Genomic DNA, 234,461 nt, shown 5'->3' with positions numbered 1-234,461 from the left:
GAGTTTAAGGCAAGCAAGCCCTCCTTAAAATATTTGTACATATATGGCTAGGAAAAGCCTATTGCGGAATAAAATGCATAATATTTTGTTATCCCTCAAATAGATAATCCTACAACTTTAATCCGGTTAATGGGTAACCCAAAGTCTGAAAAAAAACGCTATAGAATTCCGACTTGTGTCAGTTTTGTGGCTTTATTTTTTGTGGGCAGGAGTGGACGGGTAACCGGTTCAACAGGATGCAGGAGAGCACTGCAAATCGCTACCAAAACAAAACAAAAGTGGGAAAAAGGAGAAGAGTTCCCAGGTCTCTGCCGTCTCAGTCGCACCCAGCATTCGCCGTCTCGCTCTGGCTATCTTTTGCATTTTGCCAAAGAGCAAACCAACCTGACAACAATTTTCCTTCCTCTTCTCTCTCGGCCAAATGCAACTAAAATGGCAAACAGAACCGGTTGAGGCTCGTTCGCCCAAGGAATGCACAAAAACGAGAAGAAATAAAACTAAAGCAGCACCAGCAACAACAACAACAGAAGCAGAAACAGAAACAGCAGCAAAATGCAAGGCAAGAAAAAATAGCAAAAGGCGCAAGGCAGCGACCACAGAAATACAGATCGACCTCGATAAGTTGAACCAGTTGAAACTTAAAGTAATCGAAACTTATTTCCTTTTAAACTAAAGTAAATTTATAAGCTGCACTTAATACAAATAATATATGTACATATTAATACATTTAATTTACTACCTTAAAAATCCTTGAACACAATTCTTTAATTTCGAAAACACACTTCCCCATATTAGCATTGTAAAAATCATTTTTAGAACTTCGTTTTTAAACGGAAATATAAGTAACAATTAACATTTAAAAAGTGGCATTTAAAGGAAAATGGTATTTCAAAAAATTAATTGTACCAAGTCCGGTCAACTTAGCCAGAGCGCACTGTAAGCCAGCAGTTTCGGTCAGTTGAAGTCTCTGGCAAGCCCCCCTCACCCCGTTGCGCTGGCCGTGCGAAATGAAAACCAAAAGGAATGACATAAATCTGCGTGGCAAACAAAAGACTCAGGCAACGAACGTGCCACAAAAGCGTGTTGCAACAAAAGCTCAAAAGCCTGCAACTGGATTACTGTTACACGAAAAGGTGCGAAAAGGACGGCGATGGCGAGGCCTGGCAGCGAGCAGGCAGGAGCGAGGAAGACAGCAACACGGGGTCAAATGTTGCGGGTCCGCGAACTTTTGTAGGTGAATTGACTTCTGCTCGAGTCACCCCAAAAATGGTAAATGGGTGGGAAGCAATCAGCGGATGCGGCGAGAAGCGAGAAAAGGGCGGCAAACGGGGCAGCGACAGAGCGAGATGGCACAGTCATGAAAGACGTCTTCTAAAAATAAGGGACTTTTAAATACATGCTACGCACTTTAATCGTTACTAAAAAAAAGATGATTCTTCTTCTAAGTTTAAAGCCAAACTTTATCAGCAAGCCAAGAAATTACATCTACTTTTCCGCTTCTATTTAAATAAATAGAAGAGCTTAAGTTGAAATTCTTAAGTTGAATCATATCTAAAATAGCTTAAAAAAATCAAAAACCTAATATTATATTATTTGTTATTGTAAAATGTTGTCTGAAATGTAAAAAGTTCACTAAAGTCAGCCACAAAAAAACGCAACGAAGCGTAATATTTAACGTATAATTAAACGGTAGTAGCACAGTCGTACCTAATTATGCAGTTTAAATGTGGTGACTAATGGCACTTTGAATTGGGGTCCCTCACATATCATATTTCGTTATGCGGCATAATTCGGGCCAAAATAGAATCAAATTTAAGCTAAGCTTAGCAGAAAGTGTAGTTGAACAAAGTGCCCATGATACATATATTTGATTTAATTGAGTGGGCTTTTAACCCTTGACCAAAACTTTGTTTCTGCTGTTGTAATATTTCTTTAAATTTGATTAAAATATTCGTGAATATAATATAAATAAATAAATTATGATAAATTTGGGCTAAAATGATTAACAGCGACTTAAAGTTTCGTTTTAACCATTTCAATGCCGAACAATGAACAAAGTCCCAATTATTCCACCAATCGAATTGAGAAATTGCAATAATTTGAACTGCACAATTGGACAATTGGCAGATATATATGTTTCTATATATGCAACAGGCAACTTAGCCCAACCCACGCCCCCCACCCCCTCGTCACCCACCATTATTTTGGGTGACCATTAAAGCCCCATTTGGAGGCCGAACTCTGAACTTTACTGTTTCTGCTGGCTGGTATTTCATCGTATCACTCGAGTCTCATTTATTGTTCTGCGGTTTTGTTTTCCTATTGACTGCGCCCGCCGTTGTTTCGCTTTTCTTTTCTTTTTCATTGGTGGCCACTTAGAAGCCGCCACACAAAACACTATGGCACTCGGCGCAAATTTGCTGCGCACCACGAAAAAATATGACCCAAAATAAGAAGGAGACAAGCGGCCAGCAAAAATAAACAAAATGAAAAAACCGCAAAATAAATAAGACGAAAATTATGCAAAGCGCAGACAAATGCGCAAATTTGAAAAATGCCACAGCAACAACAATGCCAGCAGCTGCGCTCCAAAGCACTCCCCCCCCCTTCCCACTCCACAAATCGAAAAAAAAGTGCGGGCTCCACAAGCGACGCAGAGTTGTCATTGGCGATTTATCGATACCCTAATCACAAAAACCACCATCACCAACTAATGAAAAATAGGCATTTTTCAAAGATTTTTGAAAATATTTAAAGACATTCATTTCATATCGCAAGGTAAAGTAATTTGCTATTCGATAATGATTTTGGATACAATTCTTTTACCATTTATAGCTTATTTTTAATTATTTTAATTAATTTTAGTTTTATAAAATGCAATATGTATTAACAGTTCGAGTTTCTTTAGCAACTAAATCGATTTCTCTGCAACCAACCCAGAGATATGTACGTTTGAATATGTCCGCAATTAGTTTCCCCAAACTTCGGCGTTTTTTTTTTTTTCAACAAAACGAAAACTACACAAGAAAATTCAGGCTGCTTTAAAAGAAGATTAATAATCATTTTTAAAAATTAGCTGAAATATCTTGTTTATGTCTTCACTTAGATATGTTTTTGGTGTTTACATAGATTTGATTTATTTAATGTAATGCTTTTACAGGGTATTCGAAATACGCGACAGTTGAATTCGAAGCGGCGCTTGACTTTGCTAATGGGTCTCATTCGCGGCTCAACTTCATTGTACCTCTTGGTCCGGTTCGTTTTCGGTTTCTGTTTCGGTTTTTTGGTTTGGGTTTTGTTTTGCTTTCAGTTAACTTGGCCAAAATGGGCGGGGGCGGGCCGACAAAAAAGGGCGTTGCTGCTGCCGCTGCCGCTGCTGCTGCTGCGGCCTATGTTGAACAAATATTACTCATGGCTCTTGGCCTGGCCCGATCATGTTGAACAGCATAGCTAACACCCAGGAACAACGTGACGAACAACCAACAACGATCGTCGAACGATGGAACAACGAAAAACGAACAGCGAACAACGAATAGCGAACAGCGAACAACGAGCGACGAGCGGCAAAGTCGGCCCAAAGCTGACTTCAAGTTGTGCTGACTGATTGTCATGGCACGATAATGAAATAACATTTCCATACCCTCACCAAAGCCAGTTCCATATGACCTGTGATTATCCCAACAGCCTGTGATGACTAAATTGCAAAATAAGATCTTCGGTTTCTAACATGGATTACCAATATATGACCATTTAATGGGCTAGAATATTAACAAAATTCGTGATAATCTAGTAATTAATAGATTAAATTCCTTAATGGTTTGTATACTATGCTATACTTTTACCCGTTATCAGTTAGTTATATGTATTTTATTGCTGAATAACGTTGCTACATTGTACATCCAAGTTTGTAAGATTAAACCAAAAGTATATGAGGTGAACTATATGACCATTTCATAACTTATACCCCCTTTTAAAGGTGGAATATGGTTAAAAGCTGAAGTGACCCACTGATCAAGTGTATTTCAAATTTCGTCCCTACGAAACGTGCCTTATTTTCTCATTTTTTTATGTCGGCTTTTATGCCGTACGAGTATAGATGGTTTGTGCGGCATATAGTTGGAATATGTGACTTTATGTGGCATAGTTTCTTGGACAGAGACCGGCTAAAAAGAACGTGCAGCAACGCAAGGGGCGTTCTTAATACGATTTCTTGCTTTTTGTCAGTTTTTTTTTGTTTTGTTTGTCAAACGATTGCGCGACTTTGTTGGATCTTCGGGGTCTCCTCTTTAGAATGCAGGTTGCGCATGCGCAGGGGAAAATTCGAGGGGCTGGGGGGCTTACATGCAGTATGTGGTATCATAATCATATTATTTATGATTGTATTTGTTCTGCGCCCGGCCGAACGGATACGTCGCCTCAATGGCAATGTGGCAACGTAATTGCCGTTTTGTGGTTTCCACTCGCTGCTGCTACATGATGCTTGTGCAGTGTTGAATGTTGCGAAGTGGCACAGTGCCTACAATTTTTGTAGATGCTCTCGAATATTATCACGTAATTAGTCCGGAAAATTATGTATTCAAATGGCAAAGCTGGAGGAAATTATGAAACGCTAAGTAGTTATTTATTGCCTATTAAAGAAAATAAAAAAATATTATCCCATTTACTCACCTATTTCCAATCCTAAATTGTAAATATTTCAAAAACTGTTCCAAGAATCGATATAGAACTTTGTAGCAGCAGTTCTTAGACCTTATGCCTTCTAAAAATGATCATTTTTTTATTTCGAACGACCATAGATAGTTGCGCAATCGGAGTTCCTGCTTAATGAGCCCACTGTGCCATTGCCGTTTGCTCATTTTGCCAGGCATCTTTTGTGTGCCACTCACTTCACTTCACTTCACTCCAGCTCACTCCACATTCACATCCACATCAACTTCAACTTCAAATGGACTGGCGACTGGCCACAAAAGAGCATGGATCGATGGATGGCTGCAGCTCCATGGAGCATGTGTTTTTGCCATTTTCAAGGGCACTCGGTGTCTCGCTTCACGGGAAAGGGGGGCGGGATTGGTGGCGGGGGCGGGGGCGGGGTCAGTTAAGGAGGGGGAGTCCAGATGACTGAAGCTGTCCAACCCGTTGAAACGCTTATCGATCGGTGCCTCGATTTCGATTCCGATTCCGAGCCTATGAATCATTTGTCAATTGTTCCAAACGAAATGCAAATTGCTTTGGGCCCCTTTCGCCCTCTCCCTCGCACAGCCTGTTGCTTTCTCCTTCCCACATACGAGTGTGGAGTGTGAATCATATGGGCGCCTATATATCTCCATATGAGTCTATGTACATATGTATGTACACTTGCCCTAGGCCATTGTACCACGTAGATATACCCGCTAAATGCGATTACACGATTGGTAACTTGGCGAATTATTCACTCTTAAATGGCTATTTGAATATATTATGGCCCATGTGGAAATAGTGTGTTTCATATTTCTCGTTCAAGTATCCCAGCTTCATTGTCGAAATGCATTTTCTGTGTCGCATGTAGTTTATCTATAAATTTTACTTAAACTAATATTTCACTGCCCATCAATTTGTTGTTTTCTGCAGACCACAGATTATAGTATAATATACATACATAAACATATATATAGAGGCCAAACCTAAAACGATGTTAAAGAAACCTAAGATACGGTAAGTTATTGAGAAATTATGGGAAATATGCAGCAGAAGAATAAGATGCAGAGGAAAATGCAGCCATGCAAATATGCGTGGCGATAACGGAGCCTTGACTCGACACCAAGTTGAGAGGGCCCCACCTCGGGCTACACTGGAAGAAAAAGCGGGAATTTCTCTATTTCAATCAAAAGAAAGAAGGGCCGTTTCACAAAGTTGTTGGTAACGAAAGCAATGTAATATTGAATCTTTCTTTACCTCGACATTAAATCAAATCACTACTTCTCACTTCACTTTTTGTGCAGTTCACTCCAAGCACAAGCTCATGGGAGAACTTTTCTTTTCGGCCTCCGCCGGCTCTCTTGGCCACAATTCATTTAGTTTCATTTCCATGGGCCAGTCTGGCGATTGAAGGCCACTGAGCAATGCACGGAGATAACTCCGCCTGATTCCAGTCGCAGCCGCAGCTCAGGCCCGACTTTGGAGTCCAACTCCGAGTGGCGGTCAATGTTTCTGGCTGATGGCTGATGGCATCATGCTGTTCACAGCCGCGGCAGTAATCTACAAACATTTTTGGATGCAAAGCATTCCGAGCGGCGATCGGAGTTGGCTGGAAGGGGCCAAGATCTATGCATATTGGGCCACTCGGCTTGTGGCCTCAGCCGCGCACAGTGGGCCGCCACACAAATTAAAAACACATTCAGAAAAATAGAGGAAATAACGAAACACGAAAATAACACTAAAATCCAAATTGAAAATTTAATTATGTGGATAAGGCGCAGCTTGCGAGTGATGAAATGTATTTGACAAAATAAGCACATTTAATCCAGATTAAAGTTGCCTAATGTGGCCATAAACGATGATTACAAGTCGAGTTAATTGAAAAGATAAAATAGTTGAGAAAAACGATGTTTTTTAAGCAACCAAATGGCAAGAAAATTATTTACTTTAAAATCCATGACAATTTGCAAATAGTTGAGAGTGAACTTGTTGAAAAAGTTTGCAAAATGTGAGAGTAAACCAAGTTTGAATTATTTTAATTACAAGAATTATCTAGCAGACTAAACCGATGTATTCACATTTTCCAATCAGCGTTGGGGTCACCTTTTGTAAGATTTAAGACCCAAATCAAAATTGTCGGTAATCAAATTTGGTTTGGAATTCAAGCCAATGTCGAAGGTTTAAATGTCACTCAAAAATAATTGCGGAAAAGCATTCTCAACCACAATCGCTTGAACTTTATTCGCGGTACTGAGGAACTGAGGAGCCTTCGGTGGGTCATGTTCAGGTTCTAGGTTGCCCACTGAAATGGCAAAAACCACTGTGGTGCGAAGTGGGTTCGTGTAATGCGATTCAATCAATCCGTTCATCGCATTTTCCACTGCAGCAGTTGGTTTCAGTTGGCCTACGAGCTGAATTGGCCGCCGTTCTCCAATGCAGTTGGCTTATTCACTTGCGATCGCTATCGTGGCTGCTGTGATCTTGGCCTGGTTGTCAAGTTCTAAACCCGACTCCACAAACCAAATGCTGCCCTAACCCTTATAGCTAACCATATAGTGGGTGAAATCATCGTTCTATGAATCATTTCAGGCGTTTGCTAATTTATTCGAAACGTATATTTAATTAGATCTCGAGATAAAAAATTAATTTAACGCTCAGAATTAACTGCTGATTTATTCAGAGCAAATATTCACTTAGCCGAACTCTCACTCCTGGTTTTTCACCTGTGTGCCATTCACTCGCCACGCCCACCATTCCAACCTTATGATTATCAACTAAATTGTATAATTTACTCCATTCGGAGGCGGGGCTAGAGGGGCAAGTGGGGTTGAGCGGACTTTGAGCGGCTTTTATTCACTTCAAGTCGCTCGGCAAGTGCTCCGAAATTTGCTTTCCGAATCGGTTTAGTGAATGGAACTAAATGGAAGCAGAAACATAAATAAATTTACCAAAAATAGAGGCAGCGACTGACAAGTTGTTGGTGTTATTATTTGACTGTTTTTCTGCTGCTGCTCGAACACGAATCAGAAATCGTGAAATGGAAGCACAGAATGTGCATTAAAAAGTCGAATGATTAATCGAAGCGAATCAGTGAGTGTTTGAATAATCACATTAGCTGCGTTACCTGTGTTTTAAGTGTTTTAAGTGTTTCGAAAATTCTTTCGTACAACTACAGATGCGAACAGTGCAACACATTCTGTTTTGTTGTCAAAATATAGCTGCCTCTTTTTATATTCGAACAGTTTAAATTATTCCGAATGCAATGGCAGTATTTGTGGATTTTTCTAAATTTTTGGACCTACCCGTTTTGATTTCCCACTGCTGCATTTGCAGTGCGCTTGCAACTCGAGTATAAATCAAAGGCAAACAATTAAACATTCTTCGACTCGATTCCCAGACAATGTGTTGCACCACCCCCCTGTGCACCAGCACCTCTCCTCTCCCCCCCAAGCAAGCCCCAACCATCCCCCATCCACAACCCTTGATTATGTCTTGGCTTAATTGCTGTAAATGTGCGGCTGCAGTTGGAGTCGCAGTCGCAATTGCCTGCCCATAGTTGGGTGTTGCACTTGGACACACTCTCCTCACACACTCGGCACACACACCAGCACGCCCATGCACTGGGCAAAAAAATGTTAGCAATGTGAGTAGAGCACTCTTCGGATTTGCATAGCTACCAATATAAGCACTCTAATGTTTCTACATTTTATTTAAGCATAATGACGATACGTTTCATTCATGATACATAAAATCATAATCATCATGCTTCAACTTTTCAGAAAACCAAGCAAATTGAGTTAACAGGCAACTTGAGTTGAAATTGCCCGTTTCTTGCAGTGTAAGTTGTGGATTGTGTCGCAGTCTGAAGTTGTCTAAAATTTGACAGTTGTATGAGATTTATGACGCCGCGCACTCGATCATATTTGACTTAATTGACAGCGGCAGCCACGACAAACTGCCATCGGCATCTGTCAGTCGTCGCAGCAGCCGCAGAAAGAGAGGCAAGATGGCGGTGCGACAGAGACGGAGGCATGGCGTAGGAGGCGGGCTAGGGGGAGGAGGGTCCAAGCGGTGGGGCGAAGGCGTTGAAGACTTGTTTGTCCAACGCTGCTCTAATTTTAGTCTGTCTCACTTGATTGTAAGCTCCAAAAAAAAAGGTGTAAAGTACCGGCGACCCAAAAACTTCCCGCTCCACAAGCCTTATCATCTTCCTCTTCCCAAGCGCACCCAGCACTTATTACATACCCTGTACTCAGACGGGGCTGTTATGACTAACTTTGGAATATATGTAGATGTAGGATATCAAACTTTAAGTCAGCTGATTCATAATTCATAATCAACTACTAAGCTAAACTCTAATTTAAAGCTTATAGGTGCATTGTTGCTTTATTACTTACGAACAACATTTAAAATATTATTTAAGTTACATAACAAAATACATATGCAAACTTAAGCTACACGGTATGCTTTAGTCGCCATAACTTTCTTTAGATTTGAAATGCCTCGCGCGCATCAAAGAAATCAATTACAATGAAATCAGATTTTTTCGTGTTGCTCTTGCTTATCTTTTTGGGTTTCTACCAACCCCCACCCTACATATATCAGTGGTGGTTCAGGGGGCCTTCAGGAGGGGATCGACTGAAAGGGGGGCCGGGTTACTGCACTTTGACTAAGTGCGTCCGACGAGCAATAAAAATAATAAGAACGAGACGAAAGAGTGCGAGATTCGTGGCTCAGAAAAGAGGAGTGATGTCGAGGGGTAGGGGCAGTACATGGATGGATCGCCAGAATGTGACCAATTCCAACCGCTCCTCCCTACCCCTGCCACACCCACTTATTCCTAGATGCCATTCGCCCACCATAAATTGGACACATTGTTGATAAAGCGCAACTTTATACGCTTTATATGAAGCTTTCTGTGGATTTGTGTGCGTTTTATGTGCCTGTGGGCACGGAGAGAAAAACAACAACGTTACTCAACTTTTTCAATCAAAATTGTTTACCAACAAAATAATCTCAATTCTATCAATGCAAACCGCAGACCTAATGATACACATTTTAAAGTTTTTTAGTCTGAAAATGTTATTCTGAAGTTAAGTAGCAGGATACAAATTTATAATGTTGAGCATTCTGATAAAGAACTTGTACCCCCAAAAAGATATCACATAATATTAAAAAGCTTATCGTTCTTTGTAAACAACTCAGTTATTTTATTTTATGATTTATTTTATTTTTACAATTATAATAGGTATTAAGTGATACTAAGATGCTTTCTTTTGTTATATCGATTGATACACAAGACGAATCAAATCAATGAAGCAGCTGCACCCTTTTTCTGCCAGTGTGTTTTAACCAGACGCCAACATCATCATCATCATGACGATGAGCACCATCGACTGCTTAATCATCATCCGCTTTTGTCATCATCATTATCGTCGTCATCATCATCTCCGTCGTGGACGTCATTGCTGCAGGTCCCATCAATGGCTTTCATCATTCAACATTGTTATCAGTGTCGGCGGCTGTGGCAACAGCAAGAACAACAGTCGTGCCAACACTTGTCGTGCCACACATGCCCCAAACACCCTCTGATTTGCCACCCGTTAACTGGGCTATGGAATTACGCTGCAAAAATAGCGAAATAAAAACCAAAATTGCAGAAAGGAGGAAAAAAACGAAAACAATGCGAGTAAAGTAGCAGACAGGAGACTCGAATAAATGCTGATAGTGTTGAATGTGCCGCATAAATGGCGCTCAAATGACAGCCGCACATAACCAGAGATATAGCCAAAGCTATAGCCGCACTTAGATACAGATACTGCTGCTGGCCCCAAAAGACTTCAAGTCGACTCTTAATGAACTGCAGCGAAAAAAAGATGCTGACTTGGGGCAAAAGATGGGTTTTGGCGCAGAGGAATTTCACTCATTCCTGGAAACCAAAGTTGAATATTATCACGTATTAAATATAAGAATATAAAATAAATTGAAACACGAATATTATTTTAGGATAGTGATGTACATATTTGTGTTATATGGTATAACAACAAATCAATGCTGGCAAGTTATTTGGACAAAAGATAGATAGATAGATCTGCTGTCAAATTAGATTCTTGGAACTTTATATAATATGAAAAGGAAAAAAACGAAATAGTTAAGAGCCTGAAAACATCTCTTCCTTAAATACATTTTAATATTTTAAAGTAGTATATTATCAGGTTAAAATTTTACTATTTCCCCAAGTTTATTAAAAACCCATAATAGATATACAAATATTAGTGAGAAAAATCGTCATAAAGAAAATATATTCTTAATACCTATCTACCTGGATACACATCACAAAACAGTTAATAATATTACCTTATAAATTGCCAAAAGATAAATATTTTTGAAAATGCTAAAATCCATATTGCCATTTTGAGTAACCATATCGAATGAGCCATATTTTGTGTTCACAATTCGCTCACATTTTAATGGCCGCGCGCTTTGTTTCTCGATTTATTTCTGCTGCGTGATTTGGCTTAATAAATGTTTATTTGCATATTCCTCTGGCATTAAGCCCTTTATTTTTTGGCATTTATTTAATTGGTATATTTGTCACTCACACAGACGCAGACAGACGGACACCGAATACAAATTGTTATGGCCGAATTTTTTATTAATATTTACATAAATCCATTTCTGCTCAGTTTTCGTTTATTTGGCTGCCCGCAATTTTTTCGGGTCGCTTGTTTATTTCATCATTCGTGTGTTTTTTTTTTTTTGCTGGTATTTATTTGCTGTTTTGTTTTAATTTTTGTGTGCAGTTCGCTTCCTTCTGTTTCTGTCTGCAGGCGTTTTGTCGGTTGATAGATTGCAGCTGGTCGAGGGTATCTGGTTGCCCCAACTGCTTGCATACCCCTTACCAGCGTGCTGGAGAAGGGGCATGATCGATTTAATCAATTTGATGTGAATATTATGAGTATTTGTTATTAACACTCAAAGTAAAGACGTAGTTGCATTAATTTAAAATACCTACTTCCCACTATAAATTAAAACTTAGTTAATATTTTAATGAATTCATAAACTATGTACTTTAACGTAACTTGGATAGTTTCGTGGCAACAAAGTTATTCCGCTTAAAAAGTTCATGAACTTGGTAATGAGTTTCTTGCCTTGCATTCTGAACCAAAAAGACAGAAGACGACACAACGAGTGGCGGCCAACATGGCGGATGATGAGCTCTGTGCAACCCTAACACAGCATCAGACAATTCGATCAGTTTCCGCTTCCTGTCGCAGATTTTTTGCTTCTTGCCCGCGCTCTTTTTTATGCGTTTCTGCCAATTTTTCATACATGTGTGCGTCCGTCTGGCCGTGTGTGTGCTGCCGCTGTATTGGTGTGCTGAGAAAATTGCCCAGCTAATGGCTATTAAGGCAGACAGAAAACTGAAAACAGAAAACTGAAAGCAGAAAACTGCGAGCTGGAAACTGAACTGCAAACTACAAACTCGAAACTCGAATTGGGCCCGAAGTCCTCGTGAAATGCTGAAGCTGAAATGCGTTCCCAAATTGCATTTGTCGCTCGTTGAGTTCTTGTTCCATTTACAGTTCACATTTTGTTGGTCGTCCGGCTCGCTTTTTCTTAGCTAATTTATTATTGAGACCCGTTTTCCTCTCTTTCCCTTTTTGGCCCATCTGTCAAACGAGCTGTCAAATTATTAAGCGTTACGCGGACATGGGAAATTTTCCAGAAGCTCTGGTCAAAAGGATTCACCCATATTGACTTCAATGGGATATATGTGAATTATTAAATTGTTAACGTAAGCTATATAAAATAAAATAACCGAATGCATAGATAAACTCATAAGTTGGCTTAACTTCTATATTAATAAGATATTAAGATTATTATTCGTGCTTTTTATAAGCATTACCTAATCATTTTCGAATGGGAATAGCTATATCTGTTGTTTTATATACATATATAGATTAAATTAGAAATGCAGCCAACGTGTGTAGCTGTAGCGCTGTAAGGAATGGGTATGCATTAGTGCATATAAATATATTAAAGTCGTTATGTAAGAGTGCCACGCATAGACGCCAGTCAAAGCCACCAAGATTGATCACCATTAGAAGACCCCGTTCCTTCGCTTTTCATTTCGTTTTATTATATTTTTATGTTTCTTCGTGCTTGTTGCACTTTTCAAATGCTGAACTGCATTTTCAGGGGCAGCTTGGCAATTCGTCACAGGAGGGGAAAGGGGGGTGTGCTGTTGGTGGTGTGTGTGGAAATTAGGGATAAAGGAGGGCTTACACTTGACCATCTCTTGCCCCCTTCCCTTCCCCATCCACCTTTGTTCACACTCCGCATCGCAAGTAATTCATCAGCCACGCATTCCCATTGTTTCCCCACTTGACTTGCCGCCCCCACCACCCTCTCCCCATCCAGACGCCCCTTCTCCGCTGACGCATGACACCCCCACCTGTCCGACCCCCCACTCACGCCAGGAAGACGGATGTGAACGCGGAACACGCACTTGCCGTCGATTTGCTTAATTAGTGAGCGTAAGAAGGCCGCAGGGCTACACTGCACGAAATCAACAACAATTTGTAGTTACATTGGTATATAAAAAAGTTACTTTCCATTATGATTCAAAAGTGCATAATTTTTAAAGAGTTAGTTCTAGTTTTCGTTGCCAAGATTTGCAGGCTTACGCACAACATTGATTTCCAATTAAAGATTTTTTTTCGCTCAGTGTAAGCTGGCTATTAAAACGCTAGGCCAAAGAGGCAAACATAAAATTAGCAAGTAACCTCAAAAGTTTAGTATTTTCTTAGTTTCGAAAGGGATATACATACACGTCATTTTTCATGAAGCTCTCGAATTCGACGATACTTTTGCAGACCAAAGGTGCCTCTATTCCTCCGAAAACTTTCCCCTTTTTGGCATTCATTATCCACTTTAAGTATTTGTAGTTTCGCCCCAAGGGTCCACAGAGTTCTGTGTGATTCTGATTCTGGGTAAAGCCAGATATTCATCTCCCATTTTATGCCCTCCGTGGTTTTCAGTTTCTCCGGGGCTCTTGTGTTTATGGGTCTTGGGACCTCTTATCTCGTAGTGTCGTCGATCAAACTTCGTTGGGCTGCACTCAGAACATCTATCTTGCTATTTCGCCCATTTTGTGTGGCTTCTATGACTATTTCCCTATTCCTCCCTCGATTCTATATCGCTTTGTCGCACGCGTTTTTCATGGTCGAGAAAGGTGCGTGTGAAGTTTTTAATTTTCAACATTAATTCAGAGACAATTCGTTGTCTCCGCGTCTTTTCCGTCTCTTTTTTTTTGTCCAAAGGCGACGAAGCGTGTCCAATTTTTTTTGTGTTCTGTTAGTTTTGGTTAGACACCTACGACGAAAAAAAAGAGGAGAAATTAATGAGCAGTGCTAAATCCACAGAATGTCAGTGCAGAAATCAACAGAGTGTCAGACGAGAGAGAAAGGAGTTTGGAGTCCGCAGACCATAATGAGTCCTAATGGCCCCACTGCCACCGGCAGCTGTTCCAGATCCCTGATCCCTAACTCCCGCCGTCCAGATCACAGTTTCCCAAAGAAGTTAGGTGTCAGCAGGCTGATCGTCCCCCAGGTGGGAGAGGGCGTGGTCGCAATTTGCTCGGTCCGAGGACTCAGGTAGCAAGCTCCACCAGTTCCATGCCATGTGGCAGGCTTCTCCACGGTCTGCTGACCCCACTGCCTCCCTGATCGCCTGTTTCGCCGGACACCTTAGCCTTGGGGCACGTGGCTATCATTTGGGTTCGGGGTCAATGGCTGGCGATGGTTTTTGGATCCTGGTCTGCAGGTAATGAAGGTACAACGGACTTTCAAAGCTAACAGCTCCAAAGGTTAGCCTACAACTTCAAAGTCCATATGATGTTAATTTTAGAATCCATACACAAGCTCGTTTCAGTTTTATACAATAGTTTATGTGTTTTAGCCTAGTGTTTTTTAAAGCGTTTCGGCTTGGCGCTTAAGTTAATATTTCGGTGATCGGTTTTCTTTTTCACCCAAATCGTTTCTCATGTTTCGCTTTTTTGTTGCTCTTCTCTCTGTCAAAGCAGCACCCATTCCCCTTTTACCACTTCTTTCTCTCCACAATACACTCAGAAAAAAAGGTGTTCATGAGTAGCCGAAGCTTAAAGTTCCATATCGTTTGCAATCGTATCTTCGTCCTGAAGAACTTACACATTTAAATACCTTGTTTGATACCAATATCGGGGTCACCAAATCAACTTGTCGTATATGTTGAAATTGGAAAACTGTTTCTAAAACCAAGATCATTTTTTTCACCACCTAAATAAAGTGCAAAAGTCAAGTGCGAGAAGTTTCAAACGACTCACTTTTTCATTTAAATAAAAACATTTATTAATAAGTGCAACATTATTTAAGTATTTGAGCTGTTATACTTTTATAAAAATGGATTGGGGTCACCAAACTTAAATATTATAGTCCATGAGATCGATTTGAAAATACGTCGTAATTAAACCCTGACAGGCTTGAGTCACTACCAGATATTTCTCAAACCAAACTGACCTGCACTTTTTCTCAGTGCACATCTGGGGACCCCCCTCGAGCCCAGTCCCCCGCCGCACCCCTCGTTCTTGTCTGGCACTTTGCTATCTGGCTGTAGATTTATTGTGTGAATTGGCATTGACAAAGTGCATTTGATTGGTTCTCGTTGCGATGCGTTCGGCTTGCGTGTCCGTCCAGCTTCCCCCAGCCCCGCCCCCTTGCCGCCCCTTACCGCCCCAATGCCCCCCTCTGCCTGCTCTCGTACCCCCTCCAACCGACACTCACTCACTCATTCTGCTTGTCTGTCGTTTTTAATGTGTTTTGATAACAATTCCATTAAAAGTGAAGAAGTTTATAATAATAATTTCGAGTAGCCGAGAGGCTGGACGGCCTGTAGCTGGTTTTATTTCTTTTTCTCGGTCAGATGATGCTGCTGCAACGCCGTGTTCCTGTCAAATTGCATTGATTTTCCTGGTTCTGTTTCGCTTTTTGTCGATACACTGCGAGAAGAGGGGAGTTCATGTGATAATGGGAGGATAGTTGGAGCTTCATAATAATTACTTTAAAAAATCGAGGGTAAAAAATGAAATACAGATGGACTTAAGTTATTATATTATAAATATTATTCTAGCAAGCTCATGTTACTAGTATTATAGGGTATGCTTTAGTCGAGCCAGCGCTGGCACTTCGATTACTCTTCCCATTTTTAATTGATTGTTGTCTGTCCATCACATCACACCGAGCAGATAGATGACCATATAGGATATAGCATAGCATATATCTATGGCTAAGTGCGTGCTTCCGATGGGCGAACATATATGTATATATACACACGTATATATCGGAACGGTGGCATGTATAACGCATACGTACATGCTATATAAGTTAACCCACATGCCATGTGCTTTATTGCATTCAATTTTCTGTTGTTTGTCAATTAGTTGTTATTGCATTTGTTGTTATGTGCATGCTCGTGTTCATTTGTTGTTGGCCAGCGCATTGTTATTGCTGTTGGTGTTGAATTTGAAGCCAAACAGCCAAAGTTTTAATTGGCTGCATTATTTATTGTTTTTCACTCCGTCGAGCAGCCACAAATTTCCCATCCCTGCATCTGCATCTGCATCGCTTTCATCTGGCATTTTCCCTTTTGAATTTGCCCATTTTCGTTGAATGCCCAAAATGCATTTAATATTTGCTCAAGCTGCGAGAGTTTGTGCGCCGTAAGCCCATCCAAATTGCTGCGACTCCCAAAGCTCCTGAGCTCATTAATAATTCCGCAAAAATAAAATACAAAAATCGCTTTACAAAGCGCTGGAGTGTAAAAATGAATTGCAATTTTCTTAACTTTTATTATTTTGTGGGCACATTTAATTAAGCGCTTTCAATCGAACATTTCTTTACTGGATGTAAAGGAATCCTGGCAAATTAATCACTATGACCGGCTGTCCGCGTAGTGACGATGCGCACCTATTGTAAAATTTTATTTCCTTTTTTTTACCTAGATTCTGTGAGCTATCCGGTTAACCCTATCAAAATCATATCAATTCATAGATGTGCACTGTTTATTCAACTTATCTCGAAAGGAAACGAATAGTGTGTCTGTGCACTCTGAAATCAATAATAAACTTTTAAATTCCAGCTCAAATTGCAAGTGTCCGACGAGAACTGTCACCAGATCAAGGGAACGCAGGATCGTAGAGGATTGGATGCCTCCAAGGGAGTATGATCCGCGAAATGGATGACAAAGTGGCGACAGGTTGTTCCCGCGATGGTCGCCTTTGTAAAAGCGTTGCAGATCCGTTTAAGAAAGTGCAAAATTTATGGATTTTTGGATAGCAGCTAACATTTACACAATTCCCAAGTATTTACGTTGGACTTTGCTATCCTCGAAGACGATCATCCAGGATAAACCGTCCAGAAGCATGAGGGAGATGTGAAGTTAGATGTATAGCTATAGCTCTTCTCTCGCAGTCAGTTTCCTTACTTTTGAATTTACGATTTATATTTTTATAATATTAATAATTTTAATTAGTTCATTTTTTCATGGTTTTTGGAGGATACCGTAATATTTCCATATATCCCAACGAGGATATTTTAAAGGGTGTATTTATTTTCTTGAGTGTAAAGCCAAATTTCCATCGCCGTATTTTATATCAAAACTATTGAATATATTTAAGGTGCGATCGGCACTAGTTTTTTATACCTTTCAGCAGGCATTTTGTTTAATATGATTGAAAAGGCTTTAAAAAGACAATGCTTCATTGCGTAAATAAAAGTCTTCGATCTGATTACTGGGTAAAAGCAAAAATATAACTTTCACCGTTGCAGCGTTCCAATAAAAAAAGGAAAAGAAAGTATTTTAAAAATTGAAATATTAAACAGCCATAGTGGAATTCAATCCGAAGGATATCTGCGCTGGCACGGATATAAATAACATTACAACACACATGCAGGTTCCGTAAACAATTACAGGTGCTCAAACAAACCAGTAACAAGGTAATTCCCCCGTGCCAACGGAAACCTGGACTCAACATGGCAATCTATCTGCTCCTGATTCGCCAGGACACAGCTGCTGGGCCATCAACTATTTGTAGAGCTTAAAAGGACAATTCGAAGGGGAGCATAGTGGCAAATACACGAGGAGAAATGTAATGTGCATTATATTTATTTTAATTTTAATCCCCTGCATGTTTCTTATTTAAATATGAACTTTAGTTGGGGCCGCCATTTTCTCTGCTCAAATTTTTGAACAGTGTGCATCTTTATTGTCAAATTTAAGTAAATACTTATTATGTTCTGTGTACCGAAGGGTTGCCATCCACACCCCGTGTGAGTAGTGTGTGTACTTATAATTATTTAACTCTTTCGCATGTAAAATCCTCCCCCCGATCCCAGCCCCGCCCCATTCCCCACATGGTGAGGCAAACATAGCGCCAGATGAAGATTAATTATGCGAGAGGAAAATTCGTAACATTTTTCATGCTTAATCTTATAGCGTAATTCGAAGGACGAAGCAAGCTGGAGAGGTGGCACGTGGTATAGAACAAAACTAACTTATTAATAATAATAATTGTTTCATGTGCATAGAGTCCTCATCTATTTACCCACTCCTCGATTCCGTATCCCGAGCATGTGTCACCCTCTGGAGCGAAGGGACATGGACGAGGATGAGTGGATGGGGATGTGGCCATGGTTGTGCATGGTCTATAGTCTATATCGCGGGCTCGAGGGGCCAGCTGTTCCGTTCCATGAAGTGTGGGTCTTAAGTGTGGGCTTTGAAAAATGATTTCTAGCAGCTTAGGTCGAGGCCTGGGAAACCGAGAAACTAGTTTAGCGATGGACATTCCCGAGAAGCCAGTCGAAGGTACCAACAACGCCGCTGGACATCGTCTCTTTTGCCATTTGACCTGATCAAGCAAAGAACCAGTGTGTAAGCTCCTATACGAATAAGAAATGCACTACACCTACAATTTGTAGCTTTTGTATCTTATTAAAGTTGGTCATGGGGTATCTCTGAATACTCTTAAGTTCATTTGGACTTGTGACAAGTTTTTAATTTCCTGAGATAGCCCAACACCAAGTTCGTGATACATAATAGTGACTACCACACACAGTGCTTTGATTTACTATTTATAACACATTTTAATGTATTAGCACCCCGCATACCAATTTTCCTAGATATCGTATCAGCCGAAGTCGAGTTCCATCAGCCTAGTATGCATATAGGTCCAACCGACATTTGTGCACTCTAAACAGTCTGTTTTGGGATCTCATGGCTGGCAGAAGAGTTTGTACCCCGAATACGGTGTTCTGTTGTTGTTCCATTTGTTGTTCAACGACTTTTAACAACTGCTACCTGTTTAGGGCTTAGAGGAATTCCATTTCGGGACCACTTAAGTGGCACCCGCTGATCCCGACCTAGCCGTGAACCCCGTAAACCCCGTGAACCCCGTGAACCCGAGCGGAGACATTAATTTTATTGTTTTGACTGTGCGCACGATCGAAATCTTTGTGGTGGCCTCGTTGGATTCTGGATTCTTCTAGGTTCTGTGGTTCTCCTGTGTTTTGGGTCAGTTCGCCTCAGTTATTGATAGTTCCAAATTAGGGTCAACTATGCGGTTAGCAGCAGCCCCAGTTCCAGGTAGCCAATATCATCTGTTTTAATTACGCGCCGAGGTGAGCCTGGTGAGTCCAGAGCCTCGATAAGAAGATGCCTCTGCAGGTGTTTCCAGGCAGTTAGCAGGCGCAGCTAATGTCCGAGACCCCACAACACCATCAACTCGGATGGGACTGGGATTGGGATTGGGAAAGGGTGGGAACTGGGGAAATCGAATTCAATTTCCTTCACACTTCACCAAGGGCTCTATGTGATTTAAGAACTGGAGCAGTTTTCCGCTTTCGAAATCTACAAAAAACTATCATTAAGATTTGAGGCAAGATTCTTCAATGTATATTCCATTCCTTTAATCCATATATGTTTGTGTACTTAAAACTTCCCAATGACTTTGTTCTTGTTTTGGTTTTTTATTATTAATCACTCCTTAAGTTTACTTTTAGTTTTAGTTACTTGTTCTGCTCATTTGATTTGGTTTAGTTATTTGTTTCGTCTGCTCTTAAACATGGTACATGTTCTAGAAAATATGAATTTGGTTTTATTACATTGTCCACACTTGGTGTATATAGTATATATATATGTGGTATAGGTGTATATAACGCATGCTTGTATATCCGTTACACAGTTATATATCAGTATATATGCATCTGGTTACGTTTGTGTCCGCAAACATTGTTCATGATCTAGTTTCAGCTCTTCTTACACATGTAGGACTTGGGCTCGCTATAGGGTTGGGTATTGGTGTATATTGGTGTATGGGATGAAACAGAACGTTAACACAGATACGGATGAGAGCCTTAGAAAAAATTCGCATAGATGTGGGTCCGGAATACATGTATATAAATCTGTACGTCTAGGTATAGGCAAGGTATATAGGTTGATCGCCTCATATTGCTTCGATCGTGGCTCTACCAATCTAGGTCTCTAAGTGTTCGAGTGAGAGTGGAGATAACTTGATTCCCTTCTGGCTGGTTGTGTATATCTATATACTCGTATTAGTCCTACAATATGGGTATGCCGCGATTATACAGTTTTGGGGATGAACAGTTTATATATATCAGAAGACCAAGTTACCATTATAAGTCGTTAGCTTTGTAGGCTTCCATTTTTGTTTAGAACAACGATTATTCATTTTTCATTTTTCGATTTTCATTTCATAATTATAATCTTTTTTCTTTATCATTTTTCATTTGGTTAGTTGCCGGATCCCCTCCAAGATCCCTGCCATTGCCCCCCGTTTACTCTCTCCCTGGATCTTTGGTTGTCTCTCAGGCTCCCCGTCAAGTCCCACAAAACTATCCCTACTAGTAGGGATACAGGTTCTTGCGCTTGAGCTCCATGTCCAAGTCGGCCAGTTGCTGCAGGAATCCGTCATTCGGCCGGATATCGCGCCTCATCCGCACCGTGCGTATCGCGTCCACCGCCGACATCTTCCGGCAGATCATCAGGTAGGCCAGCACACAGGTGGCCGATCGCGACATGCCCACCAGGCAGTGGACCAGGATCTTGCCTGCGGTAGGAGAAGCGGGATTAGTGGGGAGTCTTATAGGTGATATCAATCTGGTGAAGGATACATAGTAAGCTTGCATTAACTGGATACAGTGGATATAGCTATGTTTGGCTTTCTTTCGATTTGATTTTTTCTGATTTATAGAACGAACAAGTATTTAGATACTACTAAGAGGGAAGATCTGGATCACCTTGCTGCATATTGAGGTCACCAAATGTAACTTAACCGAGTCACAACCTCCCCCTCCAGTTAGCATAGTTATAAGTTAAATCTTTAAAGGAGTAACATTGTTTAAAAACATTAATATCCTTTGTCCAACAATCGTTCTATGGATCTCAAACATTTCGAGATCGTAGTGACACTCAACTGGAGACGCTCTGGGTCACAACAAGTGCCATCGGCTCCATTAAGATTTAAGATTGAATATAATACTCCACTGATAACATCCATTTGCTCTGCTTACCCTGGACCCATTACCCCAGCACTTACCGCCGCTGCTGATGGCGCTGTCGATGAACTTGGAGGCCACGTAGAAGTAGCGCGAGATGTCTGTCGTTGGGGCATCGACCATGGGGAAGCCCATGTACCTAAAAACACAATCCTTATGGCTGCGTCTATTGCACAAACAAACAAACACACACGCAGCACACACAACAAACAGCAACAACAAAGTTGAGCCAAAATCGAGGTGATAATGGATAATGGTGATGGTGATGTTTTTGGTGCAATACAATGATTATGAAGTGTGGCACAAATATGGTTTTGACGAGGGTGGAGAAAAGATAAAAAAAGAGAAAGAAAAACAGGAATAGTTTTTGAAAGAAATTTTGAAATGTGCGGGTGTGCAGAATCGAATCGAAATCAAAACTGTGTGCGATTCAAAACAAAATATGAACAAATTTTGAGCGAAAGTTGGCGCAAATTGGCATTCCTTTCGATTGTTCATGTTGTTGCCTCTTGTCGGTTCAGCAGCAAGTGGGCGATCGAAGATCGCACTCCAGATCGTCGGACTAACCTGATGCTGGGCATATCCCGGTAGTAGCTGTGTCCAGTGTCCACCTGACCATACCGACATCCCTCGGCCGCGTTCAGCACGTGGGTGATGCCCATCAATCTCAGATACGTTTTGTTCTTGGCCGCCGCACTGTGGAATCAAGGGATAAGGTCGTTAGGGGATTGGCATCCAACTGGCTAGACCACTTACGCATCACCAATGTAGATGCCCGGGTAGACCTCATCACAGTCAACGTCGTGGATGGCGCACTCGGCGCGTCTTAGTCCTGGAAGAGTCCGGCTAGGAGCCATCGAGTAGTGCAGGACTCGCTGCAGCTGGCGGCCTGTGGTCTGTTCGGAGGTCTCCAGGCGGCTGGGCGACTGCAAGGCGATCGAGAATATATATGGTTAATACATATAATCAATGAACAAAATTCATATTGCACACACATCGAACGAAACACAAGTGGATCAAGTTTTAGTACATGATTAAGCTATTAGTTTCCGCATTTAGCTGAACTCCTCTAAGATCCATAGATTGCTATAAAATATTTAGATAATCACAATCCTAGTATCAGTTAATTTGATAGTAAGACAAGACCTCAAGGAAAAGCAGTAAAGCTTTGGCCTTCAGAATCCATTCAGCAATACTCAAAGGTCCTTCGGTAATTAGATTTCGTGGACATTTTTGGCAGGCTTCTAAGGATTCCCCCCTGCCATTCCACATGACATCATTGTCCTGGCGACAATTGGCAAAAAAAGTGTAAGAAACAAAAAAAAACCGGGAAATAAAATGCCTCGCCTTGCAGATTTATGGCAAAGGCGAAGGTCGCCATTTGGTTACAAAAGATGACAAATCAGACGGATTGAGGGAGGTGGAATCGGAGGATTCCTCAGATACAAATGTACATATACACCCATTTATATGCCGTTTGTCGTCTGACAATTTCAGGGACAGAAAGTGAAAACTTTGTCTTGCCTTTTGCGATGTTTTATATTTTGTTTTCCCTATTCGAGACCATTTTGTTGGCTATCGACTGTCTGAGTTGTCATAATACCATCATCTGGGAATCGGGGGAAGGGTTCAAGGGGCATTGGTGTTCACGTTTCGGAAACTTTTGCTTTTTGTCGCGGCATGCGACCCTGAAATTGAAAATAAGCGAAAAACATTGGCGGGATCGAGAGAGAAAATCATATGGTATGAGTATATATATATATGATATATAAATTTAAAGCATCTGTCGCCAGAGTTCTTTAACATTTTGCCGCTGATCTATTGTGACTGATCTCTATGGCATATAGCTCTCGGCGAATACATCTTTATATTTAAATTTATATTTATACTTATATATATAGTCAGCGATTGAGATTCTTGCCTGCGCAAGGTGTGTGTGGGTTAATTGTTCTAAATCTGTTGATGAAAAGCGCACAATATGTGGACATTATTTATAGCGTTATTCTCGCCGTGGCCCATATATCCGCCAGATACGAGTGTTATGTGCTGCGGCACCAGAAGTAAGCGAAAATTAGTCTTCAACTTGGGTTAGTTGCGGAAATCGAGAAAATCACAAAACAGCAGAGATTAGAGACGCGCAATTACCGAGCAAACTTCTGCATTTCAGACAGCACAATTTGGCTTTCACACTCAAAAAAAAAATTGCATGCAAAGATACTTTTCCGGAGGAGGGGACAAACCTGATAATAGTGGGGACTATATCTATCGCCGATACTGCTGCTGTATCTGTCTGTGAGAAGCTGAAATAGTAAGTTAAATAAATCATAGCGAGAATAAAATAATGACAAAAGTTAGAAAATAACTAAAAAATATAGAGAAATGGCGAAATTATGATGACATTCGATGAAGTCTTTCCAAAGCGTAACACAATACGGAAAGTATCTGCAAAACAACCTAAATATATCCCAAGCATTCTATGCATCAGGTGAAAACGGAAATAGAGGCAGAGCAATAGAGCTTTTCCTCAGGTGAGTGTGAGGCTGCGCCTTGACCTTGTCCCCCTTGCCAAGAAAATTGCGCTCCCACCCACGCGCCCAACGATTTGCATCTAAAAATACTTGATAGAAACAAAATTACTCACCGATGTACGATGAAAAACCCGAACCGAACGGCAGAGAAAATATCTAATGGAGCAAGTGGAACCCAGCAACGAATTTGTTGTCTGTGACTCATCCCACGCCCCCGGCCAAGTAGCCCCACTCCCCCCACTGTATACTATATATATATATATATATATATATCCATTTGTGAGGCCCGCATGACAAGACAATTAGCTGGACACGACAAATCCAAAAAGGGGGGAAAACGGCGAGAAGCGAAATGCCAGATACGAGGGCGCAACAAAATCGAAAAGCGAGTGAAAAACACTGGCATGATTGAATGCCGGAGCGGTGCCCCAACTAATCGCCAGCATACATGCACGGATATAGTCAGATATATAGCACTTCCATTCCCGCTTCGATATTGTACCCCACCCCCCTTGCCAGTCACCCCTCGCCCTGCTGAGCGATTCGTGCGAGTGAATCTCAACCTATTGGCAACTTTGAAAGCGTTCGTATCTTATTTTAGCCGCTTTGAAAAAAACCGTCGACAGCCAAGGGGCCAAAATACCTGAGAGGTGTGTTTGGCGGGTGTGGAAACTACGAGGGGCCACTTGTAACTTTTCCCACTTTCCACTGTTTCACATGGCAAGTGTTTATTGAAATTGGGCACTTCAATGCTCGTACCTCAAAATCGACTTTAAAAGGGATAAACTATTTCCCTTACCCATTAATTTTCTAGAGCACTGCATCATAATCTAAATACAATCTCTCTATGAACTAGTTCTCAATGGAGGAAGCTATGCCACAATCTCGTTTGGTATTGGGATTGGTATTGAGATTGATGTCCTTTGGCACCGCTGGTTGGGTCAAGTCAGCCAGCCAGCCAAAAGCCAGCGATTGACCCACATCCGCTCCACATGTTGCGGCTTGCAGGTGGCAGGTGGCAGGTGGCAACAGTTGGGCAACTGCTTGACCTCTGGGCCTGGCACAGTTCTCGCCTTTGGATCCGATTGCCTTCTGCGACGGCAGGAAGTGCAGCAAACTAAATGGAAAATGCAAGAACAATGCCACTGTGCCACAAAGTGGGGCACGAAGGCAGGATGGGTGTGGTGGAGGGATGAAGGGATGGCGGCTAGACAAAGCAATCAGCTAAATAAACTAAACTAACTAAGAGGAAGGACGTGAGGGGAAATTATGCGGTCAGCCTTTCACTTATTTTTAATAGGATTGCCTTAGGTTTGATTGCTACTTCCAAGGATTCATAATAGTCATTAACTATTTAATTTATATACAAATATTCAAATTCAATATAAATTTGTTGCTTTTCAATAAATTGTTTAACTGTATGCTAATTATTCTCCTACGCATCTGCGGACATTTTCCATGCATATTTATGAAAAGTTTTTTGTAATTTATTCGCGATTTACTTGCTCGGCCTTGAGCGGAGAAATTCCCAGAAATAGAAATACGCGATCGAGATGAAAAACAAATTCAATTTTCAAGTGTGAAAATGCTCGGCAGCGAATGTTGGAAATTAACGCAAACCAAAATCAAGAGCAACAATTAATTTTCGACCAAAACGAAAAACGAAGAAAAAAACAAGGAATTTACATAGCTTTTTTCGTCTGGCCAATGGCATTGATAAATCCGTGCATATATGTAGATATGACACATGTGTATATATATACAAATTTGTCTTGCGCATTCATCTATATACTTGTATCTGCATAATCTGCATAGTTTTTGGCCACTCGACAAATGCAAATCGCATTGACATGCAAGCCAGTGTTCTGCAGTAACTTTTTTTGTTATTGATTAAACAGTCAACGAACCAACATCTCCCCCCCCCCCCCCCCCATCCCCCCCACTCAGAAGGAAGGAAAATGTAAACAAAATACCCCAGATTATTATGAAAAAAAAAAAAAAAACTGAAAGAGACATTCCTCACTCGATTGCCCAACATTGGCAGTCGGGCGAATCAACGAAACGAAGCCAAAACGATTTGCCACATTGCAAAACTAAATTTCAATTAAATGCGCAATTCATTCGCTGCTTAATTGCCTTTTAAGGCGGCCACGTTTATGGCTTGCGAATGATTTACGTATAGTTATAGTATAGTATTAACACATTCCCCGAGTTGCCCATCAAAAAGCTGTCTGCCCATCCAGGAGGCAATCCACAAAATGTATGCATTTGCCATGCAAATGAGATGGGCTTCAGAGGGTTAAGGATCGCCACTAAACGATTAAGTTCATACAATTATTAATAAAAGAATTATACGAAAAGGACAGGATGCTTGAAATTAATTAGCAACAATACCTGTGACTATGAGGAATCAAATATGTATAATCTAATCAAAAAGGGGATTGTATTTAGTTTTGTACTAAACTATCTATATACCAATATATATCTAAACTATATATATAAATACCAAACATACCAAGGAAGTGAGTGAAATAAATATATGCCCATAAAATTGAGCATTTTAAAATTATTAATAAGGAAGTATATTGAATGTATATGATATCACCCTTTATTTGGTGTATCTCCCATTTTCCCCCATATCTATACGAATATCTCTCCCATTTCCGAAGGCCAACCACAGATCGTCGATCGACCTTGAGCTTGGAAAAACGCATTCCCCCGTTTTGGGTGGGTTTCTAGCTAGGTCCAAATGGGGAAACGCTTTCAAGTTGCCGCCATTGACTTCAGCTTCTGCCGCAGCTGGTACAGAGAGAGAAAAACTGGGCAGATATTGCTCGGAAATTAAGTGTAATAACTGTGTGGTACTACACCGATTAACTTTAGTATGAAAAAATATATTTAAATAGTATAAAAATATTGAAATTGCAGCCACAGATCATGGCTCGCATTTGAAGTGTTGTAAAACTGTTACTGATTCGATGACATCTTCGCAACTGATCTGCACCCGACTTTTTCTCAGTGCAGCTCGAAGCGCTTGCCTTTCGCTTTCTGCTCAATCAGGCGCAACAGCTGCGATGCGACACGCCCACAATCGGCACAAAGCGTCTATATATAGTATTTACCTACAATACACACAATATGTGGGCCTAAACACTGCTCTATCGATTGTTCAATTAGCGCTCTCGATGGGCTTGACACTGAGCCAGCAGCACTGGCAGCGGAAAACGGCGATGACATTGACATTTTAGCTAAGCTCTGTGGCTCAGAGTGGCTGCCATGGGTCTATATATACATATATATATATATATCTATATAGACTTTACAGCTCTTCACAATGGCCATTACACGGAAGCCGGGCAATTAATTTCGAGCCACCGTTTATTTGAAATGGAGGAAGAGCGGGCAGGAACTTAACGCGCTTCACTGCCTCTGAATTCATTAAGTTTTCGCATTCGATTTGGGTGCCTCAAGTTCACTGGGTTCTGCTTCTGCTTCTGCTGTTCCTGCCTTTTGGCCCACTTTGTTTTGCGTTTTATAATCAAGTTAATTGGTCCACGCGGCGTATGAGTAATCTGCTTTAGCCAGCCCACAAAGGCCCAAAGCCTATTACCAGCGATCCGCGTTTTTTTGGGTCAATCAAATCCAGTGCAGCGTCACTAATTCGGTTAGTCTAATGCTAATGCCCAGTGGGCAGCTCTTGTGGCTGGAGTTTTTTTTAATTAGAACGTGGGGTCTCCGCTTAATGAAACACTTTAGGTTCGTTCTTGTACCAGTCGGAAGTTGTGCAGTAAGAATCCCTTAAGAAGGAAATATGCATTCATATGTATACAAGTATACTCCAAATGTAGTGTTAAGAAACCATAGGTGTAGTTTTAGTCACAAATGGGCAGCCTTAATTCTGGGAAACCTTTACCCTGCGCACAGAAATTACAAGGACATGGTGACCCGGCGCACCGTGCAGTGGTGACCCAAAAAAGTAGGCGCCAAAAGCGAGTTAATGCCAGGATAATCGCCTGATAAAAGCCACAGACAAAGATGGTTATTTAACGACCCACATGTTGGGAATAGTTTGGTGGGGATTTTCGGGTGGTTGGGTGGTTAAGTGCTTGGTTGGTTGGGTGGTGCGCTGCCACGCCTTGGAAAGGCACTTGAACTTTGCATTTGCATTTGGAGGCCATCAAATGGGCGGTGGGTGGTGGGTGGTGGATGGTGCACACATGTGCCAAGGCCTTTGTCCCACAGAAAATAGAACAAATTCTATTTTCTTGCCCTGATTTTTTGTGTCGTTGTTCTTTGTGGGTTATAGGTGAAGTGGTGGGTGGTTGGGCGGTTAGTGGCTTGCCTGGGGTGGGCAAATTGGGTCAGCGGAGCGAGAGGAAGGAAAACATGGTCAAAGATTGAGGCAAGTCAAGGTCATCATCATCACTCGCCAACGCGACATCGCCATCAGCTGTTTTTGACAGATGCCCGAAGTCAGCGTCGAAAAGTCTGCCACGCGGTACTTGATAAAGCAGCCCGCGCCACGCCCCCATCCACTCATTACACTGAGCAAAAACACTTCATATTAAACTCTTTGTTTTACCGAAGATGTCAAATTTAAAAATATTTCCAAAATAGATAGAAATTTTACGAATTTCGATATCTATATTGTTGGGTCAGTCTAGTTGCCCACTTATCGCCGTGAACGGCAGTCTAGGTAGTGACGAAACGCACCTCAGGCGCTATTATTATTTCCGTATTCTGTCCTGGGATTTCGTGTCTTATTCAAATATTCATCAAATAAGGCATTTTTTTTCTTATGCCTAGATTTTCCCTCAGTGCTCTGTACACTTTATTACTAACCTTATCCGCCCACTTTTCCTGTATTTTTCTTCAACCCTACCTTCCCACCTTCCCCGCTTCCCCGTTGTCCTTTTGCTTACCGCATATCTCCATGACATCTTTGTGGAGTGTGTGTTTTGGGTTTGTTGTGTTGTTTCGGTTGTGTGCGAGTCCTGCCCCTGCTGCTTTCGTCACCGTTGGCTCCTGGATTCGCGGATATCTGGATTTTGTGGATGGGGATAGTTGGCTGGATGGATTGATGGATTGATGGACTGATGGAGGGGGTCGCACGTTTGCGGGGCAGCGCTTTCGTTATCCTCTCGGCGAATTCCTTGATTGATTCGGGTAAATAGTGACAAGTATTAGGATCAAAGTGCAAACAACAAATAAGAGCAAGAAGATTCTGCCAGCCAGCCAGCCACACACACACACACTCGGCCACAAACAAACACTCTCTCACTTAAAAAAAAATGCAATTGTTAACTACCTTGATGTTTTTGCCTTAAAAAATTCGATTTTTGTGGCAGCTCTCGCTTTTGGCTGCTTCTTGTCACTCTGTCACTATTTCTATCTCGAGACTATTTATTTATCTCAATTGTTTGCTGTTTTTTCAGCGTTCTGGCGACGGGCACTTTTTTGCGACTGATTCGCGGTGCCGCTTTGGGGTTGTTTTCTAGGCGCCGAAAGCTCGCCCGCCCCCTAAAAGCAGCCCTGTGACGTAGGCGCCGCCACAAAGCTCGCCGCTCGGCTCTCTTTCGAGCTGAAGCTTTGCACGCTCCGCACGTGGCAATGCGCTCACTACACTCGCCGAAAACAGTACACAATAGCGGAAGAACAAACAAATAATCACAACTCACATTAGAAATAGTTCATCAATACGCTTCCAGAAGATTACAAATAATAGACCAAATTAGTTACACATGTACATTGAATATATGTGATTGGATCTTGAAATACAATAGTTACTATACCCAGCTTATTAAGATTTTGTATATGCATAGATATATATCATCTATGCTAAAGCTTAAGATCGTACCCTATTGTAAGATCTATTTTCCGAAATATAGGCTTAGAGTCTAAGCAATAGATCATAAACTATCATTAAATGACACTCAATAAGTAATCCGTACAACTTATTGTTCCTTGATAGTTATCAATAGGTTTACACCACTAATTTCTGCAAGTGTAATTCGTGTGTGGGTTGCCGACACCCACTTACGCATATGTAAATATTTTCGTAGTTACATTAGCTATTTACGAGTAATTCATTTACATATCCAAGCGATTCAGCCGGAGAGGATTGGCGAGAGAAAGGGACAGAGAAACAGCCCTGACGGGGGCCAAAGCTTTGCGCCAAAAAGTTATCGGCCAAGTGCAGATGCCCTCGGAATACCTGAAAACTGGGGCTCCAATTCAACGGGACATCTTATCGATTTCAACATATCGGTATCAACATTTATCGATCTGATTGATCAAGAGCATTAATCATGGGTTACGTTGTTTATACTCCCATTTTCAACTCTGTACAAGTACTCATCGATCATTTTCGTTTTATTATTGTCAATTATTGAAACGATAAAACTCCTAATTAATCATCAGATCATCAATCATATGTGATTCACAGAAGCAATATACTCTGAGCAAAATGAGTGAAAAGCTTTTTCAATATTATTCGGAAGATGCTCTCTCCCTTTGAGCAAAATGACTGCGAGATTCGAAAATAGAATGGCAAATATATTTAAGTTGAGAGATTAAATAGCTTGGGGGTCTTAGTCTTTCAACAGTCGACCGATGACTGATCACGAATAATTCCAATGATCTTAGCTCAAGTAAGGAAACTCAACCGACTCGAAGGTGCTCTTGACTCGAAGGAGAGTAAAAGGAAAGCGATTGCCAGCGATAAAAGGAGAAAAGGCACTAAGAAAGCCATCAAGACATAAAGTAGACAATCAGTGGTGGGCATTTTTAATTAAAAACTTCATTTTACAAGTGACTTACTCTCGTCGACAACACTCCATGCCAAATGACAATTGATTTGTGCATCCGCTTTTGTCTCTGGATGCCAGCAATCAGCCAGCTCCCGGCATGAATGGAAATTTAAAAGCCATAAATCTTGGGGATTTTATATCATCTGTAACTATGGCAACAACAGCGTTGCAATCAAATTAACCATCAAGAGGCAGGAATCCGTTCCCATGCTGCAGTGCGGTAACATAGCGTTTTTGAGTTGAATTTGTTAAATTAAATGGCAAATCAACAGATGCCTTCGAGAGAGAAGGATAAGCAACTGTAGTCACCATTAACAAGCTAAAAATGCAGGATCGGGGTCACCAAACTAATAAATAATCAACATAATATTAAGTTAACATGTGACCACATTTTGAAGTACATCACTTGAAAATCACCTTTCTCCGATTGGAAAAAATTAGCAAATCGTGGTCACCATGTCAATTAAACTGGCATTTTATTTCCATTGCTAGGGATAGTTAGCATATCGGTATCTATCCCTATCTCTTTCACTGTCCGACTCCTCCTCTCTTTCGCACGCGGCCAATTCCAGCACGCGTCTATGACGAAATGTGCCTGGAAAATGCCTGTTTCTCGGCACTCGGATGCTTCGATTCCGATTCCGATTCCCCTTGCCACCTGTCAGCCGTCAGCGGCGGCTTAACAGCTTAAATTGTGAGCTGCTGGAGTTGGGGGAATGCTCCACATTGTCAGCGGCCTCGACACCTTGGAAATGCGACAAAGGAGGAGCCAGGGACTTTAGTCCAACATAATTTGCTCCAAGTATTTCGGAGTCTGCATGTGTGAGATGTATTTATTTTTAAGGGCACTGCACAGCCAAACGGGAACTTTGGTGAATCATATGGTTGTCAAATAATAATAATATATAATAATATCAAGTGTGATATTTTACAAAAGTTTAATAGTTGCATCAGCTGTTTAATTTAAAAATCAGAAGAGCTAAGACATGTCATACTTTTAAACATATTTTTGAAGTCTATACTCGTACGTTTTCGAGCCATAACCGATCATGGTACCTTAAGATAATAACTCTTGAAGATAAGGCTTTATATCAAATATCTTTTGCTTTGCTGACTAGTGTAATCATCGTGCTCGACTGGCTCGCTGTTGACAATGTCGTTTGTCGCTGATATCTGGACGGCAGGTGCAAACAGACGCATTGCTGGAATTGCCTTTTAATTGTCTCCTCGCCTCGCCACGCGGTTCCTGATGGCCTAAGCTTCTGGAGAATCGGCCGGAATGATGATTCTCTCCAGCGGCAGCAGAATGGGAAGCTGCGGATCAACAGGCTTTGGTTAATCTCCCGGAGCTCTTGGCGAAGGCTTTTCATCTGATTTGTGCCTGTCAGCTTGTGTCAAGGCGATTGAGTGTTGTCGCAGCCCAAGGAAATAAATACGAGCCTAAGTGACGAGTGGTAAGGGCGAAGATTTTCATACACTACTTCAAGAATATAATACAAAGAATATAAATAAAATAAGAAGAGTCTAAAAAAAAGCACGTAGAAATGTGTACAAAAGTATGCTATCATATTTTTAGAGTCCGAAGGACCTGCCAACTAATTCCAAAAAAGGTTCTCCATACATTTACCAAAATAGTAAAGTAAAATTGCACATACATGATAGGCGATGTACTCGTTGGAAGTGTATATTAAAAAACCGAAGAAAACGAGAGGAAAAGTGCAAGTTGTGTAAATGAGAGCGTGACAAGATTTCCCGCTTTTCTTGCTTTCATTTCCCCGTTTTCGCGACGGCCGCTGACAAGTTCGTAGGGCCTTGTTATTTTTAAAGAAAACAACATCGAAGTATTCCATACCGAACTCGAAATGACTCCCGTCTCCGATTCTTCTGCCCGGCGGAAGATTTGCGTTGGCCTATTTATAGATGCCCATCGAGACGTTTGGACCGTTTTCACAGTTGGCTTCATTCACTGCCCTCCAATGCTCCTGCTCCAGGCCAATTGGAAAACAAATCTCCTGGCCTGCACGGCAATAAATTTGTTTGCCTTAAATATTGTATTAAGTTTGGTGTTCAAATCACACCATGTGATTTTTTCGAGTGTGGGAAGTGGCTCATTTCATCCGATTCCATTCTTTATGTGATTTGTTTGGATGCGTCTGGTGCAGACACGAGCATTAACATCCACATTGCAACAGCATTTTCCCACTTAATTGCAACGAGCGGCGCAGAAATAGCACACAAAAACGGAATCGGGATCGGGATAGGGATTGGAATCTGGATCTATGTGGCGACGAAGAGGGAAATGGAGATGCTGGGGATTCATTGGAGTGCTGGGCGTGCTTGGTATCAGTTGGATTCATCTGTCCAACTGCAATCCATCTGCCCGACGATCTCTTTATTTTGTACCCAATGCTGGCATCTGTAAAGATTGTCTTCCAATTGATCAATTAATAGACGACTTGATCTTGAGCAGCATTCCATCAGGATATTCGATACCACCTCATCCACTTTCAAACAAAATTGATTCCAATCGTTTTTTATTATCGCACAACTACCCCTAATGTAAGGCCCATCATGTCCTGCGTTTAAGTGTTGTTAATAGGATGTGTCGGTGTATTGCCCAGCATTCCTATTATATATATATATATATATATATATATATCTATATATATATCTATGCATGTATATCCATATCTATGTATGCATATCTATATCTATATATAATAAGTCCCATGACGTTATGTCGACATTGTCCTACGCTTTTCCCGCGAAAAGGGCGTCGGTCTTGAGTTGTGGCTTCCCCTTCTTCTTCAGTCCCACAAGCAGCTGCTTCAGCTGGATGATGGCTCTAGCCGGATTGAGGTGCTTGGGGCACGTGTTGGTGCAGTTCATGATCGAGTGGCAGCGGTATAGCTTCCAGGGATCCTTGAGAAAGTCCAGTCGCTGCTCGGTGGCCTCGTCCCTGTAAGCGAATCTTAGCACACTGGGGAAACTGGCAGCATCATGGCCCCACTTACCTGGAATCAATGACCCAGCGATAGGCCTGCATGAGGACGGCGGGGCCCAGATACTTGTTGCTGTTCCACCAGTAGGATGGACAGGAGGTCTGACAGCAGGCGCACAGGATGCACTCGTACAGCCCGTCCAGCACCAGACGATCGTCCACGGACTGCAGGTACTGTGCCGACCCAGCTTCCCGCTTCAGATCCTTGCGCTGCAGCCACGGCTGGATGGAGCGGTACTGATCGTAGAACTGGCTCATGTCCGGCACCAGATCCCGCACCACATACAGGTGGGGCAGTGGATAGATGCGGCAGCACTTGCTCTCATTCTGGTCGATGGACGACACGCAGGCCAAGGTGTTCGTTCCATTGATGTTCATCGCGCAGGAGCCGCAGATGCCCTCGCGACAGGAGCGCCTAAAGGTCAGCGTGGGGTCCATCTCGTTCTTGATCTTGATCAGGGCGTCCAGCACCATGGCGCCGCACTGCTCCAGGTCCACCTCGTAGGTCTGAGTCTGCGGCTGATCCCCGGGCTTCCAGCGGTAGATCTCGAAGGTCTTCAATCGCGGCTTCTTGGCTTTTACTGGGGGTGCAGATTTAGCTGGCGGAGGAGGTGGAGGAGGGGGAGGCGCTGCTGGGGCTTTGCCCGAAGGTGGCTTTCCGGTGGACGCTCCTCCGGGCTTGGCGGATCCGGCTCCGGCGGGGGCTGCTCCTCCAGGCTTGGCGGCTCCGGCGGGGGCTGCTCCTCCAGGCTTGACGGCTCCGGCGGCGGCTGCTCCTCCAGGCTTGGCGGCTCCGGCGGAGGCTGCTCCTCCAGGCTTGGCGGCTCCGGCGGGGGCTGCTCCTCCGGAGTACTGTCTTTTTGTGGCGATTCCTCCGGCGGCTGATCCTCCGGTGGCTGATCCTCTGAGCCCTCTTCCTCCTTTCATGAATATAGAATTTTCAATAAGTGCAGGTGTCACTTATGAAATGTCACTATGACAAAGTCATTGACAACCCAAAAAGTTTTCAATAATATGCCCAAAAAATGGTGTGTGCAGAATACTCTTCACTTGGAACTCACCTGCTCCTTGTCCACCTCCTTGGAGGCTGGAGTGGGTGCACCGGGGTACCAGGGATACGGCGGATACTGCGGATACTGGGGCGGCGGCAGCCAGCGCTGGTCCGGGTATCGATAGGGTGGACATAGACGCCGCAGGACGGGAAACGGATTCGGACACATCCCTGTTGGCCACCACGTAATTTCTAAGCAGCCACGTGCTCCGCTTACTTAGCAGCCGAGGCTGCCGGCGGATCAAATTCATCGGTTTTCCAGCGAATGAATGAGGGTTTTACAAGCCGGTAAAATGTGTACTTATAAAAAAATATGATATGTATTTTTTTTTTTTTTTTTGTTGAGAGAGAATGTGTGCCGAGACGATAAGGTGTTGAGGTGTTGAAGTGTCGAAGTGTGTAGCAAAACTGAGGAGAAACCGGTGAAGTGCCCGTAATACGACTTGACCCTAGAAGCACCGCCAGCTAGATTTGAAAATCTTTTCGAAATGAAAATTTCAGCTTAACTGAGTAGTAAAACAGGCTGCTTTATACAATGTTTAGGATGCGAGGAATTTGAAGCCCCTTTTTTAATTAATTAACCGTTTAATGGACTCTAAATTAGTTTTGTATGCTTTTAAATAAACTAAAGAGCACATTATAAAACAAGAGAGAATGCTTAATTCGAGTTCCTCGACTATCAGATACCCGTCACTCAGCTAGTGGATGTGAGAACGCGAAATTTCATCATTTTTCTGGATAATTGATAGATATTGGAGAATAAAAAGGGAGTGGCAAAAAGTTTTTTTTATTAAATCGATATAAATTTCAAAACAAATAAAAATATGAAAATATAGCAAAACATTTTTCAAAAGTGTTGGTGTGGCAGTATATCACGGTAGGAGTGGGCGTGGCAACAAGGGTCAACAAACATGCGTTATGTCTATTGTCTTAGAATCTTTATGCTTAATCTTAATCTTCTAGCTTTTACAGTTCCTAAGATCTCGCCGTTCATACGGACATGGCCTGATCGACTCTGCTATTGATCCGGATCAAGAATATATATATGTCGGCGCATACTTTTGTAAGCTGGTGGATGTGCTAGAATATTTCACAAGAATAATAATTCCATCAGCTCGGGGAAATCATTGGTATGTCAGCATATTGTATTATGTGTTAGAATATTCCAGAAGTACAGTAATTTCATCATTTTGGGGAAATCATTGGTATTTCATCATATTGCATTATTGCATACTGCGTTGCTATTGGTCGGCTGTATTTTTGTAGCTTTGGCATCTCCCGTTACAGCGCGGCGGCAGCGTGTGGTCGCTGTCGCCGAGTGTGGTTCGAAGGTTAGCACGGAGAAGAAGTGAGTGACACGAATTAATTGTGTGTAGAACTTCGGTGCGTTCGAAACTCGCTGCGCGAAATGGAGAATAATAATTGTGCTCCGACATCAGAAGTGGGATCTGGCTCGCTGCCTAACACTATAGATGGGCCGTGGCGCGTTTTAATGGAAATACAAAATAAAAACTTGATCGAACTTGTTAAAGCAATACAAACAACGGCATCCGAAACAACAAACAAAAATATTGTGGTGTTACCTAAATTCAACGCGGACCTTGATGGCGCAGACGCAACGGCGTGGTGCTCTACGGCAAATATTATTTTGGCTGAATCAACTATAAAAGGCAGCGCGTTAGTTATGGCTTTAAGTGCAGCGATGGAAGGAAGCGCGACGCAGTGGTTTGCTCAAATATGCTATCCGGAAATAACTTGGGCCGAGTTTAAGGAACTTTTCGTGCAACGTTTTGCTAGTGTGGAAACTCCAGCGGCTATGTTTTTAGCAATGCTAGCAGGTTGTCCAACTGACGGCGAATGTCTCTCCAATTATGCTAGTCGCATGATGACGTCGCTTATTACGAAGTGGCGTGAGATGGATGTGGAGGAAATAGCTGTTTCTGTGACGCTTGCTAAGTTGGCTCATGTAGATAGCAGGCTGCAACGATTAACATTTACTTCAAATGTGCACACAAGAAGTGAATTACAAACTGAGCTTAAAGCATTTACGTTTAATAAACGAAAGAAAACTCAGCAAGAAGAAATGCCTCCAGCTGACATAAAGCGCCAGCGACTTTCAACAATGAGATGCCATTTTTGTGGAAAACTCGGTCACAAGATGATCGAATGTAGAGCTAAACAGCAGCAGCAATTTTCATCTAATGCCAAGGACAGCAACGACAGGAACCCTTTTGGTCACCGTCAAAAATCGGATGTGACTTGTTTTAATTGTGGCGAGAGCGGTCATATTTCAACACACTGCAGCAAGCCCAAAAAGGACAAAGGCACACATCAAGTGAAAAGGTTGGAACTATGCGAGGTTGTTGAACCCAAGGGAGAGATGGTTCATCAAGGCGAGATATTTCAAACAACAACAACAACAACTCAGAGCCCACTCGTTCGTCAGAAATGCCTGATTCGCTGGAATAGAGCAAGGTCCCGAAAAGAAGAGGCACAAAATGCAAACACCGATTAGATGCCATAGTTGTGGTAAACTCGGACACAAGGCAATGGAGTGCCGAAAGAGAAGAGCAGAAGAAAGGAACGAGAGAAACGAGACGAGACCAGGCGATAGCAGTGGCAGATCTAAAGTTACGTGTTTCAAATGTGGCAACGTTGGACATATTGCATCGGCGTGCAGGAACAGCAACAGCGAATATAACCATAGAGAGGAGAGTCGACACGTGTGCGGTAATTAAGCAGAACGGGACAGCAATATAGTTTGGTGAGCGGTTTCCATTTTTCTTTGATTCTTGTTCCGAATGCTCGTTAATAAAAGAGACAATTAGCGAGAAGAGACGCCATAACCTTGTAGTTTTGAGAGGCATAGGCGACAATGTTGTCAAGAGTAATTTGCAAATTCTGTCCACAAAATTTCTGAATTCAATCTTGAATTGTTATTTCACGTAGTTTATAAGAAATGCCTTAAATACGATATGATGATTGAAGCTGTTGAAAGAGACAGTAGCGAAATTGTTGAAGCTGTTGAAAGAGACAGTAGCGAAATTGTTGAAGCTGTTGAAAGAGACAGTAGCGAATTTGTTGAAGCTGTTGAAAGAGACAGTAGCGAAATTGTTGAAGCTGTTGAAAGAGACAGTAGCGAAATTATTGAAGCTGTTGAAAGAGACAGTATGGATGCCTGAAGGGCTAATAATGAAATTTTTAAGTATAATGTAAGCACAAGTGCAAGGCAAATGTCTTGATCATGGCGTGTTGCGCATTACATATGAATAAGAAGAAAATGAATTATGTTAAAGAAAAGAAATTTTTATCGGAAATTTAAATTTGGATATTTGATTTGTCAATTGGCTAATATTTATTTTAAAATGATGTAAAAATAGTTTTGCAATAAAATTGTAGAGAACGAATCATTTTGGTAATATTTCACGAGGACGTGTAAAGGTCAGGATGGCCGTGTCGGCGCATACTTTTGTAAGCTGGTGGATGTGCTAGAATATTTCACAAGAATAATAATTCCATCAGCTCGGGGAAATCATTGGTATGTCAGCATATTGTATTATGTGTTAGAATATTCCAGAAGTACAGTAATTTCATCATTTTGGGGAAATCATTGGTATTTCATCATATTGCATTATTGCATACTGCGTTGCTATTGGTCGGCTGTATTTTTGTAGCTTTGGCATCTCCCGTTACAGCGCGGCGGCAGCGTGTGGTCGCTGTCGCCGAGTGTGGTTCGAAGGTTAGCACGGAGAAGAAGTGAGTGACACGAATTAATTGTGTGTAGAACTTCGGTGCGTTCGAAACTCGCTGCGCGAAATGGAGAATAATAATTGTGCTCCGACATATACTTTATATAGTCGGAAACGCTTCCTTCTGACTGTTACATACTTTTCAGCGAATCTAGGATACCCTTTTACTTCACGAGTAACCGGTATAAAAATGGATAACAAGTCAGATTGAATAACCCAGTTCAAAAAACGGTTGATCAACCGGGTAGATAAGCTGAACCGGTAAATCGATAACGAAACTGTAATTCAAACCAAAACCAAACTAATTTTAAGCAGAAAATGTCACAAAAACAATGAAATAGAAATATCACAAAGATTTATTATATTTATATTAAGATATTAATATAAATATTTTATTAAATAATATTTGTATTAAGTAATATTAATAATTTTAATATTATTAATATTCATTTATTATTATATGTCACTTATAATTAAAAAATGAACATATTATATATGTAATTAAATTTTGATTATATAATAAAAATATAAATATCCCAAATATTTATTATAGTATTACTATGTTGTATAAATTTATTATATTAAATTTAGTCACAATTAAAAAATTTGTATATATTATATATATAATTATATTTTATTATAATATAATATAATAATAAACAATATTCTTAAACTTATATTTTTTCGATCGCAAATCTATATGTACCGTCGTGCTGACTGTACCCGATGGTCGCGACTATCGATAACAACAAACACGAAGAAGTAGAGGAAAATAGAAAAGAAGAAGAATAACAGAAAACGCCAACAAAATAGACAACAAGGCAAGCCCGCGCCTCCGAAAAAGGACATTATATCACAAGATACGCTGCAACTAGCTATAAGCCGCGTAGCCGTGCTGATTTTCGACCGGAGCACGAAGAGAAAGCAACCAAAACGGAGGCGCGCAGGCTAGCGGAGATCGCGGCGATGGAGAAGAAGGCCAAGGAGTCGCTGCGCCGCTACAAGAAGGCCGCCCGTCACAGTGCGACGCACTCGAGCAGCTCGGACTCCACCTCGGACTCCGACAGCGGGAGCAGCTCGTACAGCAGCACGGACAGCGAACAGGGCGTGGGCGGCGTCGGCGTGGGAGTGGGAGTACCTGGTGGTGCCGGTGGTCCCGGCGGCAGTGGTAGCGTCCACGGTCATCCCCATCCCCACGGCCATGGACATCATCCGCGCTCCGCGGAGCGGCATCACCGCAAAAAGAAGAGCTCACGGCGCGGCGGCAGCTCGTCCGGAGATGAACCATCGTCGTCGCGTCGCAAGCGAGACAAACGGGATCATGTGCAAAAGAAGCTGGTAGCCAAGCGGAATCATATCAAACGGAAGCTGAAGGAAGCGCGCCTTAAGAAACGGGCGGCCGCTGCCCTCAGTGGTCACGTCCATCGTTCCCTGTCGCCGACGACGCGAGCCAAGCTGAAGAAGCTGGCTGAGCGGAAAAGGCTACGGGCTGCCAGCAAGGAGCAACGGGAGCGGGACAAGCTGCGCGTCGTCCAACGGGACAGGGAGCGAGACCATCATCGATTGGGCAGCAGCAGGAGTCCACCGAGCAGCAGCACTACCACCACCACCAAGATTCGCATCCACCAGGACATCGTGGGTAAGCGGCAAAAGAGTCCAGGTAACTATCAGATACTACATCTAGTTATGTCTAAGCTCAACCCACTAATGTCTTAACCCATTAATGTTGCTTGACTTACAGGCTTAGGTTCTGGTCTTGGAGGCGGCAGCAGCAGCTCATCCGCGCGAATGCATCACCAGCTGATGTCGCGAGAGAAGATCATCATCCAGACCCGCGCACGTGGACGTACTCCGTCCCTAGAACGGGAGCGGGAAAGGGAGCGCGAGCGAGAACGAGAAAGAGAGCGCGAACGCCACGATCTCTCTTTGCGGGAGCGAGATCGTCGGGATCGGGAGCGCGAGCGTGCGGAACGGGAGGCAGCCAGGGACAAGGAGCGCGCTGAGGCCTTGGCTCGCTGCCAAGAACGTCAACGGGAGCGGGAACGCTTGGCTCGCGAGAAGTTGCGTCGTCAGGAGGAAGAGGAGGGTGGTAAACGCGGTGGTCCCGGTCGAGACTTGGATCTTCCTCCATATGGCAGCCGGGAGCGATCGCTGGACACCGTCGAAAGAGAACGAGAGCGCGAGCGAGGCGGGCGTCATGTGCGCGATAAGCGCGAGTTGGATCCCTACGAGCGTGAGCAAGAGTATCTGGAGGAACGACACGGACACGGACTGATCGACGAGATGCGAAGGTATCGGCGCCGGGACATCAGTCCCCTGCCCGAGCACTATGCACCGAGAATGCGGGATCCGCGGGAACTGTACTCCGAGGAGGAGCGGGAGAGGTAGGTTTAGGGCCTGCACTTAACTATTCCACGAATAGCTGAAACTGTACCATTTTGGTTGCTTTTTTCTGTTACCTAGAACTTGGTTAACTAGGTAGCAGATTGTAATACTTTTCTCATTAATGTTTATGGCCATGAAATCGGCATTACCTAATCCGCCGTTTGGGAATTCCTTATTTTAGGGCCTACAAGCGCGCCTATCTGGATGCCCGCTATTCCTCGCGGGAACGAGAAGCCTGGCTGGAGGCACGCGAGTTGCGGGAACGAGAGCTGCAAGGACGCGAGTACCGTGACCTCGAAACGGAAGACACCCTTTATCCGGACGAGCGGGAACGTCTAATCCGGGACAGGGAACGGGATCGGGAACGAGAACGTGACCGCGAAAGGGAGCGCAATATTGGAACCCGTGGCGACTTCCGACCGGAGTGGGAGCGCGAGTGGGAGGAGGAAGGAGCTGGTGGCGGCCCAGGCGGACCTAGTGGAACCCCTGGGCGACCGGGTGCCTTTGTTGGCGGCCCCAAGCGTGGCAAACCCCCAGCTCATGCGGGCGGAGGTCCTCCTTCGCAGCAGCAGCACCATTCTGCTTCGGAGCCTGACTGGGATGCGGACGAGCGGGAGCGAGAGCGGGAACGAGAGCGCGATCGGGAACGCGAGCGCGATCGCGAGGATCGACCGGACACAGGAGGCGGAGGCGCTGGCGGCGATAGGCCATCTATCAAAAACGAGCCCGCTTGGTTGGAGCACGATCAGCGGGAAAAGCCACGCGGCTGGCAGCAGCAGTCGTCCAATTCTGGAGGTGATTGGCGAGATAACGATGACGCGCCGCCACCACCATCCCATCCGCATCCAGCTTCCCCGCACCACCATGTGCATCCGAGAGGCGAACGAGGATCCGGCAGAGGGTTCCGGCGCGGTGGCCACGGTCATGGCGATCACGGCGAGCGGCCAGGCTACCGATCGCATCCGCCACCGCTGATGACGTTGCCGGTGCAACCGCCTGGTGGTTACTCACGCGGATTTCCCCATAAGAGATTGCCTTATGGATCTGCCCGAGATGGCGGCGCACTGGGCGCCCGGGACGGCGGTCTGCCCGGATCGTCCACTTTCCTCAAAAAGCACACTCACGCTCCGCTGGTCTCGCCGACGCAGACACCGCTCCTGAATCCACTCCTCAACGCGGCCAAACCAAATGCTGCCGCACAGGCGAGTGCTGTTGCGGCGGCCACCACAGCAGTGGCAGCGGCTAAGGCTGCGGCCCAAAGCGCCGCCAATGCCACCACCAATCCCGGAATACTGGCTCAGGTGCGATTGATTTTCGTTTACTACGCTGCAGAGACATCGGATGCGGCCTATCATATCATTTGGCGGCTATGATTTCGTCTTTGTTTATAATTATGTACACGTGTTTATGTTAACTCAGTGCAACGTTCATCCATTCGAAATCAATTGTTCACCAACCGTTGTGCAATAACGTATTCATTTTGTCCAGCGGAAATGGTAAAACCATAACTTTCCATTAGTAATAAATTTCTCTTATTGTAATCCTCAATCGATGTTTAAGGTAAGCAAATTGAACACAGTATGCATCAAGCAGGAAGATGCGTCCGAAGACTCGGCAGGCACACCCGAACTGGGCGCCCAAGATTCGCCAACCCAGAGTCTGAACTTGAATCAGTCTATGTCTTCTGAGGGCAATCCAGTTAAGCAGGAGCCCGTCCGCTCCAGCGCCGTCGAGGGTGAGCTGAGCGAGATTAGCGACAGCGATGACGATATTCTTAATAAGACGGACAAGGTGCGACCCAAGAACGAGCTGCCCACGGAGCCGGAGCAGGAAATGGACACCAATCCGGAGGAGGTCAAAAGCGAGACACTCCACGATGTGTCTGGGCATCCGATCAAGGGCGAGGAGGGAGACGAGGTGCTGGACTTTGAGGAAATATCCGATGGCGAACTCGAGGAGGATGCGCGCCACAAGGGTGAGTCATCTATGTATAAACATTTGTCCTATCCGATGACAACATGGTAGCCACAATGCTTGTCAATACGTCAAACTCGAATTTATGGTCACATTTATTTGATGTAAGGTCAAGTGGAAATTATGCACGATGTAAAAAAAAAAAAATGTTTTTTTCCATCCCATTCCGCAGGCATTGGCGATGCTTTGGGCGTGGACTGGCAGGGATTGATAGCAGAGACCCGTCAGCAGGCCAGCGATGCTCAGGCGGCCCAACAGGGCGTGGATCGCGGCACATCCGCCAAGCAGAGATGGCAGCCATACCGCGTGCTCCTTGACTTGGGCATATCGTTCGGAATGGCCGGCGAGGGCTACGCCCGTTGCGTCATGGAGGAGGCGCGCCAGCAGTTGCTCCAGGAGAAGGAGCAGGGCCAGCAGCGCGAACTAGATGGAGACGAGGAGCCTCCGGCTAAGATACCCTCGCCACTGCTCGACTATCGCGAATTCCTGGCCAGCCAGCAGCAACTGGAGCCACTGGCCTGCGTGCAGATGGGTCTTCGCAGCGCCGCCGTCGAGCGCCAGCGTTTGGTGGGCAATGTCTGCGGTCCGGGCAGCCGAGCTCTGAGTGCTCGCCAGGATTTGCGCTTGCGCCGCCAGCTGTGCGGCTTGCCAGCGCGCGAATGCGAGTTCCCGCGCAGTGTTCCCATCGTGGGCGAGGGACTGCGAAACCTGGCAATGCAGATGTTCCAGCGCAGGCTCCTAGATGTCAAATGAGATCCGATGCCTGGCGAGCCGCGGGAGCGGCGTTATCGAAAGCCCCGTCACTATCGACTGGATATACAGATCTTTATGGGCGGGGAGAAGGGCAAGGCGACGAAACGAGACCACTACTAGGTGGACTTTAGGAATAAGCATAAATTGTGAGATATAACTTGATTTCGATTATTGATTCAAACTTGGAAATTGCGGAAATTGCGAATTATGAATTGCATTATACAAATTGTAGATTATGAATTCATTGGACTTTAGTAATAAGCATAAATTGTGAGATATAACTTGATTTCGATTATTGATTCAAACTTGGAAATTGCGAATTAAGAATTGCATTATACAAATTGTAGATTATGAATTCATTATGAATTATACAAAATTGTGAATATCAACTGCATGTTTAAAATAAAAAGTGTCGTCCCAATAAACAGGGTGTAGATTCATTTCACTCCTGAGCTCGGAACTCAATAATGCCTTGCGGAAGTTCTGGAAAGGATGTGGTGCTTGTGGCAGCGACGAAAGGATGGGAAACACTTGGTATTTTCAATAGTAGATTTATTATATCGTCGTTGGAACAGTTTTATAAGAAACCTAGTGCCGAAAACAATGTTAAAATAAGCGTTACTTCAATAAATACATTCATAACGAACGGCTATCGTGTATGTTAGGCTATTCGTAATAAGCAACTCAGGCCAGGCATCGTGGAATAATCTGCGTACATTTTACAACTTAAGAGCTCCTAAGGATTAGCGCTACCCAATCTCCGGACCTACTACTAATGTATGTATGTGCTGGGCTATCACATGCGATGGAAAAGCTGTTCGCAAGGAGCGAAGCAAGGATTCCGGACTTCCAGATTCTCTTATCGCCGCCAAATGAGTGAGTCCACCACCGATGTACAGTTAAGGTAGAGTATGTATGTAGTCGGTACTACGCGGATAGATATTTGAAACACATGAATGCAATATCTATGTATGAGCACTTTTGGAGGAAAAGTGGGAAAATGTGCGGGTTCTGCTAGGAAATTAGGTAGTACAAATTGTTGCACGCAAAAAAAAAAAAGCACAACATTTGGGTGAGATTTTGGATTTTTCTTGTTTATTTTAAATAGAATTGTTATTTTTGTTAATTTATACTTAGTTCTTGTTTGACTTGAAGTAATCTTTGCCTTGCTCTCTCTCCCTCTCTCCTCCCTCACTTTCTCTTTCTATCCCTGTTCCCTGTCTCTTTCGCTCTGATGCTGGATTCGAATACGCCCTTTTCTGCGCCCTGTTTTCAATGCATCTGTGTTTATTTAATTGTATTAAATGGTTTATCACTACAAGAATTTTTGTTAAAAGGCCAAAAACAAATTTCGTTCATACTCTCGCTTTTGCTTTGTCTGTCTGATGTTTCAATTACGATTTGTTCTTTTCGATTTTTGGTTTATTCATTAAGGTATATTGTGTTGCCTGTATTTTTCATTTTTGCAATGCAAATTTAAACGTACAATTTTCGAATTTAGATTTGAGTTATTTATTTTTTCCTTTTAAGATGTGTATGTTCATTCCATTCCCGCACGACTCATTTTTTTCCATTTTAATGGAATTTTCTCGGGGTGTTTTTGAGTGGGTCAACGCTTGGCGTAAACCTTCTAATCCCCTGCGGATGCATCAAAATGGCTGCAGTTTCTTCTTCGAAACGAATCTGTTAGAGTTAAGCCGCTCTGCTTTTTGTTATTCCCTTTTTTTTTTAATTTTTGTTAATATTTCGGTTGGTACGTTGTTAGCGGTTTTTTTTTAAATATTTTCAAATAAATACAACTTAGTGTGAAATAGAAACGTGCAATCGCGTCTTCTTCTGTCTACAACAGTGTTTTCTCCATCACAGTATGTCCATGGTGTACCATGCGACTCTGGCCCACCTTCTGCAGCGATTTTCTCTGGACTCCTTGACGGCGTCAATTCAAGGAGGGCATATGGCCGTCGTGCCAGTTTATCTCGATGTTTGGCCACTTGGTCTGCAGGCAGGTGACCATCGGGTTCGAGGTGCAGACCGACTTCAGATCGCCTTCCAGCAAAATGGCCGTGCCGCAATAGTAGCGCACCTGCATGATATATATTTGTTAATAAGCGCTCCGTATAAAAAGTGACCATCACAGTGAACGAGAGAATCTCTCTCCGGCCCACTGCTCACCTTGTTGTTCTCATTGGAGCCCGGTATGCCGTTGTAGTGCATCAGCTCGAACGTATCAGGCGTGGAGCGGCTCTCCAGCGGGAAGAACTCGTCCATGAACGCATTTAGCAGTATAATGCCCAAGTTCTCCGGATCAAGACGCTTCTGCATGAGGGCGACACTGCAAAGGGCATCGATTACAAATCGTCTTTAATGATCGACATTAGGTTTAGCTTACTAGGCCGGCTCGCTGACCAGATTCAAGGCGACGAGGACTTCGCGCAGCATTGTGGTCGATATGAAATTGTTGCCCTCCGGGTCGTACGATTTGAAGATACGTCGACCAGTTTCCGAGGGCGTCTCTGGCGAGACAAGCCTCTTTTCGTTGCTGAACAGAACTGGGCAGAGATAAGAGGTGTGCAATTAGTAAGAGCCCACGGCGAAGGCGCACAAAGCGCTATCAAAAGGGGTAGATTATTGGATGACTCACCGGTTAAATGCGTATCGGAGCCCATCACCCATACGGGATAGCGTGGGTTCTTGAAGAAGGAGCCCACCGTGCAGTAACGCATTTCCTCCATCAGTGTTATAAAGCCGATGTCGCTCTGCTCACAGATGCCACGCAGCTTCAGTCCGCCAACGTCTTGCTCATTATCCCAGACATGGGCAACGGCTCGCCCAGTTAGCATCAGGTTAATCAGCGACTGACCGCCATAGCCGTATGTGCTGTGTATCAGGGGCTCCGACGTGTCCGATATATCGGCCGCAACCAGCTCCGAGCCCTTGGTGAGGAACACCGAGTACATGAACAGCAGCACGCCGTATGTGTGCGCCAGCTGGCCGTAGTTCTCCATATAGTAACGGGCCACGGATTCGATATCCTTAAAGTGGAGCGTGTGCAGGCGCTCGTGGAACTCATCCGGCGACACTTCCTCGTGCAAGTCCTGATCGAGCTGCAGGGTCTGGGACAACTTGCTCACCGAGGCGGGAGTGGCTTCAGCCGCCTCCTCCACCTCTTCGGAAGATCCTGTCGCTTGGCCAGCTGGAGCAGATCCTTCCTCGCCGGCCGGTGAGCTTTTTTTGGGTGATCCAGCCTCTGTAGCGTTTCCTCGTCGGCGCAAGAGATGGACGATGCGGTAACGCGGCGCCCGACAGTTCTTCAGGATGTCACACAATGCCTGGATCAGCAGGCTCTGCGATTTGTCGGGGGAAATCTGAATAAATGTGGAAATTAGCGCGGTACGGTACTCAAGTGGTAGAAGTTGACGAACCTCCGAGAGCTTGATGCCTGGCAAGTCCATGATAATAATCTTAAGCAAGTACGCCTGCACCGGCGCTATCACAGCACAAGGACCGCCCTGCTTCTGCACCAATGCAGACGGTTCCACTTTACTATACTCGAATCCTGGTGGAGAAATTAGTGTAAGTAAAATTAGAAGATGGGTACTGCAATGTGAAAAGTGGAGGAGCACAAGAGGACAGGTAGTGCGAAAACCTTTACCAGCCTTTATAAAGCTACCAAATCTTGTATTCATATTTACAATTGAGTGGGCTGAACAATATATTACAATATTCATGTCTAATGGGTTAATAATTGGGAATAGCAGCAAAAACAAAAGGTTTGATAAGAAGGAATGGTACTTGAAAGATAATACTCAATACTCTCATTTTAACGATAACTTTGAACCAAGAGTATTGAAATGGGACATATTTATCTCAAAATTTGATGACAGGTTAACTAACTAACTTTTTCTATAATCGTAGTTAGTCATTAAATACTATAACTACTCGTGGTACTAAAAAAAGTAATTAATTAATGCCCAATTATAAGAGTCGAGATATGAAAGAGGAAATAAAGACACGGAGTATTTACAATCTGCATGTTTGCTTCTTGACAGTAATGCTTTAGACATGACCTGGGATAAGTTTCTATTCTTAGCGAAAAGGAAACTGATTGTAGTTGGAAAAACAAGAGTAAATATGAATGAACATGACCTGGGCCAAGTTGAAGATAAAAGCGCCCATTCCAACTGGACGCAGCCTTGCCGAGCGCAAAAAGGGCGCGCTTTTTGCCCACAGTGGGTGGTGGTGCATACGATGTGCATGGGGATGGGAAGATGAGGATATGGGGAGACGGGGCTGTTGATTGGGTGGTTACCTTGAGACCAACGCTTGAATACATCTTCGCGCACATTGTCGCCCCACAGCAACTGCTTGATTTCGCGCAGTTCGCGCATATCGGTGGCATTCAGCATCGGCTGCTTTTCCTGGTAGCTGGACGCCGATGCAGGTGCAGATGCAGATTGAGAGGATGACGAGGAGGATGCACATGCTCCACTGGTGCGAGGGTTGCTGCTGGCGGTCGTGGTCGTCTTGTGCGATTCCAAGGCCGCCGAGGCCAACGTCATCGACGCTGACGACGCTGACGCCGCTGCCGTTGCACTTTTTGCCGTGACGGAGGATGGGGAATCTTCGCCGCCGCGCTGCTCCGGCACGATTTTCTCGTTCATCTCCGCTTAAAGATGAAATCAATGCTACACTGCTTTTACTGCTCTGCTCCGCTCCGTTCGTTCGCTCGCTCGCACGGTCGCTCCTCCACTGGTGGTCAGCTCCTACTCCTTCTGCTGCTCCTAGTCTGTGATTTCCGATTTACTATTTTAGCCCACCAACTTGGTTGGCATTTTTGGCTAGACCAGATGTTATTCGCTTCGCCTCACCCGATTTCCTATGTACAAATCTATTTAATAAATTTTATTTTTTCTTGGTTGATATCGATAGCAGGAGGCGTTATTTGGCACAGCCAATCGATTGACTAGTGCAACAGTGTGGGGCAGTGTGGCCAAAGTGTGCGCGTATACGTAAACAATCGATTGGCGGCTTGCAAATACGAACCCTAGCCATCAAAGCTTACTAATTTATAAATCTAGAGATTGTTTAATTTTAAGTTTTACCTTTTACACCTATCTTTTGATAAAAAAGTTAATACAAATATTGCAAGTAAAAGTCGTTGTAATATTTGAACAAGGCGATCCCTTTGCAAATTCAAAAAATGTACTAGATTTTGTGCAAATATCGATAACATAGATGTGGCTATCGGAGAATAGTCCTTTACAGAGTTGTCGCCCCATCCAAACAGAATTTAAGTTCGATATGAGAAAAACTAACTGTTTTTATGTTTTTTTTTCCTTTTTGTTCTGTTTTTTCTTTTTTATTTGAGTGTTTTTTTGTATTTTTTTCCGTTTCGTTTTCATTGTTTTAAAATGTGTTCATTTTATGTTCTCCTTGCGGTGTATATTTTAATTTTCCTCGTTTATGTATCTGTATTATTTTGGTTTTCTTTAAATATAGTAGATATATTGCATATTAAATTAGTTAATAATAATGCGCTGCTCTAGCCCTCTCTTCACTCTATCTCTCTCCCTCACTAACTCAGCTTCTTGCCTTTCGGGCCATTTGAAAACGAATAAAATTCGAAAGAGACTGGTTCAAAATTTTTACATGTTTAAAAATCATTCATATACACTATATCTCGGTTCGTTTATAATTTAGTTCATTAATGGTCATTTCGGTTTTTTTATTGTTGTATGTTTGAATATATAAAATAAGCTTTTTAATTTCCATTCTTGTTATTCGTTCTGCTCATCGATTCGTTATTTAATCATTTATGTATAATTAGTTATTTCCGTGTTATATTCTTGTTTACAATTTGTTGCTATTTTTTAGAGAAGATTTCGGTTTTCATTTAGTTTTTACTTTTGTTCGTCTGTATTAGCTTGATTTTGGCAGAGTTCTTGTTTTCTGTGTCCTTGTGTTTCGTCAGTTTGTAAAAAGTTTTCAAGTTTACTTAAGAGAAACGTATTTTTTATGTTTAAAGCACTTTTGCATTGCTGGGTGTGGGTGTGTTGTGTCTCTCTGTGTGTGTGTGGCAATGAATTAAAGCTTTGCATTGTAGTGGTATTGGTTTCATGGGGCGTGGCTGGGGGCTGTGGCCGAATAGTGGAGACAGTTTGAAATTTAAAAAAAACTCAAAAAAGCCCGCCAGAATAGTGTGTTGCTTGATATTTACAGCGATTGGTAAATAAAACATGTATGCTTTTGTAAAATTAAAAATTCAATTAAAAATTTGTCGCTCTCCCAACTTTTTTTTTAATATTCAAACTTTCAACTCGCCGCGGCATCTCAGTGTATAAATATTTTCTGTTGCTTAATTTAATATTCTATTTTCCGCTTTCTGTATTTATTTTTATTTATTTTTTTTTTCGTTAAAAAGAACACTTTTGTAGCGTTTCTACGATTGGTTTTTGGTTTTATTTTTTTTTATTTTCCGATGTCGAATAAAACGCTAAAATACGCAATGTAAATAAGTATTGTATATATATATATATATTTATATATGTATGTATATATTTTTTGTATATAATAGTTTTTTGCATGTTTCTGTAGGCGTATATATAAATAACGTCGCTTCATGTATGTATATATTTTATGTTAAACTTTGCGCGTTTTCCATTCGTTTTTTTTTTTAAACTTTTTTAGCAAGCAATTTATATATTTATATGTTTAATATTTTATTTTTACAGTGCAAAAATGTACAAAGAGCCATGAGTAGAGAAAGCAGCCAATGGGGGAATCCCCGGAATGGAAGTTAATCCCAATCCGTCGCTATAACTGCACATTTCCACGGTTTTCCTCGGTTTTCTCTCTCACAACAGGAAAATCATAGCTGCTATTCGTTTCACAAATGATAGAATTTCATAAAGCCTAAGTTCGATTGCTACAAAAAAATGGCCTATATTTATCGTGTATATGGTATATAATCTATATATTTTCGAGTGTTCTACTTGTAACTGTCTTCATAAGTTTTTAAAGTATGAGGTAATGTTTTATTTCCGACTTAAGATTAAATATTAATTTATGTCCGCTTCAATTTTAATATGTATCTGTAAATATATATATATATATTTATATATATATGGGAGTTGTCTATATTTGTATATATGTTATGTATGTGGTGCAGATCCAAACGGGAAGCAGATTCGCAAGCTACATAGCTGATATAGCCGCACTGCATCCACATCCCGTCCAGGTCCGGACGATCCAGTGCATGGCTATATACACGCCACGGTGCAAGGATAATTGTGGGTGCATGTCTTGTGGGGGGAAATCGTGGAGTCCTACGACCAAGTTGGTGGAAACTGAATCTCGAATGGAGTCGGCGTTACTTGCTAATATTGTTCTAAGATGAACCTAATGTCAGTGGCAGTCGAATGATATGGGACAGATCTTCAAAAACCAGATTTTCGATTTCTACCGTTAAAAATAAGGAGGTATGAACGTGCACGATTTCGAATTTTGAAATCTAATATTAAGCGGGAATTCTTTAGGAAGTGAAAAATTTTCCCTGCAGCTGACTGAAAAAAAAAACTCCTTGGAGTTTAAACTTTGGTGTAGGCGAGTTGGTGATTTGGGGATCTGTGTAGTTTGGGTTCGTGGAGTTTCTAAGTTTAGTTTGGAAATTGGTTCACTACGCTTGTGTAAAATATGCGCTATATGTGATCTAAAGGCTAATCGGCTACGTTAACATTATGTTCGCATTTATTATTTTTATTTTAGATCGAATGTTGTCGGTTTGTTCGTTTTACTATTCAGTTATTGTTATTGAGTGGTTCGAGTCAATGGGTTAATGGTCTTCCTTTGTCTGCTAGTTGCGTTGCTATAGTTATATATTTTCCACAATTCGTTCTTCGATCGTTTGGTTTGCTAATTGGGGATTATTGTTATTTTACAAATATTAATGGCGAACAAAGCGAGAAATTGTCTGCCTTCTCTTCTAATTGGGTTTTGTTTCTTCTTGTTTTCAATTTTTTGTTTTTGTCACGGAAATAGTCAACTATATGGTAATTTAAAAACATGTTAATTTTAATTTACAGATTGCGTTCGTTTTACTTTATATAAATAGATTAAGTTGCTCTCGGTATTTTTTTTTTGCTACGCTCCTTGTATAAAACACTGCCTACTAAAAGTTTACAAATTACGCGATTGCTTTCAGAACTCGAATCTGAGTCCGAATCCAAATCCAAATCGAAATCGGTCTGGATTCGATGTAATTTCATTTATATATTCGCTTTATAATCGGTTTCTGGCTGCTCTACTCGTAATTATACAAAAACACAAGGGAGTTACAATACTTATATAAGACGTCGTCCGTATTTACAACCTTTAAGCGGGAACTGAAGCGATCCGGCTGCTTCGATACCAATCCAGGGATCCGATCCGGAATCCCGTGGAGCTCAGGCCGCCTGCACTCGAGGAATCTTCAGGTGCTCGCGATCGTGTATAACTAGTTATATTTATAATATTCATGTAACATTACTGAATCGAATCCTCAAGAAAGTGGCAGTTTGCTTTAGTTTTTCTTTTTTGTTTTTTTGCTTGGGCTGAAGATCGGTTGCGTTGGATTGGAATGATGAGGATGGGATTGGGTGGCAAAACCGCAAAAGAAAGAATCAACTAAACTATAATAATAAGAAGGGGAAACCAAAGCTTTAGTAAACAAATTATGTGATCTGGAAGGAAAACCAAGAAAAATAAAACCAACATAGATTATTTTGTGTGTTTTTGTTTTTTGTTTCGTTTTTTTTTTCGCTTTTCACTGCGTTTTGAAATAAATCCAAAAAACCATATTTATTCAAAACAGCACTGTTTGTATATAATAAAAAAAAATTGTTTGATCTTTTTTTTCGTTTGCTTTTTGTATCTTTTGTGTATTAATGGTTTAATAATAAGAATGTTTTATATGCGTCGATATAAAAACCATTAAAAAATAATTAAAAAAGGTTTTAAAATATAAACAATTTTGTAAAGCAAAAAATATTTTTTTTTTCGGTTGTTTTTGTAGTTTTTTGTTCTTTTTTTTGTTGTTGTTTATTTTAAATGTAAAAATAGAAACTCCTCTTCTGATGATTCAGCTAAACTCGGTTGATTAACCAACAAAAACCATTTTCTTTTAATAGTTGTATATCATAAAAAGTGTGTGTGTGTGTGTGTGCAAGTGTGTGAGCATAATGGTTTGCGTTTTCTAGAAATCGTTTCGATCTGTCTTTGCTCGGTCGTTATAAGGTCGGAAAAGACGGACACATATATGTGGGTCGAAGCAAAAGAAATCCTGGCAGTTTTTTTCGAATATTTGCTATCTATAGTTTAGCTGTATAGACCTAGATACACATCCATCAGATTCAGCTGTTTGTGGGCGCTTTCCCACATTTTTCAAACGTAGTAATTCTACACAACTGGAAATGTGAGAATACTTTAGTTGAGATCGTTTGCTAGTTGAACATTCAAAATAAACTGCTCAGCGAAGAATTTCTAGTGCATCGATGGGGTTTCGTGTTGGGTATTGGATGTTGTTGGTCAAATAAATTTGAAAATCCTAAAAAATTGCTTAACCACAGGTATTAATATGTATAGGGTATATAAACCGTTCTTTCTCTTACTTAAGATTACAAAATATATATATAGAAGAAGATGGGTATTCTTACGTTTTGCGAAGCTGATGTTAGTGAAAATTATTTAAAGTTAGGTCTAGGGATCGTAAGCATATATGTATAAGTCCGACTTCTTTTTCATATAGCTGTCGGTGTAGATAACTATTTGATAGATCGTCTATAAATACGTTAGTTTAACTGAACACATTTTTGAAAAATCAAACAGAGCTTTCCCAACTTCCATGCTTGTGGGTGTTGTTGTTGTTCTTGAGCGTGGGTGTGTGCCTGTGTGTGGGCATCGGTATTTGTTGTTGTTGGCAGATATCTCAGTCTAAAATGCTCACACGCACACACACCACGCCTGAAAAGTGGCTCCATCGTGTATCTAAGTGTAGCTTGATTAAATACGAAAAAAAAAAATGGCTAACGAAAACTGAAGATACAAATAAGAACTATGTTTAACATGAACTAAGTGCGGTGGTTCTCGGGAGGGGAATGGCTCCGGATGTGGACGCGGATCAGAGGAGCATCATCAGCAGCAGCGGCAGGCCCAGGACCAACAGCAGAACCAGCAACACTAGCAGCCACAGCCACAGCCAGAGCCAAGTGGCGATGGTTCCCCGGTTCCCAGCCTCATCGCCGACAGGCACAGCCACCGCTGGCTGCTGCAGTTGCGCCTCCACCTCCTCTCCCACTCGGTCCGCCGCCGCCGTCTTGTTCTTGCGGCCGCCAAAGCGACGACGCTGCAGCAGGAGCAGCAGGCGCATCAGCCGCTGGTAGCCCGTGCCCGTGGGCAGTGCTAGCGACACGTTGTTAAAGTTGCTGATGGTAGTGGCTTAGCGACTGCAGTTGGTACGCGTGGGGATGCGAGTGTGGCTGGGGTTGCTGGTGGGGATGGGGTTGACCGTGCTGTGGTGGGTGCGCGTGACCCCGGGCATGGCCATGCATGTGCAGCTGCCGCGTGCTGGGATAATAGTTCGGCATCAGCGAGTGATAAGCGATCGCTGCGCCCGATCGGCCGTTGTTGTTGCTAACCGTGGACAGCGCCGGTGGTGCTCCCAGCAATGGGGGTCTTCGCTCCGATCGCTCGTAGCTGGCCACGCTGCTTGGTGCTGCTGAAGCTGCAGCTGCAACTGCAACTGCAGCTGATACTGATGACGATGCTGTTGCTGGTGTATTGCCAACCGGTGTGACTGCCACTGGGATTGATGCTGCTGTCCCTCCTCCTCCTGCTGCTGTTGCTAATCCCGCAGCACTGCTGGCCGGCGTGTCCAGCAAATGATGATGCCTATGGTGATGGTGGTGATGATGATGGTTGTGTCCGTTCACTGAGTCGCCGATGGCGATGTTGATGTTGCCGCCGTTGCTGCTGTTGTTGTTGGTGATGGCGCCGCTGCTGCTGCTGCTGATATTGCCGATGTTGTTGTGATTACCAGCGCTGTTGTTGCCGCTGCTGCTCGCAGCCACCGTTGTTGTCTTGCACTCAGCTGTGGCCGATGTCCCTGCTGCCGCCGTCGTCGTCGCCAATGTTGCTGTTGCCACTGCCGTCATCAGATTGCAGGAGTCAAGTCTTTGTCATTTGGAGTTGCTCTGCAGGGCCGCATTGATCTGGGACCACAGCTCCTTTTTGCATGATTTCGATCTGCAACAGGAATCGACCACTTAGTAAACATACTACAAAGTGCAAATTGCAGTATCTCTTACCGCTTGATAGACTGCAGCCAGTCCTTGAATTGCGCGTTCCCCTCCGGCGTGATCTGGAAAGCGGCGCGTGCCGCCACCACAATGCTAGCAAACTCCTCATAGTCGCCCTGGGTCAGATGATACAGCTTCTGGTGGATGCATTGGATGTACCTGCGAAAATGGAAAAGGTCCACATTAGCTTAAGATCATTATTCGTAAAACAGCACGCTGAGTACTTACATCTGCTGGCACTTCTGGACGAGAGGTGTGAGCGCAGAGCGCAGGTGCTGCATCACCATCTGGTGGTTGTTCCTGCCCAGATAGTGGGCGGACTCAATAGCCACGTCGTGCAGCACGAACGGACTCACGATCGAGTTGACCGCACAGATGCAGAACTGGTGCAGATACTGGGTGCCCAGTTTCTTGCTGATCCGTAGCAACCATTTCACATCCTCGCCGTACGGCGGATTGCGGGCATACTTCGCCTGCGGCCGATCGTCGTGGACGCGTCGCGCCAGTGTTTCCATGGCCAGCATGCCCACATTGTAGGCAGCCAGCAGATATCGCAGCTGGGTGGGTCTACATAAAAGAAGAAGTAATTAGTATATGACGCCTATAAGCTGACCACAAATAAGACTCATGGTTGGGATCACTCACGTAAACTGATGTGGTTGTCGTTGTCGCACGGGTGGCTGCGAGGGCGGCGGTTGTTGCTGCTGCGGTGGCTGCGGCGGCGCCTGCTGCATGAATGGGTAAACGGGATGTTGGTGCTGATGCTGGCGCATTGGCATCACGCCCACTCCAACGCCGACGCCCACGCCAGGCGGACCGTTCGGAGGCGGTGGTGGTGGTGGACCATAGTAGCCCTGAGGCGGACCCATTGGCGGGCCCGGAGGTCCCGCTTGCATTGCCTGATAGGCCTGCGGCGGCAGCGCCTGGAATGCTCCTGGCAGTGGTTGCGGCTGGAAGCCAGAGGGCGGTTGACCCGGATGTCCTTGCTGCCCAGGGTGACCTGGTGGCGCCTGACCGCCCATTTGAACCTGCTGCTGTTGCTGCTGCACCACCTGCTGCTGCTGCACCTGCTGTTGCACAACCTGCTGCTGTTGCTGCGGATTCGGCGGCTGCTGTGGCGGCGGCTGCTGGTAGCCGCCGTATGCTTGAGGTGGCGGCGGCGGCCCTGCCGAAATGAACATCTGCATCTGCCCAGGCGGATAGCTCAGGTTGTGGTGGTGCGCATACAAGCCCTGGCAGAAGCTGTACGGTGGATACTGCGCCATTCCGAGGGGAGCCAGTGAGGCGACGCCAACGGGTTGGAATTGGGCCTGTGGATTCTGGACAGAACCAACTACGGGTGGCGGCACTGCTACGGGAAGTCCGGGTCCGGGGCCCACGCCGCCTTGCACCACGGGATTGGGCATGCCAAGCTGTTGTTGCTGCTGCACCACCTGCTGCTGTTGCTGCACCACCTGCTGCTGTTGCTGAACCGCCTGTTGCTGCTGCACTGCCTGTTGTTGCTGCTGGAGCTCGTGCTGCTGCTGGGACTCGATGAGGGCGCTCAGACTCACGGCCGAATGGTCCATGGTGTCGTCGTGCGGCTCAAACTCGCTGTTATTCGGCGTGTTCCGCATGTACAGCTCGTACCAGTAGCGGGCTACCTGGAACAGCACCTCCGGATAGACGCCGCCGCCCTTGGCAGCTGTCTCCACGGTTAGACAGGCCCGCTCCAGCATCAGATCGCTTTGCTCCTTGCACTGCAGAATCGCACGCTGGATCTCGTTGGGGTTGAGGGCAGCTGCGTGGGGCAGAACAGACAGGGCCAGCTCCGCCGCTGGATAGACCATGTTGCTGTCCCATCCGCGCGACGCACGATCGGCCATGCCTGCCGCTTCGGGAGGCGTGAGATGCGCCTCCCAAGTGTCAATCAGAAAGCTTATCGCCGGCGCACCAATTTCCATAGCTTGCCCCAGGATCCAGGAGACGTGCGACGAGTACGTCCTCGATAGCCAATTGGGGCTCACACAGTTGTGCAGACCAAGGGCATACAGCCCTAGTTGGAAGGCGCACATGTGAAGGGCACGGTGCGGTCCATGGTGATTTTGGCTGGTGCTCGCCTGGGTGAAGAGCGATGTGGAACTATTGCCGCCGGCCTTGGTCAGCACATTCTTCGCCAGCTCGAACATGAAGTGGGCACTGGCTTCCGATGGCTGGTTGGGTATCGAGGGATATGCTCTCTTTCCCTTGTAGCGGCTTTCCTTGCTTCGGCTACTGGTGGAGCCTCCACCACCGCCGCCGCCGCCTCCACCTCCGTTGCCACCTCCGCCATTTCCTCCTCCACCGCTGCCACTGGGATTACCATTGGGATTCTGGCTCCCGCTGACCGTCGTGCTGCTGGAACTGGGGGTTCCCGTGTTTCCCGCTGCATTCGTTGTGGGCACCATACCTTGAACGCCTCCCGACTGGCTGCCACTGCTGGCCATGCTCAGGGCACACATGCTTAGTTCCAGTTCGGCACTCGTGGAGCTGTGTGGTCGACTGTTTCCTCCCACACTGCCGTAGTCCGCCGGCAGAAGTTCACACAAATTGGCTACCGGATTGCAGTTGGAAGAGGCGCATCCAGAGCCACCGCCATAATCGTGATCCTCCCTGCGCGTGGGCTGATTACTTCGCGACCTCACAGGCGGATTACTCGAGTAATAAGCGGGCAGGAGTGGCGCATTTAGAAGCGTATGTATGTCCCTGTCCAGAAGCTTCTCCATGATCTTGGCTATCTTGCGGGGCTCATCCTTGTAGTGGGAAAGCAATGTCAGAGCAAGATCCCCGCGCTGCCGGCGGGTTCCTTCGCACAACAACGGATGCTCTGCCTCCGACACATTGGCTTTTAGTCCTAGAGCAGCGACTGCAGCATCGAATCCCAGACTCTCATCGCTGTTGTGCTTGTAGAGCAGCAAGCGTGTGCCTGTATTGACCATAGACTTGCCGGCCGCACTTGATACACCACTAGAGGATGCCACGCCAGGGACAATTGTGGATCCACCTAAGGGGCTAAGGGTAACTAGGGCATCGAAAATAAACGTGGCCAGGTTAATCGGCAACAGAGCCTCTCCTCGCGTCTTAAAGGTTCCGCTGCGCAATTGCTCAGCTCGCTCTCGGATTACTTGCAGCTCCGCGGATCCCAGCGGCAGGCGCTTCAGTAGAGCCAGTATGTCCGCCTCCTGGTTGGCCAGCTTGACTTCCAGGGGCTTGGTGCTTGCTGGCGGTCGCGGCATCTCCAAGGCGAAGAGGCATATCCGAAACCCAATGTGGTAGTGTTCAGAGTTCTCCGACAGCACTGTGCAGAGAAAAGCACACTTGGACAGCGTTGCAGAGGCCACAACTGTCAACTGATGCGAGATGGGATTCACGTTTTGCTTCTTGCCCTTTCTCTTGGGTGCGGGTGGCAGCTCCAGAAGTAGGTTAGGCGGATTCGCCAGCATCTGTTCGGCCAGCCGGACGGCCAGGATGCAAGCCTCGGCTCCGTGACCGTGGGCATGCAAACCCTCGGCTCTGGCCAGCAGTATATCCCAGGCGTCCTCTGTGGGCCTCACATTGGAGAAAACATGCGGCTTGTCGCTGGAAGCAGCCACTGCAGCTGCCAGAGCTCGGGCTGCATGCGCGGATGACGTGCAAGGCTGGTCTGCACCCAATGCACCCACACCCAGCACTCCTAAGCCTCCTGCGGCGCTGGCTGCAAGATGAGGTGAAGCGGAAATCACCGGCCCCGTGGAGCTAGCGGCCAAGGCAGCACGGGCAGCTGCCGACGTGCTCGGCACCGGCGTCAGATCTCCGCCAGCTGTTGATCCCGCTCCTACCGCTACTGCGTCGCCAGCACCCGATCCGCTACCACTGGAGGCCATAGCCGCTCGACCTGCTGATCCACCCACGCCTCCCTGGTTGAACTCGTCGCTACTGCTGCTAAAGGATTCATCCTTGCTGAGGCGACGAGGTGTTTGCTGCACAGCGCCACCAACCCCGACAGTCGCCTCCTGTCCAGCCATCAGCATAGAGGAAGTGGAACTATTAGAGCTCCCCGAAGCTGTAGAAGCAGATGACGATGAGGAGGAGGCCGACGAAGTGTCAGATGTGGAAAGGGCTTGTTCAACACCCACTGCCACACCCACTCCCCCGACTGGTGGCTCATCCTTGCTCTGCTGCGACACTGCATCGAAGCTGCTCTGCGAATCCGACTCCGTGAGGGCAGATTTCTGGCCAGGCACAACCGCCTGTCCAGGTGGACAGTAGTTATGACTGCTGCTGGTGTCGCCGCCGAAATCGTCGTTCTCGCAGAATCCCTCGCTGCTGGCACTCGAACGATTGCCATCCGTTGCTACCACAACCTTGACATTTGTCACAGAGGCACCGACTCCCGCCGAGCCACTGGGAAGCTGCTGCTGCACGGGATTCACTTCGGCGGCCGCTGACCCTCCAACAGAGTTATTAACTCCTCCGCTCATCTGACCCAAGCCTCCTGCACCAGCTCCTCCAACGGCAACGGAACCCAGTCCAGTGGAAAACCTGCCGGATCCTCCGCCCGCCAACGCTGCTCCTCCGTCCAGATCGGCCGGATTCGTATAGAATCGCGACTCTCGAAAAGGCCGGTCCAACCTCTGCTTGAAGGCTCCTGCGTGCATACCATGATCGCTGGATGAACTAAAGTAATTGTAGTGCTTGTTGTTCGACATCAGCGCTTGGGTGGCATTCAGCTGGCCGGGATTGTTGGACTCGCCCTTGAGGTCCGTGTGCTTGAAGCAAGTGAACGGCGAGTAGTAGATGGGATTCGTGTCGTGGGTGTGCGTCACTCCCGGTATGGGGTAGCCCTCCCAGTCCAAGTAGCACGCCTCGATGGCCGGCTTGAAGCCGATGAACAGCTCCGTCTCGGATCTCGAGTTCTGCTGGTGCTTGTTGGTGTACGACGACGGCATCATTCGGCTCTTGACCACCCGGTCAAGAATCTTTAGATGCCAGGCCGTGAACTGGGCGTGCAGCATATCTCGCTCGTCCGGCGCCAGGCCGGGATTGAGCGCTGCCAATCGCCACAGTGCAACGATTTCGTCGCACAGCGAACTGCAAGCATGCTGCAGAGCCGTGGAGTTGGAGTGAGTGTTAGAGTGCTTACCGCCGGAGTGGCCGTGGGACCCCATCATCAGTGCCAGCTTCGTCTGGAACCACCAGATGAGTATCTGATCGCAGTACAAGCACTCCTCCGTGATGATCTCCAGGAGACGCACTGCGTTCCGATCACAGCGCCTGTACATCTCGCGTACGATCGAAAGCAGATTCCACATGCCCTCCGGCTCACGTCCCCGCAGCGGTCGGAGTAGCGAGCTCCACTCGGCCGCCGCTGGGGGAGCCGAGTTCGTCAGATAGTTCACGTCGCTGTAACGATAATGAAGGCCATAAATTACAAAGGAGTCAGGATAGAAGGCTCGATAAGATTACTCACCTAAACACAATCGGGGCGGGCAAACAGAACTTGATGAGGATTCGTTTAATGTTGTTATGCAACGTCTTCTCGTCCAGATACCAGCTGGTCTGGTCGTTGATCGAGGCGCCGGCCGTCGGATCAGGTGCACCGCACACAGTGTTGATCGCCGTGGGTTGCGCACTGAGCAACTCATCCAGGAGCCGCTGAGCCGTCGGCAAGATCTGCTGAGGCAGCTCGCTGATCAGATACTGGGCAAACTTTTGCAACTGGTCGCGTTGCAGGCGAGTCAATGATTCCGATACCGGAGCACGCAGACAGACCTCCTGGGGCTGCAGGACGTTACAATTTAAGTTGTATAAATGAACATGATTCCAAGTGATATGATACCACAAGGGAGGGTAACCAAAAGCCATTTAATACTTCTGCACCCTGCACCATACTTACGCAATGGATGCGATGCAGACAAACGGCGACTACGTGGGAGCACCAGTAGGCGGACGAGGTGCAGGTGCAGTTGCAAGAGGAGATGCGTCGGCGGTCAAAGGTGACGGCCACATTGAAATAGGCACGCGGCGTCTGATTGACCACGCTGGCCGAGAGGTGAAAGCCTGCAAGTGAATGGGTTAGTTAGTTAGTTGCGTCTAGCATTTATCCCCTGGCGCTGGACAAACTTACCTATTTGCAGCGGATCCTTGACAGCTCGCAACCGAAACAACGAATCACCGCGATTGAACTCGTCCGCCGAGCTATTGGCCAGGCAGGAGTAGAGCCGGATGTCCTCCTCGTTGTTCGGAAAGCTCCAGAACGCAATGCGCAGCTGCAGCTGCTCCGGCACCGGCGGATAGACGTGCTCCACCAGCTCGAACGGTATGTAGGAGGCCACACAGCGGGCTGCCAGTTCGGCCAATGTGGATACTTCTGGAAGAAGGCGAACGGAATATAGAAGGCATCTGGATACTGGATAAGGCACTGGTACCATCAAACTATTCTGTACAGTACATTTTGATTGATAATATGCCTTCTAAGTTCTAGAACATTGGTATCATTGAAAACAATGAATTCCATTATATTCTTCAGCTGTGCAGCATTTAAACTCAAACCTTGTCAAATATTCGATTAAATAACCGCCCAAAGTGTTGCATGGATTTAAGCCCAGGTTAAAGCAACCAGTTTAATAAGGGAAAACCATGACGATGTTAATTTCTCGAAGAAGCTGCCAAATGACTAATGCCATATTTCTTCTACCATAATTAAACACAAACAAAGCGCGGAAAAGCCACATGCATGTCACACAGACACCACATACCCATGTCGGGCATTTTATTAATTAAAGAACTTTTTCTGGAGCCAACGGCCAATGACCAGCGAAAGGGAGGTCAACCACGAGGTTTTTTCGGGGTAGAAACGAGCACACAGCCCCCAACAGGTCAACAAAATGTAAATTAGATTGTCTGGCGAAATAAGCGTAATCATATTAAGTTTATACCGCATCGGAGCACGAATAAATATTTTAGGATAATTCGATTAGTGCGAGGTGATAAGGATTCTTCGGATTCATATATCCACATTTCACCATCCGCAAATTACACGATTTCAGGTGGTTCTATCTTATATTTACATTTTGAACTCAAATCTTTTCCATGCCTTCTCCTTAATAATTTCCAAGTCATCTTGGATTCAAGCCCCAATAAATGCCAAAAGGGATGTTTAGCTAATTAAGTTTCTTATCTTGAATTCCATTAAAGTCCCCCATGCCACTATCCATAAATTGGTGTAGTCGCACTTCCGAATAGATACCGCCTTTATAAACATTTGGGATTCGGTCTGAAACGTAATCCCTCTTGCGAGGCAACTGTGTAAATAAAGCATAGGTTTCCTGCGATGTGGTTGTCGTGGGAAAACATGGAAATCATGGCCACGCAATTTTCCCCTGCGTAAACCAATGTCATTATCTTCGAGGCGCAATTGAGTTGTAGATAAACAGAAATCCACTGAATTGGCATGCAAATAAACCAATGGCAATGGAAGAGGGGACCTGCATTTTAAAGGTCTCGTTTCCAATGCCTTTAAAACGCAGAACGCAGAACACAAAAGACAAACAAACAGACAAACATAAACAAAAAAAAAACAATGACCCCAAAGCACAACAAAGAGTAGAGAGCTTTGTTATTGTATTTCGTATACATACTTATGTATCTATATATGGTGTGGTGTTTTGCTGATGATGATGCAGCCGCCAAGAAAAAAAGAACGCAGGGTTCAAGTTCGCCCACGCAAATAAAATATTCGTTCAGGGGGATAAACAGATCTCACCGATTTCACTTTCAATTGTTTGAATCATTACTCGTAGTAGTAAGCTATCGAAGAATCTCATTTCTATTTACTCGTTTGCAAACACTTCTTATTTATTAATTCGGATATGTATTCAAAAACTGGTTTGTTACAAAATATATATCCCTAATCCATATAATCAAAGTTATATTAATTAATATTAAGATTAATTCAAACTAGTATAACAAAAAAATTCTAATTGAATGTGTAATTTCTTCAAACATATCGTATATGGGTTCCATAAAAAACGAGCCAAATTGGCAGCACTGAGCGAAAGAGGTCGTTGTTTTGTTTGTTTGTTTGTTTTCTTCTACTCGTTCGTCGGCTCGTTGGCCCGCTCTTCGTGCCCCCCCCCCCCTCTTCTACCCCATCGTAGTTCCATGCCCCGTCGTCGCTTAATTTTCAGACACTTTGGCACCATTTTATTCAAAGTCATTTTCCGCAAGCGCTAACTTATTGCTCATGCCTGTCTTATGCATACACACAGCTACAGCAGAGGTCGAGAAAATAGCAGCGACTGTTGTCATTTTTTTTTTAATATATTTTGCAAGTTGAGAAACATTAATGCTTATGGACCCATGTCGAATTTTTAGGTATAACAAAGTTTATCTATAATTAAAGCATTGAAATTATTTTACCTTTCTTTTTTAACTTTTTTTTTTTAAGATCCGACAGTACGCAGTACTCTTACCGTCACTCTGAGTTTCATTCGGTTTTAATTATTTTAATTCCATTTGACTGACGAGAGGAGGAAAAGGCAAGGCAAGGAATCCAAGAGCAACAGCTTAATGCATTTGTCAGATGAGGAATTCAGTTAAGAGAGGGACTTCGTGGAATCCGAATGGCCGCATGAGTCAGATTGATTTGATTGAGGAAGGCTTAATAACTGATTCACGTATATATGCACGTACATACATACATGCATATATATGCCATTTTTCCCATTGAACTTCTTTACGGCAGATTCAAGGCTGTTGCTGCCCCTTCAAACTGGTTTGCTCCTTGCCTCAACTGGGCTCGCTCTTGCGTTCGCCCTCGGAGTTTTTATTTGCACTTTAATTTGTTTTCCATTTCCATGCGTCGCACTAACGAAACGTGCAACAATAAAAGGGAGACTATGCAACACAAAGACTCATGCTCCAGTTATTTGTGCTATGCCGAACGAGCCCCTCAAAGTTGAGCAACTCCACACTGCCTACGACTATTTGCCACTCCGAGTGGAGTTCTTCCTTGAAATCCCTATGTATACATCGCTAACCAAAAGGATTTATCTCGAAAAGTGTTACCCACACTAAATAAGTTATCGCAGTGAGTCTAGTTTCTCCACTCAAGACCATTTAACACATGGTCATGATAATTTACAAGTCTTTTGAAGACGCTTAGTGTTAAAATTGAGTTACACTGGCATAAAGCAATGCGATTTATTTATTTGAAATCATAACTTATGCGCTGATAACTCATTTGAAAATATGCTGATAGTTATACTTGTGCCATGCTCCTACATATTTTTTTTTGTTTCCAGCGACAAATTCGGGTTGTTCGGCACAAAAAGCTCGCACGAAAGCCAAATAACAAAAAAAAAAAAAAAAAAGGGGGTCAGGTCAAAGTGCCAGCAAGCATTTCTGCATGTATGTGCTGCATATTTTGGTGCAATTGTTTTGGCTGCGGAAGTGCATGAAACCGATATGCACGGCGAAATGTGAAAAATACAGCTGGTCGCTGTATCTGTATCTGTATCGGTATCTGTTTCTGTTTCAGTTTCAGTTCGAAATTGACACCGAGCGAGCCTCGACCCACTAATTAGATGATGACATGTGGCAACGCCGGCCACTCAAGGCACGCACACACTCACAGCACGCACACCTCTCACGGACACGGAGTTGCATTGTCAGCACTGCAGCGTGACCATTGCACGGTTTCGGTTTATTCGGGGTCATTGCATCGTATCGACGTTCGGCGCTTTACGTTTATGCGGGGCGCACTTGGCGAACGCTCATCTGCGTTGTTCCTGTCATCCCCCGGATGACAGCTCTCAATAGGAGAGTTATGGTATGAATGACATAGAATTGGGGTCACCTCAAAACTATACTTAGACTAATTGCTTAAAGTTTGTTTCTATTTTAAAATGATGTTCTATTTTCCCTAAAAGAAAGCAGGGTCACCATAGTCTATATATTTAACTAATGTTCCTAATGAAATGTTGTTTAAAATCAATTGCAATTTGACAACACGCTTGTCGTTTGCCGTTTAATTAAATCAGGCAGGAAGCAATCAGTACGTTAATTAAATATATATCGATCGGGGTCACCATACTCAATTTTCAATCAAATACACTTGGGTTTTGTGCAATTCGGTATAAAGGCCATTTCCATTTGCCTTTTACACACAACGGACAAGGAATTTATCAGTATAATTATCGATTGAGGTCACCAAACCTTACATTCAGACAAATGCAACTTGGGTTAACTGATGTTCGTTTTCCAATGTCCTGTTTAATGGTAAGTCATGTCATCAAATTAGTAAGTAATTTGGATGCTAGTTAAAAATTAATAGAACCCCCTAACCAGCGCACCAAAACTTGGCTCAAAACATTTCAATTATGGCATGTTAAATGCTCGAACGCACAGAATTTATATGATGTATATAAGCATTCAATCGCATCAGAAGCCGTTGACAATTCTGGATCAATCAAATCAATGGGCTTCTTCCGTTGCAACTATCTGAAGAACTACCATATCTGGGGAGCCACAGCAAACGGGGCGGAGGAGCTGCAAGGTGCGAAGGGAATAATGGACTCTCCTTCGTGTCGTCGTCGTCGTCTTTATTTTTATTACATCCCCTTGGGCAGGTTGTGGTGGTATCCTTGAAAAGGTTCTTTGACACAACAAAGCGAGGCTCTCGTCGCCTCAGCATCGACGTCGAAGTCGACGTCAGCGTGTTCAGCTGGCAGCAGCGACATCGTTTTGAGGCAATATAGTTTTTTGATGCGGTTATTATGTCTTTCGAGCATGAAAATGCAGCTGGCTTCGCCACTGCACACACACCCAGTCACAGAGCTAGCTCTTTGGCTATTTTCCCGCCAAAACCAAATAGATTAAGCTACCAACTATTGGTCCTTTAGGTTTACAAACCAACAGCATATGAACAAATAGATATTTGGCCAACTCCTCAGTTTATAGCAAGTAAAAGATATGTATAACATTACAGAAAGATAAAAATGATTACGATTGAGCCAAGTTCAGCTAGTTTTGCAATACTATTGCTTAGCATCAACAAATAGCAATACAATCAACAAGCTGGCAACCCTGGCTATCAAAGAATCCACAGAAAAGACAACTGGATGGTTGGAGTTTCTCCTTGGCTTTGCCGCTCTGTTTAGTCCTTTGACCCTTCCAAATATAGTCCTGTTTCCCCCACAGCAGCACTGCTCAGGCGAACAAAGGGAAATAAGCAAACGAATGCAGTGGATGGGCAAATGACGAAGACGAATGGAGGATACGAAGAAGAAACAGCGACGAGGACGAACTGCGCAGTCGCAGCCAGATATCCAGATATTACATGATGATAGTGCTGCGGCTGCGCACAGGATACAGAAAACGTGCAAGGAACGTCTCTTGGCAGGCACGAAACAAAAAAAAAAAAAAAAAACAATGACCCAGCCACATGCACAAGCGTAATGAGCCACAGGGAAAGACAAAGGGACGCAACCAAAAGGTAAAAAGGAAACTCGTATAAACGAATGAAAATAAAAAACGTTGGCAGCCAAAGTCGTGATTTTGACTTCAGCGATAAGCAGAGGACTTCGAGGAAATGCGGGGAAACGAAGAAGACAATTGCAGACAGAGGGCAACAACAATTACAGTCTGCTCGTTGTTGTGCCTAAGCCAATTTTAAAGAATTTACCAAAAGCGAAAAGGTCATGCGTATAATTACAGGCAGCACAGTGTGGCCAAATGTGCATTGCACATAGCAAAATGAGACCAAGCTAGTAAAACATACATCTAAAGCAAATTACTCTACTTAGCTTAAAAACTAAATTGTGTAGCAAGTAATTGATTATTTAACGCTATACAGATAGCTCAAAGAAGCTGTATTTAAGCAGTCATTATAAAGGGAAAGTTATAGGTATTAACTATTTGGATATAAGCGGGATGAGGGACTCAATATCTTTTGTATGCGACATATGAAAGCTTGTTATACGAGTCTGTCTTAATTTCCTAATAAAAGAGGATAGCATTTGATGTCTTAAGGACGCACACTTTTAGAACTTTAAAAACTGTCAGTGTTGGAGAACGTTTTTCGGATTTTAAGAAGTTCTCTTCAAGAATAGATACGACAGTTTAGATTTGTATCTGTGATTTTTACAACTGTAGTTTCACTGGTGAAATGCTGAATGCTCCGAGTACACTGCCCTAAATCCTGCCCTAGCAACAAGGAGATGCTACTCACCATAATGTCTGCCGCAGGTGGATGTGTTGGCCATGGCCGTTCCATTGCCGCCCGGTGTGCAGGAACCGGAGGCACCTGCTCCTCCGAACGGCGGTGCTCCCGAGCCGGCGGCCACAGCCATACCGCCCATGCCGCTCAAGCCGCCATTGCCTGCGCCGCTGCCTGCAGCGGGCTTCTTCCAGCCGCGCCAGTTGTTGCACAGCGATTCCGGTTCGGAGCTCCAGCTACAGAGGGAGTCTTCCTCGAAGCGGATGGAGTCGTCGAAGCTGAAGCGGTCCATTTCCTCCGGATTCCATTCGTTGGCCGCTGCTCCTGCAGCGTCTCTGCCCGCCGCTCCGGCTCCTGCGCCACCTCCTGCTGTTCCTTCGGCGCCAGCGCCGACTGCAGCCGCTCCTCCGCCTCCTCCATTGTTGTTGTTGTTACCGCCGCCTCCTCCTCCTCTGTTGTTGTTGCCGCCGTTGCGATTCGCCAGCGTGAGGCTGAGATTGTGTGTGTTTACAGTTGCTCCTTCTTCTACTGCTGAAGCTGATTCTTGTTCTTCTTCTTCAGCTGCTCCCCCGTTTGTTTGTTTTCCTCCGCTTCCTCTTCCTCCGTCTCTCTCACTGTTACTCTCCTCTCTTTTTGGATGGATGTATATGTATAATGGATCTCTGCCAAACGCTCAATTTAAAATCGTGTAAAAGGCGAATTTCTCTTGAGCGTTCTACTCTTCCTCTTTTCTCTCTCTCGCTGTGTTCCTCTCCTTCGCTTCTCCCCTTTCTAACTCAAGCACACCGCCGGACTTGCTTGCTTTTAATTAACTTATTAACTGTAGATTTATGCTTAGGGCTTTAGGTTTCACTTTAAGACTTAACTTTAGGTTTAGATTTAGATTTTGGGGAGTTTAAAAACTATTTTTGTTTATATGTACAAAATACGTTCAGTGCGCCGCGGTCTCTGTCGCTGCCTCTGCCTCTGCCCGCGTCGACTGCGACTGCTATTGTTTGTTGTCGTTGTTGTTGCATGTGAACTTTTTCGTATCCCCCAACGAACGAGAGAGTGAGATGGGGCTATGCTATGCGACTGCCGAAATGAGAGGGCCAATTTGTAGTTGTAGTTCTTGCTGTTGATGTTCTTGCTGCTGTTGTTATTGTTGTTGATGTGGTTCTTGCTGTTGTTGTTTTTGCAGGGGACCCGCAGTCGTTGTTATTGTTGTTAGCGCTCCTCTTTTATCCGCTCTGCGCTTTGCAGTCCTCTTTGCCGTTAATTATTTTTTCACTCCTTCGCTTTGTGTATCATCTTCGCTTTATCCTGCGCGCACCGCACTCACTCTTTCTCGCTCGCCCTCACTCACTCACACAGCAGTAGCAGCAGCAACAACAACGTTGCACACAACATCAATATATTGGATATATATCAACACTTTTTCGCCTGCGTGCTCGTTAGTGTGTGTGTGTGCATGCGTGCGCTTGTCGATTTTCACTGCCTTCTTTTCATTGTGTGTGTATATGCGCTGCGCGTTGTGTTTGTCTGCGTCTGTGCGTGTGTTAGGTTGACGTGTGTGTGTGAGTGAACGAACGAAATGCGTTTAGCGAACGATTTTTTAAAAAATCCTTAAATTTTTTGTGGATTTTGGCGATTACCGACACTTGAAACGGCACTGCACACGCGTCCCCGAAAACAACGGAACCTAGATTCGCTGGCCGAGTTACGATTTGTTTGATGCTACGCACGGTTTTCGGACACTTTTACACGGGGCTTTGTTTTTACCCATCGCATCGTCGACTCTTTTGCTCCTAAACGTTGTTGGTGTTAGTGGTCAGCGATAGTGCTCACACACTCGATATCGGTTTTCGATTATTTTCGACTGAATATTCGATAAGGTCAAGAGTATCGGTTTTCCGCGTACGAATTCCCAGCTTTCAAGTGACGGTCACACTGCTATTCATTCTTGACAATCGATAGCTTTTGCCAAGTGACGCTCTTAATATCGAAAAAGCATAAGGAACGATAGGCCCATTTCGTTCGTCCTGTTCACAATCTTCTCGCGTTTTCCCAGGAACTGGTCAAGATGCCCATCATCGGGCTGTGCATCGAACTGCGCCCCAACCTACGCAGCGGCGTGGTCTTCCTGCGATTCGACCAACAGTTTTCGCAGGGCCACGAGACTAGCGTCATCGTCCGCGACTACAATGTTTATATCAGCGAGAAAGGTGAGAATCAGGCGGTCGACTTGGATTCCGGCTCCGAAAGCGACAGCGAGGACTCCGACAAGATGATGGTCATACGACACGCGCAGTACGGTATGGACATTGCCTGCCTTTCCACGTTCTTGGTCAGTGGCAGCAACATGAGTTTCCGCTTCAACTACAACCACATTGATCTGGCCAGCGTGGATGGGAACGCTGTGGACGTGCCGCTGGCGCCACTACTCCTCTCCTGCCAGGAGAACGAGGCCATCACTATCAACTGTCGTGATTGCCGCGCGGAATTGGTGGCGGGCCGGAGCTATCGCAGGCTGAGGGAGTTTCCCACCCTCGTGGTGGATCCCAGTGAGTTCTTTTGCCACAATCATGGACCGGCGGGCAAGACCCAACCAATTAGCTTGACGCCCGCCGAAACGGATCTCTTCTATGGCCTCAACTATGTGGTCATCAACTTTAACAAAGAAAGTTCGTGCATGTTCAATCGCGACGATCACTTGTACTGCCAGCGCTGCATGCGTTATTTGGGGCTGACCATGTTCGATGGCACCGCCGCTCGCATCTGGGCTGATGCGGTGCGTTGGCGTCCCGCAGGAGCGGCGGCAAATGCCCCCGAGCGACACTTCTTCCAAAACTCCACGCTGACGCAGCTATTCAAGCGTCTGCTGCACTCGCTGTGGCCTCAACCGTTGCCTCAGCTCTGTTTGAACACCAGTCGTGCGGTGCTGGTCACCTCGCTGCCCAACCGAAATCAACAATACATGTTTTTGCACGTGGTGGAGTCACAGCTGCGTGTGCTGCGTCGCATTCGCCCGAATTCGAACCGTCTACGCTGCTTTCGCGCCTGCAAGCTGTACTTCGGCGTTTTTGGCGCCAATTCACCGCTGATGGAGAAGTGGCAGGCGCAGCAGACGCTGCCCCAAATGGATGTATCACTGAACATGTTTCTAATGATTCAGAAGCGCCTCGAGACGAATGGCCGCTTGATTCCGGACGCCTTGTGCACGAACTGTACGGAGGAGCACCTGCAGTTGTCGTACTTCTTTTATGAGAACGAGGATCAACCTGACGGCGGGGTCGTCGATTCGGATGTGTTTATGGATCAAGTGAGCAACATGCATCAGAAGGAGGTGGATCCCTACGAGACGGATGCAGGAAATGCCAGCGAGAGCGATGACGAGTACTCGGATACGGACACCGCTTCGGAGGACATGTCGACTAACTCGCTCGGCATGCGTACCCTGCTCAAACGCAGCCCCACTCCGCCGCGGTCTTCCGCCAAAATGGCCACCACCACCACCCCGTCCGCCTCGCCGGAGGACAAGTAGTGCCCCAATTCGATTCAGAAATCAAGCATAGCTTGTAAGTCGGAAACTTTCTTGTTTTCGGTATACAACGGCCGACTGGCCCAATAATTTTTCAAAGATTTTTTTTTTAGGTTAGCAATCAGTTCCATCCAAAATACTTTACTATGCCTTTGATGTAAGTCCTCACATCCATTGCTTTTGTTTTTCGTTGTACATTGGCTTGAAATTAATTAGCAGTAAGAGGAATTGATAACGCCAAAGACTATTTTTTGTTTTGTGAAGAAAAAATTTGATTTGATTTTTTTGCTTGACTCGTTTTATATATATGTATATTATATATAGTTTAACAAACGTTTTGCAACAAGTATTAGCTGGATAAACGACTTCTATATGTATGTACTAGCACAAATGCAGTGCGTTCCGTGACTGTAAGTCCAATGCGACATGTTAAAGTCTTGGCCTTACAGCTGCGAAACGCACTGCACATGTTATGAAGAAAAGAAAGAAGTTTTTTTTGCTTTTGTTTACACTTTGACGTTCCCTATTAATTCAAATAAGTTAACGAGAAAAAAATAAGAGTAGAGTAATAGTAGATATAAAGTAAAATTGAAATATTGAAAATATTCAATTTTTATATATTTTCAAAGAACTGAATTAACAAGTTTTCCGAAATGTGACTTACCAAAAAAAATGAATAGGAACTAAGCGAAAAAAAAAGTTATTGCTTACGAATAACATATATTATAAATATATGGTAATATGCTTCAATATGTTTCCAGAAACAAGATTAAAACAGAATATGTATGAACTATAATTTAGCTACACAAACATTTACACACAAACATTATTGTCCAACATTTGTAATTCTGTTCTTAACTACACATGTCAACAAATAACCGAGAAACATTTTAATTTTAAAACTCTGATGTAAAGTATATGGGAACACACCTACTTATATGTATATATTTAAAGTCAATGGGATGAATGTAAGGCGGAGCAGTGCGCGCCGGGACTGTAAGACGGTACTGCTGACAGTCATACATGACTCGCACTGTCTGCACACTCGATAAATGTGATTGAAGACGCTTTGGGTAATCTCAACTTGTGTTTAGTTTTAAGCGAAACTCATGTGTTCATCCAAACAAAGAAGAGGAGAAGAAGGCTGCCCAGGATCAGGCGACGAGGATCACCTGAGGATAAGTGAGGATAAATAAAGTTGGAATCATATACACATTCATTTCATGAAGCAAACGCGTGTTTTTTTGTGGGCTTCGCTGGTCAGTAATGGATAATCACCTGCTCAAGGGGACACTTCACTTGGCCAGGCGGCGCATCTGCTGTGTCTGCTCACTCATGGCAATCTGAGCGTTGTCCGCCTGGTTGATCAGCGCGTCCAGCTTGTCCAGCTGCGAGTCCATGCGCTTCTGTTTGGCCGCCTTGGCGGCGCTGACCTCGGCAGCCGTCGGCGGGGGCTTGGCCAGCGGCTGTTCCTGGACAGGAGGACGCTCCTCCTGGCTGGAGGCGATTGAGCCCGATCTACCAATGCCAGCCGAAAGATCCACCGAGCCCGAGCTGGTCCGGGCAAATATGTTGGTCAAACTGCCACACGCCGTTTGCTTGAAGCGATTCAGCTTCTGCTGCGTGCTGGAAAGGATGCTATTGAGCTCGCCCAGCTTGCCACCCACATTGCCCAGGCTCTCGTCTTGTTGCTCCAGCAGCTGGAGAGCGAATTTTAGTGGCGATTCGTGTGGGGTTAGAGGTCAAAACATACCACCGCCTCGGCGGCCTCCTGCTCCGCCAACTCGTGCTCCAGTCTTGCCTGCCGCTTGCGCTCGAACTCCGCGGGATCCGGCGGCTGGAGACCCAGCAGCTCCGCCCGTTGGCATTCCTGCTCGTAGCTGGTGTTCTCCGGCTGCTCCGACGACATGTTTCCGAACACTATCACCCAACGACTGGCGATGCCATCGATTTTTGCTGGTCGTGGCCCCAATCCACCCACTTGGTCGTGCATGGAGTGGGCACAACGCATGCGCAATCCAGCTGTTTTGGGCCACAGCTGATGCTGAGGCTTAAAGCTTAAACAAACACCGATTCTTAAGTCTAAGTTAGAGTTAGATCAAAGAGCCCATCTAACCAGCACTGTTCTTCTACAATGAAACACACTTGTCTACATTTCTCCTATTCACGCGCACCCATAGTCCCTACGCTGGACTACAGCATACTTTATTTTTTTATCATGCAATTTGTTAATCGAAATACCGCTAGGAGTAACTAAAAGTCAGGTGGATCACGAGGAGTTTGGACAGCGCTCGTAGATTTGGATGTACGACTCGGTGAGCGTGATCATCTGCGGCAGGATCTCGGTGACATGCAGGTCCTGCATCTCGTACCACTGGCCGTTAGCCTTGTGCAGGATGTGGGCACGATAGGTGCCCTTCTTGGGATCGCCGTCGTGCACAATATTCGCCACCAGATTGTATTTCGTATCCTTGACATCTTTGTCGCGCTGCCGCATGCCCAGAATGTCGCCAAAGTCCACGTGCCTGAAAACGGAATCCAGTTGTAATTAACATTGTAAAAACACTCGCGTGCTGACACTCACTTGATGGGGAAGTTCACAATGGTGGGATTCTTTTCCAGGAAGAAAGTGTTCTTGGTAAATCGCTTGATGTACAGAATGATGAACTGCGGCAGGCGGGTGATCTCGAAGCGCTTCATAAAGTTGGCCTTGTAAGTCTTGTACTCCTTTTCTGCGGAGCCATTGAACTTGCTCAGCAGCTGATATAAGTTCACCTGCGGTATGATGTTCTCGCGGAACTCGTCGGTGAACAGCGGCGGCGGCGGTAGATCGCATGTGAGGTAGATGAAATTTTTGTCCTCCACCTGGTCCTTGTACTCCTCTGTGGCCAGCAGTTTCGCCTTGGCCGCGTCGTCCAACTCAACGGGCGGTATCTTGCGCGTGTAGATCTTCATCTCGCCCAGAAATATCTTGTAGAGTATAGAAGAATTCGGCTGTTTGTTGCCCTTGAGGGCGCGGTGCAGGGTATTGAGGAACCAGGACAGAAAGTCAATGGGATCGCCTTGCTCGGTGATCTGGAAACGCTTGCTGGACCAAAGCACCACAGCTTGCAGCATCTCGTGTGGCGAAACGTGCGACTTAAAGTTCCGCGGATTCCACATCTTGCGCATTAGCTCGCCGAAACGTTGCACCAGCGTGAACACGGAATCGCCAGGTGGCCGCATGACATGCGCATAGCTTTGCTTTTGCAGGAAGTAGTCCCTGAGTGGACCGACGTGGGAGAGTGCATGCAGCACCACATTGCAGTAGTCGTTGGCTTTGATGTTGTTCAAACCCACGACGCCGGGTAAGTACAGAACACCGTCCACGGTTCGCGAATGCTTCGGCTGTAACTGATCCAACTTGCTGATCTCCTGGCGTGTGAACGTCGGATTCAGCACGTATTTGATGTCGTCCAGCGAAGAGTCGATGATCTCGTAGTTATCCGGCAGGCAGTAGAATCGCAGCGTGTGCAGATTGAGGAACACGTGATGCGCCTCGCCCACGGAATGCGTGTAGGCGTGGGTGTTGGTGCCACGTCCCTGGAAGTACTTGCCGCACACCAGGCACGCATAAACATTGATCCTCGTCAGCGAAATGGAGCACAGCTTCTCGAAATCGAAATCCAGCAGGTTACGGTTGATGGTGTCCAAGTAGGGGCACACCCTGTACTTCGGATTGAACACAGAAGGCGTCTCTAGGGATGGAAGCGTGGATTTATGCCCTGTAAACAGGTTTATCTGCAATAGTTACCATCCTCTTCCACGGGATTTGCCGGCTTCTTCTCCAGCTTCATGCGCTTGGCGGCTAAATGGTTGTTGAAAAAATGGAACTAATGTGGGCTTATTCGAATGACTTATGACCTACCTGATGCTTGCGTTTGCGCCATTTTCCAGCTGATTTAGTTAGTTATTCATTTAATTTTAACTAAAATTAATAATTGTTTTGTTGACTACTTGCCGCAGCTATCGATTGGCAGGCAACCCGATGACAGCGATATAATAACTGTTTACACTGTTATATTGCAAGGCGTTAACACTGCTGAAATTAAAAAGTTCACATTTTTAGATGAATAACAACTTAAGACAGAGTTCTATCCGAAATTTATATGTATTAAATATTGGTCCCCAAACAAAAACTTTTGCTCGGCATAAATTATTTACATAATTATATTGAATTATTTATTTGATAGTTTTCAAATGTTCTGATACTTTAGATTAAATTCAAAAATGATGCTAATTAGCTAACTTAACTAAGTCGCCTCCAAACTTTTAGTTTACCCAAGTAACTAACTAATTTAATAATAAAGACTTTAATGCTGTTAAGTATGTTTATTTATTAATTTTTTTTTTTCTTTATAAAATGTGCCTTGTTCAAAGTATTGCTTAATTTAAAATTATTTTCTATTTAAGTATAAGTAGGGAGCTTAGATGCAAATTGTTAATAGTTGCTCTAATTGAGAAACTGGTTGGGCTTGAAGAACCACCAGGTCATTCACGAATCCGGATTCTTGGGCTTATCGCTCTATTTGGGCCTATGGCTCTATTTATAACCGATCGTTTATCAGTTCAGGGGGCCACCAAGCCTCGGGCCACCTCACTGCCACCCCCTGGAGGAGATTCTCTGGAGATCTGCGATCGAAGAACGACCTTAAACGCCCTACCGCAGAGAGCCAAAGCTCCCGGCTTCGGATTCTCCGAGGAAAGCTCCGGTCTGGCCGGCGATTGGTGGCGTCGATAAGGTGTAAACAGTATTTCTAGTTCAGTTCGCCCAGCGATCCTCTTGCATTCGGAACGGAACTTTCCAATATTAAGCAGCTATCATCATGTGGACAGATCTTGCGGGCAAGGTGATCTTGGTGACCGGAGCCGGGGCCGGTATTGGCCAGGCGTTGGTCAAGCAATTGGCCTCCGCGGGTGCTACCGTCATCGCGGTGGCCAGGAAGCCGGAGCAGCTCCAGCAGCTGGTGGCCTTCGATCCGGTGCACATCCAGCCGCTTCAGTTGGATCTCAGCGGCTGGCAGGCGGTGCGCGAGGGACTGGCGAAGGTGCCTCTGCTGGACGGGCTGGTCAACAACGCCGGCGTGGCCATCATCAAGCCTTTCGAGGAGCTCACCGAACAGGATTTCGACACGTAAGTGGATGGTTATCCTCCTATTGTCAGCTAAAAGCTGTGCTAGCAAGCCTAGCTTTGGGACAAGTAAAAAAGTACGAAAAAACCCAACATTTAAAAAAATTGTGTTTAACAGGTATCCCAACACAGTTTAATTAATCTTATCTTATTTTTATAACTTTTTTATTACCGGCAAACATTTCTAAACCTATTTGATTTCCTCTCTTCTTCACTAAAAGTAAAAACAACATATATAAACGAGATAATATGTGCTAAAGTGTACAACTTCATATATATCGTATTTATAAATAAATTTATCAATTAATTAATTAAAAATCATCCGAATGGAATATTAACTAAACGGAACTCTCGTTCTTATCAAAAACAAGTTCTGTTTGGTTTTTGAAAGATCACGATCACCGGAATCGTTAAACTATGATAACGATTATCATGATCAGATTATAAGAAAAGGCAACTGGAAGCCCAACTCTAATTGACCTTCAGCATTAAATGTAGCATTAAACCATTTACCAATCCCAAATTAGTTTTGGAAAAATGACTGGTATCCAATTCTAACTAATATATGATTTCCATTTCCCTACAGCCACTTCGATGTGAACATCAAGGCGGTGTTCAATGTGACTCAATCCCTGCTGCCCCGCCTGAAAGACGGAGCCTCCATTGTCAACGTGTCCTCGATAGCGTCGTCCCGATCCTTTGGCGGCCACACGGCCTACAGTGCCACCAAGGCGGCCCTCGATTCGCTGACCAAGTCGCTGGCCTTGGAGCTGGGTCCGCGCAAAATTCGCGTCAATTCCGTCAATCCCACCGTGGTGCTGACCAAAATGGGCGCCGACAACTGGTCGGATCCCGCCAAGAGTGGACCGCTGCTGGCCCACATCCCGCTGAATCGGTTCTGCGAGGTGCAGGAGGTGGTGGACGCCACCGGCTATCTGCTGAGCAGCAAGTCGAGCTTCGTGAACGGCCACCATATCCTGCTCGAAGGTGGATACTCCGTTTCCTAAGACGTCCGCGTTAACTTTGATGTGCAAGCCCCAAATTTGATACAAATGAAATATGATTGAATTGAAACAGTGGAAATTCCATGATTTTATAATACTCTCTCTCTCTCTAAACACAAGGGTGAGGTAAAAAAAAATGCCATTTTGTTTGTTTGTTGCTTACGAATTACATACATTTTTTGAAATGTATTTATATAGACAATTTTGTGCTTAACCTTAAGTTTTGTGCTTAAAACTAGAGTTGGAAAAAAATCCATAGATATACAATTTTATTTTATATTTAAAATCCGTCTATAAACGACTGGCAACGTGCTTCCTGTCGGTCTAAAGTTGTTTGTATTTGAACAAGATTAAATAAGAGGGTCGTTGCGCAACACACGTTGATGTGAGTGCCACCCAAGTTAGGCGCAGATCTTGCCCTGCTGCTGGCTCTGCAGTTGTTGCTGTTTTTTCTCGCGCTCCCGGCGACGCAGCTTCTTGCGCCGCCGATCGATAACCGCCAGTTCGCCCTTGATGGTGTTGTAGGCCTTGCGCAGATCCTGGATCTGCTTGCGCAGGATCGTGATGCACTCGTCGGAGCTGAGAGCCGGATCTGCAGTGGAAATCGGACTGTTAGATGGAAACCAAGTGGGGCAGGAAATTCATTTTAGCTCTTACCCAGCTCGACGAGGAAGTTGTACGGACATGGTCGCACGCCCGAAGAGTTGGTCGACTGGATGCCCTGCTGCAGTTGCGTCTGCTGCTGTTGCAGCAATTGCTGTTGTTGCTGCTGCTGCTGCGCGTTGCTCTGGGGCATCATGTGCTGCCGGGCGCTTTGCCGTTGCTGCTGCTGCTGCTGTCCTGTGTTCGGTGCTATGTTATCCGAGTTGTCGTCTGTATCGGAGCCAGCTGAAAGTGAAGGCACGTGTCATTGATCTATTGGTCATGGGATCTACTAGGGTCAAAGCTAACTTACCGGCGGTGGTTGTGGTTTTTTGATTGCGCATTCCGGACACCTGGCGTCGCCGCTTGCCCAGGGATTGGAGCTGGGCCGCCACGGCAGCCGACGTCTGGGCGTTCATCGGTAGCGGCTTGCGGTTGCGTTTACGCTTGTTCAGCGCTCCCAGTCCGGTGGAGTCCTCGTGCTCGAGCTCTGCATTCTTCTTCGTCTCTTCGCCACTCTCATCCTGGCTGGCCGAGTCCGGCGAACTGTTGGGCGCCGAGGGATTGACCTCTCCCGTCTTGGCCGCCTGCTGCTGCTGGCCGCTTTGCACTTGATGCTGCTGGTGTTGCTGGATGGCAGCAACTGCAACGGGTGGCGGCGTATCCGGCGGCAGGGGCGTAATGCCCACGATGGCTAGAGCCGAATTCACGGCGGGTGGTAGCTGATCGGTGCCACCGTAATTGGGCGCCGGACTGCCCGGTATGGTTTCCTCGCAAAGTAAATTAATCGACTCGTTGTGGGGATCGCTGATCAAGGGCGAGCTGGCCGCCGGTGCGACCACATTGAACAGTTCCTTGCCCACGGCGTGCATCACAAATGGGCGCGCCACCACTGGGGCACTGATGTTGGAAGGTTCGGCCATTTCCGCGTCCAAAACGTAGTTGGCGGTCATCTCCGATGACGCTTGAAGCACGCTGGCCTGCTGCTGCTGTTGCTGCTGTTGGGGGAAATTGGAGATGACAGTGGGTGTTCCTCCGCCGGCTGCTGCTATAACGCTTCCGGCTGGTGCCGCTCCCACTGCTCCGCTCACTCCTGTATAGGCCTTTAGCAACAGTCCACCAACCTCGGCCCCTTTTGGTGCGGTAAGGAACGTTTTGGGAGAGATCAGGACGGGTGCCTGCGAGTTCGGCGTGGAGCCAGGACTGTGACGCATCACTGTGGCGGCGGAGGCCACCATGAGGGCTGGCGTGGCCACCACAACAGAGGCGGGAATCTCGGGTAGCACAATGGGAATGCCAAATGAGCTGATACTCTTCGACTGGCCCTGAGCCTGACCCATCTCCTCCTGCTGCTGGAGCTTGGCCAGCGGTGGTGGCTGAACCACCCCGGTGAGTTTCCCAGCAAAGGAGCTACCCTCTGCGGGCTTCAGAGGAATGGGTGCTTGGATTCCTGGCATAGCCTTGGCACCCAGTTCCAATTTCACGGGAGCAGGAACCGGAGGCGTGGGTGTGCTGCTGCTGGTGCCCTCCGTTTCGGCGGTAACCGCCGTCGCCATGGTGGCCGTATTAGTTTGACCCTCCTCTTGCTGGGATCCAGGACTCTTCTGCTCGCCAGTTGTTGTGGTCGTTGTGTGCTCTTCTGCTATCACATCCTCGATGACCAGACGCTGCTCGGAGTCGGTGCTGTCCATTGATTCGTCTGAGAATCCTGCTCCTGCAGTGGCAGTCGAGTTCGGAGTATGGGCGGTGGGTGGGGTACCTGCCGTAGAGCTGGCCAGCGAGAGGGCTCCACCAACCGGCGTCTTTCGCTGCTGGATGGCACACTCCAGCTTCTGAATCGTCTCGCTCAACTCGCTGTTCTTCGCCGGCAACGAAGACTCCAGAATGGACTTGGTCTCCGGACTGCTGGTTGGTGGTCCGGGTCTATAGATTTCGCCCAAAAGTGGACCCGTTTGAATCTTGAGTGGTTCGCTCAACAACTTCAGGGTGTCGAGCTTGATGGCACTGCTGCACAGATCCAGTTTGGCCGTCGGGCTTGGCACCACATCCTCACGCCCTGGTGTCTTGGCGGCGGCAGCGGGTTCCACCGGCGGCTTGCCCTTGTTGTTCTCCACCTCCTCCTTTTTCTGACTGATGGCCTTCAGCACCTTGTCCGCTATGGAGCTGGTCTTCTGCTCATAGCTTCCGGCATCCAGGTCGAAGGGCCCCACTGCTCCGGCCAGCAGTATTTTCACGTTCTCCAGTTTCTCAAACTTGTTGTCCTTGGACTCGCCCGAACTGTAGCCACTGCCTTCGTTGGATGTGCTCAGCTCGAACACGTTCCTGGTTTCGATGAAGGGGCTGCCCACAATGTGTGGAGCCGGCGGCTGTTTGCTGGCATTGATCGCCTGCGGTGGTGTGCTCAACTTGGGCGAGGCCAAAACTGGGTTTGCTCCCGTGGGTGGAGTGCTGGGACAACTCAAGCCGGCTGACCCAGCTGTGGGCGTTGCGGTGATCACTGGCGTCACTGCAGTTGGAGTAGATCCACTGGCCGACACGGGCGGCGGGACAGGCGTACTTGGAGGCTGCAGTGCATCCGTTAGCGCTCGAGTGGTCTCTTGCACAGTCTGCGCCAATTCCTCGTTCAAGGCGGTGATGTTCAGATTAAAACTGGGCGACTTCCTCAAGGCATCGAATGGTGTGGCATGATGCGGAGTCAGTTGGCTGTAAGTGGAGGAGGCTGACAGCTGGGCGTGGCCGCTCGATGTAGTTGGCGTACTCAAGTTGGACATGGCCTCCGGTGTGCCTGCTCCGTATGATTCTACTGGCCCTAAGGTGGGTTGGGTTAGCTGCTGAGTCTTCTGCTCCACTGGCTGCTGGACTTGATCCTTATCCAACTTGTAGGTTTTCGACTTTTCCATACACAAGGCTGGCTCCTTCAGTGGAGAACCCCTCTTTTTAAGCTTGGGCGCTGTTAAAAGGCTTAATGATGATGTCATACCACCATAGCCACGCTCGCGACCAGCGGCGGGACTTTGGTGCTCCAGGATGTGCTGAATCGCGCTGGCCTTAAGTGCTTGCTTCCTGGCCGCCGATCCGACCACCACTGGGGCTGGAGTGGAGGCACTGGCTGCTCCGCCTGATCCGGAGGCTGCTGCTGTTGGCACCACTGTCGTGATCACCGAAGCAGCTCCTGCAGCCGCCATTGCACCGGATGCAGTGGCTCCGGCAGCCACAGTACCGCCCACAGAGGCCATTGGAGAGATGCGCTTTTCAAACTCGAAGGGCTCCGTGTCCTTAAACTCATAGACATCCGAGGAGAGCAGCTTCCGCATGCTTATTCCCGAACCTGCAGCAGCTCCTCCACTGCTGCTGTACTTGGACTCCTTGGCCGCACCGGACGAGCTGACCTGTGCGACATTGGCTGGCTGCGTAGCCGCTGCTCCCGGCGTCGATCCTGGGACAGTGCCACTGCTGATCTCCAGCTTGCTCATGTCCGGCAGGGAGCGAGTGGCCGAACTTGAACTCACCGCGGAACCTGTCGAACAGAAGGAACTGGACGAGGAGGAGGACGATGAGGGCGAGCAAGCTGCCGGCATTTCCACTTTCAAGCTTGCCACAGGTTCTGCAAACTTCTTTGACTCTTGACTTGCCGAGGAAGAGCTAGCAGCTGTACCACTAGCTCCGCCGGATTGTTTCTTGAGAAGCTCTGCCTTCTTGGGCACATGTTGTTCCACTGACTTCTTGCCGCCAATTGTTAGGGGCTTCTCCACGATCACCGACGTGTATTTGGCCGTAGTAGAGCCCGATCCGGATGAGCTGGCTGCCTGGGCAGCCGATGTATTCCCGAATCTAGCTGGCGCTATCAGGGCGGTTGGTTTGATGTCTGCTCCTGACAAGAAAGGTTTGCTCTTGGTTTCCTCCTCCTTAGGCTCCGTTTTGGGTTCGATTTTCAGAGGCTCTTCCTTGACAGCCAGTTCCCTTTTGATCACTGGTTCATGATGCAATTTGGAGGGAGAGGCTGTGGGTTCCTTTTTGCCTGCTCCAGATCCCTTTAGTTGTTTGCGGTAGTCGGAGGACTGCGAGTCCTCATCCGCATACGATTCCGTTTCCGATGACAGTTCCGTGGAGCTGCTCTTGGCCGACGACTCCAGTTTGGGCTCCTTTTTGATGTCCTGCAGCACTGCCTCATCGGAGGGCTCTTTCTTCGCAAGATCCTTGCGCTCCTCGTTGCTCGCGGCGTTCGTCAGGAGCTTCGGTTGGAATCCCTTAAGCTCCGATCTAATCTCGCTAAGATCATAGTCGCGTCCCTTGGCGGAAGCGGCGCCACTGCTCATGGCACGATTACCTCCGGCCCGGGATCCCCGCAAAGAGGAAGCCTGCTGTTGCTGCTGCTTGGAGGAAGCTGCTCTTGCCGCTGAAGGTTCCTCTTCCTCCTCATCCTCCTCGGAATCATCGCTAGGATGGGCAGCGGGTGCCGAGGAGGAGGCACTACTGGCCAAGCGTCCCTTCCCTGGCGGCTGTGCCTTGCCCGCTTGTGGTTTGTCCTTGGCACTCTGCCTCTTTGGACGCCGCACCGGTTCATCGGAGTCTGAATCGGACTCGGAGGCCATTGAAGCATCGGACACCCGACGTGGAGTGGTGGTGCCGGGAACGACTCGCGTCGGGCGCTTCTTCATCTGTTGCTGAAGTTGCGGCTGTGAAGCAGCCGGGGACTTGGTGCGACCAGAGTGGGCCACCACAGACGAGGGTGTGGTGGAGCGCGGCGGCATGGAGTCGCTGCGTCCCCGTCCGCGCTTGGCTCCTCCCGTTGGTGGGGTCTTGACTACCGTAGAGAGCAGCGAGGGTGTGGAGCTGGCGCCTCCCAAAGATCCCGACTGCGATGGAGCTCCAGGTCCAGTCGAATTTCCCGATGAGGGTGACATTTTGGAGCAGCCATCCTTGCTTGGCTGCTTATCGGACACTCCTGGGGGCTGTGAGCCCTGCACCGAAAGGGAACCTCCACCACCACCACTGCCGCTGTTCGCACTGCTGGTGCTAATGGTGCGAGTTTTCTGCTTGGATCCCTTGGTCAGGTTCTCGGCAATCCGTTCGCGTGGCACCCACTCATCGTAGCGATTGTTCCAGCCTGTGTAGTGGACTAGGTACATGGGCACTCCGCGCTGGACATTGATCTCGATTACTTTGGCCTCGTAAGTGCTGCCATGCGAGCTGGGCGACTTCTTCTCGTGGTAGTTCACCTTCAGCTTGTCCCCGATGCCCACCACAAAGTCGCCGGTGTCGATCTTCTCCACGCTAATCTTCTCCTTCTTCCGCTTGCCGCTGCTCGCCTGCTTCTCCTCCTTGTCCTTGTCCTTCTCCTTGTCCGCCTGCTTGCTCCGCTGGTGCTTCTCCTTCTTGTTGGACGCGGGCTGGGCGGTGGCCGCTGCTCCGGATGTGCTTGTGCCAGCAGAGGGCGGTGCAGCAACTGGAAGTAAGACATATTTATTAATAAACGTCGAGTCTTCTAATCAGTTTTATTTATTAATTATTAAAATGCCTTCATTCCTAACTAGTTACTTATGGTTATTAATAAACTATAGTAATTTTTTATTTGGTGGTGTTAACCAATTTTATAGGGTTATATATGTACATATACAGATTATAAATATTTAAACGTTTTTTTAAATACTTTTCACAGCATAAATATCTTAATCATTCAACTACTTAAATATTGAGTCCAACAAAAGAAACTGTTGAATCTAACAAAATGAACAGCAGAACAATTAATAATTATTTACACACGCCCTCGCGCATTTTCGCATTTTATTTATAAACATTTCTGAGACATCTTGGTTCGAAAGAGAGGGAAGATGCCTTCAAAGACAATAAACAACTAATCAACATGAAAGCATAATCGGTGCTTGCATTACTACAGATATATCCACGAAATAAACGAAAATTTATTTGATTAAAAAGCGTTTTAAAAAGCTCCACCAGTTAGAAAGAGAGCGGTGATAAGTAAATCATCATTTCCACATTAGTGAGCATTAAAAAACAAAACAACCAAAAAAAATTGCTGGTGTTAAGCAAAAAGAGAATTTATAAAATATCCGTACAAATTTAAACGTTTTTCTTTTTGCTATTATTCTTTTCTCATGAGCATATCTCGAATTAGAGGGAGAGGGAAGATGAAAGCATGTCTTATCAGATTATCATACCCATAAAAACAAACAAAGCAACAAGTGCTTTTGTCAGAGCTTTTTATCTGCAGATATGATTGTTTTAACGAGCTTATTTCCGCTATTAGCGTGTATTTTAGTTATTCACTCTTGGCCGACAACTTTTGCCCAAGTATCGATACTGGAATCGATACTTTAAGGTGGGCTGGCGAGTACTTCTTGGAAATATGTAAAATTAGAGTCGAATCTCACATACTCTTTAACTACAACCATACTTAATGGATATGCTGCCACCTGGTGCAACTTTCAATCCGGTTATATAATATATAATATAATATGTATAATATATAATATATATATATAATATGGGTAATTTTTGATATTTCAAGCAGCATATATAGATAGAAACTACTTTATAGTTACATACGGTTATAGTGGATTATCTACAAATGCACACAAATGATTAAATGATTATAACTATTTTCACAATTAATAATGTTTACTTTATCTCATCACCCAGTTACAAAGTCTATATTCTTCATAAAGTTTGATAAACACCAACGAGATGGTAAAGTGTAGCTACCCTCTGCAACGGGTAAAGAAAACAACACGAAACAGGGTTGCCAACTGCGGGAAATATCGCATGGGGGCATGGATACAGTGTGTTTTGTTGTCGAGGAGCGGCTGGTAAACAGCCGAATTAGCGCTCCCAAGATTGCTTATCAATTAAACCAACGCCGATTGGGGGCCAGAGGCTGCTGGGGCCAATGACGCCACTGGACAAACACAAGACATATCACTAGGAGGCCACATAAATCAGCAGTGAAGCAGATTCACCGGTGCGGCAAGAAGCAGAGCGGGGCAGCTTGAGATTGGTTTGGATTTCATTCGAAACGGATCGAGTGATTTACCGGTGATCAGTTACATAACCATGCGCTTGCTCAGGCCCAGCTGGGCGGGGTTGCTGCGGGGATGGCACCACCAGCATCAGCGGCATCACCGGCGTCTTCTGCTGACCACCAGTCGCGGTAGCAATGGAGAAAGGGAGGAGCAGCAGAACAGCCAATGGAGTTCTCCGGGCAGCAGGTCGGAGCAACTGCTCTATGCTGCCTTTTGGGCAGGTGGCCTGACCCTGGGCTACCACTGGCTGACCGACAAGAAGAACCATGTGCTGCTCGAGGGGCAGAAGGTGGCCAGCGAGGAGGAACTGGAGGCAACGGCCCGACTGTGGCACGTGACCAACAGAAAGGAGTTGCCCACCTACAGGGCAGACGAAGTGGAGCAGCACAACTGTGCCGAGAAACGCATTTGGGTCACCTACGGCCTGGGCGTATACGATGTCACGGACTTTGCCGAGAATCATCCCGGTGGCGATAAGATCCTGATGGCCGCCGGCAGTGCCATCGATCCCTTTTGGGCCATCTACCAGCAGCACAATACGCTGGAGGTTCTGGAGCTCTTAGAGGGCTTTCGCATTGGCAATCTGGAGGGACTGGTGGTGACCAACGTGGACGATGAGCTAGGCTCACCCTGGTCAGAGGAGCCGCAGCGCCACGCCCTGCTCAAGCCAGCATCCAAGAGACCCTTCAACGCTGAGCCACCCATTGGACTGCTGGCCGAGCAGTTTTACACGCCCAACGAGCTATTCTATGTGCGCAACCACCTGCCAGTGCCGGTGATAAATCCGGAGGATTACGAGCTGGAGATCGAAGGTGGCGCCAAGGACAAGACCCTCACTCTGGAGGGGATCAAGGCCCTGCCCAAGCACTCGGTCACGGCGGCCATCATGTGCGGTGGCAATCGACGCTCCGAGATGACCAAAGTCAAGGCCGTAAAGGGTAAGTCGTCTAGTTAGGTATCTCTCTGATGATTCCCTTAGGTCCATTTGTCCCTATTCCGAGGTCTGTCGTGGGGAGCTGGTGCAGTGGGCAATGCTAAGTGGTCAGGAGCTCGACTGTGCGACGTTCTGAGGGAGCAGGGCGTGCAGCCGGATGAGACCAAGCACGTGATCTTCGAGGGTGCCGACCTGGATCCCACTTCCCACCCGTATGGAGCATCGATACCACTCGCCAAGGCGCTGGATCCCAGGGGAGATGTCATCCTGGCCTACGAGATGAACGATGAGCCGCTGAGCAGAGACCATGGCTTCCCCATCCGCGTAATTGTTCCCGGCACAGTGGGCGCCCGCAACGTGAAGTGGTTAACGCGAATCGTGGTGGCGGACAAGGAATCGGACTCGCACTGGCAGCAGAACGACTACAAGGGCTTTAGCCCTAGCACCGACTGGGACACTGTAGACTTCAGCAAGTCGGATGCCATCCAGGCCATGCCGGTGACCTCGGCCATCTGTACGCCACAGGCAGGGGCCAGGGTGAAAGTGGACGACGACGAGGGTCACATCACGGTTAGGGGATACGCGTGGAGCGGCGGCGGCAGGAAAATCGTGAGGGTGGACCTAACCAACGATGAGGGTGCAAGCTGGCACGTGGCCGAACTGGAGCAGGAGGAGATGCCCGATGGCAGACACTACGGCTGGTCCCTGTGGACCGCTCGTCTACCCGTTTCCGAGGCCCAAAGGAAAGCCGGTGATGTGGAGATCTGGGCCAAGGCCGTTGACTCGGCGTACAATGTGCAGCCGGAGAAATTCGAGCACATCTGGAATCTGCGTGGCGTCTTGGCCAACGCGTATCACAAAGTTAAAGTGAAGATTATCTGAAGGGGAGATTTCTGGCAATACTCAGATAGAAGGAGACATAGATAGAAACTAAGACGACAGCTTGTCCACAACAAAATAAAGAAAAACCGATTTGGGAAATCAGTGGTTACCTAACCCCTTCTACTTCGTTCTCACTTACCCGATGGTGAGGCATCCCGACTGCGCTGCATCTCCGCGGAATTGGCCTTGCTGGAGGCGGAGGCACTACTGCCCGAACTGATGTTGGTCTCCTTATCCATGCTATGCCTGGTGGAAGCGGCCGCCACAGCCGCTGCCTTGATCTTGGCCAAGGGCAGATCCGATTCGGCATCTTTGTTTATTGCCGTGGTCGCAATGGCGGCTGACCCACCCGAAGTGACTGATGACGAATTGGTCGGAGTGGAAGCAGCTGCCGAAGTGGTTGGTATGGCCGCAGCTGTTGCGCTGGCTCCCGATCCGGCCACTGATCCGGACGAATTGGCTTGAACCACAGTCGACTTCTCCTCGTACTTTTCCACCAGACTCTTGACCTTGCCCTGTTGACTGCTGGCCGCTGAGCCCTTCCTCTGCTTCTTAGGTGGCTCCACCACCACGCTGGATTCGCTGGTATTGCCCGACTCCTCAGCTGCGGACTGCGAGGCGGTGGACACGGCTCTTGCCGGCGTTGAAGAAGCCGCCGCTGCTGCTGCTGCACTGCTCGATGTGGACGCCACTACGTTTGTCTGATTGGGCTGGGCCAGTTTGCTGATGGTCTCGGTCTTCATGGTCTCCATGGGCTTTGGCGAGGCCACTGAATTGGCTCGCACCAGACTCCTACCCTTGCTGCGGTTCGAGTTGCGCGAGGTCATCAGCATGGAGCAGCCCAGCTTTCGATGAAAATCGCCGTATGGTTGCAGAAACTTCTTGTACGCTTGCTTCACCAGATTCATCACACTCACCGTGCAGGGCGTGAAGCCCAGGCGCATGGCGATGAGCTTCCACTGATTCTGCGAGGTAACTCGGTTGTAACCACCTCGCTTCTGCACCGCGCGGAAGAGACGGTAAAGATCCACGTCCCGGCTGAGAATGGAGGGCACCTTGTTCAGCGGTGTGCCCCGGTCATCCATATACTTGTACAGCTGGGCCACGAACCGATCCTTCTCCTCGTGTGGCTCATCGTCGGAGGAGTCCGAGTCAATCTCGCCCTCGTCATCGCTCGAGATGTTCGTCAGCCCGAACAGCGAATCTCTGTCCCAATGGGCAGGCAGAACACTGCTGTCCAGAAACTCGAGGGCCGCCTGCACAGCAGGCACATCTTGCTTGCTCGCCACTTCGCGGGTGAACTCGGTGGCCTCCTTCTTGGGCACCGTGTAGTAGCGGCCATCCTTGAACGAGCGCACCAGGTATTCGTCTTTCACGCGGATGCGAACGGTGGCCTGCGCGGTAGGCGCCACCACCAGTGCGGGGAACCACTTCTCCTTGTCCTTCTTCTTGGACTCCGTCTCCACGCACACCACCTTGCCGATGTTCTCCTCCTTCTCGTTCACCACCTCCTTGGCATCGCTTTCGTCGTCGTCCTCGGAACTGTCCTCGTTCAGGTGACCGCGCCGTCTGCCCCTTCGACCACCGACCACGGGATTGCCAAAGTGTTCCGGATGGGTGAGTGGCAGCTGGTCTAGCGTCTCGCTTTCATTAAAATGCCTGCCGCTCTTGAGGCACAGAGCCGTTCGCCTGAGCGTGGTGATGTCTCCATCGTCGAAGACCACCGTGTACTGCGAACAATCCTGGATCTTCGTAATGGTAGCCTCCACTAGTTCCTTGCGATCTGGATGACGCACCTCCACGACCGCACCGACGCGAAGTTGGCCCGTTGGTGCTTTGATGGCATCATCGGAGACAATGCCGGAGCCTAGGCCCTGCTTGTAGGCCACCTTCACCTTGATATTGCGCACCACCTTGCTGACCTTCGCCTCGCAGAAGGCGCCCTTGTACTTGGCACTCACCTCTGTGCCCACGGGCAGCGAAGGCGGATCGTCTATTTGCTGGAAAGACAAAGAAATTCCAGATTTAGATAAGTTAACGAGAGCACCTTACGCTGATGGGAATGGCTACCATTTTCTTCTCCTGCTCCTTATTCTTTTGACTTCGAATATATGATAACATAGTGATTCGCGAATTGCTTTGATACATTTCGAATGCTTTAAACTAAGTCGTTTGCAGGAAAAATTTACTTAACTAGCTGTCTAACCTAATGAGACTAAATAAGACACTTTGTTTGATTATTCAAAGCAGAACTAAGCAGACATTCTAAGGACTATAGTGACAGTAGTTACAAATAACGAGTGATATTGTAACTAACTTGAAATTATCGAGTAGAGTATAGAAGATGGTCTCACTATAACCACCTGTATGATTTCATACGGAATGAGTTCAAAATACGACGTTATTATGAAATATTTCCCATTAACTACTCATAATTGGATCAACTGGCTGGCACCATTTGTGCTTTGTTTTGGCTCATCCCACTCACCTGCATCCTTATCTGGAGATTTCTATGCTGCTGCTGGACCAAGTGTTAGGATCGATCCTACTAACTTTCGCCTGACATCTTCTTCAGGTGACCGATTTAATCCTTTTTTTATGAGTTTTTAATTCTTTTGTTTATCAAATCGAGTGCAGCGTTGTCGTTCTTCTTCTTCCTGCGCAGCTGTACCACCCACAAGGTGGAAATTTCAATATCCCAGCCTCCTGAGCGCAGGATTCACTGCAGCTCTTTTCGAAATCTGGTGGCAACGGTCTTAGTCTCTGTTTGCACAGTTTATTGGACAGCTGGTCATCTGCGACATCACTTTATTTCGAAAGATACTCCTTTAGTTTACGTTTTTGGCGGATGAAATTTTCGTGAAATTCTAGAGATGACCGGATACCGATAGCGTATATCGGCGGCTATTGATAATAAGATTGTTGCCTATCGATAAACAACAGCTGGGAGCGACAGATGGCGTTAGTAGCAAGTTAGTGCTAGTTACTACTCATAGATGGAGCACGCTCATACATTTTTAATTGCCCATAGATGGCGTTATTGTAACATAAGCTTTTCGAAGTAAGTCTGTACAATTAGTTGAAAAGTTAAAAATGCTCATAAATGGCGTTAATAATAAGGGCTTATTACTCGTGGAGTAAAAGAGTATACTAGAAAAGTATTTAACTGGCAGAAGGGAGCGTTTCCGACTGTATAGAGTATATATACATAATCTTGATCAGGATCAATAGCCGAGTCGATCGAGCCATGTCCGTCTGTCCATCTTTCCTTTCCTGTATCCTTTCTTGTGTATTTTAAATACATGTACCTTACAATGTGATGTTCAAAATTGAATAACATGTTTTACGAAGAAGATTTTTATGCTTTTAATATTTCATTTAAATTTTCCACCAGGTATTCCCCCAAAAGGCTGTAAATCAAAATACATTTGAATAATTCAATACTTTGTCTGTATTTTCTTTACGCAAACTTAAGTCTAACATTTTTTTACAAAAAAAAAAGTTACATACAAATGAAGTACGGCGAATAATTGAAAGTCTTTAAATTGTGGACAACTATTTTTGGATGACTTAAAACTTAAACAAACGGAAATCAACAAATGTGTACAAAGCCGCGACAAAGTGAAAGGCGCTTAAAAAGTTATATAAACAAATTAATAAAAGTAATGTAAAGGACTTGCGCAGAAATCTCCAAAGGTCTAAAATACTTCGAAAATGTATCTGAAAGTACATTTCTCTGTGGCAAGTAACTATCCAATCGCCAGAGATTTCTGCGCAACCACATAAAGTTTTTCTCGTGCCGCAGATGCAGAGGGGGGTAAATACTGTGTGTTAAGTTTAGGGGCATTACAGTTTTAGCCTAAGTTTAATCGATAACTATAAATAATATAAAGTACACGGTGCAATTCCCCGGCAATTGCCTGCTCAGTACTCGGGGATTCCCCGCTAGGAAGCTGGCGTCTCTACTTCGTACTCCGTGGCGAACCAACTGTCCTCAAACACTGTACAGGGTGGTGTTATCGGGGTCCACCTGTACCGCCTGGACAATGAAGCGTTTGCGGTCCAAGACATCGATGGGTGCAGCCGGCTAGGAATGAAAGAACAAAATCGAATCGATTAATTAGCAATTTTAGGTTACTTATCTGGAATAATTCTAGAAGCAGGAAGTTGGAAAGGGTCATAATTGAAATATTTACATTTTTAGGAAGGATTAGACATGCAGATGGAGATATTATCGTTTCTTGGCGGGTTCAATAAACGTTTAAGCAGGACAAGTACTCACACAATGCAACTCCCTTCTCCCATTTTTGCCTCAACTCAGCTATATATTTATTTAATGTATTTTCATTTATTTTTTCAATCCTTAACCAATCGCTAAGCAGAAGATGCTAATTTAAGGTTAGTTCTTTTTTCGAGAAAGTTAATTGAACAGTATCACAAGAGTTTTAGGTTTCGCAATCGAACAAATTTGTGTGTTGTGTGTGCTGTGTTCTGTGGACTCTAAGAATAATACTCGACATTTTTAATCTAAAACGAAACACAAAAGAAACAGAAGTAAAAACATACATACATACATTTGTAAAGAGACTTAAATTACGTAAAATATACAGAGTTTGTGCTAGCAGTTGAACAAACAATAAGTTTAAACAAAAAGCAAGAACAAGACAGTCGGACCTGAGAACTCTGAACTGATATCTACTAAATGTTTTTCACTAAATAATTTCCTGCTTTAAGTGCAGAAACCAAAGGATTACACATTAGTTATTTGCTTTATTTGGGAACATGGCCATGATCAATAGATCAAATAGCCAACTCCTAGCTAGAAACTACAGTGCTGAAGAATTCGCACAGACTGAATTTCTAGTGTTTTGGAAACCTTTCCAACCTATGCCTTTTAAATTCTATTAATTCTATTAATTGCCAGAAAACTATCAACTGTACGGATTGGCTACAATAAATAAGCGAGGAACTTGTTGGGACAGCTTAAGCTAGGGAGCCACCACCAGGAACCAACCGCAAACCAACCAAGGACGAGCACAACGGATTCCCAGACCAGCCCAGACCAGACCAGATCGCAACCAATCCCTGCCCGTGGAGCCTTCGGGAAGCCGGAGTCTCTGGCTAGCTGTGTCCTATCGGGAGCCACTCACGTCGGTGCACTTGCACTGCGTCTCATCGAAGACGGTGCCGGTGGTGCAGCTCTGGTTGTAGCGGCAGACGCAGGTGCAGTTGTCGTCCACCCAGTACTTGTTCTCGGCCTGCTCCAGGCACTTGTCCCGGGCGTCCGTGTTGTGGCACTCGCAGCGGCACAGATCCTTGCGATACGACTGGTACACGTTGCAGTCCTCCGCCTTCGTGCGGCAATCGCAGCGGCACTGCGTGTGCTGCTCCACGGTGATGATGGTGAACGGCCTGCGTCCGCTGGTGGCCGCCCGGTCCACCTTGCGCACCCGCAGCTGCACCTGCTCAACCTCCGTCGGCTGGCAGGAGATCAGCGTGGATCCGCAGCATCCATTGCACCGGCTGATCCGTGTGCACGCGGGCATATAGTAGTAGTTCGCCTCGTCCTCCGCCGGCGGCTTCAGCTCCACGATCGTCGGTTGCGGGGAGCAGCTCGCCGGCGTTGCGTTCCTCACGGTAGCTGGAGATTGGGAATATGGTGATCAGGATAACTATTCAAGGCTCAAAACAGGCACAATGTGCTCAGGAATTCGCTTAAGGAGTTTCATTTTAAAAGGAAGTAAAAGTATTGCTTACATTTCATGATGCTGCGCTTAAAGTTTTCTGTAAAGATAGTTTACAAATAGTATAGTTAGCTGGATACATGGGTGTCCAGATACTCACCCTTGGAGGAGGGCATCTCGCCGGACACATCGTAGTCGGCGGTCACGTTGGTCAGCTCAGCGGACACGGCCAGTGGGAGCTGTAAGATGGATTGGACATGGATTCAGTTCACCCGCACATTCATTTGGACTTAGTCATGGGCCACTACGAATCGACGACGAGATTCCATTGAAAAACGTACGGCGACTGCATAGAAATGGTTTGAATAAACACCAAATCGACGCCATCGTGCGTCACCCAGTTATTTTGCCCGTATTTCGCTAGCCGTTCCGAGCGGCGGAGGAGCAAGTGAATCCGCATCCACGTAACCCACGTGCCCAGTTCGACTTGCTTTCGGCCAATTTGCACGTACGTATGTAGTTCTGACGGTAGCCATGCTCCGGGCCATGATTCATTAGCGACATTTGCGACTCCAGACGTTAATTGTCCGATCTGGCGGAGATCGGTGGCATATATATGAACATATCCGCAGCTGCGTCACAATGCGGAGAAAGTTCAAGGGCAAATGACAAACGATCGCAGAGGAAGTGGCATATTTTATGATAATGTGATAATAACGATCGTAAAGAAATAAGCCAGGCTAATATGACTATTTTTACAGTGAGCTGTGCGTTCAAATTAGCAACTAACTTAAGGCTTAAGTGACTTTATTATTGATATTATTAGGCCTTAGAAGTGCTTTTTTAATTATTGAATATTTGTATAGCTACATTTTTAGCAAATATTCCAGCAATAGGCAGTTCAAATATTTCCACTTAATTAAAAGCATTTTTTTTTTAAATCAAAACGAATGTTTACCACGAATAATGGATTCTACATATGTATTTATTTATTGATAAGCTTCCAGGAAGCGAATCACATTTTTAACACTAATTGCTATCAAAGCAGAACTAAGCAGACATTCTAAGGACTATAGTGACAGCAGTTACAAATAACGAGTGATCCTCACTTGGAATTATCGAGTAGAGTATAGAAGATGGTCTCACTATAACCACCTGTATGATTTCATACGGAATGAGTTCAAAATACGACGTTATTATGAAATATTTCCCATTAACTACTCAGAATTGGATCAACTGGCTGGCACCATTTGTGCTTTGTTTTGGCTCATCCCACTCACCTGCATCCTTATCTGGAGATTTCTATGCTGCTGCTGGACCAAGTGTTAGGATCGATCCTACTAACTTTCGCCTGACATCTTCTTCAGGTGACCGATTTAATCCTTTTTTTATGAGTTTTTAATTCTTTTGTTTATCAAATCGAGTGCAGCGTTGTCGTTCTTCTTCTTCCTGCGCAGCTGTACCACCCACAAGGTGGAAATTTCAATATCCCAGCCTCCTGAGCGCAGGATTCACTGCAGCTCTTTTCGAAATCTGGTGGCAACGGTCTTAGTCTCTGTTTGCACAGTTTATTGGACAGCTGGTCATCTGCGACATCACTTTATTTCGAAAGATACTCCTTTAGTTTACGTTTTTGGCGGATGAAATTTTCGTGAAATTCTAGAGATGACCGGATACCGATAGCGTATATCGGCGGCTATTGATAATAAGATTGTTGCCTATCGATAAACAACAGCTGGGAGCGACAGATGGCGCTAGTAGCAAGTTAGTGCTAGTTACTACTCATAGATGGAGCACGCTCATACATTTTTAATTGCCCATAGATGGCGTTATTGTAACATAAGCTTTTCGAAGTAAGTCTGTACAATTAGTTGAAAAGTTAAAAATACTCATAGATGGCGTTAATAATAAGGGCTTATTACTCGTGGAGTAAAAGAGTATACTAGAAAAGTATTTAACTGGCAGAAGGGAGCGTTTCCGACTGTATAGAGTATATATACATAATCTTGATCAGGATCAATAGCCGAGTCGATCGAGCCATGTCCGTCTGTCCATCTTTCCTTTCCTGTATCCTTTCTTGTGTATTTTAAATACATGTACCTTACAATGTGATGTTCAAAATTGAATAACATGTTTTACGAAGAAGATTTTTATGCTTTTAATATTTCATTTAAATTTTCCACCAGGTATTCCCCCAAAAGGCTGTAAATCAAAATACATTTGAATAATTCAATACTTTGTCTGTATTTTCTTTACGCAAACTTAAGTCTAACATTTTTTTACAAAAAAAAAAGTTACATACAAATGAAGTACGGCGAATAATTGAAAGTCTTTAAATTGTGGACAACTATTTTTGGATGACTTAAAACTTAAACAAACGGAAATCAACAAATGTGTACAAAGCCGCGACAAAGTGAAAGGCGCTTAAAAAGTTATATAAACAAATTAATAAAAGTAATGTAAAGGACTTGCGCAGAAATCTCCAAAGGTCTAAAATACTTCGAAAATGTATCTGAAAGTACATTTCTCTGTGGCAAGTAACTATCCAATCGCCAGAGATTTCTGCGCAACCACATAAAGTTTTTCTCGTGCCGCAGATGCAGAGGGGGGTAAATACTGTGTGTTAAGTTTAGGGGCATTACAGTTTTAGCCTAAGTTTAATCGATAACTATAAATAATATAAAGTACACGGTGCAATTCCCCGGCAATTGCCTGCTCAGTACTCGGGGATTCCCCGCTAGGAAGCTGGCGTCTCTACTTCGTACTCCGTGGCGAACCAACTGTCCTCAAACACTGTACAGGGTGGTGTTATCGGGGTCCACCTGTACCGCCTGGACAATGAAGCGTTTGCGGTCCAAGACATCGATGGGTGCAGCCGGCTAGGAATGAAAGAACAAAATCGAATCGATTAATTAGCAATTTTAGGTTACTTATCTGGAATAATTCTAGAAGCAGGAAGTTGGAAAGGGTCATAATTGAAATATTTACATTTTTAGGAAGGATTAGACATGCAGATGGAGATATTATCGTTTCTTGGCGGGTTCAATAAACGTTTAAGCAGGACAAGTACTCACACAATGCAACTCCCTTCTCCCATTTTTGCCTCAACTCAGCTATATATTTATTTAATGTATTTTCATTTATTTTTTCAATCCTTAACCAATCGCTAAGCAGAAGATGCTAATTTAAGGTTAGTTCTTTTTTCGAGAAAGTTAATTGAACAGTATCACAAGAGTTTTAGGTTTCGCAATCGAACAAATTTGTGTGTTGTGTGTGCTGTGTTCTGTGGACTCTAAGAATAATACTCGACATTTTTAATCTAAAACGAAACACAAAAGAAACAGAAGTAAAAACATACATACATACATTTGTAAAGAGACTTAAATTACGTAAAATATACAGAGTTTGTGCTAGCAGTTGAACAAACAATAAGTTTAAACAAAAAGCAAGAACAAGACAGTCGGACCTGAGAACTCTGAACTGATATCTACTAAATGTTTTTCACTAAATAATTTCCTGCTTTAAGTGCAGAAACCAAAGGATTACACATTAGTTATTTGCTTTATTTGGGAACATGGCCATGATCAATAGATCAAATAGCCAACTCCTAGCTAGAAACTACAGTGCTGAAGAATTCGCACAGACTGAATTTCTAGTGTTTTGGAAACCTTTCCAACCTATGCCTTTTAAATTCTATTAATTGCCAGAAAACTATCAACTGTACGGATTGGCTACAATAAATAAGCGAGGAACTTGTTGGGACAGCTTAAGCTAGGGAGCCACCACCAGGAACCAACCGCAAACCAACCAAGGACGAGCACAACCGATTCCCAGACCAGCCCAGACCAGACCAGATCGCAACCAATCCCTGCCCGTGGAGCCTCCGGGAAGCCGGAGTCTCTGGCTAGCTGTGTCCTATCGGGAGCCACTCACGTCGGTGCACTTGCACTGCGTCTCATCGAAGACGGTGCCGGTGGTGCAGCTCTGGTTGTAGCGGCAGACGCAGGTGCAGTTGTCGTCCACCCAGTACTTGTTCTCGGCCTGCTCCAGGCACTTGTCCCGGGCGTCCGTGTTGTGACACTCGCAGCGGCACAGATCCTTGCGATACGACTGGTACACGTTGCAGTCCTCCGCCTTCGTGCGGCAATCGCAGCGGCACTGCGTGTGCTGCTCCACGGTGATGATGGTGAACGGCCTGCGTCCGCTGGTGGCCGCCCGGTCCACCTTGCGCACCCGCAGCTGCACCTGCTCAACCTCCGTCGGCTGGCAGGAGATCAGCGTGGATCCGCAGCATCCATTGCACCGGCTGATCCGTGTGCACGCGGGCATATAGTAGTAGTTCGCCTCGTCCTCCGCCGGCGGCTTCAGCTCCACGATCGTCGGTTGCGGGGAGCAGCTCGCCGGCGTTGCGTTCCTCACGGTAGCTGGAGATTGGGAATATGGTGATCAGGATAACTATTCAAGGCTCAAAACAGGCACAAAGTGCTCAGGAATTCGCTTAAGGAGTTTCATTTTAAAAGGAAGTAAAAGTATTGCTTACATTTCATGATGCTGCGCTTAAAGTTTTCTGTAAAGATAGTTTACAAATAGTATAGTTAGCTGGATACATGGGTGTCCAGATACTCACCCTTGGAGGAGGGCATCTCGCCGGACACATCGTAGTCGGCGGTCACGTTGGTCAGCTCAGCGGACACGGCCAGTGGGAGCTGTAAGATGGATTGGACATGGATTCAGTTCACCCGCACATTCATTTGGACTTAGTCATGGGCCACTACGAATCGACGACGAGATTCCATTGAAAAACGTACGGCGACTGCATAGAAATGGTTTGAATAAACACCAAATCGACGCCATCGTGCGTCACCCAGTTATTTTGCCCGTATTTCGGTAGCCGTTCCGAGCGGCGGAGGAGCAAGTGAATCCGCATCCACGTAACCCACGTGCCCAGTTCGACTTGCTTTCGGCCAATTTGCACGTACGTATGTAGTTTTGACGGTAGCCATGCTCCGGGCCATGATTCATTAGCGACATTTGCGACTCCAGACGTTAATTGTCCGATCTGGCGGAGATCGGTGGCATATATATGAACATATCCGCAGCTGCGTCACAATGCGGAGAAAGTTCAAGGGCAAATGACAAACGATCGCAGAGGAAGTGGCATATTTTATGATAATGTGATAATAACGATCGTAAAGAAATAAGCCAGGCTAATATGACTATTTTTACAGTGAGCTGTGCGTTCAAATTAGCAACTAACTTAAGGCTTAAGTGACTTTATTATTGATATTATTAGGCCTTAGAAGTGCTTTTTTAATTATTGAATATTTGTATAGCTACGTTTTTAGCAAATATTCCAGTAATAGGCAGTTCAAATATTTCCACTTAATTATAAGCATTTTTTTTTTAAATCAAAACGAATGTTTACCACGAATAATGGATTCTACATATGTATTTATTTATTGATAAGCTTCCAGGAAGCGAATCACATTTTTAACACTAATTGCTATCCGATATCGGAACTGTTTTTGTTTCGACTTCTGTGCCTTGGTGGATATTTGCCGAGTGCCCAGAAACCGATCCCCACTTGTTTACCCAGCCAATATGACAACTCCACCGTAATCCCAAAGAAAAGAAACCCTTCCACCGCCATAAATATAAGTGTATATGTGTACATATGAGTATCCCCACGCTTTTCTCGCCGGGAAAGGAAATCTTTTGTTGATCTGGAAGCAAGGCAAACAAAACGCTTGTTCTCGTGGGGGTTAGGGTTAGAAGGTACTGGAGGTGGGGGCCAGTGAGTAACGCCCAATTAAAAACGTAATGCGAATTATTTGTTTTGGAATCAAGCCGGCACTGCAGCACTATCAATGCCAAAGACGCAGACAGAAGCAGAAAGGCGAACACTGAGAGAAATTTGGCCTGTACTCTGAAGTAATAGGGAATTCCTTCAAAAGGTATCCATAAAAGCTATCAGAACTAAAAGTAATAATAAGTGGAAAATACTTAATAAAATACAATTAAGTGCTCAACTTTATAGGTACTTAGTATATTGGATACTTTGAAGTATCTACAAGTTACTTCTTTAATTAAAGAAATATAACATTTTCTTGCCAGTTACAAAATTTAGTTAAAAATTTACTTTTGGTGTTTAGTTTCTGTTCTATTCCTTTTCGCTGCGTGAGAAGATGCGCTGCGACAACGGCGCCACTGTGTCCACCGACTGCTCCCGATCTTTGGTGGGGTTTTGGGTCTCAGATCTGGGATCTGGGATCGGGTTGGGGTTGGCGTTGTGCAGCGAGGCAGCGCCTTATCAAGCTGCAAACAAGACGCGGTGATGACGCTGACCCAAATAGGCGATGTCTCTGGGCGACACAGTGGCGCCATCTAGATGCAGCCGTATTTTATAGTAATATTTGCTAAATAACAGACTAACTAAAATTCTTAACTCTTATCAAACTCATCAAAAAACACTTTCTTGGCATTTTATGCAGGGTACCAAAAACCCAAAAATGTAGTAATTGGAATTACCCTCGGAACTTTTTAAAAACCCATTTATTATATCACTCGAATTCTTCTGATAAAACCTAATTTTTTCTACTTTCTTAGAGCAATCTGAATTTTCGATAATATATCTCCTAATAATATAATACTATCAAATAGTTTTCTAATTAGTTTCACTATACTGATGGATGTTGGAGTGATTGTAGCATTTGTCTTACCGTCAATGGTGTTCCGGCTTCCGCGGCTGCTCCTTGGCAGCAGCTGCCCTCCAGTGCACCCACTGGCGCCGCACCGGGATCGTCCGCCTGGCGGAGCAGGCGCACCTTGGTCTGCGTGGAGGAGGAGGACGTGGCAGCGGCGTAGAAGAACCTCTGCGACGGCTGCCTGTTGTTCGGGGACACCAAGGAGCCCGCCGCTGCCTTGCCGACGATCAGGACGAGGAGGAGCAGTGGCAGGAGGAGCAATGTATGCTGCATGGGCTCTGGGATTCGGATTCGGAACATGGCCATGCGGATGCGATGGAAGATCAGCTTTCAATGGCTTTCAATGGCCGTTACAATTAGCTAAAACCAATGAAATAATACATCATTACCATGCAATTTAACGTACTTTCAGCTTAAACAATTTATTAATAAATTATTAATGTACTATAATTTGCGGAAGTGACCTTCAAATCGAAAGGTGAGTCATGTTTTAAGCATAAATATTTTCGGAATCTCGAAATTCAGCTTAATTTTGTTTGGAAAATTCTTCAAAGCCGCGAAGATTCGAGAACGTAAAGATTCCTTTTCATTTGAAAATTTGTGTATTTTTTAAAATTTTTTTTTATGCCGGTAGAAGTGTGAAGTCGCCTTTTATTCCCAGACTTCCTCTGACTGATTTACGACTTGATATATGTACGGGTCGTGTTGGAAGATGACAGAGTCACAGATTCATATTGTTTTCCTAGGGTTCATTTGCTTTTCCCCCACAATGTCAATTCTTTGGGCAGCAGGTGTGTTCTTCAGGTGTGGGTGACAGGTGGGGGCGGGCGGGCACGTTTTCCATTCGAATTGGGGTCAGTTCGGTTATGAACGCGATGTTGACCAACGTTGGAGGCAGCAAAAAAACCTGCGACGGCCAACTTGACATTGATACAAAACGTCTTATCATCACTCGAGGGTACGATATCGTGCGTCAGGCATATCAATGAGACAATCAACCTGCCGGGGGACAGGAAGCACCGGGCGTTAGTCACCAGCGGCACTCGATAAACACCGCTTAATCTCGATTGAAATCATGAAGTATTCGACAAATAACTTACAATGCCAAGTAAACAATTCAAGAACAATAAAATGTATTAGGTGCATAGGGTAAGTAAAGCAATTGTGTCTAATTCAATATGGTTACTAAACGACTGAGTCACGCATACGCCCCTGGCGCACACTGCTTACACGGTACTAGGCAATGCAATGCCACTACCACTACCACTTTTGGCTATGAATGAGCCGCGTTTGTTCGACCGTTTCTTTTATTATGGCCATGCCCTGACTCATAAATCAGCTACACTTGTGGCCATTAAAGCCCTACAAGCCGGCAAAAGGCGGCAGGATTCTTGTGTAATCGCCGGCAATCTAGAAGACTCAAGCGGGAATTCTTCAGTCCGTTTCCTGTCTCTCAAACTCTATTTCGAATGCTAAGTGCGTAGGGAGTTTAATATTTCCTGCATATGGAAAGTAAGCTTCAGCTACTGATTATGTTGCACTCGAAGGAAAAGTGCAATTGGTCGAAAATGAAATCATAGGTAAAATTAGCCAACTGAAGAATTCGCGTTCTGCTTTCGAACTGAAGAATTCGCGTTCTTCTTCTTATGCTGTTAAGAATTCGCGTTCTCCTTCTTATGCTGTTAAGCCAATAAATTTATTTCCAGTGCCGGCTCCACTGTGGCTCTGGCATTTAACGTATTTTATTATTATTTGTTTTTATTCTCGACGCTCCCTTGTTCTTATTCTTTTTTTGCGTGCTGCTTAAATATGAAAATTCTTATTATAGGTCAGTTCGCGTTTCCCTTTCTGTTCTTCTCATTCCCCTTCTTCTTGGGCTGTCGATAACGAAACGCACGCCTAGTGATAGTGATAGGTCCCAGTAAAACATACTATATATACAGATTTGTATATAGCTTGCTGGTCAAGGCGCTTTATCAGCCTAGTGAATAGCAAATAAAATATAAATGGCTATTGTAAAATCGCAAAAGGCGTTCATTCATTAAAATGCAAAACAAAAAATAGAAGACGAAGAAGTGAGAAAGATGTAAACATAGCCATATGCTCCCCCATGGATCGGGAAATCTGTACATACATATATATATTGGGTATGAAAAAAACAGACTGGTAGATTCCAAGAGCTTGCTTCGCTAATTAGTATAGCTGTAAACACATAGTGGTTTGGGTCAGCAACTTTGTTCTTAATACAGTTTAATCGAATTTTGGATGTACGGCGAATGACATTTTGATGAACATGATAACAATTTAAAGAAAATAGTGGGATGCAAGTTTTTAAGGAGGCTTTGTAAGCCTATTTTACTGTACAAATAACTTTTAGAATGCATCTTGCAAATTGGAAAGATCTTTATTAAAACGTACGAAGTTATATAAACTTATTTGTACAAATAACAAAGTGTGGAACGTTTTTTTTTTCAGTAATTTGAAGAGATCCTGATTTCGTGCAGTGCATGAGGGCAAGACGAAGAAAAGCAAAGTGAGAAGTGGTGCAAAAAACAACACAGGAAAGGAGATAGCAGAAACGGTAAGAGGGGTGTGGAAAGGGGAGGGGAAGGAGAGCAAGATCGGATGGTGTTAAAAATAGCTTTAAGCTCGCCTTGTAACGGGACTCCACGGGAGTTTCAAGTTGTGTGTGTGTTTCTGCACTTATGTTTTAGGTGCAGTGGGTGCACAAGTGATTATTTGTGGGCTGTAATCAACACACACGAAAATCAGCTATCATTGTTTTCCAATCTGTTTTCCTTACTTTTCTTGGCTCTTTTTAACAGTTAAACAAATGCCGTTTGATATGACAGACCAAACGTTGTGATTATTTTTATTGCTCTCCCTTCCTCTCTCTCTCTCCCTGTTGCCAGGTGTCACGCACACCTGTGTGATTCATCTTGACATTCCTCTGTGCCGTCTTGTTGTTGTTGCTCTGTTTTTCTTTTTTGGCGGCTGCTGCACAAGCTTTATGTGGAGTAACAGCTGTTAGCTTAACAGTGAGTTCATAATTTCGGAATAATTACCAATTGGAATTTAAAAGACTTCAAATAATTTACTAGTCTATCTGCAAAGAATTTAAATAGATCTAACGTACTGAAAACAAGATTCAAAATATATTGCAAATTTTTAAACCCTCTATAGGATGTTCGTTCGATGGGTGGGCCGCTGATGATTGCACAACCTGTCACATCGAAGGTCTCTTTAACCCGATTCAACGGTTAACATTGCGCGTCTAGTCAGTTATCAGTTATCAGTTGTTGTTGTTTTTGTTGCTACTGAGGCATTTCGTCAGCGCAGATATTACAGATCGACCAGAGGGAGACGGATAGATGGGGGGAGGGGGAGGGGGAAAGGCAGATTACAAAATTAAGCACGTTTTTAAATTATATATATGAATGCGAATACTTATTGCGAAAGCGACAGGCTTTTGTTACTCCTCATACTGATTGCTTTTAGTACCCCGTACTAAAGAGGTGTGCTAACTTTGGCGAAATCTGATCAGCAAAGAGTTTCCGATAGTGTGGGGTGTCCCAAAAACGAAATCAAGCGACTGTTTACAAGCTTTCTTTAAGAAAATTTAACTTATAAGGCTAGCATATGCATATATCTATGCCTCAGGTATCATATAGTCGATAGACGATACCCATATGATCTGTATTTAGTTTGCGCAGGTGTCAGCTGTATTTATTCTCCCACTTTCGAGGCATTCCTTCCCGGTGCGTCACCCGAAGATATCAAATCATATAACGTAATCTCAGGGAGGAGAAGGCGAGGAACCCAAAGGAATCATCTCGGGAACGCGATCCCCACTTGGGCGGTCCTCAATTATGCGAAGGGTGTGCCTTCGGCCAGGCAATTGATCCCCGCACATGAATTCCAAAACAAAAGGAAGACTCGAGCGTTAATGATAAGCCTGCGGAGGCGGGGCGGGCGGAGGCGTGGCAGATCAGGGAACAGGCCCATAGCTTGTCTCCCCGTCTGGTCATTCGCTCAGGCAAATCAATTACAATATAGACATGATAATAACTCCACTGCATCCATGGGCCCATGTAGACGGGGGAGCAGCAGAGCAAACAACAAACAAGAAAACACAAAACTTGGAGCAACAGGAGGGCAATGGGCAATGGACAATGGGCAGTGGGTTCTACAAGCTCTACAAGATAAATTATGGATTTGCTCCCAAAGGGCTCCCAAAGGGATCGGGTCAACGGCGACGTCTGGAATGCGAGTCTAAGATTAACCGATTTCAACTTTTGGAAGGCGGAAATATGGACAAGTTTTTTAAAAACTAGGGCATATCTAAAATAATTGGTTGTTTTTAAGTTTAGTGAAGGTGTGACTTGATCTAGGAATAGTTTCCTTTGTAGGATATCAAAGTTCTCCATTTGTTCCATACAAAATGTGCACGTTATAATTTGGAAACGTATTTGCACCAAAGTTTATAAGGCATTTTTATGTTTCTGAACGTGATTGTTTTACAAAACCCAAAAGTAAAATAGTATAATAATTATCAATTTATCACATAATATTTAATGTGTGACTTTTGTGAGCAAACGTTATCATCAAACTTGTTTCCTTTTAATAAAAACCCGCAATTGTACATTTTAAAATAAATTGTTTCTTAAAAATGACATTTTAGTAACGAAGTAAATTAAAAAATAAACATGAACTTTGAGCACATTGCCAGCATTAGTTTGTTGAACTTTATTGACGATTTATCCGCAATAACTCGATCATAAACATCTTGATTTATTGCAATTTAAGGCAGCGACTACATTTAAGCCAAGTTCACTTTCATTTGTGATTCAAAAATCTTCGATTCGCACGCGATTTGACGCAGTTCGATTTGAATACCGATTAGGCCCGGCTTAGACTTTGTTTTTAGGAATTCAAGCGCAACATTTTCACGGGGGTTTTCCACACAGCCACTGGAATAACTCAACAGCCAGATCAAAAAACGTTAATTGCAATTGTACTTTTTTGTTTTGTTGGTTTTTTTTTTTTTGCATTTGTTAATAATAAAACGGTGTTCTGGTTTTGCTCGAAAGCTATTTGTAAAAAAAAAAACATATATATATAACAAAAGGCTGTGCGCTGTGGAGAGCTTTTTAAAAGGCCCGGCTTCAGTGGAAAATCATATAAACAATAACAAAAAGCAGTTTCAGTTTAAATGTTAGACGCAGTCGAGGGTCGCTGGCTTGCTTGTTTACGCTGCTGAATTGGGTTGAAAATTTCGAGAAGCAGCACTTACTCTATTGAAACACGGCTCGAAAATTCTGAATACTATGTTTTACACGACGTTGAACAGCACAAATCGGTTAGCACGAAACGGTAAACAAACAACAAAAAAATATGTGTGCACAAATGGAGGGTTTTGTATTTGGTAATTTGTGATATATATTTGAGCGCGTCGAAGTTGGTGGTGTTAGCCTCGCGGAGATCGGCGGAGCTGCGATCCAAGCACCAGCAAGTTCCGTTCAAAACTGTCGACTCGTCGGTGTGGGCCAAGTTACTGCGCCCCTATCACAGTCGCCAATAACAATAGCAGTAGCAGTAGCTGTTGCAGTAACAGTAACAGTAACCAGCTGTCGCAGCATTGCGCTCTCCGCTCCGCTCCGCTCAGCACCACTCCACTCACATCCCATCCGAATCGAACCGCTCCGCTCAGCGCTCTCTCGATCTTGGGGCCTAGAGCGGAGCGGATGGGATTCACTGTTAACAGTTAACGCTGGGAGAGCGCGATCTCGACTTATGCACACCCTCGCTCAGGAGGCTCGCTGAGATTAGATTTAAATATATACAGAGCAACATTAACAATACATATGTTGCATTCTATGTATCTTATATTATGATCTGTCTATTTATTTGTACCATATGTGTGGAAATGGAGTATAAATATTACTGATAAAGCAGCATTATTTCATTGTTATTTTCATAGTATTCATCGTAGTGTGACAAATTACATTATGTTAACACTACGCATCAATAATCTGTAAACTTTCTTTAGGCAATCTTTCCAACTTTTCTTAGGCAATATTTCAGTTATGCCCGTTTTTATTAACCTGACTTCATTATTGTTATTTTAGTATTCATATAAGTACATTGTCTTTCAGCCATCGTAGCTTGCAAGGGTGTAACAAATTCTGCTTGCTATATTAAAGTAACTAATCGCTTATATATATCTTAAGGCGTAAATTAAATCGTTTCATAAGCATTAATTTTACAGCAAAAACTAAAATGCGATTTTCAATTCAAGTTCGCTTGGAAAACCTTTTCCGATGACTAGGATATGGCCTATAAATTCAAAAACGTTACATTTATCCATTGCTTAAATGTATATAAAGCGTAATTCTGGACGTGAGATGTCGCTCAGGTATCTACGATTCCCGCTAGGATGACTGCCCTACAGATGTTCCTCACTCACATGCCGTTCGAGATCGATGGCCCGAAAGAAGGGCCGCACGCATAATTCACAGGTGTAATTACCGTGGCCATGGCAGCGATCCGTCTCCATGTGATCGGTGAGGTGGCACCTCTGGGTGAATGTCTTTCCGCACTTGGGACACAGATGTGGTCGGTGGTCCAGGTGTAGGCTATTAACGTGCTTCTTCAGGTGATCGGCGGTGGCAAAGTCCGCCTGGCAAATACCGCACACATGACCGCGCAAGAGGATGTGAAGACGTTGCAGGTGGGACCGCAGGGCTTCTCGGCTGCCATGGCTCTTGCCACAACAGCAGCACTCCAGGGCGCTGCGTCCGTGAACCTGCTCCAAGTGCCGCACCAGGCTCAGACTGCCGGGAAATCCGTTGGCGCAGAACGGACACACGAAAACGTTCGGCTTGGCGTCCACAATGCACGACTCCTTGTCCAGGTCCGTGGGCCAGCCAAAGGTGAGATCGTCGTCCCAGTCGATGCTGGGTAGTATGTTCTCAATGTTCTCCTCCAGCATCTCAAGGTCCTCCGTTTCGTCAACCTGGCTGTCTGCAGGGATCGGATTGAATAGTATTATTAAGCAGGGTATGCCATAAACATCACAACTACTCGTAAGCAGGATACTTACCTGCATCACTGGCCGTGGACTTCAGGGTACTCAGGCGATGCACCTCCTCGGCGTGCTCCTGCAGCTCCAGCATCCCGCTAAAGGTCTTAACGTCGTTGCAGTTGTCCGCGCACATGTCGCAGTAGAACAGCGACTGCTGACCGTGCCAGCTGGCCACATGCCGGTACAGAAACGTGGCGGACGCGTACTTCTTGCCGCACTGCAGGCACAGGAACTGGCCGTCGATGTGCTTTCGCTCCCTGTGCCGCTCCAGCCGGGCCTCCTCGCCGAAGAGCGTCAGACAGTGGCGGCAGACGAATAGACACCTCAACCTGACGGCACACTGCTGCTCGTGCCGCTTGGTGGCCGTATGACGAGAGAACTCCGCAAAACAAACGCCGCAGTGGTACGAACGCTTCTTGGCCGGCTTCTTCGCCGCCAGCGGCAGAGCTCCGCGGTTGTCCGCTCCCGGCGCCTTTGGCCGGATGGGCACCGGTTCCATAATTCTACCTTGTCCAATTAAAATTGTATTTACAAGCAAAACGGCTCGCTGTCTATCGATATCGGAAGGTGCGATTTGTTATCGATTGACCGCAAGCTGAAAATAAATATACCGAATATATCAATATGCAGTCACACTTACTTCCCGAACTGTTCAAAACCAAAATTCAAAAAATTTTAAATTAAGGTCTATATATTTCCAGCCATTCCTTCAATCATTTAAAATATTCCCATTGAAAAGAGCCCGCTCGTACATTTTCGTCACTTGAATATTTATTGTACTTCATTTAAATCATTTTGTATTTGAATTTTTTTTACATACTTTTATGGTTTTTAATTTCATCAGCATAATTCAATAATATATAGTTTTTGTATAGTATAATAATTTTATAACACGTTTTTCTGCACTGTGCAAATAATTTTCCCATCAACTTCTATTCAATTTGCGAATTTCCTTTTAGTTATTTGCGTGATGGAGTGTTGATATTCAAATTTCCTTGAATTCTTTAGTACAGTCTACATTAAATTGTTTTACATTTGATTTCATTTACCGACTAACATTTTGTTGTATATTCTTTTTTGTGTTTTTTTTTTTCTCAAAATAATTCATGTTTTTAACACTTTTGTAATAGTATAAGCTGTATACACTTATAATAAATGACTTGAATACATAATAACAAACGCCTCGGTTACAATCTTCAATCTTCACAACTGTATTCATGACCCAGAATTTACATGGCGTTACTAAAAGCTCTGGAATCTTATGTATTAAGCATATTGTTTTGCGCATTCCTGTCCTCTAATCAGTGATGTGAGCACTAATTATCCAGAAATTAAAGTAAATATTTGCAGGGCAATGCCACCCACCTGTTGCGTGAAGTAGTACACACTTATGTAATCCATTAAACATACATAGTTATCGAATTCTTTGTTCTTATTATCAAAATGGCTCTGTGGCGGCTCAATCAATCCATCGGACCTCTAATGGTTCCTTAGTTCTATGCTCACCCGATACTCAAAAGTTCAAATAACACAATGGTACCACTTAAATACACAAGCAACATTCTTGGTTGCGAAATTCCAACACTACAGTCGAAAAATCGCAGCCAGTTTTTAAAAAGAAACATTTTTGGATCATCACAAAATGTACAAGAGCTTCTTTAAACTGAAAATGCTTATTAAAGTTAAACACTTGAATCGAGAACGTATGATCTTGTATTTGCATTTTCTATCAACTAGGACGATTTTTGCAGGATGCTATGGGTGGGGGGAATCACTTAAATGCACATCAAACGTTCAATAAATAGCGAAATGGGATCAAATCAGGTAAAAATGGAATATAATAACACGAATCTCCATTAGCTAAAGTCGTTCTATGTTGCATGCAATGATTCAGTAACTTATTCACTCTTTTATTCGAACATTTTGAGTACCGGGGTGGAGTAAAGTCGACAGCCGCGCTCTTGTGTCATATTTGTGTTTATGTAAGATTTCTGTTTCGGCAAGGAACCCATAAATATGCATGGGAACACTTAGTGTAAGCGATTAAAAGATATTCTCCATTGACTACTAAAAACATTCGGAACTTGTTCTTGCGATTTGCGTTTAAAGTAATTCATATCTTGCCTGCATTTGAATCTTTTGTTGTAAACTCTTAGTAAACTATTCATTTTTGGCATATTTGACTTACAACAACGGTAATACAAAAAAGTAAATGTACATAAAAAACAACAACAATACAATTTTCCTCCGCATTTACTACAACTTCCTTGGTGTTGTTCTAAAAGCTGCTATTATATATTTCGACAACAATTTCGGAACTATTGCTGCTGCTGCTGCTGATTTATTTTGTTTGCATTAGGTATTCTTTTTTTCATTTTTCATTTTTCACTTGTATCTGTATTTTTCATTTTGTATTTTATTCTTTAACTCTTTAATTGCTCGGCTCGCATGAAGCAAAGTTAACGGTGGTTTCATGTACACATTTTGTACGCACGCCCTACACATCGGCACATCGTTCCTATTTTTCTATTTGCTCTATAAGTTCAATATGCTCTATACTGAAGTATGTACTCCCCGTACCCGTACCGTACCGTACCATCGTACTATTTCGTAATATCTATGCAACACTGGCTTTGATTTTCGGTACGCTCTTTACATTGGGGATATCGTTTTGGGGACTTATGTACGGATCTCGGAATTCAAGTGTTACAGCTTTGGGTTTTCGTCTCGTTAATTGAAGTAGTTCAAAAATGTGTGTTTAGCATAGAAAGCACAAAGAGAATTCAGATATTCAGATAATCGGATATTCGGATATTCCGATATTCGGATATCCCATATAAAGATTGTTTACCAGCAAATCGGTTTTCGACAGTAAAGTAGCTAATTCATATGCACAATGAAAATAGAAATATATGTACTTAGATTGTAATAGTTCTTCGATAAGTTATCATCTTTCGATTCATATAAAGGTATTAGTCGCGAACAACCAGGATTTCATCTTAATTTGATTCTCTAATTTCTTTGTTTATCTGTTTCATATACTCGTCTCTTCTATTTGTTAGATTCACATTAAGTTAAGTTCGAATCGATCGAATGCAATTTGATCTTAGAGATGCGGCCCATCTCGCCTCCCTCCCATCGATGGATGTTGGCTCTACGAGTAAGAAGTGGTTAGTGTTATACTAACCACTGCGATTGTTTGGGCGGGCAGCTCAATACATTTCTAGTCGAATAGAGAAAATTACTAGGTAGTCATTGCTAGGACACGTGGGTATATAATCTGAAACGCACAAGTTGATCGCGCAAGTCAGTTTCGCATGGGCAAATACATAATACATAATACTTAATCTGGCAAAGTTGGCTATGGGTTCTCTAATAATCTACATACACAATCACTTCTTCTCCTAAATATTTGCGTTTTCCAACTGTGTTTCATTTTCACTGCACATCAATTTTGGGGCTCGTGAGTTCTGGCATGTACGCGTGAAATGAAACGGCTAATTAACTTCGAACTGAGATTTCAAATGGCAACTACTTGCGCAGCAACTTGTGCATATAATTATCCGAGGGACTTTTATTCTAGTTGGTGAATCGGAGCCATGGTTACATAGGCCCAACACTTTGTACTACTAGCTGAATAAATCTTGGGCTCTTGAGTTGGCAAGGGGCAAGCATGATCGCCATCACCATCGCAACTTCAGATAGTATTGTCCCCATTCTAGATCGAGGCACCAAGAATATTATTCCAAGTGCCAGGCACCACCAGCTTGCCCTTTGCCAGCTCATCCTGGGGTTTTCGAGGTCACAAATTTGCTGGGATAACAAGGGCTTTTCCAGGAGAAAATACATAGTTGATCGCAGATGGATTGTGAAAAGTGTTCCCACTGCTGGCCTGCCTAACTTTATAATACAAATTATGGTCTATATTCATCGCGATCTTGATTACTGCTTTTGACTTTGAGGGGGAGTATATATATATATATATATATGTATGTGTAGCTTCGAATTAACTATGGAAAATTGTTTCTTATGCGCAGAAAGATCATATACATTGTATACATTAAAATGTGTCGTCTGCTGCGCCGAATCTAAGCTCCGTTTAATTATCATCGTATCGCTTTTTTACAAGTGAATCAGAAGGCGGCACTCGCGACTTTAAACACATTAATATCCATTTAGTTTTCATCTGATTTTTCTCGTTACTCTAGTTAGCCACGTTAGCCATGTTAGCCACTTGGATTTGTAAATAAGTATGTACGTCTGTAGATAAAGTATGTATTTTTGTAGCATTCATAGACCGTTTTCATATCATTTCGTTTCAATTGAAATTGAAATTTTCAGCAATAAACCACTGCGCCTCGTTTGATTCAACGGCTTCAAGAACTTGAGAAGCATTTAACATTTACATATGCATACGCTCAATTATTCAAATACTTACATTTACATAATATGTTTGCATGTGTACGTATTATAATAGATACTCCCTCCGTATAATAAACTTAGCTACCCAGGCCTGGCCCTACTTCTTCAATGGCTTCCTTTTCAGCAACTTGTTGACCACCGTCTTGAACAGATTGGGCTTTATTCATAAGTATCCCAGTGTGGCGTATGTCTTCACGAAGGTGCCGTCGTTGGTGCTGACGTTCCTGTGGATGAGCATTGGTTGGGAGGAGAAGGAGAAGGAGAAAGCGGACTTAGCCACGTTTTAGGTGGTGTGAAACTCATGGCTTTATACTAACTCGTCTTCCCAGGGACACACCGCATTGTGGTCAGCTGCATCCATGCTGCTGCCGCCGGCCCTTTCGCGCGCATCCTTGTCCTTTTCGTCCTGCGAGCTAAGTTTCTTGCCCTCGGAATTTCGCTTCTTGCGCCGCTTACGCGCCTCCTCGTTGCTGGATGTGGGTGTGGCCGTAGCCGAGCCGGAGGCCATCACCAGTTCCCTGCTGCTGCTGCTGGGCGGAGCAGAATGGGAAGGAGGAGGAGGAGCGGCCGGTTCGCACGGCTCGTCGTCCACGGTGTCCACGTCCAGTTCGGCCAGGGGCGCCATGGAGGGCGCAGGGGTGGGTGCTGGCGGTATATAGCCAATGTCTATGCTATCGAAGTCGTCCACTGCATCCTTGGCATCGCCAAACTGCAGTCCCTCCTGGTACTCGTCGGTGGTTGGTGAAAGCTCGTCCAGAACCGTCTGCTCGATTTCAGCGTCTCTTTCTGCATCGTCCGCCCGCACTGCTTGATCCTCGGTGGTGATGGTGGTGGTGTTGGTCGTGGTGGCCATCTTTGCCAGATCCTCGCCTGGCTCTGCTGCCGGGGTTTCAGCGGACACGGGCGTAGTTGCCTCTAGCACCAGGACCTTAATGGTGGGCGGACTACCTGGCTCTGTTTGGACAACACTGCCCTGCTCGATCAGCTCGATTTGGACCTCCTTGACCGTGGTCACAGGCGCCGTGGCCTCGCCTAGCTGGTTGCCTTGGATTGAACAGGAGCTTCCCGGGATCTCGGTCGAATCGACCACCTGATCCGCCTGATTCTCGCTTTCTCCCGGTGGTGGCGTGATCTTCGTTATGGGCGGCGGGGTCTGTTCGGGGGTGGGTACTACTAGAAGCGGCGGCTCCGATGTCGAGGACTCGCCCAGGGATATTTTGTTCAGTTCCTCCTCCAATTCCGCATCGACATCCGAGCCAGATGGCGGATCTTTGGCGATGCCTTGGCCACTGCCGTACACAGCACTGCGTGCCTGCAGCGGAGTGGAGCTGCTGGGCGCCACAGTTGGTGAGGAGGTCGTCGTTGGAGTGCGTCCTAGCTGGAAATCCGGAGTGGGGCTGCCAAGGCAATAGAAGACGCTTTAAAATTCGAGATGATTTGGTATGAAAGCACTTGATTACCTTGGAGTAAATGAGACTGACGCCCGACGCTGCTCCGGAATGTTGGGAATCAGACGCTTTATGCCTGCTTCGCCGCTGTCCACGGTGTTCTGATGGCGAATGCCCAAATTGCGCTGCATTCGATCATTCACATCGCTGTTGTCCGAGGAAGTGCTGCGCATAAAATGTTGATTACTGGCTGTCCAAACATCCGGAGTTTCTGGGTGGTGTGCGCCTACCTATTTAATCGCATTGGCTGCCCGGTGGAACTTAGGATCTTCGACGCTCCTGCTCCACCTGCTGGAGCCGTTGCCGGCGTCTCTGTGGCACTATCCAGTTCCCAGGGACACACGGATAGCTTCACTTGCGCCGCCGGCGGCGGCGGTACTGATTCGGCTGGGTCATCCCACGGGCAGACGGCACTGCTGGCCGCCGCAGCCAGAGCCGTGGACGACGATGTGGACTCCGTGGCATCGAGGACGGTGGTCTTCGTCTTTGGCGTTTCTCTGCGGGACAAACCATGGTACACATATATACATTATAGCAATTCCTGGAAACCATATGCTCTATATACACATTTAGACGGTGGTTAAAAGGAATGCTGGTGTTCAACACGTAGACTTACATATATGCATATGTACAATTGGTAACAGAAAAGGGTAAGAGGCGCATGGGAGAAGCATCCGGAAACGAACAGTCAAATCGGCCATATTTATCTTATGTCGAAATGGTACATAAATAGTACAGAACACACACAATATAACAACAGCAAACATTCGAGCATAGCAACGATTGAAACAATGTATATTCGGAGACAGTTGGTGAAGTCTGGAAGAGAGGCGAGGCAAACAGGATCGCAGCGGTGACATACAGACTCCAGGGGCAACTGGCAACTCGCTGGACAGATACAGATGACAGGAAACAGCAAAGTGGGAATGCCAAAGTCGGTGCATCCGACTTTCATATATCCGGTACTCGATTCAAAACACAAGCGTTACATCCTTTTAGTAAGATCAATCGGACTGGGTGGTTGTATCCCAAAACTTGTTTAGGTACATAACAAAATAGAGCCTAAACTGGATAGGAATATTAACATATTTCAATAATATAGTTTAAACTTAATGCTGAAGTACCGGTTATACTAAGGGCATTGCGGTGAAGTTAGACAACAAGTAAGTTTACAAAAGAGTTTGATGTCGCCCATTCCCCCAAGATGCAATATTTTATGCTAAAGTTAACAAATATATATATTAAGCTCTCAAGTTGCCTAGTAGCTTGGACAAATAGTTGGATATCTCAAAGATGGGCAGAAGAGGCGACAAGTCGAGGGTAACAGAAGGCAAGTAACGCAAAGGTCTGGGGCACAGATCGAAAGATGAACAAAGGAGGTGTGGATAGGAGAAAACTAGCATTACGTTTAGGGTTTGGAAAGAGTTTAGTTAGTACAAGTGGTAAGTAGTAAGCGTTTCGCAAAACCAATCAATAAACATGTCTTACGGAAGTGCCTGCAAACTACTTTCGCGATTCCCGTAAGCCGCATATATCCCAATATCCATGATCGCCATGTGGCGCTGTGGCATATCGCCTCGATAAATTGAATCGCTACTGCAGTGCGTGTGTGATGTAAATTGTATGGCATATATATGATATAATCAATTGTTAGAGTATCAATTGTTGTTCAATTGTTCGGGGGGTTTCAGGTTTCGGGTATCGGGTTTCGGATTTCGGATTCTTTGTTGTTTTCGTTCTAAAGGTCTCGTGCGCATCGTGAAAAAGTTAGTAGTATAGTAGTATATATGTTGAATGGAAACCAAAAGCTTTGTCGCCAAAAATCAAAACGATGTTTTTGCTTAGCTTGGCTCTTTCAGGCAAATCAAACATTGCGAAAAATCAGAAAAATTAGCTCGCTGAATACCGATCGTATCGATTATTGAACTGAACTCACTCAGCACCTCTCCATCCGGTCGAGATCTTTACTTACCTGAAGGGGATTTCGCTGAGATTACTCTGGGAATGAGAGTGCGGTACCTTGGAGCCGGCATCCTTGTTCACACCGATCACGGCCAGCTCGTGGGCGGAGCCCGTGAGGCTGCGATCGCTGCCACGACGACGGGCGAGATTTCCGGGTGGTGGAGCCTGCATCATGGAGCTGCCGGCGGATGTGCCGCTGGGTCCCTTGGCCGCATCCCCCAGATTCGGCTGGCTACTCAGCGCGGCTGTCATTTTCTTCTTGGCACCGCTCACGCCGCCAAAGTTGAAAAAGCGCTTCTTGTACGACGGCTGTATGCCGGTGTCCAGCAGGCGTTTGTAGTGCTCCGACCGTATGAATCTCGGGTAGCAATCCTTCTTCAGCAGCAGCATGTATATGTGCTCCGATGCTGAGTCAAAAGTGAACCGCGATGGATTCTTCAGGCCCTTGAGCACGCTCTCCATGGTCTTGCCATCAATATTAATCTCGCACGGTGCGCCGGGCTTCAAAAACTCCCTACAACAACAACAAAACAAAGATTACACACACATATAAAGGTGATCAAGTGGAGGGTTCGTCATACGCACTCGTAGATTTCGTTGACCTTTCGCGCCACTTGGGAGTGGGCGGAACGGCGCAATCGATTGACTGCTATCCAGAAGCGGATGTTCTCGTGCGAGTACTCCTTCTCCAGGAAGCCGGTAAACTCCTGCAGGCCAGTGGGATCGGAGACGAGCTCCTCGATGGAGATGGCCCACCGCTTGACGCGCTTCTCTGTGGGAATGTCCACAAAGGTGTTGTTCAGCTGCCAGAAGGCAATATCCTCCGTCACCCATGGATTGGAGGGCAGTGCCGGCTGCAGAAAGAAATCGTATTCGGAGAATGTCTCCGAGTAGCAAACGAGCGACTCGCAGGCCTGCGACATCTTCATCCGCGTCCGATTCAGCGACTTGCCCAAGTAGTCAACGTCGCGCTGCATGTCATCGACAGTCTTTTTTTTATTGGGCTTGAGGCCCTGACGATCGCGCGAAGGCACTGGACAGGGCTCCAACGGAGTGAACTGGCCAGGTGGTGGACGGTGAACTCTCCAGTAAGCTCGTTCCTGCGAGTCTCCCACGATCTTGTCACCTTTCTTGCGCTCCTTGGCCAGACGCACCTGCTCCTCGGCCTGCATCGAGATGAAGTCCCACTTGCCCTTCAGGTTCTTGTGCAGCGAGGCCAGTGCCTCCGCCTCGTAGTCCTCCAGTGCATGGCGCTGCTTGTTGCGCAGCGATCGCTTGGCCAAATAGATGGCGTACTCCACGTTATCCGGCGCCTTGTGCTGCCAGGGCCAATAGTAGGGCGTTTGGAACCGATACAGCGACGAGTCGTCCTTCACGGTCAGCGTCTTTGAGTCGTTGACCGGAAAGAAGTAGCCGTGCAGACACAGTTGGTTAGCAATGTTGAGGGCCTCCGACTCCTCGATTTGCAGGCGATCCATCAGCCATTCAATTAGATCGTATCCTAAAAGTGGCCAACATGCAATCAGCGATTAGTTAAATGCTTATAAATCCTTATAAGCTAAATGCAAGTTATCATGACATTGTTTGGATGATGTAACGGACCACTTACCCATAAACGCATATGGTATGGAAGTCAGGAACATCTTCTGCTGTCGCACAGGCACGCCATGTTCCTGATCTTGCATCTCCCGCACCAGCATTTCCATCTAAAGAAATGCAAAATATATTGGAGCAATTCAATTAGGATATGCCAGGTCATTGCACCCACCTTATCGAAAGCCATGGGTCGTGATAGCTTCTCGATGGCCTGCTGTTGGTTGCCACTGCCGCCGCTGGAGCCGAGTAGTCCACCGCCTGACCCACTGACAGATATGGAGCCGTGATGGTGGCTTTGTGGCGCTGCACTCGGCACACTGGCCGGATGCGGTTGCTGGAGCTGGTGCTGCGGCTGTGGCTGTGACTGTGACTGCTGTGGGGCATGCGGATGCGTATGCTGGTGGTGGTGCTGCAGGTGGTGGTGACCCACCGAGCTGCCGCTGAAGGCAGTGGCTGCCTGCGTGGTGGCCGATATGGCCGTGGCGGTGGAGGCTAGGGCGGGACTGCTGCCGCTGTTCGCGTTCCCGCTGCTGCTGCTCGTGGCGGTGGCGGCGGTGCTACTGGCATTGTTGTTGCCACCCGCCGACGGCGACAACTGTTGCATGGCGTGGAGCACGGCATGCGGCTGAAGACTCAGACTGGTTGGCTTGCTGGGCACCAGGGACAACTGGGCCTGTGCCGGTGGCTGCGGGTTGGGCGTGGTTGCACCCGTTCCCGTGGCTGGTGCGGATACGACCACGGGCACGAGGGCCGCCGACTGATTACGGAGCACCAGCTGCCGATCCCTGTCCGGCGGCACTCCGCCGGGTGGTTCCATGACCGCTGTGCCCGCTGGCGCGGCCGCGATTTGGCTGCCGTCTCTGGCCCTTCGGCCTCGTCCCCCTCCTCCTCGTCCTCCTGTTCGTCCTGGTTCTTACTGATCCGCTGGGAACAGTTCGGTTTGGTTGATATATATCAAAGTTGCTTCGTTCGGAAGTGTGCTTTCATTTACGCGTTCCGGATGTATCCGTTCGCTTCATGATCTTTAGCGCGATTTATAACCGCTGAATGAAGTATTCGGTGAATGTGTTCCTACTTCTAATTTTGTGCGTTGCTCTCGGTTTTAGTTACCCGAATTCCATCATGTCCTTGTGTATGGAAATATTTGCTGAAAATAGGCAAACAGTTCGATGAAATAACAGAAGAAGTGAGTTTCAAAGTCTTCCATAAGAGTGTCGAAAAGTACGCTGCAATATTTTAACGAGCTGAAGTCTCGTCAATATGTGGGGTATCATGATGATTCTATTTTCGCTGCATACTTTTAGACACCCACAGTGTGCATCGAGGATGGTAAACATTTCTGATTAAATCCCAGCGAAGGAAAGCACCTTACAATATACATGCGCATCGCTGGAAAACTTGTCGATTGACTAACGAGCAAACTTACAATGTTTCATGGTTCGTTCGGGTTGGCTTCTCCTTTCTTTCCGTTAAAAGTGACGCCCCCTAGTATCGCCTATCGCCGGCGAAGCCCTTGTGGAGTGCCCTCTTCTCGGCCAGCTTGCTGTAGCAACCACCGCAAGATGCTGAACTGGTGTTTAAATTGATTGGGACTCCTTTTACTTATTCGATCCATAAATAGCCCGCTTTCATGGCCTCCAAATGGCGGGTATTCAGTGTCAGGACTTTAAAGGCGGTGTGTGCAGGTGAAAACCTACAAAAGGCGTACAGAAAATACATCAGTTTATATGCAGCTACTGTTTGTGTACAAACAAACAAGCCAACTAACTTGATCATTTCAGGCATTCATTCAAAAACGACGTCATTTTTTATTGCATACTTTCAGACATCTTTTTAAGTACCTTCAGCAGTCAAGTGCTGCTGGCGGGAACTCCCACCTTAACCCGGAATTTAAACGGAAATACGTTTTTCTGGGCCAAATTGAACAATTTACCCCATTCTCCACGTTTTAAGCTGGCCTCTGCGACTTACCTACCTCACAGAAAGGATAGCAATATACAGGATACTATTTTTTATATCCTTGAGGTTACCTCTTTAGTTTCATGACTATATCCCATGTACATACATATATTTCCAGCATAAATGCTCCCGAGTGTAGTGGCCTTTCAAAATGATTTTCCAACTAACAATATAACAAATTGTTATGCAGCTGCGAGGGTATTCGACTTTTGGCTCGCCGAGCGAGCTTTTCAATCTTGTTATTTGTAGTTGCGTGCCCGCGGCAAACTTGTATAACCATTTTGTCATTAACAAACGCACTTTGCCCTATCGACCTCTTTCCGCTCCAGTCAAATACCAGTGGATATATGTAGCAGTGGAGCCGCTCGCGTGCGACTCCAATGTGCCAGGTTTACTGCGCCTCCTTTAATGATAGCGTTTGAAAACAACAAAGGCTGTTGGGCTTAAATTGGCAGAAAAATGGGTCTGTGACACCAATATTGGTAACTATAAGATGCAGGCGAACAACGCCCCTAAATATACATATATTTAGGAGTGGGGAGATTTTTGAAGTACACAATATCATTGGGGAAATCCTCTATACAGGTGTTCAAAAGTATGCAATGGCTCCGATTGAAAGAGCTTCAATTTTGGCCACAAAATGATACTAATTTTAATTTGTTTTCCAAATGAGAATGAAAGCCTCCAAGAAATTCGTTACTGAAGCTATTGTAACAGAGTAGGGTAACAGCCACAGGAAAACACCTATAAAGGTATCCAAAAGTATGCAATAGTTAAGTTTGCTTAATTTGATACTAATTTTATTTGTTTTCCAAAGTAGAATGCGTAGGTTCTTGATAGCTTTTAAGCCATTTATTTGTGAAGCTATTCCATCAGTGGAGTCGCAGGAAAAAGAACTAGAAAGGTATCCAAAAGTATGCAATACTTTTCTGTGAAATTCCAAATGATACTAATACCTAATTTATACCAATAATAATTTGTTTTCGAAATAAGAACTTGTAGCTTTTTCAAAGCCTTCAAGAAATGCGATGGTGTAGTCATTGCATACAAAACACGTATGAAGGTGTCCAAAAGTATGCACTAGCTGAGTTCGAAAGTTGTTTCATTTTCGCTGCATACTTTTTGGCATTCTCGCAACACTTGGCTCCAGAAATGAGAATGTGTTGTAGCTTCTTAAAGCCTTCTCTAGATATGCCCGCTGGACTGCGAGGCGATAAAGTCAATTTAAACATCCCCGGGGCCATTTCAATCCAATCAATAATGCACTCCGTGCGCTGTCTTTCCGCATCGATTTGTTCATTTGTCAATCAAGCGGAGCTCTGGAGCTCTAGGCTCATGCTCGGGCAGAGCATTAGGTGCCCACCTTATGTATGTGCCGAGTGGCCGCTTCTAGCAAATTAAAAAGGATTTAATTCAATTACGTAAGACGTGCCCGGTGCGTACTTAGCGATGATGGCGACCCACTCAAAGGACACACGCATGCATTTGCGTACTTCAGCAATTTGCTGGGCAAATCGGGGACTTTACGGCAAACTTCCGAGCTTTCGAATTGTTTGCGTTTGCAATTCTGCAAAAATCTGCACAATTTCAGGCTGAACAAATGTGGTTTTCCCATTCATGGGGGATATTTTCGGAGCGATTTCTTGGAATACCAATCAACAATGCGAGCTCTAAGCTCATAATTCATCTGCATTCCTAATCAGGTGGTATAGGTTGCTTTCAAGGCGCCTAAACTTATCTGGAAATCGCACTACATACTTAGATGGTATTTATTTACCTATACTTTAGCCCGAAAAACAACAGCTCAAAACTAAGCGAGAAAATAATAATCAATTTCCCGATGCATTTGGCTCAACTCCAGACATTTCCCCGAAAAATAATAATAATTGGAACGCTTTATTCCAGTTACCGAACAGCAGCACAGAGGCATTATGAGGGCTTTACGGACTTCCTGTGCTGGCGCATATATATGCACATATATATATATATTTATATATATACATCGCATATATATATATATATGTGTGCATATGTATATGGCAAACAGCGAGTGGGAAAGTTTGCTTTACTATATTTAATTTGTTTGCCGAGATTTGCTGTTCTAATTTTGATAAGTAGCGCTGATTTTGTTGGGCTTTGTTGCCGCCACTGTTGAAGCGTTTTCCCCACCAGCCCCGCCCACGTGAAGTGCCCGCCCCCACAACCCGCACCACCACCCCCCTTCGCCCATTTAAATGTGACTTTTGTCATGCATTTGTCGCAGGCGGCTGCCCTTGTCGTTGTCGTCGTTACTGGGCCGGAAGTTGGTTTCAAACTGTTGGCAAATGAGTTTCCGTTTGCGAGGGAGGTTTCCTGCCTGCAGTCCTTGTTGTTCTTGCTCTTCTCGCTGTTGACTCTCTGGCTGCCTTTTGCTCCTTTTTGCCTTAGCTTCTGGTTTTTTGTGCCAATGTTACATGCTCGCACAGTTAGCAAAAGTTTATTAATTTGCTGCACATCGGGTTTGCCCACTTTTTATTACATACGGCTGGTATTATGTGTCTTTGTGGACCCGCCCAACCACAATTTGGCCGCTACTCCCCAACAAAAAAACACTTGCAATTGGAACTCGGAATCTGGCAGTCGATGAAAAATTGCCAAACATAATAAACAAATCTGGGCGTTTCGATTGTCTGTCCACAGCTGTGGACCTCTTAATAACCGATTGTACAAATAAATAAGTACTTAATGAGCTCGACGAGCTTGCGATACACATGTGGGATATATTATTTCTTACTTATATTTATCACATAGGATTGCGCCTGCTACATGAAATCCTGATCCCACCAGCTGCCCTATATGCGCCACAATGCAATGAACAATAAACCTTTAAAGTAAACAAGTGCGAGCCTCTTGGCCAACTTAACCAACTCGTAAACAAGGCTGAATTAACTATGAGAAAGCACACACATATCCTTGTGTTCTGGGCCACACACAACACACCGACACGGGATGCAAATTGACTCTGAAGCAGCATTTAGTCGTCCCTCGCAGTGCTGAATGCTGCACCCCGAGCACTGAGTACTAAGTACTGAGCACTGAGCCCTGGCTACCCCGACTATTGGGCACTGGGAACTCTGAGGAAACTGGGGTAACTGGGGAAACTGGGGAAACTGAGGAAACTCAGGAAACTCAAGATGCCCACAGTTCGCAGTGGTAGGAGCTTATCTTTGCATTGATATTGATTACCATCTCGTGCAATGGTGCTCTGGTTGCACGGCGCAGTTGATGCGATTACAGCTGGCTGCTGGGCTCTCGAGTTGCCTTAAGCAGGGGGCTTTGTTAAAGGATTACTTTAAGATGCCCCATTGTTTACGTTCTTTTGAGGATTTAATCTTCCCACACATTACTTTGGTCAAGGCCACCGAAACACTGACGCTGCCGCCTACGCCCACGACCACCCCACAATGCCCACCTTGAGAGCCCACAACTGCAGCAGTGCATCGGAACTAAGACTATGCAGCACGCTGGAACGGCTTCCCAAAACTGATTAGATACAGATCCTGGCATTTACCACTCGACCTCCTGCGCTGCATTGGCATAACAATAGTCGTTAATCACTAAAGAGGCCACAGGAATACTTGGAAATCATGAAATCTATTTTAAACGAAGTCTAAAGGAGCTGTTATTTGGAATTTCAAAGGGCTTAAGGCTACCAATTAAATGGAAATATGTATATGAAATATAAAGGAATTTGCACGAAACAGCTTAGTTAAACTGTACGTTAATGAACAAAGGGAATCTTGTTGGGAATGACCGAACGGTTATATCTATATATCTTTAAGAAGCTTATCTTACTACCGGCCAAATTTTATAAGACTAATCCTCTGCGGATTTGTAGAGCCGCCTGGTCATGTGATATGGGCGTCGTGGCCCCATCTGAGTGAACTGGGCTGTCTACAGATGAGTGTAGTGGCGATCGCTCCGCCGTTTTCCATCAAGATCTGGCTGAGTAATTACGCCGTAAATGCGAAAATAACAGTGTGCAGTGTGGAATGGGGAATCAACACTGCCACGTCTGGATTTGGTATGTACTTGCTGGCCGGGGCTAAATTTGTTTGTACTCTTTCGATATTCGGATGCCATAAAATAAGGCCGAGCCATCAAACATATTTGGCTAGACATGCGATAATGGAAGTGTACCATGGGTACGGTACGGTACCATACACCCATTCACATCGATATCGAACTACTTATTCGTAATAGAACTTTAATTTAAGGGCAGTTCATGGATCGACTAGACGTCCAATCAATTTTACCCAGGGAGAGTAATTGGCCGTTTTCTATAACTTATGACTACGCACATGAACTCACACACATCTCGGAATTTGCTGAAAAGAATTTCACGTGCGTACGAAGAGGAAAAGATAAACAATACCTGTTGGGGATCAGTGTAGTGTATATCTAATAGCGACGATAAGGCATTGAGATAACAATCATTCGAGGGTTACACAGGAATTGCCCATAATGGTGCAGAATGTTATTAGTTGCATACTTTCAAACACCTCTCGCCGATTTTTAAGGTTATGAGTAAGTTGTCATCTATGACCACTGGCGATTATCGAGAACTACAACTGATATTTAAGTGTTCGAACTTCATGTTAGTACCGCGTACAAAGTTCGTAAACAAATCGTATTTTGGCATAACTTCGAAGTTATAAGCCAAGAGAACAGTGCTCACATCAACAGTAGACAATGAAAACATCAAGGTTAAGTTTGGAGTTTCCCCCCACCAGCAATGTTTTGGAGCATCGCCCAGCTGAACCAGCTGTCTCCCATTACTTTTGGGGTCGTTTTGGCCTTCGTGAGCCAAGCTGACGTAAGGCCGAAAGCGTTGATCGACTTGGGCAGGCTCCACTGTAGATCGAATCAACAAACATTTTTACAGACTTTCTGGCCAACGAACACCACTGTCGAAGGGGAATACAAGCTAATAAACTAAAACGGTACAGTATCAGAGAAAGTGTGCCTATAGGGGGACTATATTTCTATGTGCGCCCGTGTGTGTGTGTGTGTGTGTGTCGGGTGCGGGTGCTATTGCATGCGTGTGTGTGTGTGAGTGTGGGCGAAGAGAGAGCTTTGATAGGCGCACACATACGCACACACTCTCCGGTTTTTCTATGGAGGGGGCGTAATTGATGATGATTTTGCTAGGGTGCCTGTTTGTGTGTGTGTGCAACAACAATATCAACAACCAGATAGCAGCAGCAGCAGCAGCAGTAACAACAACAACAACAATAACGGCAGAAAACTTTGCGCAAAAACAGTTATTTCACTTGGGGAGTTCAGGACTTGGCCGCTGCTGCTGCTCTTTTTGTTGCTTTCGTTGAACTCTCACACCTTTGGCTATTCGAAATTCGTTTGCAATAACATACAATAAACAAAAATCACCAAGTACACACATTTCCGTATTTTTATACAACCGAGTGTATACACATACATACACCCATACACCCAGTGGGCAATTAAATATTTACGTCCACCGAGCCAGCTGGTTCGCAACTTCTCCCGGAACTCTCACTGTCTTCTCCGCCACACCACAAATTGTGTGTGTTGGTGTGCACACTCGCAGCACACACTCCCACAAACACACACATACCAGCGTCTGGGTCAAGTGAAAATGTATTATTGGGCACTTTTCATATTTTCCACATGCAGACGATTCTCTTTTCTCCGCGTATTGTTCACATTTTCACTGTCAATGTTAGCATAACTAACGGTGTTCGCACTTTCGCACACAAACAAATACATCGTTTTTTTTTATCCTCCTTTTTTTGTCTTCTTTTGCTACCTTATTGCGCTGCCTTTGCTTCGTTTTCGCTTTTCCTTCTCCTTTTCGTTTCTATGTATGGCCTTCTCCTTCGGGGACTCTCGCGACTTTCTACAAAAAATCGTTTTTGCGTATTCCCTTTCGTTGCACAGCACTCTCACCGAAATTGATAAAAAAATAGGAGAAAATCTCACTAAACAAAAAGAAAAAACCAGGCATCTTCCGAAAATGCAGCACACCACGAACCGCAAGGAACACACAACACTATATAAATCGATTCGAAATTCCAATTGTGCGATTGCAAAATACAGAGTTCTTCTATTCTTCTTCTAGTTGGGCCTTCTTGTTATTCCGCCTAGCTGGTGCTTATGTCTCCATGTTGCCCGATGCGATGTGGATGTGCTCCCTGAACCCAACGCAAAAAAACACCGTCAGCGCGAGCAAACGACGCACGCACGACAAGGACGTCCGCCGCACACGATACTTTGAGCCAGTGTCCGCATGTAGGAAAATGGAAAATGGATTTTCCTGCGCCAACAGCGCCAGCAGCAGCAGTCTCCATTTTTCGGCAACCCGAATGCCAACGAGCGAATCGAAACGAATCAAGAAGAGAGCGGCAGAGAGAGTAGCGATAGCGAGAGCGCCAGCGCCAAGTTTCTCGGGTGGAAAAGCTGCGGTCAGCCCTGTGGCAACGCAGTCGGAAAAACCAGTGCCCGCGGCCCGCTGGAAAAGCTAGGCTGCCCGCGAACTTTGCCACTGGAAGAGGAAGATTGCACGAAATTACGACTCCTTACAACTATCGCTTTTTTGGCCATCTCTATCGCGAATGTAATACTCGTTATTTTTTAAAACTTACGGCAATTCACTTGATGTAACTAAACGGATACTCGTTACGGCAATTCCAATTACTTATCGAATATTTATCATAAAGCTTGCCTGTTAAGGCGAAATCGCATCATTTTTCTGGGATATCGAAGATAATGGGGAATAAAATGAGAAAACATTTTAAAATTATACAAAAGTGTGGGCGTGAAAAGCGATAGAAGTTATGAAGACTAATAAGATTATGAAAAACTATCAAAAAGTGGTTCTGGCAGTTTTGGGTGGTTTTAGGGAGTTAGAGTGGGCGTGACAAATCGTTTTTTTTTTTGTTTGTTTTTGTTTTTTTTGCAAATCGATAGAAATTTGCCAGACAAATAGGACTGTGAAAAAATATCAAACCGTTTTTCAGAAGTGTGGCGTGGTAGTTTTGTTCGGTTTGTAGGCGTTAGAGTGGGCGTGACAACATGGGTCAACAAACTTGCTCTGCGTGTATGTCTCTAAAATCTGTATGCTTCATCTAAACCTTCTAACTTTTATAGTTCCTGAGATCTCGACGTTCATACGGACATGGCCAGATCAACTCGGCTATTGATCCTGATTAGGAATATATATGGTCGGAAACGCTTCCTTCTGCCTGTTACATACTTTTCACGAAGTATAGCCTAGTATACCCTCTTGCTCTGCGAGTGACTGGTATAATTATAAGCATGTGTTCATATTAAGCAAAATACAAGGAAATGCTAAAATTCATTTGATCTTTGAAATGCCTATCAATGTGTAACGAATCTTACTCGTTGCTTCATTTCCAACGTTTCATTACCTTGCGCTTAACTTGGCGGTTACAACATTTAAATACGTGAACTTTGAACTTTACCTGTTAAGTACTCGTTACTGCAGTGCTAGAGATTATTGCTCATCCCACTCCATGGGCCGTTAGAAATTTGACTTTCACTCATAAATAAAACATTTTTGTATTATGTATAGTATGAAAAATTAAAGTTTCTCGCAACATGGAGATTCACAATTTGTTAATTTCGTTAAAACTCAGTATATCTAACCTGTCTTTTATATCATACCATTCAGACATTTCCGTTTTAACGCATTTATTTCCATTAATACCTCCCACAAACGGCTAAAACAAATGTTTTTTTTTTTGCGTTGCTTACATACGTACATTTTTATAATCTGTATCTAATAAAAAGAGTTAGGTTGTGATATGTTTTAAAAAGACAACAAGAAATGTATTGAATTAGTACAATAATATAATTTACACATAATATTTGTACACATATTCTGTTAATTTGATACGCTTTCAAATCGAATGAAAAAATACGCTGCTGTCATACATAAAATCCGCCGAATTTTCTCATAACACCTTTTGAGGATACGCCACGTGGTAAATAGTCTAGTTTTAAATTTAATATGTGTCTATATGTCAAAATACACTAGTTAGTTTACAATAGTGTAGCCCACAATCTTCGGTGAACCGAAAATATTGGAAATATGCATTTTGTCAATATTACGTTAGTCCAATACAAAACAATTATTCACTTTGGCATTTCCAAAGGACTAGATTCTACCTACACGTCATCGGAATATAAGTGTACATCTAACCTATGCCACAAGTGGACCACAAACAGAAAAAATTTCGAAATAAGGAGTGTGTTTTCGAAAAGTTTTTCTACGCTACTCACTTGTGTATTTACATAACGTGTCTGTCAAATGGTTCTCATTCTATACTTATTCGATATTTGCTTTTTGCTGTTGTAATCGGACAAATTCGACTGTTTTAGTGACTTACACTTGTGGAAACAGGTTTCCTACATAAATGAAAGCATTCGAGAGAAAAAAATGTAAATTATACGACAAAATCCTATCTATCTACTAGTGAACTAAGTAAAACGCATTAAAATCAGGTCATGTTTGCCCATTTCGTTTGGCTTGATATTTGGGAATATTCCTTCTGCTCCGGTGATATATTTCACCTAATCGGAGACGAAAGGCCGAGTCCCGGTCATTCCTGTAAGTGATTTAAGCAATCTTCTCGCCCTGTAAAGTCTAAACTCATGGCATCGCTCGTCCTTGGTTGCCATGCTCCTCTCCCCGCCTTACTGACTATTTAATCCATCTGATCTGGATAGCGAAGTCTTCTAAAATTATCACAAGAAGTTGGCATTCGTGTGTTCAATGGCGCTTTGTCGGCGTCACATGTAGGAGGGCGAGGACTTGCGCGATCTCGAGCGTGGCTTCGAAGGACTCTTTAGGCTGTGGCGCGAGCTGCTCCGCGGCTTAAAGCCGCGATCGTTCCACGGCTCCGAGACCCGTCCGAACCAGTGTATCAAATCCATAACCTCCAGCTGAAAGGATGGTGCATTAATGTGATGCAAGTTTATTCGCTCATTCGTATCCATGTGCTCACCTGAAGTGTCTGCGGCAATTCCTTGAATATTTCACACTTGGTCAGTTGCGCATGTTGCGAGAGAAAAGAAAGACATTTCGACTTTAAAGCGGTGGCCATATAGCGATCGGCTATTCCCAGTAGGCAGACCACGGAGTCCTCGTCAATGAGAGAGTATAGGGTGTTTTCGCACAATTCCTGTTCGACGTACACATATTTGCTATAGTACTTGAGAGTGCTGGAGTACCCATCTCTTACCTTAAGATCATCTATAGAGTATCGATCTGCCAGGAGCATAAGCTCGCACACCTGTTCGGCACCAACTGTACGATCAATAGGAGCGCCGTAGAGATAGAGGAGCAGGCGCCGGAAGATCACGGGTGAGGTGTCCGTGATGATGACCTTCCGGTTGATCGACTCCTGCATGCCCGACATCAGGGCCTTCTTGAACCACTCACAGCGAGCGGCAACGATCACCCGATGTGCCTTGAAGCTGTGCACCTGCAGGACTTTTGCTGCCGGCTCAGCGGTTTCAGGAACCGCTTCAGTTCCGCCTCCTGCCTTGGCAGCACCAGGCGTGGGTGCGTAGGTGTGAACCTCGAACTCCATGTCGGCCAGCTGGGTGGAGTGCAGCAGGCGTAGGGCGTTCTTCGAGAGATTGCTGCTGGCGGCTATGGGTGGCTCACAGAGGTGCCGAATGAGGTTTAACTGAAGGCAAAATCACGATCGTTAGTCAGATAACTGTTTGAGATATAGCAATTATAGCATTACCTTAATGCTATTGTAATCATAGTATTGTTTGCGATCCAGATACATTGCATCCTTCTCGCTCAGGCCCTGATTTAGGTTGTTCTCGTGATCAGCCATTTTCAGATTGTTCGACAGCATGCAGGTGTCGTCCAGCAATCCCAGCTCAATCACGGACTGAGTGAACTCCTGTTTGCGCACCAGCATGCAGATCTGACTAATGGCGTCCCGCAGGGCGTCCTTGTGGTCCAGTAGCTTGGCAATGACGCCATTCTGTAAAGTATTAAGAGCATGAACTGGAGATCTTAGCCATCCAAGTGGACCAGGTAGCTTACGATCTGACTGGTGGCCAGCTTGAAGCAGAATTTGAACTCCTTCCAGCCCAGCTTGTCGTCCAGTCGATCGGACAGGTTCTCCACGATGAAGATGTAAGCGGGAATGTCCATAATCAGTTGCTCGAGGTTCTGGTTGATTGTGCTGCTTTTGCTCAGGAAATCCATTTCGCAGAACGTAGTCCTGCAATGATTTAGAGATCATAAGTTGGTTATCCCAACCATGGTCCACGGTTACCCACTTCTTGTCCTTGATTATTTCGAGCGCCGCCACAATCCTGCCGTAAATGTCGCGCATTTTCCGCACCTCGTACATGTAGAGCACAAACTTCAGATCGTTTTCCGCCGAACTTAGGCGCTGCTTGTCCGAGAGATTATCGTAGAGCGTTAGACCCACTGGAGCACCGCGACGAGGACGTGGCGAGGGTTCGCCTCCATCGGCAATCTGCAGTTGCATGACAATAGCATCTTCCGCCTGTTGTTGTTGTAGGGGCAGATCCAAGTGGGAGCATTTAAGGTCCTGTTAGGGGAAAATAGTTATTACTGCTTTGGCAACTCCAGCTAATCCCAAGCCCAACTCACCTTACACATGATTTCCAGTGAGTTTTTGATTTCCTCTATCACAGCGGTCAATACAAATAAGGTTGATTCGATCTGTTGGATAGAATGGATTAGTTCTCTGGCCTGGTATACAGTCATTTGTGCCCTCCTAACTCACTTCAGGTACTAGGTAATTAACCAGCTCGGCTTTCTCGTCCACACTCAGACCCACAAAGACTCCGAGAACGTTCTGCAGCAGCTGCTGAACTTGCGACATGAAGATGGGAATGCGGGTGCGGATGTACTTGACGATTTCGTTCTTCTGATATCGCGTCATGTGAGCGGCGTCCGTAATGAAGATATTGCAGAACTGTAGCACCTTGGCGCAGCCTAAAAAGATGCATACTCCTATAGAACCTGGATAACTGATATCCCAGTGACTCACCTATGGCACACTCGCGCAAGGCATCCTGAAAGGTTGCATATAGTTGCGCCGGATCGCGGGTTATGTTCCCGGGATTGATGCACTGTATGACCCGATTGAGAATGCCGTGCAGATCCATTGTTACATTGACCACAACTAAAAGCAATCCGTAAGCAGTTACGCTGATATACACCGGATATAGGCTTTATAATGCTTACACTTCTTGAGTCGTATCAGCCGCAGGTACTTGCGTGTCGGCTCCACCAGCTTGGTAAGCGATGGCTGCAGTTCCGCGAAGCTGATGAGCTTCTCGCACACATCCTCGTCCAGGTCCGGAAGCAGGGACTCCGTGTACAGCCAGTGCAGGATGGGGCCCAGCAGGAAGTTGGGCAGATTACACAGCACGCCCACGGGCGTCAGCGGCGACGATGGCGGCGTGTCCATGGAGCTGGGAAAAGGAGAGGGACTCCGGGCACGGTACGGCGATAGTGGTGGCCTCCGGATGCTGCAGATGGCCAGACCAGTGGTCGGCGGCATGGGCGTCGGCGTTGGCTGCAGCATCAGATCCTGGCAGAAGTTAAAGATGTTCTTGCAGTGCGACTGCGATGTCTCCAGGTGCGAATCCGAATGCGAAGTGGGCGGCAGACGATACATACCGCCACCGCCGCCACACTCGAGGCTCAGCAGACCCGTGGTCCTGACCACCGACTCCGAGTCCCCGGCGTTGCCGTTGCTCAGGCAATTGAAGCTGCTGCTGAATTGATGCATCCGCTGGGCGCCCAAGCCGGACGAGGGCATGGTCTGAAAGTCGCACGGCGGTTGCAGGTAAATGGGCGAGAGATTCAGGCGCGGCAGGGACTTCTCGTGCCCATCGTCGTTGGCCGCCGGCGCCACAGAGATCCGTATGGGATTCGGGGTGTTCGGTCCACTGTGACAGGACCTGGTCGCAGGACGAGCGGCAGCCGATGACGGGGCACTGTTCACGCACATGCTGCAATCGAAGCCATTGAGCCGCAGTATGGAGGCGTGCAGGGCGTACTCCAGGCCACTGGAGCTCTTCACCATCACGTCGCTGAAGTAGGACTCCTGCAGGGCCTCGCCGAAGCTCAGTTGCTTCTCCTGACCAGCGGCTTGGTTGTCCTGCAGGCGCTTGCACTCCACGGCATACCAGTTCTCGCAACTGAGCACCAGCGTATCAGTCGGCGTTAAGGTGTTGGTCTGCGTATGGCAAAGGTCAAAGGTTAACCAAAGGGCTTTGCAGAAGGTGCACATATGTACATATATAATACTTACGCTGAACTCGATGCTGTGGCCGGCAAAGGCGCCGAAGACCAGGCGCGGATTGATCTCGTGGACATCGAAGGTCTCGCAGCTAAAGAGAACACTGGCCGATTCGCAGAAGGTGCCACAGTCTTTGGATTCCGGTAGCGGGCTGACCAGGTCGTTGTACCACGTAATGTCACTGGTGTCGTCCAGGCGGAACTTAATGCTGTGTCGGAGAATATTAGGATGACTCTACGCTTCTTCAGGATTAGCTTACCCCTCTAGACCGGACAGCTCCCGCTTTCCCTCGAACGTGCAGCAGACAATCTGAGGTTTTTGGAGTGGGTGTATATGTTAGATGGATGGAACCGATTCAGGTAGTTGGGAAGTAACGAAGCAACTCACCTCCCAGGTGCCCAGGAAAGTGTGCACCAGTGCCATGTCGGTTTTTTAGTGTCCCGTTTGGAGTTGCCTAATCTCGCGTAGAGCCATGTATCCTGGCCAAGTCAGTGTATCCGTGTGTGTGGGTGTGCTTTTGTCCTGCGGTGTGGAACTGCAGTTTACCCAGCACCAGCGGCGACCAATTTGCATGCTCCGCGCCTTGGATGCGGCCAGGAGTCGTGACCACTGTCCACTTTTTCCTTTTCCTGCCTCTAGAAAGGACCTCTTCTGGATACGGTTATCGATGTGCGAGCGTGCATGTGTATGTATTTGTTGTTGCCAATAACTGTAACTGCGCTGCCGCTGTTGCTGCTTGCTCCGCTACTCCGCCGCCAGGACTCTCTGCAAGGAAACCAGCGAGTCCTCGCGCTCTCGCTGGCGCTCTCGTTCGCTCTCCTCCCGGCTGTTCGTGCCCGCATCCTGGCGTGAGCAGCAGCTGACAAAGCTCAGGAAAAGGGGGAAAAGCTCCGGGAAATGCGGAAAATCACCGTGGCTGGTTATGTATGACAATGCCACCCACGTTCGGCGAGCTTTCTATTTACTCGTCCATGAAATGTTTGGGCAAACACAACGCACGCAACTCATGACGTTGGACAGGAAACCCATTTGCCGTCACTTATTTTCACACAACATTCGGTGTCACTCAAAAAAATAATTAGAAAAGAGTTGGTCCTAAACAAATCATGAACATAAGTTGAAGATATTTTTATCAAATACTAAATATTATATAATATACCCAGTATGTTTATAAGGGATCAAAATATAACATCTTTCTAAGGATAAAATAGTTCAGGAACCAATATTAAAAACGATTTAACTTTTAAGAACAAGGAAAACATTTATTTTGGCGCATTGGACTAAAATTACTTTTCGAGCTTTAAAACACATTGCAAACATAAACAGTGTAAAAATGGCATTCGAAACGTAATAAAACTCAGTTTATAAATTTTAAATTTATCACTGCACGCTTTTTAAATACATTTGAATTTAACGCTCAATATAGCATATATAATATGGAATATAATTTATAATTAATTTTAAAACAATTTGCTATTTGTTCACTTGTAAAAAATGCAAGAACTATTTCTTCGTTTCAAAGGCATTTGTTAATCGAGTACAAATTGTTAGTTAAATGGAACGTTGCAGTTTAAATAATACCAAAAAAGTGGAAAAAATATGGCTGATTTTGTTTGTAAGGCTCCTCCAACTCGGGCGCTAGAAGTCCAGGAAGGCATCGATGGCACACTGATTGGTCAGCTGGTCGAACTGCCTGTCCTCGTAGATACGGATTCCATCCCTGGCTATAATCTCCCGCGGCGAGAGCTGCAAATGGCAATTGGAAGACTATTCCATGGCATGGTAAACTGAATGTGACTTACACTTAGCAGCTGCTTGGAGCTCAGGTTGTAGTCCTTGTAGATGGCAATCCTCTGGAGCGCCATCACACTGCGGATACGCTGGCGCGGCTCAATGGTGAGCAGCTTGCGCAGCACATCCCTGCCCTCGTGGGTGAGCTGCTGCACCTCCTCCGGCAGGAAGTCCTCGCTGTCGCCGTCACTGTCCTGCAGGCAGCCGTTGATCTGGGCAATGGATGGGGCATTGGACAGGCCGTCCTCGGGCTCCACACTCTCCCGCCGTCGCAGCAGGTGACGTTTGATGTTGGGCGACTGCAATTAGGATTCAAATACCCATTAATAGTGAATCCTTTTCACTAGAGCATACTTTTCAGCGACGCTGGAAATTAGCCAAGTTGCAAACCCTCATGCAAAATACCTCTGCCACATTATACAGGTATATAGATATATAGATAAACAAGTAGAACCCATCCATGTGTCCAGAGTCTCTGATTTCAAACCACCAAGTCTGCAAGATATCAGGGGTAGTCACCAAAGCGATGAGCCATACTCCTCTGTGTATCTTCTCCGCCTGTCAGCTATTCCAAAAAATAACAATTAGCGTCCGGTGCCAACACGTTCAACCGAACAATGCTAATGGTGAATGGTGACGCCCTGAATCATATCTAAATAACCAAACAATTTGCCACAGACACATGAACACGCAAATACGCAAATCACAAACGTCAGCTTATTGACAGAGCCAGCTAACCACATGGCTCTGGGTTTTTTCTTCTTTTTTTTTTTGCCATGGAACTCAATAAGCTGGAGTAAACATAAGCATAACTCTGGGCCTCATTATTTTTGTTACAAATTCTTCTAGGAAATAAAGTATTTGTTTGAGATAGCCACAAAAACACGATCAATTCACAGGTAAAAGGGCTAAGCTATCTGCTCGCCATGTAATGGATCTATAATAGTGCAGTCTGAAATGAGCTAAATGTTATTTTATCCAATTTCTTAAGTTTCTAACTCATTACATATGTTTCATTTAAAAACATTACAAATAAACTAACAAGAACTAAGAAAAATCCAATGGCTAAACTGTAAAATGTGTGCCAGTTAGTCTGAAGAGCTGAGGAAAAGATCGGGGTCACCACTTAGTACCATGTTCCAATTACAAAACCAATATACCTGAATCAGAGTACTATAATATTCATATTTTCTACATTAGCTAATAGGTTTGCGCTATTAGTAATAATAAAATGGAACCTAATGAATATTCTGGAACTTTTAAACCAATTCCAGCATCACTTCTAGGTCTCTATTTCAGTCAATCTCTGCAATGAGCTTGCAAAAGATGCTGCAATTATGTCGATTACAATGAGATAAACGACGTTGGAAATCAGAAATCTGAAGTCTGCGCTCTGCGATCTGAGATCTGGATACCCGACTTGGATAAGATCCATGTCTAAGATCGGCTGTGCCTAACCAGCCCGGCAAAGCTCAGATCGGCTCCACGAGCGCTAATGCATGCAAATTGGATTCAATTAGCGTGCTACTACTTCTAAAATAGAAATAGACAATTTTTGTCGAGTTGATGGATGCTGCTGTTGCTGTTGCTGGACCCATTGTCGCTGTCGCCATGGAGAGTGCTGTAATACTCGCACTCTCACTTGCCGAGTACGTTCCAGATCTGCGGTCACATGGAGGGAATCATGGGGAAACCCGGCGGCAAATGTCAGATCGACGGGCGAATACCCCACATGTCAACTCAAAAATGGCACTTTCTAGATGCGCGTAGGGATTGGGATATATGTATCCAAGCATGTCACATTTGGAACACCAGTACACTGGCATAGCACTAGTCGGTTCGATCAACCACATTTATGGAACACAATATACAGCAAACTCCCCATGGAATAGCTAAATTCATGCAAATCTAATTTGACAAACGCATTTGTCATGTAAAAGCCACTTACTTACTGACACTGACTAGCTTCTAATTACACGGGCTGCACTTGAATACTCGCACATATGGCATGGGCACAGTAGATGGCTCATGGAGGATGACTGTGGTCCGGGTTCGAGCAATGCACGCACTTGAACTTAACATGCACTGCCGACCGGAGAAGTGGCCACCTCTCGGGCATGACCCAAAAATGGCATTCACGATGGGAGACGGCGACTGCTGGCACTTTCACGGCGGAAAAGCGCAGGTGGCATTCGGGAAATGTCAGCGAATGGCCCCTTAGTCATCCAGATTCATTCCCAGACTCAAGGTGATCGTTGGCCGGGCACATAGCATACAAGCAAATGAATGTGCACATATGTGTGTATCGGTGGATAAAAGTCCAACTTAGGATGCATTGAGTGGTGGCCTAATGCCGAGAGATTTCGAAAGGTTTGACCTGCATTTGGAGCAACAAATTAAGCTTAATCAATGCGGCTGCGACCGCCAACTGACAAACAGCGAAATGTTGACAAAGTGAAACAGTTTGGGCTGTGCTTAGCTTAGAAAAATTAAATTAAATCACAGACGAGCGAGTCGCGGCTGGGCGACGAGAGGAGGAGAGGTAATGATCATCGGTGGATCGGGGTAGATCTGGATCTAGAGCGCGGGTGGAGCAGGGCGGCTGGCACTGCGACTGACCATGCTGACCATGCCACCTTCCTGGTTCGTTGATTCGAAAACAAGTTGCGAAATGAGATGAGTCGAGCGCTCCACTGATTCTGCTCTGGTTCCCGCAGACGCTGGCGATCTCCGTCCGTTCGTATTATATCTGCTTTATCGCTGACAATGTGACGCATGGTAATTGTAATTGCCGGCACGTGAGCTGGACGCTGGCCTGGCCGCCACCAGCTGTCGCTCCATCGGAACTACACTACAATGGGAATTAGAACCATTCCCAATCCAAATGCCTATCCACGCAAAGTCACTCCTAATTACACTTCAAATTGCTTTTAATGGGGTAAACCGTTCGATCACCAAAGAAGCTTTAGTTGGATTCAAGTCCAAGTTGGATGGCTGGCTGACCACTGCCCATTAACAATAGTTCCATCAATCAAGTACACAATACACCAATTACATACATACATGCCGCACATTCTTTCTCTCCGTGTATTCAAATCAGCTCGAATGCGACTTCTGCGTTTGATTTGGCCAAACTGGATCATAGAATCACACACAGATTGGCCCTGGCCCAGTCATGGGTTGCCGGAGACCATCTTCCGTTTGAACTACCATAGGTCATCAACCGCCTTTCTTCTCCGGCTGCCATTCGCTCGGTTGGCCAATTATCGTCGCGACAAAGTTTAGTGCGAGCAAAAAGCTTGATAGTGATTATTATTTTTATATTTCCCAGAATTAATGTCCAGAGATAATTGTCTTAATCGACTGTACATCGCATATTGCACAGTCAGCCAAAAGCCAGAAGCCCAAAGCCAAACCCCAAACGAAAAGGAAGCCGACAAGAACGGATTGACAATACTGAAGTGCGCAGCAGCAAAAACAGAAAACAATCTGCAAGATTTCGGATTTCGAATGGCCATTGCGGCTTTACGAGTGCTCAGCTTGCCGATGAGTGGTGGCCTCCACCGAGCAGACCTAAACAAACGCGCCAGGAAGTGCTCTTCGATCTGGCCAAGATGTGTGGCAAGTCGACGAGTTGGCTCAAAATCCGTGGCGTAATAGGTTGCTCAATCGCCAGATTCGAGATGTATTTATTTAAATGCACATGCGCATCCATATCTAGCCAAAGATAGACACTGCGATCGCCTGCAGAAGAACCACATGGCCACATGGTCATGATGGGATGGGGATGGGGATGGGGATGGGCCCTTTTCAATTACAGTCATTAAAATGCGTGTCTACTTTAATTACAAATTTCAAAACAGAAAAGGCGAACGTCGCGCAGAGGTGGATAAAAGTGCGCATAGATTTTGCAGTTTTTCCCCTGGGGGAATGTCCATCGTCCATGTCCATCGTCCATCCAGCAGTCCAGTCTCTAGTATCCACTAGCCACCACTGCCAGGCACTGTCCACTGTCATTGTCCACCAGTTGGACAGGCTGGACGGGCTGGACAGGCGGCGTATTATGCGACAATGACCTCTTTTCCGTGCTTAGGACATTCAAGGCCAATAACAAAGAGTTATGTATCCATGAGATACAAAGGCGACTCGGCCGCTGTTCTGCAGTCTTGCAGCTCTGCAGCTCTGCTCGCAGGTCTAGTACTGGGATGTGTATATGCACATGTACATACATATGATGTACATATGTATGTGCCTCGCTGTGGATGTGGCATGCAGCCAGCACTGGGCAACAAGGTGGCCCACGTTGGATGTGCAGATTTGGGCCGAGCCAGAGAACCAAGCCGGGAAACTAAGCCCCTGCTGCCCTGTGTAATTACCTTTGCCAGGATGATAATGATAATGATGATGGTAATGCTCCTGCCTCGCGATCTATGCTAGTTCTCCCTTTCGCTTTTGTGTTGACGACCAGGACAATGTTGATGTTGATTGCAACGCATGTGCATTTTATATTATACTCGTATGTATGATAGCAGACCGAGCACATCGTGGCCATTCCCCCGCAGTTCCCCCCTGCGATTCCGCCGATCATCCAATCTTAAAAGGCTTTACTCCACTCCAAGCAAGTCCATATCCATGGCCAATGCCCAAGTCGTGTCCGCAGCGCACAAATTTATTGCATTCGCTGCTCCGCAAAGAGCCTGCAGAAAATCTACGTCCAGAAGAGGTTCCCTTTTGCGGGCTGCGCAAATATTTATGCAAGTCAAGAGCATAAAAATGTCGCAAGAAAATGAGAAGACCAGTGCAGCCATTAACTGACCACTTGGCCCAGCAGGCAAGTGCTTGTGCATCCTGCCCTCCACCTCTAAGGCGCCGCATTCCCACCTCTTCAGAGCGGACGACACGCGAGGAGGATCGGCAGCCATCCCACAGAGCAGTGCCCATTCCCGAGCCCGGCCAATTTTCCACCATCTCCTCCAGCTCAGCGCCAAAAAGTTGCATTTGATTTGGCGCTGGTATGGGTATGGGCTCCGCATGAGGTTTCTCCATACCACGGATACCCTAAACTGCAGAAGTTACCTAGTTAGTAATACCTAACTAGAAAAATCTATATCTCAGAGATTTGCCAGAATTGGGATGGATTCAAATCTTTAAGAGTTCCTTAAGCTGGTGAAGTAACGTATTTCTTAGATTTTCGATCATAGATCATCATGCAATCATATCTTATTTAAAGAAAGGGTATTACTATTTCGGCGTTCCCTGGGCAATCTCACATTTTTTTAATAGCATCGCCTACTTTGGCTGGAACTCAGTGGTTCAGGTTTTCTTCTAACTTGGTTGTCCTCCAGCAGAGCTGAGGTTTTTTTTTAGATCGGGCAATTAAATGTCTGGTGGGGGGATATTCTGAACTGAGTATATATGTTTGCATATAGATACATACTTATATACAAGGACTTGCAAAGTGCCATGGCAAACCTGAGCTAATAGAAGCTCTTATTAGACTCGTAAAAGTGCGATTTAAATCCAAGCTAAGTTTAGACTATTAGCACGGTAGTCACACCATTAGAATACGTCATCTTTTGCCATGAACACACAGTTCGCATAGTCAGAGTTGTTGTTCCTCAGCCGTTCATCCATGGAAATCATTGAGCAACTTAATAATTGCAATTATGCATGATTTTTCTAAACGCAAATATCTAAAGATTATGAGATTCATTTTCGTGACGAGATCTACGAGATCAACAGAACTATCTACACCGCGATCGACCTTCAAAATTGGCCAACGACTGCTGTTGGTGGGTCGGTCGTAAAGGTTTTCGGGTTCTGGGTATTTGGGTTAGCCATCCATCGGTTTTGCATACACTTTACAAGTTCCTAGGTACGCAACAACGTGGCCAATCCTGCCTAAATATAGATTCCGAAAAACAGGTAGACAGCCGGGCCCAGATAATCCATGGGCCCATAAAACCCAAAACCGTACCGAACCCAAACGGGTCGTAAATAAACAGATGGGTCGCGTTCAAATATTTTTTGGACAGCCGACTTAATGTGGCTTTCCCTCGTTTATCTCGCCCATCTCGGTTACTATCTCGCACCATTAGTATCATCATCATGTGCATTCTCAAATCAGACTCTTTCCAAATCCAATCAGAGCACGTTTAACTTAAGAGCTCTTCTCCCAGAACTTTTCCGCTAAACGATTGTCCGACCTTAGAGACGTCGACGCAATAGTATCTTCTGCTCGTATGAGGCACTTCGTTTCCATGGGTGCACACTCGAAGAGAAAAGAATCAAATGATATTAGATGCCCCATAATTTGATGTACGAACTAGGGGAAATCTTCAACCCATTGGGCTATAAATGAATAAGGGTCTGAATAATACATATATTATCATACGATGTCAAATGATCTCCATTCGAATCTGGAGTATATTTCATGATCTATCTACGAATTACGATCGAAATCACTGGCTTTGATTGGATTTTTTCGGGTGTACAACAAGCATTATGTGGCATTTAGTGGCCCAATTTGGAGGAGGCGAAGAAGTCGTGGATGCGGACTTTCATAAGCGACAACTACGGATTGGGCAATTTAGCGCACCCACGAGCGTGTAATATCACTTTCTGGCGGGGAAGTGGAACTTTCCACGGATCTAAACCCATCTATCCTTTTTGGAGCTCATGTGTACTATACATACACTTTATATTTTATCTGGTGGCAGTCTATAAAAAGAATCGGCAGGCCTGCTTGGAGCTGCCCCAAGGCATTTATCATTCTAAGATAATCAACGATCGGAAACCCCCTGCTTTGATTATGTTAATGATGTTCCTCGGCGGGATCGAATGCAGCCTGGTATGGGTATGGGTATTGGTATGGGTATGGGCATGGTTATGGTCTGGTTTGGTCCTCTTCTGGCCACTGGCTTAGTTCGTCTTTGGCTCGATTGCTAAAGTTCTTGGTGGTGCTGGTTGCTGGTGCTGGTGGAACTAGCAGGCATGCTGGCCCCCATGCCCCCTAATCCCGTCTCGTGCCCAAGTAGATACCGGTTTTTTTTCGCCAGGCCAACTCCTCTGCCGCCTCCGAGCAAGCTGGCGAGCAAGCAACCCCGCCAATTGCATTGAACCACAATTAAGCATTTTTCTTTGGCCCTGGCTGATTGCTGATATTATCATCGTACCAACTGCATTTGAAAATCGTGCTGCGTTTAATGACGCTTATGGCAATCGATCAGCGCAGGGCGGGCGGGCAGCCAGCGATCCTGGCTAGTTCCATTTTATAAATAGATCCTACCAACAGTTGCCAGTTACCGGGTACCACGTATCTGCGGTCTGCCAAAGAAGTCTCTGCAGAAGACTTACAAATTGCATTCGCTTTAAAAATAGACAGCGCACAGTGAACAATTTGCCGTCTATTTATGGAGAAAGGGTTCTGGATGGGAGATGGTCATGGAATTGGGATTGGGGATGGGGTTCTGCAGTGCTCTTTCGTTCCCGGCTTAGAACGCCGAACTAAAAATATCCATATCCACGGGATCCTTGCGACTTGCGACTCTCACGTACGCATTCCCGCTGCCCCATCCTCTAAAGATTCTGCCTGCTGCGTGCTGCGTCTTGCTGCGGCTGCTGCTGTTGTTGCTGCTGCTTATGCTGCTGCTGCTGCTGCTGCTGCTGCTACCGCCGCTGCTGCGACGTTCGTGCCTAGCACGCTGTCTATGGCCATACCGCCGATGCTCTGCCGACGTCGACTTCGGGCGTTCGTGATCCGGCGACGAGTGTATATAAACGCCCCGGCGCGCTGGCATCCACTCAAAGTGTTTCTTGAAACTGACCGGTGAGAACACGCGGCAGGCCAGGCCAGCAGCGCAGTGGATTAAGAATATATATATACATATACATAAGCCACTCGAATCCCACCTACATATCACACACATATATATATTTTTTTTAACAAAAATCTACCTTTTTTTTTAACTCTGTGCGTTGTGTGTTCTGTTGCAGGGCGCGAAACGAAATCCCAGAATATTCTCAAACGAAAATTGCAAAACCGCAAATTGTTAACAAATAAGTGTATCTGTGAGATACGCAGTGCCAAAGCAAACACAGTTTCTAAACCGACGTTAGCCGCTTCAATCAAAAGGTGAGTGCTGGCCAAGGCCAAGGTATCGAAACGGGTGGAATCCTTGGTGCAAGTAACGGAGCCTGCCTTATCTGCATCGGTGGCGGGTCATCGAAGTGGCCAAATGGGTGAACCAACCGATTGGGTTTCGCAAATCACCGCCAGCGTCTCTTAACGAGTTTCGATTGCCAAGTCTTGGCGACGACGTACATATGTACCTAAATGCAGTTTTGGCCAGCAAGAGCCGCTCGTAAATTATAAAGATCGTATCTTTGGGTGGGAGCGGGCATGGGGTAACCATGGCTTCTCGACCAGACAGACACACGTTGCGTAACACCCACGAAATAATGGCCAGTAATGGCCAATAGTTGAATAGTCGTGTGCAGCCATACAGCACAATACACGACCAAATATCATTCGGGCCCATTCAAATGCACATTGTTTATGGGTGCCGGGCTCAAGAACCCCATTAGATTTGAATTCGAACCGTTATATCTGATATTTCTCTTTCAATAAATTAGGGTTTATCGATGGCCATTAAACGGCCGAATTAATTAGCATAAGGAAATGAGCAGATGGCCAAATTTGCAAGTCAGTCGTTATCAGATGGTCCGAGATGGTCAGTTTTGAAAACTTAAGTGATCACCGTTTAAGTGCCGCATTTGAATAATTAAACGCTTTCAATGTGGACCAGCCGGTGGCGGGAGAAAGGAGGCAGCATCATTAGATGCACAGGCAGCCAGTAGCCAGTGGGATGCCAGCAGGACTGGCAGACCACCGGGTCTACGAACTGCCGACGACGACAGGCAAATTCAATTCAGAGGTAGAATTTCGTTTAATCGAATTACAAAAGAACCAAACGAAACGTAATTCCGCGGAAGACGAAACGATGATTGGGGAATTTAAAGCGGAATAGAAAGTCCGGACCACATTCAAAAAAAATTCTCAGTGAGGGTCATTGTGCAGCGGATTGCTTTGTGGGTTCTAAATTAAAGTCCCCCGTCTGTCGTTTCCTTTCCAGAATGAAGTGCCAACTGCTTTTCGTGGCCACCGTGTGCCTGGCCAGCGTTTGGGCGCTTCCCGTGCCCGACGAGGAGGTGGCCATCCAGCCGGACAGCGGTACCAAGGCCGAGCTCCTGACCAAGACCGTGCTGCCCACCGCCGTTGAGCCTGCTCCCTTGAAGCCCGAGGCCGAGAAGCCAGCAGAGACCAAGACCATCGAAGCCAAGGCCGCCGTGCCAGAGCAGCCCGCACCCATCACTCCTGCCGCCGAGCCAGCCAAGGAGATCAACAGCGTGGAGCTCAAGTCGAGCGCGCCGGACGTAGAGACCGCCCCAGCTATTCCCGAGAAGAAGACCCTGCCTGAGGAGGCCAAGCCCGCCCAGGAGAACGCTCCCGTTGAGGCCGAGAAGAAGCAGGAGAAGACTGCCCGCACGGAGGCGGAACCCGCTGTCGAGGCTCAGCCCCAGGCCACCAAGGCCATCGAACAGGCCCCCGAAGCCCCAGCCGCCAATGCCGAGGTGCAGAAGCAAGTTGTCGACGAGGTCAAGCCCCAGGAGCCCAAGATCGATGCCAAGTCCGCCGAGGAGCCAGCGATTCCCGCCGTAGTTGCCGCCGAGAAAGAGACACCCGTACCCGAGCAGCCCGCCCGCCAGGAGAGGATCAACGAAATCGAACAGAAGGATGCCAAGAAGGACGCTGCTGTTCCCGAGGAGCCAACCAAGGCCGCTGAAGCCACACCCACCGCCGCTCCTGAAGCCCCCAAGTCGGACTCCAACATCCAGGTGATTGCTCCCGAGAAGAAGTCCATCGAGTCGTCCCCCGCTGCTGCGGCTGCTTCTCCTGCCGCCCAGGCTGCCCAGGCCAAGTCCGGTGAGGCCCCCAAGCCAGTTGACCAGCAGAAGAGCACCGAAACCGTTGCCGAGTCCGCTCCCGTCCTAAAGACCAATGCCCCACTTGCTCCGGCCGGTGCCACCAAGGTGACGGAGGCCGTCAAGGAGCAGGAGAAGGAACAGCCAGCCGCTGATATCGCTGCCAAGGCCCTGCCAGAACAGAAGAAGACGGAGGAGACAGCAGCACCAGAGCCAGCCGCCGCCGCTGCCCCTGCTGCCGTGCCCGAGGCCAAGAAGATCGACGAAGCACCAGCTGCCGAGCCCGTGGTCAAGGGCGAGGAGGCCATTGCCAAGCCCATTGCCCAGGCACCGTCGGCCGAGCCCAAAAAGTCGTCGGAGGAAAAGTCTGACAAGTCCGAGTCCAAGGTCGATGAGTCCTCGGAGTCCAAGGAGTCGGAGGAGAGCAGCGAATCGAAGGAGAACTAGGAATAGTAAGAGCTTTACATCTACCACCTTGCCTTAACCAACTCAACTCCAACTCAACACCGCACCGCACCACCCGCACCAGCACCAGCACCACAAACCCTACCGACCATCGCACCACTGCTACGCCTTGGCAGCGTCTTAATATTACGATCGTAGTTAGTGGTATCCTTAGTTGTAAATGGAGCAGAACGAAATGACACACACAAAAGCATACGATGAATATGAAGGGCAGGACTGTGGAGAAGAGGATGGCGTTCTGCCCCAGGATCAATAGAACCAAGTGGATCGGAAGGTAACCACGCGTAGGCATAACAATTCAACACACAACAAACAGGACAAACCGCTAAGATGGCATAAAGTAATACTTATAATTATAATTTAATAAATGTAATCTTAATTAAATCTTAGTCATTGCAAGACAACCACCCGGTACCCGCCCGCCCCAAGAAAAAACTCCTAGATCAGCCTACCCATGTCCAAACCCAGACCGAGATCAAGACCAAGTCCTTTCCAAAAATAACACCCAGAACGAAGCCAGCACTCGATGAGTATCGCCTATGATACATTATAAATGAGAAAACCTTTTTTTTTATTTGAGTTCTAACATAATGAAACTACATTTAATAACGATAGTGTTATAACGTATATATGAGAAGAAGTATATATGCTTTTATATAGACTGAGAAAATTCTTAAATAAAAATCGAAAAACTAAAATGCGTCGAATACTATCTGGGGATTTAGATTCCAGCCTGGGCTAGGCGATGGGAAACATCTAATCCTGAACATCAAACAGATAAATACCGACTTTGAATTGGATAGACAACACCTGATTATATAGAGCTCTCATTCTGACGGCGAGGCCAATTATAAACGCTCGGATTATAGAGCTTCATTGCGGACTGGTGGCCAACACACCGAGTATTCCCCACTGATGCAATGCAGCAAACCAGTTCCCCAGTTCCAGATCCAGCTAAGACTGCACTATGGATGTTAGACTAGCTACTAGTACTATGGCTATTGCGTCGGAAAACAAATCGGTTCGCCGAGATGGCGCATGCTCGCATTCTGAATGGTTATTACCGATTGAATTACCCACTACCGGATTTGGTCGCTTACCTTCTGCGTCAGCATCTGACAGGCAATAACGCCCAAGGCCCACCAGTCCACCGCATGGCCATAAGGTTCCCCGCACAGAATCTCCGGGGCTGTAACGATACGAGAGGGGGAGAACGTTTTACCCACCCGCAAACAAATGGTGCAGAGGCAATGGTCTGTTCGGCGTGCCGAATTCGGATGATACGTATATACGGGTATACGGACATGGGGTGCGCTATACGGACAAAACAAACGGACAGCTTGGGTAACTTGGAGCGGGGACATGGCTGGTCGATGTGATTGATTGGATGGATTATTGGGATAATGCTCGCAAAAAGGCCAATTACATTTCTACTTTGAACGTGTGCTTCAAAGGATTTATTCCGCTTAAATCGATTTTACAATATTAGTTAAGTCGTAAAGTACATTTATCGATTACTTTTATAGCTTGGACATATAGATAAACATTGATTTACATACATACATGTCTACATATTGGATATCCATGGGTACATGGAGTCCGTACTATAGTTTAATCACTACAAGTACAATCACAATCTTTTATACATACATTTCTACCGCCTCACCGCTACTTGCCACGATCTAAACATTAGGTTTTAGATGGTTTCTGAATTCGTTAATGGTTGCTTTTCTTGTGTTTAGCTCGGTTCTTCTTTCGCACACCGTGTACAATTTCATAGCTTGCATCGTTTTCGTTATTTACATTGGCGATTAAGATATAATTAACAAAGTATATTCGCTCGGCTGACAGCAACTGCTTGCTAGTGGAGCTCAAAGCTTGTTTTTGGAACGTTTTGCATGGATGATGAAGGGGATATAGCTTATACATTTGGTGGGATCTGGATAGCTAATGGCTATCTACATATATGCAAATCTCCCTCCTGCTTTTAAATCCTGCCGAGGACATGTAAGTCCAGCATGCTCGTGGGTTAAGCGGTGGTCAATGGAACCTAGTGAATATCTAAAGCAATGATAACAACTAAAAGTATTAAGGCAGAACAATTAAGACGAAGCCTATATGTTAAACGATCTAGTTCAGCAGGGACGTGTCATATGCCATAAATAATTATTCACTTCGCGTTTCATCCTATCACCCTTGTTTATGACCCAACCTTGGTCATGGGCAACGAAACACCAGGCGTAGAAGATTGAAAAAAAAGAATATACTAATAAATTAACTCGCGAGAAACTAAGTAGTGGCCACCAAAACTACACAATGATGGGAGGATTTGCGTTCCCCCGCCAGCCCGTCACATTGCGAGCGTTTCTTTGATGATCTTCTTCATGGCGTTACCCATGGAGGGAGCAGCCGAGCCCGAGGTGGAGTAGTCAAACTTAAACAAATACGGCTGCACGTCCGGAAAGGATGTGTCGAAGATCAGGTCCAGTTCGCTCTGGCTGGGCGTCTTGGGCACGTAGTCGTGCCGATTCATCAGCTCGGTGATGTATATGACCTTTTCGGTCAGGAGATCGGAGACATTCTCGCGGCACAGCTGCCTCTCATCCTCGTTTTCGTGCTTGATCAGATCCAGGTGCACGGTCCACACCTCCCATGGGATCGACTCCTGCGGGAAGGGCCAGCGGTTCTTCTTTTTCTGGAAGAACTCCAGGCTGATCTGGCCGGAGCCACAGCTCTCGTTGGAACGCAGTTTCTCGCTGAACGAGTTGATGGCCCGCTTCACCTTGTGTGTCAAGCTGTCCGAGGTGCAGCACACGTAGGTGAAGTCGATGAAGTTGCAATCGACGTCCGTGTAGCCGACCGTGCCAATCGAATACTGGGCGTCGCCCGTGTACATATACTTGCCCAGGCAGCGGTGGAAGAGGACGGTGTGAAAGATGGTGGCCACCGCCTCGTCCACCTGACGACCCTCCATGGTCAGATCAAAAACCTGCGATCGCGCGTTCATTGCGATAACTTTTACGGGTTGAGTTTGAGATTGGGTTTACGTTTGTGAGTTGCCTATATACAGTGTTACGTCGGTATTGTGACTTTGGTTCCCTTGTTCCCTTACTATCGCCTGACGGCTATGTTATGCCTCTTGAGTCTGATCTTTGTTCTCTGATTATGTTTACTGGCTCACCAGTAATGTTTATAGTCCAATAACCTATCTCATTAAATGTACATAGTTTTTTAGCTTAAATAGTAGTATCCTAGAGTAACAGGGAGTTATATGCTCTATTTTCCTATACTGCTCTGTTCCCTTTTTCTGCTAAGTTACTTTGCTGGGCTTTCTTTACGAAAATACCTTTGAACGATTTGGTTTGCGATGGATCGGCGCGCCTCTTAACAGCTAAATCTATTACTTAGGTGTTTGTATGTTTAAGTTGGATTAGATCGTACCCATGTATTTGAAAGTGCCACACATGGTGCGCGTGTTTGCCCCCAGTTTGAGCCACTTGCTAAGGCCGAAGTCGGTTAGCTTTATGTGAAACTGTTCAGTTAACAGGATGTTCTCCGGCTTCGCATCACGATATATAATCCCAGCGTTGTGGAGAAAATCTAAAAACAGCGTACGTGAGATTATGGTTAGCTGGCCTAAGACCTCTTCTACTCACCTAAGGCAAGTGCTATCTCGCCAATGTACAAGCGAACCAGATCAATGGAGAAGTGAGTTATTTTCGAGAACAACTCGCCGTTGGGTACGTACTCCGATACTGCAGTGGATTAGAGTATTTAGTATACACATAAAATCGTTAGTATAGTTTTATCTCAACGCACGAATATGGAGGTTGTGGCGGTTTTGCCACAGATCTATTTGCTTCACGATAAACGGATGATGGCCGCAAACCTTCTGAATGTCCGCCTCGTCCTTAATCTGCCGTACGCTGTTGTCTTCTATGAGCTGTATAAAAAAGTAGGGGAGTTACTTTATCTCTGCCAGTACCCGAACAGAATGCTTAACAACCTTTGATTTCTTCAGCACCTTCAGGGCGTAGCACTGACTGTTGTCACTCTTGCTGGACACCTTGAAAACCACGCCGAAGGCTCCCTTGGCCACCAAATGATCGATACGGTACAGATCGTTCTTGCTGGACTCCTTAAAGTGCGAGTTGAAGATTGAGTTGGTCAGAGGTCGGTGCCACTGAGTCTTGCCACGACGAGAGCCATGAAGTGAGGTCAAGCTGCAAGGAAGAGTTTGCATATTATTTATGGAAACTTAAGGGGCGGTCAATGCGATTCTACCTCTTTCGCGTGGCCTTGTTTCGATGGCGAAATGAGTTGCGGGCACCGGAGAAGCTCCAGTTGAGTCGTCCTCCGCTAAGGCTGCCAAGACTCCAGGTGGAAAGCTGTTGCTGAAACAAGACAAATCATTAGGTTTTGGTGTTCAGTACACAATTCTCGCCCTTCACTGCTATCTATCCCATGTGTATGTACATTTGTGTGTAAGTTATTTATATATTGAACACGCGGCGGACTGCCTGTCTACTGAATGACCAGTGCTGAAGCCAAAAAAACGGCCTGAAACGGGCTCAGCGGATTTATTACGGCTTACCTGCGTCGTTTTCAACGGTTATCCCAGCCCTTTCCACCGGAAAAATAAGCTAATGAATTCGCAGAACACTTTCTAGCAATCTATGAATTTCTACGGAGGCGTAGGAGATGGTTCTGCGATGTTCACTGGGCGGCGACACGTGCGTTATGGCCTGTGAATATTTGCAAACAAACAACGCCACCGATGATCGAACAGCTGGGAACGGAACGCAGAAGAGAGCGAGAGAGCGAATCGAGTATACAGTGGTGTCCACCGAGAGTGATCATCTGTTTTCGGTATTAACTATGACACATTCTTGACAAAATTCCGTTTTTTACATTAAATTGCTGATTTGTAGTCAAAGTAATAACGCCATTTTGGACCAAACCGAGTAACACAGTGAATTTAAAATGGTTTTCTTACTAAGTACTTTCAAATCGAAAGTATTGTTTTAAAACATATTTTTCCGCCAATTCGTTTGAAAAATAATGGAGCTATGCGCTTCTTGTGTACATATGTTTTTATCTCTTAATATGGATTTCTGATGTGAAAAATCTTTAATAAACTACTACTGAGAACTAAATACGTTTTCTTATCTCATTTTCTCAACGCTTTTGCAAAAGCCGTACCAATATGCTGGCCCGCGCCTGTGGCCAGCGTTTCTTTGCATGAGGGTCACCAATCCATTCCGTATGGCTACACACACGCGTATGGAGCATAATGTTCACATCTGTAGATCTGTAGATCTGGATCTCCGCGTGGGCTGTGCGATCCTCAGATTCATACAGCGAAAACAGAGGGGGGAGCAAAACGCGCGGATTTGATAAGGGGGCGCCAGAATTTGCGCAGCGGGAGGCTCAATTGGCATGGCCATGAAAGTCGTATGCGAATGCGGAAATACTTGGGGCATTTGAAAAGTGCGGAAAAGAGCGCCCACACACGTGCTGCCTGTGGGGCGGCGGGAGAAAGAGGGCGTTTTGTGGGGGTCAGGGGTCAAAAGCCGCAACGTAATTGAATGGGGAAAACGCGAACCCAGCACCCATTAATGTCATTAATGACGCAGTATTTATTCGCGCTGACGAGGGCAAACATGGCCAACAAAGTGTACATATGTAAGTACGAATGTATGTTTATATGCGCCTATGTGGGTTGCCTTATCAGCCCGTCCTCCATATATACCACAACGTCCACCCACCACCCACTCCACTTGCAATTTTTCTTACTCATTACCTGCTGTGATTGTACAGGCTGTTCCTCCTCGCCCGGAGGATGCGACTGTGTTGGCTGGTTGGTTTGGGCCTGGAACTGGATCCTCCTGCTGCTCGGTTGCTCCTGCTCCTGTTGCGGCTGTTGTTGCTGCTGCTGCTCCTGATGCAGCTCCTCCTGGTGGTAGTGGTGATCGCTGGCTGTGGCGCCTAGTTCCGCTGCGCCTTGTGGCCACTGGGATGTCCTTCTGCTTCTGCTTGCATTACGCGGTTGCGAGTTGCCCATCAAAAGCTCCACTCGTCCCAATCAATTCCCGTTGTTTCTGTTTCCTTGTCGTCCGCTTGTTGTTTACACACACACACCGAACACCACCACACTCCACTCGTTCCACTGGAATTGCGCAATCACTGTTCGTGTGCGTGCGCGTGTGTGTGGGGCAGCCGAAAAATCGCAGTAAAAAGCGCGCACTTCGCAGCCGGGCGGGGTAGGTAAAATTCTAATATAAATATTTGGTAGCTAAGGCTGGCTCTATTTTGCTGTTTTTTCTGTGTGTTGTTTTTGTTGTTGTGCAGGTAGCAGTGTGACCAGACCAGACGTGGCCAAACAGTTAAGCGCGAATGTTCTCGGTTGTATGAAGGGGCACACTGCGAATTAGTGATGCGTAATGTCAGTGGATAAAACGTATTATGTTCTCTAAGGGTAGTAAAAGAATTTACAGCTATCAATGTCAGTTCTCAGAATTTTCAAGACCTCAATTTTCTACAAACTAATGTTAAGACATGCAAAAACTGTTCTTGTAAGTGAAAAAATAGTTTATTTGTATTAGTCGTACATTTGTATTCATACATTAGTGTTAGTATATTACTGTTTCTTTTTTACATTTTATTTCCAGCATCACGAAAATGTTTATAACCGATAGTTGCTATCGATAGTGCTGGGCGATAGTTCGCCACCCCAAGTGTCACCAGTGAAACGCCAGTTCCTTATTTTTACGAACGAAGTTCGAGGAGTCAGGATAATTTGAATCTGGTTGTTTTCAGTTTACACCTAGCTTAGGAAAGGGTGTGAAAAGCGTACATTGGGAGCCATGGACATCGATATGAGTCTGGACGAGATTATAGAGCGGAACCGCGGGCAACGCGGCTATCGTCCCATCGACAGAAAGTTGTAAGTGCATTTACAGGACAGCCGAAAAAATGGAGTGGCACTCAATGTGTTTTCTATTGCAGCAATACGAACTTCTCCAAGCCGCGCCAGCTGCTGAACAAGCCTTTTTTCAAGCCATCCGGCGCACGAGCATCTCACTCTGATCCGCCGTCAAAGCGCACCTTCGATGCCAGGAACAAGATCGCCGCGAAGACACGGGCCAAGATAGCCGATGCCCGGGATCTGATCAACAAGAGCGTGCGCGACTCGGGCATCGATGCCCGCCAGCTACTGGAGCGAAAGAAGGTCCGTTCGGCGGCCCCAATACTTATTGATGCAGAAGAGGAGTCGTTTGAGCCATCACATCGCGCACGCGGAAAGGGAGTGCACATCGGTCAGTTTGGTCACCGCCTTATTAGCATGTCAAACCATGCGGACGGCACCATTCAGGCGAAATGGGACTCAGACGACGATGTCGTGGGACTGGGTAACCACATGATGTCCGGCTTGCGTCGAACCTTTGACCCCATGTCCAATAAGCCGGGCCAACCCTTTGCTCCACGGCGCTATATTGATCTTGATAATATGCAGGACCTGGAGGATGGTTAGTTAGTGCCTTTCTTTGCCAAGCCGTTCCTAAAAAGCTCTTCTACTTTCAGAGGAAATATCTCGAGCATTACACTTAGGGCAGAGGAAGCAAGCGTTGCCACACTACTCCACTGGTGGTCTCGACCTGAACCGCGGCAACGACGTGGAGATGTCCATGGCTCCACTCAATAACAAAATAGATACAAATCCATTCTCCATTTACGAGGCGGCCCGCAATCGCATTGAGCGTCCTTTGCTGACCACCCGACACGTAGTTGGACGCGCAGATACCACCAATGAGCCTCTCGAGCGCCGCCACCGCGACACAGCAAACACAAGTAAACTCCCAGAATCGGTGCGGTCTCGTCTGTTTGTCAGTAAGAAGGATCCTCGCATTTCTCATGGGATCTACGCCAACGAGAACCGGAGAAGGGCCGTTGGTCGCGGTGGTGGTAGTGATAGCGATAGCGGTAGTGATGGTGATGGTAATGCAGCTGCTCCATCGAAGAACAAGCGCCGTTCGCCATCCCCATTGTCGCTGGGTACGTCGACCAGCAAGGGTGGATATCGTCTGCTGGTGAGCAATCTGCATACTAACGTGACCACTGCGGATATTCGCGAGCTTTTTAGCGACATCGGCCCAGTGTACGACGCTCGTGTGGTGCGTCCCGGCACCGCTGAAGTTATTTACAAGTCATTGGAACACGCCGAGAAGGCCGTAGATACCTATCACCATCGTCAGTTCGATGACCAGCCAATGCACTGTGTGCTGGTCAATCCGCACTCCTCCCGCCGCTCGGTGCACAAGGCCAGGTGAGTGATATGCTTTAAAGATGTCAAGCAGTATTGTTCAACGTTCTCGTCCGTAGCTCTCGCACCGTGACCACCAACTCGTCTGGTGTGGAGGTGGACATCGATGCACTTCACTCGGTACTCTTCCGGGACCGCTAGGAAGCGCGAGGCAGCGCCCGGGACTAAGAGGCAACTAGATCATTCTTCATTTCTCATCATTTTCATAATCTCCGTAGTTTTAAGTTCAACAATGTAAACCATCTTCATTTTGGAGCTTATCAAATTCGAATCGATCCACCCGGCGTATGTTCAGTAAACCAGACTAGTTTCTTTACTATAGAAACTTAAATAGACAAGAACATATTTTTTTTTTCTTTTCTAATGTGAATTCTGGCTTATCTGTCCACTTTAGTATTTAGTCCCACTATAAACACATGGCATCGAAAATGATTTTACATCCGCTTTTGAAATTTGGTATTGAAAACTTTTCTTGAACCATTTTTGAATCCTTAATGCCACTACGGATGATACGAATCAGTACAATTGCTTGTATAATATTTCATAAAATGTACAGTTTTTAAATTTCATAAAATTAATTCATAATAATTAAAGAGAAAGGAGCAGTTTGGTAAGCAGTTAAGAGTTGCAAATAAAAAATGTATATATAAAGTAACTTGGAGGACGCTTAGTTATCCCGGATGCCCGTTCCGTAGTTGGCGCCGCCGGCACGGTTCAGTGCCTCACGGAAGAGCTCAATGTCCAGCTCGGCCTCCACTCCCGCCTGAAGTTCCACGGTAAAATTCTGCAAATAATAAAAAATAATGCAAATAATTCCCAGCTAGGGGAACTTTAGTAATAACTCGAATAAATAAAAACATAAATATGAAATGAAAAAAAAGATTTTACTGTAAATTTATATTGTGGACTTTTGATGAATTTATTATATATTTCTCATCAGAAATTAATCGGAATTGGATGAATCTGGCGAATCTGATTTATTTAAATTGTTTTCGAAATTAATCGAAACGGTTCTTTTAATCAACGGTTTTATCAAAATTGAATTATTTGCAACTAGTGTTAGAAGTTTACGACATAGCCGTTATATACATATACGAATCCGATGAAAAAAGTAATCCGTTCATAACATCCTCCATTATATTACTCCTTTTGTCCTTACGGGAATGGTTTAGTCGAGCGCTAAATGTTTTGCCATCTAGCATGGTCATATGAAATTCGTGGGAAATTGTAAATAAGGGTGTAATTGTTGGTTGAATGTCCAGTATTTGTCTTTTTACTATATCCTACTCTGATCGAATCAATTCTATAGTTTGATTTAGTTTTTTTCTCGAAATAAGTTCTGTTGTAATGACATGATTACCATTTTTCTGTAAGACGGTTTATAAAACTAGTTAATATCCTAGTAATCCTTTCATATTCCATTTCAAAAAGCTGCCGGTTCTTTAAAATTGTACCAAATACCAATTCTTTTAAAACAAGGGCTCTCTCTTTGCGACCTCATTTGACATTTCACCTAAAAAGTACAACAGACTTTACAGTTGGTCGAAGTTGGATATAATTCTGAAAAAATTAACGACACAAAGGCTCGGCTCACACGTTACATAAATGCTAGAATCAGCTTGAACAACAGTAAACAAGGTTATTTTTAGTCCAAATATGCTAGTATCAAGCATTATGCCATACCTGGTAAAAAAAACAAGCTTCAAATACTTCATTTTTATTACAAAACATAAAAAAAAAGTCACAAACACATTGTTTTTATTTAGAACATACCTTTTACTAAAGTTAACAGAAGTTGTTTAATCAATTTGTTTTGCTTTGTTTCAATTAACGGTCAATCGACAAACACGAAACCGTAACGCCAAATACATATGTTAAAACATATGTTTACTTTGAAAGCTCACAGCGGATCATGTAAACAAACAAAAACTCTTATACAAACTCTTATACGCTCAGACGGATATTGTCAGTTAAAAAAACAAAAAAAAAAATACCGCATTTAAATATTTAAAAATGTGACTTTTGTCCCACTAGAAAAATCATCTGGCCCACTGTGAAACGTCTGAGTTGGCGGTTTGGGCAGAGTGCCAACACAAATGCTTGGACTACCACCTAACCCAGTTAAGATGATGGAACGAGTCCGATCAGACGAGATGGCCAACAGAGTGGGTGGCTAAACCCAAACAGGTGTCCAGTGAGGTGGGTGGTAAGAATACTACCTCAGCGTTCCCGGCTTGGCGTAAAAGGCGACTAAAGGGTGTAAGGAGGAGCCCTCATGGCCTACTGTGAAGGAAGGAGTGCGACCTGGCTTCACATCCTGTGGGCTGTACGATGTTTTTGTTGTGCAGGTAGCAGTGTGACCAGACCCGACGTGAGCACACTAGAATTAGTGACGCGTAATGTCAGCGGATAAAACGGATTTGTTTGCTAAGGGTACTAAGAGAATCAATGTCAATTCTGAGAATTTTCATGACCTCAATCTTCTACAAACTAATGTTAAGACGTGCAAAACCTGTTTTCGTAAGTGAAAAAATAGTTTATTAGTATTAATCGTATATTTGTATTCATACATTAGTGTTAGTATATTACTGTTTCTTTTTTACATATTATTTCCAGCATCACGAAAATGTTTATAACCGATAGTTGCTATCGATAGTGCTGGGCGATAGTTCGCCACCCCAAGTGTCACCAGTGAAACGCCAGTTCCTTATTTTTACGAACGAAGTTCGAGGAGTCAGGATAATTTGAATCTGGTTGTTTTCAGTTCACACCTAGCTTAGGAAAGGGTTTGAAAAGCGTACACTGGGAGCCATGGACATCGATATGAGTCTGGACGAGATTATAGAGCGGAAGCGCGGGCAACGCGGCTATCGTCCCATCGACAGAAAGTTGTAAGTGCATTTACAGGACAGCCGAAAAAATGGAGTGGCACTCAATGTGTTTTCTATTGCAGCAATACGAACTTCTCCAAGCCGCGCCAGCTGCTGAACAAGCCTTTTTTCAAGCCATCCGGCGCACGAGCATCTCACTCTGATCCGCCGTCAAAGCGCACCTTCGATGCCAGGAACAAGATCGCCGCGAAGACACGGGCCAAGATAGCCGATGCCCGGGATCTGATCAACAAGAGCGTGCGCGACTCGGGCATCGATGCCCGCCAGCTACTGGAGCGAAAGAAGGTCCGTTCGGCGGCCCCAATACTTATTGATGCAGAAGAGGAGTCGTTTGAGCCATCACATCGCGCACGCGGAAAGGGAGTGCACATCGGTCAGTTTGGTCACCGCCTTATTAGCATGTCAAACCATGCGGACGGCACCATTCAGGCGAAATGGGACTCAGACGACGATGTCGTGGGACTGGGTAACCACATGATGTCCGGCTTGCGTCGAACCTTTGACCCCATGTCCAATAAGCCGGGCCAACCCTTTGCTCCACGGCGCTATATTGATCTTGATAATATGCAGGACCTAGAGGATGGTTAGTTAGTGCCTTTCTTTGCTAAGCCGTTCCTAAAAAGCTCTTCTACTTTCAGAGGAAATATCTCGAGCATTGCACTTAGGGCAGAGGAAGCAAGCGTTGCCACACTACTCCACTGGTGGCCTCGACCTGAACCGCGGCAACGACGTGGAGATGTCCATGGCTCCACTCAATAACAAAATAGATACAAATCCATTCTCCATTTACGAGGCGGCCCGCAATCGCATTGAGCGTCCTTTGCTGACCACCCGACTCGTAGTTGGACGCGCAGATACCACCAATGAGCCTCTCGAGCGCCGCCACCGCGACACAGCAAACACAAGTAAACTCCCAGAATCGGTGCGGTCTCGTCTGTTTGTCAGTAAGAAGGATCCTCGCATTTCTCATGGGATCTACGCCAACGAGAACCGGAGAAGGGCCGTTCGTCGCGGTGGTAGTGATAGCGATAGCGGTAGTGATGGTGATGGTAATGCAGCTGCTCCATCGAAGAACAAGCGCCGTTCGCCATCCCCATTGTCGCTGGGTACGTCGACCAGCAAGGGTGGATATCGCCTGCTGGTGAGCAATCTGCATACTAACGTGACCACTGCGGATATTCGCGAGCTTTTTAGCGACATCGGCCCAGTGTACGACGCTCGTGTGGTGCGTCCCGGCACCGCTGAAGTTATTTACAAGTCATTGGAACACGCCGAGAAGGCCGTAGATACCTATCACCATCGTCAGTTCGATGACCAGCCAATGCACTGTGTGCTGGTCAATCCGCACTCCTCCCGCCGCTCGGTGCACAAGGCCAGGTGAGTGATATGCTTTAAAGATGTCAAGCAGTATTGTTAAACGTTCTCGTCCGTAGCTCTCGCACCGTGACCACCAACTCTTCTGGCGTGGAGGTGGACATCGATGCACTTCACTCGGTACTCTTCCGGGACCGCTAGGAAGCGCGAGGCAGCGCCCGGGACTAAGAGGCAACTAGATCATTCTTCATTTCTCATCATTTTCATCATCTCCGTAGTATTAAGTTGAACAATGTAAACCATCTTAATTTTGGAGCTTATCAAATTCGAATCGATCCACCCGGCGTATGTTCAGTAAACCAGACTAGTTTCTTTACTATAGAAACTTGAATAGACAAGAACAGTTTTTTTTTTATTTTTTAATGTGAATTCTGGCATACCTGTCCACTTTAGTATTTAGTATCAAGTGAACAAAATTTTTTGTCTTATCATCAAAGAAATTCAGCAGTCCCACTATATACACATGGCATCGAAAATGATTTTACATCCGCTTTTGAAATTTGGTATTGAAAACTTTTCTTGTACCATTTTTGAATCCTTAATGCCACTACGGTGATACGAAAAATAAGAGGACCCAGTAATTGTACAATTGCTTGTATAATATTTCATAAAATGTACAGTTTTTAAATTTCATAAAATTAATTCATAATAATTAAAGAGAAAGGAGCAGTTTGGTAAGCAGTTAAGAGTTGCAAAAAAAAATGTATATATAAAGTAACTTGGAGGCCGCTTAGTTATCCCGGATGCCCGTTCCGTAGTTGGCGCCGCCGGCACGGTTCAGTGCCTCACGGAAGAGCTCAATGTCCAGCTCGGCCTCCACTCCCGCCTGAAGTTCCACGGCAAAATTCTGCAAAAGATTAGAGGATATATTTCTGCATCTGGGATCTGGCATCTCTAGCTATTGACTACTCACGTTGAGGACATCCTTGATCAGCGCCTTGTCCGTGGACATCTTGGCCCGCTGGATGACGCCCACCTCCTGCCCGATCCACGTCAGGAAGATGAACTTCTTGCGCTTGGACATCTCGTCACCCATCTGGATGCGTATGTAGCCAAAGGCGCGCTCCGAGTCGCCGAACTGCTGTCGGAATTCCTCAAAGCACTGACCGCGCGCATGTACAATGATCTGGGCGCCATCGAACTTGAATACCGCCCACTCGGTGTCCGTCAGATCGGAGCGTACATCCTCGTAGGCCTCGCGAATCGAGTCCTTCTCCAGCGACGTGGCCAGCGGCATCTGCGAAAGAGCAAGGGGGAAGAGGATTAAAAGCAAGCGGAGAGGGGGATTGTAAGCAACTTTCAGACGGAAGTATATATCTTAATCATGTATTCCAAGTCCGCCTCGTTTCGCCAAGGCGAATGATCATCCGCTTTGGCCCATCGATAGCGAAATGTATTGTATGTACTCAATGCGGGGCCAAGTACTCTTGACGGCGCCATCTATGAGTCAGATTTGAGCGGGGCTTTCGCTTTCGATGGTTATATTACATTCAATTCGACTTGTTTCCGTGTCAGGCAACCTCAAATCGCCCAGGGAAAAGGCACGCCATTGCATCGCCCACTTGCATTACGTTCGGGCAGATTCACGGAAAGCAATTTGTTGCCACTTTAGTGCTTTATAAACATAATACCAGCGGGCCAGTGGAAAAGTAGCCAATGTAAATACATATTTTATTATGTTATATTATTAATATTTATTATGATAAGCTGGAACATACCCGCATATAAAATTACAGCATTTTTGATAATGATATCAGCGAGTTACCATCGAAATGCACACACATATGAGGGTTCCGGTTCGAAGCCCAAAATATGATGATTTAAAAAAAATCGATATGTAAATGAATTTAAATGGCTTGATAAGTTCGAATGCTTGATAGTGAAATGTAAAAAAACGAAGTCTCAATACGATTTTGGTTAGCTAAAGATTAATTTCAATTGTGATTTATTAAGTGGACTTTGGGGTATCATTATGGGACATAAACACATCTGTCTGTGCACAAAGTTGGGCCCAGCTTAGATGCGTGGAAAGCGTGGAAAGCGATCGGATCGATGGGTTTGATACGAGTATACTACTTGGAGCACGGATTGGAAAACTACCCTTTCACGTAGTGCACTCTTATTGTCTTAAGCGGATCGCCGCATTAAAATCAATTTACGCGTGAAAATTTTCAATCAGCAGCCGGCGGAAAGCAGGTCAGAGATTTGATAAGTGACTTGGGGTCGTCGGAACGGGATGACAACAAACAAAGAGAGCCAACCGCCAGCCAAAATGGACCGGGCTTGGAGTCAGGAACTAGACTCGCGTATAAATAGACATTGAAGCTGGGCCAGAGATACGGATACAGATACAGCTAGAGATACAGATACAGATACAGATACCGATGGGAAGATGGAGATAGAGATCGCTCTATAATGCGTTCAATGACCGGAGAGTACGGCGTCTGGTGAGAAAAATCAATTAGAAAAGCGACGACTGCCGAAAATATCAAAAGCCAAACAATTAAACCCAAAGATGATTCGGGCGACGACTTTCACAACGCGACGCAGTGAGAACTTGGAGTTTGTATGTGTGTTCTATGCGTCGCACAGAACTATGGAACAGCTCTGAAGCTCCCGTTTCGTGTCTCTGAATTAATTAGTCGGAAGGCAGGCAAAAAAAAAAAAAAATGAAGAAGATGCGGACGCAAACTGTGCTAAAAATGAGCGGACGACTAAGAAACCGTTGCAGCGAATGACCCACCGAAAATACCCGACAAAGTTTCCCCCAAAAAAGCCAGATAGCAGATACAAATGTATATAGAAGTGTTGGTGCTCCTCCTGCAACCTCCGCGGGTACGTGAGCCAAGTTGTTGGCTAAAATTAGCTGAAATTAAGTTTCCAGCCGATAAGCCCGATAACGTTCGCACATATGTATATATATCTATAAACATATATACATATATGGCCATATCTCCTCTTCTGACACAATGACAACACGACAAATTAGATCACTCCAGTTGGGCTGGGAGTGCACCCAAAGATCGGATAGGATAGGCTCGGATAGCCCCTCCTCCGGAATTGACGCACTGCCATCTATTTGCTCTGATAAGAAAACTGTCGCAGAACTAAAGGAAGTGTAATTGATTTATTACCGAAAGTTCTTGGGATCGCCCGGGCAATTAGTGGCCGGGTAAATCTGCAGGGCTCGCCTGTTCCAATTTTACACACCATAAAAATCCAGCCGAGGTTGGCGCTTAGTCATAGGAATCGGGAGATTGGGCTGGCTTCATGTTATCGAAAAAGGGAAACTAGTTCCAAGGAAAGTCAGAGTGCGTCATGCTCGAAAGATCCGCGCATAGAAAAGCGAGCGACAGTAGCCAGGCCATAATTGATATGGTTAATCGTGATTCGTGATTCTCGATGGAAAACAGTCGGCAACAGTCTCGGTCAGACGGATAAGTAACCTTATAGCGAGGACAGGAAATATCTATAGTGGAACCCCAATGATCCTAACAGCTCCATGGAGTTAGCCACCTTTCCAGCAGGAAAGCCATCTGCCAAACAACTCGCACTGCTCAAATGGCATGCCTCCATATCCGATAGATACGTATGCATCTATCTATCTATCTATGTGGATTCGTACGTAATGAGCCATATATGCCCATGTGTGCATTCATACAGCACGCTGCATTGCCAGCTATATGTATGTAGCTATAGTATCTATAGCTATATCCATCGATATCTGGCAATGAGCGGGCCGGCGATGCATCAAACGCGGCTATAACTGCAGCTAAACGTAACCAAGCATAATACAGCGAATAAAAATTGCTAACGAAAACGAAACCGAATCCGCAGCCAGGTGCTCGAAACTGACTTGCCGCGTAACTCAACGCTGATGCCCTTGTGAAAGGTATGGCAGTTGTAGAAATTTTTGGGATACCTTTAATATAAAAATCTATGGGAACGAACGTAAAGAATCTTGTCCTTAAATAAACAGCAAGCTATCGAGAACTACAGAGTCAAAGACACCACCATGCCCATATCTTTTATCAATTGATGCCTGACATTATTTCAAGTTAACTCTGATTGTGTATAGTATATATATCTAATTGTATGGTATATATAGATCGTGAGCTCATAAAGCAAATACTAAAGTATGAACAATCAAAGTAAGAGTATTCACCGAGTGATACTTTCGACTGCACTGCACATTTGTGTTTTATTCGCTTTTTCATTGTGTATGTACAAGTGGACCGAAATTGTTTTATGTTGACTAATGAATTTCAGATAAGAGACGAAAAAATTCCAAATAATACGATCGGGCATGAATAAAGGGAAATAAAGGAGAGGCGATGCAGATATATGACATGCGGCACAGTAAACACACAATATGCGGGATATTCGTGGGTCGATGCAACTGACTCACTCATCGGCAAGGCAATTGGAAAATAACCAATAAATTGCAACGAATCGGTTATTAACCGCTTCGCCTTGGCCAGGCTAAATCGAAAAAAAAGCAAAAAAACCAAATAAATAAATCGCAATGTAGTGACAAATTGCCAGTTGCCGCAGCGCAGTCGCAATGACGTACTTGCTCCGGGTCTGGGACCGCCGCCAATATGTCAATGTTCTTTTTCCCCCACTTTACTTTACTTTATTTTATTTCTTATTTTTATTCCGCTGCCGTCGATGTTTCATTCGCCACACACACTAACACACACACAGTGCAGGAAACAAAGGAGCAAACTGTTTTGTGGCTGCTCACGCCCCAGACGCCCGGAGTCGGGGGATCTGGGATGCCGGATGGGGTTGGCGATGGCCATGCTGATGGCTACGGGGTATCGGTATGGGGTACGGGTTGCGGGAAACGAGGTTCCGAGTGCGTGATTCATGCCGCCTGAAGGTGACGATGACGACGACGTCGACTCGGGGAGTGGATGACCAAAATTGGCGCGTCAGGAAGCGTTTCCCGAGCATTGGTGGGTGTGGAATGGCTAATATCCCCAACGCTTCCACACATTTATTTTATTATTACTTCTTTTGTGCACTGCACTTGGAAACCTCGAAATTGTATTATTTATTGGCCTGGCTGCTAAGCACAATCGCTTTGTTTGGTGGTGCCATAGAGATTAGGTTGGCGAACAAGTGCCGTGCACCGAAAGTCACATGAAACGCAGATCTCGCGATCAGCTAAACGAAGTACCCAAGATAATGGCGCTGCAGCCGTTTCCTCAGCTCCCAGTGCCCGCTAAGCACCGTAATCTGGAAAGCTATACGTGTTGGCCAGGGCGACGGACTCCGCCGCATTAACCGCAGCGTCTTCGGTGGGTATCGATGGTGTCTCGAGACCCCAGCGAGCAAGTGCAGCAGCGGCAGCCGCACTGCAAACGCACTTGAACTTGATATGCATCGCTGCGAAGGCGTCGCATTCGGATTCAGATTTGGGTTCGGATTCGGATTCGGAGTCGCCCCCACAATCTGCATCCGCCCCCGCAATCGCAACCAGCCGAGATGATGTTGCCCCGCGAGACTCAGTCCCTGCCCCTGCCCCTGCCATTGCCCTGCCCTGCCCCTTTCCGCCCGGGCCGAGCCATAAAACCCAGCTGCCACCCCGCCTCCTGGACCTCTGGCCCTCTGGGGCCGGTTCTTGTGGAGCGGAGTCGCCGGCGAGCCAATGTCAGAGTTATTTACAGACACTCACGCATGCCCAGCGAGATACACACACGCCGCATGGGCCTGGGCTTCAGCAACTCCAGTGTGTACACCGGAAGAAAACAGTGTTTTGTATCCTTAAAGCCAATGTCCGAGTTCAGTACCAGTGTTGGTAATTCAACTTTTATATTATTGTAGCTTAATCAATGCTCTCTGGTCATAAAATGTGTATGTTTTTACTAATCCTATATCTTACGATATATATTTGACCAACTTAAAGTTCGAAAATCTATCATTATTCTCATGAGATCGAATTCAATGCCACTTTTCAGCATTCTTTAATTGTAGTTATTTATAATCTAAGGATTAGAAGCTTCTTCCATTTGAAGGTTTTGCCATCGGATTGGTGATCAGCATACTCAGTACCCATTTTCTCTCGGTGCATTTATAAGATATCTCTCCGGGTTGCTCTCTGACTCTCTGGACTGCTGGCTGCCCCATCCAATCTTTTATAATTCTTAATTTTCGGTCGTCCCCTGCCGGTATACACACACATTTCATGGTCCCTGCCCGGAGCAGGACTACCGCCTGCTCTGGCTACCCATCTCCAACTCCAACTCGAACTCCATGTGTGCCCACCCCACTACTCACCCTTCTCGGCTTGCTCTCCACCAATTGCTCGACCTCGATGCCGTCCGACATGCTGGTGCGCTGTGTTCTGGATGTGGATATGGATATGGATATGGTTTTCGATGCGCAGCTGGGATGCTGGTGCTCTTGGGAACAGCTTCCTGGGATCGCGGGTGAGTCTCGAGGGGAAACGGAGCGCTGGTCCGGCGGGAAGAGTTGACCGTTTGCAAGGTGACAAAGTGGCAGAGTGGCACAATGACAACGAAAACAAAAATACACAGCGCCAGAAAAACAACAAAAAACACAATGCAAGCGCACAAAGAGCGATGGACAGAACCAGGCACAGTTCCAGATATCCAGATAATAGAGCAGCCGCTGAACTTCGTCCGACCACCACGAGTTGTATCTCACGAATGCGGCGGTGCCGGCGTCTGCAACTCCGAATGAAGTGCCGACCGTCGACCGCCGAAGTCGGCGGCGCAGTCGCCGTGCGTGCGAGCGAGATGCACTGGCCAGAAGGCCCCACGGCAGCTGATAGACAAACAGCAGGTGCGACAGAGACGGCTGCGTGGGGAGCGAGCGAGAGCGAGCGAACTGCGACGATGTCGCCGCATTTGGCTTTATTTTCAGTTTCATTTTCAGTGCAGGCATTTCGGAAACACCAAAAAAAGCCAGATGTTGGCTAGTGTTTTATGCGTACACCGCGAGAAAATTGAGTGTGTTAGTTGATTCTATCATAATGAAGTTTGCATTAATACTTCGTTTTAGACATTTTAACTGGCATTGCTCATGTAATGAGTAAAGAAATCAAATCTCAGCTAATATTCCTTCGGATTAATACGATCTCTCCGAATCCGGGCTCCTGGAGTACAGAAAACGATTAGATAAGCTTCAGAATGGCCACAGGAAACCATAACATCGTGCGAGAATATATGTATAGTCTGATGGATAGAAGAAGCGCAACATACTCCTCAACTTAAACTATGTACGTCCTTGAGGAGCAGCTGAATCCCTTGAAGAAGGAAGAGATCCCTCGATGGCAAAGAGGCTTACAAGAAGTGGATTCTATCTATTCTATTAAAACATTTAGGAAAAAAATAAAGAAAAACTAGATAGAATAAATATGGATATGTTGGGTTAAATTGATAACACGGAATTCTGGTACAGTCGTATCCAGTCAGTGCAGTCAGATCGAGAAGTGGGGACCCAAGGATTCCGTTTTCTAGATCGCGACACCTGGCCAAAACATGAAGGAACAAAAACGAAGAAAAACTAGATAGAATGGATTTGTTGGATTTCTTCGGCAACACGGATTCCTGGCACAGTCGTATCCATTCCCCGTGGAGTCACGTTAGACCACTGCAGCTCCCGGTCATGTGATCTTCCTCCATCGAGGGCGATATCATTCTCTTCCTGCGCGGAAAAAACGAGCAACAATTGCAAGCTCTGAAATAGGTGCTATAGGTGCTAATCGGAATCGCTATATATCCAAAACTATGGCTAGATCAGCACTGATCCCCGCCAGCTTGCCGGCTGGGAATGCGATCCATGGAATTAGCACAGAACATTTGTGCAAATACATAACGAGCCGAGATTGTATTCTCTGGCACTCAAGTGCCGTAGGAATGCGGCTGATTCGATGATTTGCGCGGTGCGTGGGCCGAGCAGCAGCTGCTCCGCCGCTGCAGACGCAGTGCTCCGTATTAATTTGTCCCAATCGGCAGGGAACGTCCTCCGCGCAACATGGGAGTTGCCCGGCATCAGGGCTGCTTGGCAGCATGCTGCTGGCCGCAAGTTGCCGTGGTGAGTTTGCGCCATTCGGCATCGCCCACGCAACATGTTGCGGCAGCTAGCCCAGCGGAGCGGAGGCGTCGTCCTCGTCCGCCAGTCGTCAGTTGCCCACGACGCGTTACCCGCAACGGTAGCAGGCGAGCCCTCTCCTGGCAGCCAAAGCCGCCAGCTCGTGTGCTCGGATACCCCCGAGTTCCATATCGCAATCCTCGCCAGCCTGCGCGCAAGCGTCGCCGTTTCAACAGCAATTGAGTGCAATTTTATTTTATTTTTTTCGGTGACCCAACGGGACATGTCCGGCGGTGGTGGACAGTGATTGCCACGAATCACCCGGTCAACCGGGATGTTCAACTACGAGGAGGGGGATGCCGACCAGGCGGCCATGGCTGCAGCGGCTGCCTATAGGGCCCTGCTCGACTACTATGCCAATGCGCCCAGTGCGGCGGGTCACATAGTGTCGCTCAACGTGGCACTCTACAATGGAACTGGAAACGGAGGCACTGGCTCCTTGGCGGGCAATGCGACAAGCAGCTATGGCGATGATGATAGGGATGGCTATACGGACACCGAGCCCAGTGACTTGGTCACCGAACTGGCCTTCTCCCTGGGCACCAGTTCCAGTCCAAGTCCCAGTTCCGCTCCCGTCTCCAGCTCCAGTACATCCACTGGCATGCCCGTCTGGCTGATACCCAGCTACAGCATGATCCTGCTGTTCGCCGTGCTGGGCAACCTGCTGGTCATCTCGACGCTGGTGCAGAATCGCCGGATGCGTACCATAACCAACGTGTTCCTGCTCAACCTGGCCATATCGGACATGCTGCTGGGCGTGCTCTGCATGCCCGTCACCCTGGTGGGCACCCTGCTGCGAAACTTCATCTTCGGCGAGTTCCTCTGCAAGCTCTTCCAGTTCTCGCAAGGTGAGTGGAGTTCTCCCGTTAAGCGGCAACCACTAAATGCCTAAACGCCTGGCTTATTTAACGACCTGTCCCAGTGGAGGGAGTTGCGCTCTCTGACATTATAAGTAACCGACTAATATTAGCTTAGCTGGCCCAATTCCCCCATCTTCTGCACCCTTCAATTAGCTGGAATTACAAATACATAAGTTGAGGGCCCTATTTATGGCGCGTGTGTGAGTGGGGGCCACCGGGATTCGTAGTTTCCTTGGTTCCTAGGTTCTTGGATTCTTGGGTTCCAGCGTTTTTAGGTTCCTTGGTGGGGCATTAAAATAATTTTTTACGATTATTGTCGCATGTGGATCGTTTTATTGGCCCTGTCATGCGGGGGAGCTCATAAAGAGCGCAAAACAACAAGTTGTGTAAAAGGTGGGCATACATTGTCCTGGTTTCCATCTCCTCCTAGTTACCCCTTTACTTCCATACCACCATACCACCATATCCATATCCGTATCCATATCCCTGTGCGTGTCGCCTTTTCCCAGAAAACTGAAAATGGAAATGAGAACCATAATGTTGGACCATGTTATTGACAGAGTGTGCGCCATTGTCTGTGGACAGGATACGGATAGCGTGCATCCTTAAGAGTCCCATGGCCATCGCATAACTTCAAATCAAGCGCGTTGGCAGGACAACAGTTGGACGTGATTAAAAAGACATTTGTTGGCGCTACTTGGGGCCCGTGGACAATTAAATGGGCTTTCGGGAGAAAAAACTGGCAGCTCGTTCTTTATGTTTATGGGAAACGGCGCATTAGCAACGGCGTTGTAAATACATATCTCAGGATTTCGGTAACTGTTGCCCATTGCGTCATGTGGCAGGTTGCCCCAGTAATCCCGGCCTCCATCCAGTTCGTCACTGCGTGGGAGTTGGCTTGGCCCCGACCCTAATGGCATGCCGTGGATCTCGGATGGCAAAGGGAGGCGGAGCCACTATGCTGTCGGGCAAAAAGCAAACGCAAATGCGTAGCATACTTGGCTGCGCAATTTAAAGCGGCTGTGTGCAATAGCGCTGCATACTTTTGGCCCCCATACCCCTGCCACGCCCCCCACCCCCCGCGCAACAGACGAACGGGCGAATTAAATAACCATTTCAATTGGCACAGCACGGGGCCGGGTGCTGGAGCGGAGCGGGATGTAGCTGCTCCTGGTGGCAGGTACAAGCGTCACGCACCTGGGGAACGTGCAACATGCAGCGCAGCATACACATGTCGCACGGCATGGGAATGTGTATGTGGATGAGGATGAGGAGGTGGACGTGGGGCTCTGCAATTACAGGCGGAACAGCACAAACGCGGTCGCAGTTCCACCTCCAAATGGTGCCAGTTGGGAAGTGCCCTTGGGAAATGTGGAACATGGGCAACTAAAAAAACAAGCGGGCAGGAGTCATCGAAAACGGTGTGCGGGGAGGTGGGTGCGTCCACCGGAGGAGGTGGGACTCTGGCCCAAAGCGAGCCGATGGCGAACGCAACAAGGTGGTGGTCAAGAGGCGTCCTCTTAGCTTCGGGCTCCTGATAGCTTCTATTTTCGTACGTAAACGTTTGCTTAAGAAATTCTATGAATGTCGTGCATGCTTGCATTTTCATCGTGACGTATTCAAGTTGCGTTATGCGAAACTAAAATTAAGTTGAAAGCAAATTATGGTTTAAACAAACTCAAGGTAAACATTGGCTTAACAAATAAATATAATGTGTTATTTAAATTAGCTTAATGGAAATCCATACTGATAAGCTGATGTTTCCCCTGATTTTTTTTCGCTTTAATCGGGCTTAATGTGTGAATAGCTATATACAAGGTTTTAATCCTGCTTCATTGATATGTTTGTTTTTTTTCATGCTTTTGCTTATCAAATAACCTTTTCGAAATTTATTGAAACAAAGTGCAGTGTCAGAACTCATCAAAAATCACATATTTTATGACATTTATAACAATGATGAATTCATGTTTCAGTTGAATCCAAGGTCTAAATGCATTCGTGTTCTTCGCATGAATTCTATTTACAGACAACTTTTTTAACTTCAACTTTGGCCGAGCAAAAACTATAACTTTTATTGTGAAAGCCTTTGTCTTTGGCTCTTTGATTTGAATGCATTAATGTTTTTTGACATTTATTATTCTGTTTGGCAAGTTTTTTAGCTGCCAGTTGTCAAAGGCATTAAAGTCTGAATGAACTTTAACGAGTTGAAGCTCGACATTCGGGCAGGAAAACTTGCCATTTTCAAAGAGATCGGCCCGGATATATGTACAAATATGGTGTTTTTCGACTTGGCACCCAAAAAGGCCACTGGCTTGCCGATGCTCCCCATTTCCCCAAACAGACTCCAACTAAATGTTAAACAGAAAAAACCAATTTCGACGCAGCTCGTTTTAAACATTTTTTTCTCCTCTTTTTTTTTGCATTTGTGGCCGAAGCCCCAATCGTTGTTTTAGGCTATATAAGCTGCGAAACATGTGTTCAACGGTGGCAAAATTTTGGGGCATTTGGGCCATTTGGGCCCACACTGTGCGGAGTGGTTAAAGTGTCGTTTTTATCGCCAAGCATACGCAGGATGTAGTTGCCAACTGGAGTAGTGCCACCTGGTCGTATGGTTAAGCTAAGAGGGGGTATGAAGCCTTTGGAGCCAAATGGGGGGCAGGCACTGGTGGTCAGCCACGGGAGGAGCACTTTGTGCTGATGAGTTTTTGGCCAGCGGGCAAGATTTTCTCTCTGCTCCTTGGCTAATTGTTGGTCATAAATAGGAGCGGAGAATATATTTCCGAGAAAAACTCCCTTTGGCGCCATGGCCATGAATGTGGGTGGCAGAAACTTAGTGGCTCAACTTTGTCCCATTCGAGGGCTTTGTTTTGGAAAAGTTGCTGCCTTTCGGGATTTGTTAGCCATGAAGTTTTTTAATTAATGCACATTCGGTTCGGCACAGGCGGCAGCAACTTTCATTTGCCAACTGCCGCATGCCAACTGCACGTGGCGTGGAGAAGGTGAGATCTAAAATCTGGAAACTCGGAAGGGAAGCACTTGAGAACAATATTAATATCGCTAAGAGAGCCACGCTCGGCTGAATCAGCTCCAGACATGTGAGATTGGGCAGGATTTGGGGGAGAGTGGGGCTGTGGGGCATGCCTCATCCCTCCGGATGATAGCTTAGCCAAGTTGGACGCACAGCCAGCCAGCCACCTAGGCACTTTGGAGTACTTAATTCGATAAAAAGCAACTTTGTGTTTCTTGCAACTTAAATAGAATGTCTGGGCAAACTCTGATTTCGTTTTTACTCAAACTTTTCCTCTGGCGGCAGGCTTTAGGATACTCCTCCGCTCCTCCACTCAGAATTCTTCACTGCGAGTTTGTACATCGCGTGTGGAAATCCCCGCATTAGAATGAATGCATTTGCTGGGCCGAGTCATTGAATTTAAATTGAGTTTCGCCCCGAAAAGATGTTTGTTTCCTTCGAATCCGCTGACATTGTGTACAATTTGCAAGGGAAATGTATCTCTTTTTTTTCTTTTTGTATTTAAAGTCGAGCCATTCGAAGACCCCGTGATCCACTCGCTTTCATGTCAACCATCCCTGCTCAGGAGTATTTTTCCGCCCTGTCACTTTCCCGTCAGCGACCGCATCAGATTGTCAGTCACTCGAGATGATGCCAAACTAATTTAGGCACTTGGCCCGGCCACAAGAACAAATTACCAAGCACACTTCTAATATCAGCAGCAATTTTCGGGCAGGTTTCTGTGCAGCACATCCCTGCCCCATTCCCCGCCAGCTCCGGCAATATGTTTCATCATCTGCGTGTAGTGCTCAATCTGCTTAGTCGAGCGACAGGCGACAGGAACCTGGACCGCCTGCAGCTGTAATCACAGGACCAAGGACCAAGTTCCGAGTTCCTCGAAGAGCGACAGGCACGCAGGCGTTCTCTTTCACTTTGAGACTGGTCAAAGCACATTTTTGCGGTCTTTTCGTGCTCAATGCCTTGCTTGCTGTACACTTAAAGAAATTAGCCATGTTAGCATGTTACCCAACACAAACTGGCAGAGTTGCCAACTCTGTATGAAAACAAATGGTTTTGAGCTGGAGATGTTGCCAGTTGTTAAAACCATCTGTTTCCATACAGAGTTGGCAACTATTTTCAATTTTAAACCTCGCGCCTTAGCCAAAAACTTTGTGCTACAAATATTTGTATTCCACAAAAAAAATCGCTCAAAAGTTGCTTCCATCGCACTCTTTTCAGGCGCATAGTTCTTATGCCGCTGATGCAAACTAAAAGTCATAGCGGGCAAATTTTGAAAAAAATATTTGTACACTTTTACCCAGAAAAGTGTTGAAAAACATTCAAGTGTGTGCTCCTCTTTTTTTCCCCAAGCTAGAGACAAACACCTAGTTCTTTGGACAAAAGATTTAAGTGGCTGCATAGCATAAGTATAAAAGGATTTCTGCGTGCGAACTTAAAGCTATTTCCAGCTTTGTTGAATGGAAAACCGAATCCTCTCGACTGTAGTAGTCAAAGGGACGAGTTTCCCTTTTTTTTGCTGAGTGTGCTCGTTTTTATTTGCGGCAATCAAATTTTATCACCCAACTGACGCTTATAAATTCCGGCCTGTCAGAGTCGCATATTTATGCGGGGCTCGAGGACTGCGTGTCGTATGCGTAATATGCTCAACACGTCTGCTGTCCCCATCCCCATTCCCATCCCCATCCACATCCTCGTCCATGTCCTTTTTCTGGCCTCCAAGGCGTGCTGCTGCCCACTCTGCGCACAAATCAAATTCAATCAGTTGCCAAAAGAAAAACATCATGGGCGTGCAGAAAGGGGGCGGGGCATCGAATTCAATTTGGGTTCGTCATTTGCCGCCGACGCCGCCTTATTTGCCGTCAGTTTTGCATTTGCCAATTGAAATACGCACTGTGGGCGCCAGAATGGGGCATATACACATATATATATATATATATATATATATATATATATATGTATATGCATGCCGTATGTAAAGTATTTCAGCACATGCACAAGGCTCTGGCGGATTGTATTGGCATCTCGAAATGATTTAGTTGTCAAGACTCAGCGCGCGAATCAATCAAGCTGCTTAGCCGAAAAGCCTTAAAGTTGAGCGGGCGAATAACCAAACTGGAAATGGAAATGGAAATGCTTTGCTGCTGTTTGTTTTAAGTTTAAGCGCACATATGCTAGCATTTCTGGCTTAGAGCATCGCACACCGCCGTCAATCAAAAGTAAACTTCAATTTCAGGGGGTTAACTCAACAAACGCGACAGAAGGCGAGACAAATGTGACAATGCAGTTGAAGGGCAAGCGCCATTAGGGTGGACCTTGGTTGCCAGGACGAGGTGCACTCCTATTGTTTAGGTGGTGGTAATCAATCTTTACTGCTCATATTAGTTTGCATACATAACTAAAATATAAAGTAAACAATTGTGCAGCAAAAATGAAATATAATACAATGCAGGTGAAGTGCAGGCCCATTAGGGTGGACCTTGGTTGCCTGGGGGGAAATGAGAAAAGGGCTGCGACTACAAAAGAATCTAAGGTGCAACTATCTTTGCTGGCAAATATATCTACTACATCATCTGTAACTGAGTTAAACATTCGAAGTAGTAATCACTGCAATTGTAGATACAATAAACACAAACGTATTATACTTTAATCTGAAACTTGCATATCATTTTGCGAGAACATACCATTCTAATATAATACAATGCAGTTGCCTGAATGGGGTGTCCCAATGAAGTAAAGGGAACTGATAATTACTATTTCCTTGATTCAATTGAACTTACTACTGCTTATTGCTTTTGAATGCGATACGTATATATCTTTATTAGCAAATATGTATATCTAGCAAACCACAAATGTATCTGCAAGCACAACAATTTCGGAGTATTAATAATTGAAACCTTACAGCCTATTGCATTGTATGAACAAATACATTTGCAAATTTCACAAGTGTTTTGGTAAACTATTAACTCCAGATACACCCATACATACAAACAAATTATGCTTGCATTTGATCAATTTACCATATTTATTTGATGACTTTATGCATATATGTATCATATGGTTTGGTGCTAAAAAAAAATCGATTGAAGAACTAGAAAATATTTCTCATTTAATTGCGCTAAAATTTACCAATTTTCCAATCGAAACTTTTTCCCGGTGTCCAGTTTTTTCCCTACAGCAGTCCACCCTATTGACTTGCATATGGAACCGCACTTGTGTAGCCCCATCGATACCGGCAGGATGAAATGGTGGCCAAGGGAATATGAGGGATGGGCAGGGTGTGGGAGCAAATTGCTTTACAATGGGAAATCCCCTAACAGGCTCACATGAAAATGAGACTGGGCAACAAGAAAAGGAGTGGCTGGGGAATAGCTTAATTGCACTTTCTGCAAATTGCATCGTGCACTGTTTGTCATACTACAAGAACAGGCAGAAGTGTGAAGAGCGATGGTCCGTCTGGTTGGTCTGGTGCGTCTGGTCCTAATATGCAAATTGTGTAATTAAAATGCAACGAACGCGGGCGAAGGACCTTCTAATGAAAGCGATTTGACACGCCGCTCGACAGCAGCTGGGTGTGTCCACCGTGTTCGGTTTGTCCTAAGGTTATCCGCTTCCATTTATTTCAGCCGCCTCCGTGGCCGTTTCATCGTGGACCTTGGTGGCCATATCCTGCGAGCGCTACTATGCCATATGCCATCCGCTGCGCTCGCGATCCTGGCAGACAATCAGCCACGCCTACAAGATCATCGGCTTCATCTGGCTGGGCGGCATTCTCTGCATGACGCCCATAGCGGTCTTTAGTCAATTGATACCCACCAGTCGACCGGGTGAGTGCATAGCAACCTGGCCAGCAGTCGTCCTCTGGTTGTTATACCAACTTCCGTTGCAGGCTACTGCAAGTGCCGTGAGTTTTGGCCCGACCAGGGATACGAGCTCTTCTACAACATCCTGCTGGACTTCCTGCTGCTCGTCCTGCCGCTTCTCGTCCTCTGCGTGGCCTACATCCTCATCACGCGTACCCTCTACGTGGGCATGGCCAAGGACAGCGGACGCATCCTGCAGCAATCGCTGCCTGTTTCCGCTGCAACGGCCGGCGGAAGCGCACCGAATCCGGGCAGCAGCAGCAGTAGCAACTGCATCCTTGTCCTAACCGCCACCGCAGTCTATAATGGTTGGTAACGGCAAGAAAATATCAAGTCGCACCTCTTTATACGTAGCATATTCATGAAATTATGCCCTTTACAATCCCTTGGATATTATTTTGTATCTAAATGTAATCGTACATTATTTTATGTTATATAAAATAATGTAATATATCGATATGATATGGATTGTTGGTGAAATGCTCGATAAGAAGGTACAAATCCATTTAACAACAAGTGCTAATTTTTGAGAAAATTTAATTATTTTTGGTCCACATATTAGTTCAGATTAGTTATGGCAACTGTTTTACTTGTTGCTGCTAATAACGTTAATTTGTTTGATTATATTTGGCTTGTGTTCATATGTTTTTCCACATAGAAAATAGTAACAATAATAATGGAAATTCAGAGGGATCCGCAGGCGGAGGATCCACCAATATGGCAACGACAACCTTGACAACGAGACCAACGGCTCCAACTGTGATCACCACCACCACGACGACCACGGTGACGCTGGCCAAGACCTCTTCGCCCAGCATTCGCGTCCACGATGCGGCACTTCGCAGGTAGGACTCGTGTCCGATATCCGGTCTGCCAGCCCTATTCCCTTTTATCCAAAATCCACAATCCACTATCCAGGTCCAACGAGGCCAAGACCCTGGAGAGCAAGAAGCGCGTGGTCAAGATGCTGTTTGTGCTGGTGCTGGAGTTCTTCATCTGCTGGACGCCGCTGTACGTGATCAACACGATGGTCATGCTGATTGGACCGGTGGTGTACGAGTACGTGGACTACACGGCCATCAGTTTCCTCCAGCTGCTGGCCTACTCCTCCAGCTGCTGCAATCCGATCACCTACTGCTTCATGAACGCCAGCTTCCGGCGCGCCTTCGTCGACACCTTCAAGGGTCTGCCCTGGCGTCGTGGAGCAGGTGCCAGCGGAGTCGGCGGTGGTGGTGCTGGTGGAGGACTCTCCGCCAGCCAGGCGGGCGCAGGCCCCGGCGCCTATGCGAGTGCCAACACCAACATCGGTCTCAATCCCGGCCTAGCCATGGGTATGGGCACCTGGCGGAGTCGCTCGCGCCACGAGTTTCTCAATTCGGTGGTGAGCACCAACAGTGCCGCCGCCGCCGTCAACAGTCCTCAGCTCTAAGCTGTAGAGGATTCGCCTCCAAGGACCCATTCGCCCGATTCCTGAGAGATGCGGTGTAAATATGTATGATAAGCGAACTGTATGTGGTTTTTTTTAAGGCGAATATGGATTTTTTTTACCTACTTGTGATTATGATCGTACTCGTAAAATAACTCAGACGCTAGTCTATTGGTGTTTCAATTGAACTTCCTAAGGTTGCTGCAAATAAACAGAGTAAAACTTAAGCACTCTCGCTGTATGTTTTTATAGTTGGAATCCTTTTGGGTGAGTACCTGGGAATTAAGTGGACCCCGCCCCGTACACCAAAGTGCTGGATTCTTTTTTCGACCCTGCCTTCCTTCTTTCACAATTTATAGGGCCCAAGTGGGTATTTTAATTGCAAGCTAGGAGCAGCTCCGAAAGGAGACAGTTGAGTGGAGCACAAGCCGCTTATGTCCTGGCTGTGGACTGGGTCCGGGTCCGGGTCCGGGTCCGAGTTCGAGTCCATCCGCCTGTCATTATGGAGCTGCAAGGCTCTCGGTTCGTCGCCTTGTCGAGTACACAGCACAGCAGAGCAGAGCAACTGAGTCGACAATTAAGGCCCAAAGCCACCGCAGCCTGGCCAAAAAAGAGGGCCATGATGATTATTTTAAAGTGGAAGTGGAAGTGGGGGCGGTGTGGGTGCGGGGGCAATCCCTTCAGCACTTTACGGTGCTCAGCTGAAAAGGTCCGAGTGAAGGACTTACCGTCCACTTAATTTGTGTTTTAATGTTCCTTATCAACTGTTGACATTTCGGTTTTCCTGTTTATCAGCATCCCAATTACTCATTCAATTAATCAATCGGCAGCAATGAAAGTTGAATGAAAAAAACAGCATAGCTGAGTAAGTAGATCAGTTTCCACAATTGTCAGGAGTGTATCTTAAAGCTTGTGGGTTTCTTTTGGCCCTAAGTTGGTTGCTTCTTTAATGGAACGTTGCATTGGAGTCGTAAAAAAATGCCGAAGCACAAAGATTAGCACTTTACAGCTGCCTCTTCCTTAAGTTGATTTAATTTTTTATAATAACTATATATAATATGTCCTACCCCCTAATAGAGATTGAGATACGAGATGGACACGTTAATTAATATCGCATTATGCAGCAGCGTGCCAAATGATATTCCGCTCAATTTTTCATGTCGACAGCCTGGCAGCCACGTTAAGAAATTGGCCGAAAAACAGAGGCCCAAAGTAATGAAGCGGAGCGAAGAGCTGCAATTTGTTTTATTCATGCACATAACTTTGGCTTTGGCAAAAGGCAAATGTGCACTGACAGGCAGTCGGCGAAAGTGCCGTCGTATGCAGAAAAGTCCGCAAGACGAAGAGACCACATCTCCCCCGCCATCTGCTCGAGAAATCCCGGATCGGGGATAGTTCGGAAGATCCGTATTCCGCACTCCGGACTCCGTATTCCGGAAGATGTATGGCCCTAAACGAGCAGTTGTCAGCCGACTCGGCTCTGCACGGCACGGCACGGCTCGGCTCGCAAATCTGCTTTGGGCTTTTGGGTAATTTAATTTATGGCAAATCCTCCGCAGCAAAGGCTGGTCCTGGCCAGAAAAAGAAGAAAAAAACGGCGGATGGGAGGAAAAAACATGCGAACCACATCCTTATAATCAAGTCGCAGCTACGTATGTCACTTCGTGTGGGTCGAATGGGGGATACCTATGGGGGCATTCGGCTGACACCCTTCACTTGGCTCGTGCCACTGGGTAACTGGCTGCCGGTTCAGTTAGTTTGCCTAGCCTAGTTTGGCCTTTATTTAATTTATTTTATTTTATATTCCGGCCCGAGACGTACATAGTTATGCGGCGACTTTGACATGTACCAATCTCATCTGATGACAGGACAAACTACTCGCCGCGGTTCTGTGGTCGACGGGCGGATGTTGGGGGACTGCTGATGATGATGATGATGATGATGACGATGATGGGTTGCTTTGGCGCTGCTCTTTTATTCATGACTCCTTACGCCACAGCGGCAGAAAGTTCCACAGCTCAAGGATAAGGATGTGTGTGGGGTCCTTGCTGTCAAACTGCAACTGGCAGCGTCGAATAGTTTTGACAGAGGATTACCCAGTGAGGAATTGTTAGGTGACTAACTCAGCCACCAACCAACCAACCGCCCAAAGCCACCCAAAAATAAAGACGGAATAAAACTGGGTCATAAGATGCCACTCGGAGCGACATCCGCCAGTTTGGCCAACTTATGGCGAGTGCCGCTCAATTATAGTGTCCGTTAAACGATAAATTTCGAGCTCGTCAGTATCCGGGGAGTGGATCCAATCAAACTTGCAGATGTTCGGGCATCCATGCTCCTCCCGTGAGACTCTAATCAAATAGGTATAAATATTCACGACACGCTCTTGACCTGGCTGCCCGGATGTGGGCGTGGGTGCGGGTGCTGGTGTGGATATCCTGGATGGCCAGAACGGGCTGCTCGGGATGCTGTTGAGTAGCCATCGGCACTCGACTGGTGCACAGACACAAACACCCTGGCTGTACGTAAAGTGGCCCAGCCGCTTGTTTTGATGATGATCCATTCAGCAGGAGGGGCGGACAGGAGGAGGCAGTCAGCACGAAAGGTGCCGACGATGATGATGATGGGACGGGGTCAAGTGGTGCAAACAATCAAAACCGCACCCAAATTTCACTTTCGATGAGGCGGACGTGTGCGTGAAGGCCCTGGGGATTCCACACGCAGGATTCGGCGTGGGAGCCAACGAATTGCTCGACTATAAAGAGCTGATTAAAGGCATCAGGGACAATGGCAATGGTGGCGAAAGAGCAGTGCCTGGTCGATGGCAGAGCCAATCGACAAGTGAAGACCATTGGGGCTCGATGAAAAGTTGGAGACCTCTTTGGCACCCATTTTACCACTAAACGACTAATTGGGCGTGGGCCATTCGTTATTATCTTCATGACTGGGCAGGCAAAGGCATCATCATTAACATTTTCCATACTTTCGTTGCCATCGGTGCCCAGAAAAGTTATTTCTAGTTTGAGGATATAATGATGGGGATAATCGAATCGTTGCTCCAATGAACTTGGCAAATTATTGAATATTCATAAACAGCCACCCATGCCAACCATTCGCATCCGCCCACCCAAGGAGCCTGACAAATGTTGGGGACCTTAAGTTTAACAAATCTCGCAGCAGCAGTCGCAAATCGATGAATTTATCATAAGGACTTCGAAGGACCTCTCCTGTTGATTGCTCTATGCCTCTTAATGGCGCGACGTCGAATTTTATAAGGGCTTTCTCATCAAGCACTTGATGGCTTGCCAGCCCAGCTGGGCTGTTAATTTATCCTGCTACGGAATGGATGTTGGATGGTGGAGGAGCAGGAGAAGGAGGCTCTGGTGGTACTGGCGGCTCTGGCGGTGCCACGTCCGCTGTTTGCCGGCTCATTGTTCCGGATGCGGTGGCTCCCGGCTGCTTATGGCACTGACGTGCCTGTGTTGTTTGTGTGCCAGTGTGTCTGCGCTTTGAGTTGCCGCCACGACACGCCATTGCCACCGAACTAGCCCAGGCTCCTTGAGATCCTGCCGAGGAGCCACAGCTGACAGCCGTTGGCGACAGGCGACAGGAGACAGGAGACAAGCGGGGATTATGTATAGCCAAAGCCTAAATAATGCGGCCTAATGTCTTTGGGCTGACACCACCAGCACACAGGACAATTGTCGGCTCCGGATCCCTGCATCCCCGCACCCACACCCACTCCCACTCCCACACCCATTTGGGCACCTCCAATAATAAATAGAATAAACACAGTGAAATAAAATGGAATAACTTTAGTGGCTCCGGGCGGGGTCCCGCAATGCGATGGTGGCACTTGTCGTTTTGATTGAATTCTATTGGAACAGATGCCACATCCGGCTAATTCTGGACATTTTGTAGCACCCACACCATTTTGAAGCCCTGCAGCATCATCGGCAACTAATTGCCATCTGTATTTTCCTTATATTGGCCTTTCTAGCGAGGATTTTGACCCACTGCGTCGGGGGTTGTTGAACCAACGAATCGGCCGCCACTGATGAACCCCAATTGTTGCCGCGGATTGTCTAGGCTGATGACCAAGTGGCCACTGGCTGCTCCTCGGGGCATCGACGTCCATGCAATTTGATTCGCATTTGTTGATTGTGCACTTCATTCCCCCTTCCCCCCATCTTACCACATGATAATGACGGGGGTTTTCCACTTGAGAGGCCACGCCGGGGATTGGTTTTTAATTTACAATCCCAGACGAAGGACAGAGCATCCTTTTATTTTCATTCTTGTCAACGCGAGTCGTTGTCACTTTTTCGGCGCACACAAAAAATTGCGAAAAACGAAAAACTTAACCGAGAACATTTTTTTTGGCTCAACCTGGTTTTCGGCATGAATATTTTAAGTCAACAATTTAATAAAACCCAAAATTGGATCAAGCTTTCACAAGTTTTCGGCGCAAATACGATTTATTCAAAGTTTTCAGCTCCGGACTCGATGCTTCCGGTCCGACTGGGACTCCGGCAAATGCTGCCGATTCCGAGTAGTTTGGCCTCCGGCTCCTCGAAAATACAGCATATATATGTACATATGTGTAGTTCTGTTTTTTGGGGGGTTCGGTGTTGTGGCCATGTTGGCCAACCACAACAAAGTCAGAGTCAACAGAATAAATGAAATTCCAGTGCGACAAATTTTTACCAAGATTGAGTTGCTGACACTGTGGGCGGTCGACATGCATATACCCACCGGCCTGTATCTCCGCATGGACATCGTTTTAATATATATATAAAAAAAAATGTACATATATGTAGGCTCCAAACATGGTGGATGTGACCTGGATCTGCTGAAATATGTGCTCGATCGAACCGCCTTTGTTTTGAGCCAGCACACGTGACTGCAGCCAGTTGAATGAATGAAGGCTATCGACCTGAATGCCCATACTGTTTGCATTACCACAAGTGTCCAGTTAATCAGGTCTATTATTGTGTGTCTCCCATCAATTGGCATAAGTAGATTGATTGGGTAGCCAGAACTGGATACCCAACTCTCTTGAGACCTTCTAGTTAGTATACATTTCGGATATGGGCACTTGGCAGAGCAATAGCTATTGGATACTTCCTCCTGTGGCTTGCATGTGTATCATGTTTCAAATAAAAGACCTACACTATTATTAAATTTTTTGTCCTTGGGTTTTAACTTCCTGCTTAAAACGTTTAAATTCATAGCTTGTAGAATATCATGCTATAGATAGATAGACTTAAAGACCCAAACCTTGATGACATGCCTTCAATTGGAAAAGTTAAAGTCCAGCAGTCGCTAACGTCGTTTGTCATTCTTACGTCACGTTGTAGGCATTTAGATGATGGTTTCTTCCGGAAGACACCCACACACACGCACACTTTTCGGGCTGCCGTTTTGTTTTACAACAGTTTTATGTGCTTGGCCGAAAATATTTCACACAGCCAAAGAGTGAAAAGCAGCGATGCGGAAACGGAAATGGCCGAAACCAAGTCGGCACACTTGGCCAAGGATCAAATTTGATAAAATGCGGAACAATAGTTGCTGTACTTTGATACTCATTCGCGCATTTTTAGTGCGTGTATACGCCAAACTTGGTGTTATGGCCAAGATTTGTGTTAACTTGGCATTTTCGGATTGGATTTTACACCCGCATATTTACGAGCACCGCACACTTGTTTTGGGCCCGAAGACCAATGTGCGGCTTCCTGGAACATTGACCAGGAAAACCGTCGATTCGGCCGCTTTGGGCATTTGACACAGGCCAGCGGATGCTTTGTGTACCCAGGGCCAGGGCGATAAATCAACATCAGAGGACAATCATGGGCGGCACGGTTCTGCTTTTGGTTCTGGTTCTGCAGGACCAGTCCTGCTGATGGTGCCACAACATCAAATTCAACATCGGCATCAAATTTGGTATCAACATCAACATCAAGTTCAACATCACTCAACAGCAACATCATCGTTAACATTGTCTGCAGAATGGAATCGTGTCGATATTTTTCACTGGCTTCCCGCCTGCTGCCTTGGTTTTCATCAGCTTTTCGCCTTTCTCCGACCATCAGGGGTTCCATTTCCGTTCCATTTTCACTTCCCAGGACTTTAATGGGCGCGTGTGTATGTTTATATGTGTCTACGTACATGTGACTGTGTGTGTATGTGTGTGTGGCAGGACTTAAACGAGTTGTTGGCGGGATACAATTTATTTTCATTTATTGCGAGCAAATGGTCGAAAACTGGATGCTGAAACAGCCCGCGGCCAGCGCGAAAGCAAACAACAAAATGCTGCATTCTTTTGGAAATATTTCATTTCTTTTTTTTTTTTTTTATAAATTTATTGAATTTTTAATGAGATCCGCACACAGAGTTCGCCACACGAGTCGGGATAAATGGATTGCGGGCCGTGCTTCAAAATGGAATGCCATTTAATTGTGCGGTCCCCTTAATTACTGAAGTCCTTGATCGGCGGGCAACAAGTACAGTCGACCTTAAGGAGCCCATAAGGACGTGTTCCGGGTATATACGCACACTAAGCGCAATTAATTGCAAAAATCCCCGGAAAATCCGCACAATGACATATCAATTTCCACCATGGAGCCGAGTGTCATGAAAAACAACAGAAATACCTTTGCTCCGCTTCGCAAATACATGTGTACATACATTTATATAGATATATATATTTAGTTGGATGGAGTAGATGTGCCCTTGGGGAAGTCGATTTTGATTTACCGAGAATGCACACAAAGGCCCTTCTATTTATTATATTTACAATATAATAAATATTTCTGGCGACTGCCCACGGCTGGAAATGTCCTTTGCCACCGAAGCGGTAAAGCCAACAAGAAAATCAAAAAAAAAAAGAAAAGAAAAACAACAATAAAAACCCCGCAGAGAACAAAGAAGGCTGCAGATGTACAAAACCGTCAAGAGAAGCAGCTGAAATCAGGGTCAAGGAATGTTTATTGCCCTGTTTGTCTAGCTGTCGGCGGAGACAGTTTCATTAAAGTTTTTTAATGGAATCGAGGGTCATCGAGGGAATCGCAGGCCATGGAAATTAACCCATTGGGCCATGGAAAATAAGTAGTAGTTCCTTTAACTTAGAGTTTCCGCGGTCAATATATATTTCAACTCAAAAATAGCTAATTAAACTATTTGGAGAAAGATTTACAATCGAACTCATAGAAGCACTCAAGCAAACAAAATAGCTGAAAAATGTATCCAAATCTTCTTTTCCAGAAATATAGCTTTACAACGCATTTAAAACTAAGCGTATTAGGCTTAAGTATAGAGAATATAAAACCGTAAAACAAGTGAAATAATATCATAAAATAGCCATTGATGGGCTTCCAAAAATACTGCTTTTAAATATTTATGGTCGCTACTTTAAATTCTCATTAGATAGTTTCGATTAAAGGTTTTTTACCAAGCAGAAGGATGCCTATGCTACCCAGTAATATTTATATTTCAATAAATTTCAATAAATAATTATTTAAATTATGTTTGTTCATTAGTGTTAGTTGAGTGTTTAAACACTGAATGAATGCCACAAATGAGTCGCCTTGTTGAAATGCCAAATAATAGAAGACAGACTACTTATTTCTGTTTAAACTAAGCTAAATCAAAATCACAGCAGCACAATCAAAATCAAAATCACAATCAACTTCAAATTGAATATAAAACCGTTTATTGGATGCTCTTGGCCACGAATAAAGTTTCAATTGGCTTTGGCGGGCTGGGTTATCAGTTTGCAGGCTTAATTTCGTGTTCCTGGCAAGCGTTTAATTGGCTTGTTGTCAGCACGTGTGCTTCCGATTTGTGATCCCCGAGCTCCAACCCCTGACCTCTGAACTCCCACCTCTAAGCCCGTTTAAGAGCCCCCCATTCGAAGGCAAGGAAAACAAACTTTTTTTGGCAATTGTTTGCTGAACAGCAGTCAGCGGCAGACAAAAATACGGGATTTTGATTTTAATATTATTAATACACAGCAGCCCCGCAACTCCAAAGAAGAAGTGGAATGGTAGGGGATGCGGATGCGGGTGCGGATGGGAAGGGAGGAAGTGGGCTCATCCTGCCCAGCATGCCGCTTCTCCCTGCGGAGGCCGCAATTATGCCAAAATTACAAACTTGTTATCTCATTTAAGGCGTCAGCTGGGAGTATTTTTGATTTCCTGGTCTCGAATTGAATTTGAAGCCCCCAAGAAACCCCCATCTCTACACCCAGAATAGGTCCACACCTGTCGCTGTCAGATTGAAAATATATCGGGCTCCAACATAAGTATAATTAAACTATAGTACGACGACTTAAAGTTCACCAAGATGCCATGTGAAATATCCATGGTGGAAATGAGTATTTTTAAACCCATCAGCTATGGCAAAATAATTGTAAAAGCTCATCCTTTGATCGTCGCTATGCAAATAGAATTCTTTTTACTACAACTCACATGCTTTTGGAACGATAAATGCTTTTGCCAAATTGCAATGAATGTCGAACGGAAAACTCATTGGCTCAAACATATAAATATGTACATTGCACGCACTGAAAAAAATGAATGCCTATGTTTCGAGGATCAACATTTTCACGCAGACTACTTACACTTATGTATATTATTAGCAAAGCAACGTTTTTTAGCTTAACAAATTGAAAAAAAAGTTGTTTCTTCAATGCTTACCAACATAAATATGGTACATGCTATTTTTGCGAGTGTAGCAGCCGATGAGCATTCGATTCGCATATGCCTAACGCCTCCTGCAGATCTTTTAACGTTGACTATCCTGCAGCCGCAAGGACTTTTAATGAAAGTGGAACCAAAACGAGCGCATGGTCCGTTGCACAATGGATTCGAGGAATCGCTCGATTCCTGGCCAACCGCCCTCGCAACGGCAGCCAAATCCCATGTGCCGCAGTGCATCCAGTTTAAACACAGTTTGCCGTGCACAAACATGGCACAAGCCTGCTCTGTCCCCACGGAATGGATGGTGCAGCTACACGGAGCAAAATTAATGACACGTTCAGCAATTCGAATCAATTCAAGGTATTTTAGTATGTTGTGTATGATAACCCTATGGACCAGGTATATATATTCTTGCACATAATCACAAAGTAGCAGTGACCGAGATAAAAAATCATACCATGTGGTATATATAAATCCGGGGTTACCTTTTTATCTTATATCTGAACAGCATCTAATACTATCTTTCAGTTGAAACTGCTAAATAACCAAAAAGATTTTGCCAAACCCAACTGCACTGAATGTCACGTTACGTATACGTAATGTTGAATTTGTTCCAATAAATGTATCTATGCTAAGCTAAGATATGCAGTATGTACAACTCCAGGCTAAACCTTTTATCTTATATCTAAATAGTTTCTAATATTATCTACCAATTTAAACTACAAACGGATTTTGGCAAACCCAACTGCACTGAATGTCACATTACGTATACGTGGTGTTGCGTTTGTTTCAATATTTGTTCTTGTGCCAAGTTAAAGTCTACACATATTCCGATATCTGAACGTTATTATTAGTAGCAAATACCATTTTATAGTTTGAACTGCAAGATAGCCAAACAAAGTTTGGCGTTTGACTGGCCCGACAGTTTCCAGTGATGTTCATATTACGTATACGCAGCGTTGAATGAGTTACTCTATTTGCCATCCATATTGGTGTGCTAGTGTAGCCTTCTTGTTTCGACTCCTCACCCCCCTCCCCCCCTTGAGATCGGAAGCCAGAGCGGTGCTGCCCCGTGGCTCCTGCGCAGGATCGCAGTCCCTTTCATGCGGCGCACTCCCTTCGCCGTTTGGAGTCGCAATAAGTGTTGCAGGATTTGGAACTTCATTTGGAAAGCGTGGCTGGTCACGCGTGCGACCAAAAGGGTCCCCCACGATGACTGGAACATTGCGACCCGATGGCAACAAACGGCGGTCGTTAGGCAACTGGGTGCTTATGGCGAAGGTCCTGGCGGTGGGCACTCTCTGGCTATTTGCGGGCAGGACCTTATTTACATGCTGGCAACAGATGTGGCCGGACGGGGCGCCTGACACTCGACCATCAAAACTCAATTACCGGACTGGGGACCCGCTTGAGGCTGACTTTATTAAATTTTCGTTTGTCTATGCGGAACTCCTGGAGAAAGGGGATCCCCAGGGCTAACAGGAATGCGCACAACCTGGCGGTCGAATTATTAGCCAAAGTTTCAGCTGCAAAGTAGAGAAAATATACAAAATAAAAGTTAATAAAAGATGTCAAGCCTGCATGGAATTCGAATAAAACACCACTTAATTGAGATGAATAACTGACACTATAAGCCAGCGCATAGTTTTTGATAATAATAATAAATGCACTCATTGTGTGCGTTTGTCTCTTGGCATATGAACAAATGTAGCTGTGCACACTCGTAAAAGCATTTGAAGTCAATATCATCTGCTCTTAACATCCGTTTTAATTGCAAAACAAATGTTTTTGGCAATTAAACTCTTCAAAGGAAGTGTCTTTTAATCCGCTTATACGAGTGGAAACCGCAAAATACAAAAGTCGCATTGCATGTGGCATCGTAATTAATTGGAAAAAGTAAATCTGATGTTACTGACTAATCAGTTTGACTTGGGGTTTGGGTATGCGTTCAAAACCGACCGCAACCCACTTTCATGCACTCCCCTCCCAGCTTCCCCCCACGTAATCCGGTTTATAAGTTCTCTAATAACATAGAAAATTAGTTCCTCCGACTTCTTGGCTAACTTTTTTCGACGCCGTCAAGGCCACAAGCTGCACTAATCACTCTTGTCCATAGTTTGACCTCAAACCTTCTGCCACCATGTCATCCTTCGGCTTCGGCTAGATTGCTGGGGACTTCCCCTTATCCTGGGATTATGCAAGGCTTTAACACGCTTTAATTTTGCCAGAGACGCCGTGATGAAATGTTAAAGCACATACTAGAGCATACATACACTATGGAAAATTTGGTTGAATAGCAAAAATAGTTCGATTTAAATAGAGAAAGAAAGCCTATTAAGCACTTAAGTACAGAAAAGGATTTCAGAAGCAAAGAAGATGTTCTTTCCATGATTATTTTAATTTAATTCCTTAGCAGTCATTATAATATATATAGAGTTTTTAAAATCATTAAACGAGAGTATAATATACTTTTTCGACACATTTATTTTAGGACCCCCGGTTTCTGCACGTGTATTTTTCCGCAGCATTAAGCGACAAACTTTCTTCCAGCTGTGGGCAATTAGTGGAGTCCTTCTCAAAGCGATCAAATCAAATGCTGCGTGTTTTTCCCGCCTCCTGGCATTCCCATTCCCATTCCGGTTCCGTTTCCCTATCAAGCCCGAAACTGTGTTGGTTTGTCCAATATTCATTGTTGAATTATGCAAACGTGCGATTCCCAACGCCAATCAGCCCTAATTACTCACGTTCGTTAGGCGGCACAATTGCAAAATGCGGAGCTTCAATTCCCACCGGCACCTCTGTGTTTAATTGGCACGCATTTTGTTTATTCAAATTCGGCGTAAAGTGCGTAACATTTGCATTTGACGAACGAGGCGTAGCGCCATGTCGCAATCTCTGTCATTCGCATTCCAATCCGTGGATATACCGGAGACACCGGAGCCATCCATCCATCCACCCATTCAGCCGCGTCTGAGTGGTGAAATTAATTAAATACCCTTCCACCCAATAGAGAATCCGGCCGCATTCGAGGAGCAGTCACCGGACACGCATCCTGCAGATGTCAGTGGAAGCAGGAGCAGGATCAGAAGGTGGGCCAGGAGGAGGAGGAGCAGGACGACTTTACGTTGACGGATTTGGCCTGAGCTGCGATTTAATATCACTAAAGTGGCCCACCCATCATGTGAGTCGCAGAGATGGCCACTACTGCACTTATTCGTCGGGTAAAAATAAAAGTATTCCGGACAAAATATTTCACAACTAAACATTTCATAAACATGGTGTTCCTAGAATTAGAGCTTATGTATGCGTATGCCGAACTTTAAGAAATTATAACTAGTCAAAATGACTGACCTTAATCGGTTTTATGAATACATAAATGTTATGACTCGCAAAGATTGCTAGAAATCGGATGATAAATTTCTGCCGAAAATTTGCAAAGCTCTAAGGAATTTTTGGCATTTATCGGCGAGATGCAGGGCAAGCTATAAAAAAAAAAAAATGGATAAACCGGCAGCACTTGCGAGCTTCCTTCTGAGCTTTGTTGTCGTTGAAGTGCCATGTCCCTTCATGGCATACATGGCCCAACCCACCACCACCCACTTACTTGTGAGTGCCAGCCGTGTCCTTTGTTGCAACTTTCATGAGACGCATTTGCCTCCGTCTCTTCCGTTGGCCCCTTCCACCTGCCAACTGGCGGGGCAACTATGCGGTTGCAACATTCTGATGCCTTTGAGCCGCCCATCCTGCCCGGAGCACAAATTATGCGGATGCACTGAAGCATGTGAGTGCTGACATCGAGCGGGGACGCATTCCTGGCCAGGCTCAGTCCCAGGCTAAACCTTCTGCTGCTGACTTACCTGGGATCCAAGTAGTCAGCATCCGTAATAACAGCTGACAGACTTTAAAAGCTAATATTTCAAGGTGGATTCAATCGATTCCCCCATGAAAGCAACCTGAGCAGGCCCCTGGATACACTTCGTTCATCCGAATAGACAAGCAATAGACAGATCCACACAACAGCTCCAAAATGATGGAGGCACGGCGTATCGAGCGCCAGAAGCGTTTATTGGCCATGCGCCATGCTGCATCATCACTGCCTTCCAGCCAGGAGAAGGAATTCAATTTGCGCCTGGTGGACCTCTACAGGGAGCATCCGTGCCTGTGGAAGATCTCGCTGCCGGCGAACAAGGATGCGGACATGAAGCGCAGTTCGTGGGAGAAGATTGCCAGCCAGTTGGGCAGTCATCTGACTGCCGAATTTATACGCTGCCGGATGCGCAGCATGCGGTATCATCTTAATGTGTACAAGCTCAAGATGATCGAGTATCAGATGACCTCCGGCAAGGGAAAACCGCCAGAGAAGCTTTACTACTTTGATCGATTTGCCTTCCTGGAGGCAGAATATGAGCCGGATGACCAAAAATCCAGTTCCAACGCCAATAAACAAAATATCTCAAAATCCGAGGGGTTTGCGAAACTCTGGTCGGAATTTAACCTGAAATCCATGACCAAAAGAGATCAAAAGAGACCAAAAGAATCCACTGATGCCAGCAGCAGGGAGAGTCATCGTTTCGGCCAGAGTATCGCCGATATGGTCAAGATGCGTATGGATGCGCAGGCTGGGCCACTGGCGATCGAAAGGCCGCGTCTGAAAATTCCAGATCTTAAGCAAAACATCGTCTGGAAGCGGAACTTGGGCCATCGCCCGCCGGCCATCTCCATGGGAGCTCTGTCAGAGACTTTGCCCACACTGCAGGCACGTCCTGGTGATTCCGTATCCAAGACCAAGATGAACCAGAAGGATCGCGACAGTGAGCAGCCGACGACCTCCAGGATGGCACAATCTGCTCTGGCCAACGATGGCCAGTCGGAGGACGAGGAGCTGTACAAAATGCATTGGAAGGTCCGCACGGCTCAAAGGTCATTACGTCCTGGACACGATCGCTGCCAGAAGTTGCCAACGCAATCGCGTCCTTCGAAGCCCAGCGAACCCACTCCAGATATATTTTAGCCACTTGCACCAATGTTACTAAATTGCTTTTATTGTGTTAAGTTGAAAACAGGATTATGGACCGAAGACAAGGGCAAGCTGGAAAAGTACTTCATTGGGGATACTTTCGAAAAGAAACTACAAAATTGAATACATAATATACGTACCAAAAAGCCAAGACATTCGCGAATCTTCAAGCATTACAATAGTCAAGATAAATGAATATGTATTAAGTAGTTAAATTATAGTACAAATTTTAGTCGATCATGCCAAATGAAATATGAAGTATCTGGAGCAAAAAAAGAGCAGCGAGTTCAGAAAGCAAAAGTCAATGACCCTCCTTCCCACCTGTCCATCAAAACAGTCAAAGGTAAGTAAGCATAGAAAATATGAATGACTAGCTCTACCAAATATTTTCTTTAGCTACACTTGCCATCCATTTGACCTATTGTGCCATTGACAACATGTCTGAATTCACCGCTGCAACCTGTTTGGTAATCCGAAGGACATTCACTTGGCCCCAACGCGTGTTGAGGGCTCCTTTCAAGATTGATTAATTCTTGAGTCTGGGCAAATGAGGCGGAAAGATACGGACCAAGCTCACCGAGTCCGGCAATGATTTATGAATACTTCAGAACGATGATGATGACGAACACAGTCTGTATGCTAAAGCGAAGTTGCGAACTCTTGCCGCAAATCCAAAAACCACCGACGAAATTAGTTTTTGGCTGCCAAAGTTAATTCCGAAATTACTTCCAGAAATTACACTACGCACACAGTTTAGCTCCACAGACGCAACCGCCTGGCAAAGGGACTCATCCCCATTCAGCAACCATCCCATCCCCAATCCCAAATCCCGAGTTCCCCCCATCCAAATGCGTTGCTCATTAGCGTGAAAATTTAATTTAATTTCTTCCAATAAACCCCTTAAGTGCTCGTCTATCTTTTCCATCGTTTCAATCCCCCGGATTTTGCTCGCTAACTTTTGATTAATTGATTGATTAAATGAGTGACGAATATCCGCAAAATGGACGCAGAACCGCAGAGATACATACTTCGTGGCGGTCAGGTTGGGTCTCTTCGATACAAGTAATTACTGTTTAGATGACGACCCACTTGGGTTAATATGTATGTTAGTTACCTTGGCAGAATCCACTTGTTTCGGCTCCGTTGGTCGTGCAATTTGCTGAATGTCCTTGTCCTGTGCTGTTCTACGCCCACCAGCGCCTTCGGTTCGTCCTTGGGCAAATGCAAAATGATGTGAAAATATGCAAACTGCGTGCGCGTTGTCGAAAACTGTGAGCACGTCCCGCCAGTCCGTCCACATCCCCGTATCCATCCATCCGTCCAGGAAGCAGCTCTACTCCTCTTGGCTTTCGTCCGGGTCATTAGCATTCACACGGCACTCGGCGAAAGGGAGGAGCCGCTGGGCCCCCGATTAGCCCTCGACATTGCTATTATGACTTAATTAAAAAATAATATTTTTGCATTTTATTATTTCCGCCTCTTTCCGGCAAATGGCCAGGGAATCGAGGAGCATGCTAGGCCACGGGTAAGTAAGTATCTACTAGAATGAACTACTGCGCATGATATCCATGCAAGTAGACTTTGTTGTTTCTTTTGCTTGTTCCACTTATCACCCAAGAAGTATGATGAACAGAGTCCATTTGCAGGGCAAGCACTATTCGTATACCCTATTCATTTAATAATGGCAATAGTATATAAATAGTCGTAATTTAAATTCAACGCAAATGTAGAACATCTAAATATAAACGTTTTAGACAAAAAGATGTCTGCAGTTATGCCAGCACCTAAGGTGTCGAAAAGTATGCAGCAAAAAAGTAACTTTATATTTCGGAATAAATTCGCAAAGCTTGTCGATTAAAAATACATGGTTTTATGATTTGCAAATGGTTTTTGTGACCCCTAATCTCTTGCAGGGCATATCCCATTCGAATACTTCCTATGAGGCCACTGCTTTGCGCCTGGCATGTTAATGGCTGCAGAAGTGAGCTACTGTCGTAGTTATTTGACAAAGGCAGAGATGATTTTCATGGGTATGGCGGATGGGATGAGGATAACCAAATGTACATACATATATCCAGGTCGACCGTAGTTGTAGTGTCTGCGGCAGTCACTAAACTTGCCGTGTCATTGCCGTGTCATTCATTTGCATAGCAGAAAAAGTTGGCATCGCGGTTGGCAATAGCAAAAACGCCTGCGAATGGAGGATGATGTGCCAAATAAGCGGGCGGGCCAAAGGAACGCGGCACATATTCGGATGATATTCATGAATACAAATGGAAAAGCGGCAACAGTCTCCTTGTGCGCCACGTTGCCACTTTAATTGCTTCGGAGCGGTTACATTTTGATTAGCTGGAAGGGATGGGCTGCAGGCATAGCAGGAATGGAGGAATGGCCGGAATGGGGGGAATGAAGGAATGCCGCCCAAGGAGCTCGACTAATGGATGAAATGCCTGCATCCACTTGAGCACCACTCGATAATCGAGAGCCATCTGTTGAGTCCTCGTTGATTCGTTGCAGTTGAGTTGATGGCTCATTTCGATACGATTAAAGTATTTACTGACAGGGAATACGCATTAATCACCGCTTGCGTTAACGCGCTGCAATTCACTTAATCGGATATGGAAGTAAAGCGGCGGCACTCTCACAAACATTTTGTGGATTGAGCCAAGAAATTCACTCCATGTGAAAATTGTTAAAGGAGCTTTCTGGCCTTAAAATAGCAAATGTTTATTGTTTGTTGCGTAAACGAATTACATTGCTGAAGAATTCGCGTATTTTTGTTCTTCTTTGGACTCTATATATTATATATTTTTACGACATGAGGAATGTCTGTTTGTTACACGAGGTATTTTCTGCCAGTGCATACTTTTCGCTATTTGCTCTTTCCAACGAGCCGTCGTTGCATAACTGGACGAGGCAATAAGTCCTTAGAGGAGGGACGAGTGCAGCCAGGTGGCCTGCCACTCCAAGAGACAGTCGATAGGAAGGAATGCCAATTATAGGACGCCCCAGTTGGGCAGTAATTTGCATTGCTGGTCAAAGCCGGAACACTCCAGATGCAGCTTTAAGCAGTCGCAATGGGATTGGGAATCAATTTGGGTGTGGGACCAACTGTGATTGGCTCGAAAACTTTTCAAAGGCGAAATAGTTGGTGCAAATACTTCAAACTCTTGCAATTTCTGTGGCAAATGAGCTCCTTTCGGGACGGACATGGGACGTGTCTTGGACTCGAACTATTTGCAAATTGCTCATACGCACTGTTGCGCTTCAATCTTATCAAAATGTGATGCCTTTTTTCTTCGTATTCCTGATCCACCAGCATTCTTGTGCTTCAATCGGCTGTGTCATTTCGCCCATCCATCCAGCCACCCATCAATTTGTCGCCAAGAAGGTGTAAGTGGCATTATGCCCAAATCGATAGCTCCTGCTTTCTGGCAATTGTGAATCGCTAATTGCCGTTTCTCATTTCCCGTGCATCTTTTTCAGCCTGACAACCTCTGGCAATTTCGCATTTCACGCACTGCGGAAGCGGAAACCGCTGGCAGTCGCACAAAATAATGGCCAAAAGCCAGGAAAGAGATCCATGCGTGGATGGTGGAAAAATGCAAAGGAAACCATCTGAGATTCTACTGAATCTCACGCCACACGACTTTAAATGCCCCAAAACTTGTGGGTAATTTATGAGCTGTAAGCCCCTTCAGATGTGCTTTGATGTCTCGGAACGGCTTTCCATAACGTCGACTGTGCTGATATATAAACGAGCGTAAACACTCACTTTGACCTGGCCTAGTCTTCAGCGACCCGTGACTTCTATTGTTCTTGTGTGCACTCCGGTAGGACTTCCTCTTTCCTTTCAATTCTGTAGGTAAAAGTGCTGCGGGCGTGTTTGCCAACTTGCGCCAACTGGCTTTAAAGGACGGCAAAAAGGCGATAGTGGGTGAGCTAGCTGCGAAGTGTCGACAAGTAAGTAACTATGGAAGTGCACAACGCCTGACCATCTGGAAATGCAGGGTGGTGCAGCAGACTCGGTGGACACAGCAGGAGCCTACTGCCTTTGCACTTAAGTGCTGCTGCTGCCCAGTTGGTTGGGTGGATACTGGACTGCTGGATGGTGGGCAGTGGTCTTTAACTTTCAGCGCAAACTTTACGCTTCTCCCATGCAGCTGGCACAAGTTTGCATTCGACTCATTAAAAACTCTTCAGTTGGTAACGCCCCAAGTAGCAACATGTTGCGGCAGCATGTTTCCGCAGCGCTTTGTTGGAGTTTTGATAACTAATTGGGTCTGAAAATGGCATAGAATGTTTATATATATATGCATATTGTTATGAACAAAAGCATATGCAAACCATAACCCCTGCCTCTTCCATTCGCGCCAACATCGAAACCTTGGGTTACTATTGTTTCAAGTACTAAGCAAATAACAAATGCCAAATAACAAATAGCAAACAGCGAAATGAAATACTAAAGCTTTTCAAATCAATGGAATCGAAAACGGTGGAGTGGTTGGGGGGTTTGAATTCGCACGTGCATGAATGGCACCGAAATAATTAAATTAAAAATGTGCTTTTCATTTCCCTGCCTTTCGGCCTTCCTGCCACGCTCACCACGCCCCCCACGGCAAAACACGCTCTTTCCATTAAAATAGTTTCCCGATGCTCCATCCATCCATCAGCGGCACTCGCAATCGCAATCGGAATCTCAATATGAATCTGAATCTGAATCTGATCCGGAATGGGTGTGATTATGGGCTGGCTGGCGAGGACGGGAGCGAGGGCGAAGGCGTCGGAGTCACGACCTCAGTTCCCTGGTGATTGCTTCGATTGCTTGTTAATCATTCGCATGTTGGTCAACAATGTCCGTTGCCTCATCATGGAGGCAAAGGCGACGCCTGCCAGCCGTAAAGCGATTTTTATCGCCCAGCTTAGCAGGAAACTTATGCACAGTGTGCACAGGAAATAATGAAGTTGGCCCAAATGGTTGTTTAATATCATGGCTTTTATGTATCCAAACAATGAGACAGTTAACAGGGGAGTATCTCCAAGATACTAGGCTCCTAGATAACATTTATAATGTTGCATAGGAAATTTAAGCGGTTAATGTTACATTCATTACATGTTTCTATATGATTCATTAAGCTCTTAAACTCAACTTCAACCTAATATTTGATCCCTTCGCACATATTTAAACTGAAATTTGTTAGCAGCTTATGTTCATCCTTAATTTGCATCTCAAATGACTTGAAAAATTCAATTAAAATGTATCTTGATTGGATTATGACATGATTAATTCCCCGAAATTGAAAGGTTATCGTGTTCTCGGACTTACATTTATTCCAGCTAAATGTTTACCTTATGAGTTTTCGAAAGTGCTCAATGTAGAATATTGCCTTAATGTATTTCTTGGAACTCTTGGATTCTTACAAAGTCCAACTACTACGTATACTATGCCCTTTTTCTCTGGGTGCTCGATTGGTGGGTGGTGGGTGGTTTGTGGGTGGGTGTTCAAAGCCCGCGAAGGGCGAACCTCCATCATTTGCCCCGCCCCAGTTGGTCGACATTCAACGACAAATGTCTTTCATTTACGCGTAATAAAAACGAAATATCCGTTGAACAATGGCCGCCGGGCGGCTTTTGAAGCTCCGGAAGAAAGTGGGTGTACGTAGAGTGGGTGGCGTATAGAAAGTGTGCCACCCCATGGCCATAACTTGTTGTTCTTCCCGTATACTTTGCGGCTGCCTCAAGTGTATTTTACGTTATTTTATATTTAATTTACAGCTCAACCTCCCCAAGGGGACTTTCTCTGTCGATGAGAAAGTGTTTTACACTCTCTCTCTCGCACTCCCTCTCTCTCTCTCTCCCGCTCCAGGAAATGGTAGGCTCTTAATGGCATAAAAGTATAAGCCATACATGTTGATTACACGGCAAAAGCGTTTAAATATGCATGAGCCCGGGCCGAAAGCGCATTGAATTTAAAACGCATAGAACGGGGATCCTTTCGAGTCCTTAGAGGAGTGTGTGTGTGTGTGTGTGTGGTACGAGTATATCTATTCCCAGAAGTTGTTGAGTGTCTGTAAGTGGCGCCGAGTGGTTGACAGCGCTGTGGGATGGGATCGGATGGAATGGGATGGTATGGGAATGAAGTTTGCCGGCTTTTTATAGGCTAAAGTGGATAAGTTAAATACATTTTCACTCAGGATGGATACTCATTTGATGGCGGAATACCACGTCCATGTGCCGCGAGTCACGAGCAACTCAAGGACCTCGATGTTTATACGCGCGGGCCAATCCGCAGATTAATTAGGAAATGAAGTGCATGGCAAACGCAGCACTCGACTCGAGCTATGCTGTGACATTTTCCAACTCAATCGATGGGAAAATGGGCCATTGTCTGCTTTTAAAGTTCGAACAAATGACATATTAAATTTGAAGGTACAATGGCTTATGAAAGAATCTGGCTCTAACATAAATCTGGCAACTCTTGTTATTTTCCGCACTAATGGACATTTATGTCCTTATTCATTGAGTTTGTGGGCGCCCCTTTAAACCATTAATACTCATTGCCAGCGGGCGTGTGGCGGGCACTGGGTAAGTTCATTTCCCCCCCAAAGCAGCCAGCTGCAGCGCCCCTCAATCTGCCATCCTCGCATCCTTGCATCCTTGCATCCTGCGGCCCGCCGCCTTTGTGCTCCTGTCAGTCAGCATGTCGTAACTACTTGCCAGCCAAACAACACACATGTGCGACTGTACATACATGTACACATATATCCTGTCGCTGTGGCATTCGGAATAAAATGGTGCATTAATTGAACCACAAAGAGATCCGATTTTCGTAACGCCAAGCCCATATCCACAAACTGGACATTGTTTCGGGCCACAAGCGGCATTTAGCAGATTTGCATGCACAAACACGCGTTGCATCCACTGGATGTGGCGTATCCTTCGGCTCGCATGGACAAAAGTGCTTACAAACAGTTCTAAATTTATCTCTATTTGATTGGGTTGCAGGAAAGTGTGGGCTCTGGAGCAGAAGGTGCTGAAGCCATAAATATTCATGGCCCAGTTGCAGCTGCACTGTGGAAAATCAGCATCGTTGTTAAACTTGTAAGGTAAAATCGAAGGTTGCATTTCAACCATATTCGTAGTAATTCAAAGTAAAAAAGCATGGCTACTCGAACAAACAATATTCACAAGTATTGTCATATTATGGATATGATATGCTTTCAATCAACTCTTCATTCACTTTTCTCTCAGTGTGAAATTTGAGCATTCGGCAAGTCTCCGTCTGGATTTCGTACATAAATCAAAATTTCAAAATTTTCAGTCTCTCTGGCCTAAATCTTGGCTGCTGCACTGAATCAACAAGCATGGCATCTGGAATCAATTTGAGCCGCGAGTGCCAGCAAGTGTTCGAGCAGATCCGGAAGCTGAAGCAGCACCGCTACGCTGTCTTCGTCATCCAGGACGAGCGGGAGATCAAGGTGGAGGCGCTGGGAGTTAGGGAGGCGAACTACGACGATTTCCTGACGCATCTGCAATGGGCCGGACCCAATCAGTGCCGCTTCGCCGTCTACGACTATGCGTACCAGCACCAGTGCCAAGGCACGATGTCCACTTGTCTGAAGGAAAAGCTGATCCTGATGCTCTGGTGTCCCACGCTGGCCAGGATCAAGGACAAGATGCTCTACTCCAGCACATTTGCGGTGCTCAAGCGGGAGTTCCCTGGCGTCCAGAAGTGCATCCAGGCCACCGAACCAGAGGAGGCTTGCCGCAATGCTGTCGAGGAGCAGCTGCGCTCCTTGGACAGGGAGTAGTCCTGCTGCTCCTGCAACTTCTGCTCCTCCTACTCATTTCTGAAATATAGTACGGCTCATTCAGTCGGCCGTCGATTTAAATTGCCTTTTGGTGTCGGGTTTTCTTTTTTATGGCGCCTTCAGTGTCCACCATGTCCATGTCCACATCCTCATCCTCATCCACGGCTCGCTCTCGTTCTCGTGTTTCGTTGCCAGGCGCCCCGATTTAATTTGATTTCTCCCGGCATCTAATGAGCCCATTTGGCATATGGATGCCTCTTGAAGCTTGCCACGGGTATCAGCTATAATTTGTTTTGTCCCCAGCTTCCTTCATCGCTCATTATCCGGAGAACGCGCGACTAAAAATACTTTCGCCCGAGTTGCGCGGCTGGTTGGCGAGGGCAAAGTTTTGGCATTCAGACTTTTTTATCTCATCCATAAATCACGGCCAAGTTGAAAAACGCCCCCCATCCCGGCCCCGCGGCTTTCCATATCATTTGGCAAAAGTCTGCGAATTAATCAAATTGACGAGGAGCACGTCACCAATCTCAATTGCTACACTTCAAACAGGATTCTGAATTGAATGTGCTGCTATTCGCGTATTGATTCGCTTATTTCAATTGGAATAGCGAATAACCCATTATGCGAGTTTTCATCTTTCGATCTCCCGCTATCATCGTGTTCATTGCCAGCAGGACATCGTCCTTGCAGTGATGCCCAAGAAAATTAGATGCTTTTCCCAATTATATAGTAATGGTACTAATATATCTATTCAGTACTTAGAATTGAGCTTATGCAAATATGAAAATGTAACTTCATAACAAGAAAAGTACGGGATATGTATTAGTTGTTTAGAAAAATAGATGCCCAGCAATTCTTATCACTTAATTTAACTTGAACATTTCTTTATGGACTGCCAAGGAATCTATCTGAGCCATTTAACAAGTTTATGGTTCGTAATTATGTAAATTCAACTAGGATATTTGGGATACACACAGAGGTTTCTTTTTCGGCAAGGACACCCCATTGGAGGCAGCAAAAAGGACGAATGGGCAGCACTTGGCTGGTAATTTTATCGGCGTGCCCAAACTGTCGTTGGTGACGCTACGAATATCCGTCATATGCCTGGGAAACGAAATGTAAAGAAGGAGCTGATACCACTTGGCAGACGAGATGGTTACGGGGGCGGGGTGATGGGAAGGACATTGACAAGGACGAAAACAAGGATGTCGCTGGAAGAGGAAAATGTGGGCAGCGCTGGGGGAAACAAGGAAAATCGAGACGAAGCAAAAGTTTTCCAAATGAAGCGAGTGAAACGCAAACAGAAAGATAAAAAAACGAGAAATCTCAAAGAGATGCAGTCATAAATTTGCCACCTCCCCCCACCTCCTTTTGGCCACAACAAATGTGGCAAAATCAAAGCAAAGCGAAGCGAAGCGAAAGGAGGCAAAATAGAATGGCGAAAAAACAGGGCTAAAGCGGAACTGGTAACCAAGAACCCGGGGAAATCCACGCAAATCTAGTGGAAAATTAAAATTTTTGCCAATTTATGCGAACGTCAAAAGGCGAAGCCGTTAAGAAGTGACAGCAGAGGGCAGACATCGTGTCTCCGTTTCGAAACTGGCTAAAACCCTTTTGATTTTTGGCCAACGAATTCGCGGCGAACCACGCACGCCCCGAGCGGAAATGAGTTTACCTTTTGGATTTTGGACCGGGCCAAAAATGGGAAATGAAGCTTTTCGGCCGAGACCTGCATGCAAATGCATCTCCACCTCCATCTCCACCTGGTTTAGCTGCCCTTAAATTCACCGACTAATAGCCACTTTTGCAGCTCCCATCTGTAGACCGCCAAAAAAAGAAAAGTTCACTTAAGTTCAGCTCTTTTTCCACCTTGACTCCCGGCTAATCCGATGGAGTTCTTGGAACACCACACCCCGACCACCATTTAGGATTCTATCCCCTTCCTCCAAAGTTGCGTGCATAGAAGCGAGTGTGCAGCATCCTGTCGGGAATGTACGTAATTACCCATTGAATGCCGGATCACGACGACGACGACGATGACGATTTAACTCTTAATGCGTTTGTCAATGGCCAAAACTTTTCCGTTTTTCGATTTTCTTTACAATTTCCCGCCCCGCGAAAGCGAAAGCAGTCATTTCGTCATTTCAACCATTCCTCGACGGCTAAGCGGCTTAGATGCGGGCCAAATCCGAGACAGATGTCCTTGCTGAAAGTCGCGCATTTCCATGCCCCACTTTCAGTTTCGCTTGCACCACTTCACCCGCCGTGTTCCATTTAATTATGCTTGTTGTGCTAATGAAATTGAATTTGTTAAGCCAAGTCGATGTTTGCTGTCAAACTTTCCTCTGCCCAGCCATCGCTGGCCAACTTACAAGGCTATTTAGTCATTAATGGCTATTTCCTCATCCGTGACTTGGGAACGGAATATACATACATATACTCGCAGGGAAAATGGTACGGTTGAACGCTTTAATGGCCAGGTTCTTGGCTCAAAACTTGGAACTGAACTGCTCCGTGGCAGTCTTGTTTACCCATGTGGCACCTAATCTGGGGCATCACATGTCATCGCGGAAAACTGCGAAACTTGCAGGACCGCGTGTTCTGGCTTTTCTAATTTGGAATGCAAACAACATGATGCGATTTTTGACGCTACGCTGGGGACTTTGTGTGTATACTTTACTGGACAAGCCAGCTGGAAATTGTTAGTTTTTCCACTTTCCTGGCCTAATTGAAGTTCTTGGGAGTAGAAAGCCCACTTTAATTACAATTCCAACCTAAGGCACGCGTGCAGTTTTTGTGCAACCTATTCAATTGTTTCCATATATGGTATATAGCCCACGGCCTTTGGTGACCTTTAAGACCTGACATCCCGCTCAATTACACTTAAATTGGCTGCCCGTCGAACGTGAAACTCCTGTCTAAGGACGCCTACTCCAGCCAGGATCAATTTGCCGCCGTAGTCCGTCCATTCGGCCATCGAAGATACGATGGCGAATGCGTATGCGAATATGCTAAGTGTATGCAAAGTGGCGTGACAGGCAGATACGGAATTGTTTCCTTTGGAGGATGCTGCATAATTGGGGGTGCGTCTTACCGGGCACATTGGACTCGAGCTCTCAGTTTTAATTGTTGTCACCTCGTTAATATATTGCAGGCAATATGTTAAATGACAAATGAAGAGACTAATAGAATTGCATTAAATAAATCGCTTGTTCGAGCTTATTCCATTTGATGAATTATTGGCCATCAAAAACTTGCAAAACCATATTTAATCGATATAAGAAGCTTATCAGAATTTTATGGGAACTTCAATAGGCTTTAAAAATGGCTTTGATACTTGAATATAAAATATTAAAGGAGCTTAACATGTCAAGGAAATGCACCCAAAATAAAGTATATTTATTTAAGTGCAGATTGATAGGAAACTAAACTGAAAACTTTCCAAGCAATACTACTTTGATATGATGACCTAATTGGAAAAGTTGTGAGCTAACCAAAAGGTTTAATTTATGTAAAGGAAGTTTCCCCTTCTCGAAAAGGGTTCACTGAGTTCGTGGGTTCCGCGGAACGCCAGGAAATACAATTCCAGCCCAGTGTGCAGTGCTCGTCGTCGGGGGCTTGGAATTCGGGGCAGATGGGGCACCCTTGGACTGCCAACTGCCAGACCCGAGATGTCCAGGTCCAGACACTCGTCTGATTCCGCGAAGAGGATAGAAACGTGGAGCTCCTCCTCGAAGCTTAATTTGAATTGCAAAGCGATGCCAGATGAAAAAGCTACAAGACCAAGGACGAAACCACCAGCCATACATGTGTTCTTTCTTCTTTTTTTTTCTATATGGGTATATGGGTGGGCAAGGCAGAGGAGAGCTCATTTATGTATTTGAAAATTGGCATTTTTACGGCTTGACGCTTAAATATTTAATATGCTGCCCAATTTTTGGAATTGAGACTCCGTCCGTCCGTTCTTGGATATGGATGCCCAAAAATGCGGTCACGGCTCTAATACATGGCGATTAGGGGCGCACACATAGTAGGGGGCCTGTGTGAACCATGGCGGCCCTTTGGGGTCACTAAACTGTCTGCCAAGTGACCGAGCCGTCCATGTGGCGCCCCCTAGGGGCCGCAGGCGGTGGCGACCGCAGGCCAAGTCGAGTAGAAATTGTGATTACTGGGTATTCCGGGGCCTTTAAGGAACAGCGACCCGGCGAAATGCCAGAGCTGTAGTCTCCGGGGATCCGTGAGCAATTAAATTTTTACCCAACATCTAGCCAACACATCTCCGCAGAAACTTTACTTTCTGGGCCTAAAGTTCAATGGGCACTCGTCACGTGGTTTTTCACCGAAAATTTACATGAGGGTACACAAGATTAATGAGTCACGAAGCTGCCAAAAGAGCCATCGCCGGCTGAGTGCATACGTAACCGAGCTGCTCTGGACTGGATGCCAAATGGAATTGTTGCGTGTCCATGAGTCGGTCAGTTTGCCTCCGTGCCGAGAAATATAAATAGACCATCATTCGGGGGCGATTTGAGTAATGCCCGGCGAACGCGTCTGCCACTTCTGACCCGGTCTTGGACTCCGACCCAGTGGCTCCAGTCATGAAGCTCATTGCGCTCGAATTGAATTCCCGGCTCTCCCGGCCCACTTGCCAGATTGCCCCATGTCCATCTCTGTCGCTTTGTCTTGGGTGTGTGTGGGAGTTCGCAATACTTTAAAGTCGAGCAATTTAGTTGGCAGTAAGAGCCTCGTCGTTGTTATTTGATTTCTAATTCGCAAAATCAACAGGGGCTTCTTTGCGATCCCGGCAATGCAATTATTCCAAGAGGAATTTAATTAAAATTTAACAAATTGCCGGCCCAGAAGGCTTCCCCGGCATCCGGCATTTATCTTGACGGGCACACATGCTAGCCTGCTGCGAAAGCTGCCTGCATGGAAAACCGGAATGGGAATGGGAGTGGGCATGGGCATGGCAATGGGAAAACTGGCTGCTGTCTTCAATTAGCAGGGAGTCAACAACTAATTAACTTTGCTGAAGGCAGCAGAAATCTCCGACTTGCGACTTTCGGCAGTTGGAACTCCTCCGTCAAGTGCGGTGACACGTGCCAATCGGCATTGGTGGTATGCACTCCATCGGTACTTGCTGCTCGGTTCAAGGAAGACCCATAAGCAGCTTACAGGTTTAATTATACGCACCGAACTAAGCCGCTCGCCTTCCCAACCCATGGACGTTGCTGCTCCACTGAGGATGCGCCAGGAGGGATGATGCAATGTCTAGCCGGAGTACATAGCCAAAGGTCGTGGTGATGCGGAGTGCCTTTGGCGGATGGTCAGCATGCTCGTACATTATTCACGGGTGCAACGAAAGTGCACTGATGGTCAATCGATGGGGGGTGACTAATTAGGGGTCAGTAATTAGCTTACAGGGTCGCAACACAAAGTCAAATGTTAATTAATTAAAAGCGGATTTATCGCCACAGCCCCACGCTCGCTGATTTCACACAAGGTTATTTTGGGGCGTGGGTGGGGGTGGTTATGGAGAATGCCACACGACCTTGCCACCTGCATTCCGCTTATGCTGCCCCCGAATATTCCATTCCTCCTTCTGCTTGGGCAATAATAAAATTTGGTCTTAAAATGATTCAAGTACTTTCAGCGGTCTCTTCCGGTTTTTACAGCTCTTGTTTTTGTTTTTGGTTGTGCTTTTGTTTTTAGCTGGGCCAGGGGATGGTGTGTTGTGCAGCTCTGTTTAAACATTGATAAGGCCGCTCCGCTGAAGTTGCAGGCTCGGCCGGAAAAGCCGGAAAAGGTGGCACTTGGTCAAAGTTTTATTGCGCTCCTTATGTACAGACATTAAATTAATGTTGCCAAATATTGCACTTGAGTGTTCCGAGTCGTTCCCCATTGTTTGCGCAACGGGAGCAGGAGTGCCTCGAATCGCCTCGTTTCGCGGAACTTTGAAGGAGTATGTATGCAGGATAATGATAAGGATAGCAGAGATAACGATGGCGGGGTGCTGAGCTGGAGACTGCTCCTTGTTTATTCCAGCTGAGCTCTGTGTACTCGCCGGCCTCGATTGTGCGCTCCTTTGCTTTATTTCTAGCCAAGATGAAAAAGTTATGAATCGAATCTCAAACAAAGGCCGGAAGAGACTTGGAAATGATGCAGCAGGCTCCCTCGAATGCTCTGTGTGCTTGTGCCATACGACACCACCGTGCCAGGACAGACGGAAATTGAAATGCACTCTGAAGGCGCCACGAGGATGCTGATTGGAAAGATGGGCTTGGTGGTGTGTGGGGCGTGGGGCGTGGGTGGCTCTCGAGTGTGTGCTGCTCCAGATGTGCTGGCTGTTAAACGGTTTAAAAATCCCACTGACAGCACTCAAACTAATCGCATTAGCGAACGAGAGCTCTTCTTGGGAACGGGACAAAGTGAGATGTGGGATGTGGGTGTGGGATTGGCATTCGAAAACTGATTTCGAATTATTCATTACTCGAGTGTGATTTATATTTCAGGGGTGGTGGGGTTTTTCGAATATGAACCAAGGCCGGGCCTTCTGGGATTTTATTTCGAAGGAAAAAGTGTACATTCCCATTGCAATCACTCTGGAGAAAAAGATTGGGGTCACCAGGTACTGTGTACCATGCTTCTCGGCCCGTTTTGCCGAGTCTTTCATTAGTTGCAACTATTAACTAGACAAGAAACAACAGAAAATAGAAATAGAAACATGCTACCTAAGGCTTCCAGGAACCCCTTCTGGCAAAGGCAACGGAAGTATCGGGGTCACCAGTCCGCATGTTTAGCTTCCTTCCAATAGATGTTCAACGAAATTGGATTGCTTTGACATAAAATTGGCTGCAGTTAAAGTGCAGCGTCTTCAATTGCAAAAATTTAGAAACACCGGTTCCCACTCTGGGCACGTTTCAGCTCATCCTTGTTGTCTTAAGCTGATCACAAGCGTTGTCGTCAATGGAGCCCCAGCCTCCAAGCCACCCAAAGGTCATACATTGCTGAATAGTGCCCCAATGGCAGTGTTGGCGTGCTCCGGCATTAAGCCAACGGTCCTGCGTTTCCTGGCAACTCCCCCTGTATACTGAGCACTGTGTACAGTATACACCACTGTCATCAATCAAAATTAGAATCAAAGCACCCTTCGATGACACGCGTAAATGGCTGTTGTTTGTTTGTTTTTGGCGTGGGTTGCGGCGGCGTCCCCTCCTCATCCTCCTTCTTCTCCTCGTCGTCGTCGGGCTTTGATGAGCTGTCATTTCTCCGGTGACACCTGAGTGGGTCTTTGTCTTTTTGCCCACCCATACCCACACCACCCATCGTATCTATATATGTATGTGTGTACCGTCCACGGGGAATTGGAATGCTAGACTGCCTGCCCAGCACGATCCATGTTTTTTTTTTTTTTTCTGGCAACCGTATCGAATCGAAACGAATTGAATTGAGGGAACCAAGAGTCTCGCTACGACCTTTGCCACCATAAATTGCTTGCTTTTCATTAATTTTGAGCCCGAAATTTATGACATTTGCTCGGCAAGCTTCAAGCTAATGGCCACAAATCAGAGCATCGCATAATTTGGCTCCTGGCGGCTGGGTGGGCTGCTGCTTTGATTTATTTCAGCCACATGTCGCACACATTGTAATTTTTTACCAAAATATGAAAGCGAAATGCAAATGACTGCCATCACACATGAACTGTGTGGGCACAGTCGGCGGCATCCTGGGAATTCGCATTCACGGGCACAGCAGCCACTTGCGGCCCGCTCGTTTCCATTGTGCGGCCCATTCATAAAGATTTCAGTGCGTGCCGGCTAACAGGGCGGATGCGTAACGTCAATTTAAAGGGCTCACAGCAAACAAAGTGGGCTCCATGTGTGAGTGGGCTGTGCCGCCGCCTAGCCGGATGCCCCATCCGCACTCCATCCGCACTCCCATGTAGGCCATCGGACGTGTCACGCCTGCCAAGTGGCCAGCCGGATGGAGCACCAGTGCTGATAAGTTGGCCAGGAAAAAAGGGGGTGGAATCGACAAACATATTCTACAAAAACCAGGCTCTTATAACCAGAAAAGCGTAATTATATTCTTTAACTTGTTTACCAATACTATCAACTATTGAAAAACGAACATTTGCTCTTTTTTGCATACATTTTCATTTGAAAACAAATAACTTTATATATTTTTCCCATGAATTTCTTGTAATCAGTTTTCCAAGTTTATCGCTGTGTAATTATGATTACCTAATGATAAATTCGAACGCTTTCGAGCATTCACAAACAATTAAAACCACAAATTGATTATTATTTTACTTATTTTTGAAAATTTCGGCGGTTGTTTGCAACCGTGTTTAAATTTAATTTGTAGTATTTAGGGAACGTAATAAATTAGTCACAACGCTGACATGGTCCATCCCCAATTTGTTCCGGTTAATTCCATTTCGAAAAGGACAGATCTGCCGGAAAAAAGGACCAACTGGCTGCACAGCTCGGCGGAGGAGGATTGCCGCATTCGATGCCGGCTGTTGAAGGCATGCCGGCTGGAATTGGAATCTGAATTAGAATGGCTCCCTCCTGATTTGGAGAGGCGTGCACAAATATTAATCATTCCACCGCAAAAAGCTGGCAAAACAGTAAACACCAAGCGGCGATGGGAAAAACAGAGTGAGGGAGCCGAGTCCGGGACCATGAAATAATAGGATGGACTGAGATGGGCACTGAACTAACATTTACCTTGGCTTGCCAAAAATAAATCCTGAGAAAAAGAAAACAGTTTACAAATGGCGCAGGTATTAATACATTTTGCCAACAGGCTGTCCTTATTTTTAGAAAGGAAAGCGTATTTTTTTTGTTTCGATTATTTGTTGCTTTTTTGGGTTCCGTGGACATGGAGCCACCGCTGAGCTGGGCCAATTTATATTTCCTGTGAAGCACGAGCTCTGATTGACAGTCCGGCTAAGCGATTGGGCATCCTGGACTCCTGGCCTCCTGGACTCCTGGACTCCTGGACTCCTACATCCCGGATCCTTGGGGCATCCTGATTGCTCAATTAATATCTATCTATGCTCGATTCCATTCGATTTTCCTGCCAGTGCTTGTTTACCAGATGTTTTGAATTATTAAACGGAGGCCGGAAGCCACAGAAGCCAGGAGAAACCTATTCATAGATTGGGTTGTGTGCGTTGCTTACTCCTTCCCAAATGTCCTTTTGGCTCCTTTTTGAAGCTGGTATTTGCAAAGGAATTTCAGGAAGTTGCACCCCCGTCGGTCGACTGGACGTTGGGTTTCATATTTTGTGGGTTTTATTTTTCGAATCAATCGCCGAGAGACTCAGCTAATTAACTGGCTAAGTGAGTGGTTTTTCCTCGGGCGGATTGCAGACTGGCGTTCCCTTTGTTTTTCCTGGAAAAGCTCCACTCGATTTATGTATTTAGCGCCATCGCCCGCAAGAGCAAAGTACAAAAAACGAAATAAAAGAAGCAAAGGCGAGGGCGAAGCTGCGAATAAGCCCCGAGATTGCTCATTTCAACGTAATTCGAGTTTAGAACAACAAAAGGATCGTAAAATATTGCAGCCAGAACAACGGCAGCCAAGTTAAATAAAAGTTTTCGGCGTTAAGAAGGAATTTGGAGTCGAGTGAAAGCCAAAAAGGATTTTGGGCCAAGTCAATAAACCAAAGGTCCTTGCAGGCGGGTCGCGGGTTCGCTGTTCGCTGTCGAAGTCCAACCTGGTGGCTGGTATTGACTTGGGACGACTCCCAAGTCCCATCGGACGCTTCTCTCCCTGGAGATCCCTAATTACTTGGCTGCGTAAATATATAAAATGAACTGCCTAATGATATTTATTCGGTGGGGCAAATGAAAATGCCATATCATTAACGTGCAACTCAAGCAGTCCGGCGACACCTTTAAACCTTCTCTAGTAAACAGTATCCAGTATCCAGTACGCAGTAACCAGTGCCCAAAGCCAGATGTGCGCCCCATTAGGCCAGCTTTTAGCCGGCTTTCGTTCAGCCGGCAGCAAAAATTTAATATCCATTTGTGTGCTGTGGAAAATCCAAAGCATTTGCCATAATTATCTCGCTCTTCCCGTCCGATTGCGTGTCCCTAAGCCGCCTGCCAGGACCTGTGTGTGTCCGGCTCCTAATGCTGATTGTGATGCTGAGCATACGCAGAAGTGGGCGTAGCTGTCATGCTCCCGCAGCTGGGACACAACAGAAGACAGCGGCGCAGCACCACGCAGCAATTGAATCCCGTGATGCTCATCCCATGCCCTTCACAGCGCTGAGGACGAGGATGAGGGCCAGTGGTTATGGTGATCCCGCTCCTCGGGCGTGGGCTATTCCGACCGACCGGCTGCCTGCTGCCTGCTGGGTCATCTTTAATGCGGCAGGGGTCTAATTATGGTCACGTGCTTGGGCAAGTCCATTTCCACGTTACTGCAACACAACTGAAAACACTTTTCACTTTCCAAAACGCGCGTTGAATTGCCATTGCGGTTCTTGATTTTATATAATTGAATTCTTTTCCATGCAAACTTTTTAAGCTTTCTTATTTGTTGAACAATGTTTTTAGATTTCCGAGATTTATTAACGCTCCCTATAAAACGCGAATTCTTCAGCACCTTTCGCAATTAGTCTATTTAAGTAAGCACTTTTGTACAGTTACTACCGAAATTTATACTTTGTCACTTTACTATTTTTGATTTGGCCAACTAAAACACATTTTAATTTTAGTCTTTTTATATAATAACGCAAGTTCTTTAGCCAGCGGGCATTACTTTTCTGTTCAAGACTTATCTTTGCAATTGCAATTGCTGTATAATGGACCTCGGAGCGTCCATTTCCACGTAACTGGAATTCGATTAAGGCTCCTTTTCTTTGCCATTTTCTCCCCTCAGTGACCTCTGAACTTTAACCGTTTGTGGATGCATTGTCAATCGGACAGAAAATTCAGGTTGGACATGACTCATGAGCAGAACTTTGTGCCAGCGTAGAATCAATTTACAATTGGCAAACTCCGGGTAGCTTGTTTATTACAGTTCTGTCCTCGGACTATCAGAAAGGAATTGAAGGCAGGACAGTATGGCGGAGTGTCCTTGAGTGGGTGGGTGGTTGGTGAAATGTCTTTGGTAATAAATGGCTTCGGATCGCGGGAACTAGCAGCTGAAATGGACGATTAATTCATTATTCAGGGGCATTCCCCGACATGCTCATTATGCATTCACAGTGTATCTGTTGCTTCAGCTCTGTTCTTATGGGAATCACTGGCATTACCCATACTATATCTGTATTCGTATCTGTATCTGTATCTGTAGGCGTATCTGTGTTCGTAGCTGGCCATTAGCGACGGCAACTGTAATTTTCGGCTGCCTGATTGCATTAACGGCCGGCAATCACTACTCCATAAAGTTTAAAAACAACAACTGAGCCATTGCGAATGCAAATACAATAATTAAAATTAATTAAAGCCCAAAGTAAATAAATAAAAAGAAGGCTGGATTGCTGAAGTGCCAACGCAACACGACCGGCCGCCAGACAAAAAACAACCGAAACACCCAAAGCCCAACTCCCCATTTCGATCCGCCCAACGCTTCTGGCCACTTTAATTAATGTTGCAGCATTATTTATGCGCCCGACAAAGTTTGTCTTTCGCGGGAACTTCGCCCAAAGAGTCAAATTGAATTAATCAATTTAGGCAAACGTTAACCCACATTTTTTGGTGGAACACTCGGCAGCGCGGGTGCGAAACTTGCAGATAAAGTGAATCCGTTGGAAAGTTTTCGGGCGCTTGGACGGCCAAAGAATCCGTCTGCAGTTAATTTGGTCCACCAAAGTCGATTACTCGCCTGAACTGGAGCCCAAATAAAGTTTGCACCTTGCAACACAACCTGTTGAGGCAACCAAAGGCGTGGAAGCGGCAAATAAACCACTCGGGTTTCACTTTATGGCTCCTCCAGTGGCGCGAAGTGATTTATAAACTCGGGTCGCAAGGCAAACAAACGGCGACAAAGTCTTTAAATAATGAGCCAAAGGTGTACGCTGGAAGATGGCAGCTGGAGGGCCACGGAATCACCGGAGGTCCGCTAATTAAGTTGACAAATGTGGCCTTTCGTTGCCTTTTCCGCTCTGGCAGGAGCAGCCACTGATTCCGCAGTTCCTCGGGGAGACATGCAAATTACTCACCCAGCCACTCCAGCCACTCCAACCGATTGCCAAACATCGTGCGGGCTCAATCGTCTCGTTTGCCCCCGAATGTATGCTATGCTATCCGGTGAAAGCGATTTGTCCTGCTCTCAGGCACTTCCGTAGGATTCTAAACGGGTTTGGCTATACGGGGCAGAACTTTAAACAGGGATGTAATGTAATATGATGTAATCTTAAGTTCAGATTATATGCAACGTCTTTTTCTCCGATTCTACTTCTATAACAAAGATTAAAGCCATTACACTATAGGCTGAATGCTACCTTTTTGTGGCCAAAATTAATATAATCAAAACGGAGAGAGATATTTCGTTTCCGGTTTTTTGTATTGGGTTACAATAGGCCATATCTTATATGATAACAAAAATTGTGGGCGTGGCACCGCCCGTAATATATATTTTGTGGTTTGTAACTCCAGAACGGATAAATATATCCAATTTATTTCTTCCACTCGATAATTTATAAGACATTGACCGCCAGTCTGTAGATCTACGATCGTTGATCGATGCTATAAACGGTCTCCATTTTAAGCCAATCTGTGTACTTTCTTTCAAATGTTGTTTTGCAATGTTTTTTTTAATCTGTCCTCATTATCATCAAATACTGAATCAGCTATTGAGATTTTATATTCATTATTATTCAGTATTGTCTTCTCTCTTGTACAGCAGAGCACCAAATTTTAAACATTTCCGCATTTGAGAAGTTGCGAACTAAAAACGTTAATTAAAAAAAAAAGTGCGCAAAAGTGCACATTACGATTACATTCATTAGTTATTGTTTCAGCTAATACACCTAAAAGCGCAATTTACAACACTCAACTACAGGGACAGCCACAAGAAATTCAACAATTCAAAATCACAAACACATAGTACAAACCAGTCCCTATCGATCCCATTATCACTTGTTTAATAAAAAAGTTTCTTTGTTTATTTTTTATTAATTTATAAGTGATTGTGTTGTTTGTAAACAAGTCACTCCGAACAGCCGTTTTAAACAGCTAATATCTTAACCGTTCGGGATTATTTTTAAATTTCTAGTACGCAACACTAAAGTCTAATCTTAGTTCTATTGTTGTAGAATAGAACAAAAAACCCATCCTGCCAATGGACTGAATTGAGTCGTCAAAATATATATTCCGAATTAATGTCCTTGTAACAGCGCTTACTCGTTGCCAATTTGTTACCATCACAGAATCGTGGATGACAGCAAATCATCGTAATTGGGTGATTTAGCGACTTTTTTCATATGGTTTTCTCTTAGCAGATTTGTGGGATGTAATAAATGAAGTTCCTTAAACGTGATCGAAAGGATAACTAGAGCTACTACTAGCCCTTAAGCAGTGAGCACAGCGTGCATATATCAACAAGTCCAGCTGGCAACATGTTGCCGCGCCTGTGGTGAGTTGGGCCTCTGTGTCCTTTGGCAGCATGTTGCGGTCGCTTGGCGCCGGCTGGTGGTCACAAAAAGCGCCGACGTTTGCCGTCAGTGCTTCGCGAAGATTGCGAGGCGCGACACACATCGCGGAACCCGAACTCCATACGGCTGTGCCGACACTCAATCCCGACCTAAGCCCAATTTTTGTTGCGTGAAGTTGACGAAGTGTGTCCGCAGTGCAAGTGCTAGTCCCCGATTGCGAGTGCTGTTCCGGGATCACAAACGAGCATCCTTCTTCGGCCTCACGATTGACGCCTTCTACCGCTTCCTGCGCCAGGCGCTGCCGCTGGCCAGGGAGGCCGCGATCCACCTGAATGGCAGCAACGAGATCTCCGCAGTCGGCGCCGGGGTCACCATCACTGGGACACCCGGCGATCTCCTCAACTACAGCGGGCTGGAATTGGATCTCGGATTGGATCTGGATCTGAATCTGGACATGGACCTAGCCACCACTCCCAGCAGCAGCACCTTGGCGACGGCCGTAAGCGGCAGGACACCGGGAAACAGGAGCGTGGTGCGGGTCAGTGCCGATGTGCCCATCTGGGTGGTGCCCTGCTATTCGGCCATCCTGCTGTGCGCCGTGGTAGGGAACCTGCTGGTGGTGCTAACGCTCGTCCAGAATCGTCGCATGCGCACCATCACCAACGTTTTCCTGCTCAACCTGGCCATCTCGGACATCCTGCTCGGCGTATTCTGCATGCCGGTGACCCTGGTCGGCACTCTGCTGAGGCACTTCATCTTCGGTGAGCTGCTCTGCAAGCTCATCCAGTTTGCTCAGGGTGAGTGGTCCAGGCCAGTAGGCCAGTTCATTTATGTCTTGTCCGTGTCCAAATTAAAAGGTTATCCCGAGCTCCCAACTGTAAATTCCGCAATTATTAGTCCCTATCCCCGCGACCGAGTCCCAGAATCGCATGTCGAATGGCCACGAACCAGCACGACCTCGAGCGGATTCGGCAGCAGATCGTGTTGGCCAACATCCAGGAGCTGATCCAGAAGATGACGCGTCGCTGCTTCGACGTATGTATCGCTATGCCGGAAACGGAGTTGCGATCCACGGAGCGCGACTGCCTGGCCAACTGTATGGATCGGTTCATGGACTCGGTTCAAGTGGTGTCGAGCCAGTACTTCCGTCGCCGACGTCGCCATCAGCAAGTTCGTTTGGCCCGCTCGACCACCTCCTCCGCATCACCAACCGCAGCCGCATCCACATCCATGCCCAAATCCGCATCTAGTGCCTCCAATGACGAAAAGGTCAAATAATGGTTAAGTCTTGACAGATAGCCACGTGTGGAGTTTATTCCAAGTCAAAAACGAAGGCTGCTCCGTCGTAGCCCCAGATCCCCAGTGTACCTGGGTGATGGCCACTTGTCGCATTGGTGGTCCCCAAAGCTTTCGAGGATGATTTCATACTTTGAGATCTTTGGGAAGGCAAGAAAGTGGATTTTCTGCAGGCGTGGCCATCGATGATTCCATGCTATTGGTCCCTAACAAAATCCTAGTAGAGGCTTTAGTAAATAACGATTGGCAGAAAATAAAGATGTCTTTTACTGTACACTCACTGTGCTGTTAAGGTTCTCTTTAAAAATCACCCTTTTGAAATCACTTAGCTAAGCTAAATATTATACACAAAGTAGTGTAGTGGGATGAATATTAGTTTTAGATGTCCATACTGTATATTTTAGATTGTGCGCTTGTGCACATCACTTTTCCACTTAGGAAAACTGAGTCTGCCATCGATTTTACGCACAATTTCCGCGCTTATTTATGGCCTAAATCATATTTTGTTGGCAAGAACGCACTATATCTCGTCTCCCAATCTGCATCCGCCTGAGAATGGCCGTATTTTATGATGGCCCGCATCTGCGTAACGACAGTCGGGGTTTCCCCGAGCAGCGAGCACCGGGCTTTGGGTTCCTCAAGGGTTCAAAAGATTAAATAGGCCCACGCACACAACACACACACGCACTCACACACACGCACTCGCACACTGTAAACATGCGGGGGAAGCTCTTTAAAACCATTTTGAACTCAATGAGTGAGCCCAAAACTCAAGTTGGGTCCTTGAAAAGTCCAGTCAGATGGGTAAACATTCTCACCAGACATTAATTTGTGTCTCCAGCTCAGATAAGGGTGATGTGGGTGGTGATATTCATCAGATGAGCCCGGTTCAGCCATCTGTGATATGGTTCGCCTTCGGCGTGATTCCATGTCCTCTCGGCAGTGGCACAGAATGGAGCAGAGAAATGGCCCTGACACCTGTCACAAATGCTCATCAGCATTTCGGTTGAGGCCGTTTCAAGGAGCCGAACGGCATTAATTTGCTTATTTAATCAAAGTGCATGCCATCGGACATTATAATTATTTGCTCAGCGATTGGGAGAGGTCCTCAACCTGTTTCACCTCCTTGGACTCCTTGGAGGCGCATGCAAACGGAAGATGAAGCTCAGTCCAGGCCAGCCATCCTCCATTAACGCAAGATTAATCCAGGCTGATCCGCATTTCCAATGCAAATTGCTCGCCCGCCGGGAGCTCTGCTCCTGCTCAGCATTCTGGCCAATTTCCATATGTACGCGATGTCGATCCGGAGCTCCTGTTACCCTGTTCCCTTGCTCCCTTGCTCCTTTGGCATTGAGGCACTCAAGTCGCAGCCTAAGCAGTCAGGAATTGCTTTTAACCGTGGCAATATTGCGAAAATCACTCTGCTATGCAGCGTCACGTCGCGATTTTCTTGTAGTGTTCCGTTCCGAAGCCCCTTTCCCCCACCAGCTCCATCCGCTCCGCTAGCTGCTCCACATCCTTAACGTCCCCTCGCTGATCCTTCTGACACCCTGCCTTGCATTTTCATGACTTGTTTCCTGTTTCCTGCGTTTCCGTTTCAGACGTGCTGGTAATGTTGTTTGTCTTGCTGCAAGTTTGTTTTCGGTACTGCCGGAACCGCTGCTCCCTCCTGTCCCCCCGTCCACTGCCCCCGGCATCCTCACGTATCCTGGCGTACCCTGGCATATCCATCTTGGCCGCCCCCGCACTAACTTATTAACAACATAATAACAATGGCTGGCAAACAAGTTGAGCGCTCAGGCACACACATGCCAATTTGTTCAGCAAGCACTCGGCGCTGTCTCGAGCCCCAGAAAGGCCCAGAAAGAGAGCTGGCATTCAGTTTCCAAGGACTCCTCGCCCTCATCCGCATCCGCATCCGCATCCGCATCCGCATCCTTGTTCGCATTCCCATTCCTTTCCATCTGTTGCACGGGGCGTCGACTCGTGGGTCGTAAATCTGAAAATGTCATCGCTGGCCGGGCTGAGGCACCAATTTATGGCCATCATCACGTCAAGGTGCAGCGATGGCCTGCCACGTCGCCTTCCTGGCTCCCTACTATCCCACCTGGCTCCTTCCGAAGTGGGCGTGACCGCGCCCCTGGATTTATGATCGTAATTATGCATTTGTGGCCAGTGGCATTTGCAGTGGACTCTTGCCACTGCCAACCAATCGCCACCCACTGCCATTCGATTTCATCATCTTGCTTGCAAGAGTAATGCTGGCATTGTCCATTACTTATGCAAATCGAAACCGAAGGATAAACTCCTGTAAGTCCATATTGGTTATAGCTTCTACATATTCGATCTACCAAGAATTTCAACAAATTCACAAGCGAGCCAGCAATAGCAAGCTCAAAGTTAGTCGGAATATGGGGAGCTACTAAAAATACATAGTTGTTGACTTTTGGCTCAGCATTAGAGGTAATAAAACTCAAAACGATGGTCTTTTTATGGTCCTTTTCTTTTTTGCAAGAAATTCCTCCTTGAAAGCGCACATCTTAGCAACTAATATTAGCAACTAGTATTAGCAACTTTGTACCAAAAAGAGTGCTAGAGGAAAGTGTTCCGTTTGATGAACACTTTAAGACTAGAACATAATCTCAGATAAACTGTTATCTAATTAACTCCATTTGACATCCAATTAAGATACCCATGTACTGGTAAGACAAAGAAAATGCTTCTCTGTGGCGCTTAAAAAAGGACATTTGTGTGCGGACATGACATCCTTAGACCAAAGTTTATGGCTTCGGGCCTTAGAATTTTCTCTATGCCACTGCTCGACCTGGTTGCACTTTTTGTCCCCTGGCGGCGGGACGGCCTTGACGCCCTTGAACCCTGACCTGTGGATGGGCCACCCATTGGTGGCGCGTCCAACTCGTCCAAGTCGCTGACAGCTCGGCAAATTAATGATTAATTGAATTTTCCTTGCCTCTGTTTTGGCTGCTTTTTTTTTGTTGTTGTCCGTTCTATTATTTCTTGTTTTCTTGGCAACACAAATACAAATCAGCGCCACGCAGACGTAATCATTAATTAGGCGAGCAGGGAGCAAAGTGTCTCAAAAAATGTGGGCGCAGTGCAATTCCAGCTAGTTCTTCAAGGGCCAAAGGCACTCGTAATGAGCAAATTTATGCACAAACACTCAGTTTCTACAGTTTCTGGTGGAGCTTGGCAAACATTAAGGGGCCAAATGGCATAAGTAGTAAAACGAATTGAAATAAGAACTAACCACGATGCTCTTCACTGGCAACTCGTTTTTCTTTTTTCTATCAACCCCCCCGCCCCCATGTGGGCGGTACATGCTACATGTTGACGCCCAAAGTGCCGCCCCATGCCACATCACCCCATGCCACCCCGCCACGCGCCCACTCAGTTTCTGTTTGGCTCCAAAGTTTGAACGGCATCTGCAGAGAAACGGGCTTATTTGACTGAGGAGGAGGAGGAGGTTGGCGAAGGACGCAATTATTTGAACTTATGTACACAAGTGCACATAAATATATATACATATATATATATATACATATATATACATACATACTGCGCTGTGTATGCCCGCCATTTTCATGTTCATGTTGTTTTCGCCTTTTAATGAGAGTTAACTGGGCGGGAACTGGAAACTCCACGGCCAGCGATGAATATGAATGCGCCACTCAACTTAATCCCACTCAATCATTATGGGGCAATCGCGTCCAGTTCTTTTTGTCCATGGCTCTGCAATTGTCCTCTCGGCTCGCACACGACCCCAACTTTATTTGCACCGAACCTATCTTTGCCGATCTGAATTCGTATTGCATGTCGAACTCGAAACTTTATGGCGCACAGAAATTGTTTTGTAAGCGAAATAATGGCAAGTTATGACACCCAGAGTTGCACACAATTGACATGGTTATTGATTTTCAATTATATAAATATTTGCAACTAAGGTGAAAAAGCCTCTGCTGCCACTGATGTCCTGTGCAAAAAGCATTTAAATACCGTGTTCATCGGCAATCTGTGTGCTTCTGTGTATTTTCAATTTGCATACACCTGCCCATGAAGAGGCGAAAGTGATGTGTTAAATGAAAATATGCTCCTAATAAACGTTTTTCATCGGTTTCCCGTATAATTGTTTCCTGGCTTTCAACAGTACACTGCACGAAATTTAAAGCTAACGCGCGAGTGGAGCGTGTGGCATGAAACCAATTGAATTCGGCGGTTTTAAAGCACCTGCCCCATTGATTTCGAGGCAAAAGCTTATATTTGTCAAGATCATAATCAAAGCTGTCGGCCATTAAATAAAATGCCCAACGAGAGAAAAGAAACCCATTAAAAACTGAGCGAATTAAAGCGATATTAAGCGCCGTTTTTTGCGTGTGAGTATTATTTGCGTGGCGAAATGAAATATACTCCTGAGCTGAATTAATGAGACCCGGGAGGCGGGGAGAAGTGGGTGGGCTTTGCGGACAAGCATCTTAAGGCCGCAAGGACATGGGGCACACGGAACACGGAGCATGGAGCATGGCACACGGGCACAAAGGGAATACAAATGAATGGTGATTTTTCAGCTCCTTTTGGCCTTTTGAGGATTTCCATGGGGAAACCATAAAGTGCGGTTGACAGGGCCTAATGTGAAATTAACATGACTTATATGCAAGGCATACTGCTCTGTTGCATTCATGTCAGCCACACACCCACACACACAAACATCCATGCACCCAAACATCCACAGCTCAACTGTCCATCTTTTGTAGCGGGTCAAGTTGCCATCAAGAACACGGTTGTGCCACTGCCTCTGCTCATTCTGTTTTCCAGCCAGGTATTGGATCCCGAACACCAGCCACCCGGCCATCCCTACAACTTGCCGCAAATTTCCTTGGACGCAATTTATTTTGCAATTTATCGCTGGATAAAAAGTGACTGCGAAAGGCATTTCAAAGCGGAGGCGCAGGACATTGAAAAAACAGTGCCATGGCCACAATTACGGCGTGTTTAAGTAGCCCGTCTGGGTGAAAGTCACGCCGTGAACTGTCACTTTCTCCCCTTCGTTGGATGGCATAAAAGATAGGTAGTTTATAGTTGGCATCAAACGGAAAAAAGGCCGGGCAAATGTCGCAGATTGAATGGAGTGCTCTGGAGGGAATCGGGGTCACCAAAAGCTGGCTTTAGAGCCCAGAAAGTCAGCTCAAAGACTACTAGGTATTATGTGATCAAATGAAAGCGGGAACAACATAAATAAGAAGAAAAGTAATTTGCTATTAGCACATTAAAATGGTCAGGGACAGCGAACTACAACTTAAAAGCATCCTGAACTTGGCTCAAATGAATGTTAGTGGAGATCGGGGTGACCAGATATTATATTCCACCTTGTTTTGATAGACAGTTTAGTAGATTGCATCAAAATTAGAAAAGAAGCCAGTCCTCAGGCTGAAAAAGCCCAATTATTAAAATAAATTATCGGCTGAACGATTAGCGTGCATTATTAACTCAAAAATATATGGCATAATATGTACTTTTATGTAGAGCACTCACAAATTGTGTCACATTCCGCACATTTTCAATTCCTTTAATTAAAGTGTCCAATAAATTAACGCTCGACAAGAAGGACAAACTTAAATGCACTTCAAATGGCGCCGAACCCATTAAGATTTTCCATCAATTTGCAAAAGTGTTGGCCAAAAGTGAGGCTCCCCCACCTGGGAACTTTGTTTCCGTGAACTTTGCACCGGCACGCGGTGAACGCGAAATGCATTATTCACTTTTATGTCTCTTTCCTGAACTGCTGCCCCGGGCAACAAAAAAATAAAATAAATCAGTTTGCAACTGTAGAATCTTACCTCGACTTCCTGCAGCTACTCGAACTCCAGTTGCAATGTCCTAGTTGCCCACCTCCCTTGGTGATGCAGTGCAGCGGCAGTTGGGCTGTCCGTAAATCGAGCGACATAAAGCGGTCACCCAACAATGGCCATTCGATGGGAGTGCGACAAAGCTTCCACCTAAACTTCCCCGGCCATGTCATGCATGCGAAATGGAGTTCTCGAGGAGCAGCTAGTGAATCTTTAATGGCTTCACCGATTGCGGGGCGACGGAAACTGCAAAAACTTTCGGTTTTTAAGCTACGCTCGGTGGACACTCGATAAATTTGCCCAATCACCCGAAAAATATGCAACAGCTTTTGGGCTTCAGTCCGCTCTAGTTTTCCAATTAAAATGCAAAGTTCTAGAGTTTCTAAAACTCAATGTTCAATGCAGCACGCCCTCGCCGTCGTCGTCATCCTTGGCCATGGAGATCTCACTCGATTTGGCCATAGAGTGTGTAGGACATTTTAATTTGTTGTGTTTTACAATTTGTCCCCATACAAATTCATGTCGATTGAGGCTTTTTCGCCCGAGTCCGCTCAGTTTATGGCACTTTTATAACTCACATGTATGTATGTACATACAAACATATGTATATACAGACAGGCGAGGACCCCCGGGGCGGTAAAAAAGTTGCTCTCTTTTTCGATGGCCTTAACTTGGCGTATCAATATGTGGGGGAAAAACAATGGGAAGCAATTTTTTCAAATAATTTCACGGGCGAAATCAAAAGGAAGCTGCCCGGGATGAACAACAACACGCGGCGCATCGACCATCTGATACCTCTTGCCTATCCTGGTGCGGAATCCTTTGTGGAGGGTAGTGATCTGTTCATACCATCCATATTCATTCGGAAAAAAGCGTATCCTTGTGCCTTTTCAATCTGGCCATCTTGCCATCCAGCCATCCTGCCATCGAGCGTCGAAAAGGCCAAACTTTTGCACAACCGTTTTTTATTGTTGACTCAAATTTGGAATTATTTTTATTTGAGCACCGTGGAGGGACACACGCACTGAGTCCATAAAAATCCACTTTCAGTTATGTGGCAGTGGGTGTAACTGGAAATGCCGAAAGATGGACTTATTGTCATTGAGTATCGCATCGAATGGGGCGCTAAATCAAAAACAACGACCAGAGGGCAATCCGGAATTGGATTGGTTTCGAAGTCTGGAATTCGCGGCGGGGGGAAATTGAAAATGGGCCATGTTTTGGCAATCGATTTGCATGCGCCGCTTAAAGTCATTTCCAATTTGATAATCATAATTCATGAAGCTATTTTGTATTGCAATTTTCGCATATAAATTACATTAAATATTTACGCCAGCCGTGAAAAATACATAAATAGTGCGTCTGCTGAGTGCGCCGAGTGCGCCGAGTCCTTTGTATCCGCATATCCTGTTCAAACAATACTGCGCTAGAGTCGAAATCCAAATATTTGCGCAGCAAATGAAAAGCATTTAAATCCGGTCGCAGAGGTTAACCGTAGTAGTTTTTAAGCCGCCTGGCCGCCGCACCCGGCAAACTTTTCGATCCACTCTCGCAACTAGCAGCAATTAGCTGCGGTCGCATTTCATTGTGCTCCCCACTATTTGCACTAAACTTTACACTCATTAAACAGGCGAGAAATTATTGCAGCGAAGTGTCCGGGATTAAAGTGTTGCATCTGATCCCGCCGCCAGCCGGATGATGAGGCGATGGCGCGATGGGTTTCTGGCAGTCGGCCGCACTTTTAATTGGTATTCAACTTTCTCCTTTGACCTCACAACTCACAACTTGCTCGTAATTTACCAACCAAGTAAGCGACTTTCCCAGCTCCGTTCCGACCTCCTTGGTCACCTCAAAAGCTGAAGCCGGGAAGACTGTTCGCTAAGCCGCACTCAAAGGTTGCCTCTGTGTTTGCCTTGCCTTTGCTGAGTTGAGATGAAGATAAACAGAAATAAATGAAATGTTACATTTGTGTACCTGGAAAATATTCACAAGCCAAGTCTTGTAAATTAAATTATACATTTATATTTGAGTGCAGTGCTTGGAAAATCCCCAAGACGTTGGTGTTGCATTAAAAATAAAGTGCTAAAAGTATGCAATACAGAGAATTGATTCATCTGCATATTGAGTTAGTAGTATCATCATTTTGCACTTATCAGATAAATATTTGATTTATATGCTTAAATCATAGCATCTCAATCTATCAATCTTTACCTTCCCTAGCTTCTTTAGATTTATTCAACCCTCAACTATTTCTATCACAAGACATTCTCTCAGTGTACATGCGGTGGGTATTCCCAAAAGTTTAGGCAAATTGCCCGTGGCACTTGGCTTGCCAGAAACGGATGCCTGTCGAAGTGCAGCTAGTTCTTTTGGGCAAAGGCCAGTTATACTTTTGCGGTTGTTAGCTTAATTTAATGTAACTTTCGACATGGTCAGATGGAGTCGAAAGGTGAGAGCGGTGTATCTGGAGAAGATCGAAAAGCAAATAACCAGCCGGAAAATGTTTGGCCACAACCCTCTGAGGAGAATCCACTTGGCCTTTCGAGTGGATGGGTGGATATATGGATGGTTGATGGATGGAAACCGGAGCAGCTGCCCACCTCCAGAGCACACGCACAGCACAATTAGCAGTTATGAAAAGTTGAAAGTTCATTTTGTGCAGCACCAAAACGAAAATGTGATGAAAAGTTCGCACTGACCTTTTGGAATTTTTCATTGTGAACGAAGAGCTGGCCGAAAATGATTCTGCCAAAAAGCCGTGGGCGACAATAAACAGATGAAGTCTGAGGCATGTTTGCGGTCCACTTAATTGCAGGCCAAGAAGCTCATGAAATACTCTGGTAGCCACAAACTGGATGCTCCATCCGTAGACCAAGCGAAATGATGGGATTCACTCGCAGAGGGAATGTGCTACAAAGCAACTAAAATGTGGGATTTTCCATTTGAAAGCCCACACTTTCGTTTGATTTGCCACAGTTTGCAGCATGTATGTATAAAGTTATATCCGCACTGCCCGGATATTTCTGCATGGCAGAACCATTTCAAGTTTGTCACTCGAACACGCACCCAAGTGCAGAACGCCAGCATGTGAGGATGCGAAAATGCCAGGACACGCGGAGCTGGCTGGTGGCTTTTCGATGGCGGAGGATGGTCAAGCCACGAGGTGCACCGAAACGGGAACCCGGCTCATTGTCACTTTCCGACCCGAGTTGGCTTTGAGCACCTGAGAACCAGTCGACCCAGTCGACCAGTCGGCCAGTCTACCTGTCGACCAAATGTGGACACAGGCTCCATTCGAGATGACTGCTCGTCAACAGAGCCATCAAATTGTCATTTTCCGTTGGTTGGTTTCCACTCGAAATTGGCCGAAAAATAAATGTCCTTATAAACCACTCGACTTTTATCTTTAAAATATAATTTAAATTCAGTGAATAAAATACGCAATAACCAATTCATTCGCTAACAAAAACTATGTTGGCTTATAATTTATGCCCAATTTATTATGAACTCGAAAAAAAGATATGAAGATTGGATATTTATATGCCTAAAAATACCATATATATTACCAGTTTTTATTGAGAAACATAAACAAATCCTGTGATAAAGCCCATAAAATAATATTCTTAAGAATTTTAAACCAAACCCCAAATAATTTCTATAGATTTCTTTATAATCCTAATCTTTTGCACACCAAACTAAACGTTGAATTGGCACTTATCACTTTGGGTAACAACCATTAAAAATGCTATTTAAAAGCAGACAAACAGCGTAGGACATTCATCCTACGGATAAATTTTTGCTGGGATTTGGCTCTTCTTTGGCGATCTGTCATGTTTTTGAAGTAGGTCCTCGTCCTCGACAGCAACGTCTGCCAGATAAGAAATGCATATTTAATAATTTTATTCTTTCACTCAGCAGGGGCCCTAGGAGCTTAGCTTGTTTTATGACTCTGCGACAAAATAATCCCGAGCAAAAGGTTGGAAGTGGGAAATCACAGGTTCCAAGGGGGCAGATTATCAGGGATACAACAGAGATGTGTGCTCGACTTAGCTGGCATTATGGAAAGCTCGTGTGGAAAAATTGGCCCAAACCAGCACAAAAATGGCCAAGTCAAAGTTCTCGATGTCGATGTTGTTTGCCTTCAATCAGCGATTCTATTTACGAGTGCCAAAATTCGACACAGTTTTCCGCTTAGCCATTTGCCATTTTGCCACTTGCCACTTGCCACTGCCGGCTGCCACGCCCCCCGGAACGCCAGGAAAATGGGCGTGCGAGTATTTTGCCTTTCGTTGAATTCATTGTTAGCCCACGTTGCGGTCCGGTTTCTATTTTCAGTATATCCATAAAATTAACATTTTTGTTGCGGACTCTCAAAATCACTGAGCCATGGTCCTCGTGGTCCTCCAGTTTGCATTTCCCAGCCAAAAGGAAGGCGGCAAGGGGTAAAGGGGCAAAGGGGCAAAGGGGTAGAGAGGGTGCGTATATGGCGGCGCCACGCGACGGAGCTAAATTTAATTTTGTTAATGAGCTCGGCTCGTTCTGTTTCATCATCCCGCCAGCCAGCCAGCCAGCCACACTCTGCCGTCCTACTATTTTGCATTCGCAATTCTAAAAGCCTCAACCCGTTTTTGAGGTGGTCCATGGTTCCAGAATCCACTTGCCAACTGGAGCGAGTGTGTGTGCGTGTGTTTTGGCCTTTATTGCGCTCTTGGTGCCCGCCAGGATTAGGCTGTGGATAGGCATTGGGATAGGAATGGGGATTGGGGAATGGGAATGGGAATGGGACTGGGGGATTGCCATTGGGATGGCGATTAGAACGACAATGGACCATTGCCGGAAACACTTGAAAACTGTTCGTGTGTTGGCTGGGGACTTTGATTAAAAGCGGCACCATTGCTATCATAGCGGCAAGCCGAAAAGCAGAAAACAGAAAAAAAAAAATTAGGGAAAATAAACAAGTTGGATCTGACAAAGACATTAACATTTTAATTGTTCCGGCAACGCAATGGAGTCGTGAACCAAGCGGAACAATTGCCAATGAGTGAGCTCGAATAAAAGTTTATGGGGGAAGCGAAGGGCAGTCGGGAAAATGGCCATTAATATTGGAGCCATAAAAGTCAAAACTTTTCGAGGGGTGGCAAATGGCAGGCGTGGATTAGCAATATATCCCATGCCGCCGGGAAATTGACCCCAGTCATTATTTGCCACAGAGATGATTATGTTAGGCAATAAACAAATTTAAATTTGGAATTTATCTAATTAAGCTGCTCGATTTGTGAATGAAAATGGCAAAGTTACACTTACACATAGTATAAATATATAATCTTATGTAAATATTGCAGTTACTCTTAGATTTTTGTATCGGTTGGTAACTTCTCTGATTTTCCAATTTATTTCAGCCGCCTCCGTGGCCGTTTCCTCCTGGACACTGGTGGCCATCTCCTGCGAGCGCTACTACGCCATCTGCCATCCGCTGAGGTCGCGCACCTGGCAGACGATCAACCACGCCAACAAGATCATCGCCATCATCTGGCTGGGCAGTCTGGTGTGCATGACGCCCATCGCCGCCTTTAGCCAGCTGATGCCGACCAGTCGACCAGGTGAGTGTCCGTGAGTCTGCGCGAGGACACTAATCCAGGAACTAACCACCTGTCTGGCCAGGACTTCGCAAGTGCCGCGAGCAGTGGCCGGCGGACAGCCTCAACTACGAGCGGGCCTACAACCTGTTTCTGGACCTGGCCCTGCTGGTCCTCCCGCTGCTGGCTCTGAGCTTCACCTATCTGTTCATCACCCGCACCCTGTACGTGAGCATGCGCAACGAGCGAGCCATGAACTTTGGCAGCAGTGGGCCGGAGGTCACCTCCTCCTCCGCCGCTGTCGCAGGAGCGGGCAGCCAGCGACGCGCCAACGGAAGCCACTGTCAGTCCCTCGACACGATTGTGCCACACCAGCACAATCCCCACCAGCAGCACCACCACCATTCCCAGTACTACTATGGTAAGGGGTTTATGCTTATTTTTTGAGATATTCGTAGATTTTCTGTCAGCCAGCGGGGTCATTCTGGGAATTCTGGGTTCAGAGGGTTCAGTGGCGCAGCATTAATAGTTGCGACTGTTGCCGGGACAGGGGGCGTCATTCGGGATTAGCTCAACTACAGAGCTTATCCGAGGAGCCAAAGCCCCCGAGCTGCGTCACACACAATTTGCACGGCAAAGTTTCCCACGCACGAAAAGATTCGAGTGTCGACGACTCCTGCCTAAATCGCGGAAGTGAATTGAATGGCTGGCTGGGGGATGGGGGATGGGGAAAGGGGGCTAAAGCCTGGAGGAGCACTCTGTCCAAGTTTTCCAAGTGTGTGTACAAAGAGACAATAGCAAGCGAAAGCTCCCGGCGTTTTTACTTTCATTTGCATTCGCATCGCCGGCTTTAAGAGCACTCCCCATGGCTAGATGGCCCCTTTCCCCATCCACGGCGCATCCTCTCCAGCTGCGGATGCTGTGAATAATCCCCAGATTATGGGCACAAAAATTCTAGGCAGCCCAAGGCAAAGCCGGCGCAAATCAATTCTGCTAATTCGCCTTTAATGCCGCCTTAAAGCGTGCTCCCAATATATATACATATATATCTATGTAAATTCAGAATGTAGTATATGCTCGGCTGCAGCAGACAGGCTTGGCTGTAAATATAGAACAGTCCCTGTGGAGAGGCCTGCTGAAGAGGAACCTCCGCGGTGCTCCTCGGTGGATGCGAGTTGGTAACGTGACGTGTATGATAAATGCACACCCACAAGGCGAAGTCAACTGTAGAGTCCCCGTGGAAATCACAGTGAGCCTACCGAGCAGCGGACTTACTTTAATCTTCGAGAATATTACTCTGCCGCTGGTTCAATTAATGTTGGTTAGAGGAGCTCCTGCCACGAAGGAGGCAGGAGGCAGTGAAGCAATGGAGCAACGGAGCAGTGGGTCCCCGGGCGACTCATTTGCATGAAAGGGTTGGCGCCTCCAGGTGGCAAGTCCTTTATGCGAAATGGAAAGTGTGCATTAGCATAGACCTTCACTTGCCGCACTGAATTATCGCAGCACTCGAGGATTCATCGATTCATTTCCCTTCCTAGGCAACTGACCCCGCTTGACCCATGGACCAGCACGGACATGCCAGTCCGCCCGCTGTTAAAAAGGTCAATTTAAATGCCGTAAATTATGCACGAGACGAGCATTTAAGCGCTCGTTAAAGGCCGTTATCCCATTGCCAGGATTCACCACTGGAGCCCGTGGGACGCGTGGCACTCATTTTCACACATACTCGCACTCCGTCCGCCTTTCTGTGTGACAATAAATTTGATTAAATTTTTAACTTTCTCGTTCCGTTTAAGGCCATAACGTTTGACATTACCCCGTCATAAATTTCCAAGCCAAAGAGCATTTATGTGTGTCGGCCGGGTCGCAAATGTCCCATCGCCGAACAAGCTGAACAATTTCATGGAAATTGCCATATTATTAGCAGCTCCACACGGCCTCCACTATGCGTGCCAAGAATCCGCATGCTATCATCCGCAAACTGCGCTTTTGATGGCAATTTAAATTATGCTCAGCTGAACTACTCGCCCAACCGCAAACGGCAATAAAATTGTGAGGTTGTATATGGTCTCATTCCGCACTTGAGTATCCATTTCCTCCTTACATGCATCCCAAATGATTACCTTCACAAGCTGATAGCTACGAATATATAGTATCCTTTCTATGTAACATCTACAATGTAGGTACAACTTTAGCACAGATTTCGTGATATAGGGCTATAATCCCTTAAGTGCATCATTAATATCTACGTGTCCTTCTCTTGAAACGCAGCCAAATGCCTTTCCTGCTGGCGGTGAGGAAGGTGAGCGGAGACACCTCCACCCTGCACTGATCCTCATCCGCCAGCAGGACGCAGTGGTCCTGCAGGAGTGTGGCCAGTGCAGCCTTCGTCTGGAGCAGGCCAAGTCGCATTCCCGGACACATTCGTGGTCCAGCTCCGAAGCCCAGAAACCGACAGCCCACTGGTGGCTGAATCAGAAAGCGTTCTGGACGAAACTGGTTGGGTGCCGGATACAATGCGGGATCTCTGAAAAAGGAAAAGTATTGTAGTTCGACCATCTGAGGTTTAGGGGATGTCACCTACAGATGAATGGCCTGAACGGGCAGCACCAGCACGGTGCCCAATGGCACCTTAAGTGCGCTGCTCGCTCCTGGTTTCTGGTCAGGAAGGGTGAATGACTTGGTGCAGCGCTTCTGCAGAGCCTGCATGGCCGGATGAAGACGCAGTGCCTCCAAGAGCGCAGCTTCGCTATAACGAAGTTCACCCAGAGCCACTGGGTCAATCAGATTGCCAGCGTGGCGCTGGGCCACTTCATCCAATTCGATGTGTAGCCGTCGCTGTGCATCCTCATTGAGGGCCAATTCGTAGAGGGCGAATGCCAGGAGCATCGCCGAGGTTTCGTAGCCCTCCAGTAGGAGAGTGGTGGCATGTCCAGCTAGCTCCTCCGTTCCCAAGCCCCTTTTGCTCTCCGCCAGCCATTGCAGGAGGTTGTCGCCACCACTTCGAGCTTCCACCAATTCCCTGAACCAGTGCTGCAGCGGCAGGGGTACGTATCTGTAAGGGGATAATGGATCAACGGTTACGCATTGGGGCGTTCCACATTACCAACCGGTGGCCAATGAGTCTACCCAATCGAGGCGAGTGCAACAGTGACATGGTCTCCAGCAAACTCCAAACACTTGGCTGAAAGAGAGGAGCAAGCCATTCCAGCCAGCGACTTGCTGGAACCATCCTCTTGTGACTCCCCAGGCAATGGGCATCCAGACCGAAGATAGCGGAGGCAACCACTTGCAGCGTGTAACGCGTGGCCAAATCCTTCGCCTCGAAGCGTCCAAGAGGCACCTGATCCCGGAGCAACTGACATGCTCTGGCCACATGCGGCAAGGTCTGACGCACTCGACTGGGTGTGAAGAGCGGCACCAGGTCGGCCCGCAAGACTCGCCAGCGGTCCCCGTTGGCGATAAAGGGATTGTGGCTAGCCAGGACATCGCGCTGGTGGTCCACATAAACGGCGTTGTCCGCACAGTCGGCGAAGTTACGGCCCACCAGGATCTGGCGCAGCAACTCCTGGTCACGCACCAGAATGGCGGGTTCGTTAAACAGGCGATAGAAACCCACATATTTCAGGCCCGGATTCCGACTGTCAAAAAAGGTTCATTACACGTGGCCTTAAAGGACTCTTTACGCTAATCTTACGTATAGATTTCCTGGTAAATCTCTCCATATGAGCGGCGGCCCAGGGCAAAGTCCAACATATTTCCAACCAGTGGCCAGCCAAAGGGTGCCACCAGTCCCAGGCGACGCCAGTGATTGCCCTGCCATTTCCAAAACAGGAGCGTGGCGGCCAAAAGGATAAATAGCACCAGTGGCAGCATTATCGATGAGCATCTGAAAAGCTTCAAAGGCAAAATCCCACTCAACTTGCATTCCCAGTTGAGCTGAATACCTCAAAGCAGCTGAGAGTGAACCACATTGCGTGATTCCATGATTGCGCCTCATTAGCCTCGTAATTGCTGTGTATCAATCAACTGACTGGTATGTTTCAATCACGCAAGATTCGAGACAGCTAACATTGGGCATGGCATTAAAAATGTATATTGAATTAATTTCTATACCTACTATGGTTCAATATGTTTTCGGATAATAATCCTAGTATTTCAACTCTTAAATGCAATGTGCATATCTATTAAGCTGCGACTTCAAGTCGTGCAGTTTCAAATCATTTAGTGCATTTCTTCTGCTCAAAGTTATTCTTTCTGTGTTTAACATTCAATTTGACAAATCTATCTATTTGCGAGACAAATCAGATGAGTTTTGTGGATACCCTGTAACTTCCTATCTTGCAGATTACGGCCACTGTGGCAGCAAGCGGCGATTGATCGGCGGAGGAGGACCCTGCGAAGGAAGGAGGCATCTGTACTGCATGCGGAGCGCATCCGTGAAGTCCCTGCGCCATCAGCAGATCAACGGAGGAGGAGGAACCCTAAGCGGAACGGGAGCTGGAAATGGCGAGTGCTGCGGCCGGGTGCACAGGATGCGCCACCAGATGCAGCTGCAGCAGCAGGGCTACGTGAGCGATAATGAATCCCGACGCAAGTCCTTGTCGCAGCCCAGTCTGCGGATCACGGAGGCGGGACTGCGGAGGTGAGTGCTCCAGAGGATTCTGAGCCACATGACCGACCGATTCGTGTGTCAATTTTCGCTTGCACGGTACCTTGCAGATCCAACGAAACCAAGAGTCTGGAGAGCAAGAAGCGTGTGGTCAAGATGCTGTTCGTCCTGGTCCTGGAGTTCTTCATCTGCTGGACGCCGCTGTACGTGATCAACACGATGACCATGCTGCTGGGGCCGACGGTGTACGAGTACGTGGGCTACACCTCCATCAGTTTCCTCCAGCTGCTGGCCTACTCCTCCAGCTGCTGCAACCCGATCACCTACTGCTTCATGAACGCCAGCTTCCGGCGGGCCTTCGTGGACACCTTCAAGGGGATGCGGGTGTGCGAGCGCCTGTGCGCTCCCTGCTGCTTCTGGCGGCGACGCTCCAAGAACGAGACGAACCTGTCGGTGGCCGGCAACTCGATTGCGCTGGCCAACTCGGTCATGTCCAGCCACACGATCCTGGAGAGTCCGCGACTCTGAGCCAGCCGCCGCCGACGGCAGATGGCCGAGTCGGAGTCTCTTTAGGTTACCATTGGGTACGGGTCGGAAGCGCCAATATGTGATGATGCAATGTAACTGCAATAGAAACTGTGGTTGTCAACGACATTCCGCCGCGTTCTGAATGTGTGTGGAAGTGGCCAGATGGATAGGTGGGTGGATGGAGGCGGTGCCGTGGCAATTGCCCCTCCAAATTGCTCTTCATCTTACCGATAAGTATTTTAATATATGCGTATGTGTGTATGCTTAGAGTTGCGCTAAAGCGCTTTATTCCGTGTGAGTTATTCGACTTTGACCTCGCGTTCCATGTGTTTACACCTTAAGGTGGGTGCAACCAGTCATGCCAATCTAAATTGAGATCGCCACACGCTATGGGGAATGGAAAATGCTCATCTGGATTAAGATTTTTAAACAAACAATAGGCTAAGAAATCAGCACAATGGTTTCATGACATGGTCGCAGTATTCAAGCCAACAAAATGACTTCCAAGTGAAAGAGCTCCATAAAGTGTTTTAATTTATGGAAAATGTTAAATGTTTTGCAAGGATTTGTTGGTTCGAAACTGGAGTTACGTCAAAAGTTGGTAAATACTCATTCGTCCCACATGTCGTATGAGTGATATTTAAGCTATCCGACCATTGTGCTGCACTTTATAAATTTATTTCCACACTTTTACCTTCCAGAGATCAATCCCAAAAGCAAAAAGGTATTCTGATCACGGTGCAGTGAAAGGTTTCAATGAATCAAGAAGCATTTGACAGCAGGCTGATTTTACAGGGTACACAAGGAAGTCCACTCTCAAAAGGATTCCTATCATTCAAAAATGGTTGTCAGACGGAGCTTATGGAGCGGCAGACACTCCGACGTCCAAAACTAAAATAAGAAGCCCGATCGGGTGCCAAAATCCAATTTTAAGTAGATGAAAGTAGCTGGAAATGCCAATCGGATGGATATATTTGGGCGGGACTAGCATTGTGGACTTTAGGCACACTAAATACATAAATGGCATATAGTATACAAACAAGCGTTTCATTTTAGCTCTCACCCACTTCAACGAAAACTGGCAATTGCAATTATTAATCTGATATTTGTATATGTTTAGATCTCGGTGTTTTTATGTAAATACGACGAAATCAAATCGAATAAAACGACAACTTACTTCGGGTTCATTCAGCAAAGCGTTGTATACTTTCGGGCCGCTGTCTCTCCATTTGGGCAGCTTCAGCTGGCTTATTTGGCCAAGGCGTCGATGTAATCCAAAAAGTAGTCCATGCCGGAGGCTAATTGATTGCCTGCCAGTTCGGCCTCACCTCGCCATTAACTCCGTAGCCCTGCCATTTGGGCCAACAGGGCAACTGGATATTTCGGGGGTCAAAGTGCAGGAGGATGGATGCAAATCGCACACATTGTTGACCATTTCCTGCTAATGACTTGGGCATTAATTTCGCTGCTGCATGCGATGGTCCCTGGTAAGTGGAGTGGCATCCAGTTATTGAGCTGTCAGCCACAGAAAAAACTGTGTGGCAATCTGTGACTGGGAATGAGGATGAGTTCTATTCCTCGGCCATCACCATCCCAAGTCAAGCCAATTCTAGTAAAGGCGGCACCGCAAACAGCCATATCCGCACAAAGTTGGAATAAGTCTCAGTATGGATCGATAGACGCACTGGCCATGGGATAAATCAATTGCCACTTTGAGGACAGCAAATGAATTGGTCTATGGCCAGGCCGAACGCTGATTGATGAACTACAACTACGAGTTCGCCGGGAAAATCCGTAGCAAATTCCAGCACTGTTTCAATCGCAGGTACCCCGAGTCCTTTGGTCCGTTGCGGTCTGCCTGGCAATCACTCATGATTGCCGAATGCCTAATTGCCGCTGCCATTGAAATTCGCCCAACTGCCGTCCGCCATCCCATCGACTGCAACTGCATGCGTAATCGGCTTGGGTGTAATCCTCCGGGGTTCCTCCGCTCATTCTCTCCGCATCGCACATATCATTCCGTACGGCACATGGGCGAAACGACCTCATCCGACGACCAAGTGTCCTTTGTTGCCCCGCCGTGTGCTACGTGACAATTACCGCAGCTATTACACGTAATAAACGGAGCAGGGAATCTTCTTTGTCCCGGCATCTCTGCCAGCTCCATTCCCCTGCGAGTTTTAACCAGATCATGGTCAACTGGGCCATGGGCCATGGGAAGTGAGCTATGGCATCCGGTCCCTCATCATGGGCTATGCCTTTCGGGTCACGTATACCTCGCCACCGGTTGTCCGGACGACCGCCGGTTGGAGGAACTAGTGCAAAGTAGTTGGGAATAGTCTTGCAGGCAATTCCTAATAAACAAGCAGTCCACCGGAATGGCAGGAAATTTATAAAGTATTTATTATGGCGCCAAGTGGCGGAAGGGAGGGGAAACGGGCCAAGGAATTGGGCCCACTGATGGGGAGCTGTAAATCGCAGATGACTACGCCGCTCCTTCCTCCCGCCGACCAGAAATGCCACTGTGGACCATTTTATTGATGTACTCAACTCGGCTGGCAGTTTGCGAAATAAATGCCTTTCGTTGCCGCTGCGTTTCCTAAGCCCTTGTAACAGATTGCCCAACATAATCCGATTTATTAAACGAATAAAAATATTGACAGCAGACACACCCACCGTCCCGTTGCGAAATCGGTTGGGATAATGCAATAACGCTGTGCGAACGCTTGTGCACATTTCAAATGGATTGATTTATATTTTAAACAGATATTTCGGCTATTGTGATCAGCTAAATATTTACCCAAACCGAAAATGATAGGCAATTGAAGCAGGCTTTAAATGTATAGGTACCAATGTTGAAATAGTTTTTGGCATTAATATAGGCAATTGAACGATACTCTTGGTTATATAAATATATGCATATGACTTGTTTCCAAGTGGGAATTCTAATGGAGTTAGTCCTGGCGCAGTTGTAATGACTATATTTACAAGCCAAATAAAACAAAGATAGAAACAAACAAAGATAGCTCGTAATCCTTCACTTAGCAATCAAAGGTATTTAAATTGACAAGTGATTAGCACGTGACATGGTGGCATCCTGGGGGCAAAAGAACACCACATCGTGCATAATTAAGTCCCGCAAAACCTTTTACACTCTCATTTCTCCTAATTATGACGGATAAGTTGGTCCTTTTTTGGCCGGACTCTGGCACACCTCCGCCCACACTGGCCATGTCACTTGGCCACTTACCATATCCCATTTCGGCCAACTCCGGAGCAGCGCCACACGTGTCTGGCCGAAAAATATACATGTATACAAATACAGAGGAGCCCCAAAAATGAAATGAAATTACGAGCTCGGCGTGGATGTGATTATGCAACCGCATCGCAAAACCCAACGATGGTGGGCAAGTAGATTCAATTTCGAAATTTTTGGAAATCCACGCAGTGCCAGGTCATCGCATGCGATGGCCACCATTACCCTCGCCCAGTCGGCTTATCGGGTGATATTGATTTGGCTACCAAAGCCATACCAGTTAAGTGGGTCCAGGACATGGGCTGTTCGGCCTTCGTCCTCCGCATTTCGGATGCTCCATGGCGGCTGCTCCATGCAGACACTGAGCGCCAAAGACGACCACAATCGAATTGAAGCTAATTGAGCCGCCTTAGCTTAGAGCTTAGGTGTCTGGCATTTGGAATTTGTCATTTGCTGTATGGCTACCTTTAACTGTATCTGTATCTATAACTGTAAATGTATCTGTATCTGTATCTGTAATTGGGTGTCTGGTGGTCACATAGGGCTGCTTGAAGGCAGTGCGACCTTGACCAGATTTCGATTGTGTTGCCGACTTTTTTTCGACATTATTTAATTGTATTTTATTTTCTTTAACGGTGAAGGCAACTGCAAAGACCGCACGGAGTCGGGAATTTGCGCAATGCACACACCACACACACGCCCTTTTTGCCCGAAATTATACAATTGTCGGCGGACGGGCCGTTTACTTAACGGACTCCAGTTGAAACGGGTTTCGAATTGTATATTAATTATGCTGTTTATCTGGCTAAATTTCGAAACGTTATCGTATCGTGCCTCTTTTTATTTTGGCTTACAGGGAGAAGTTTCGCGAGCAGACCAATCGCGTACACCTGACCTTCGAGCGAGCGCAATTATCGACGACGCACTGTACAGTGTACAGGCATATGTACATATGAACAGGTATATTTGCCTTTATTTTTAGTTACTTCGGTACTACACATTATTTGTCGTCTTTGATCCATGAATTCCGAGTGTGCTTGTCACTTGAAAAATTCGGTGAAAGTTTTTAAAGCCTACATGAAGTCGGCCTACAAGTATTCGGCCAGATAAGCAGGCAGGTAGCTGCCAGGTGTGGCATTGCATAAAGGTTCGACACAAAGTGTTCAGAAGAGTGACGATCGGTTGGGGAAAACATCGGATTTCAGTCCAAGAATCACAGCTATGACGCCACCTGGCGGTCGGATGGGGCAATCGTGATCGTGTGCAGCCAAGATCAGAACCGATCTTTACGATTCATCCTATCTCATACCTATACACCTACTATATCTCAGCAATATCTATGATTTTGACCATGATTATAGAGTTTGATTTCTACTTATATACTACAATAGCTTCAATTTTGTTTATAGTCATTTTCTTAACATTTACTTTAGAGCTAGCACTAAAGAGGAATACTTAAAGCTTAGACTTCTAATCATTTATAGAATAATATTTTATATAACCACGAATGTCAAAAATATGAAAACATGGTTTTTTAAATAGTAGTCGTATGTTATTTCTGTATTGTCATGGGTTTTTTTTTAATGAAACATAACATATAATACGCTATACTCATATACCCATACACCATAGATTTAAAGGGTGTGCAAAATTCGTAATTAGAAAATTGCACTTTGAAAACCATTTAAAGCTATGCGATAAAATACCTTGTGCATTTTTAAGGCAACAACATTGTTTTAAGCCCAAGAAAATGTTTTACAGCTTTAGCTGATAAAGTTATTACCTCAATGCAAAATATTTACGACGCAAAAAAAAAAAAAAAAAACAGGAGCTTCAGAGCAAGTTTCTGCGAAACCAGAAGCCCCGCAAATCCATTATCGAATCGAATATTTTCTTTCATCTCGCAACGAATTGTTTGTTTTAGTAACAATATTTGGCCAGAAAATGTACATGAAATTTAAATGCAAAATAAATATGAGATAAAAGTTATTTCAGCTCCAGTCTGCATGATTTACACATGTACAATGCCCCTTTTGCGTTCACAAAAGCCGCCGGAGTGCAGGGATTTGATAAATGTAAGGTCGAATCTGGCAATTCATTTTTCCACCAGCACCAGCACACTTCTGTGTTCTCAGCTGCGCTCTGCTCACCGTTGCGTATGAGTGATGTTGATGGAGAAACCTTTTAGTCCCTTTCTTAACGTATCAGCATCTCGGCCACATTTGGCCAACGAGTAATGCCGGACAGGAAGTGCAGCACTTGAATGGCAATTAAAAGCACACTTCACAAATTATTCGAGCAGTTGCGAGTCCTTGTGTGTCAACTTGGTGGTGGTCCTTCGCCGGTGGTAAAAATGTCTGCAATAGAAATTTAATTAAATTGCCGACCGCAGACCATTGTATGCATTGTGTGCAGCGAGGGACGAGTGCACATGTCGATTTAATCCGATTAGTACAACAATATAGGAATGGGATTGCCTGGTCTTAGCCCGCAAAATGGAGCAACTTTCGATGTGAGTCGCTGATAACTTACTTATCTATGGTGCAACTCGAGGGCATGCCGCTTCATTAAAGCTAAATCTGTTGGCATCTTGGAATTTACAACACTCGGTCCAACATATGCACATATGACGCACTTGCCCAGTTGTTTTAGCACCCAGATTGCTTGTGGGTGCCTCGGATTACCGAGTCCAAGTTCAAAGCTAAAAATACTTGGTCTGCCCACGAACACGACGAGTGCAATCAGACACAAAGTGCTGTGTCCAGCACTTTTTCCCCTAGTGACTAAGGGCCTAGTTTCCAGAAGCAGCCAGCGCGTATGCAACTGCGTCATCCTAGGGCTATGATTCACGTGACTCATAAGCGACTTCCCATTTAAATGGTCTCAGGGCACAAGGTGCTCCTTGCCTACCATTCAGATTTCCAGATCCACCGATTCCCAGGGCCTCGGCAACCGGGAGATTGAGGCAAATAACAAAACAGGCGGCCAAAGCTAATTTGCATGCCTGTAAAACCAAATAGGTCAATGGACATGAAAACAAGAGTAACCTTGAATGCCGAAAAATTCCACGATCCGAAAACTATCAGAACCAAAACGTAAACAGTAAACACTCCATATAAACGTAAACGTATGCACACCATCATCATCACCACCATCTTCATCAACGGCGATCGTCGTCCACGCGGTTTCTGTTTTGGTCTCCTCGCAGATTGTTTTTTTCTATATTTTTTTTACAACCCAATACGAGAGGTTTCAATGGAGCACGCACGTCGCCGGCAGATCTAGTTCCACGCCATGGGATCCAGGGGATTTGGGGGTAGACGAGGGGCAGTGCGAGTGCCATTCAAAGAACAGGGCGAAAAAACCCATCGGCCGTTTCAGTCATCTTGGCCATTTTGGCGGGCTCGGCAGATGGCCATTCTAGTAGAATGCTAGACCAGAATGATAGATACCGGTGATAGTGACACCACCTGCCAGGCGACCAGGTCGTAATCCGGAAATCTACGAACAGGCTATCGGAGCTCATTCACAGGTGCTCTTTCAGCCGAAAAGCTTGTTTACTAATGCCGCGATTAATGGGAAACAGGAATGCGCGATGAAATTGGATTGTCATTTGTTTTGGCAAAAAAAAAAAAAAAAAAAAAAAGTTGAATAAACGAAAAGAATTTGCATTATATATTCTCGATTAGACCATACAACCCCCGTCATTATCCGATCGCTGCCTTTGATGATATCGGGGTGTTATTCGCATCCATTTACGCAAATCGATCGGATCGGATTGGATCGGCCTACAGTTTCTGCGGAATAACTAAATTTATGCGCGAGGAGGCTGCGTGCCGTCAGGGGGAGGGTTGTTGGCCACCCCAGAGGTGCTTGAACCCCGCCTAGCCAGGGTTCGTAGTCCCAGGCACCACTACCACCTATCCAAAGAGCCACCGAGCCGCCGAGCCACCACGCGGACCCCCAGATACCCACTCCACCCAGGCCCAGCCCGTTATGGCGCAATAGCGATAGCAATAGCAATGGCAATAGCCAGAACCACGGCAAGAATGCTAAACAAACCGCTTGAGATCGAGATTGAGTCTGAGATTGGGCATTGACGTGTTGCCAACTCTGGCCACCGTAGCACCGCTCAAGCTCATGCCCATGCTCATGATCGAGCTATAGCTCTGGTGGGGCTATAGCTCAACCACAACCACCAGCACCACCACCACCACCACGGTGATGCCTGCCTGGTCCGGCTCCGTCTGGAGGTGTCAGCGTCCGCGCTCAAGGCCGCGCGTCTATGGAGTCGAGTGGCGCATCGCTCGTCATTATATAATCGGCAGCAGTTCATTTGGTAATTATAATGAGTCTTTCGGGTCGAAAAAGCGCGGGAATGCGCGACGAACCCGTTTGAATAATTGCGCGAACGGCTAGGCGGTTGAGGGGGTGGGGCGATCTTTTGATAGGGCCTCCCCCTAACCAGAGTTCATTGCCACCCAGACACGCGCCCCTAGAACCTCAAAGTCATCCGTAGTGGGTCGTTACTACGTAAAATAACCGAGAGCCCATGGATTGCGCATGCATTTGTGGGGGATTCCTTCGCCAGGATATATTTGGTATAGTCCTAGAACATATATCATTTCATTTCGGAACAGATATTACTATACTCCACATTTGCATAAGTGCATGTTCTTTCTTCCTTCGAGATATGCACCTATGATTTGAACCTGAGGAAAACCTGATTCTTCCGTTAGGAAGAAGAATAGTGTCCTTACTCTTCACATTTTTTACAACCTTGCTGGTTAGGTAACATTTATTTTTCCCTTTCATTCCATCCCTAATAAACAGATACGTAGATACGCAGAATTTAGAACATAGGTGGAAGATGGGCACAACTCTCTCCCAGTGGCACCTTTCACTTTCTTCGCGGGCCTCGCATTCTGTTTCTGAGCCAGGGCGCGCATCTAACAGATACGTAGATACACAGATACCGAGATGCTCAGATACGTGGAGATTCAAGGCCATTCGAGGGCTCTGAACGGACGGCTGCCCCGTGACTCATGAGTCAGCCTCGCGGGAGCAACAACAGGTTGGGTGACGTCTAGAGCCATCCAAATACCAAAAATCGCACAGCCTCCTAAGGAGGGGGGTGGTGGGGGGTTTGGTGGGGCCCTTCTACCAATTCTACCAATTCTACCGAATCTACCGATCGATATGTCGCAGTTTTGTTTACGGGCTCGGCCGGGCCCTTAAAGCTGATCAACAAGCTACTTAGTTGGCGCTGGCAGTTTAATGAACCGCATATTCTGTGCATATTTACGAGCGGAGCGCTCTGTTTGCTTGCTATTTGTTTGTCGCTTTTTTCCATTTTATTTTCGGACCGAGCGAATTGTGGACGACGCAGTGGATCCCACCCCCACCACCAGAAGTTTTGGTTGCATAATGCAGCGCACACAGTTTTTGCTTTTTTTTTTTACCTTCACCATATACGTTTATTTTCCTGCCCCAGACGGGTTCAATGAATTGCGGGCATTTTCACACGTATTCCTAGCTTGTTTAAAAAAATAAAAATAAAAATACACATAAAATGCAAAAGGAAAAGGAAAAGGGCAACCATAAAACCAGACCTCTGCAAAAGTGCAAGGGAGCAGCAGGAGCGGATTCCGATGATCGTGCGCTTTTTTTCCGCTTCGGATTCGGCTTCAGGTTGGGTTTGGGCTTGGGCTTTGACTTGGGTTCTTTCACGCCGGGCATGAATGACTGGGCTTACGTAAAACAACAACTCTAGTTGGGGCTACTACGAGCAGGCTGCGTTTTGTTTTGGCCATCGAAGGGGGCAGAGTGTCCGATTTCGCTTGGCTTTTTGTCTTGGGTGACAGCTTGGGAAGTGGTAATACAAGACGTGGTGTATACATTTTCCAGGAATCATTTCCTATTCTGGAAGAGCTCCAACTTACAGGCCTAGCAACAGGGGGTTTGGTTAAATGGGATTCGATCTAAGTAGCATCATATTCTGAGATGGCATATGTGTAAGCATAGGTAGACTTATAGATGTATATTATTTGATTCTATGGATACACCTGAGTAGCCATGTATAGCATATAATCCTTAGAGACCAGACCTTATCTAGTAACTAGGATTCTGGAAATTCTAGATTCTTGTAAGGATATGCCGCTTAATCAAATAGTATCTATTGGCCAAGTCACCAATGCTATGAAAGGATACTGGATATCTTGTGGCATTGCTATCATCTACCATGCCACAGTGATACCCCTTCGCTTAGCAAACTATCCTGAGGGATACCCATCTTTGAATAATAACAAACCGCTTATCGTGCGATAATTGGTAGTATTCTAAGCGAGTTGTGGCGATTGCGATTGTATAATCGCCGTTTCGCACCTGACGACATGCCAGCACGAAGCTCTTCACATTTCTTGGCCGCTCAATTGCCGTGAAATTCTCAAGACGTCTCGAGTGGCGGCGATTTCAGAATTCTGCTTCTGGTGGCGATGGTGGTGGTGGTAGTGATGGTGATGGTGGTAGTGATGGTGATGGTGATGGTGAATGGGAACTAATGAATGCTCAAGGCCGCAAG

General features: G+C 45.7%; 29 protein-coding genes and 1 long non-coding RNA gene across 41 annotated transcripts; 12 read left to right on the top strand and 18 right to left on the bottom strand.

Moving 5' to 3' along the window:
- Positions 1-19,712: 19,712 nt before the first annotated feature.
- On the bottom strand, positions 19,713-29,287 carry LOC117148029 (dual specificity protein phosphatase 3). 4 transcript variants are annotated; one of them, XM_033315200.1, is made up of 7 exons: positions 29,121-29,287; positions 28,735-28,964; positions 23,525-23,584; positions 22,041-22,210; positions 21,852-21,980; positions 21,326-21,450; positions 19,713-20,836 (listed from the first exon to the last, which is right to left on the bottom strand). In XM_033315200.1, the coding sequence occupies exons 2-7, from the start codon at positions 28,750-28,752 to the stop codon at positions 20,631-20,633; spliced, it is 708 nt and encodes a 235-aa protein (XP_033171091.1). In that variant the 5' UTR covers positions 28,753-28,964; positions 29,121-29,287; the 3' UTR covers positions 19,713-20,630. The 4 variants fall into 4 exon arrangements, with proteins under 4 accessions (XP_033171091.1, XP_033171092.1, XP_033171093.1 ...); XM_033315201.1 differs by having other exon boundaries at positions 21,326-21,423; positions 29,121-29,285; XM_033315202.1 differs by lacking the exon at positions 23,525-23,584.
- A 3,851-nt stretch (positions 29,288-33,138) lies between these two features.
- On the bottom strand, positions 33,139-35,093 carry LOC117148855 (succinate dehydrogenase [ubiquinone] iron-sulfur subunit). The gene is made up of 3 exons (XM_033316514.1): positions 34,684-35,093; positions 33,636-34,542; positions 33,139-33,580 (listed from the first exon to the last, which is right to left on the bottom strand). Exons 1-3 carry the CDS (start codon positions 34,922-34,924, stop codon positions 33,373-33,375), a joined length of 1,356 nt encoding a protein of 451 aa, XP_033172405.1. The 5' UTR covers positions 34,925-35,093; the 3' UTR covers positions 33,139-33,372.
- A 4,053-nt stretch (positions 35,094-39,146) lies between these two features.
- On the top strand, positions 39,147-44,180 carry LOC117148853 (fl(2)d-associated complex component). Its single transcript, XM_033316511.1, has 5 exons — positions 39,147-40,082; positions 40,164-40,806; positions 40,989-42,108; positions 42,368-42,782; positions 42,954-44,180. The coding sequence occupies exons 1-5, from the start codon at positions 39,389-39,391 to the stop codon at positions 43,532-43,534; spliced, it is 3,453 nt and encodes a 1,150-aa protein (XP_033172402.1). The 5' UTR covers positions 39,147-39,388; the 3' UTR covers positions 43,535-44,180.
- Positions 44,181-44,612: 432 nt separating this feature from the next.
- On the bottom strand, positions 44,613-48,504 carry LOC117148854 (ubiquitin carboxyl-terminal hydrolase MINDY-3 homolog). The gene is made up of 6 exons (XM_033316512.1): positions 47,844-48,504; positions 46,957-47,090; positions 46,176-46,899; positions 45,924-46,083; positions 45,707-45,866; positions 44,613-45,617 (listed from the first exon to the last, which is right to left on the bottom strand). Exons 1-6 carry the CDS (start codon positions 48,193-48,195, stop codon positions 45,471-45,473), a joined length of 1,677 nt encoding a protein of 558 aa, XP_033172403.1. The 5' UTR covers positions 48,196-48,504; the 3' UTR covers positions 44,613-45,470.
- A 4,108-nt stretch (positions 48,505-52,612) lies between these two features.
- On the bottom strand, positions 52,613-54,740 carry LOC117148217 (homeobox protein caupolican-like). Its single transcript, XM_033315506.1, has one exon. It carries the CDS (start codon positions 54,718-54,720, stop codon positions 53,983-53,985), a length of 738 nt encoding a protein of 245 aa, XP_033171397.1. The 5' UTR covers positions 54,721-54,740; the 3' UTR covers positions 52,613-53,982.
- LOC117148214 (zinc finger SWIM domain-containing protein 8) lies at positions 54,719-68,897 on the bottom strand. 2 transcript variants are annotated; one of them, XM_033315503.1, is made up of 8 exons: positions 67,094-68,897; positions 60,989-61,231; positions 60,758-60,921; positions 60,332-60,642; positions 55,510-60,264; positions 55,093-55,431; positions 54,874-55,023; positions 54,719-54,811 (listed from the first exon to the last, which is right to left on the bottom strand). In XM_033315503.1, exons 1-8 carry the CDS (start codon positions 67,371-67,373, stop codon positions 54,745-54,747), a joined length of 6,309 nt encoding a protein of 2,102 aa, XP_033171394.1. In that variant the 5' UTR covers positions 67,374-68,897; the 3' UTR covers positions 54,719-54,744. The 2 variants fall into 2 exon arrangements, with proteins under 2 accessions (XP_033171394.1, XP_033171395.1); XM_033315504.1 differs by having other exon boundaries at positions 60,989-61,228.
- Positions 68,898-68,971: 74 nt separating this feature from the next.
- LOC117148216 lies at positions 68,972-71,834 on the top strand. Its single transcript, XM_033315505.1, has 2 exons — positions 68,972-70,638; positions 70,715-71,834. Exon 1 carries the CDS (start codon positions 69,144-69,146, stop codon positions 70,602-70,604), a length of 1,461 nt encoding a protein of 486 aa, XP_033171396.1. The 5' UTR covers positions 68,972-69,143; the 3' UTR covers positions 70,605-70,638; positions 70,715-71,834.
- Positions 71,683-72,554, bottom strand: LOC117148218. Its single transcript, XM_033315507.1, has 3 exons — positions 72,355-72,554; positions 71,880-72,301; positions 71,683-71,773 (listed from the first exon to the last, which is right to left on the bottom strand). The coding sequence occupies exons 1-2, from the start codon at positions 72,508-72,510 to the stop codon at positions 71,897-71,899; spliced, it is 561 nt and encodes a 186-aa protein (XP_033171398.1). The 5' UTR covers positions 72,511-72,554; the 3' UTR covers positions 71,683-71,773; positions 71,880-71,896.
- Positions 72,555-72,751: 197 nt separating this feature from the next.
- On the bottom strand, positions 72,752-74,631 carry LOC117148034 (U4/U6.U5 tri-snRNP-associated protein 2). The gene is made up of 4 exons (XM_033315207.1): positions 74,509-74,631; positions 74,395-74,448; positions 73,186-74,338; positions 72,752-73,126 (listed from the first exon to the last, which is right to left on the bottom strand). The coding sequence occupies exons 1-4, from the start codon at positions 74,528-74,530 to the stop codon at positions 72,871-72,873; spliced, it is 1,485 nt and encodes a 494-aa protein (XP_033171098.1). The 5' UTR covers positions 74,531-74,631; the 3' UTR covers positions 72,752-72,870.
- Positions 74,632-75,361: 730 nt separating this feature from the next.
- Positions 75,362-76,919, top strand: LOC117148617 (L-xylulose reductase). The gene is made up of 2 exons (XM_033316105.1): positions 75,362-75,774; positions 76,358-76,919. Exons 1-2 carry the CDS (start codon positions 75,467-75,469, stop codon positions 76,776-76,778), a joined length of 729 nt encoding a protein of 242 aa, XP_033171996.1. The 5' UTR covers positions 75,362-75,466; the 3' UTR covers positions 76,779-76,919.
- On the bottom strand, positions 76,835-89,161 carry LOC117148615 (pneumococcal serine-rich repeat protein). 2 transcript variants are annotated; one of them, XM_033316102.1, is made up of 5 exons: positions 88,762-89,161; positions 86,413-88,273; positions 77,731-82,863; positions 77,433-77,663; positions 76,835-77,367 (listed from the first exon to the last, which is right to left on the bottom strand). In XM_033316102.1, exons 1-5 carry the CDS (start codon positions 88,765-88,767, stop codon positions 77,177-77,179), a joined length of 7,422 nt encoding a protein of 2,473 aa, XP_033171993.1. In that variant the 5' UTR covers positions 88,768-89,161; the 3' UTR covers positions 76,835-77,176. The 2 variants fall into 2 exon arrangements, with proteins under 2 accessions (XP_033171993.1, XP_033171994.1); XM_033316103.1 differs by lacking the exons at positions 86,413-88,273; positions 88,762-89,161 and adding an exon at positions 83,597-83,683.
- On the top strand, positions 84,202-86,387 carry LOC117148616 (probable sulfite oxidase, mitochondrial). Its single transcript, XM_033316104.1, has 2 exons — positions 84,202-85,395; positions 85,459-86,387. The coding sequence occupies exons 1-2, from the start codon at positions 84,489-84,491 to the stop codon at positions 86,271-86,273; spliced, it is 1,722 nt and encodes a 573-aa protein (XP_033171995.1). The 5' UTR covers positions 84,202-84,488; the 3' UTR covers positions 86,274-86,387.
- A 591-nt stretch (positions 89,162-89,752) lies between the features above and the next one.
- Positions 89,753-93,636, bottom strand: LOC117148612 (vascular endothelial growth factor A-like). 3 transcript variants are annotated; one of them, XR_004459906.1, is made up of 6 exons: positions 93,238-93,636; positions 92,118-92,196; positions 92,031-92,057; positions 91,424-91,914; positions 90,556-90,800; positions 90,290-90,360 (listed from the first exon to the last, which is right to left on the bottom strand). XR_004459906.1 is itself a non-coding variant. In XM_033316094.1 (5 exons), the coding sequence occupies exons 1-5, from the start codon at positions 93,241-93,243 to the stop codon at positions 90,268-90,270; spliced, it is 696 nt and encodes a 231-aa protein (XP_033171985.1). In that variant the 5' UTR covers positions 93,244-93,635; the 3' UTR covers positions 89,753-90,267. The 3 variants fall into 3 exon arrangements, 1 of the variants encoding a protein (XP_033171985.1); XM_033316094.1 differs by lacking the exon at positions 90,556-90,800 and having other exon boundaries at positions 89,753-90,360; positions 93,238-93,635; XR_004459907.1 differs by lacking the exon at positions 90,556-90,800 and having other exon boundaries at positions 91,299-91,914.
- A 592-nt stretch (positions 93,637-94,228) lies between these two features.
- LOC117148611 (vascular endothelial growth factor C) lies at positions 94,229-104,237 on the bottom strand. 2 transcript variants are annotated; one of them, XR_004459905.1, is made up of 7 exons: positions 103,955-104,237; positions 98,677-99,021; positions 96,585-96,663; positions 96,498-96,524; positions 95,891-96,381; positions 95,032-95,276; positions 94,766-94,836 (listed from the first exon to the last, which is right to left on the bottom strand). XR_004459905.1 is itself a non-coding variant. In XM_033316093.1 (6 exons), exons 2-6 carry the CDS (start codon positions 98,965-98,967, stop codon positions 94,744-94,746), a joined length of 981 nt encoding a protein of 326 aa, XP_033171984.1. In that variant the 5' UTR covers positions 98,968-99,021; positions 103,955-104,228; the 3' UTR covers positions 94,229-94,743. The 2 variants fall into 2 exon arrangements, 1 of the variants encoding a protein (XP_033171984.1); XM_033316093.1 differs by lacking the exon at positions 95,032-95,276 and having other exon boundaries at positions 94,229-94,836; positions 103,955-104,228.
- Positions 104,238-104,953: 716 nt separating this feature from the next.
- Positions 104,954-106,308, bottom strand: LOC117148610 (zinc finger protein 778). The gene is made up of 2 exons (XM_033316092.1): positions 105,764-106,308; positions 104,954-105,684 (listed from the first exon to the last, which is right to left on the bottom strand). The coding sequence occupies exons 1-2, from the start codon at positions 106,242-106,244 to the stop codon at positions 105,107-105,109; spliced, it is 1,059 nt and encodes a 352-aa protein (XP_033171983.1). The 5' UTR covers positions 106,245-106,308; the 3' UTR covers positions 104,954-105,106.
- A 1,836-nt stretch (positions 106,309-108,144) lies between these two features.
- Positions 108,145-123,281, bottom strand: LOC117148609. 3 transcript variants are annotated; one of them, XR_004459904.1, is made up of 11 exons: positions 122,960-123,281; positions 116,600-116,866; positions 115,346-116,320; positions 115,187-115,283; positions 114,163-115,078; positions 113,588-114,091; positions 111,846-112,112; positions 111,628-111,780; positions 110,485-111,564; positions 110,184-110,391; positions 108,145-110,128 (listed from the first exon to the last, which is right to left on the bottom strand). XR_004459904.1 is itself a non-coding variant. In XM_033316091.1 (11 exons), the coding sequence occupies exons 3-11, from the start codon at positions 115,988-115,990 to the stop codon at positions 110,331-110,333; spliced, it is 3,831 nt and encodes a 1,276-aa protein (XP_033171982.1). In that variant the 5' UTR covers positions 115,991-116,320; positions 116,600-116,866; positions 122,960-123,281; the 3' UTR covers positions 108,145-110,330. The 3 variants fall into 3 exon arrangements, 2 of the variants coding, with proteins under 2 accessions (XP_033171982.1, XP_033171981.1); XM_033316091.1 differs by adding an exon at positions 113,104-113,211 and having other exon boundaries at positions 108,145-110,391; XM_033316090.1 differs by having other exon boundaries at positions 108,145-110,391.
- Positions 123,282-124,929: 1,648 nt separating this feature from the next.
- On the bottom strand, positions 124,930-130,258 carry LOC117148247. Its single transcript, XM_033315550.1, has 13 exons — positions 129,870-130,258; positions 129,742-129,791; positions 129,495-129,690; positions 128,420-129,419; positions 128,223-128,357; positions 127,956-128,167; positions 127,820-127,891; positions 127,480-127,757; positions 127,241-127,421; positions 126,930-127,178; positions 126,417-126,866; positions 126,180-126,356; positions 124,930-126,117 (listed from the first exon to the last, which is right to left on the bottom strand). The coding sequence occupies exons 1-13, from the start codon at positions 129,903-129,905 to the stop codon at positions 125,965-125,967; spliced, it is 3,189 nt and encodes a 1,062-aa protein (XP_033171441.1). The 5' UTR covers positions 129,906-130,258; the 3' UTR covers positions 124,930-125,964.
- A 632-nt stretch (positions 130,259-130,890) lies between these two features.
- LOC117147428 (serine/threonine-protein kinase S6KL) lies at positions 130,891-148,084 on the bottom strand. 2 transcript variants are annotated; one of them, XM_033314309.1, is made up of 9 exons: positions 147,526-148,084; positions 146,007-146,110; positions 145,729-145,945; positions 145,542-145,665; positions 145,379-145,477; positions 145,164-145,322; positions 142,823-142,911; positions 131,285-131,572; positions 130,891-131,228 (listed from the first exon to the last, which is right to left on the bottom strand). In XM_033314309.1, exons 1-9 carry the CDS (start codon positions 147,784-147,786, stop codon positions 131,121-131,123), a joined length of 1,449 nt encoding a protein of 482 aa, XP_033170200.1. In that variant the 5' UTR covers positions 147,787-148,084; the 3' UTR covers positions 130,891-131,120. The 2 variants fall into 2 exon arrangements, with proteins under 2 accessions (XP_033170200.1, XP_033170199.1); XM_033314308.1 differs by having other exon boundaries at positions 130,893-131,228; positions 146,007-146,116; positions 147,526-148,083.
- On the top strand, positions 139,000-142,208 carry LOC117147432 (protein bangles and beads). The gene is made up of 3 exons (XM_033314312.1): positions 139,000-139,101; positions 139,269-139,407; positions 140,408-142,208. The coding sequence occupies exon 3, from the start codon at positions 140,409-140,411 to the stop codon at positions 141,702-141,704; it is 1,296 nt and encodes a 431-aa protein (XP_033170203.1). The 5' UTR covers positions 139,000-139,101; positions 139,269-139,407; position 140,408; the 3' UTR covers positions 141,705-142,208.
- Positions 143,165-145,157, bottom strand: LOC117147433 (autophagy-related protein 101). The gene has a single exon (XM_033314313.1). The coding sequence runs from the start codon at positions 144,727-144,729 to the stop codon at positions 144,073-144,075; it is 657 nt and encodes a 218-aa protein (XP_033170204.1). The 5' UTR covers positions 144,730-145,157; the 3' UTR covers positions 143,165-144,072.
- Positions 148,085-148,418: 334 nt separating the features above from the next.
- Positions 148,419-150,477, top strand: LOC117147429. The gene is made up of 4 exons (XM_033314310.1): positions 148,419-148,668; positions 148,731-149,251; positions 149,307-150,048; positions 150,105-150,477. Exons 1-4 carry the CDS (start codon positions 148,589-148,591, stop codon positions 150,184-150,186), a joined length of 1,425 nt encoding a protein of 474 aa, XP_033170201.1. The 5' UTR covers positions 148,419-148,588; the 3' UTR covers positions 150,187-150,477.
- Positions 150,478-150,564: 87 nt separating this feature from the next.
- LOC117147435 lies at positions 150,565-152,390 on the bottom strand. Its single transcript, XR_004459843.1, has 2 exons — positions 152,265-152,390; positions 150,565-150,829 (listed from the first exon to the last, which is right to left on the bottom strand). It is a non-coding gene; the product is annotated as an uncharacterized LOC117147435 (long non-coding RNA).
- Positions 152,391-152,698: 308 nt separating this feature from the next.
- Positions 152,699-154,673, top strand: LOC117147431. The gene is made up of 4 exons (XM_033314311.1): positions 152,699-152,936; positions 152,999-153,519; positions 153,575-154,313; positions 154,370-154,673. Exons 1-4 carry the CDS (start codon positions 152,857-152,859, stop codon positions 154,449-154,451), a joined length of 1,422 nt encoding a protein of 473 aa, XP_033170202.1. The 5' UTR covers positions 152,699-152,856; the 3' UTR covers positions 154,452-154,673.
- Positions 154,674-154,888: 215 nt separating this feature from the next.
- LOC117147434 (coactosin-like protein) lies at positions 154,889-161,003 on the bottom strand. Its single transcript, XM_033314315.1, has 3 exons — positions 160,596-161,003; positions 155,224-155,547; positions 154,889-155,157 (listed from the first exon to the last, which is right to left on the bottom strand). Exons 1-3 carry the CDS (start codon positions 160,644-160,646, stop codon positions 155,041-155,043), a joined length of 492 nt encoding a protein of 163 aa, XP_033170206.1. The 5' UTR covers positions 160,647-161,003; the 3' UTR covers positions 154,889-155,040.
- A 1,471-nt stretch (positions 161,004-162,474) lies between these two features.
- On the top strand, positions 162,475-171,835 carry LOC117147774 (cholecystokinin receptor type A). The gene is made up of 5 exons (XM_033314810.1): positions 162,475-163,282; positions 169,946-170,146; positions 170,209-170,490; positions 170,841-171,027; positions 171,101-171,835. The coding sequence occupies exons 1-5, from the start codon at positions 162,709-162,711 to the stop codon at positions 171,609-171,611; spliced, it is 1,755 nt and encodes a 584-aa protein (XP_033170701.1). The 5' UTR covers positions 162,475-162,708; the 3' UTR covers positions 171,612-171,835.
- A 12,431-nt stretch (positions 171,836-184,266) lies between these two features.
- Positions 184,267-186,239, top strand: LOC117147777. The gene is made up of 2 exons (XM_033314813.1): positions 184,267-185,667; positions 185,721-186,239. Exon 1 carries the CDS (start codon positions 184,335-184,337, stop codon positions 185,316-185,318), a length of 984 nt encoding a protein of 327 aa, XP_033170704.1. The 5' UTR covers positions 184,267-184,334; the 3' UTR covers positions 185,319-185,667; positions 185,721-186,239.
- A 6,321-nt stretch (positions 186,240-192,560) lies between these two features.
- On the top strand, positions 192,561-193,210 carry LOC117147778 (cofilin/actin-depolymerizing factor homolog). The gene has a single exon (XM_033314814.1). The coding sequence runs from the start codon at positions 192,689-192,691 to the stop codon at positions 193,133-193,135; it is 447 nt and encodes a 148-aa protein (XP_033170705.1). The 5' UTR covers positions 192,561-192,688; the 3' UTR covers positions 193,136-193,210.
- A 13,661-nt stretch (positions 193,211-206,871) lies between these two features.
- Positions 206,872-225,766, top strand: LOC117147775 (cholecystokinin receptor type A). Its single transcript, XM_033314811.1, has 5 exons — positions 206,872-207,549; positions 219,309-219,509; positions 219,571-219,906; positions 223,833-224,130; positions 224,208-225,766. The coding sequence occupies exons 1-5, from the start codon at positions 207,207-207,209 to the stop codon at positions 224,623-224,625; spliced, it is 1,596 nt and encodes a 531-aa protein (XP_033170702.1). The 5' UTR covers positions 206,872-207,206; the 3' UTR covers positions 224,626-225,766.
- On the top strand, positions 207,604-208,301 carry LOC117147779 (mitochondrial import inner membrane translocase subunit Tim13). Its single transcript, XM_033314816.1, has one exon. The coding sequence runs from the start codon at positions 207,689-207,691 to the stop codon at positions 208,028-208,030; it is 342 nt and encodes a 113-aa protein (XP_033170707.1). The 5' UTR covers positions 207,604-207,688; the 3' UTR covers positions 208,031-208,301.
- Positions 221,677-224,341, bottom strand: LOC117147776 (probable cytochrome P450 308a1). The gene is made up of 5 exons (XM_033314812.1): positions 224,201-224,341; positions 223,183-223,382; positions 222,596-223,126; positions 222,070-222,540; positions 221,677-222,012 (listed from the first exon to the last, which is right to left on the bottom strand). The coding sequence occupies exons 2-5, from the start codon at positions 223,359-223,361 to the stop codon at positions 221,724-221,726; spliced, it is 1,470 nt and encodes a 489-aa protein (XP_033170703.1). The 5' UTR covers positions 223,362-223,382; positions 224,201-224,341; the 3' UTR covers positions 221,677-221,723.
- Positions 225,767-234,461: the final 8,695 nt, after the last annotated feature.

The sequence above is a fragment of the Drosophila mauritiana genome, chromosome X, assembly GCF_004382145.1.
Source record: "Drosophila mauritiana strain mau12 chromosome X, ASM438214v1, whole genome shotgun sequence".
In the NCBI taxonomy this organism is placed as follows: Eukaryota; Metazoa; Arthropoda; class Insecta; order Diptera; family Drosophilidae; genus Drosophila; species Drosophila mauritiana.
This window is presented reverse-complemented; position numbering and strand designations above follow the sequence as displayed.

Coding starts and splice junctions, on each gene's coding strand:
- LOC117148611 (XM_033316093.1), bottom strand. CDS start 98,967: ATGGCCATGTTCCGAATCCGAATCCCAGAGCCCATGCAGCATACATTG. Junction 96,664..98,676: donor AAGCCGGAACACCATTGACG/GTAAGACAAATG, acceptor TCCATCTTACAG/CTCCCACTGGCCGTGTCCGC. Junction 96,525..96,584: donor CGAGATGCCCTCCTCCAAGG/GTGAGTATCTGG, acceptor CTATCTTTACAG/AAAACTTTAAGCGCAGCATC.
- LOC117147431 (XM_033314311.1), top strand. CDS start 152,857: ATGGACATCGATATGAGTCTGGACGAGATTATAGAGCGGAAGCGCGGG. Junction 152,937..152,998: donor CGTCCCATCGACAGAAAGTT/GTAAGTGCATTT, acceptor TTTCTATTGCAG/CAATACGAACTTCTCCAAGC. Junction 153,520..153,574: donor TATGCAGGACCTAGAGGATG/GTTAGTTAGTGC, acceptor TTCTACTTTCAG/AGGAAATATCTCGAGCATTG.
- LOC117147777 (XM_033314813.1), top strand. CDS start 184,335: ATGATGGAGGCACGGCGTATCGAGCGCCAGAAGCGTTTATTGGCCATG.
- LOC117148247 (XM_033315550.1), bottom strand. CDS start 129,905: ATGGCACTGGTGCACACTTTCCTGGGCACCTGGGAG. Junction 128,168..128,222: donor CTTGCGCGAGTGTGCCATAG/GTGAGTCACTGG, acceptor GCATCTTTTTAG/GCTGCGCCAAGGTGCTACAG. Junction 127,758..127,819: donor CACTGGAAATCATGTGTAAG/GTGAGTTGGGCT, acceptor TTCCCCTAACAG/GACCTTAAATGCTCCCACTT.
- LOC117147434 (XM_033314315.1), bottom strand. CDS start 160,646: ATGTCGGACGGCATCGAGGTCGAGCAATTGGTGGAGAGCAAGCCGAGA. Junction 155,548..160,595: donor TGGAGAGCAAGCCGAGAAGG/GTGAGTAGTGGG, acceptor GCTCTTTCGCAG/ATGCCGCTGGCCACGTCGCT. Junction 155,158..155,223: donor TGATCAAGGATGTCCTCAAC/GTGAGTAGTCAA, acceptor AATCTTTTGCAG/AATTTTGCCGTGGAACTTCA.
- LOC117148610 (XM_033316092.1), bottom strand. CDS start 106,244: ATGGAACCGGTGCCCATCCGGCCAAAGGCGCCGGGAGCGGACAACCGC. Junction 105,685..105,763: donor GTCCACGGCCAGTGATGCAG/GTAAGTATCCTG, acceptor CGATCCCTGCAG/ACAGCCAGGTTGACGAAACG.
- LOC117148615 (XM_033316102.1), bottom strand. Junction 82,864..86,412: donor TCGGGATGCCTCACCATCGG/GTAAGTGAGAAC, acceptor TCTTACTTCCAG/TTGCTGCACCGCCCTCTGCT. Junction 77,664..77,730: donor AAAAACCACAACCACCGCCG/GTAAGTTAGCTT, acceptor CTTCACTTTCAG/CTGGCTCCGATACAGACGAC.
- LOC117147774 (XM_033314810.1), top strand. CDS start 162,709: ATGTTCAACTACGAGGAGGGGGATGCCGACCAGGCGGCCATGGCTGCA. Junction 163,283..169,945: donor GCTCTTCCAGTTCTCGCAAG/GTGAGTGGAGTT, acceptor CATTTATTTCAG/CCGCCTCCGTGGCCGTTTCA. Junction 170,147..170,208: donor GATACCCACCAGTCGACCGG/GTGAGTGCATAG, acceptor CTTCCGTTGCAG/GCTACTGCAAGTGCCGTGAG.
- LOC117148217 (XM_033315506.1), bottom strand. CDS start 54,720: ATGACGGCAGTGGCAACAGCAACATTGGCGACGACGACGGCGGCAGCA.
- LOC117148612 (XM_033316094.1), bottom strand. Junction 91,915..92,030: donor TAAGCGCAGCATCATGAAAT/GTAAGCAATACT, acceptor CCCAATCTCCAG/CTACCGTGAGGAACGCAACG. Junction 90,361..91,423: donor CGCAGTGCAAGTGCACCGAC/GTGAGTGGCTCC, acceptor TTTCATTCCTAG/CCGGCTGCACCCATCGATGT.
- LOC117147428 (XM_033314308.1), bottom strand. CDS start 147,786: ATGGGCAACTCGCAACCGCGTAATGCAAGCAGAAGCAGAAGGACATCC. Junction 145,323..145,378: donor CGAGATAGCACTTGCCTTAG/GTGAGTAGAAGA, acceptor CGCTGTTTTTAG/ATTTTCTCCACAACGCTGGG. Junction 131,573..142,822: donor GTCAGATGCTGACGCAGAAG/GTAAGCGACCAA, acceptor TCCTAATTGCAG/TCGCCCAACATCAAACGTCA.
- LOC117148609 (XM_033316091.1), bottom strand. CDS start 115,990: ATGGAACCACCCGGCGGAGTGCCGCCGGACAGGGATCGGCAGCTGGTG. Junction 115,079..115,186: donor CATACCATATGCGTTTATGG/GTAAGTGGTCCG, acceptor GGCCACTTTTAG/GATACGATCTAATTGAATGG. Junction 114,092..114,162: donor AAGGTCAACGAAATCTACGA/GTGCGTATGACG, acceptor TTGTTGTTGTAG/GGAGTTTTTGAAGCCCGGCG.
- LOC117148216 (XM_033315505.1), top strand. CDS start 69,144: ATGCCCATCATCGGGCTGTGCATCGAACTGCGCCCCAACCTACGCAGC.
- LOC117148029 (XM_033315200.1), bottom strand. Junction 22,211..23,524: donor ATAGTCCCCACTATTATCAG/GTTTGTCCCCTC, acceptor ATCGCCTTGCAG/TCGCCCAGCCGCCTGGAGAC. Junction 21,981..22,040: donor GGCATCTACATTGGTGATGC/GTAAGTGGTCTA, acceptor TTGATTCCACAG/TGCGGCGGCCAAGAACAAAA.
- LOC117147429 (XM_033314310.1), top strand. CDS start 148,589: ATGGACATCGATATGAGTCTGGACGAGATTATAGAGCGGAACCGCGGG. Junction 149,252..149,306: donor TATGCAGGACCTGGAGGATG/GTTAGTTAGTGC, acceptor TTCTACTTTCAG/AGGAAATATCTCGAGCATTA. Junction 150,049..150,104: donor CGCTCGGTGCACAAGGCCAG/GTGAGTGATATG, acceptor TCTCGTCCGTAG/CTCTCGCACCGTGACCACCA.
- LOC117147432 (XM_033314312.1), top strand. CDS start 140,409: ATGAAGTGCCAACTGCTTTTCGTGGCCACCGTGTGCCTGGCCAGCGTT.
- LOC117148218 (XM_033315507.1), bottom strand. CDS start 72,510: ATGTCGTCGGAGCAGCCGGAGAACACCAGCTACGAGCAGGAATGCCAA. Junction 72,302..72,354: donor AGGAGGCCGCCGAGGCGGTG/GTATGTTTTGAC, acceptor TTCGCTCTCCAG/CTGCTGGAGCAACAAGACGA.
- LOC117147433 (XM_033314313.1), bottom strand. CDS start 144,729: ATGAACGCGCGATCGCAGGTTTTTGATCTGACCATGGAGGGTCGTCAG.
- LOC117148854 (XM_033316512.1), bottom strand. CDS start 48,195: ATGAACGAGAAAATCGTGCCGGAGCAGCGCGGCGGCGAAGATTCCCCA. Junction 46,084..46,175: donor CTCCGATACGCATTTAACCG/GTGAGTCATCCA, acceptor ATCTCTGCCCAG/TTCTGTTCAGCAACGAAAAG. Junction 45,618..45,706: donor GCTCCAATGAGAACAACAAG/GTGAGCAGTGGG, acceptor TATATCATGCAG/GTGCGCTACTATTGCGGCAC.
- LOC117147779 (XM_033314816.1), top strand. CDS start 207,689: ATGGCCACGAACCAGCACGACCTCGAGCGGATTCGGCAGCAGATCGTG.
- LOC117147776 (XM_033314812.1), bottom strand. CDS start 223,361: ATGCTGCCACTGGTGCTATTTATCCTTTTGGCCGCCACGCTCCTGTTT. Junction 222,541..222,595: donor GGTAGACTCATTGGCCACCG/GTTGGTAATGTG, acceptor ATCCCCTTACAG/ATACGTACCCCTGCCGCTGC. Junction 222,013..222,069: donor CCCGTTCAGGCCATTCATCT/GTAGGTGACATC, acceptor TTCCTTTTTCAG/AGATCCCGCATTGTATCCGG.
- LOC117148853 (XM_033316511.1), top strand. CDS start 39,389: ATGGAGAAGAAGGCCAAGGAGTCGCTGCGCCGCTACAAGAAGGCCGCC. Junction 40,807..40,988: donor TCCGAGGAGGAGCGGGAGAG/GTAGGTTTAGGG, acceptor TCCTTATTTTAG/GGCCTACAAGCGCGCCTATC. Junction 42,109..42,367: donor ATCCCGGAATACTGGCTCAG/GTGCGATTGATT, acceptor TCGATGTTTAAG/GTAAGCAAATTGAACACAGT.
- LOC117148616 (XM_033316104.1), top strand. CDS start 84,489: ATGCGCTTGCTCAGGCCCAGCTGGGCGGGGTTGCTGCGGGGATGGCAC. Junction 85,396..85,458: donor CAAAGTCAAGGCCGTAAAGG/GTAAGTCGTCTA, acceptor CCCTATTCCGAG/GTCTGTCGTGGGGAGCTGGT.
- LOC117148034 (XM_033315207.1), bottom strand. CDS start 74,530: ATGGCGCAAACGCAAGCATCAG. Junction 74,449..74,508: donor GGCGCAAACGCAAGCATCAG/GTAGGTCATAAG, acceptor ACAACCATTTAG/CCGCCAAGCGCATGAAGCTG. Junction 74,339..74,394: donor AAATCCCGTGGAAGAGGATG/GTAACTATTGCA, acceptor TTCCATCCCTAG/AGACGCCTTCTGTGTTCAAT.
- LOC117147778 (XM_033314814.1), top strand. CDS start 192,689: ATGGCATCTGGAATCAATTTGAGCCGCGAGTGCCAGCAAGTGTTCGAG.
- LOC117148617 (XM_033316105.1), top strand. CDS start 75,467: ATGTGGACAGATCTTGCGGGCAAGGTGATCTTGGTGACCGGAGCCGGG. Junction 75,775..76,357: donor ACCGAACAGGATTTCGACAC/GTAAGTGGATGG, acceptor ATTTCCCTACAG/CCACTTCGATGTGAACATCA.
- LOC117148214 (XM_033315503.1), bottom strand. CDS start 67,373: ATGGACCGCTTCAGCTTCGACGACTCCATCCGCTTCGAGGAAGACTCC. Junction 60,922..60,988: donor CAAGGATCCGCTGCAAATAG/GTAAGTTTGTCC, acceptor ATTCACTTGCAG/GCTTTCACCTCTCGGCCAGC. Junction 55,432..55,509: donor CGACAACCACATCAGTTTAC/GTGAGTGATCCC, acceptor TCTTTTATGTAG/ACCCACCCAGCTGCGATATC.
- LOC117148855 (XM_033316514.1), bottom strand. CDS start 34,924: ATGAATTTGATCCGCCGGCAGCCTCGGCTGCTAAGTAAGCGGAGCACG. Junction 34,543..34,683: donor AGGAGGTGGACAAGGAGCAG/GTGAGTTCCAAG, acceptor TATTCATGAAAG/GAGGAAGAGGGCTCAGAGGA. Junction 33,581..33,635: donor CGCTGGGTCATTGATTCCAG/GTAAGTGGGGCC, acceptor ATTCGCTTACAG/GGACGAGGCCACCGAGCAGC.
- LOC117147775 (XM_033314811.1), top strand. CDS start 207,207: ATGGACCTAGCCACCACTCCCAGCAGCAGCACCTTGGCGACGGCCGTA. Junction 207,550..219,308: donor GCTCATCCAGTTTGCTCAGG/GTGAGTGGTCCA, acceptor AATTTATTTCAG/CCGCCTCCGTGGCCGTTTCC. Junction 219,907..223,832: donor CCATTCCCAGTACTACTATG/GTAAGGGGTTTA, acceptor CCTATCTTGCAG/ATTACGGCCACTGTGGCAGC.